At 43.5% G+C, this 268,037-nt stretch overlaps 4 protein-coding genes across 8 annotated transcripts; 2 read left to right on the top strand and 2 right to left on the bottom strand.

The window, feature by feature from the left end:
• Positions 1–6,015: 6,015 nt before the first annotated feature.
• On the top strand, positions 6,016–16,870 carry LOC127595944 (dystroglycan 1-like). 2 transcript variants are annotated; one of them, XM_052057999.1, is made up of 3 exons: positions 6,016–6,163; positions 9,672–10,196; positions 13,014–16,870. In XM_052057999.1, the coding sequence occupies exons 2-3, from the start codon at positions 9,885–9,887 to the stop codon at positions 15,324–15,326; spliced, it is 2,625 nt and encodes an 874-aa protein (XP_051913959.1). In that variant the 5' UTR covers positions 6,016–6,163; positions 9,672–9,884; the 3' UTR covers positions 15,327–16,870. The 2 variants fall into 2 exon arrangements, with proteins under 2 accessions (XP_051913959.1, XP_051913958.1); XM_052057998.1 differs by having other exon boundaries at positions 6,044–6,370.
• Positions 16,871–48,866: 31,996 nt separating this feature from the next.
• Positions 48,867–173,139, bottom strand: LOC127595941 (metabotropic glutamate receptor 7). 2 transcript variants are annotated; one of them, XM_052057987.1, is made up of 10 exons: positions 172,076–173,139; positions 130,495–130,711; positions 107,931–108,066; positions 106,671–106,825; positions 102,348–102,485; positions 96,301–96,501; positions 86,926–87,065; positions 76,618–77,553; positions 57,081–57,333; positions 48,867–49,402 (listed from the first exon to the last, which is right to left on the bottom strand). In XM_052057987.1, exons 1-10 carry the CDS (start codon positions 172,565–172,567, stop codon positions 49,353–49,355), a joined length of 2,718 nt encoding a protein of 905 aa, XP_051913947.1. In that variant the 5' UTR covers positions 172,568–173,139; the 3' UTR covers positions 48,867–49,352. The 2 variants fall into 2 exon arrangements, with proteins under 2 accessions (XP_051913947.1, XP_051913948.1); XM_052057988.1 differs by lacking the exon at positions 172,076–173,139 and adding an exon at positions 137,469–137,643.
• A 50,845-nt stretch (positions 173,140–223,984) lies between these two features.
• Positions 223,985–227,786, top strand: LOC127596001 (amphoterin-induced protein 3-like). The gene is made up of 2 exons (XM_052058130.1): positions 223,985–224,356; positions 224,529–227,786. The coding sequence occupies exon 2, from the start codon at positions 224,577–224,579 to the stop codon at positions 225,957–225,959; it is 1,383 nt and encodes a 460-aa protein (XP_051914090.1). The 5' UTR covers positions 223,985–224,356; positions 224,529–224,576; the 3' UTR covers positions 225,960–227,786.
• An 18,691-nt stretch (positions 227,787–246,477) lies between these two features.
• tasorb (transcription activation suppressor b) lies at positions 246,478–263,845 on the bottom strand. 3 transcript variants are annotated; one of them, XM_052057933.1, is made up of 23 exons: positions 263,423–263,845; positions 261,792–261,937; positions 261,510–261,602; positions 260,334–260,406; positions 260,152–260,243; positions 259,940–260,074; positions 259,747–259,871; positions 259,628–259,659; positions 258,445–258,550; positions 257,511–257,614; positions 257,269–257,378; positions 256,358–256,430; positions 256,169–256,243; positions 255,122–255,931; positions 253,415–253,716; positions 253,218–253,320; positions 251,380–252,230; positions 249,724–249,846; positions 249,407–249,566; positions 249,229–249,337; positions 248,921–249,099; positions 248,695–248,829; positions 246,478–248,162 (listed from the first exon to the last, which is right to left on the bottom strand). In XM_052057933.1, the coding sequence occupies exons 1-23, from the start codon at positions 263,721–263,723 to the stop codon at positions 246,904–246,906; spliced, it is 5,496 nt and encodes a 1,831-aa protein (XP_051913893.1). In that variant the 5' UTR covers positions 263,724–263,845; the 3' UTR covers positions 246,478–246,903. The 3 variants fall into 3 exon arrangements, with proteins under 3 accessions (XP_051913893.1, XP_051913894.1, XP_051913895.1); XM_052057934.1 differs by having other exon boundaries at positions 246,478–248,159; XM_052057935.1 differs by having other exon boundaries at positions 255,122–255,928.
• Positions 263,846–268,037: the final 4,192 nt, after the last annotated feature.

Genomic DNA, 268,037 nt, shown 5'->3' with positions numbered 1-268,037 from the left:
CTTCCAACAGTCGAATGAAAGGCTTCTCCATCACATTTCACCGCTCTTCTGAGTGGAGTTACAGTTGTAGATCACCGAGGCACCTATAGTGCATTGAGCATCTTATTCAAAAGAATTGCTACGGAACATATTAACTGGAGCATGACAAGAAGAAGATGTTGTTTTCATTTCTTTGTTAAGTAAAGATGAAAAGAATTGTTTGAAGTCATACGCTGTTGCGAGGGAGAAATTTACTCTAGTGAGGGTCTCACCATTCTTGCCGCCCCCTCCAGCAGTGCAACGGACCGCTCGGAATAACCTTTCTAATAAGTCACTCGGAAGAAAATGTGGGGAGTCAGCTGATTCCTAATCTGCTCTCTTTCTGCACTCGGTGCTGCTCATACATCAAGAGTCAAATTGTGCAACGGCCTGAAAGCTCATCTGCGGTGGAGCAATCATGCTCCAGCGGGCCTGCAGGTGTTTTTGTGCATGAGTGTTTTGCCTAATGAGACCTAGCTGATACATTCATGAGGGAAAACAGCCTGCATGTATTCCAATGAAAATTAGGGAGTGTTAGTTGTTACCTTCTCAGCTGATGCATTTTGATCCAGAAGGGATTTTTTTTCCTTTTAATAAACATGCACTCAACAACTCCAGCCTCAGCAACTAGTTCACAGCAGGTTTCAAACCAAACACGCCAAGTCATATGAAATGAGCCACAGCTGCCCATGTAGTGAGACAACACAGATTCCAGGTGGCAGTTTAAGAACCCAAAATGTTTTTTTTGTTTGGTGGGGTTCTGGGGGGGGGGACACAAGATTGTCCGGGTAAGACTTGTTTGTTGTTATTTACAGATGGTTCCTTGTTCCCCACCTCACTCTGTTTTGAGACAAATCCATTTGCGAGGTTGTCATGATTCTTGATGATGGCAGCAAAAATTATGCCATTGTGGTGGCTTTGACATAATTCTCCTCTGGAACTAAGGACTAATGAATTAGTATGTCCCACATGTGTTATTGTTCTGCCGGACATCCGTTTGACTTCCTTGTTTTTCCTTTGAGCCTTGTGTAATTTTGAGAAAGTTAAAGTTAAAGTTTCGGCGATGTACCTCCTACAACTCCCTTTCGTAATTTACATTTTATCAACGGTTCATTTGAAATAGATAAAGATAATTAAAAATCAATTCTCTACAGTCTATATGTGGACACGAGATGCTGTTTCTCCACTTCATACCATCTCCTCGCCGGGGTGAATTTAAGAGTCAGAGGGATTCGGATGATTGGCAGGTTTGTGAACTACAACAGACAAGCTCTGTTTCTCCATCTTCAAATCCTAATCATTTTTGCCAAGGATTTTCATTACTCGACCAAAGCCTTTTCTTTGCAGCCATGAATTCAGTTTGTTCCACTGCATGATTATGCTGTCAGATCAACGGCACTGAATATTCTTCCGCGGAAAGGGCAACATCTAATCATTTGTTTGCTTACAAGCGCATAATGAGAACGACCATTTGCACTGTATTTGTCACCCTAATGACATTGGTGGTTTCATTTTCAATGTGGTGCTTTGCTTCTTCTTCAATGCTGGCTGTCAGTCTTTTTAACTTCTTTTTGCCGAACATCGTTCCCGATGGAGCTGGTGTCCCATTTAAACCCATTACAATGCAGGATATTACAAGCAGTCATGCGTAAGCTCACAGAGCTGCCAACAAGAAAACATCCCCTTCTTTGGGTGTTTTTCTTCTAACTTAAATGGAAAAAATTACAAGTCATCGGTGTGGAGAAAATTTCACACAAGGAATGCTTTGCAACACATGATGGTGGAAAGCAGAGCGTGATGTGAAGCACGACAAATCAAGTCTCTTTAATCGAGGTTGTGTGGAACAGGAAAACATGATGACATTTGCTGTTGCTGTGCTGCGTTGTACACTTGTTCCTAGAGATAAGAGTGACACAACTATCGAAATTTGTTAAGACAAAAGAAATTGCGTTGTTTTTATTTTGTTGTTGTTTTTTGGGGGTTTTATTTTTTTACTTTGACTTGTGTGTGCAAACTACAGATAATGCAAGCACTGTACATTTGGCGGCAAGTGACTCAACAAACTTCTCAACAAAGTTGACAGATATATTTAGTCAATATTCTTCAAAAAAGAGGCTTCAGACTGTTTATTGCAACTCTCAACTGATGGGTACCGTCACACAACCACATATGCACCCAGGCTAACAATTAGTATGCATGTAGCGGTATTGTTACTCTTTAAGCAATAGATATGGAAAATCCAACAGTAACAGATACTATAATACGGACAGGCATGTATTCTTTAACCTCCGCCAAGAACAACAATTACTGGTGGACTGAGAAGCCGTGAAAGAAACTGAGTCTACAGTACAGAACAGTATATATGCGGTGGCATGGCTGAGTGGTAGATTGTTCATCTCCCAACTCAGGAGTTGTGAATTTGTTCCCTGGCTCTTGTGACCATGTCGAAGTGCCCTTCAGCACGGTACTGAACCCCATTTTACGACAGATATTGGGTCATCAGTCGGTGAATGAGGAGTCAGTGTGTAGCGCTTTGAGTGCCTTGTAGGTGGAAAAGTGCTGTACAGATGAAAACCAATTTACAGTACAGCCGTATGATATGTTTGCCTTAAACAGCCCCCTCATGGCAAATTTAAATGTATTGCATGAGGCTGTTAAATATAAAGATATTTTGCGTTCTTTTCAAATTATGAGACCCTTCAGTGGACTATACCATTTGTTGTTCAATAATTCTGTTATTGTGAAACATATCTCAGAAGGAGTTGTTGGAATACTCATTAACTTGCAAGGTCGATGTTAGCATTTGTTATTAAGCTCATATTATAAACAAAGATGAGGAATAATAAGGAGACTTAATAAAAAGAAATAAAACATGTTTGGAAGGAGAGATGGCTCAACCCATCCCCCCCACTGACCCCCCCAAAAATCGGAAATAGCAAACTCTGGTCCACCGGAAAAGAAAAAGAAAATAATCAGCAAAAAGATATTTTATGAAGAGAAATACATGATGTTTTGAATGAGAGCAAGGATTTACTGACGTTTCAAATTGCTTTTGCTTTTACATTCTTTCTTGAGAAATCTCATTTATACTGCAATGTATGATTGTGGAATCTCAGAATACCTTTTCTCCATTCTTGTTTTGCACAAGCAGGACAAAAAAAATCAGACATGCCTCTTTAAACAAATATAACCTTTGGACCACAAATGGTCCTTGACTGTACAGAATGTTCCTGACAGCAATGAACCTGAAAGACACAAGACAAGATTTTACATCCCATTTTACAGTCGTTACCTTGAAAGTGTACAGCCTATGTCCAACAAGCCAGAAATGTGGTTAAAAGTTGTTTTGTGAGTGACATTTATCATTATTTATTATTCTTGATACACATACCTATGTGTGACAAGAGAGAAAGAGAGAGAGAACAGAACAGTCTCTCCAGTAAAAGTATTTTGTTTGAATTAATGCAATCTTAGTAAGATGAAATGTGTCAGAGTTTACAAGATAAGATCAGGTATTTTGCATGAGCATTTCTGCTTAGCTAAATTTCGGTTGTTTTACTGCATAACATCTAATATCATTTTATTCCGCGCATATCTTCTGTTAGACAAAAACAGACAGTTTCTCCAAAAGCTTTTTCACATGTGGCTGTGATCAAAGTAAACTTGACCTCTACATCACTTGAAGCAAATGAACAAAAAAAACAAACAACATCTTTTAGAGCACAAACCATCAAATAAAATTATATAAGTGAGACAATAACTTGAGATTCTGTCGGAGGACACTTCCCTAAAATGTGTCAGATGTTCTTTTTAACACAAAGGCTTTTGATTGTTGAAAGAGTTGAATTGCAAACTTGCAAGGAGCATTGTATTGTGTTTCAGACAAAATAATTCAGTTTTTTTTTAAAGTGGCCACTGCAGCAGTTATTCAAAATTCCGGTATTACACATGGTTGGAATTTTCAAGGGGCCCAAAGACTGAGTCGAAGGTGGGCTCAGATTGGTTGCTGGAGGGATGCCAGCTCTCATCTAGAGCAGGGGTGTCAAACTTATTTTTGTTGCGGGCCACTTTGGAATTACGTCTTCCCTCGGTGGGCCGTTACGACAGCGAAACTGAATAAAAGTTTTAGCATCACATCGTATTATTAATACACCAAAAAACAAAACAAAATGATGGTTCACTGGTTTTGAAATCAGTCAAGTAGTTGTACACTTATTGTTCAAGTGAAATAAACCGGGTCACAAAGTTATTGCAAAATGTCACAGTTATTTATTACATATGGCAATTTGAGATTTTGGTACAGTTTTAAGCTAGGGTCAAGGAAGTTGCCACATATGATTTGCTTTCGCGGGCCACATTAAATGATGTGGCGGGCCAGATCTGGCACTCGGGCCTTGACTTTGACACCTGTGATCTAGAGTAACACTGAGGTGCCTTCGAGCATGGCTCAGCTCCTCACACTATATTAGAAATCAATGGAATCAATTTAATTTAATTTTATGTTATTGCTTTGCTATTTTCCTTTGACGTTACACTTCAAATTGAACAGAATGCGCATGTTAGCATATTGGTCTAAACCTCAGTGGACTGCAATCATGCACGTCATTACGTGAGACACCAACAAATTGTTGAGACCAGCTCAAGTGGTGCGTCAGGACACAAGAATGGGTCGCAGACCAATAATAAAAATTACAGGGGGTAGCCAGTTTCCATTTGTTTGACTTTTCAAGGTTATAGATAGCGTAACCATTCATTTTTTACACAGTAGAAAACAAGTTTGGTTCACATTGAGGTGTTTTACATTTTGGCCTATACACAGGGGTACATATAAGTGGAGCATTGATGTGCATGAAGAAAGGAAATGGAATATTGTACTCCAGTTCAAGTCTGTCACCGAGCTTTTACACATTAAGAATAGGTCAGGTCAGCCTCAATTTAAAGTCCAGTCAACTGCCATAACAATTGCTTCCGAGGGCCAACTTCAAAATAGCTATGTAAGGCACTGCTTTCCATGTACAGTTCTACTTGTTTTGCTTTAATTTTGAAGTTTCCCCTCGCATTGTAGCCTGCTTATAAACACACGTTGTGGCAGCTGTGGCAACGAGGTTGGCTCCCCGCCAGCGGCTACATTTGCAGTGAGATGGTGACTGGCGTGGCCAGCGAGACAGTTATCTCTAATGGTCCATGGTACAAAACAAGATTGGACACTGAATGGCAGCCCAAGAGGATTGTGCTTGGTAAGGTAGCTGATCACCCACGCAGGCACCGGGATAACATGCACACTCCACACAGGAAGGCCCAGAATTGAACTCATGACCTCTGCACTGTGAGGTAGCACTGGGCCTTTTTAAAATTATTATTATTATTTATCCATTCATTTTCCGATCCACTTTCTCCCCACAAGGCTCGTGGGGGGTGCCGGAGCCTATCTCAGCTGTCTTCGGGCAGTAAGCGGGGGACACCTTGAACCGGTTGCCAGCCAATCGCAGGGCACACAGAGACAAAAACCATCCGTGCTCACACTCAGACCTCGGGACAATTTGGAATGTTCAATCAGGCTGCCATGCATGTTTTTGGAATGTGGCAGGAAACCGGAGTACACAGAGAAAACCCACGCAGGCCCGGGGAGAACATACAAACTCCACACAGGAAGACCGGAGCCGGGATGGAACCCACAATTTCTGCACTGTGAGGTCGACGTGCGAACCACTGGACTACCAGGCTACTCTATGATAATAATTATAATAATATTAAACAATATTATTATTATTATATTTGTTTTTTTAAATATGACGTGGGCTATTACCGGTACATTACTTTACTCCATTATTCTGGGTCCTCTCAGTAGTTCTTGACTTTTTGTGAATAAAAGCTGCTCGAAACATAATTTGGATCGTATAAACTCGTCTTGCAGGTGGTCATTGTCTGTGCCTGCTAGTGCGTTAGTTTGGGAAAACAATTCAAGTGTGAAATCAAGTTTCACTTGAAAGTCCAGCAAGTTTACCTCCAGAGAGGGAGAAGCCACTCCCGCCTGGCTGCTCAATGGGCTCCTCAACCTGCCTGATTCCCTGTAGGAGGACTGACGGACCGAGGGAGGCAGGCTGCCAGGGAGGGGTTGCCAGCAACCTCATCACGATACTGCGCGGTGAGCCGTCTATTAGTGAACCAAAGCGCGCGCCCATCAGCTGCTTCGCCGAGCCCTCACGTCATTCTGACCGCATCCAGTCTATTCGTTTCCGAGGGGAAATCGCACTTTTGATGGCAGTTTGGAAGCCTTGGCTGCGCTTCGTGCAGGCTCGATCGGGGAGGAGACAGTACAGCGCGAGGTGGCTAACGTTAGCTCGCTAACAAGGTCAGGATACATTCTGCTTGTGCCACTCTTTTTCTTGCCACGTTATGGGAAAATCCACATATGTCGTCATGTTGAGTGCCGCTCGCTATCCTAGTTAACAGAGCGCCTTCTCCTTCAGCGGGAAGGATAAACGTAACATTTACCACCGTCTTGATTCTTTCAGCGATAGCCTAGTCGTTAGCAACACTCGCGAGACAACGACCGCTCAGTTCGCTGCGCTCGACTTTGGTGACGCTCCCTCGGCCCTCGTTCCGGCTTTGCCCACGGAATCGTATGTGTGTGGCAAAGGGGCCCATTAGGCCGTCGCCTTCATGCGTTTGTGTGCCGATATGAGAGTCGACTTCCCGCAGCAGCGGCTCCCGACTCTGCTCCCATCTCATCCCCTTAGAATAAAAACAGGTGCACGTCTGCTAGCATCCGCCAGCTGCGGGACATACAGCAAAAGCGCTGCAGGACCGTGCTCGCATTTTCCCAATTTGTGCTCGATCATATCGCTCGCTCGAATAATCACGCATACGCGGCGTTTCTAGAACAGCACAGGTTAATCGAATTTTGATGTTATTGCTTGTTTTATTATATGTCAAAGGCCCAAAATGAGATCGTAGTCGGACCGAGGGCAAACGACACGGGCCTAGTATGAACACACTGTTTGGGCAGCATGCGATAAGAAAATAAAAATACAGAAATTATCTTGCAGAATTACAATAAATAAATAAATAAATAGCAGTGAGTATTTAAAGCAGAAGTCAACCATAAAATATGTGTTACGGTCACTTCCCAAAAGGGCGTTTAATAACAACCACTGCTCCTCCGTGAATGTTATTAAATCTTTAGGACTAATTTTGGCATTTTGTCTGTCCTGATCGTGTATAGGTTTGCTTGATTCTCATATATCTGTAATATCTCCCCACGTTCCTCATTTTGAGTCGACAGTTCGCTAGCTGCAGTTTGGGGCTTTAAGCTAACAAGATGGATCATAATCACAGCTACTTTTCAGATTATAGTTCAAAGGATTTGCCAGGCCTGCAGATAACCATGGTTCTTTTTACAAAATAGTGTATTCTTACCGTCATGCACTGATGGTTTCATTACATGCACCTTTTTTTGCACTACACGCAGTATTACTTTGTCGGACAATTGATGGAGGGACATGTGGACCGTCTTGTGGATGTTTGTTATTCAACTCAGGCTCTTTGGAGAGGCTGCTGCATTTGCTACGTCAATTCAATTGGCCCTGAGCGCCAACTGTGCATCCGGAATTTAATTATTTGTGATCGGTTTCAATTTTTAACTATCCTTTGAGCGGCATACAGCAAGAATGCCGCTGTGGTGAAACTGATTTGCTTCAGCTTCCGTCTCCCACTCGTGTAGACCTTGAGTGAAATCACCCAGAAGCATATATGCCACTCTACTGTTTGCCTTACATTAATGCGGCCTGATGTTTGAAATGAGCTTTTAATAGGTGTGCAATAAAATTTTATAAATATATGAAACAGAATGGACCCAGAAGGCTCATGTATAAAATGACGGGAGACCAAAGTGAAGAACATTTTCGCTCGAATTGTTGATATAAAATATAATTTCAGTTAGCTGTGGTTTGTACCGGTATTTTCTAAGCACTCACGTTTGTTATTTTGCTAATGGAAATGCTTTTTCCATTTTAGTTTTCATTATTTTGTTAATTTTCTTTAAAAGTAATAACCCTGATTCGTACTACGGGCAATTATGAGCAAATCGTGGAAAAAGGCTGCCATTTGTGCCGCTTAATAGTGCTCTGTGAATTGATGGCTGTGATGTATCCAACAGTGTAACTTCATGATGCGTCTCCAGGCCAGTAAACAATAGTTATCAGTCCATTTGCTTCATTTCCATTTTGTTCCATTTTGCATTAGAATATCAGGTTATGAAAGTGCAAATCAGCATTGTGAAATTAGGAAGTGAGGATTTGTGGCTTGTGGTGGCCATTGCTCATTGTGCAGGATGGAATCTAGGCCACATTGTGGAGCGCTTACTTTGATGCTCAGATTGTTTGCCGTGTGTGCGGTAATAGCCTGAGGTGAGGTGTAGTGCTCATTCGGGATAAAACCCAGCCTATGGGCAAAACCTATTTTCATGCAAATGCTTTTGACATGAAAGAAGAAATTCAGACATGAATCCAACAGGAGGATTTGTATTCAAAACAAGCTTTTGGAAGATTGATTTGTTGGTTATTACATGTCTTAAATAAAGTCTTGAATTTTGATTGTTTGTGCATATGGGCTTTGAACTTCACTGAACTAACTGTGGAGAATATGACGTGGCTCTGTGTTGTGATCCTTACTGTGATATACAAGCTTTTGCGGCTGTAGACTTGGCTTGGGTGGAAAGAAAAAGATGGTCTCAATGTTACTTGTTTAACCCTACCTAGAAGCGGGGATATTGTTTACGCTTCATGTTTTGTGGCCGTGCTTTTTTTTTCTCCCCTAGAAATAAATGAAATGCAAATTTTCATCTAGCATTGAACAATCACTGTTGACAGCCAAAGCAAATGTCAGGTTTGTTGTAGGTGATTTAAAAAAAAATATATAAATATTTGTTATCATGTTGATCGACCAATGGCTTATTCTCTCTCCTCTTGGAACCTGAGGATAACAAGGCTTTGTAATTTGATCTACTGTGCAACAAACGAAACACATCTACTTATATTCTTATCAGCCAAATTGACTTGTTCCATTTAAAATACCCTCAACAGGTATCTTTGCTCAAGGAGACAATATTGTGTTTTAAAAAATGGACCAAAAAAAAACTTCTGTCTTGGACACATGAACAGCTGGTGTTGTAGTCCCCAAAAATGCCATTGTGGGATTGTTGACACACTCTGAACTTCCACAGCCAATGCAAAGTTGATATCACGAAATGAAAATACAGTCGAACCTTTTGTCGGACCTAGTTTACGTTTTTCACTCCAATAACATTCCCGTTTCAAAATCCAGACTTCACTTAATTCCTTTTCGATTTGCCGATTTTGTTGACAACGTACACCTTAATAATGTAAACTTCATTATAATAATAAGATTTTCCCCACAAAATCGTGAAAAGGCCTTCGTTACGACAAACCGCGGGAAGCTAAATACGTATGGTGCGGCATTCCGCTCTGTTGCTTAGCTATACAACTGATCGAATCTGTACATTGTTGTATTTCCTGCCGTAACTCACATACTGACACGGAGGCACGGTGCGGTCCTGAGCACATGGTCTGAAAACATGTCTGGTAAACGGAAGCAAACACCCTCAAATTACATCTGTTTGTCTTCTCTTGTAGCTGCCGGGCATGGCTGTCTAACCAGCTGCCAAAGACCCCTCTTGATGGATCCCAGAGGACAACGAAAGGAAAAACACAATCATTGAGCACAGCCCATAACAAGGGAATCTGACCCCAAGTGTATCATCTGACTGACTTCGGTGCATGTGGCCTCCTAAGTCGTTCTTCAACATCTGCTAGGCAGCAAAAGGGCCTGCTGCTACGCAACATAAAATGGGCGGCGGGGAAGCCGGGATGTGTTGGACTTTCTCGCTGGTGATCGGACTTCTGATAGCCACGGCCCTGGATGCTGCGTCGGAACAGCAAGACACAGAGGTGGAGAGGGTCACCATTGAATTGGAGGCTTCCATGCAGTCTTTCATGCTCTCCGACCTTCAGTCTGTTGCTACGGCCACGGCACCGCCACACTCCTCTGTGAACGATGAGGATTTGCAGCCTGGGATCCCGGATTCCTCGGCCATTGTGGGCCAGGTGTTCCAGCTGAGGATTCCACTAGTGCCTGAGAACGCCAGCTGTAATCTTCACGTAAGTGCACCGAGCATGAATTCAGTCTCGTTTGCATCTGGGTGATATGGCCTGAAATTTAAAGATATAGATATGTGTTTTCTTCAGGAACGATACAAATTATGACTCCATTGTTAAAAAAAGTTTTGGAGTGTGGTAAATATGACCCATGAAAATCATGTAAGAGTTATGGCTATTTTAGGCAGTGAAGGAATGATAAAATATAGGGTAACTTATTCACTACCCAGACAACGTGTTTTATATTATTAGTAAGAAACCTTTTTGTTTTTTTTTTAAATGTGCGAATATTTTACAACATTTTTCTAGGCAACAAGATCTATAGAATCTACTCTGGCTGAAAACTGTGACCCTCAATTTATTGGCAAGGCTGGAAATTTTTATTGGCTTTTTTTTTTTTTTTTTAATGATCCCGATCAAGGAAGCTCCAATATTTGAAGCTGGTACTCATTAGCAGTAAAAGGGAAAGTGTTGGCTTCAAACGATAAAGTCCAGCACTTCATTTAAATGCCTTGAAGCCTATATTTCTAAAACGGCTTTTCAGATTAACAGGTTTCACTTGGTTTGTTTGTTTATTTATCTATCTAGCTATCTGTCAATCTATTTATCTATGTAAATTCAATATTGGACAGTGGACATCTTTGTTGTAAATGTTTAATAAAAAGTGCAGAAAGCTCCCGAACTCAGTCTTAATATTATAAATTAGGGCTCATTGATTTTGGAAAAATATTTAATTCGCAATTTTTTTCCCCTCAGAATTGTGATTACAATCAAGATCCGATTTTCAAGGTTTCAAGGGGTGTGCATAACTCCACCAAAGACAATGACATAACAATTTTAAAATGGAACAATTTGATTTGATTCAGTGGGTTTACGAATCCGTTTGATATGGTACAGCTTTTCTCATGTTTATTAATACATAATAAGAGCTGTCCAAAGCTAGGCAAGCTATCACTGACTTCAAGTGTTCCTCTTGTGCTTGCTCTGACCTTAAGACTGTTGCCATTTCTAAGCTTTGGCAACATACCAGACGTCACCTGTGAAACCTCGCACTTTACACGTTCTTATATTTTGTGGGGAGCCACTCAGTAGCCCAGAGTCCAATTATTTTGGCCTTGGAGCATATATACAGTATCTTCATATATATGGGGTGCAATGCCAGGATGCAAGAATTTTGAAATGTAACTATTCGATTTGTCAATTTCAAAACCAATCTTCAGATTTGAATAATTTTTTTTCAAGATAAAGGCAAACAAAGCATCTATTGATGGTTTATTAAATCCAATTCCAGGTGTAAACTTGTTAAATAATTTGATGTGCAGTCTAGTCTAGTTGCCACATAACTATGGCTTAAACATTGAAGTATGTACTCTACTGTAAATCGCTAATAAAGCAAACACAGTAAAACGCATATTACAACAATAATGCAAACGAATCTGTGGCTTTACTACTTCAACATATCCAGCTTCATATTTCAGGAAACACGTCAACTTGTGGACTGCACTGAACTTCCCGACACAGAGATATGCACACACACACACATTTAAAAAAAACAAAAAAAAAACAACTTACTGATCTCCAGTCAGTAACATCATACATACTTGAGTGTAGGGAACTTAAGGGCATTATACTACTTGTGACAACATTTTACAATTTAATTACAAAAAAAAAAGACTCGACCACCAGCAGGTGTTACAAGCAGTAGCGATGATGCCTCATCAGTTCAATGAGGAGGAACAACATTTCATCTGTCTTCACTTTCATTTGTGAAAGAGAACAATGCAACATAATGCCACGTAGACGTATTTATCCTCTTAATTTGTGACTGCAGACGGCCGCATTTGCAAATCATTTGACTGGAGGATGTGTTTTGATTGGTCACTGCTCAGTAGAGCGCACACTATTGTGTCTGTGTGTGCACAAACATCGGAGAAGCGTACAAACAGTTGTGGTGGTTCGCTCACCTATAACAGGTCTGTCAGCACGCACTCCTATTTATCAGTCACACTGCCACGCAACATGCATAATACACGACACGCATGGAGACATTTATTGATTCCATGAATGTTTTTAACCTCGCAAAGTGAAAACGTTCAGATATGGGAGATACCTGCCTTCAGGCGGAAAAGTCACCAGAAATCACGCGCACTTATGTCGGCAGGTTTTTTACTTCGCTCTGAGCTTCCCGGCTCCCAATGGCCAGTCAAATCGCAGCCGCTGCCAAGAGCAGATCACGTTTCATTCTTCGATCTCTTGCCCTCAATCTCAGGGCCCTGCCATTTTGTCCTATGCCAACCCTCTGCTGTCAACTGAAAATGACGTCACTGTGTCCTCGGGCTCGTCCGGATGGTCACGTGACGTTTGAGTGCTAGCCCAAGGACAGTTTGAGATCGATCTTAGTGGACCGCAGAGGTGCCGTACGGGATCAAACGGCAGAACCCCGGGATTGCTGAAAACGAATGGATTCATATTTTTCATGCAAAGAAAATATTTGCCTCTAGTTCCCCTTCTAACCAAGGTATGCAATTTGTTCGCTGTGTACCAGAATGATGTGTTCACTGTGATGTAATTTGTTGCAGGCTGCACAACGGACAGTAATAACTGAAAATGAAGAACAATAGCTCTCATAGTTCAGTGGCTTGTGGCTTTTTGCCCCATTTGATAACCCTTCCCCTCTGTCACATTTGATAATAAGTGACTCATGTATGTTTGTTCTTCCGTACATGAAAACTGGAACTGGTGCAATAGTCATTTGGGTAATTGCACTGACTTATGAGTGTTTTGTGTTTGTTCCCTTATTTATTTATTAATTTATTTTAGGTAACTGAGATGGGACGGACGGCGCTACCGCAATGGCTCTATTGGGACAAAGAGAACTGTATTCTCAGAGGCCTAGCCCTGGAGCAAGATAAAGGTGTGTATCATATCGCCGTGTCTGGACGAGACACAAGCGTGACGACCGGCAGCCGAGATTTTCCCAGTACGGTCTTCTCGATTGAAGTTCACCCCGAGGAACGAGCAGACACGGAACCGTCCCTGCTCGCGCTGCAGTCTGATCCGAGTGGCCTACAGCCCTTCACTTGTGGCCCCGAGGAGCCCGTCACGGTCCTCACTGTCATACTCGACGCCGACTTGACAAAGATGGTTGCCGAGCAGAGGGTCACTTTACTGTCTGTGATGAGAAGATTCTCGCATGTTCCCGTTGAGCACATGAGGGTCGTCCCTGTCGTCAACAACCGCTTATTTGACATGTCTGCTTTCGTGGCGGGGCCAGGCAATGCCAAGAAAGTGGTGGAGAACGGAGTTCTGCTGTCGTGGAAACTTGGATGCGCCCTTGAGCAGGGCAATATCCCCGACATCGGCATTGTCCAGTCCTCCGCAAAGGATGGAACCATGTCAGCCAGGCTGGCGTACCCAGTGGTCGGTTGGCACATTGCCAACAAGAAGCCTCATGCGGTGAAACGTGTCAAGCGACAGTTGTACAACACCCCCACTCCGGTGCCCTCCCTTCTCCCTCCCACCACTTACCCGGAACCCCCTGTTCGTGTTGTTCCCAGCCCGACTTCCCCCTCAATCGCCCCCGCAACAGACAACTCTGCACCACCTGTCCGCGGTCCCTTACCTCTTCCCGTCAAGCCCACCATGAGGGTCCGAGATCAGATAGCCCACACGCCTGTTTTTGGTCCCTCTCAACCCGCCAGGGCAGTGGGATCGACCAGCACCGTGACCATCCAACCTACCATGACCAGGCCTACGTTTGTGGAAGCCACCGCCTTCCCCACGCCACCGAGCACCACCAAAAAGCCAAAACCTTCGGGCACCAGGAAGCCAAAGAAGCCCAAAACCTCAACCCCGGCTCCCAGGGAACCCAAATCCACCACGACAAAACCACCGAAGCACACCACCACGCTTTCCTTGGCTCCAGACATCAATAGTATGCCAGAAATCCGCAACCCAATCGACCAGGTCAACGCGTGGGTTGGCACGTACTTTGAGCTGAAGATTCCTCCTGATACATTCTTCGACAAAGAAGATGGCACCACCGACAAGCTGCGTTTGACTTTGAAGCATCCCCCCAGGGAGCCAGTCAGTGAAACATCCTGGATTCAGTTCAACAGCACCATCCAGCTTTTGTATGGCCTTCCTGAGGAGCAGCACCAGGGCAAACACGAGTACTTCATGTTGGCTACTGATAAAGGTGGGCGGAGTGTCATGGATGCGTTTGAGGTTCAAGTCAACCGCTGGTCAAGCAACGACAAACCGTCAGTGGTTTTTGCCGCACGTTTCCACGGCGACCCTAAAAGTGTGAGCAGTGACATCCACAAAAAGATTCTTCTGACAAAAAAGTTAGCTTATGCTCTTGGCGATCGCAATAGCAGCACAGTGACCCTACAAAGCATCACCAAGGGCTCCATCGTGGTGGAATGGACCAACAATAGTCTGCCGCAGAGTTTCTGTCCGAAGGAGCAGATCACAGCTCTCAGCAACAGGATTGCCGATACGCAAGGCGCACCTAAACCAGCCTTCGTTAAAGCGATGGAGCCCGAATTTAAACCGATTAACGTCTCTATTCGCGGCGCAAATAAATGTCAAAGCGTCACATTCGTTCCACCGGGAGAGGTTGCGCCAGTTCCCGATCTACCCACCGCCACACCGTCGCCTGGGACGGATCGTAGAAGCAGCGACGACGTCTACCTGCACACGGTCATCCCCGCGGTCGTGGTCGCCGCCCTCCTTTTAATCGCTGGCATCATTGCCATGGTGTGCTACCGCAAGAAGCGCAGAGGGAAGATGACCATGGAGGAACAGGCCACCTTCATCAAAAAAGGAGTTCCCATAATATTTGCCGATGAGCTGGACGATTCCAAGTCCCCGCCGTCCTCCAGCATCCCCCTCATCCTTCAGGAGGAAAAGCCACCGCTTCCTCCCCCGGAGTACCCCAACATGGCTGGTCCCCACAGCACCTTACTGAACCAGGATTTGTTGGAAGAGTATTCGGTGTATCAGGACGACGATCCCAACGCGCCTCCTTACCAGCCCCCGCCCCCTTTCACCGTCCCCATCGAAGGCAAAGGCTCTCGCCCCAAGAACATGACCTCCTACAGGTCGCCGCCCCCGTACGTGCCCCCCTAACGCTCAGTGGATCTCTCCATTTGGAATTCAGGTGCACTGTAGGGATGCTCGTACAAAACTACCGCAGACGTAACTTGACATTTGGATTTCAATGAAATGCAGGCAACCATGCATATATTTTGACCATCATGGATTAGATGATTCCGCGTTCTCCGACTGTGACTGGCAAAAAAAAAAAAAAAAAAAAAAAAAGATGGAGAGCACTTTTTAATTCCGTTACTCTGTCTCACTCTCTCACTTTGTTCTTCAGCTCTGCTTTTGACGATTTCCAAACGCTTTGTCTGTTTTGCTGAGAAGAAGAATCCATTTTATCTCAACGATGTACTATTTCTATTGTATAGAAAATATTAGATCAGGAGACACGGAAGCCCTTTGGGCCTTGATGCAGACCCGTGGCTCTCCCGTGACGTGCTGTTTGAGAGCTGTATCAGTTGTATCTGTCCCCAGTTTGGTTTGCAAAGATTTTTGAGGGGAACTGGAACACCACAAGCCAAACTCAAAGCATAAAAACACACACAAATTCTAAACAAACAAACAAAAAAATCATTCACGCCTTGCTTCTTGACAGCAATGGCTTGTTCCACATCTCGACACACAATCGAGTAGTTTAGTCAAATAAGAATCAAATTATAGTTTTAATTACATTTTTAAATTTAGACAAGACATCATCTTGGTTGTTATTTTCATGCCACTTGCCATGTGACATGTTTTGTGTTGCTATGGTGATGACTGGCCTGGGAGGCTGTTTGGTCATCAATGAAGGTGGCTAGCGGAATGCTGCTTCACTGCAGGGGGACATTTTAGCACATTACACTCCATTGACAACTTCTTATTGGCTATGAAGAATTTCCATTGCAACCTAATACCTACTTTTAAAGTCTTTTTCAACACAATTTCTTTTTGGGGGGGGGTTGGTCATTCATCAGTTCAATTCTGTTTTTTTTCCCGTTTTTTTTCCTGCCAAATCTGTTTTGGAAGTCGTAAAGGTGAAATGTCAAACGTGAGTGTTGCTTTTCAGACATGAACCCTCAACAAAGGTGAGGATGATTCCTAGTCGGGCTTACGGTGTGAAACGTGACAACATGACAACGGGACGGACCTGTGAGCCCAGTGGAGAGGCACCGCAGTGCTCGACTTTGCCTCTTGGTGTCGAAACATGGCCATGTAAATAATTGTGTGCCTGTGAAATTAAAGAACTCCATCATGTTTGTGTTTTAGCAGTCAACCTAGTTGGGATCAGAAGGGCCACGGTGGGAAATTATTTTATTTTTTAATTGTATGCTTAGATTTATGATCACTCTCATGATAATGAATTTAATAGTGTGCAGAAACGTTGACCTGCCCATCACAAAGAATTAGTATCATCTGAAGAGGATTGCAACAAATACACTATGTGAATTATGTACATTTCATACCTGATAGCACCATTAGAAAAATGTAAAAACAAAAAAAAATCTGTTTTTACTGAGTTTTGATACAGTCTTAAACTTGTTTTTATGAAGGTATATTAATAAAATGTCCCACAATTTGTAAAGCCTCAAGAAGGTCTACTGTCACTCTTTGTGGATGCTCTTTTCCTTATGTATTGGAGAGATTTTACACATTTGCATCTCTGACACCAAAGGCACTCCTGCAAAGTCTTCTGATGTCCTCGACAAATTCTTTCCCAACTTGATTACTCTCTGTACTTTTCCTGCAGATGGCTCAACGACACTAATGACAAATACGTGCTTATTTCAGCTGTTGTTAAATGAGCTTACCCACAGCCTCCTTGCGAAGTCCACCAGACGACTTGAATTTTCCACCCCCCCTGTTGCTATACTATTGACGTGATCTTTTCTGCTCTCATTTGCCCCACTCTGATTATTACACCTGGATATTAGCGGGCTAATGAGTAATTATGAGGTGGGTTGGGTTTCGTATTGAATGCTCTGTACTCATGTCTAAATTGGACTCCCAAACAAGCTTTGGGCTTGCGGCTCATTTACAAGCATGTGACACCCGATGTAAGTGATAATGAATGCAAATCGACGAAATGATTGACCATTCACCCCTTGGTGTACAACACAGCCCCTAATTGGCTCAGCGCTAGTTAATTTAGTGTGAACTGCAGTGGTTGAGGTTATAGCAGCCTGCCGTTAACTGGCAGGAAGGATCCCAGTACTCACTGGATATTTATTCACGTAGCTGCAATCCAACTGTTTCTTTCACACCGTGGTATTCAATATGCAGTGGACCCCCACTAATTTGGGGGGTTACGGATTGATTGATGCCATCATGAATGCATTGATCTATAACAGGGGTGCCCATTACGTCGATCCTGATCGACCGGGAGATCTAGGACTGGTCCCAAGTAGATCCGAAAGGTGTAGAGGAAAAAAAAAATTGTGTCTTTGTACATGTTAGTAATATCCATCCATCCATTTTCCGAACCGCTTGATCCTCACTTGGGTCGTGGGGGGTGCTGGAGCCTATCCCAGCCGTCTTCGGGCAGTAGTCGGGGGACACCCTGAATCAGTTGCTAGCCAATCGCAGGGGACACAGAGACAAACAACCATCCACGCCCACACTCACACCTAGGAACAATTTAGAGCGTCCAATCAGCCTGCCATGCATGTTTTTGGAATGTGGGAGGAAACCGGAGCACCCGGAGAAACCCCACGCAGGCCCGGGGGAGAACATGCCGGTGCTGGAATCGAACCCGGTAACTCTGCACTGTGAAGCCGACGTGCTAACCACTGGACTACCAGGCCGCCCATGTTAGTAATATATTTTTGTTAATGTACACTGCACCCAAATCATCCGATCTGTCGTCTTTTCACCACAAAATATTAAAAAAATTAAAATAAAATAAAACTAAGCAGGTAAATCTTTAACCTACGCTGGCGCGTGACCTATGTCAGCGGAAGTTTTTAGCGCTCAGCAGTCTGCAATTGCAGCTTGTGATCAGAGCAGATCTTTTATCGTCATTATTCTCATTCAGAGTTTGCTTCGTGTACAATTCACCGAGGGCACGGCAAAGAATAGGTAAGATGTCTGAGGGAAGCACTTTAAAACTAAACCTGTGAGCGACGATAGTCAACAGGCTGCAAAAGTGCATCGCTTGCTTCCGTATCAGGCTCCTCATCATGGCGTGCGCGTGCGTGGCTGTGTGTGTGTGTGGGTGCGTGCGCGGTAAGGGGCGATCCCGGGAGGTTGGTTGATCGAAAAGTCGCTCTTCAGTCCAAAAAGTTTGGGCACCCCTGATCTATACATTTTCAAATCGTGAAAAAAAAAATGAATCCGCACGGATAGACTGCCAAATAAGTATCTTTTCTTTGAAAGTAGTTGACTGGGGAATACATATATATATATATATATATATATATATATATATACAGTATATACTGTATTTTCCGCATGAAAAGGTGCACTGGATTATGAAGCGCACTGTCAATGAATGGCTATTTTGTAATTTTTTTTAAATGTAATAGACGCTTCGCACTAAAAGGCGCAATCTACACTGCGTCCACTAGATGGTGCTACGCTTCCATTCAACTCGAGAGGTGCCCATTCAACTTGAGAGGCGTTTATGACTGCCTCTGAAAAATGTAAATTGACTATTACTGTACTTAAATGAAACTACGAATATTGAAATTAATGCATCAAAACAGAAAATCAAGCGAGGAAATCAGAAAATAAATTCTCGACTCCCCCCTATAACTTATTTTCTTATTTCCTCTCTTAATTTTCTTCATGGTTTCATTGAAGTAATTGATTTACGTTTTTCGTAGGCGACCATGGACGCCTCTCGAGTGGAACGGAAGAAGGCACGGAGATGACAAAGACGTACAGTACTTGTTGGGACTCTGAAAACCATTATTAAAGTCTGTGTTTAAAAAAATAAAAATAAAACCACAACCACAGCTCTCATTTAAAAAAAAAAACTCAGGTGTGTCTTTGTCCGTCTCTTTCCCTTCTTTTCTTCCGGTCAACTCGAGAGGCATTCATGACCACCTCCGAAAAACCCATCAGCGTTTCCTTTATCGTAGCTCCAAGAGTACAATCAGATAAGATAAAACAAGAAAACCTTTAACAGTCTCACAATGGAGAAATACCCACTTCACAGCAGCAAAGTTATGAGAGGAAGAAGGAGAAGAACAAAATAAATAGGAGCTGCTGGAAAGGCAGCCACTTTTGCAGCGCAACCTTGAAGTCAAAATAACACAAGATGTCAGTCATAGTTATTTATTCCTTTGTTGTCTATTCACAAATGATGAAATCACATCATAAATTCTGTAGGGGGGGCAATATAATTTATTTTGTTATATCCTTGCTTTTCAGTTTTGATGTATTATTTTCAATTTTTGTAGTTTCATTGAAGTCATCGTTAGTTTACGTTTTTCGGTGACGGTCTTAAACGCCTCTTGAGTCGAACGGAAGAAGGCGGAGACAGACAAAGATTACGTGTATTTGTTGAGACTGTTTTAAAAAATTAACACCACAGCTCTCCTTTTTTCGGAGCTGCAACACAAACTTATTGAATAAAGTAGCGACACAGTTCACTGAACCAACAGCAAGTAATAACATTGGAAGCATGTCTCCAGGAAGGAGCCATCTTGGAGTCAGAAGATGCACCGGATTTTAAGGCGCTCGGTGAGCGTTTTAAGAAAATGGAAGACTTGTTGTTTTCGCCCTATAGTGCGGAAAATGCGGTGTGTGTGTGTGTGTGTGTGTGTATATATATATATATATATTCATTCATTCATCTTCCGAGCCGCTTGATCCTCACTAGGGTCGCGGGGGGTGCTGGAGCCTATCCCAGCTGTCTTCGGGCAGTAGGCGGGGGACACCCTGAATCGGTTGCCAGCCAATCGCAGGGCACACAGAAACGAACAACCATTCGCACTCACACCCGGTACCTCTGCACTGTGAAGCCGACGTGCTAACCACTGGACTGCCGGGCCGCCCTATATATATATATATATATATATATATATATATATATATATATATGTGTGCGTTTAAATGTGGGATGGCGAGGAGGTTTGAGGAGCGGAGGTTGCGGGAAGGATTGTTAGTATTGGTAAAGAAGGTCGGAGATCGTGCTGCTTGCCGTATATCTGCATGTCGCAAATATGTTTCACCAATTGAATAAGCTACCCTTTTTGCTTTATATGTAAATCTGACACTAAAGTAGTCAGTGCCTCACCAACCATGAACCTCACCGCACGTCACTGGAGGATGCTATTGCAGTAGTCAAGGAGGGCGGTGATGAAGGCGTGGATGAGGGTATGAGCAGCGTTGAAAGCAAGTGAAGGGCGGAGACTATGTTGTTTTTGAGGTGGAAGAAAGCAGTTTTGGTGATTTATTTGCTGTGTTGGTCGAAAGAGAGGTTTTTATCAAAAAGGACCCAGAGGCTGCGACAGTGAGAGGAGGGGAACAGAGTCCAGTTGTCAATAGTGAGGTTAAAGTTGGAGGCTGTTTGGGTGAGGGACCAAGGACCGATTATTAGCAGTTGAGATTTTGTGCAGTTAAGAGTGAGAAATTTGTTTGCATCCAGGATTTGATATCTGAAAGACAGTTAGACAGGGTGGAGTGGGTTACTGTATATGGGTGATATATATATATGTATATATATATATATATATATATTAGAGTTGTCAGTTCAGCGTGTTAGTAATTTAAATGAATTTTAACGGGATTCATTTTTTTCTCGCGAGATTAACGCGACACACGTCACAGCAGATGTTACGTTGCTCTATAAATAATCCAGATACAAAACAACAAGCGCGCTGCACAGGTCCACGCACATGTCTGTTTTGCCAGCCACGGCAGCGCGAGACACCGAAAACGAATACTTCAAGAGTTTATGAATGGAAAGTTTCCTTTTAAAAAAGCCAGATAGTTCCACTGACAAGACCAAAGTTACCTGGATGTTTTCCAGTAGTAAACTGAGCCATCATCATAGCATGTCGAGTCTGAAATACCACTTTATGGCCAAGCACACAGCTGACGTGAGTACTCCGCCTCCTCGTCCAAGACAGACAGCTATGGATCATTTCAAAGCAAAGAAAATGGACAACACGACGAATAACACATTTGCTGAAGCCATAGCTAAATGTATGGCTACTGCATACAAGCCTGTCATCATTGTCCACAGCTCGACTCAAGCTGAAATCATTCGCATTGCATCTAATGACTCCAATACGGATTGCCAGCGGTAGCCTCCATTACAAGCTCCGAACAGAAATAGAAGACACTGTTTCGGGAGAGAAATAAGAGACTCGGTTAATGAGCCTCTGGTGAATAAAGAGCAGGCATTCTGTTGAGATCGATGTATGCCACTGACACGATTGTTACTTGTTTGGAAATATTTTGTGTGGAAGGTTACCGTGTTCCTTGTCCATATAAATAATGGGGCTGAAGATTCTCTGTGTTCGTCTGACAGCGACGGTGCGCTGAGTCACGTCGAGAGTTCAGCGGTGCAGTGGTAGCGACCTAGCGACCACGCTGAAAATAAAACGTCTCCAGTGTTGTCATCGAACCAAGTGTAGTCATCCAAAATGATGTCTACACAAAACCATAGAGAGACTTCCGTGCAAGAAGGACCAACAGTATCAGCATAGCCTGACTGCCGTGTTCAAAGCAAACTTGAGAAGAACGAAGTATGCAACCATGGCAAATGTATGGTTGTTGCACAATGTGTGAATCACTTTGTTTATATTTAGTTTGACAGCACCACAGTGCCTAATGATACAAGTACTGTAGTGGTTGTTTTAAAACCTGGGTGTTATTTTGGACTCTGAACTCAGTTTTACTCCACATTTCGTACTTTTTTTATCACTTGAAGAATATTGCCAGAGTTTGTCACTTTCTCTCTCCAACATGTAGACGCTAATGCATGCGTTTATCACTGAATTGATTACTATAATACCTTGCTCTCTGGTCCGGGTAAAAAGAGAACTTCATGTCTGCCATGAATACAGAATTCAGCAGCAGGTGTTCTGAGCGTTTTACACCAATTTTAAAATATCTGCATTGGCTCATTGTGTGTTTTAGGGTTAATTCCAGGTCTTTATTATTGTCTTTTTTTATGTATTCATGGTCTGGAGCAGGGGTACCCAAACTTTTTTGACCGAAGATTTACTTTTCAAGCAACCAACTTTCCGCGATTGACCCGTTACCACGATGTACGCGCATACACACGCATGCGCACACGCAAAGGCGTGTGTATGTATTTGTTGAGACCGTTTAAAAAAAATGAACATCACACCTTTTTTTCAGAGCTGCAACAAAAACGTATTTAATAAAGCAGCGACACAGTTCACTGAGCCAACAGCAAGTTATAACATTGGAAGCAAGTCTCCAGGAAGGAGCCATCTTGGAGTCGATGTATTACCGTAATGACTATACAAAAGACACACCGGATTTTAAGGCACTCTGTGAGCTTTTAAGAAAATTGAAGATTTTTAAGTGTGCCCTATAGTGCGGAAAATACGATACCTTGTCTCAGCTGTGGCGATCAAAAGTGAGCATCTTTTCAAATTCACAATAATTGATTGAGGTGTTTTAATAGCTATCTGAGAGTTGTCCAAACAGTCAATGTATAGTATTAATGCAGGGGTTCCCATTAGGTAGATCCTGATCTACCGGTAGATCTAAGACAGGTCCCAAGTAGATCCGAGGAGTGTCGAGGAGAAAAAAAAAAAAATGTTAGTAATATATATTTTTGTGTTAATGTATGCTGCACCCTAATCATCCTCAGTCTCATTTTCACAACAACAACAAAAATAAATAAAATAAAAAATAAAATAAAGCAGGTAAATTTTGAATTTACGGTCGCGCGTGAGTACGTCACCGGAAGTTGTTTGCGCTCAGCAGTCTGCAATTGCAGCTTGTAATCAGAGCTGTTGCGCTCTATCTTTTATCGTCATTATTCTCATTCAGAGTTTGCTTCATGTACAATTCACAGAGGGCACAGGCAAAGAATAGGAATCTCGGAGGGCCCAGGGAAGCACTTTAAAACTGTACGTGTGAGCTACGATAGTTAACAGGCTGCAAAAGTGCATCGCATGCCTCAGTTTCAGGCTGTTTCTCATCATGGCGTTCATGTGTGCGCGTGCGCGCGCGTGCCGGTAAGGGTAGATCCCGGGAGTTTAGTTGATCGAAAAGTATATCTTCGGTCCAAAAAGTTTGGGCACCCCTGTATTAGTGACTATTTATAGTCTGGACAAAGACCGTCGAACTGCTGCTGAGTCCTCAAATGGAGTTGAACGAATCAATATTTGTGGCTGATAGTAGGTAATGAGGTTGAGGTATGGATTTAAGGCTATTTTATACCCTGCCACTCTCTCCAATGCCTCAACTACCACTACGCTCATTAATAATGTATCACGAGTGAAAGTTAATGTACGTGATAATAAATGCATGAAGAGGCTGCAATGGCTGATGTGTTGATGCCGACGTGGTGCTTTTTGCACTGTCAATCTCATAGAGTAGAAGTAAACGAGAGCAGGGCGCCGGCGTTTTGTTTTAGAGTTGAACAGGATGAGGACCGGTGCAGCTACTGTATCTTATTACCAAAACATTACTGCAAGGTGGGCATAACCCCATTCAAGCAATTTTTTGAAAGCACATCGTAACTTGGCCCACAGCCTTGCAGGGCTCTCGGCTTGAACCGGAAACAAATTCTTTCTTCAGCACAGTATTTTTAACAACAACTTTTCGCTTGATGAAGAAAAAGACTAATTTTGTGGAGTACAGGAGACGGCGATAATGCAACTCGGCAGTGCAAAGAGCAAAGCTGCACAGTGGTGGGTGGCACCGCAAGACATGGACAATGGCGTAATAGGCCTCATTAGATGCCCAAAGCTCAGGAAATGTGACTCAGTTTCCCATTAAGATGAAAGCACAATAAGACTCAAAGTGCTGAATGATGAATGCTAATTGGCAGACAAGCAGTTTCATATATGATAGTTGAAGGCCTCGTGGAAAATATCTCTCCTATATACTGTATGAATAATTCATACTGAGTAGTCAACACACAGGGGGCGGAAGTACCACCATGCATGGTCATTTTCATATAATTTGATCAACAACAGGAATGACATACCATGCTAAATTTCATTTTGAAAATCTAATTCATTTTACTGATATGATTACAGTACCGGTATTTAAATTATTGGGAGTTCATCATCATCTTTGGGATTTTTGAGCCGAAGTGCAAGATCTGGTAGCCAATTTGCATTCACTCAATTACAGGCAGCAAAAATGGATGCTGTTATTTTTGAGGTATGAATGAATTTGCAAAAGTGTCTGAACTATTGCATGTCTTCACCGTTTTTTGTGATGTTGATCGGTACAATGAGGATCTTGGATCATTGATGCACTTATATTCGGAGAGCTTGGAAGACAACACAGGGAAATAGTGTACTTTTGTCGGGCAAGAAGTTTGTTTCAGTGGGCCAACATCTCATTAAGGATTGTCAAGTCAAGTAGAACTTTATTGTCAAATGCGCTGCTTGTGCAACATACAGCACAGATGTAGTTTCCCCCCTCTCAACAAGAGGATTGCACTGTATATTATGAATGCCGACAATTTGAAAAACATTTGAAACTTTTTGCAAACTGGATCAAAGTGTGGCTTTTTCTGCGTAGGAGACATATAAAACCAAGGTACCATAAGCAAAAATTCCCCATTGCCCAGTGTCTTTACAGTTCCGGATTAAATTGTATGAAAACGACCGATTGCACGACAAAGTATTGTCATGTTACTGAATGATTCTGACTGAAGTATGGATGTAAAGCCAGAGAAGCTGTATCCGTGCTTGCAAGCAGTGAACATTTCAGCAAAGCGGAGGCCTCAAGCTATTGCTACTCCCACAAGAATTTTACTCTCAAACCCCATATGAAAGAATAGCTCTTCCCTCTGCCTTCAAGTCTCTCAAGCCAGTAGATGGCAGTAGCAGCACACCCATCGCTCTCAAAGCTGAGCCATTGCTTTGCAGACAAATCACAAGCAGCCCCTAGCTGTGGTAAACAAAAATCCAAACCTGCTATTATCGTTTATCAGCCGCGAGGCATCAGCATCTTATCCAAACGTAGGTTTATTTCGCTGGGTGTAATGTGCAAAAGCAATGAAGGTATCATTAATATTTGCTATTTAATCATCTCTGAGATGATTTATTCCCATCTGGAAGCAAAGAACCCAAAAGGAGTCTCCTAAGACGACCTCCTAATTAGACAACGTGGGAAAAACAGTAAGCTTCCACGTTTGGATTGACTAAGTGTGCACTAATTGCATTTTGGCTCTTATCTCATAAACTGGATTCACTCCAAAGCCTTGATGGAAAACCTCCTCTTCAATTTGTTTGAAGAACAAACATGTCGGCAAGGTACCCTCACTCAATCGCACATCCTGCTGTACTCTGACAAGAACGTGGATGCATTTACATGCTTCCGTGACTGAGCCTCACGGCTGGGAGGAGAAACAGCAGAACTGAGATCATCTTATCTCCAGATATCCCCTTTGCCTCCGAAACGTCATCTGCCTGACTCTCCAAAATCACAGCGGCATCCTCGTGGTTCTCGACCTCGACTTGGGTCCCGCGGCACCATCATTCCGTCAGAAGTCATCGCTCGCGGTCGTTGTGTCGAGTCCAGATAAGTCGTCTCCAAACAAAGCGTGAAGTCGTTTCTCTGTGCAGCTGTCTTGCGCATTGTCAACCTTTTTTTACAGGAGTTCGTCATGTCCCATTCTCGTGCTGGTGCGCACAAGTCAACATGGCCGACCAGATGGGTCGTGGGACTGGGCGTTCAGGGCAGTTTTTTTTGTGTGTGTGGGTGGGTGGGTGGGGGGGGGGGGTTGGTTTGGCTGGGCGTGTTGATGTTGCACAACAAGCTGGTGCAACATCACCAGCTTGTGATCATTGATGCACTTGTATTCGGAAGACAACACAGGGAAATAGTGCACGTGTGTCTTTACCGTTGGGCAAGAAGTTTGCTAAAGTGGGCCAACATCTCATTAAGGATTGATGTGACCACAAGCTGGTGCAACATCAACACATAATCAAAACATGAATACATACTATTATCGGGCTTTCAGCAAGCTGCATTATTCATCTTATGTAGAGGATAAATATATGCCTGTGAGTATTGTCATATTTCCTCCCTACATGTGTTGCGCCACCGTTTGTATCAATTGCTAATCGTTTGCCCATCAATGGTGTATTCAATTATGCATTCGCATAACGTATGGCAAAGTTGTCTGGTTGTTTTTAATTCAACATGTGCAAATCTCTGTTTAGTTTGACAGTAACGTTCAACTGGGTGTGCTAGTAAACGGATGGAAGGCTCTGCTTTGGGGGAGTCAGGGGGGGGTGGTTCACTATTTGCTAAACTGCTGCTTGTTGTGAAGTGAGTTGATATTAGTTCACTGCCACTATACAGCTGACTTATGTCAAGTCGGTCCTCCCAAGTCAAAGCCAAGAATTTGCCGAATGACGGCTTGTTTGTCGGCCAAGTCGGGTCACTCATAGGTCAAGCCACTGCTGCAGACTGACAAATGTCCAGAGAGTAGTAAAATATGTTTTATTGCTGAACAGAAAAGACATTATTGTGTATTTAACAGGCAGACTTGATGTTCATTGCAGGCAACGTGTGAAGTGCGATTTTTCTTGTCATGTCATGTGGAAATGTAGTCAGGTCATCTTCAGCTGTTATTATAGTCCATTAACTCCTTTGTGAAGATACATAATTGATACAGCCTTTGGGTAGAGTTTAATCAAATAGAGAGCTCTTTACACACCACCGCCAGCTAAAAACGACACACACAATCCGCAGTGGTGTTTGAGTGCAGCTCCACAAAATTGAGACGTACAATGCCAAAAAGTCCACTTTCACGTCATCATTCTATTGAAGCCATGAGACGAGATAGAAAAGAGACGCTATGGAGAGATTTCCTATTGATTTCCATATGCATCTCCTAAGGAGTTGGCTGCCCTTTCAAATAAAAGTGTGATCTGCTGGCGGGACTGAAGAGATTCATTGTTGCAGCGATGCTCCTTAAAATCTAGGGCTTAAATTTCACAGCCTGTGTGAAATTGTCAACCGTTGTTTAAGCCACTGTCGATATGCCCCGGTTTAAACACAGTTGACTTCTGCTTCTGCCTTAAACCAAAACTGTGATTTGATTCTGCAAAGTGTGCCACTTGAAATCTGCTCAGCTCGAGTGGAGCAGATCACGGCTGGCCCATTAGGCAATGTATTCAAAGGCCAAAGGCGCCGCGGCCTGCGTATGCCACAAAATCGGGAAAAATTCACTCAGTAGTTTTCATTTATTTGACCTTAATTTACCAATTTGGTACCATTGGGATTAAGAATACTTCAAAAAGATAAACGAGGGTTCAAGGTGTTTATTGACAACTAACCAAACAAACAAAATTAAACGCAAAACAAAGAAAATGACACCTTGCACATGTCAAAGAGACACATAATTTTTCCGTTAAGACCACTGGCTTAATGCCAAGACATAATGGGAAACTCCATAGATGGGCTAGCAAATAGCATTAACATTACAGTGCCATAATCATTTGAGGACACAAAAGGTGGAGTAAACCATGTAGATGGTAAATATAACTCACAGGCACATAATGCATCTTACTGAAAAGCTGAGACCGGCTCCATAAACAGCAGTGGCGAACGGTGAATTTTGGACCTGGGCCTTCAATGGTTATATGTAATATAAACTCCCATTCCCCCTCTAAAAAAAGGCCACTATATAGCTAAGGCTATGTTCACACTGCAGAGCGTGTTGCTAAACTCTTCCTAACACCTTTGCAGATTCACATACGATTGTCAGTGTAGTCTGCCTTCCAAGCACTCTCAACTGCACGCATCGACACAAGAGAGACCAATGTGTGCCATTAAAGAACATTTCACATATTTGAGGATATTACCAAAAGAAAAAAAACCTGTTACCTTTACCTTACAATACATCACCTCAATAACTTCCAATCGCTACAGTACATTATAGTACTTCACAATCAATTTTCATCAGTGCAAAAACATCAAATAAATAACTCTCCAGAGATGCTAAGGCAGAGGCTCCTACCTGTTGTTCACTCATAGATAACTATTCTCAAATCCCCCCCCCCCAAAAAAAAAAACACTTCTCAATTGTAAACAGGCCACTCTCAGTGTTGGTTGAGATTGTCTCATAAAGTCCAGTTTTTCTTGAAAAGCGCACGTTGACAGTGAATTTTGCATTATGTTCCGATACCGTCACAGCCGTACACAGAGTTGAACAAATTAGAAGCGATTATAGCTGAACCAATCAGAGGACGGATAAACTGGCTTGTCACAACCCACGGAAGCTGAAATCTGATTGGACCAAAAAAAAAAACCTAAAACCCGCAGGCGACTGATAGCTGAGCAGCCAAGATAGACACAGTGAAATGAAGAGAAAAGACTGTTGGAAATAAATTAATTCCACCTCATTTAAGCTGGAAGTGTAGGTCTGTGTTTCTGATAGTGTTTGCACATGCAGAGAAGGCCTTAAAGGCTCTGACACCATGCGACTGATCAGCAGTATGTGTGTATTACACACAACCTAAGGAACAGCACAACGTCCATTGAATTGAACCAAAAAAGTGTCAAAACTATTTCATTTCTTTAGTGTTGATTCGCTGTGTGTATTGGGGGAATTTATTGATGTGACACTTGAGAGCTTCATAAATGTGTCACAATGACCTAAACTGTCTGTAGCCAACAGATGAGGGGAAAAAAAAGAAAAATAGAGGACGGAAAATGTGAGGGGAAAAAAACCCATCACTTGTGCTGCATCTGGTGTTTGGCACGTTTAATAACGTGCTTCTGATCGATTAGCCTCAATTAACATTGTATGCTAACCTATATATAGGTATAACCATCTTTCAAATGTAAATAAATAAGTAAAGGGTTAGGGGGTCCCTTTGGGAGAGGCCATCTCTGGAGTGGAGTCACATTCTTCATGCAGCCAAACCAAAACAAATATGCAAGACAGTGACGAGATAAGAAAGGTCAAATATTATGCCAGCCTTTCTAAACTGGCCCTTATGATCTGTTTTAAATGATCGCTTATAATGTTTGCAACTTCCACACAAAAACCTTTGAAACACTGAAGAGTTTTTTTAGGGTACACATATATATATATATATTATGGATATACAAAATATCCCTTCATCCATCAAACACCGGTGATTACCTCATATCAAACAATTCATGCCTGGAGTCAGGTGGCATTCATCATCCGGTTTCTCAGGGCATTGGTCACAATGCAGTGGTCATCAGCATGGGATGTGGTCAAAGGATGTCTACTTCTACATTTTTTTGTGACTCTTCCAGTTTCTCGGTATCTCTGTTGCAACCCGCTGATGACACTCAACACCCTAAGCTCAGTGGCCACTTCTGTCTGAGAACGTCCTGTTTGAAGCATCACAATGGCAAGGTTCTGTTGAGCCATTGTGAGGTGTTGTCTCTATCTCATGATGGCAAAATGTGAACAGCACGATGAGCATGACTGATTAAACACCAGCCGTAATCTGTTGTGAATTTTGCTGTTAAGCTCCTTGTTAGGCAATAGCAACAAAAAGTAGCGAAACATTTAGCAGTGTGCATTCAAAAGCTTGGAGAGGACACATTAAGTTCACCTGTAAAGGTTTGAATTCACTTTAGGATCACCCTGACATTTCACCTGAAAGCATAGGGTGCAACTCATTAACATGTCTTGATGTCAAAGGAAAATAATTTAAGATATATATATTTTTTAACAGTGGCATGTTGCTGACCTTTGTGGCTGCACATCTTGTGCACACCAGAAAACCACCATTGATTCTGTAGGCAAAATGAGCAGAAACATCAGAAACCAAAAATCACACCCTATGTGCACTTGCTTCCCTGTCTCACATTCTGGATGAAAAAAATGTGACACCCCCCACACACACACGTAGGCCCCTGGTGAATACTTTTCCCACCTCTATCATTTGAGGCACACAATGACAAGAGCAGTCAGTTGCGTGTGGACAAACAACGGCTGCCTTGTACCAACGACTTAGCTCTATTAATTGAGCACTTAAAAAAAACACAAAAAAAAACAACCACGGCGATAACACAGGGCCGTATATAAGATCAAGTGTAGATTGAATGAAGTGCGAGAGAGTAAAAACTCAGTTTACATTCAAATTTAACAAATTGTGACCAATGGGTTCCATCCCATTTTCAACCATCATGAACAGGGGAATTGTTCAAATACAGTATGCTTCCTGTGGCCTGATTGGTCCACTCAGCTACAAGCAATATTCATGTCACTCATCCGTATCAATAGCCTGGCAGTCAATTCAATGCGCCAAGTCATCTATCTAATTTTGAAAAAATTCTCGCGACGGAATTAAAAGTTTACGTGTGTTGGCGAGAGGTGCATTGCTCATTAAGGTGGCGACAGGCCACACTAAATCCGCCAACCGGAGACGGGTGAAGCTAAAGGAGGTGACTGAGCTAATTGTCGACTGTCACGATCCATATCTCTAACGACTGTCAAATGAGCAGATTTCAGATGTATTCTCTCAACACCCCCCAACCCCCAGCACTAATTCAGCCCTGCAGGAACACAAGCTGTGTGAGAGAGACTGCTCGAAAGAACGTGAGAGGCAAATAAATACCAGGAGACATTAATGTGATGAGAACGATGCCAGCTCTCTTCCTCTGATTAAAAATACAATCACACACACACACACACACACACACACACACACACACACACACACACAGCACACAAACACACACACGCAGGTAAGAACATGTGGCCTGCGATAAGACCTTTTTCAATGAAGGAATTAACAAAGCAGCAGCCTTCAATGGGGGCTGAGCAAGCTTCTGAGATCCAGACCATCACACTAATGGACTCAGTATTCCATACATACATTACCTTCAAGCACAAAGGTTTGGAGCTTATTTTTAAATCCTGGCACCCCTAAAATTTGAGAGATGATTTCTTGATTTTCCCGTTTGTCATTTTTAAACGAGCTAAAACAGCGTACAGTAATCCGCTCTCCATCACGGGTATTACCGTCTGTTCTACAAGTTTCAATAATGGAGTATGCTTCTACAATAAAAAAAAGTATATACTTTAAATATATATATATATATATATATATATATATATATATATATTACACATCGTAACCAGGGGTACAGTTAATTATGGAGGGCACTGCATAATACCTGTAGAGTGAGAGACAACAAGAACAGTGGAGAATCCAAAGATATTGTACTAACAGTGTACCAATCACTCTGTGTTTTCAATCAAATTCAGCTTTTATAAAGCTGACATATATGTACATACAGTAATCACTCGACCACATGATTATTCAGAATGAATACTGTAATGGTGGAAGTCTCAGTGATGTCATCAGGACAAAGGAGATGGAAGGGGAGATATTTTCTAGAGCCGAGTTGAAAGATTTGCTTTTGCAAATGTCCATGGGTCTGAAGTACATCCACAGTTTAGGACTTGTGCATTTGGACATCAAACTAAGTAATATATTTATCGCCACTTCGAGCTTTGTGTTTTTTGCGGCTTCAGTGGTTTGTGGGTTTAATCGAAATTACCGTATTCATAAAAAAAAAAAACACACACACGCACACAATAGATCATCAAAAGATGAAAACATTGCGGTAAAATGTGTTGTTTCATGTTTGTTCCTGGCTTCTTGTGACCAGCAATTTTTGTTTATACTTTGTCGGTGCGCTTTTCTAAAATATATCTTCTTGTTTTTACATTTTGTCTGAATCTGCATTTCTGGGATCCCAAGACATTATTCGGTTTGGTTCCGAACCTAATAGTAACATGTGGTGGTCTACCGCCAGCACCGGGCGCTCGTAGCTGAGAGTTTGTGCACCCATAGTCAAAACAAAAATTAAAAATGGCCAAATGATAGCTCGCATCTTTAAAAACGTGTCATTCGGGTCACTCATATCTCAAGGCACCACTGCATTGGCAGCGTTTGATTTCAAATTCGCCTTGCAGGGAGAGATAACTGATCCATCCAATCTTTTGATTAGATAATCTATCTAGTGCAGTTTGTAGTCCACAAGGTCAGTGATGGACTCATGAGGACTGCGGTTACACTGTGGTTTGCTCCTGCGTTCGCAGTTTAGTCTCGACAGGAAGTGAAAGCCAGAGCAAAAGGATACAGTGTGGAGGGGGGGGGGGGGAAATCACAGGAGCATCTTTATCCACTCTGAGACATATCAGGCTTCAGCTGGTCACTGATGGAAAGCAGATAAGGTTTCACTCTGGGTGGAAATGGGTAATTGGACAGTTATGGAGAGAGAGAGGAGAACGCGGGGTCCAGGAGCCATGAAACAGAGCTAATCAGGACTCGGCATCAGTAAATTGTCTGTGAAGGAGCACATCAGGAGTTCTGACAAGATAAGCGAGGTCTTGCTCAAAGGCGATGCTCTAACAACGATACCCAAAATCTTGAATGGAGGAAAAGCCTGAGCCACTTGCCGGGCTATGAGGTGCTGCAAGCTAACTCTCTCCATTGTTTTTCAAATACCTTTTTAAATACGTTGCTTTGAAATTCGTCACGTGTACTGTAAATGTATGTTTGATATCGTCAGCAGCAGTCAAGTAAAAAAGTGACCACAGATTGTATTTAGTTACTGTCATACGCCGATATGCAAGTTTCATTATTTTGTTGCTTACTTGCTGCTTATTCCAGTCCTTCGTAGCCGAAGACGACGTTGCGTTCCCCCATCCTTCGATCCCCGTGCTGTTGACGCCGCTGATGCGCACGTTGGTGCGCCCTCAGACCCGCCAGAGTAGCGCAGCCGCGCCCGCAAAGGTCGCAGCGATAGTGGCCGTCCATAACCGGTCCGGCATGTCGCTTCTCCCTGCGATGCAGGGCCGCCAGGTTGTATGAGGCGTCGTGATGCGCTGCGCCCTCCAGGGTGCGTCGTCGCCACTCCACCCGATCCGATGCCGCTTCCTCCATGTTGGTCGGATCGATGGCGAACTTCTTGAGAGTGACCTTTATGCTGTCTTTAAAACGCTTCAGCTGCCCGCCGCTGCTCCTCTCCCCAGTACTTAATTCACCGTACAGCACCTTCTTCGGGAGTCTGTCCGGTGGCATGCGAACAATGTGGCCGAGCCATCTCAATTGACGCTGGAGGAGGAGAGTCGTTAGCGGTGGGACTTGCAGTCTGCTTCTGACGTCCGTGTGCGGAATTCTGTCCCACCAGTGAATGCCCAGGATCTTCATTAGGCAGTTCATGTAGAAGCGCTCCAGTTGCTTAAGATGTTTAGCATAGGGCACCCATGCTTCTGAACCATAGAGTAGGATAGACACACACACAGCGTTAAAGACCTTAGTTTTTGTGGTAAGAGTTAAGTTCTTGTTGAGGAAGCATCGCTTGGACAGCCGTCCAAATGCTGCAGCTGACGACCCGATCCGCCTTTGGATCTCGGGTGTGAGGTCGAGCTTCATGTTGACAGATGAGCCAAGGTAGACGAAGTCGCCAGTGTTCTTCAGAGCATTTTCCCCAGAGTGGAAGATAAAGGGGTCAGCGTCGGTGGTCTGCTGCAAAATCTCTGTCTTTGTTGCATTTAGGACGAGGCCAGCGCGGGTATACGTGTCCGTGAGGACGTCAAGGGACAGCTGCAGTCCTGGTGGCGTGTGACTCAGCATTGCAGTGTCATCGGCATATTGCAAGTCCAGCACAGACGTGTTACTGATCTTCGTTCTGGCTTTCAATCTTCTTAAGTTAAAAAGGCTGCCATCGAGACGGTAATTGATCGAGATACCGTCTCGTATTGGGTCGGTATTGTTGTAAACATGTTTCATCATGACAGCAAGGTAGATGTTGAACAGGATGGGTGCAAGGACACATCCCTGTTTGACCCCCACAGCCACTGGGAAAGGGTCGGACTTTTCACTTCCACACACCACCCGGCCTTGCATACCATGGTGAAGGGCCTTTAACACCGCAACAAATTTTGGGGGGCAACCAATGCGTCCCAGCACACCCCATAGGAGCTCCCTGCAGATTGTATCGAAAGCCTTAGCTAGATCTATGAAGGCGATGTAGAGGTTCCGATGTTGTTCTCTACATTTTTCTTGTAGCTGGCGCAAGACGAAGATCATGTCTGCAGTGCAGCGGTCTCTGCGAAAGCCGCACTGTGATTCGGGGAGCACGTCATCGACTATGGTGGAAAGAAGTCTGAAGAGCATAATGCGGGCAAGGACTTTCCCTGCCGTTGCCAGTAGAGAGATGCCCCTGCTATTTCCGCATGCTGCTTTGTCGCCTTTCCGCTTGTATATATAGATGATGTTAGAATCTTTCCAAGCTTGTGGCACGTCTTCCCCCTCCCAACATTCCCGCAGGAAACCGTGGATATCGTCCAGGAGGGCTTGCCCGCCAAACTTCAATAGCTCGGCAGGAATCCCGTCTGGACCAGAGGCTTTGTTGTTCTTCAGGCCATGGAGAGCAGATTTTGTTTCTTCCAGCGTTGGTGGTGTGCTTAGTTCTTCTCTCTGCGGGAGGGGAGGGATATCGTCGAGAATCGTGGGATCAGATGGGTTCTGTATCTGATGGGTTCTGTAAGCCCCGTGCGATCAGCCAACGGTGATCAACTACTCACTGACCGCCCTTCTATACTCGCAAGGTGGGCTGAGTACTCTCGGGAACTCTTAAACAGGATCAACCCATTATTTTGTAATCAAGATCAAAAGCCTCATATCTCAAATTACAGTTTATTTCCCCATTGAAATGAATGGAAAGGCTATTAATTTCCTCCGGCCTCCCTCCCAACAAACAAACAGAAACATAATCCAGTAAACATTAATAAAATATAAATAAATAAATTTGAATGTAGTATTGATAGATTCTTTTCCCAAATTGTGTGGGTTTGCACTGTAAATTTTTTTTTGCTCGCAGAAACTGGGGGATTTTGGACAGGAGGCAGCTGTGTATATATATATATATATATATATATATATATATATATATATATATTAGAGCTGTCAAACGATTAAAATATTTAATCTAATTAAAAATGCAATTGTCATAATTAACTCAAACTGACTAAAAAATTAATTGTGATTATTCACACATTTTTTTATCGTTTCTGAATTTCCTTTTACATTTTTTTGTCCTATTTTTACCCCATTTTAATGCTCTGATCAACATGGAATCATGAATCAATTTTCTATGTGCCAAATGCAAATATTTACTGAAATAACAATTTCGATTTTCAATTTTACATGAACATTTTTCACTTGGTGCAGTTATTCACACATAATCTCTCACACAATATTACTGTCCATCAACAACAGTGAAAACAATATTTTGTCACACAACAGCTGCTTTAACAGCTTTTTTTTTTAATAAAATCAAAACAGAGCAATATAACATTATAAAGTGCACATCTAAGGTAAACTAGTACTCAGCCTATAGTAGATTTAAATCATGGTTGCATACTTAGTTTTTCTCAAGTTTACTTTGAACACAGCAGTCTGTTTCTGTATGTTTGTTGAAGAATAACGAGACACCGGACACCAGTGTTCATTATGTGCCGCAGCCGCCGTACAAAAAAGCGCACGCACTTCCCCCGTACTGCTGGGGCAAACCATTCTGAAAGGTGTGGGGGGGGGTCACTCCTCCTAAAACAGTCAGGCTATGTTGATTGTGTTGGTCCTTCTTGTGCGGAAGTCTCTCTACAGTTTTTGTGTAGACCTCATTTCGACTACACTTGGTTCGATGACAACACTGGAGACGTTTTATTTTCGCTAGGTCGCTACCACTGTCAGACAAACAGAGAAGCTCCACCCGCTCTATTTATATGGACGCAGAACACTGTAACCTTCCACACAAAATAGTTCCAAACAAGTAACAATCGTGTCAGTGGCATACATCGTAAACCTGTATGATACAGAGAGAGAGAAGAACAGATAACTTTGGTCTTGTCAGTGGAGTAATCGGGCAACTTTTTAAAAGTAAACTTTCCATTCATTAACTCTTTAAGTATCCGTTTTCGGTGTCTCGTGCTGCCGTGGCTGGCAAAACAGACATGGGCGTAAACATCTGCAGCGCGCTTGTTGTTTTGTTCTGGTGTATTTATAGAGCAACTGTAACATCCGCTTGTGACGTGTGCCGCGTTAATCTCGCGAGAAAAAATTGTATCCCGTTAAAATTCATTTAAATTAATGCCAATAAAAACGCGCTAAACTGACAGCTCTAATATATATATATATATATACCGTATTTTCACGACTATAAGGCGCCATTAAAAGTCTTAAATTTTCTCCAAAATGGACAGGACGCCTTATGGTGCGGAGCGTCCTTTATATGCGCTGAGTTCCAAAATCTGACTGACAGCCGACACGCTGTTTATATAGAGAAAAGGCGGAAGTGACTGTGACCAGGCATGCGGGAAAGAAGTCGGCCAATCAGGGAAGGGTGGGCGTGTATATATACATATATGGAGAGGGAGAGAGAGAGAGAGGGAGAGAGAGGACAGGCAAGCTTGTCCGCCAATGGTGAAGGGTGGGCGTGTAAGTGGACGCTAAAGGGACGCCTCAAGCCAGTACCAACACTTGTATAGAGTGTGGCAATGTGCATTGTTGCAAAACAACTCCGGTTTTGGTTTCTAAGAACCCCTGAAAATAAATTCGACAAAAAGACACGCCTACGAAACTCAGTTCAAACTTAAAGCCACCGGTTATGCTTTTGGCATGCGTGCCCATCTCACAGCAGCGGTGAAAAAACAAGTCAAGCAAATGAACTCTGAGCTTGCCGTTATTCCCGGAGGCTTCACTAAAGAACTCCAACCGCTGGACATTGGCATCAACCGGGCGTTCAAAGTAAAGTTGCGAACGGCATGGGAACAATGGATGATCGGTGGCAAATACAACTTTACAAAGAGTGAGAGGCAGCGCTTGGCGAGTTACGCCACAATTCTTCAGTTCAATTCTTTCTACACACACGCGCGCTGCCACCATGTTTCGCTCTGTTCTTTACTTTCAAATGTGGGAAAGCTTCACACGAGAGAAATGTTGACTTTGCTGTTGCTACTCCTTCTTTCCGCTCGGCAATGCGTAGCAACTCACACTAGCATGTGATGCATTCAATGACAACTGAGATGTGCAATCCTCTGCTTCTGATACAGAGGATGAGGACTTTGATGGATTTCTGGGTGATGATTGATCGAAAAACGTGAGAACATTGTACGATGGCTAAATAAAATACACCCAAACTCAGTTCTGCTTTCGTTGCCTTTTTAAAAACGTGTTTTTAGCTTATCTGTATGTCTTGGCATGCTACCGTATGCTTCAAGCTAACGTGTTAGAGTCCGCGCATGCATGCCGTATGTTTAAGCTGGCGTATGTTTTACCACAGTAAAACTGCGGCCATTAGTACGGTGCGTCCTGTGTATGTGTAAAATACAGAAATGTCACCCATTAATGAGACTGCGGCCATAAGTACGGTGCGCCGCTTTATATATATATATATAAAGCGGCTCTGTTGGAATGCTACTACTCAAGCAACCCTAGTCAGAGGGGTTACATGCAGAGAATGTGGGCTAAATGGTTACTTCGAAACCCACAGTCACGGTTATATATATATATATAAAGCGGCGCACCGTACTTATGGCCGCAGTCTCATTAATGGGTGACATTTCTGTATTTTACACATACACAGGACGCACCGTACTAATGGCCGACGCTGGATAGCTCAGTTGGTAAGGCATCGGTTTGGCATACGGGAGACGGTGGTTCGAATCCCGCTTGGGGCAAAAATGAGCACATAACACCATCCAACATGGCTCTGTTGGAATGCTACTACTCAAGCAACCCTAGTCAGAGGGGTTACATGCAGAGAATGTGGGCTAAATGGTTACTTCGAAACCCACAGTCACGGTTAACCGCGAAACAACTAGTAGCTCAGTGTTCCAACATCCACAAACGGCAACTGCTGTCACAACTTGAGATTGATGAGGTACAACGCAGGTTCCATGGTGAAGGGCCCCAGGCTGCCAGATCAGAGGAGGAGGTCTTACAAGAGATTGGGAGGCAAGCCCCAATGAATGCAGATGATGAGATTGGGTGGCCAGCCCCAATGAATGAAATGCTGAGCGAGGCAGCACCTGACCTGAAAGCTAAGATCATGGCGAGAATGAAAGCTGGGCAACCTAGAAACCGATTACAACGGCTATGTGAAGTACCATCTGAAAGTCTCAGAGAAAGTGTCAATGCAGCACTGAGGGCGATCCCTACCGTAACGATCACAGAAACCAATGAGCTGATATACGCTTCAGCATCAGTGATCCTGGAGACTCTGGGCTATAAGAGCAACCATGGAAGCCATGAGATACGTTACCCACCATGGAAAAGACGGTTGGAGGCTAAGATCAAGGCGGCCCGGAAAGATGTGAGTCAATTAACGGAGGCCCAGAGAGGTGTGATGAAAAGGCCGATACCCGAGAGGTACATCCAGATGACCATGCCTGAAGCACTCGAAACTGCCAAACAAAGGCTCCAAGCCTTGTCCAGTCGCCTAAAGCGGTACACGAAAGAGAATGAGGCCAGACGAATAAACAGGCTGTTCGCAACACAACCTGCGAAAGTGTACGCTCAGTGGCAGGGTCCTAACAACAGAGCTGACCCACCAAGACTGGAAACTGAAAGGTACTGGAAAGGCATATGGGAGAAGGAGGTTGCACATAACAGCAGTGCACAATGGCTGGTGACCCTGAGAGAGGAGCACAGCAACCTCCCTGAACAGAACCCGGTTACCATAACAGTGGCAGACATACAGGAAAGAGTCTCAGATATGAAGAACTGGACAGCACCAGGCCCGGACATGGTCCACACCTACTGGCTAAAGAAACTCACAGCACTCCATGAGCGCCTAGCAGTACAAATGAACCAGCTGCTGAGGGATGGGACTCACCCAGAATGGCTAACCGAAGGGCGAACCATCCTGATCATGAAGGATCCCTCAAAGGGTGCAGCCCCATCCAACTATCGGCCAATAACCTGTCTCTCCACAACATGGAAGCTCATGTCAGGCATCATTGCGGCTAAGATAAGTGGACACATGGATCAATACATGAGCGAAGCACAGAAGGGCATTGGTAGAGATACCAGAGGAGCCAAACATCAGCTCCTGGTTGACAGAACAGTCACACAAGACTGCAGGTCCCGACGTACCAACCTGTGCACAGCCTGGATTGATTACAAGAAAGCCTATGACTCGATGCCACATACATGGATCACTGAATGCTTGGAGTTGTATAAGGTGAACAGGACCCTCAGAGCCTTCGTTGCGAACTCGATGAGGATGTGGAAAACCACACTTGAAGCCAATGGCAAGCCACTTACCCAAGTGTCCATCAAATGTGGCATATATCAAGGTGATGCACTATCCCCACTGCTGTTCTGCATAGGACTGAACCCCCTAAGCCAAGTAATCACCAAGACAGGCTATGGATACCGCCTCAGAAATGGAGCTACAATCAGTCACCTCCTCTACATGGATGACATAAAGCTGTATGCTAAGAGCGAAAGGGACATAGATTCCCTGATCCACACAACCAGGATCTACAGCAGCGACATCGGGATGTCATTCGGGCTTGAGAAATGTAGTCGGATGGTGACTAAGAGAGGAAAGGTCGTCCGCACTGAAGGGGTCTCACTCCCTGAAGGAACAATAGCAGACATTGAGGACAGCTACAAGTACCTTGGTATACCACAAGCCAATGGCAACCTCGAACTGGCAACAAGGAAAGCGGCTACGGCCAAATACCTCCAGCGAGTGAGGCAAGTCCTAAGAAGCCAGCTCAATGGCAAGAATAAGACCCGGGCAATAAACAGCTATGCCCTGCCAGTGATCAGATACCCTGCAGGAATAATAAGGTGGCCAAAGGAAGAGATTCAGACCACGGATGTTAAGACCCGAAAGCTCCTAACCATGCATGGAGGGTTCCATCCCAAATCCAGCACCCTGAGACTGTACGCAAGCCGAAAGGATGGAGGCCGGGGACTAGTGAGTGTGAGAGCCACTGTCCAGGATGAAACATCCAAGCTCCATGAATACATCAAGGAGAAGGCTCTAACGGATGACGTACTCAGAGAATGTCTCAGACAATGGGGAACAGAAGATGAGGCGCTGGAAGAGGGACCATCATGGGAGGACAAGCCTCTACACGGGATGTACCACCGGACCATAACTGAAGTGGCCGATCTCAAGAAATCCCCCCACAGAGGCACTCATCCTGGCTGCTCAGGATCATGCCCTGAGCACCAGAGCCATCGAGGCCCAGATATACCACACCAGACAAGACCCAAGGTGTAGGTTGTGCAAAGCAGCACCTGAGACGATCCAACACATAACTGCAGGGAAGATGCTGGCAGGGAAAGCCTACATGGAACGCCATAATCAGGTGGCTGGCATAGTCTACCGAAACATCTGTGCGGAGTATGGACTGGAAACCCCAAGGTCAAAATGGGAAACACCTCCGAAGGTGGTGGAGAATGACAGAGCGAAGATCCTGTGGGACTTCCACATCCAGACTGACAAGATAGTAATGGCGAACCAACCAGATATCGTGATCATAGATAAAGGGCAGAGGAAGGCCGTTGTAATGGATGTAGCGGTCCCAAGTGATGGAAACATCACAAAGAAGGAACACAAGAAACTCGAGAAATACCAAGGGCTCAGAGAGGAACTGGAGAGAGCCTGGAAGGTAAAGGTGACAGTCGTGCCTGTGGTGGTCGGCGCACTCGGGGCAGTGACCCCCAAACTAGATGAGTGGTTGCAACAGATCCCGGGAACAACATCGGACATCTCAGTCCAGAAATGTGCAGTGCTGGGAACAGCAAGGACACTGCGCAGAACCCTCAAGCTTCCTGGCCTCTGGTAGAAGACTCGAGCTGAATGAGCGACGGACACCACCCGAGGGGGGGTGAGACGAGGATTTTTTTTTTTTTAATATAATCTCACTGAAATACATTTCCAAATATTTTGGAATTATTATACTAGATTATACTACCGGTATTTTAAAAGTGAATTGAACAACATTTCAATATAGTAAGCCTCTGAATGTATTCTTTAATGATTTTGTGATAATGCTCACCATTAATGTGAATGGTTTTCCGTTCCTCACGATTGCTAAAAATCCAGCAAAACGAGTGGAATTATAGTCAGCTTGCCAGGTCCATACGCGGAGTTGCTTCTGGCTGGCGAACGTCGCGTGGCACGTGTCAAAGTGCCACTTGACATTTTCATCGATGGTATTTTGTCATTGCAAATCAGACAGACCGTAGAACCTGTTCTCTCCACAAAGGTGAATCCTTTGCTCCATTCATTCTGAAGTCTACCATATTCGTCATCTTTTTTTTCTTTTCGCCATTTTATTCGTTTAGGATTAGCTTTGAGCTAATGACTGAGCGGTCTGATTCAAAAGGGGGCGTTTACTTGTTTCCGCAGCAACGGCCAATGTAGGCCAGTATTATCCAATGAAAAAAGCTCCTGTAGCCAATTGCAGCTTTGAACAGGAAATAGGCAGTAAAAACAATGATGGATGGATTAAGCAAACGAGAATATTTTATTTTATCTGCGAGCCAGATGCAATCATGAAAACAGCCACGTATGGCTCGTGAGCAATAGGTTCCCGTCCCCTGCACTAACCAGTTGACCACCGGGGCACCCCTTTGTTTTATGTTTAAGCGCTAAAACACCATCACATCGATGCTTTATTAGCCAGTCCACAGTATTACCCATGATATGTTCGCATTAAGATAGCGGATTTAAAGTTCATTGGTCTTTTAAATACAAAAAGTGTAATTGCCTTTGGATTCATATTGCATTTAATTGAAAGATGTTTGTTGTTTTTTTCTCTTTCTTCTTTCTACATACATTCTTGCTGCTGGAGGCTGTAAATTTCCCCAGTGTGGGACGAATAAAGGATATCTTATCTTAAAAATCAAAACAAAGGCTTCAATCTTGAGGTCACATGTACTGTATCTCAAAGTGCCACAGTCTTAGTAACGATAAGTGTCATTTTCACAAACTTTCAAATTGTGTTTTATTTCTCTGAAACCGTGTGTAAACCACAGGCCGAAACGGCAACTTCTCTCTTGAACTAGGCCATACAGAGTGAAGGTATCTTCTATCATGTTTGACAAGTTGAAAAGTGTCGAGACAGCTTTCAGTCCATGCCGTGTACAAAATGGACTTCAAATTAGTTCCATGAGTACCGGTAATCAACTTTCACTGGCAGTCATGAAAGTTTGGACCATTTACAGTAAGACTTGCTGCTGATGGAATGGGCTTTTCTTCTAGTCAAAATGATTAGGTTTCCATCTTTGTTGTTCCGCAGCGATTTCCCCAGGAAGCGGCATCCGGGGGCAGGAATAGAAGACGGTACATTGCTACGTTGAAAAAAAAAACAATCCTAGAGAGGCCTCTTTCAGAACATACTCTGCATTTCAAAAACGGTGTCTCCATTGCCTTTTAATAACATCTAAAATGCTGCAAGCTTAACGGCAAATGCAGATTGCACTCATCCCCCACTGACGAGTTGCAAAGACACTGACACAGGCGATTAATTTGGTGTGGGAGACACTCGTTCTAATTGGGCATACAGTAAGTGGGACTTTTCTTGGCTGCATGTAAGGCAAGGTGACAGAGAAGTAAAGACCATCTGGTCCCACTGGAGTGAGAAGACTTGCTGTACAAATAGAAACAGAAGCAACAAGAAAAATAGACAGCACCTTCCCTCCCGCATATAATAGGGGAGGGGTGTTTCTTTGGTCCAGTATGTGACACAATTGGCTACTTGTTGAGGCTTGTGGATGTTAGGACACAGGCAATTTCATTTATCCTTCATGGTTGGTACGTTTCACATCTACCCGCAATTGAGGGGAATCCATGGTATAGAGCAAGGGTGTCCAAAGTCCGGCTCGCCGTCTATTGTTCTTGATTATTTCATTGATGTACAATTTTTTTGCTCGCAGAAACTGAGGTCTCGATTTTTGTTGACAGCAAATCTGTGGCAGAAAAGCAAAATTCCGTGCAAGCACAGTCAGGTTGACTGCGTATCTTTGCCATTGTGGCATGGAGTTGGGTGCCCCAGCACACCTTGGCTTTGTGGAGGTGAGCTTTACAGCGTGACAAATTGGTGGCAGAAAGCCACTCTAAAAAAGGGCCCGTAAATTAATTTTCCAAAAGGGCCACGTGAGAAAATGGAAGGCTTGCCAAGGGCCAAGCCAGCAGGCTAACCTCGACTTTGTCTGTATTATTATTATAGCTAAGTTAGGAAGGGCATTGTCTCGTTTCAATAAATTGCTACGTGTGTAGATATGGTGTGTGTCGGTATAATTAGGAAATCCACCCAGCCCTCCAGTATCCAAACCACTACGGTCGGAGTGTGTGTGTGAGCCTATTCAAGCTGGCTGTCAGCCAATCACAGGGCACACACAGACAAACAACCATGCACGCTCTCAATCACACCTGAGGACTATTTAGAACCGTCTTCCTCAACTTGTCGACCGCGATCCACGACAGGACCGCCGACCTCCTCTGTCCGGACCGCCGACCTCCTCTGTCCGGACCGCCGACCTCCTCTGTCCGGACCTCCTCTGTCCGGACCCTTGGCAAATTGTATAAAATAATCTGCGCATTACCGCGATCACTTGTTAAAATTATCCGTTGTATTATTTGCGTGCACGAACAGATGTATTACAGAGGACGCAGCAGCACGACTGTGTGTGTATAATGTTTGACGAACTGGAGACCCTGGTTGAGCAGCGCATCTCGGCGATAACGATGCGCTGATTGGCTCCTCTGAACTTAAGGTGTGCCCATACAAAGCGTCAGCATATATGATGCGCTGATTGGCTCCTCCGAACTTAAGGTGTGTCCATACATTAGCGTCACGCATTCAAAATGGATGATTGTGTCAGGAAACAGAAGCATGCGCGACGCCACAGTGTGCTCACAGCTTCAGCACAGAAGAGCCACACACAGACAATTAGACAAGACGAATCGCTGGAGGTTGCGATTGTTTGCAGTTTTGCTCCCGTCTACCCAGGGATCTTTGCAGCTGTCTAACAGCAGAACACCGCAACATGGTAAATGAACATCACAATGGCCTTCCTCAAATAATATTTGCATGCCTCAGACATTGCATTCACCTTTAGTGGAAGAACAGCACTGTACATTCCCGTGCTCCCTTGTGTCAGTATTGAAAATGGTTCTTAACTCCTCTTCTGATATATTTTTCAATGATTTCAGAGGGGATGTGAAAAGGGGAATTGTACAAATGAAAATAACATTTTTGTTTTCATTTTTAGTATTTATTTTGGTAAAATGAGTATTTTGTTCCCAAGAGCTAGCTTCTGCAGCCGAGGATCGGACCGCCAGGGTCCCCGCCTTTGGCTGCCGCCCAGCTCACATTGCACCCGACCCCTTTGGCCCCTCTCATGGGTGGTGAGCCCATGGGAAGGGGGACCCACGTTGCCTCTTCGGGCTGTGCCCGGCCGGGCCCCATGGGTGTAAGCCCGGCCACCAGGCGCCTGCCAACGAGCCCCACCTCCAGGCCTGGCTCCAGAGGGGGGCCCCGGTCACCCGCGTCCGGGCAAGGGAAACTGAGATCCATTAATTTTACTCATCATAAGGGGTCTTTTGAGCCGTGCTTTGTCTGGCCCCTCACCTAGAACCTGTTTGCCATGGGTGACCCTGCCAGGGGCATAAAGCCCCAGACAACTTAGCTTCTAGGATCATTGGGACACACAAACCCCTCCACCACGGTAAGGTGACGACTCACGGAGGCGTTTGACCGTGTCCCTCGGGGAGTTCTGTGGGGGGTGCTTCGTGGGTATGGGGTACCGAACCCCCTGATACGGGCTGTTCGGTCACTATACCACCGATGTCAGAGTTTGGTTCGCATTGCCGGCAGTAAGTCGGAACCGTTTCCAGTGGGGGTAGGACTCCGCCAAGGCTGCCCTTTGTCGCCGATTCTGTTCATAACCTTTATGGACAGAATTTCTAGGCGCAGCCGAAGCGTTGAGGGGGTCCGTTTCGGGGGCCTCAGTATTACATCCCTGCTTTTTGCAGATGATGTGGTGCTGTTGGCTCCTTCAAACGGGGCTCTCCAACTCTCACTGGAGCGTTTCGCAGCCGAGTGTGAAGCGGTTGGGATGAAAATCAGCACCTCCAAATCTGAAACCATGGTCCTCAGTCGGAAAAGGGTGGAGTGCCCCCTCCGGGTCGGGGAGGAGATCTTACCCCAAGTGGAGGAGTTCAAGTATCTTGGGGTCTTGTTCACGAGTGGGGGTAGGAGGGAGCGGGAGATCGACAGGCGGATCGGTGCAGCATCTGCTGTGATGCGGACGTTGTATCGGTCTGTCGTGGTGAAGAAGGAGCTGAGCCAAAGGGCGAAGCTCTCAATTTACCGGTCGATCTACGTCCCAACCCTCACCTATGGTCACGAGCTATGGGTCGTGACCGAAAGAACGAGATCCCGGATACAAGCGGCTGAAATGAGTTTTCTCCGCAGGGTGTCCGGGCTCTCCCTTAGAGATAAGGTGAGAAGCTCAGTCATCCGGGAGGGGCTCAGAGTCGAGCCGCTTCTCCTCCACATCGAGAGGAGCCAGATGAGGTGGCTTGGGCATCTGATTCGGATGCCTCCTGAGCGCCTCCCCGGTGAGGTGTTCCGGTCATGTCCCACCGGGAGGAGACCCCGAGGAAGACCCAGGACACGCTGGAGAGACTATGTCACCCAGCTTGCCTGGGAACGACTCGGGATCCCCCGGGGAGAGCTGGAAGAAGTAGCTAGGGAGAGGGAAGTCTGGGCTTCCCTGCTAAAGCTGTTGCCCCCGCGACCCGGCCCCGGATAAGCGGTAGATGATGGATGGATGGATGGATGGAGTATTTTGTTTTGCTTTTGTTAAATTAAGGGAAAAAAGACAACTACTGTTTAACAAAGTAAAAATGTCTTTTTTCCCTAAAAGGGCTATTTCTATTATTAAGCAGGCACAACTTAACAAAATAAAAGAGTTCCTGTGCCTCAACACAATACTTCTCATTATTTGCTATGTACTGGCAATGTGAATAATTGTTATTTTCACACACCCCATTATTGGTTGGTTGTGAGGAGTGTTGATTTGTATAAGCTTGGCTTGATCATACTAAATGGGCATATAGCCCTGCTCCCCATGACCGCCGTGCATGAGACCGGACCTTGGTCTTATAAAAAATTTTTTAAAAAGTGGACCGACAGCCTTTCCAGTTGAGGACCACTGATTTAGAATGTTCAATTAACTTACCACGCATGTTTGTGCAATGTGGGAAGAAATCGGAGTACCTGGAGAAAACCCACGCAGGCACGAGGAGAACATGCAAACTCCCCACAGGAAGGCCGGTGCTCGGACTCGTCGACCAATAATTCGGAAATGCCTGGGTGGGTTTTCTCCCGTACTCTGGTTTCCTCTCCCATTCCATTGGCTGGCAACTGGGTCAGTGTGTACCCCGCCCACTACCAGCATGCCCGCGACCATCGTGAGGGTGATGTGGTTCAGATAATGGATGGATGGATATGAGCCGTCATTAAAATTACATCTTGGCACTTTAAAAATGGCTAAAATCACATTAACAAAACATTAATCTGATGCACCAACACTCCAAAATTATGTATTAATAAGTGAGAAGTATAATATTATTAAGAGTGATGTATAATGATGCATTGATGACTTATAAAACATCGAATCTATGAAAGGGTGGATTTGTGGACAGAATTATCGGGCCAAATCTCCACCGTTGCCATTTCTGCCCGTCTTTTTTTGGGAAAAATACTTGGAGTGGTCTGAAAAGTCCCTAAACATATCCAAAATGTTGCTCACTTGGCAACACTGCTGACAAAAATCAAAGCTCTTGCTTGGTATCTCACTTTTACTAGCGTCCACATGTGGGTACAAAAAATAAAAGCCCCTCATATTTTTCGCTTCATGGTCACTGTGAGGGCTGGTCAGCCACACCTAGCCCACTTTGGGTGGGCTGGGTGTGACCCACAGGCCCTACTTTGCTGAGTTCTGGTTTAAAGTTATGCCTGCTCAGACCACGTCAAAATACTGGCACAGCCGGTTTAACGTGATTTTGGTGAAATTGTCTGTGGCACAGGCGGACAGATGCGGGCCCTGCAGACGTACCACCTGCACACACTGTCTGTTGCTACACCATGGCCAGAGCATCCTCTTCCACACAGAGAACGGTGCCATGTCTCCGTCAAGACAATTGTCAGTTGTTCCACATTTAAAGAGAATGGAAGGAGCCACCATGATTAACGGCAACTTTAGTCGTCTGTGTTCACGCTCACTGCGGCACAGACATCCCACTTTTTAATTGCCCTTGTCTGTAAAACTTCCAACACCCGGTCTAACGCACCTCTGTACTGATTTACGCCGGTCACAAAAATAAGGCCCTGAGCATCCATTTTATTTATGTATTTATTAGTTTTTATTTTATTTATTTTGGATGTTTGTCTCTTGACATTCGCATTCCAATTGTAAAATATACTCAACGTGAGAGGTGTGAGTGAGAGTAACTTGGCTACTCAAGGCTGAACTCGGCAGGGACAAACTGATCTGACACGGCTGCTGGAACTTGGAAGGAGTCTCAGCAGTGGTGGATGAACACAGGGTGAGACAGAAAAGAACAAAGGCAAAAGTAAAGAAGTACAAGAGTCGACTTTTGCTCCTCTCGCCGGGTCTCATCTCCTCCGCATGACAGCGCCGCTCGCTCGGCTTTCTAGCGTGGCCTGCAGCGTGAGGATGAGACGGTGACATTTGCAACAGTTTACATAAACGCCGCTGTGATTAATAGCACTTATTCATACATCAGTCTGAGCGGCTCACTGAAAACTCACTCACATGAGCACTGAAAGAACTTGGCTATGTTGTTGCACTTGCATTGTATAAAAGATAACAAACTCATTTATTACATCTTCGTAAATTGACAGACATCACAACATACTTGCACGGTCGCTGTGAGTGCTTGTCACACAGTTGCTAGGTACCACAAGGAAAGGCTACAAAAAACAAACATGCTTTCAAATACAAGAGGGGTCAATGCAGCAACAGATTAAAGCCATATTCTGTCATTTGAATGATTTCCGGTAAGAGAAAACAAAGCGCAGGAGAATGCCGAAGCTCATTATCAGTATCTTTTATTTGATTTATTTTTTAATTTTCTTTCTTTTTTTTATGTTTTTTTCATGTTTTTTTTTTTGGCTTACATCAAATAGAACAGACATACATTGGCACATGCAAAGTCAACACTTTGTGGTGCATCTCATTACCATCCAAATGCCATTGAACACAGACTGCTTATCTATTTTAGTACTCCAAACATGAAAATAGTCTCAAATATTTACAAAAAAAATAGACGTACAATGCCCATCACTCAAATATAATCATCATGTGGGTTGATTTCTTTTTTTTTTGGTTCCTTAAAAAAAAATATTCATTCATTTGTGTAAAACAAAATACTGTATGTGGCAGAGCTCGCTGTTCAAGGTTCAATTTGATGTACTTGGAGCAAATAGAGGCACAGAAGAAAATCACTTGGAAACAATACAGAAGAGAAATCAGATAATGGGAACCCCAAGAGAATATGGCTTTAATGACATTGTAAAACAAAGTATCTCGAAAGCATAGCCGCTGTCTTTCATGCCCTCGTCCGCGGTGACCCCTTTCAGCGGTCAGCTTGTTCTCCGCTCAGGTCTGCCTGGTCACAAGTTCCACGCGGTACAGTCACAGCAGCCCGCAGCACTGCTCGTCTCAATCAAGTCAGGATGGAGGTGGGATGCGGTCCGCCATCCCATGTGAGTGGGCGGGTGCTGCAGGACGAGCTGAGACAGTCACAAGCCTCTCCCGGTTCCTCTGGAGCTTGACTTTTTCTTTTCAATCACAAATGGCAGACAAGCAGCATTCATCCTCGAGCACATCAGATCCTGAGGTTGTTGTAATTCACGTACGTCTTCTTGGTGGCTTGACCTAAAGAAGGAAACAAAGAAGATTGTGGGAAAAGGGGAAAGTAAACTCGGTCATCATGATTTTGAAAAAGAATGTAAATCATGTAGCAATGATATGAAAAACGTGTAAAAAGCACTCCTTTTATCGAGAGACCATATCAATAGATAAATAAAGCCAACTGACCGACCAAAAATGAAGAAGAGGGTTTTTTTGTCTTTGTGATCGAAAATTGCATTCTGCCACACTGCGATGCCGATTTACCATACCATACCATACCATTTTTGACCGCTTATTTGGGATCGGGTCGCAGAGGAAGCAAGTTTAGCAAGGAAGCCCACACTTCCCTTTCCCCAGCCACATCTTCAAACTCTTCCGGAGGGATCCGAAGGCGTTCGCAGGCCAGCTGGGAGACACAGTCTCTCCAGCGTGTCCTGGGTCATCCCTGGGGCCTCCTGTCGTTGGGACATGCCCGAAACACCTCACCAGGGAGGCATCGAGGAGGCAATCTAATTAGATGCCCGAGCCCCCTCATCTGGCTCCTCTCAACGTGGAGAAGTAGAGGCTCGGCTCTGAGTCTCTCCCCGGATGACCGAGCTGCTCACCCTATCTCTAAGTGAGAGCCCGGACACCCTGTGGAGGAAACTCATTTCGGCCACTTATATTGATGCAAATTTGAAATAAACCTAAACTAGCCTAAATTAATCCCACCCAATTTTCTACACCACTTATCTTCACAAAGTTCATAGGTGAGCTGGAGTATATCCAGGACTTTGGGCAAGAGGCGAGCCACGCCAGGAACTGGTCGCCAGCCAAAGACAATATTTTTGGGGAGTGTGAGAATTAACAGATAAGTAAATGGAATGAATTAAAATAGCATGAAATTGTTCACGTTTTTTGGAGTGTTGAACACAAGATGAGACCAGCTGTCTCGGTAAAGAGAACAAGATGCACAATTTCAACAATTACAATAAGCATCATGGGGAGGCAACATTTTGAACACTTTCTTTGTTTCTATGCCTGTCCCTTGAAAGATGTTGTTAAGTGATACCGGTCTGCAGCGCAAAAAAAAAAAAGAAAAAGAGTAGGTACTTTTTTTATGTGCTGAAAAAAGATCAACGAATCAATCAACTATAATTTGACTTTCATCGACAAAATAATCTCGAGTCTTTACTAAATTGTAAATTTCCGCAGTGTGGGACAAATAAAGGATATCTTACTAATTTTACTTCTACTACCTTCTCCAATTTACTCCCACAACGGAGAAAAGCAAATGTGCCGTCCGCTCGTCGACCACGTCACCCAAAACAAAACAATCCTTCAAATTTGCAAGAAAATATGCTGTTTCGGTATCAAACTGTGTGGTCCATTCTTCTCACCAGCTGTGAGCAATCAGAAGCAATGTGTTCTGGGCCAGCGTATCATTTGCACTCCCAATGCCCCAGTGCAACCTCACTTTCTATTTTCACTTGTTAACTAGCAGCAATAAAAAAACAAACACTCCACAAGTGGGCACCGAACAAACGCTATGTGCTGCGAGTGCGGATCGCTATGGAAACGAGCCGAGCACTCGCCTCGTCGCCGCAGTGTGCCCTCCTGTGATGCAGAAGCGTTCGGGGGCTTCAAACGTTCAAGGTGCGCGGTTTCCATTTGAGGTCTCGCCGACTCATCACGACTTGTGCGAGGCGTGCGAGGAAGGGACTTGAGTTCAGAGGCTCAAAGGTGGTGTGGGGGATTCAATTTTTCATGTTGTGGACGGCACTCAATCAGTCAGTCAACAAGGCTCACGTCTGTCATCCTCCCCGCACAGTGGAAAGGGTCGAAGTATTCTGCCTTTAATTAGATTCGCTTTCCACTGCTTTAATGTTGCTATGGCAACCATTTCCCCTGGGCTATGCAATTAAAGTTGTGCCATTCCTTTACAGCGTTTTGTAGTCTGGGTCTGCAAGTATGATAAATAAAACATCACATGTAAGACAGAATTTTGCTAGTAACTATAGGCAGCATTCAGGAACACCAGCCAGCCATTCTGAGAGCAAGCGTGTCAGTATTCGGCTTTTAATATTTATAATCTTGTACATGTTGGATGCATTGCAGCCTGTATGTATCTATATGCAATATCTCAGTTTTTTTTCAGCCATTACTGAGATTAACGTGACCTGAAAAGCATTGAGAATTTTTGCTCGGCTTTATTGGTGTATGCGTGCCTGGCTCAGTCATATGTACCGTGGTGCCTTCAGATATGAACCGAATTAGTTCCGTGACCACATTGTAACTCAAAACAATTAAATAATGTTTCTCCATTGAACTATTTGGAAATAACAGTAATCCGTTCCAGTCCCCCGACTAACTTCTTTAATCAGGAAAATTAGTCTTTTGTACTTTAGAAAAAACACTGCAATAAGATGCAATTAGACTTCAACATTTTTCATGCTACTCCAAAGTGATGTTTACTCTCAAGTTAAATGTAAAACTAAATTACGATACATTCTGTATCTAAAACAACCCCATAATGACATTTTGTCCACTAGCTTAATGCTAATGCTGGTACACTATTAGAAAAGCATTTATAATCCCTTGTGCAAATGGTCTTTGAACACAAATTGTACATTAATGTAACATTACTAACAGACCTCTATTCTTTATCCTTTACGAGGGGCTGACACCGGCTTGGAATAGGTGAGGTGTGTATTTTGTCCAGACGTCCAAGGCATGCAGCAGCACAATGGCCATTCAACTGATGCAAAGTGTAACAAAAACGCTGTGATTCTTTGCAGCTATATTTTGTGATGTTTTCCTGACTCTATTAAGTGCAGCATATTCCTGGGTCACAAATTTGAATTTGTTCCTCGAACCTGTCCTCAAAATGAGGTTGAGTTTCTTATTGAAATGAATGGGAATGCAATTCATCTGTTTTCGACATAGATACAAAAACACAATTTATGATGAAATAACAGATCACATTACTGTGCGATGTCCTTGGCTTTTCAAGTAAATGTTGTTGTTTATTGTGTTTACTGCTAGCCATAAATGGCCCACAATGTAGCACAATTTTTACCTGACACTGTGGGCTGTGGTGGCCATCTTAGGCAACAAACAAGAATGACTGCAGCCTGTGAGTGCTATTTTTCTCATTAAAAACTGTTTGGTTTTTTTTGGCAGACTGGAACAGATCAATGGCATTTCAATTCAATGAAATGAGGAAAGATAATTTGAGAATGTGAGGCATTCGGAATTAACCAAACTCGTAACTTAAGGCACCACTGTATGGCGATTTCAATTTAGTTTGAGGACATTGAAGGATGATAATTTCCAAAGCGACCAATCTCACTTTTTCTGTGAAGCTATTATGCCCTATCAATACCAGTGCAAATGTGCACAAGTGTGCATCTTCATAATCCTATAAATCACTCTAGGTCGTCTCCTCTAGGGCTGACAGGTCCTGAAAGCGAGGTATTTGGCGCTCTGATGGTTACAGGCATTGACGGAGAGTCTCCAGGGACGGCAGAGCCACAGTTCAGGTTTCGGTGCGGTCATGCACATAAATTCGCCATTAATAAATGTCACTTCCACTGCTGCAAAAAAAGAAAAAAAAACATAAAAAATAGGGGGCACAAGTGAGGCAAGGGTGCGGGTTGCAGAGATAAGGCGAGAAGACATTCATAGAGGTGAAAAACCCACAGAGCGGATGACATGATGCGCTTCTGGGATGGCATCCCGTAGACCAAATGACCCGCTAGACTCTAGCAGGGTGGGCAATTATTTTGCCCCTGCAAATGAGAAGCAGAAAATATTGTGGAGGGCCGGACCAGTTAGAAATGGAAATAGAAAATAAAGAAGATAGCACAATGTCTTTGTATGCCAGTAATAATGTAACATTCTCCTCCACCATCAGACTCAGCACCGGTTCTCCTCAAGGATGTGTGCTGAGCCCCCTGTTGTTCACGCTCTACACATTTGACTGCTCTCCGACTCTTATTAGCGGTCCAGGAAAGTTTTTAACATGATAACAATCAAACCATTCTAGGAAATGTTCATTTACTCGAGCCATAAGCAATTCACTCTGAGCATGGAAATTGCCAGAATCGGACTGAGTAAGAATTGCTTCCTTGTTTTTCAAAGTCTCGTAGATTTCTTTCCGACTCCAGGCGTGTCCTGAATGTTTCGTACTTTGTTACCCGCTTCGTTTAATCAGATACATATCACTTTCCCTTCCATGGTCATTACTCTCTCCCTCTTTCTTCGTCTTCCCCTCCCTCCCTGTGCTCTGCAACTTAAAGTAACTGCGCCACCTGGTGTTGAAATACCTGTACTGTACCTGACAAGTCTAAACAAAATGAATGCAATCAAACCTTAATTGTGCACCAATCTTCGGCGGGCCGGATTAAAAAGACCAACGGGTCGGATCCGGCCTGCGGGTCGTATTTTGCCCATCTCTGCGCTCGAGGATGTTTGATGTTGTGCTGTGACAGATGCTGAGGTTTGGACCACCCCACCCCTGTGGAGAATGTCTCGCCCCATTGGCTGCATGCACAATTCCAATAGTATGTCTTGATGTACAAACTCCCTGACTGACCGCGTTCATGCGCACATTCAGGAAAAGCACATGAGCGCATTGGGCTCATGACAGATGAGTATGACAACTGTTTGGAGACATTCCAGGGAATAGCTGTCATCCCGTAGGCATCATTCAGGGCTTTTGAGAAGCTGGTGCACCTGTGGGCGCCGTGATGGCTCCATGTGATTAGAAGCGTTGCGGGAGAGGAGGCGTTTGGCCCATGTGATGTGTCATTGGCATCAGCCGTCAATCATCACCATCCGCTCCCCCACCCCCAACGAGGAGAGATGCGTTTGGTATGCTTCCAATGAAGGACGTACATTTGACTAACGGTTTTTTTTTCTTTTTTGGGACACCTGCAGTGCATTTCCTGTGCCGCTTGTTTCGTTCGAGTCGTGGGTGTGCCAAAGCCTTGTGACTGTTTGGCAACCAATAGCGGAGCATGTATGGACAAGCATTCACACGAATGCGCAATTTAGAGCAAGGGGTGTCAATTTCATTTACGGCACCGGTTGTATTGTAGTTGTGGTTTGACTGGGCTGTGATGACTGTGATCATCATATAAATGTATAATCACCTCATCATATTATCAAACCATACGTGGGCATTCCATCACACTGAGGGAGGGACCGTCCGCCGATCACCATTTCTGTCGGTATTTCAGGCTGACCCACGGTGGGCCAGTCCGTACTTTGTCTGTGACAGCCAATCAGCGTCGGTGACATTATTTCTGTCATACACAGGCGCCAAACAAGCCGACTCACAGCCAAATAAAAAAAACAAACAAACAAAAATCAAAAACACACAGCTCGTTTGGTAAAATAGGGCTTGTCCTCCCATCATGGTCCCTCTTCCAGCGCCTCATCTTCTGTTCCCCATTGTCTGAGACATTCTCTGAGTACGTCAACCGTACTCAGAGAATCCGTACAAAAATTTTATATATATATATATATATATATATATATATATATATATATATATATATATATATATATATATATATATATATATATATATATATATATATATATATATATATATATATATATATATATATATATATTAAACACACGCACACACACAGTATATCCCTACACTTAATGAAATATACAGAATTAGAAAGGCGGACCAAAATGCCACGACCAGACAAGACTTTTATCGAGCAAAAAACTGTGGTTGCAGCATTTTCCCCAACTCCTTTTCAAAATTCTTAGAACCATGGATGATGCAATAAATCCAACAATTCCTTTGGGTTGGTTGATCCCTCCATCCTTCCATTTTCAACGCCGCTTATCCTGAACCACATACTGTATATTTTGCAAGTTGACGACACATCGAATTCCAAAATGTATCCGGACCCAGATGATTTTATTTTGTGCAATCACTTGACACAATAAAATTCAACACACAATTTTTTCATTGTATGGATCAATTACTAATCCAGTTTATTTTGATTTCTATTCAACCCACAATGAATAAATATTATGATTCAGTGATTTCAAAACTTATATAAATTCAACTATTAAGAACTAGCTACTTTGCTCACTTTAGCCTCTGAGGACAGTACGGTGCACGCATAGATACACACTCTAAGAGGATAATAATTCTGGGAAAAAAAAGACTAGAAGAAGAAAGAATAGAACTGTACAAATATAACTCATTTCCCCCAGAGAAGAATATATGCCTTGGAGTTTTGTTATTTTACTTGTTTCTTTGTGTTCCTACAATGTTTGTGAGTGAATATTCTTCATTTCAAAGAATTGTCACTCGATGTTGATTTTCTATGAGTCCTTCAACAGGATTTCCCATTGACTGTAAGCATTAGCACTGTCGATGTTCCGAAAATGAAGTACAATTTAGGTGTTATATTGAAATGACATACGATGTGTGCCATTTTTGTTGTTTGTTTGCTTTTAGTTTGACAGAAAACTCCAACTGGGATATCATGAAACAACCTATCACACCCAGGGCAGAATGATATTCGTCACGCACTTACTGGAAGCATCACGGTGAATTCACAGCTCTTTGACACCACAGGAACACAGGCATGTCAAATAGTTTTCTTCAATTAGAATGGTTTCTATGATTGTGACTAGGCAAAATACAATTTTGAATTATTGCCCTGCCAATTGATGACCTCACTAAGCGTCAAAATAGTCCGAAGTCAAATCTGCATGTAAATTTACCTTCAGGGCTGGCCAGTTCCTTCCTTGCCAGTACATTTTGATACAAATGTACTGTATCAAAATGTTTCACTCGTTAATGTCGAAAAAACTTTTAAGATTGAAGCTACTTAAAGCTGCAAGCCTTATACAGAGTGAGGAATAGGCAGAGTTTTACGACGCTTCTCAGACAGGTTTTAGTTCATCCCGAAGGCGTTTGCTCGCAAGTTTGCCACACCAAACTCATCCAGACACCCCTTCACATAGCTTACTTTGTGGACCGCCGGAACAGAAAAGTCTCCCCCCCCCATCAAATTTTCCCTCAACGTTGGCTACAATACAACTAAACAACCGACGTGTCGAAGAAGGTTAACAAATGAATAATTAGCAAATTAATTCATCTAATGTGTCCCAGGAGTGTACTTCCACCGCACACAAACTCACTCACTAACACCCAGACCTAAATAATCATTGTGATCATGTTGAGTCAGAGCGCAGTGGTCAGAGTAACACTGCTCTGCTCTATTGATGGATTGTCCCCTTCCACTCCATTCATAGAACTCTCAGTTCATCTTCAAATCTCTCCATCTCTCCTCTTCCTCCGGCACACTCGGGTTAAAGGTCTTGGCGATAACTGATGCCGTGTTCTATAGGCATTAGACATACTTTTTACCCTGGCACACAACCAATTAAATTGGCCAAATGGGATTTCCAAGTGCATGAAAGGAAGTCTGAGAAAGCGAGCGGAAGTAGCAGAAAGACATATCACTTTACCCTCCTGGGGACACCGTTTTAAAACCTCAATGGCACAGATATAAATGTGGAACCGACGACATTTGGTGGAAGTGCAACAATAAAAGCTTTGTTGGTGAAAGGAAGATATACCATAGCTGTCAGGGTCATTCCGATGTTTATCTCACGCATGAAGCACCGATTCCGCCGCAGCTTTGCGTCTAGATGACATGATGTAAAGGTTACTCACTCATCGGGTCAGCGGCAGGGTTCTCACATAGCTCCGTCTTGGCTTCTCCATTGGGTCTCTCGCTGGTCTTCTGGGACAAGCGTGACGACATGGTAGCGGCTGTCACCACCGCCTTGAAGCTACGTTTCCTCTTCTGTACGTTGAGCTCAGGGTGGAAGATAATGATGTAAACCTTGGGCATGTAGAGCATGCCCAGTGCTACTGAGGCACTGAGGTTCATGGAAATAGTCAGAGTAGTCGTCTGGATGTAGAGCTAGGAGAACGCACACACAAGTAGCAAAAGAGAAAAGAGTTTATTGGAGGAGGACGAGGAGGAAATGGGTCTGAATGGCTCTTTTGTACGAGACTCATACTTCGGTTTTGGACTTGATGGAAATGAAGTTCAATGATGGGCAAATTTTGCTGAAATTCGCTCTCAAGACAAAAAAAACACCAAGCAAGGAAGTGCTGAACAATTTGGAAAAAACATTCATTCAGATTTTTTTTTCTGCTCAACATTGCGATTGCTATTCAATACTTCTTCCTGTGTAGTTCTTAAGCAAACACTCACATAAATTAATCTATATTACCTTAAAATATATCAGATTTATTATAAATACTTAGTCTGATGGGGTAGGCTTACACTAAAATATAAAAAAATAAACTATGAATTAATATGAAAGACAATTTATTCATCTACTGCAGTTGGAGTTGTTCACTTGCTAAATCCTGATATGCAGTCTTTTAAGCGTTCACAATGACAGCTACACCAAATTCCGAAGAACAAATGTGGTGTAAACTTAAAAGTCGGTTAGTCATAAATCAGACGGCAACAATAACACAAACAAACCTGTGTCTTCATCGCTTCAACTTTTCATGTTCATGAAACAATATGTAAACATGTAGACTGCACTTAAGCACTCAACTTATCTTGGCACTATATAATACATGAAAAACATAAAACATTCATATGTATATACAGTGTTGCCCATCGCGTGCCAACTACTGACTGAAGTTATGGGGTTGTTTCAAATACTGGATATACAATATGTAATTGTCTTTGTTTCATGTTTAATTTGACAGTAAACCTGCTTGAAATTTGATCATGACTAAAATTTGTATTGAAGGACTGCCAAGATCTCATTCTCTCTTGTCGGATTATTGACTTCGCTGCTGCTCTTGGTCAAGCGTTGTTTTCTCAACCTGTCGATCTCAAAATGTTCGCATTTGCCTCCAGTTCCTTGTTGCGGTTATTGATATTATTTTGTCTTTGATCATGCTCTTGTTTAGTTTTCGTCTAATTGGACCCTTGTCATTTCGTGTATATTCTCGGCGTTACTGTTACCTTGCCCTTTGCAAGCGCTTTTTGTTTAGACCTTATTTTTCCTGGCAACTCGTGACCAGCGATTTTTGTTTATATTCTCTCGGTGCGCTTCTTCTTGTAAATACATATTTTTGTTCCGGATTTTTTGTGTGTGCGTGTGTCTACGTTTGTGGGATCCTGTGTAACGGCAAAAGACGAAGTAATAGCTTGAAAGCCCGCTGAAACTGATCTCCCAATCATCGGCTATGGCCTACAGTGCTCCTGATTGATTGAGGAAAATTACATTTTTATAAAACTGCAAATCAAATGATCTTTGTCAGTTCTTTTCCCATTTGTTGTAAATGTAGGTTTTATTTCTTTGCTGACATAGGTCTGAGTTACAAAAGCAAGTTACACTTCACTGGAATAGATGCGGAGATGTCGCTCCAGGAATGCCATGCTTCACTCATACACTCGAAATGCAAAAGCATGGGTGAGAGGGCTGAGGTGGATCAAACGAGTTTATAAGGCAGACGTTTGGCCGAGAAAAGACAGCTCCCATCCTACAAAGGCGCAAACGCCACATTCAGGAAAGAGTGGAAAATCAGATCCTCTGTCCTTCAAGAATGATGTAGCCTAAGTTGGATCAATGTATCGGTTCTTATTAGACATACCACATTGCTTGGTTATCCTTTGACGGATGGCACCTCAAGAGCCAGCCAGACAGAGCAGGGAATGTCCTTTATTTACTGTATTAGTATTTCAATTCATCCTCTCATCATTTTTATGTGAATTATTTTACTTTATTTATTAGGTCCCTAAGATGGCCGCTTGTGCGCCAGTGTGTTCGGCGACGCTCCTGCCATTTCGGGTTTTTTTACTTTTCGCAATGCTTGTTACCTCCCTAACAGCGTCTCGGTTGGTTTATGATCGCCGATCGTTGTTATTGATTCAACAACACGTCGGAGATTCGGCCGCGTTTTGGCAAGACAGTGGTGAAAAGACGCTACCTCCGTTCTTGGCTAACCTGCCGGCTGATCTCTTACGCGTTCGCTCGCTCCCTTCACGGAAGCGCCGCCGCAGCCGCGGCAAACGCAGTGGTCAGCTTGTGAAGCTGAATCAGAATCATAATCAGAATCAGAATCATCTTTATTGGCCAAGTATGTAGAACACACAAGGAATTTGTCTCCGGTATAACACGCTGCACTAGTATCATCGTAAACAACAAAATCATTGAACCATTTTAGAGTAACCAGTAGTTTTGAAGTACCATTTTGTGGTGCAAGAAGAGTGACTATGTCAGTGACTGTTTAAGGAGTTAATGGCTAGAGGGAAGAAGCTGTTTAAGTGTCTACTGGATTTGGTGCGCATGGATCTGTAGCGTCTGCCTGAGGGGAGTGGCTGAAAAAGGTGGTGGGCAGGGTGCGGGGGATCCAGGAGGATTTTCCGTGCCCTTGTCTTGATTCTTGCAGTGTGCAAGTCCTCAAGAGTGGGTAGGGCGGTGCCAACGATTTTTTCTGCCGTCCTAACTGTCCGTTGAAGTCGGATTTTGTCCTTTTTTGTGGCGGCCCCAAACCAAACTGTGATGGAAGAACACAGGATTGATTCGATGACTGCCGTGTAGAACTGTCGTAGCACCTCCTGTGGCAGGCCATGCTTCCTCAGCAGCCTCAGGAAGTACATCCGCTGCCGGGCCCTTTTCAGGATGGAGATGGTGTTCACTTCCCACTTCATGTCCTGGGAGACTGTGATTCCCAGGAATTTGAAGGTCTCGACGGTTGACACAGGGCAGTTGGATAGTGTGAGGGGCAACTGAGGAGAAGAATGTTTCCTGAAGTCCACGATCATCTCTACAGTCTTGAGCGTGTTCAGCCCGAGGTTGTGTCGGCCGCACCACAGCTCCAGCTGCTCCACTTGTTGGCGGTACGCAGACTCGTCGCCGTCTTTGATGAGACCGATGACCGTGGTGTCGTCTGCGAACTTTATGAGTTTGACAGCTGGATCTGTTGAGGTGCAATCGTTTGTGTAGAGAGAGAAGAGCAGTGGCGAGAGGACACATCCCTGTGGGGCTCCAGTGCTGGTAGTGCGTATTGATGATGTTGTTGCTCCCAGTCTCACCTGTTGTGTCCGTCCCGTCAGGAAGCTGAGGATCCACTGGCAGATCGTAGGGGACACACCAAGGTGGAGTAGTTTGGGGGTGAGGAGTTCCGGGATGATGGTGTTGAACGCAGAGCTGAAATCCACAAACAGAATCCTTGCGTAGGTCCCTGTGCTGTCGAGGTGCTTGAGGATGTAGTGCAGACCTAGTAGTAGTGAAACGGAATCTGAGACAAACTTCGATCGCTCAGGCGTGGTGTGCCCTCGACCCCGTCGCCTCGTGCTTGCTAACGGTCGTTGGCTCTCCCAACGCGGCTCTCCCAACGCGCCACGGCATTTTTTCCCTGCGCGCCTTTCTCGGGGAGGAATCCAGCGAAACCTTTTGAGGGAATTCCCACGGGCTCGGCTATCGACAGAGGCAATCCCTCCCGCTGCTACTTCCACAAGGATCGCGTTGTTAAACGCCCGGTCGCTGACGAACAAGACCCATATTCTGAGGGAGTATTTCCAATGACTTGGATTTTCTGTGTCTTACGGAGACTTGGGCAGGTACTGGTGAGTACAACGCTTTGATTGAATTGTTACCACCTGACTGTGGTTTCCTCGATACCCCGAGGACATCGGGACGTGGTGGAGGTAAGGTAAGCATCTTTAAGAACAATTTCAAATGTAAACGGTGCACATTCACCAAATCGGCCAACAGCTTTGAAGCAACCTTCTTTGAAGTTTTCCCGGTGCTTTGTGCTGTCATTTACCGTCCTCCTAAATACAACAAAGACTTTTAAAGCGATTTTTCAACCTTTCTTGCGGAAATCACGCTGAGATATGATCATATCCTCCTAATGGGGGATTTTAATATCCATGTGTGCTGTCCGGAAAAACCGCTAGCAAAAGACTTCTTAAGACTTATCGACTCTTTTAATTTTGTGCAGTAAGTGACCAGCCCGACACATGAACAAGGAAGTATTTTAGACCTTGTCCTTGCTCATGGTCTACCGGTGTCAAATCTGGAAGTCCTTGAAAATGGGATTTCTGATCACATGGCAGTTTTATTTGACGTAGTCTTATCGCATGCTGCTGTGAAATCTGGCGCTCCTAGTTGTAAACGCCGAATTTTTAACCCTCGCACTGCTCGTGGTTTCTCTGATGCCTTTAATAACCTTTGCGTACCCTCGTCTAACACAGAGGAACTCGCCTCTTGGTTCGACTCGTCATGCCGTGCCATCCTGGATTTGGTGGCTCCTTTAAAAATTGTGCTCCTAAAGCCTAAACCCGAGCCTTGGTTTAACGACATTACCCGTGCAGCTAGGCAGGAGTGTCGCAAAGCTGAACGCAAGTGGAAAAAAGACAAATTGCATGTCTCTTATCAAATTTGGAAAGACTGCTGGCGTAACTACCAGCTCACAGTAAAAGAGGCCAAAAGAGAATATCTGTCGGACCTTATTCGAGCTAACCGTCAAATAATTAAAAACGATAGATTCTGTACTCAAACCCCCTCTGCCTACTTGCTCGGATTCTTCACCCGAGATGTGCAACAGATTCCTTCAGTTTTTCATTGATAAGGTCTCTACAGCTAGGACTCCGGTCTCAAATACCGCATCTGACCCCTCTGTCCATGTTCCATGTTCAGCTGTACTAAATTCTTTTGATACTGTGTCCTTGGCGCTTTTGGAGGATGTAGTTTGCCAGACGAAGCCATCTGGCTCCCCTTGCGACTCTCTTCCCCCACGCTTCTTTCAGGAGGTTCTCCCGAGTGTTGGTGCATCGGTCTTGGATCATCATCATCAACAGCAGCCTTTCTTCTGGTATAGTTCCCCAACAGTTTAAACATGCTGTGGTCCAACCCTTGATCAAGAAACCTGGTCTTGATCCAGATGTGCTGTCAAGTTACAGGCCCATTTCAAAACTGCCTTTCATTTCCAAAATTCTGGAAAAAGTGGTACACATGCAGTTGAAACTTTTCTTGGATGAACATAACATCTTGGAGGTCTTCCAGTCAGGTTTCAAGACGATGCATAGCACGGAGTCAGCCCTGTTACGCGTTTCTAATGACATCCTCCTGGCAAATTACTCTGGAGACCACGTGTGTCTGGTTTTATTGGACTTAACTGCAGCATTTGATACAGTGGATCACAGTATTCTGCTGACTCGTTTGCAGCACTTGGTGGGCATTGGCGGCAGTGCTCTTGAGTGGTTTAGGTCCTGTCTAGCTGACAGGACCTTTTGTGTCAGCCTTGGCTGCTCTGAGTCACGCACTGCTCCCCTGTCATGTGGTGTTCCACAGGGCTCAATTTTGGGGCCTTTGCTGTTCTCGCTGTATCTGCTCCCATTGGGTTCCATCTTAAGGAAACATGGTATTCCCTTCCACTGCTATGCAGATGACTGTCAGATCTATGTCCCACTGAGCAAGAAAGACGCCTTCTCATTAAGGCCACTCCTATCCTGTCTGGAAGAAATCAAAACCTGGATGGCACAAAATTTCTTGAAATTCAACGAAAAGAAGACAGAGGTGATATTGTTTGGTCCCAGTGGCCCTTGTACATTCCATCCTGTAGACTTGGGCCCCCTGTCTCCTTATCTGAAATCAACGGTCTCAAACTTGTGCCTTAAACTGGACAGTGATTTCAAACTCGATCGGCAAATTGGTGCCCTTGTTAAATCAAGCTTCTTTCACCTTAGACAGCCGGCCAAAATAAAACCTCTCCTCTCACATGAACACTTTGAGACAGTAATTCATGCCTTTGTCACATCCCGGCTGGATTACTGCAATGCCTTGTACTTTGGAGTCAGCCAGTCCTCCATTAAGCACCTTCAGCTGGTCCAGAATGCCGCTGCTCGCCTCTTGACTGGTACTCGTAAGAGGGAGCATATAACTCCCACTCTGGCATCCCTTCACTGGCTCCCCATTCATTTTAGAGTTATTTTCAAGATCCTCCTCTTTGTTTTCAAATCTCTGAATAATCTCGCGCCACCTTACCTCTCTGAGGTCATCCGCCCCTACACACCTGCCCGGCGCCTCAGGTCTGTGGACCAGTCTTTGTTAGAGGTACCAAGAGCTAAACTGAGACTCAGAGGGGATCGAGCCTTTTCTGTTGCTGGTCCCTCTCTCTGGAATGACCTCCCACTGAACATTCGGCAAGCCTCCTCGCTGCCCATCTTTAAAGCCCTCCTCAAAACTCACTTGTATTCTTTGGCGTTCGACTCAGCATGACTTAGATTTGTTCTTGATTTTACTGCTTGGTGCTTTCCACCGCCTTTATTACCGATTCGTCTTACTGTTTATTGTTTATGTTAAATCGCTCCATGTACAGCACTTTGTATGCAGCGATGGCTGTTCGAAAGTGCTCTATAAATACTGTTGACTTGACTTGACTTATTTTGTTTTCTTCACATTAAATCCTTTTCAAAACTACACAGACACTTAGCATGTATTTCAACTTCATTCTAGACAGGGGCTCTTCATTCCTATTAACAACATGATTTATTTTTGCTTAATTTTCCAAAATGGAGAAGAGAAGAACAGCAACACTCAATGAATTACAGTTAATTTCTGTTCAAGTTGACATATTGTCTTTTCCATCTGCAATAAAATTCCAAAAACAAGTTCAATGTCCATTTTTGTCCTCAATGTAAATTAATCCTGGTTAAATTTACTCCAGAAACGTACATACTGTCGAGGTCTATGTTGTTGTCAAACATGTTGATAATCAGACTATCATATCAGATGATCATATCAAAGTGCAATTAATGCCTGTGGAACATCATCCAATCAAACCTGTTGCTGCAAACCTGATGCGAAGGCGGTTCAAGGGCATTAATGTCAACGACTGGAGAGTCAGATGCCATCATCTAAATGTGTTCGCGCAGCCTCCTTCCCACCAGCGCGCCCACTCCCACTCCTGATGAGATTGATAGACCCGGGCCGCGTCCCTCCACCTCAAGTTTCCCTTCGTGTCGGCCGTCTCATTCGGCCTCTGCAGCCTGCACCGTATCACTGTGAAGCGTCTCAGCTACAGCGATCCACTGCATGTGAATGTGACTGCAAAGAATGACTGACAATGGTCTTCGCCTTTTTGACAGCGCGTTCATTTGTCTTCCCGCAGCGCCGCACGCAGTCGCCTGTGAAAGGCTTTCAGCGCGTTCAGCGTTAAGATCGTTCATGGGACGGCCATTGATGTGTGGCGCGTGCTTACATTCCTTCCGTGACATGCCATCTCACTTATGTAACACATTCTCCTCTTGCAATTGTGATCTTATGCAACCTACATTAACTGTCTATTATTCGAGTTCTTAAAGGATGGAGCCTTTGCTTTCATTTGAGGGTCCGAGAGAGAATCACTAGAGGAGGATATATTGTTGTTTCCGGAGGAGCAGCTCACTAATCCTGTGTTTCAAACCTTGACCCAAATCACCCAGCACAACACCAAACAAAAATACTGAAATGGTGACGATCTCGTCTCCATTTACAAACACATATTATTACTCAATGTGACATGTGGGCCTGTTCAATGAAACACAATGCTGATAGAATTTCAGGAAGTAATTCAAGTTATTATGATGATGTACATGGCGACAGGTAGGCACACAAGTTTATTAGAAATGTCGCCATGAAATGGAAACGCATTTAGTTCACTCTGCAGCCATGCGTTGGGATATGAATGATACGACTTAAGTTTTCTTTCAAGACACGAAGCCTCTTTTTTTTATTATTATTTTTTTTTTTTACTTTGACTTGAGGGCAAAACAATCGGAATACAAGCACTGTATGGTGGCAGATAAGTCAACTCCAATCACTTCACAACAAGCGGCAGTTTTGCAGGTGGTGAGCCTGTTTAGTGCCACTTTCTGTCAAAGTGGACATAAAACAAAGAATTGCACGTTGTCTATTTTAAAAGTGCCACCGAACTTTGCCTTCCACTAGATTAATGCCATAGTCGCAGTGTCATAATGCTTTCAGCCAGAGGTCCCCACTCACAGAGATAGACAAAAAAAATCTGTGTGCTGAGCTGTAAATGAAGAGAGTGGAAGATTGGCACAAGCATATTACTTAGCAGAGGAAAAGAAACAACAGCAATGCCTCAGTAGCAAAGAGAAAAAAATCTAAACATAGATGGACTACAAAAGGAAATTACATTCCTCCTAAATCTAGTGCTAGGATCTTTTCATGTCTTTGGATTAATACAGTACGATATATGTACACGTTGGCCACAACCACAAAAAGAAAAAAAAACATTTGCAATATATAGGATAAATTGTACAACAGACATTTTAAGTTGTAGCCGCACCATATGTATCGTGGAATCTCTACTCACAGATATATTTCTTAGCTAAAAATATTTTTTAGTTGACTGAATCACTTTCAGTAGCCATGAAAGACTATAATCAAGATGCCAACTCCTCCATTTAATGATGTTTTATCAGGTAAATATTGAATGATATTTGTCCTTAAAAATGTTTTCCAAAATGTGGTCATTTGTAAGGGTGAGAGTGCTGATTTGAGAGACTGTTAGTCTCTGGCAAAGGTAGATTACGAAAGATTATTTGCAATTGTTAAAGACAGTAATCCTTTTCTGGCAAATCAAGTGAAATTGAATCCCGATGATTTGTCGCGGCACCCAAGTGGGGAATCACGGCACTCATATACCGCATTTAAAAGCATCACACGTTGCTTGTACTGCCGTTCTGTTTGCCGCTGGTAGGCGGACGGCTCTGTCATCAAGACATTCGGAACCACGCGAAATTTGCAGGAAGGCAGGGAGACGGAATCACAGAGAGAAGAAAATGAAGCAGTGACATTATTTGCTGACACTTTTTGTAGACACCGTGACTAATGGTAATTTTTGAAACAGGACCCAAGCCAACTTTCATTGCCAGCCACCATGTTTTTCTCTTCTGATCTACACCAATAATTCCAGTGCAAGATTATCATGCCGCCAATACTGGCACGCACACACACACACACACACACACACACACACACACACACACACACACACGCTCGTTCCATTTCTTCCTGCTTCTCTGTGGGGGAAGGCATGAAGCCCGCAAAGCATACATTAGTAACCACACGAGTATCCGAATGATCTCTGAGCATGCTGTTCTCCTGAACTGTACCATTGTGAGTTTCTGATGAGATATTACGGCAACCAATAAAAGCAGTGTGCGCCGCCCATGGCGTAAGATATAATCACCAGCGATTCCCCACCTTGTGTTTCTATGTTTAGTTGTAGCCGGTATCCATAGCAACACTAGCCAGTTTGGTGTGCAGCGCAACGCGACTGGAAGAAGCTTTTTTAATGAGATTTTGATACCTTCAACGCCGCAACAATGACCCGTTTGCAGCTGATTTATCGACCGCGCAGAGGTTTGCTGGCAAGCTCGCTCACATTCATCGCACCCAAGGAAAACGGCAAAGGAGAAAGTGTAGCAATGCGGGCTGTGCTCCCCTCACATGGAGCAGACGCACATAAAAACGCAGCCAAGCAATTCGCTAATGACCATCGTTTGAGCTTGACCCAAATTCGTCGCCCTCTCATCCACCCCTTAAATGTCACAAACCATCCATAATTAATTCCTGTTGCTTTAACATAAATAAATACATGAAGTCATTTTGAACAGCTGCTCTCCAACTCTCTATTTATAGCCGCCGTAATGATTTATTAAGGACCTCATCAGAAATCGAGCGCCCGCTTTTGAACGCTAGATCTCATTGACAAGCCCGAACGCAACATCCAACCACAACAAATGACACGTCTCCATTTTAGACAAAAAGCTGTTGAGCATAATTCTCATAATTATAGCCACCAGGGATACACTTAGTGCGAAGGCAATTTAGTAGGCTACGGCTGAGGAGCATGGATGCACACAGCGATGAGGACTTGATTCAGTCAGTGACAATCAGGATGGCCACACGACGACTTCAATAATGGATCTGGGGGATTTGGGCTTCCTCCCAACTACCCGCGCGTCTTTTGTTGTCGGGGGCTGGCCTACTTTCTAGCCTGGCTCATGCCATGAATAACTGCCTGGCTATGTGCTGCAAAAGACTGAATCCACTCTGGCTTGACGTCAGGAGAGCTCGTCAATGAAGGTCTGAATTTTAGGGGGAGTTTCCCGAGAATGCATCTTTTCATAACTGGTGGGGGCCGGGGTATCAATCATTTGTTGTAAATCGTAATTCTGGAAAAGGCACTTACTAAATGGCTTTGAGGAATGTTGAATCATTTTCTTTCACTGGGGAAATAATTCATATCTTGGTACTGAGGAATGGTTGTGTCCTGACCTGTTAAGCAAGTTCCTGGAACCAGTGATAGAAAACAGGAGGTGTGAAGCTTTGTCAAATTCAGGGTCACTTTTTGAACATGTTCAAGAAAAAAAAAGATTTCCAGTAGCGCTGCAGAAAATAGCGAACACATATTTTCATCGCTATGGTGGCCTGTGCAATATACATATCGCAAAGGTGTGCAATACGTTTCGCATGGAATTGTATGCTTTGAGCTGACTTTCGCCAATCGGAGGCAACCTTGGGTGCGCATCGGCATCCAATAGATGAACAGTATCTAGGGGCATTACTAATATGAATAACAACAACAATAAAAAAATGACTGGACAGAATTTTTTTCTTTTTGAGAAGCGGCAACTCGATTAATGGCATTTCACTACCTGTCGCTGGGACAAACGCGTTTTGAGATATCATTGGCGTCAGGTTAAAGCTTTGTAAAGTAAATTTCCGCACTATAAGGCACACCTAAAAGCATTCAATTTTCTCAAAAGCCGATAGTGCGGCCTACAATCCGATGCGCCTGATATATGGTGGTATAGTATATATTCCTCATTGAAGTGCTTCCTTGCTAGTGTTCAAATGCCATCTAGCGGTGATTATTAGCAGGAACCAATTGTAACCTAGAAGGGTTCTGCTCGACACTAATTGACATTTGCATTCACCAACACACGCTCAAACAGACAACTGCTTAGTGAGTTCAGCTTCGCCATTATGAAACAAAGATAATACCAAAAGCATAGGTAACGACTTACTAAACGGAGGAAGGAGACAGGCAAGACTTCTAAAGATATTTAGCCCCTTGTGGGTGTGAGCCTTTGTGCGCCTTTTTGTTGAATCAGTTGTCTTCAAATTTTTGTCTTTCCTTTCTTTCTTTGTAATGCCATCTGTTTATATGTTTCATGCCCGTGTTTGTGATCAGGTCTCTTAGCTTTGTTGCAGCTGCAGCAGTTGTGAAGTCTCTATAGTAATACCGTTGCATTGTCATGTATTCCCTTTAACGTGGCATAGCACAACCACAGCCACTATTATAGCTTCTATTCTATGCACCTTATAATGCAGTGTGCCCTACATATGAAAACAGTTTTGAGTCACCAGCATGGCAATGGAACAAATTAAACCCGTATCTCAAGGCACCATCTTCGTGGTAATTCATTCTTGCAGCTGATGGGTGAGATGCAAAATTAAGTTGATGGGGGAGAGACTCACTGTACAACCCCAGTTGCACATCAAGCACTTCAAGAAAGCGTTAACGCAAGGTCTCCCTATGTAACTGGCGCCAATATTGAGTCGTTGGTTGCCATGACAACGAAAATAGAATTAATTTAGGCTTGTTGTTTTGTAAAAGTATTTTATATTTCTAACTTTCATATGATTTTTTTTTTTTTGCCTTTAAATCCTCTTAATACGTTATTTGGAATATTTTGTTAAGAATCACTTCCGGGTCACGTACCGTGGATACCGAGGAATTAGAGAGAAAGTTCGAGAAGACAACTTGAGAGAGAGAAAGAGACAGAGACAGAGCTACGATACCGTTTGGTCTACGTGATTTAATTTGATCTACTTTCGGTTTACCAAGGTGCACACGGTGTGTCATTTTGTGTTTATTTAATGTCCTGTTCAACATATTGTCATTTTGATTGTTGTTAGAAATGTGTTTTAGTTTTCACGGTGTTCCACGAGTAAACATTTTTTTGGACATCAGTACGAGGCGTCTTCCTTGACCGGGCTAGATAGACCCTATTTTATTTATCGGAGTTCATTTCAGATCAGATGTCAGCAAGCATATAAGACAAGGTAGTCAATGTCATGATGTTTTCCTGTCAAGACTGAGTGATGACGACAAACAATGAATGCGGCAACTCTACCAGCATGCACACATCACGGGTCCTGTCAAACGACTTGGTTGGGCGGCATTTTTATTTTCAAGCTCCATCTTGCCTCTGTTTGTATTGAATTGCTAATTACATGCGACACCACTGTCAGTGACTTGAGGGCGCAAACTTGCTTTTAAGCCAGATGAGTGTCTTGTCAGTGATTAGAGTGCTGCGTGTTTCTCCGCTTGCATGGCAGCGTTTCACTATACAGAAGGATGCTTCGTGATTATCCGCTCAAATTTCACTTTGCTCGCATTAAAACTCAGTTGAAGTTTTCACATCTGGGTTGAAAGCTGGAGGCTATTCCCTTAGAACAATGGGACACGTTGATTTAAGAAGAAAATGGCTTGCACTAATTAATATTTAACTCCAGAAACACTTGTGAGCACCATCACAGCCAAAACAATTGTTCACCTTTTTGGAGCGTGAGAGCCAATAAAAATGTACCCAAACAAGTTTCCCAAACGGCAATATACAAAAAGAAATAGAAATAAACAATAAACATTGCATCAACTGAATTGTCACAGTCCACTTTCCTGGTGCTTTGTGCTGTCATTTAACGTCCTCCTAAATACAACAAAGACTTTTTAAGCGACTTTTCACTCTTTCTTGCGGAAATCAGGCTGAGATATGATCATATCCTCCTAATAGGGGATTTTAATATCCATGTGTGCTGTCCGGAAAAACCGCTAGCAAAAGACTTCTTAAGACTTATCGACTCTTTTAATTTTGTGCAGTATGTGACCAGCCCGACACATGAACAAGGAAATATTTTAGACCTTGTCCTTGCTCATGGTCTACCGGTGTCAAATCTGGAAGTCCTTGAAAATGGGATTTCTGATCACATGGCAGTTTTATTTGACGTAGTCTTATCGCATGCTGCTGTGAAATCTGCCGCTCCTAGCTGTAAACGCCGAATTTTTAACCCTCGCACTGCTAGTCGTTTCTCTGATGCCTTTAATAACATTTGCGTACCCTCGTCTAACACACCCGCATCTGACCCCTCTGTCCATGTTCCATGTTCAGCTGTACTAAATTCTTTTGATACTGTGTCCTTGGCGCTTTTGGAGGATGTAGTTCGCCAGACGAAGCCATCTGGCTCCCCTTGCGACTCTCTTCCCCCACACTTCTTTCAGGAGGTTTTCCCGAGTGTTGGTGAATCGGTCTTGGATATCATCAACAGCAGCCTTTCTTCTGGTGTAGTTCCCCAACAGTTTAAACATGCTGTGGTCCAACCATTGATCAAGAAACCTGGTCTTGATCCAGATGTGCTGTCAAGTTTCGGGCCCATTTCCAAACTGCCTTTCATTTCCAAAATTCTGGAAAAAGTGGTGCACATGCAGTTGAAACTTTTCTTGGATGAACATAACATCTTGGAGGTCTTCCAGTCAGGTTTCAAGACGATGCATAGCACGGAGTCAGGCCTTTTACGCGTTTCTAATGACATCCTCCTGGCAAATGACTCTGGAGACCACGTGTGTCTAGTTTTATTGGACTTACTGCAGCATTTGATACAGTGGATCACAGTATTCTGCTGACTCGTTTGCAGCACTTGGAGGGCATTGGTGGCAGTGCTCTTGAGTGGTTTAGGTCCGATCTAACTGACAGAACCTTTTTTGTCAGCCTTGGCTGCTCTGAGTCACGCACTGCTCCCCTGTCATGTGGTGTTCCACAGGGCTCAATTTTGGGGCCTTTGCTGTTCTCGCTGTATCTGCTCCCATTGGGTTCCATCTTAAGGAAACATGGTATTCCCTTCCACTGCTATGCAGATGACTGCCAGATCTATGTCCCACTGAGCAAGAAAGACGCCTTCTCATTAAGGCCACTCCTATCCTGTCTGGAAGAAATCAAAACCTCGATGGCACAAAATTTCTTGAAATTCAACGAAAAGAAGACAGAGGTGATATTGTTTGGTCCCAGTGGCCCTTGTACATTCCACCCTGTAGACTTGGGCCCCATGTCTCCTTATCTGAAATTAACGGTCTCAAACTTGGGCCTTAAACTGGACCATGATTTCAAACTCGATCGGCAAATTGGTGCCGTTGTTAAATCCAGCTTCTTTCACCTTAGACAGCTGGCTAAAATAAAACCTCTCCTCTCACATGAACACTTTGAGACACGTTTTTCGATCAATCACCACCCAGAAATCCATCAAAGTCCTCATCCTCTGTATCAGAAGCAGAGGACTGCACATCCCAGTTGTCATTGAACGCATCACATGCTAGTGTGAGTTGCTACGCATTGCCGAGCGGAAAGAAGGAGCAGCAACAGCAAAGTCAACATTTCTCTCGTGTGAAGCTTTCCCACATTTGAAAGTAAAGAACAGAGCGAAACATGGTGGCAGCGCGTGTGTGTGTAGAAAGAATTGAACAATTGTGCAAGTACCGTAATCCATCAAAAACGCCGCGTTCCCTCTCGTTGTTGCGTATTGTGGCGTAACTCGCCAAGCGCTGCCTCTCACTCTTTGTAAAGTTGTGCTTGCCATCGATCATCCATTGTTCTCATGCCGTTCGCAACTTTACTTTGAACGCCCGGTTGATGCCAATGTCTACCGGTTGGAGTTCTTTAGTCAAGCCTCGGGGAATAACGGCAAGCTCCGAGTTCATTTGCTTAACTTGGTTTTTCACCGTTGCTGTGAGATGGGCACGCATGCCAAAAGCATAACCGGTGGCTTTAAGTTCGAACTGAGCTTCGTAGGCGTGTCTCTTTGTCGAATTTATTTTCAGGGGTTCTTAGAAACCAAAACCGGAGTTGTTTTGCAACAATGCACATTGCCACACTCTATACATGTGTTGGTACCTGCTTGTGGCGTCCCTTTAGCGTCCACTTACACACCCACTCTTCACTCATTGGCGGACTGCTCCCCAGCTTGCCTGTCCTCTCTCTCTCTCTCTCTCTCTCTCTCTCTCTCTCTCTCTCTCTCTCTCTCTCTCTCTCTCTCTCCTCTCCATATATGTATATATACACGCCCACCCTTCCCTGATTGGCCGACTTCTTTCCCGCATGCCTGGCCACAGTCACTTCCGCCTTTTCTCTATATAAACAGCGTGTCGGCTGTCAGTCAGATTTTGGAACTCGGCGCATACAAAGGACGTTCCGCACCATAAGGCGTCCTGTCCATTTTGGAGAAAATTTAAGACTTTTAATGGCGCCTTATAGTCGTGAAAATACGGTATATATATATATATATATATATATATATATATATATATATATATATATATATATATATATATATATATATATATATATATATATATATATATATATAATATATATCCTTAGGCACAAGTGCTTAAGGACTGTCTGGATGAATAACCCATGCATTATTACAACACGAAAAATACATGGGTTCAATAATGGTATTTTTAGTGATTCGTTTGGGGCTTAAAAAACAACAACAAAAAACATTTCCCAACCTCATCCTACTCAGCAGGATGAGGTTGGGAAATGCAGTCGGACCGACTGCATTTCAATGGGTTTTTTTGTTAGGCGTGGGGCAGTCCCATCCGGTCTCTATCCCTTGCAAATGGGTCCACTGTGTCTTGTATTTCCAATAGGTTTGTATTGTTCTTATTGCGTGTTTTTAGACCATGGAAAAAAAAGTGCTTCAAATTAATGCACACGCGACTTTAACAGAAACCCCCATACCCCCATTAGTTAATTAAATTGAGGTTCCACAGCATACCTTAACTTTAGGCTAGTCATTATTTTTAAATTCATAACCCAGAATTTGCTTAAAAAGCAGTATTCTGTTATAATCATATTCTATATCCGCATCTAAGAGCCAAATGAAAAAGAGTGTCATCATCCTCTTGAGTATTATCATCTTGGGGAATGTTAACCTAATTTCTAAATAAAAGACTGGCACTTAAGCTCCATTTTGCATGAAAAGTTATACAGACTGCATGAAAATGACTGAACGACAAATCGGATTATATGCTGGAACATGACCACAATTGTGCCCCAGTAGGGAAAAAAAAAGTATTTTCCGACTCCAGCCACGTATTCACTTAGTCACTGTCTTTTAGTCACATGGGGTACATTAACATGTTACATGTGCCTAAGAGATTTTTCAGCACGGTCCCACGAATGTAACTTCATAGCCTCCCTTTTCTTTCGTGACCGACCCTGGTGGGAGTTTCACTCGGAGGACTCTTTGCCTGGGGGTGGGAACATATCATCATGCTGAAGAGGAATGCGCTTATGTTCTGTGGTCAAAGATGAAGAGAATTGGCGCATTGAAGACAGAGCATCTTACATCTATCTGATTCTACACGCTACTTTACCCACTCAAATGCATGCCATTTGACCAATTTTGTGGCTTTTTCCCCACATTTTTTCCAGCATAGTCTCTGATATTTTAGTTGACCAAAGTTTCTCACATTTTGGCTTAGTTTTATTTCTGGCAAAAGTCATGAGTCAGCTGATTTGGGATGGTGGTGATTCTGAGCATAATTATCTGAATGTGCCGAGTAGCAGGTGCACAACTGGGAGAGGGAGAGACACGTTCTGATCATTTGTTGCTGTATTCACATGACTTCTCTCGACATGAGTTTTAAATGAGCCAAACAGGCGCAGAGAAAAAGGGACCGCAGGTGTGGAAAATAAGAACATCTGACCGTAACAGAAACAACACTGTGGACATAAACCTCCAGAGAGTGGTGCCTTGAGAGTTTTTCAAGCTATAAGCCATTGCTTGACAGATTCTTTTGTTGTGAGTTGCAAGTGCAGATATGAACACTGTATGCAGCATAGTGAAGTCAACACATTTTATACTGGGGTAGTTTGGCAACTTGTCAACAATTCATCCAAAGGGGGGACTGGGGGGAATCACTCCCGGCTGAAGTTTACTACAAACTGAACATAAAACAAATTACACCGTGGGTATTTAAAACCTCATATTAATGTGCTAGCTTAATGCTAATTATCGTTTATGTTACAATGGATTGAACACAACTGGTGCAGCAACAACATGAAGGCAGACAATACAACAGTATTCACACTCACATATTCTTTATCTTCTGCCTATAACGACTAATATTAGTGCCGTAGTGTAGTTGGAGTTGAGACATCTGAATGTAGGTTATTATGAAGGCCATTTGAGTTCTGGGTAGGACACGCCCCACTTCAATATGATTGGCCACGTCATCCAAGAAGGACTGCCAAAACCTTCAGAATTAACACAACATTGAAGCGTATACGTATACACACGCTCATTTGTCTTATACTGCCCCCAGATGGCGAAGACGGCTACACCAGAAGAAGCAGTATTTAATTGATCTGCTGTGACAAAAATGGTTCACTTCTTTTTAGTCCCATGAAATTATTACTGGATGTTTTTATAAAGTCCAATAGAATGGAGTGCTATTTTGCCTCATTAAAATTCACATTACACGTTTTGTTTTATTGGGAGGTGGGGACGGCTGGAATGGATTAATGACACTTCCATTTGTTGGAATGGGAAGAGATGGTATGAGCTAATTGTGTTTTGATCTACATGGTCACTGAATGAATTAAATTTGCATCTCATCAGGGCACCACTGTATTTTTTAAATCTGTTGAAATCTTTGACCTTAATTTCTTTTTTAAGTTTTAATTTCATGTCTAAACTAGAGTACACACAAAATACTACAATATTTCCGGACTCCATGTCAGAATCATTGCACATGCACGATGTCCTCCAACCCCATCTCATTTTTATTAATTTAAGACAAGACCTCTAGTTTTTAAGAAGCAAATGCTTGCTCATGCTGAAATCGTGGGCAAGAGTTGAAATATAAATAAGGTAGTGCATCTCCTTAACTACATCGCTATTGCTGCTGCTGCAGTGGCTGCATACAGGACATGCAAAGGCACTTCTCAGTATCTGCGGCAAGGGAGCAAGTAGACATGCCGCCACAGAGGCCATTAAACCAGGACTCTGTGGTGTGAACTGACAGGCAAAGGAGGAGTTAACTGCATAAGAGGAAAGGAAAACATATTAGTGCCTCGCTACTCTCTGTGAGTAACATAATGAACTCCTAATCACTGCTGAGGGTGTAATTCGTCTATGAAATCAGTGCCAAATTGAGATGAGGAAAATCACTTTCTGATCCATCTCAACCAGTTGCTTCGCAGGACGGATATCGAGTGCCGTGGTTCTCTAAAGGTTTGCCATGAGTAACACTTTCCTGTCAGCATCGATATTCTGTCGAGGGAAAACTTCCACTGCACTCTGTTTTGTGCACAAATGTCAGCGGGCAACATGCGCATCTCATAAGTGGGCCTGATGAATGCATCTGTATTCCAGCGGCTGCCGGCCAGATAAGCAGTCACTCATAGAGAAGGTCAGAAAGTCGTATTCTCCATCAACTCGGGGAGCAACCAATGTCAAATGCTTTCTCTGGGAAGAACGAAGCTGTCAAGAGAATGTGTTGAACCAAGCTTCGTTCCCCCAGTTCCACGCCATCATCCTCCTCCACTTGTCACTCGTCCTCCTCTTCCCGCACCTGCTTGCCTCCCTTCCCAGAATGCTGCATAATGGTGTAAAAACAGCCCTCGGCGTGAGAGCCCAGATAATGGCATCTGGAGCAGCCCACACCCCCGTTCTCATCGGGCATTTTGGGATTCTGGTCGCTAACCGCGAACCCCTCCACCGCCTTTTTGGTGTGCTTATTTGTGTTTGGAGAAGTGTGGCTTCCCATGCAAAACGACGCGATGTGAAATCAAACGCGAATTAGCCCATAAGTTATACAATCGTGAAATGAGTGTGCGAGGTGCTCTGCGTGTGCTGTTTGTCACATTGTGTCCTCACAAATATGCATGTGTGCCAGTGTGTGTGTGTGTGTGTGTGTGTGCGTGTGTGTGTGTGTGTGTGTGTGTGTGTGTGTGTGTGTGTGTGTGTGTGTTTGGACAATATAAAAGGAGGGCTGAAGGGCTGACTGAGAATATATGAGTTGAAGGAGACACAGAGACAAAGCAGAGGGCGGAGACACAGACGGAGGGGAGTCAATGACTCACCTTCTCAGCAGACTGGGCCGTGCCAAAGAAAATGGGGATGAAAGCCAGCCACACAATGCAGGTGGTGTACATGGTGAAGCCGATGGGCTTGGCTTCGTTGAAGTCCTCAGGTACATCTCTCGTCTTGATGGCATAGATGGTGCACGTCACCATCAACAGGATGCTGTAGCCCAGCGAGCAGATGATCTGGAGGTCTGTGATGTCGCACTTGAGTACGCCACGGGCCAGCATGGGGTTAATTGTTTTCTGCTCATCGTAGTCGATAATGGTGTTAGGAGGGTCCACGGCGAACCACACCAGCACACCCAGCAGCTGCACGCAGATCAGACTGGACGTGATGGCGATCTGCGAGGTGGGGCTGATGAAGCGTGGGGCCGTGACCGTCTGCTTGCCTTGCTCAAAGATCCGGTAGATGCGGTTGGTCTTGGTGAGCAGTGCCGCATAACTGATGCACATGCCCAGACCCAGGAAGATCCTCCTGAAGGCGCACACGCCCACGTCGGGCTTGGCGATCATCAGGAAGGTAATGATGTAGCACAGAAAAATGCCAGTCAGCAGCACGTAGCTCAGCTCTCGGCCCGACGCGCGCACAATAGGCGTGTCGTTGTAGCGGACAAAGGTGGCCATGACGAAAATGGTGGCGATGATACCGAGCATGGCCAGGAAGACAGGGATGACTGCCCACGGGGAGTGCCACTCCAGTTTGGTGATGGGAATGGGCTGGCAGGCAGTCCTGTTGGGGTTGGGCCTCATGTTGTACGCGCACAGTCGGCAGGAGGTTTCGTCAGACTGGTACTGGTATCCGTCACAGAGCTCACAGTGCCAGCAGCACGGCATCCCTTTGACTCTCTTCTTTCTCTCTCCAGTCTTACAAGGCAGACTGCACACAGAGATGGGCAACTCCTGCTCCCCGTCGGGCCACCGAAGCTCCTCCAGCTGCAATAGGGAAGATGAACAGGGTCAGATCGTTTGACACAAACAACAAATGTGTTGAGACCTGGCCAATACACAGACAGAAAGTGAAAATGTCAGAAAGAGATCCCACGCAACAAGAGGGAGAGTGAGCACACTGAAAGGCCGGAGTTGAGATTCGAACCCCCAACCGTCTTTCTGTAAGGCACTGATTCACCGTGACTTACATAATTCATCATAAGGACAGTGTAATCGTAGCATCTGGGTAGATCACACCATAGCCAGGAGTCTTGTCTTATTCTCAAAGGTAAAAGTGATTACCATGGCAACGGAGTACTTTTGTTGGTTAGATTAAAAATAATGGGAAATGCCATAAACTTGTTTAATAAAGTAGCAAGTGAGGTGTGAAATATGAACATGTAATGGATTTGGGGTTGCAAATGTCTACTTTAGTCTTTGCAGAGCTGTGTTTGTACTTACTAAGCTTGTCAGTGTTGAAATATGGTGCGGTGCTATCCTCAATTCTAACCCAAGACGCCCCATGACCGTCCACTATCCAAACTCTAAAAGGTTAAAACGCCAAAAAGAGTTATTTCATTTGGTCATGGAGATTTAACAAGTCCAGGATGGAAAATTTACTCTGATGATGCTATTAAATGAGTTGCTCATTTTACGTGAAAGTCTGTCATGATTCGGTTTAGGGACCAACAGGTGGCACTGTAGGGCTCCCCCGGCAGCTGCACACCTGTTGGTCATTTGGTAATTAGTTGTACAAAAGGACTCCTGCCCGAACACTCGGTGTCGGGTCATTGTTTGCTCTTGCTACTGTCATGTTTGTTTGTTTGCTGGCTGCAATCAAGTTTGTTTCAGTCATGTTTTGGTTGCTGTTATGTTTTATCTTCAGTCATGATTTTTGTTTGCTACTTTGGACTTTGTTTGCTTAGGATTTACTTTTCTGTGTTTTATCAATACACTTCTTCAAATACACCCTACTAAAAAAGTAGTAAAGTAGAGCTGGCGCATGAGGACAAATCAAAATTAATATGAATTTAACAGCAATGTCGGATGGGACATTTCCTGGACTGAACCAATAAGCTGACAACAAATATGACATACAATCATTTTCAGTGGTGCCTTAACTTGAGAGTGACCCAATTTATTTTCGACATACGAGCTGTTGCTGGGCCATTTTGTTGTATGTATGTTGTATGTCTATGTTAAGTTCAAATGTACTCTGAATCTGAAGCGTAAAGCAAAGAGGATGACACATTTTTCGACTTAAAACAATCGCATAACTTCATAGTACAACTGTGGGCTAGCTTGATGTTAAACAATGCAAGACGCCATTGATGGGCTAACGAATACGATTGATAGGCATTGTTATAACCCATTAAGGTGGTGTTTTCTAACCAGCGGTACGACACGTGACCAGGCGCTACAACTTTTTCCCTTGCAAGACATTAACCAGGGGCACAGTCATGACCCCCCCCCCCCCCGAAAAAAAGCCACATGCCAGCTCAAGTGTCTCATTAAAGCTCAGATAACTGTGGGTCTGAATATTCTTGCCAAGTGTTGTTTTTGTTTATGACATTTTAAGCGTAAATAACTGTTTAAATGAGACTAATTCAAAGATGCTGCACTTTTGTGGTAAATGTTCTGAATTATATGTAGCAAAGGCTTCAGGAGGTACTCGGTTTAAGTCAAAAAGTTCACAAGACAAAAAAGGTTGGGACCACTACTTTGAGCAACAGATAATTGAACACAAACGTTTCAGCAACATATCTAGAAAGATAATATGGTACTACTCACTGTGAATTGGAGTCTGCAAAAACTGCATTGAATCTGAAAATCGCTTCCAATTTGCCAAACCCCAAGTGAAGCGTTATATTTTAAAACTGTTGCATCCCATGTGTTCAGACGCATCCAATCATCCTTTATGAGAGACACACACCTGATATAAATCAATTTGACACCGTTGATGATTTGTTGTTTCTTTGCCTTGAATTATCTTGGATAGTCTGTGCTTTGGAGAACTTTTACATGCCATTGCATATTAATAAACAAGACAAAAGCTACAGCTGTACCACACCAAATCAAATTTTAATCCCACCGAATCGAACTGAATCAAATCGTTACATTCTGAAATTGTTACATTGTTGAATCGTTTGGTACCCTGTGTATCGAGATCCAAATCAAACAATCTTTTAGATGGTACAGCCCTTAACAGGAACCTATTCTTTATTCTCTGTGAAAGAACAAAAAATATTACTAATACTGACATTAACGGAGTCAGTTGTGAAAGTTTTCTTCATGTGTGTCTGTATTTGTGTATTATACTGCCCTTTGTTGGTCAAGGTGCACACATCAGAAGGAGCACAGGTGCGGAATGAATTACTGTATTGGCATTTCCATTATTTCAATGGGGGAAGAAAGTGTGTTTTGAATTACGAGCATGGTCAAGGAATGAATTAAACTTTGCCAAGGCACCGCTGGCCTGTAGTACACCGCATCATGTATTTGATCCGTAAATGGACGATTGCTGTATGTATCTTAGATCCAGGGAATTTTTCTCACACAGTTTCATATACAGTAGTCCATTCGAAGATTGATCAGAGATGACGAAAACGCCCAACAGATTACAGTTACCTGAGCCTGCAGTGAAACATGGCTCCAACTACGATCAGATCCCAAAAATGTGCCGACAGCCAATACACCTTTACAAACCCCGTTTACACTTTCACTACCCGCCACTGCCATACACGCCAAAACACGCACGTGCAGTGTTATTTATGTGCAGCTGCGTGACAAATGTGTCGCTTCTTCGGTGTTTGGCTAGATTATCATCTGCCATTTATCTGAGGGCACCGAGGTGCCATTTGTTATTTGGACAATGAAGGGTGCTCGCTGGAAAACCTCCCGATTACACACTGTGGGGAAACAGTAATGAGCCCAACAGCTCTGTTGCTATGGAAACCACAAGCAAGAATGTTGACACCTTGGACTCTCAGAACTGTTGGTGCTTTTGCTGTAGTGCTTAATTTGACAGTTCATACGAGTTGTTGTCAGATGGAACAGCGTCAGGTTGATGGCAAAGTGGATCCGTTTTTTTATTTCGCTGAAATATAATTGCACTGCAGCATTTGGTTAGTAATCGCTGCAAAACAACCCCTGATATCCATCCGCCAGAAGTTATTCCACCTGTGCTCTCAAATGCATTGCGTTCAGTTGAATTCTTGTCATCCAGACAGAAATTATGCAAAAGCTATCTCATCTATATGGAAATGCCATGTTGTCTTTGTTATGTGGCGATACACACATATCAGGTTCTTTATGGTTCACATGAATCACTGAAGTCAATTCTTGTGTTGTGTCAGTGAGCACCGACCAACATTTTGCACGGAAGCTGTCTCTGCACCACTGCACTCATATCTGACCATAGAGGTCTTTTGGGGTAAAGGCAAAGTATTTTAAGTTATCATTAAATGATATTTCCTCCACAGTTATCTTTGAGATACAAGGGAAATAATCGCATCATATGAAATATAAGATAAGATATCCTTTATTTGTCACACACTGGGGAAATTTACAGCCTCCAGCAGCAAGAATGTAGGCAGAACAAAGAAAAAACAAACAAACACCGTTCAATTCAGTGCAACATAAATAGAAAATGGATAAATTGCAGTGCTATTTACAGTTTTTTCACATCAATTAATTATTAATATTACTGTTGGTATCATATCATCCTCATCTCAAGATATCTTATAAAGCCGTGACAGCTAACAACTTCTATCTGGTTGATTTATGTGAGCAGTATATTCAATTCCATACGATTTGCGATCATAGATTTTCTGTGTCATCGTGTTCAGTAAAACCAGCAGCAATACAAGCATTACAGAGCAAGCAACCCGGCAAGTGCGTAGTTTGGAGTTCTCAACATCAGAGACCCTCGGTTCCTAAACACTGAACTGAGAAAGACTGACGCTTGGCTTATAATTTCTCTTCCTCCAAAGCATCCGCCAATTTACTCCAGAAGGAGAGTCCTATTCAATAAATACAACAACAACAAAATAAGTAACAACAGTAAAACGTCTTGCTGTTGTTATACTACTTGTAAAGAACCATTTGGGTCGTGCATCATACAGGAAGACAGAAAGGGTTGAACCACTTCAAGTTTTTTCGAGTCCACGCTAAGGTGATCGGATTCGAGTCGGCATCGATTTATCGATGACATTGTTGACACTTTATCAGTTTTCAACACAAGCTCGCTCACTCACTTTCCCCGCTGTCCTCGGTTGCAGTGGCCCCTGACTTGTCCATCCAATCACATTCGGTGGACTGCCACCAGTTTAGTATTAAAAAAAAAAGTATATACCGTATTTTTGAATAAACCGCTTTTTGCTAAAGATTGTGTCTGTAATGTTGGAACCCAAACACGTGATTTTCAATTCATCGACCTCATGTTCTAATCATTGTTCAGTGAGAAGGTCGGCGCATCGATTAGTCGACTCAACAAGTGGTAGACAGATGTTGGGGTGACACCAGAGCATTTCACTGGTGTCTGTCTGAAACCTCCCATGTCGTTTCATTCACAAATCAAAACGATTGTTCAGTCCCTTGGTGGGTGTGGCACATTTCTTAAGTCTTGAAAATGGCTCAGTGATAGAGTGGTCGTCTCTCAACCCAGAGGTTGTGAGTTTGATCACTGGCCCTTGTGATCATGTCAAAGTGCCCTTGAGCAAGATACTGAAGTTGCAGCTGATGCTGCAGGTGAATAAGAACTCAATGACTAAATTCTGGTTCCTGAAACATTTGGAGTAACCCGGGTGCATGTGTGAACGGACTGATTTTTCAATCTCCTCATTGAATATGGTGATGCAGGGACAACATTATGACGCAAATAGACGTCATTTCCGCCTGTTACGTTCTACCGTCAATATAAAAAAAAAAACAACAACATTCTATTCATGTCACTCGGCATAGTGCTGTGTCCCTGAGTTCTGACATGATGACCTCTGCATGCGTATTCCTGGTGAGTTTCCACGTCTTGATGATTGGACTTATATTCACAAAATGTGTGTCTATATACACACTGGCTCATTATTCGCCATTGACAATGAAATGAAATCAATGTCTTCAGTTTAAGGCTCGCTTAGCGAGTTGCAACGTCAGACGGTGCAGTTCTTGCGACGGCAAGTAGCATCCCCGGCGGTTGCTATGCATACAAGTATTTCCTGTATTACAAAGACCAAGATGCCTTGCGAATAGAGCATGCACAGAACACAAACAAAAGCAGGTAACCCGATCGCGTTTCAAATATTCAGGTTAGGAAAGAGGTAAGCCGGTAGTCTAATACGGATTCGAATAAGCACACATTCAGGATTTTGCATGTAAACGGCATGTAAACGTAGTCAGTGTGAAGGACTTTGAGTGCCTTGTAGGTGGAAAAGTGCCATCCAAGTGAAAGCTCATGAAAGCTCTTGAGGCCGCTGAATGATGCTCAGTAAAAACAGCAATAGCTTCTTTCCGCTTTCCAATAACATCTAATGCTGAGTCACAATTTCATAGTGACACTTTGCCAATTTTGCACATCACTGAAGCGCCACTACTACTGTAATCATTGCTGCAGCTCTGTCATTCGGAATAATTTGCACAACCGTTGTTGATTAGTATTACGGCCCTACCGGACCTTCAATTGCTTCATGACGCTCTACATCATTTAAACATTTGTCGATGTATCAGTATTACTGCACTACTGGGCACGTTACATTGCTTAATGACTCTTGTACGTTTGTCTTGATGTCCAAACTGTATTTTTTGTCGTAGGGGCTTGTTTGCCACAAGAGCCTCTTCAAATGCAGCAGACAAAGTTGTGCTTTAAAAGAGAAGGCCTGTAACGCCTATAAAGATGATTGTTATTCTGAAAGGCAATAAGAACGGCTTGCAAATTTAACACGCACAGTATCTGGAGCAGTTGAGAATCAATACTGATCTAATAACATGCCAAAAATTAATTAACATTTCAATAAACACATCAGCAAAAATACTGATATTACTGCGGACCAGCTAGCCAGAGACAAATTTGATATCCGTTTTGTTTAAAAAATAGTCTCATTTTTAATACAGAAAAGCCTTGAGTGGGCGCCCCACTGCAATTTGACTGGCTGCTGCACCCAGGCAGGAAAGTAAATGTTTAATTGGCCTTTTTACTGACCCCAGCTGGTCAAGGAGTGCAGACCAGAATTGGCAGCACATTGTACATTGAACTGAATTATTCTTTTCAATTATGTCAGAACTGTACACGATTACAAAGTGCTATTTTACTGACGAGTAGAACACATTATAAAACTATTTTGATGTTTTTTTTTGGTAGATGGCTGTAAGAGATGAACAGCATTTCCATTAATTGCAACAGGGAAAGATAATTATGTGAGGCTGGTTTGACCTACAAGTGTGGTCAAGGAACAAATAAGACTCGTTTCTCAAGGTAAGACTGTTCATGTTGCCGCAGATTTGGATAACACATCTCCATGTATACAGGAAGCAGAGTCTGAAATTTGACTCACTACGGATGGCAGACAAGTCTTTGATTGGGAGCGGGAAACAAGGCTCGAGTTAATCTGTTTAGAAGCTTGGCTTTTTTTCCCCAACTCTTAGCAACAGCAGAACCACTTAGATCTGGCTTGACCATCTCTCTCGCATCTGGCTGTTTCCTACTCTGCCTGTTCAAGTATTACACCGGCTGCTAGATGAAGATGGATTTAAGTTGATAACATCAGCCACATGCTCGGCCCAGGACAGCGACATTGATTATGCTTGGTCTAACACATGTGGACTCTACACAAAAACCCGCTAGTTATAATAATTCATTCATTCATTCATTCGTTCATCTTCCGAACCGCTTCATCCTCACGAGGGTCGCGGGGGGTGCTGGAGCCTATCCCAGCTGTCTCCAGGCAGTAGGCGGGGGACACCCCGAATCAGTTGCCAGCCAATCGCAGGGCACAACAACCATGCACGCCCTCACTCACACTTAGGGACAATTTAGAGTGATCAATCAGCCCGCTATGCATGTTTTTGGAACGTGGGAGGAAACCGGAGTACCCGGAGAAAACCCACGCAGGCCCAGGGAGAACATGCAAACTCCACACAGGGAGGCCGGAGCTGGAATCGAACCTGGTACCTCTGCACTGTGAAGTCGACGTGCTAACCACTGGACTACCGGGCCGCCAAGAAGAAGAATCTTTTTGTGAAATGGAAAGACATTGTTTGAATATTAAATACAATGTGAGCTCAAGTGTAAACATTTTTTTTTCTTTATCGATGTGCAGAACTACCCCGTTTTCCCATTACAAACACAAAAGGGAAGTTCCTCTGCCAGCAGATAAGACTGTCTCGCATGCACGTGCGCGCGCACACACACACACACACACACACACACACACACACACACACACACACACACACACACACGTCTGTTTTTCTATCTCACAAGAAGACACTACTTTAGCTTTGGTCTACGAAGGCAATGCATGCATATAGCAGTCAACAGTATATAGACCTCTGCCAAGGCCAAACAATAATGCCAAGCTAGTGGGCTTTTTTTTGTTTTGTTTATTTGTTGTTGTTTATTCAATCACAATGTCTGACTCACAAAAAGAAAAAAAATACTGATCCACATGTCTCGTACTCTAAATTGTCCCTAGGTATGAGTGTGGGCGTAGATGGTTGTTCGTCTCTGTGTGCCCTGCGATTGGCTGGCAACCGATTCAGGGTGTCCCCCGCTTACTGCCCAAAGACGGCTGGGATAGGCTCCAGTACCCCCCGCAACCCTAGTGAGGATAAAGCGGTTCGTTTAAATGGATGGATGGATGGATGTCTACTGCAGATTAATGGACAACTACCGTATTTTCACGACTATTCGACGCACCGTACTAATGGCCGCAGTCTCCATTCCCGCAGAGGTCTATATACTGTTGACTTATATATGCGTGTGTGTGTGTGCGCGCGCGCGCACGTGCATGCGAGACAGTCTTATCTGCTGGCAGAGGAACTTCCCTTTTGTGTTTGTAATGGGAAAACAGGGTAGTTCTGCACATCGATAAAGAAAAAGAAATGTTTACACTTGAGCTCACATTGTATTTAATATTCAAACAATGTCTTTCCATTTCACAAAAAGATTCTTCTTCTTGGCGGCCCGGTAGTCCAGTGGTTAGCACATCGGCTTCACAGTGCAGAGGTACCGGGTTCGATTCCAGCTCCGACCTCCCTGTGTGGAGTTTGCATGTTCTCCCCGGGTCTGCGTGGGTTTTCTTTGGGTGCTCCGGTTTCCTCCCACATTCCAAAAACATGCGTGGCAGGCTGATTGAACACTCTAAATTGTCCCTAGGTGTGAGTGTGAGTGCGAATTGTTGTTCGTTTCTGTGTGCCCTGCGATTGGCTGGCAACCGATTCAGGGTGTCCCCCGCCTACTGCCCGAAGACAGCTGGGATAGGCTCCAGCACCCCCCGCGACCCTAGTGAGGATCAAGCGGCTCGGAAGATGAATGAATGAATGAATGAATTCTTCCTCTTTACAAAACATTCACACTTAAGCGAATCTTGAACATGCAGCAGTAAAGGAATAATAATCTCTAGAAATGTGTGGTGCCTTGATTTATGAGTTTAATTCCTCCTGTAACCACACCTGAACCTAAATTCACTCATATCTCAAATTAAAAGGCAAGAATGGAAATTCCAGTTGTCCGTTCCAGCTTAGAATCTTTGTGAAAAATTGTTCATCTGCCAAATCTATCTGCCAAATTGCTGCTTGTTGCGAAGTGAGCTGAGTTGACAGCCACTGTAGACTGCTCATATCTCAAACTTTTGCTCTGAAGTCAAAGCAAAAATCATCTGAAGGACGGGTCTTACCTCTAAAAACTCGCAAGTTGCGGCATTCTATGATCAAGCCACCTTTGCAGTTGTTTTACATTTTAGTTAGCTTAACAGCAAAACTGCCAGTCATTTTTGCACAGTTGCCTTGTTTCTAGAGTTTACATAAATTCAGTCGACATTTTCAGCAACATCGTGATTGGTTGTCATGTCACAATTTTCTGATTGACCAATGACATCATTGATTGGCTCCGCAAAATAAGACAATACAGCAAACATCTTGATCACTCCAAGGATGTACTTTGCTGCCATCATTCATCATCCAAAGTTTCTAAGCATATTCAGTCAGATTTTTTTTTCCAAATACATAGATATTTTTTCTCCTTTCAGGGGGGGTGTTGCCATTTTCAGCATGTCCGTGTAAATAAGCAAATTTTTTTCTTTCATTGCGATCGTGACAGTAAGTTCCTTGGCAGTTGTCCTAAAATAATAAGGATATGTACGTGCTCAAAACAGGAAATAGTCGTACCCTGAGCTGGAGGGTCTCCACCCACTGTCCGACCGCCTTATACTCCGGGATGGAGGAGTTGGTCATCTGGAACTGGAACAAGTCATAGCGTCCTGGAGCATCACCATTCTTATTGAAGACAACTGGGGTGGCAGCACTGCCTGTACAGAGAGAATAAAGGTGGCCATGGGTGAGACATGGTGTCACATTAGATTGGAAAAAAAATAAAAGCATGAATCTGTAAACCCTCTCCTCTCTTGCCGTGTGGTGGCTTAAAATGATGCAAAATGCCTGACTTTCCCCTGGAAACACCACCATGACCTATATCTTGCACTCGACTGTAACCAGAAGCAAAAATGCCATCCCCCTGTTGACCACTATTGCAGCACCTCACCTGCTTCCTGTTCATCATCGGGCCTGCGCGGCAGCCGCAAGAGAAATACAGTCCACCTCCAATATGTGCTTGCATTACATTTGCTGGATGTAATCCAGTTTCAGTTTCAGTAACAGTGAAACTGATCCGTGTTGAAAAGATGCAGTCATATCCATACATCCCGGAACATGGACACAATTCTCATCATTTGGGCTCTGAGCACCACCAGAGTGGATTTGAAACGACGAGAGCGGTATGTGTTTCAACCGCAGACTTGAAGTTTCAATTTGAGAATATTTAGATCCAAGTCAGGTGAATGGTGTAGGAATTAGAACCATTTGTACGGTATACCTGTATGTGCCCCCCACTTTTGAAGGGACCAAAGGTCATGTCACGAGTGGCCGCTCGGCGGTTCCAGGTGGGCATGTGTAGCTGCCAAAGAAACCGGCTCCCCGGTATTTGTTGATTTTCGGACTGCTAGCAAAAACAGCAGGGTGGATTCCAAAGTGTTTCGCGCAATCTGATTATCTGCTCAAAAGTCCTTGAGCAGCACTTTACAGTGCAGATGGACAATGGTCGCAAGCATCCTTCGATAGCAACCAAAGAATTTTTTTTAGGCCTAGAAGGTGGCGTGTCACGCGATGGCAATCACCTGACCCGAATCCAACTGAGAATCCTTTTCTCTTGCTAGAGACAAAACTGAAGGCAGAATGCCCTGAGCAATAAACAAGTAGGAAGTGAAGATATTTTCAGTCGAGGCCTGGCAGAGCATCGCCAGGGATGAAATCCAGGTGTCTGCTGATGTCGTTGATGGCTCCCAGACATCAGGCTGATGATTCGCAAATTAGCATTCAAAAGTCCCAGTTTGCTTGAAGATTGTTCATTTGTCCCATTCATTTTGTTGTCTTAAAAAGTGGGAGGGCTGTAAACAAACCACAGTCATTGCGCCACAGTTCACCATTAAATTCAAGATGAAATGATGCAATTTAAGCCCATCTTGTTCCTTCTGTTTTCCATTGCTGTGGTCTTTAGAGCCATTAAAATAACAATTTTGTCCGTGTCCCAATATATATGGACCGTACTCGGTGTGCACCTCAGGTTAAAGGTGATGCATGGCATTCACACAGCGAACAACAACGGGAGATGGAGGCAGAATAAACAGGTCGGCCAAAGCGTCATATGGTCTCCATCTGCTCTCAGTGCGAAACGGCCTGTTTTAAGCAGAATCCTGAAGATTGCACTAATTAATGTCACGAGGACAACGCAACCTTGTTTTTTTTTTGGGGGGGGGGTTGTTTTGTTGACCCGTGTACAGTACTCGACATGTTTATGCATGTCCTTAAAGGACATCTTCCCTGCAGTAGCGCACGTCGAACATGCATTCAGATGAAAACGCCCGCACCTCATTTGAAACATGAGTTCTGAATTGTTGACGTGGCATTTTAAGATCTCAGTCTGAGGCGAGATCATAAAAAAAGAGAGCTCCACGTGGACGGGATCAGTCACCTTGGCTTGTGTTCAGTGGGCCATAAGCACAAATGGAGATAGTATTTTTTAACTGAGACAGCGACTAATGACACTTGGCTGGGGAATTAAGAGCTTGAATCGCTCCGGCGATAAAAAAGTACAGGGAAAGGACCAAAAGCATATGTCCCCAAACACTTTTGGGAGCATGTTTTCTTTTTTTTTCTCCAAAATTATTTATTTATTTATTTTATCTGGAACAGAGCTTGTGGCGCTGAGAGGCCGCAGCACCATTTCCATCATTTTAAGCCAAAGGGGGAATTTCATCTCTCTACAGTTTTCTTTCCAAGGACATTTGTCATTGAACAATATACAAAAGTTTCTGCCAAAAAGACTCTTGTAATACAAAACAAGACAAGAGTAGTGAGGAAAAGTCTGTTTCCGGTGAAAGAACAAGCCAGGCGCGCTCCTAAAAGGCTGGGGACAAAGGAAGTTTTTATATTTTTGCGGGCGGGGGTGTTGTTGGCTCTGTAACAGTGCTGTGTGTAGCTCATGAGTTGTCATTTCCATATATGCAGGAACACACTTTTGAACCATTTCAATGCACCAAACTTCAAAATGTGCTCATGTGCTACATAATAGGCACTGTCATGATTACTTTTGCGATAACTCATCAGGAAGGCAAGACTAACCCTTTCTTAAGACGGCCTGAAGTCAGCGTGCATCCCCAATTAGTGAGCCAAGAATCCAAAGCATTGTGAGTTCTGCTTCAGAATGAGAGTCGAGATCCAAGGATCAAAACGTGATGTGGCTGTGAATGTTCGGCCGCCACGAGACGTCAAGATGTACTGTACTACCAATCACAGCAAAGCTGTTTTCATATTCACGTTAAAAAGAACAGTAAATCCATCAGAGCAAAGGTTATTTAAATATTGAATATCAATGATAAATCCAGCCGCCTCATCTGGCAGGTGTTTTTGAACAACTAGAACAGCTTAAAAAGTACATTCTGGGCATTTCAGGCATGGGGCCCTCATGAATTAACCTAGACCAACATTTTCTCTTTCTTCCATGAAGGCTGAAAAAGTGGCTCGTTGAAGAATAAATATTTCCACCCATGTTTTGTAAGTGCCATCATTTTATGTGTATAGACGTCATCAAGCTCAACATGTCCACTCTGCCATAAGGAGACATTCATTTGCATACAACTCTTTCAGACCTTGAAATATACAACATCTGGGAAACAGTAAACAGTCAGCTTGATGAAGTGAAGGTCCCCCATGTGCTCATTCACTGCCCACATTAGCCAAAAATGTTCACCTTGCCACAGGTCGGCACACACCTGTTTTGCTGTTTGCAGGCAGTTCAAGTGCGGGAGCTTGACCAACATGTATTTCAAACAGCATAATCTCTTCCTGCAATACAATTGAAGTTCAATGGAAAATCTCAGCATTTTGGCATGAAACAGGAAAGTCTCAAAGGCACATTTGTCACTGTGAGCAGATCAAACGTTCCGCTGCTGTACAGTCACGCATGTGGAAAGTGCCGTTTGTATGACTCAAAACTTGTGAAGTAAATCAGGAAACCTGCCCAACTCACAAACAAACATAACATAAATCCAGTGAGTGTCAGACATGTTCATACCTCTCTGTGTCACCAAAATAGACTTGTTAAAGCAGCGGGAAAAGATGTCGGCAAGGTATGGGCTACCGCGAGCAGCAAACGTGTGACAAGAGTTTCGTTTGGTCGTGGGCGCCCCAGCAGAACCCTTGCGCACGCACAAACGGCACAAACACACAAAGTCAGTCAAGAATGTGACACGAGCGATCAGGAACGTGGCGCTCTGCAGCTTTGCAGCAAATAATTAAGTGGCATTTCTTGGCGCGCTGATAAAAAACGTCTTTAAAATTCCTTACAATTTCCCCGACGCCTGATATTTCCGTGGAGCAAAATGTTCTTTCTCGGCTCCTAAGCAAGGGTTTCGTCGAAGATGAAAGATTTAGACATTTGCATGAGGCTCTGAACTAAGACGAAGCAAAAAGGCACAGCTGCTCTGCTGTTCTGAGCGGTGTGGGTGGACCGGGGATCCACTGCTGTGTTTTTCTCGCATCATTATTCTCGCTTTTTTTCTTCCCCGCTTCTCACTCCTCAGCTCTGTGACTCAGGCGCAGTGGGGATATAAACAAAAGGAGGTTTGCACTCCTTCACTTTAAAAAATACATCAGCAGTGGCACGTCCGCACGATAATGAAGCAGGTTATGGGCTAAATGCACTAAGCTGCAACGTAACCGCCTTCCTCCACTCGTGGAAAGGCTGTCTGATCTCGTAGCGCCACAAAGAGCGCCGGAGAGGCGCAAGAAGGCGGACGGAAGAAACGGCCTTGTGTTTGTTGGACTGAAATCGGCCTCCATCTTTGTCACTCCGAGTTGAATGATTTTGGCCAAGCTCAAATCCATAAAATGCGCCCAGATGGCTACTGAGATTGGACAACGGATTTTCAATCAATTGAACGTATCTTCACTTCGATAATGCCCACTGAAATGCTGCGCACAGACAGTCGCTCCCTCATCTTGCACTGCTGCCATAGCGACGGGGTTGGAGGCTTTGTAGCCTTTATCTCCCTGACAGAAGTTTGTCTTCACGCAATTGAAGAGAAATGTGCCCTGTTAAAACTGCTCACCGTGCTGTTTGAAATGATTCGCAAATAGCAAATCAATCTCACGGCGAGTATGTTCCAGCCTCCCAACAAATAAATGAATAAATATATTGGAAAAAAATGTAATACTCTTGTTTTAAATGGGAAAAATAGCACTCTATAGTCCAGTACTCATTAAAAAAACTACGGTCATTACATAATTAAAAAGAATACAAATAATTTAACAGTTTTTTCATAACAGTAGGCTCTGCTTTGTGTGGATGATCATGTGACCTAACCCGGAACAAGGTTAGCAAAAGGGATAATCCGATCGATCGGTTGCCGATCATTGTCGGTCGATATTCGTGAAGAGGTCGATGAATCTCATCAAAGCCTCTCCAGGCCCCCTGTGTATATAATTGTTCTGGTAAGGGATTAAAACATTTTCCCCAAAGTGTTCCTCTTCATAAACTAGGACTTGTATTTAGCGCAGGAAAATAAGTATACGCATGTTCCTCTCTCTACATTCCATTAATGTTTACCAGCAATGCATGACACATCACCAGTAATATCGAGGAATTGAAATGGATGACAGCATGTTCAATATGACACACATTCAACTGGTGGTAACAGAAACATAAGGAATAACGTCCCGGAGGCTCGACCATATGACATGCCCGTGGAGTGTTGCTGCGTTCTGTTCATCGGCATCACAACAAGAAAAAGTAAAAAAAATATCAAGGATGTAAGTAAGTTTTGGCATGCCCCCCCCCCAAAAAAAAGAATAAAAATCATCCCCGTGAAATCGGTAGTTGTAGCTCTAAAATGGAAAATTTTTTACACCGAAATCACATTATCGGTACCAGTGTCAAGAACGTCATTTCTACGTCACGCACAGGCGGCGTAAAAGGCGACACACAGCCAAATAAAGAAAAACTACACAACAGACACACACGCACAGCGAGGTGATTGGTAAAATAAAAACAATACCGGACACAGCTCATTGAGGTCTGTGGGACTGAGAGATGTACGCTACCACACAATTGAATTTTTTTATGAATTTGGTTTCCATCCTCCAAGCCTGCTCATTTTGTAGGTCATCCTGGCCACGAAAGGAAGCCGGCTGTTTTTTTTACCTTTTGGTTCCACGGACCGCAATAACATTGTCCCATACGGTTTTTATTTCACCAATCACCACACATCATGCGCTTGTGTGTGTGTGTGTTTGAACTTTATTTGGCAGTGTGCCTACTTGTGCTGCGCTTGCGTGTGCCATAATAAGTCCGTTCTGGACGCTGATTGGCTGTCGCTGGCGCAACGCTGTCAAAGGTTCGCTTCACTGACTGACGGAATTGATTGGGCAGAAATAATGACAAACAATAATGACGGACTGGCAGGCCCGCCGCTGGTGAGTGATGAGCGTTGGAGAAGTAAAATTATCCTACGCGGCCACTACCGCTACTAGCCATGTGAACTATTTTTTACTGAAAGTCTTAAAGAATTGACAAATTTAGCAATGACAAATCACGGTGCAAATAACGCTGATGGAGTTATAGCTGACGGACCGGATGGGCTAAGTTTACCGGCATGTCCACCTCTGCCTGTAGTGATGTACATTCTCAATTCTTGCTAAAATTTTAAGCTCATTGCTGTTTGCAGTGGTTCACGTGGTGAACTGTCCTGCAACCGTATCAATTTCAACTCTATGTCCCCGTTCACATTGTCCCTGTGATTGACGGGGGACCAGTCCAAGGTCAGCTGGGAGAGATTCCAGCTCCTCGCAGCACTACAAGCAGAACAGTAAGCAGTGTTGTCAAGAATGGATTCTAATGGTTTGTTGTTACACCATTTGTAGTGCGTTAATTTTACGATTTAGTCAATTTTCAACGGGATAAACAGGAAGAGCACTAACACACTATTTTTTATTTAGTTCATGCTGCGAATATTATTCTCACCACACATACTCCACATAACATTTGTCATAGGGGAGAGTTATTTTAATGCCAGGCACAGTTGAGCTGCTCTGCCCACCTCCGAAAGTAGGCCAGTTTGGGCAAACTAATTCACATACTTCTTTTGAATTTTTATTCTTTATTTTTAAAGAGTTTTTTCTGATCGAAACCATTTTCTAAGGACACGGTGTTCTTCAGATGAGCTTCTAATGATCACCGGCTGACACACCAGAACATCTGTAAAGACGCTCGCCTCTCTTGCCTCCGAGTCGCCTTCTATACGGCTCTCTCCTTCCACTGGCTGTTGCCCTGCAGTGCAGATGTCATAAATAGCCACTGACATTAAGTGTTAAGTATGTCATACTCTGTACGGGCCTGAAAAATGCAGAAGATCAAGAGCATCGGAAACCCAGACAACATCAAATAATCCTGAAATATTACACGGAGCTGGAACTATTTACACACTTTTTTCCCCAAGACTGGCCAATATTATGACATTTCTCCAATTACTTTTTTGGACTCATTTGTGTATATACGGTACTAGGGAGAGAAATAGCGTTCCAGTTTCAGTCTTGGTGCCGATACTGCACTCCTGTACTTGTAAAAACGCTTAGATACTACTTGACCAGGCTGACATATAGCCAACCTTCAGGGTAGAAGCTGTGTGGCGTTACCTTCAGGATGCGGGTGCCAATTTAGGCGACTGTGAGTTGTGTACTGTAAAATAGATGACAAACTCTGCTTGGGCGGTAAAGGAGATGTCTGGCATTCGGCAGGTACCAGGTTTTGTGAGCCCAAAATTTAAAGTAACTTTTTGTATTCTCAAGAAGCAGCCGTGTACTCGCATTCATTTTTAATCTCTTCATTTGGACACCCATTGTACACCGGTAACGCGATGTCCAAATTCTTATATCCATCGCTACATTCTTCTTCGTCCCTTAGAGTCTTGCTGCTCTTTTAAACAGTGCCCCCTGGTGTTTAGACTGAGCTACTGGTAAACTGAAATGCCCTTTTTTACAGGCAACATGTAAAGTGAAACGTGTGGCAAGACTTGACGTTGGATGTTAAAATGTCAGTAATGATAATTGTTGATTGTAACTAAATTCATGTTTAAGCAGTGTTTTGTTTTTTGAATAATATTTTGTTGAAATAAGAGACATTTTCTTCACAATTACGAGATACAATGGTATCTCGTAATTGAAATAAATAATTAAACTGAAGTACTTGGACTTGTATTCGGTCTGAAAAAAGTGGTTATGGAGCATCCCTCGTTTAGACTGTTCATGCAATCAAAACATTCATGCCGCCTGTTTCAGACACTGAATTTTGGCAACACGACTAAGGAACGATTGGCAAAGGCATGAGGAACAAGTAAATAAGAAGTGGCTATGAATGGTGAAAGACCATTTCTGAACCCCCACAATCCTACGTGTTAAAATGATTCTTTGCTGCTTGTCGCTACTTGTTGTTCGGAACATTTCGTAGAACAACTATTTGTGCCTCAAAGCCGAATGAGGATTGGCATGAAGCGGTGACATGTGGGGAGGAGGTTCATGACTGGCGAGGCACTCACTCCACTCCGGGGTCGGATATAAAAATATGAACGCACAGTAGGATTTCTGAATTGAAGCATTTGTTTGTAATCTTTTGATTGACAACGTGATAGGAAGAATAAAAGAGTTCATAACACATGAAATTGTTGTTTTTTGCTGACTCTTTTCTAAAGTAAATAGCATTTTGTTTTCCCTTTATATTGTGCCAAAAGCTCAAATGATAAAATTACCCATCATAATGTGTTACCGATCCGCGTAAAAGAGTTTGACAATTTATGATTCATTTACTGGAGTCAAACCCCAATAAAAGTGAATGCAAGCTTAACGAAAGTCTGCAATTCGCTAAGGCTTCCACTCATAGTTAGGTATTTCTATGGGAAGTGCGCCGCGCTTCTCCATCGCATTGCGTCAGCGGCGTTGAGCAATGCCATCTGCCGGCAGCTGTACGATACTTTCCTGGCTCTTTCAGACACTTTTCTGGCTGATCAGAATGACTTAATACTGTCTGTCCCTCCCATTCAGTAACTTAATTGAGATAGACTGCTGTATGTGACCATATGCAAAAGATGTGGGAATAAAACATATTCTGACGGTATAAAAGTGGAACAGGGAATGTCTCTTGGGTGAGGGCATAACTGCCTGCATCAATGAATATGTGCGTGGTCGTGTGAGGCATGAAGGATGCTCTAACTCACACTTTTCCCTTTTTATGAATATATTGGAACAGGAAATACGCAAATTCAGCCATTTTACTGATTTCAATGATGAAATCATTGACATTATTGGATTGATAACGAAAAGCAATGGGAAAGCACAGACCAGAAAACTAAAAATTAGTTTGTTCTCTGCCTCCCTTGCCTGCCCTAACCGCACATCAATAGGTAAATGCAATCCAAGGTAACATTATATTAGCTCTACCTGCTAATGTATTCAATCAAACATCATTTACGTGACGACAGAATAAGACTTTAATGTTACTAATGGTAACTTTCAAGGAAAGTCTTGGTGACCGTCCTGACAACGCCCCCACGCTCCTGCATTAATGAAGAGCGCCTTTACAAGGACATACAAACTTCATTTTTCATGAAGAAAAAAGTGCGATGAGGCGTTTTCTTTTCCCTGCTGCTAATACTCATGCTGATGGGCGTTTTTGTTCCCCCCAACATGTACCCTTAACCCAGCCATTAACCCATCTCTTTTCTATTGCTTACATGTCGGTTCATATTTAGTGTTCAGTACATAAATATAAAGAAGAGTGAAAGTCATGTATTTTTCATGGCAGTATTGTCATCAAGTATTCAGCAGCGTAGCAAAGGTCAAAGCAGTGCGATCTTTTGTATATTAATCAACAAAAGCTTGTCTGACTTCAAAACTGTTTGTGGCGCCTCCATCAACGATGTCCTTGAAAGTCAGACTCACCGTTGAAGCTGGAATTGCGGATGTACTTGAGCAAAGTTTTTCCTTCGGCGGACTCCATCTGCGGACAGACGCCCGGGTGGTCGGGACACAAGTCCCTCTGCATGTTGTGCAGCGCGTGGGCCATGGCGTACACTGCATCGATCACAAACTGCACCTTCCCTTCCTGCTCATACTTGGAGTCAATCCCGATGCGTTCTTGGCCTGTGGGAAGAGGGCCAGGTGCTAGTAAATGCAGCACAAACCATCCGACGTTACGTCAGCGCCCGTTGTCGCATGCGCTTTCAATTCCTGCCTCAATTCCTTCCTCTCTCTATCATTTGCTGGCGGTACATTAAAGTGTGATTTTGAGGGAATTACAGCCAAAAGGGACAATGCGGCAGAGTCGATGAAGGAGTCGTCTTTAGTTCCCAGCGCAGAAATTGCCAAATTTCAGGCTGCGCCGTTTGTGACTGAGCCAGTAGATTGCACTAATGTGCTGTTCTACATAGTAATGGGCTACTAACAATGGGCCTCATTGGTGCCATCAACAAGGTGATAAAAATCACCATGAACTTTAGAAACACACTTCTCTGCACTGGCTTCATGCTCTTTTACGCTGCACTGCCCTTTCACTATGGCTTGCTGTAAAGGTTTTGCCTCATGTCGTTCATACACAGCATGAATATTTAAATGTCCAACCTGCCGCTGGATTCTTTCTTGTGACCAAACGTGCTATTTTGCACTCTCTGTGTTGGAAGATCCGGTGATGCCACTGACAGAATGTGACCGGCATCAACACCCAAAAAGGGCCCGCTTTACTAAGATCGCAGGTAGCGAGCGCTCAATTGCATGTTGAGCCAGATTGTGTGCGGCGTTGGTGACAGTGCTGCGTGCCATTCAGGTTACGTGCACACAGCAGGACATGATGGCCAATTTAGATTTGAGTTCAATCCAAACTTTTCACGCAATGGCGAGAATTGCCATTGCCATTAAATCTCGAGGACCGAGCTTGCCGACTTTACCTCCAAAACTATTTGCTAAATAATGACATGAAAAAGGCACAGATGTTAATTGTTGTTTCGGTGAAGGATTATGTTTGACATGGAATGAAATAAAGTCAAATGCAAAAGTAAGACTGTTACTCTTCACAACTTTGCAGATTCAAAGGCAATCGTGACTGAGACACACTGATGCGTGTCCGATTGATATCCACAAAGGAAAGAAGCCGGGGTCGTTTTTAAATCAAACAATGAAATTGTTCTGTCACATATGGGCAAAAAAATATGAATTGACCTCACTTATCATCTCCTAAGAATCCAAATAGTGGCCGCGAATTTGCATGTAGACAGACGCTCATGAGGATTTAGGAGGTCACAATAAATGTGCAAAATCTGTAGTGATGGAACTGTGTTAGTGGAAGAGGCAAAGAAATGGCTACAGAAAAGAAATATATCGCTCCAGTGACTTTTGGGAAGTCAGCGACTGTACAAAAGCCATGTTTTATTTGATTTAACCTCCCCCGAGTGCCTTTGAATTGAATGCGTCGTCGTGTTACCTGACATTCCATTCAAAATTCAGGACAACACACCACACAGCACACGGTAGTTAACGACGCAAAATCAGCCGTTGCAATTTGCCGCAGGTTTGATGAGTGCTAAATGAACCCAAATATTCCGGCACAGTGAACTGTGGGGCAATATTACCTGTTTGACAATCCTGAGCGCGCCAGCGCCAGGATCAGCTTGCACGTCTTTCGCGTGAGCCACCAAAATTGCCCCTGTTTTGTCATGTGCACATCTTTTCTAAATCAGCCACAATGGCTCTTAGTGGCACGTTGTTTCACTTGTAACATTCATTCATTCATTCATTCATTCATTTTCCGATCCGCTTCTCCTCACAAGGGTCACGAGGGGTGCAGGAGCCTATCCCAGCTGTCTTCGGGCAGTCGGCGGGAGACACTCTGAACCGGTCGCCAGCCAATCGCAGGGCACGCAGAGACGAACAACCATCCGTGCTCACACTCACACCTCGGGACAATTTGGTGTGTTCAATCAGCCTGCCATGCATGTTTTTGGAATGTGGGAGGAAACCGGAGTACCCACAGAAAACCCACGCAGAGAACATGCAAACTCCACACAGGGAGGCCGGAGCTGGAATTGAATCTCTGCACTGTGAGGTCGACGCGTGAATCACTGGGCCACCGGGCCGCCTATACTTGCAAAATATTATCCAAAATTAGTCTGTCTGATACAAATAAACATTTTACCGTCGGAAAAGGAAACATCGGGCCTCAACACAAAAGTATCTGATGATTTAGCTTGACTGCAGATGCTGACGGGACGCAGCAGACTTGCTTAACAGGAGGTCAAAAACAATCATTGTTGACATTTCAGTCCATTACTCACAACTTAACATATTACAGCCAACAAGCATAAAAAAATAAGCATAGAGTGACCTATATGCACGCTCTTTCAATGCACAAGCCTCCTGTTCTTGATGTGACGTTCATAAATAAGACCTGACTTGAGATATGAAGAAAGAAACTATCAAAACAGTCGCATGGCTTTCATCGTTACAAAAGGCATTCTTAACTGGATCGAGAGAAGAATGAAAGTCATTTACAATAATTTCACGGTGGGTTTGTGAGGTGTGCGGCGTGGACGTGCATCTTTTATCTTTGACACATGATGAAATACCCCGCATGGTATATGAGAAAGGAAACCAAATCCTTGGGCAAACATTCATTTGTGACACAGCTGCCTAAGCGTCAACGTGTATGCAGGCAGGCAAGATTAATACAGCGTCCCACATTACCGTCATCACCCACATAGATAATGAACGTCGCACCATGCCTGTCAAACCGTTGGCACCCTGAGTTTAAGTAATATGAGCATGCATCACAACACTACCATTACAGCCACCACAAAGACGGTATTACAACAAATACGGGGGCATAATAAGTAGTCATTCTGCTTGCTGTCATTTCCACTGTAATTTCAAACCCAAATAAAGCGGACTCCTCTTGCCGAACTGAGCTGACTCCATCGCGAAGGGGCTCAGGGAATCTAATGTGCGCTACTGAAAAACTTCAAGACGGATGTTTAGGAAGCAGGTCCTCGGGCGTAAGGCAAAATATTAATGAACGAGAGGACAGGCACACTCTGGGAAATTCAACAAGAATATCTTAAAATGAAGCGAAGGAACAAACAGCTACTGCTGCCAGCTTGCCCGCATATAGAACACATGACATGATGTCATTCTATTTCGTGACCAACCAGCGTCTTGAAAATCATTTATAAAAAAAATAAAAGGCCGACTGCGTAATATTGGGAGAGCCGCACCTCCGTCACTGCCATGGCAACACTCAATCAATATTAGTGGTGTGTAATACCGGTGGGCCATCGAGGACACCCCCTTTAAATCAACGCATGTTCTCAATGCATATATTGCATCAGAAGCCTCTCTCTCTTGTTCGGCCGAGGCTTCACGTCATCAACTTTTCAACAAAGTGACTTAAAAGGAAATTACTACTCAGTCACAAGGCGTTTCTTATATAGTGCTGTGCAAAAGACACGGCTGGCTTCCTTTTCATTGCATTCTTTTTGACAGAAAAAGTGACATAATTGAGGATTCCATTCCATTAGGGTTTTATAGAAGCAGGTCCCTGCGAGTTCACATTTTTGTATGTGTGTGTTTTTTTTTCTCAATTGTATTGCATTTACTAGAGCTGTCGGGACGAATAATCATGGTCCAATCACGTCATTTTTAGCTAAGTGGCACTGGCTCCTGCAGTGCTCTGTAGTGCAGAGAGGCTTGTGTTCAACATCAGCGCAAGCTTTTGTGCTGGTCCGCAGCTCATTAAGAAAAATCGAGGCACGGAGAGAGACGCGTAAATATTTTGCTTACGACTGACAGCCAGAGAAACTTAAAAGACATAAAGATAAGACAAGAAAATCTTTATTTGTCCTTTTGTAATTTATCATTACAAACCAAACCAAGTCTGTGTAACGAAACGGCAACAGCAGACTTCAAAAAGCGAACTTCAAAAAGCAGACTTCAAAAAAGGTTAGCGTGACGCGTTGTAAGACATACCTTGAAATAGAAGTGTGAATTCTTTGTTGACATGCAAGCTTGTGCCCCAGTGGTTGCAATCGGCGAGTCAATTATTCAATAATGTTGTTTATGGATGAGCAAAGTCGAGAACTAAGCATCCAATATTTGTTCTGATTGCATTGCTGGGGATCTGACTCAATATTGGCTAATACTCAAGACCACGGATGTCAAACTCAAGGCCCGGGGGCCAGATCTGGCCCACCACATAATTTTACGTGGCCCGTGAAAGCAGCTCAAATATGTCAACTTCCATGATCCTTTCTAAAATGTCAACCAAACTTTTAAATTCTCATACGTAATAAATAAGATATACATTCTGTAAGCATTTTCTTATAACCCAAACCCCTCATGATAGTAACTTAAACAATAATTGAATCAACAGTTATGCGTGACTTCTCTATATGGTTTCAGTCATAACAGCCCTCCAAGTGAAATGGTAAATAAAATGTGGCCCGGGCCATCAATGAGTTTGACACCCCTGCTCAAGACCAAGTGATTTGATTTGACCGATTGGGACGCAAATAAATAAATAAATAAAAATAAAAAGTGGTTGTCACATCCCTGCTATTTAATAGAATATGCTTAACTTTCTCTTAGACAGCTTAAAAAACGGTTCTGAGGTCCATTTCATAGCATGTTATAGAAGTATAAATATGCATAAACCTGATATTCTTCAAATGCTGCGTTCAAAAGAAATTGCGTGAAAGATATCAATTAAAACTATCTGCTGTTTTGATGTGACATTGTAGTGTATTAGAATGTTGAGGATTCATTGTAGAAATGTTCAGGGTGCTTTAAAGTGGTCTTTTCTCAACCACCCCTCCCTAAAAAAAACAATATATATTTTTTTACGATTGTTAGAGTATCGTCTTTAAAAGATGCATTGTAATAACAACATAGGCAATGATGGATATATACATTGTCGCATGCTGACCTAATTCAAATGAATATGTATGCCATCCACGATGAGAGGGCCTAATATGATGAACTACTTCCTGTCCTCGGCGACGCACAGAAACAGAAAAGACACACTGCGCAATAACTTCTTAAAGGAATCAAATCCACACTTCCAAGTGAAACATTGACGTCAACCTGACACATATCAATTATTCAAGGCACCAAATGATCCCGATAATGTGGATAAACAGCCTACCGCTGTCACGAGGGAACGGAAAGAAAACATCCAGAAGAGTTGCAGGATATTTGTCACAGGAGCAGGCGGTGTAACTATAATATGACCAAGACACGTGACGTGATGCGTTCTTATTATTCCAGTAATAACTCTGCGTCAACCCCCTGGGCACAAACATTTCGGCTGCATTGAGAGGGAGCCAATAGAATGTCAGTGCTTTATCTGCAGCTTCTAATGCAAAGCAGATTTGAACGATTACGACCAAAATGGTAATCACAATTATATTTTATCAATATCAAAATCATGATTCACAGTTATTCATTAACTGAGGGAAAACATTTGGATTTTTATTGCACCACTTTTCAACAAACTGTCGATAGTTTTCATCACAACGTGAGACTTTATAATGAATGGATTGTCATTTTAGAATGACAAATGAAGTCTCTCATCCAATCCGCAGAATTGACTTTAGTCTCCCGCGGCAAGGTGTGTTCACTTGTTCATCGAGGCAGCTTAAGGGAGCCTTAGCCATGCTTTTGGCCCCGGTGGTTGGTTGATTATTGGTTGAAGACGTTATTGATTAAATATGCAGCAGAGCCTGCATTTGAAATGTAAATATCGCTGACGACAACTTTAATTTAATCGCGGCGGCCAAAATTACAATTACAATTACAAATTCATTTCATAGCCCTCATGCAAAGTCATGCCAAACTCAAAACGTGAAACGTGACAAAAAGGTACACACACACACACACATTTGATTAGTCTTTCATTTCAGACCCCCCTTGCTGGGATTGTGCATTGCAGAAAAAATAGCAGGTACCTGTGCATTTACGACTGGTGTCTTCTTTCTTGGATGCGCTGAGGAGCCTGCAGTCAAAGTTCTCCTCCCAGAATTCAGCAAACCAAACGTTCCTACGATTGTTCTCCAGGGTGAGCGCAGTAAAGTATTCATCAAACCCTGTGAAAAGAGGAAAGAGGAACGAGCCTCAGTTCTGGCCCAATTATGGTCCAATTCATACCTGTGGGGAATGAAATGCAGCAGTGCGGTGGTGACAGAATGGTTCTGGCCAGCAGGGATTGGCGGTTGCTGGTTAGCAAGTGCCACCTCATCACCACCTATTTTTCTTTTGAAGCCCTATGAAACTCAAATCACATTCGTCTTCTTAGGAAGTGCACTAATTAAATAAATAAAGAACTCAGTAATAGAGGCTGCAAAATGAATAGCACGAGAAGTATAAATGGTGCCACAGTCTCTTGCCTGGAGCTGAAAAGCCCTGATGGTACTGAAGTGGTTCCTTCACCTCCCCGAAGCTGCCGGCGATGGTTGAAAGCATGCGCCGCGTATTAAAGTTAGGGTTCTTTCAACTTTTTTTGAATGGAGCGTTTTCATGACAGAAAGGCTGTTACAACCAAGGGCTCTCTTTTTTAGAGCAACCTTTTCCACCGATTGTGGCTCAAAATCCTAAAATGACAGAATTGACAATTGCTCTTTTCCCATCACTTGGATCACAAAGATATTTCTGCATTTCATTTCACACATTCAAGTCTCCGTTGGCTTCCTCATTATTGTGGCATACATCATCTGAGGCGTGGGTGGGAAAGACTAATGGAACCCGGATGATTCATATCAATTTCTTTTCAGGAGACCACTGACTGACGATGACAGAGTGGACTGATCTTAACCTTACGCACCCCCGCAGCACACATTTGTCATGGCCAGGCGTCACCTAATTAAAGAAAAAGCAACGGGATCTTCAATTCCAATGATTCATGGCTCTTGTAGGATGCAATACATAACGCCCCCTGCTGAGAATGTTCCTTTTCCCCACCAGATGTGTCAGTCCTCTGTCAAAGGTGGGCAAATGTAATTTTTCTTTATTTTAAAATAACCTTCATTACAGGCAGAGGTAATGAGAGTCGCACTTGTGGAGAGATCACAGTTTGCTGGAGAAATAATAAGCTGTGAAATACCGCCAAATAGCCAATAATACGCAATGACGTGACGATGCAAAAATATTTACGACCGTATTGCATGAAAGCAACTCTGACAAGTAGAATTTATCCATAAAGTTACTTAAGTAAAAGTAAGTGAGCAAATGTACTCAAGCGCGCCACAACCTACCTGTGACTATAGGCCATGACAAATGCCATTTGATTCATCAGAATTTCTCAGAGACAATATTTAAGCTACGCATGGCCGTTGCAAATGGCGTGGAAGCAAATTAGACAAACCTCAAGCGAAATGTCAGGCAAAAAAAAGTTACTCCAAAGCAACAGTGAGCAACGTGACCTTGGCCTCCCTCCTCCAAGCCAAATAGACAGTATTTGCATCAAGGACATCGGCGCTCTCTGAGGACTGTGCAACGTCACTGGAGGAAATTGCCAGCTGAAGCAGAAATAGATGAGACCTGTCTGGCAATCAGGGTGTCGAGTAGGTACCGTATTTTCACGACTATAAGGCGCCATTAAAAGTCTTAAATTTTCTCCAAAATGGACAGGACGCCTTATGGTGCGGAGCGTCCTTTGTATGCGCTGAGTTCCAAAATCTGACTGACAGCAGACACGCTGTTTATATAGAGAAAAGGCGGAAGTGACTGTTGCCAGGCATGCGGGAAAGAAGTCGGCCAATCGGGGAAGGGTGGGTGTGTATATATACATATATGGAGAGGGAGAGAGAAAGAGAGAGGACAGGCAAGCTGGGAGCAGTCCGCCAATGGTGAAGGGTGGGTGTGTAAGTGGACGCTAAAGGGACGCCTCAAGCCAGTACCAACACTTGTATAGAGTGTGGCAATGTGCATTGTTGCAAAACAACTCCGGTTTTGGTTTCTAAGAACCCCTGAAAATAAATTCGACAAAGAGACACGCCTACGAAGCTCAGTTCAAACTTAAAGCCACCGGTTATGCTTTTGGCATGCGTGCCCATCTCACAGCAGCAGTGAAAAACCAAGTCAAGCAAATGAACTCTGAGCTTGCCGTTATTCCCGGAGGCTTGACTAAAGAACTCCAACCGCTGGACATTGGCATCAACCGGGCGTTCAAAGTAAAGTTGCGAACGGCATGGGAACAATGGATGATCGGTGGCAAATACAACTTTACAAAGAGTGAGAGGCAGCGCTTGGCGAGTTACGCCACAATACGCAAAAACGAGCGGGAACGCGGCGTTTTTGATGGATTACGGTACTTGCACAATTGTTCAATTCTTTCTACACACGCACGCGCTGCCACCATGTTTCGCTCTGTTCTTTACTTTCAAATATGGGAAAGCTTCAAACGAGAGAAATGTTGACTTTGCTGTTACTGCTCCTTTCCGCTCGACAATGCGTAGCAACTCACACTTTAGCATGTGATGCGTTCAATGACAACTGGGATGTGCAGTCCTCTGCTTCTGATACAGAGGATGAGGACTTTGATGGATTTCTGGGTGATGATTGATCGAAAAACGTGAGAACATTGTACGATGGCTAAATAAAATACACCCGAACTCAGTTCTGCTTTCGTTGCCTTTTTAAAAACGTGTTTTTAGCTTGTATCTGTATGTCTTGGAATGCTACCGTATGCTTCAAGCTAACGTGTTAGCGTGCACGCATGCATGCCGTATGTTTAAGCTGGCGTATGTTTTACCACTGTAAAACTGCGCCCATTGTTACAGTGCGGTCTGTCCATGCGTAAAATACAGAAATGTCACCCATTAATGAGACTGCGCCCAACCGTACGGTGCGTCGAATAGTCGTGAAAATACGGTAAATCGACATATTTTATTTTATCACAAAGTCTGTCTTAAAGTGCACAAAATGTCTTGCAATCAATCTCTTGGTGTGTAGAGGAATTACATGCTAATGTTTGTGTTTGTTTTTCATGGAAGAGACGATCATCCAGATATGTGTCAAGTCAAGTCAAGTCAACAGTATTTATAGAGCACTTTCAAACAGCCATCGCTGCATACAAAGTGCTGTACATGGAGCGATTTAACATACACAATAAACAGTAAGACGAAATGGTAATAAAGGCGGTAGAAAGCACCAAGCAGTAAAATCATGCTGAGTCGAAGGCCAAAGAATACAAGTGGGTTTTGAGGAGGGCTTTAAAGATGGGCAGCGAGGAGGCTAGCCGAATGTTCAGTGGGAGGTCATTCCAGAGAAAGGGACCAGCAACAGAAAAGGGTCGATCCCCTCTGAGCCTTTGATGTGAAGTCATGCCTTTCAAGCTGTTCTAGACATGCAATCATGTCTTGTGAGGGCTTATCATAAAAAGCTGATACCACGAGTAAACTTTACATCATCTTTCAATGGCTTTCACCGTTTTCCCAAGCAGCCTGTGATAAAAACAGTAACAACAAAAACGCAACACGCAACCAGCCTAAAGACGTATAGTACCGTTAATACTCAAATGAACATTTATAGCTAGCAAAAGGGCAAACGAGAGGCAATTTTAGCCTCTGTTTTTGGCAAGGACTCGGTCACTACTTATTGCACTTTTCATCGGCCTTCCTATCGGGTACACAAACTAATTACGCCCAATTCATAAAACCTTCATAACTACTGACTGAAAAGTGATACCTAGCAGAGCTATAATTACACCCACCATTATAAGCCTGTTGTTAAATTAATAATGGACCGCTCTAATAGCGTTGGTCAAAAATTAACAGTACTCATTTCTGAGCTCTTGCATTGAATCTTATTAGTCCGAATGTGGTATTAAAACTATACCTTACCATAAATTAGAAGCGGAGTTGGCATATAAATTTCCTGTACATTTCCCCAGTGTGGGACAGATAAAGGATATCTTATATATGAATTTCAGAAAGTTCAAAGAAAAAATGTATTCCGTAATACATTACTGTCGACTCCAGTGTTTACTTGTCAAAGGCTGAGAAGCAGACACAAGGACTTAAATTCTTACGATAGTGCAGACCGCATCTCACATGATAATGCCAACTGGAGTATCACCAAGCTCATCCTTCCCAAGTTTATGTGATGATTTCAAATCTCTTGTAATCCCTCAACAAGGCACGCATGTTTAGTCTTCATTATCTGAAATTAAATAGATAAAAAAATGGAGGAGGCTGAAAGGTTGGTCCCATCGAGTGAAATGTCACGACACTAACGATGCATGCGTGGTGCGCTGTGGCGGGACGTGTTCATACCTTTAATGGAAGAGCGCTTGGGCAGTATGGTGATGGCGCCCACTGCTACCTCCTCCAGGTGGTGGATGGGACTGCTTTTGGCGCCCCAGCTGTCCGATCCAATCCACAGAAAATGGCCCACATGATTGGCCCTCTTAGTAGCATTGAGGACTCCCCTGCAAGGACATTTGGTTTAGACTGAAAGCGTGTGGAATTCAACCGCCACCCATCCATCCATCCGTTTTCTCTACAGGTTCTTCTCATTGGGATGGCGCGTGTGTTGGAGCCTATCGCAGCCAGAGGCGGGTAAACCCTGCACCAAGATCATATGAAAAGTAAGTCTGCATGTGCTTTGAACTAAATTCATGCCACACGCTTTTCGGACACCATGGTGTGACCCACCGTTTCCGCTCAATTTGTAGTGCAATGAATCAAAATGGAGAAATCGGTTAATGCCTGAATCCTAAATGGCTATTTGATCCTGAACCGAGCTGTCAAAGGCTACACATCGGGCTGTGGCTGTGGCCGCAGCGTTGGCTTTCCAGGAAAGTTTAGGCTCATGCTTCTTGAAATATAAGGGGAACTCGAAGACAACGGGTAACTATTCCATCTGATCATCATGAAAGGGGGATTCCGTCATACGCGGTGCTTTTTCAAGGTTTCTCATTTTGCAAACTCATCACAGGATTGTCCAAGTCAAGTCAAGTCAACTGTATTTATACTTCTAATGTCTGGTCCGCAGACCTGAGGCGCGGGGCAGGTGTGTAGGGGCGGATGAGCTCAGAGAGGTATGGTGGCGCGATATTATTCAGAGATTTGAAGACAAATAAGAGGATCTTGAAAATAACTCTAAAGTGTATGGGGAGCCAGTGAAGGGATGCCAGAATATGTCCAACTTCAGAATTGTAGGGTGGCTGCGATCAGTCGATTGTTGACGCCTATGCCACTTAATCACACATTTCTTGTGTTTTTACTGAAAAACAAAAACCAACAACAACAGAAAAGGCAAGTACTGTAGCAAATATTTGTGTGTTCTTGGAGGTGGCACTTCCCTACAGGGAAGTGTAATTGACACCAAATCTGCGCTGCGCTCTTGTGATCTGTATTCCCTGTGTATGTCTTCTGGTGTTTGCAAAGGCACGTTTGTATAACAGACGTGCTGCATGCATGGAAAATCTTTGCCTGTGGCTTGTCTTCTGGAGCTGCCAAGGAGTGGAACATGGCAAGTCATCGGTACGCCTGAGCGGCACGGAGGACACCGTCATGTGCGGCGGTGCTCACCGTATGTCTTCTTCATTGGCGAAGATGACGACTGCCCTGGAGTGCTGAGTTTCCAGCAGTTGTTGGATGGCCTTGTCATAATCCTCCATCTTGGGGTTGTGCGGGATTTTCAATGACTGGGCAACGCAGATTCCACCTAATAAATGGAGAGAGTTTAAAAAAACGAGAAGGCATCGGGTAGAGTCTCTGCTATTCTGTCACAGATATTTGAATACACACAAAAGGCCTTGGGCCACAACAGCTTCTTATGTGGAAATTCTTCCCAAATAAAAGGGAAGGACAGCATAAATAATGTGGAGAAGTATTGGAGCTTTGCAATGATTAAGCAACACACATGCACATTCACTCAACAGTCATAATATTAGGTACACCTGTCACCATCATCTAGTGCAAAGGTGTCTATTGAAAGGGCCACAATAGATTTTTTTTAAAAGAGATGAATGGGCCGGGTGAGATTTCCAAGGAATGAAAAAGCATTCAAATCTGTAAAATATCAATGGCGTCAGGCTGAATCCTTGCTCCTCCAGAATCATAACTTTTCGGGAGACTCACAAAAATTACATGTGTTCACCCGGTTACCGTGCGTCATGAAAGAGAGCAAGCCCTTTTATTTCAGTCAATCAATTGTAAAAAGAGCACACACACATGCGGACTGATCAATAGTAGAGATTTCTGACAAAATTCAAATTAAAAAATTTCCCAAAATTTGTCAAAGGGGGCCCTGCGATATGCAAACATACATCATCCATTCATCCGTTGTTTCAACCGCTCACCGTACACAATGAATCAATATATTAGAATCTATGTGAAGTTGTATATATTTCTTTGGTATCTCAAATTATTTTTGTTATTATAATTTAGATTTAATTCATAAGTTGTGGGAAGGAGTTCAATTGGTTAGCACGTCAACTTCCCAGTGCAGAGGTGCAGGGTTCAATTCCGGCCCCGGCCGTCCTGTCTGAGGTCTCCATGTTCTCTCCGTGCCTGTGCAGGTTTTATCCTGGATACTCCGATTTCCTCCCACATTCCAAAAACATGCATGGTAGGTTGATTCGGCACTCCAAATTGTGTGATTGTCGTGTGACTGTGAGCGCGAATAGTTGTTCATCTGTGTGTGCCCTGCAATCGGCTGGCAGCAAGCCCAGGATGTACCAAGACAGCTAAGATAGACTCCAGCATGCCCGACACCTTTGTGAGGATAAGCGGATTAGAAAATAGATGGATGGATCATAAATTATTTTAACACTTGACTCAGCTTTACTTATGCAGTACAGTGCTTTCATAATAGCTGCATCTGTGATAAAGAATGAAATAACACTGGTCAATAGCAAATGTTTTACCGATAAAAGCTTGCGCAATATGGATTTTACCACGCATTAATTTATAGCTGACATTTCAGAAAAAAAATCTGGTATATGCCAAACCTAACCCTTAAGTCATACATCTTACTAAATATATTACGATATGTTACATACAATTATTGTAATTAGTATTATTATTATGATTATTATTATTAGTAGTAGTGGTAGTAGTCATCTGTAAAACTGATGTGCAACAGAAAAAAACAAGGCCAAATTTGGAAACGGTGCAAAAAAGTCAGCTACAAAGGTTTAACCATCTCTGATTGAAAAATGTCGACCAGTGTAATTAATTAGGCATTACAGTTAATATAATAAGATAAAATAACCTTTATTTGTCCCAAACTGGGGACATTCGCAGTCTACAGCAGCAAAATTGGGGGAGGGGGGAAGAAAAAAAAACAACAAAGCGTTTCATTGCACAAAATGAATGTTTCAAAAAAGAACTGTACACAGTTCAATATAAGTGCAATATAAAATAAAGCATTAAAGAAATGGTTTCATAAAATGAGTGTCAAACAAATATGTAAAATGATTTTACATTCTTCATTGCATTTTTTCCAAAAAAGCAATTAACTAAGTACTTTTCGAGAAATCAAATACATCTATATTTTTGGAATGTATGAAAGTGAATGTAAAAACACATTTTAATCGATTTCAGAGGAAAATTCTAAGTGAATGCAGGAAATGAAAAGGACTCCTGATTGAGAAATAGTTTCCATTTTAGTTCTACGCTGCGTGTGCTTGATATTAATGTTCTTTTCAAATCCAATAATAGCAGTCATTTCATCGTCAAAATAGTGGACTTGGCCTGTCTGGCTTTTCAGATTCATGGGCAAGACGTGAAATGGGGCAGCGAGCAGCCAAGCGAACGTTCCGATTGCGCAATCTCCCACAAACTGGTTTGTGAAGGCTTGTCACTGGCAAGTGCCGATTTCTGTCTCTCTTCCTATCTCCAACATCACGTTTTCAGACATTTTGTACATGCACACTCAATTTCCAAAGTCAGGCTAATGTATTTAATGTTACAAATTTAATTAGGCTGATCGCACAAAACGGAGGGGAAACTCAATTTCGGGCTACATCATAAAATGTGTCCGTTTATTTATACGTGAATTCTACTCTGTGTTCTTTTTCAAGAAAATGATCTGTGACCCTGTCTTTTCCAGGGTCTCAACAGTGGTGATATAAGTCTGTCTGCGAACACAAGAAACGACAATAAAACCCACCAGAAATAAAAGATTAATTTGTCGCTAGTCGTTTTCAACAAATAGAGTGTTGTAAGATGATTAGAAGACGTGTCCAGTTCAGCTCAGCACAGAATGAGAATTGAAAAATGCTCCCAAAGCTGCCTACACCAAAAGATCGGTGATTGGCTCATTTTGCAGTCAATCAAAAAGAGATTCGGCCTCAGACAGATCATCCAATCATCATGCAGAAAAGGCCTGGCCAGCCCATAAACGCCCACTGCCCATAGACTCCCAGAGACGCTGAGCGTCCGACAGGGCGAGACAAAACCAGCAATTATCCTATGACTCGTCTCGTTTCAATGCATTGAGACAACAGGCCCTGAACTCTCGAGATGCCCAGCGTCCGCGCTGGAGACTCTCAGCGTCCACACAGTTTAAAGCACAGTGAAGCTGCGGGAATGAATGAGAAGAGAGTCGCGTCGTAACCAGTAGTATGCAGCTTTTATTCGGAACAAAAGTTGAGCGCTTTGTAGCGCATATTTAGTCAATGACATGTCCACGGAATTGTATGTACACACATGTATTTGATCACTTATTTTTTGACATTTTAGAGGAAGCTGTGCTTCCCTTCCAGTCTGAAGGAGTGTTCACATGACATGCATTTGCATTGGTGCTGCACCGACGTATTTTGTTGCGATGTATCTTACACCGATGTAAATTTTGTGGAGCATTCACAGGTAAAAAGCTGCTTACGAAAGAGAAGCGCGTTAACCCCGGTGCAGCCCCACTTGCGTTCACACGGCAGTTTCTACGGCCGTGCAATACGATACGTAATAATACGGAAATAAAACATGCGCTGCGTAAAGTGTACTTCTTTTTCCCCGCCTTGTTTGTGACATATCGAAAAACCATGGTTTATACTTCTCAGGACAAATCAAGGCTGCAGTCTATCAGACACCGTAATAGGATGAGAGTGAGAAAGGAAAGATGACGGAAGTCCAACAGAGCACGAAAGCAACGCATTCAATACCCGTACGTAATCAATTCTTCTCGCGCGTTGAAGCGAGTCTACCCCGTAGGGTTCACACGTCCAAATTTATATCGGTACTGCCCCGCAAACGAGCATTTACTAGGCGGGTAGCCCCGGTGCTACACCAGAGTAAAAGTTGCCGTGTGAACACCCCTTTAGAGCAATCGCCTCTGCATGAGGTGGAGCAAGCACCAATGAGCCACTAAGGACACGAATAAGAGCACATAGGTTCAAATCGCTGCCGTTCTTCTAAGCAGAGATGTGACATCTGTTCAAATTTAGCTGCACTCAAACATGCAAGACATTATGTCTTAACATTTATAATTTCGCAGAACTGGAAATGGGATCTGTAAGAGACCAACGAAAACCAACACTGGTAAAAAACTACTTTCAACATCAAGTCTGACAGTAACCTGTTCTTTTTCAAATGAGTGATACATACAGTACGTAAGCACCGGCACCACTTAGTGCAGTCATTTAATAAGTGGCATATTGAATACCAGTAAGGAAATCAGATTGCGATTGTTCCCAAATATTTTTTATCATTCTTTGTTTGTTCACACAAACACACACACACACACACACGCACACTCGCGCCCTGATGAGAAACAGCCTGAAGCTGAGGCATGCGACGCACTTTTGCAGCCTGTTAACTATCGTAGCTCACACGTGCCGTTTTAAAGTGCTTACCTGGGCCCTCCTAGATTCCCATTCTTTGCTCGTGCCCTCGGTGAATTGGACACGAAGCAAACTCTGAATGAGAATAATGACGATAAAAGATAGAGTGCAACAGTTCTGATCACAAGCTGCAATTGCAGACTGCTGAGAGCCAGCAACTTCCAGTGACGTAATCACGCGCCACCGTAAATTCAAGATGCTGCTTTATTTTATTTAAAGCAGATTCCTGCTTTATTTTATTTTTAAATATTTATTTTGTGAAAATGAAACTGATAGGATGATTAGGGTGCAGCGTACATTAACACAAAAAATATAGTCTTAACATGTACAAAGACACACAAATGGTTGTTTTTTTTTTTTTCTCCTCGACACTCCTCGGATCTACTTGGGACCTGTCTTAGATCTACCGGTAGATCAGCATCTACCTAATGGCCACCCCTGCCCTCAGGCATGAACCTCAGCACAACTCATTGCTTTGCCGAGCCCTGACCTCGTGACATCTAGTACAAGAGATGCTTCTGAAATTCTTCCATTTAGATTGATAATAATTAATTAATAATTTTGTTCAATTAAACACTTTATCCCCCCCCCCCCCCCATTTTGCTACTGTAGACTGCAAATTTCCCCAATGTGGGACAAATAAAGGTTATCTTATCTTATAAATACAATAAGGTGTTTTTTTGTTTTTTGTTTTTTTACATGTTTCTGTGTTCGGTGTCTGCATTTCCTCATTCTAGAAGCCGATTGTAATGAATTGCCCCTCCCTTGCATCTCAATAATACACACAGCGCACCGTATGCTGCACAAACCCGATGCAAATTACAACTACAACATTGTAATGAACATATTGCTAACCTAATTGTCATTGTTAATCGTTCATACAGCTATTGTCTTGTTTGCGCGAGTGCATCTAATAAATTGTCTTGTGAATTATTATTTTTTTCTTTCCTTTTCTTTAATCACGGGTTGGCACTGACTGACAAAGCAGAGCGACACGCAGTAAATCACACACCACACCTGATTTGGTGCCAAGATCTTTTGCACGAGTGAGAGGGATAAAACAATATGCGTGACAACAAATCCAATAATCCTCACCAACGGGGACATAAAGGTACAGATTTTACGTTATGGATTTGTCATTGCCTTTTTATTGAAAGACATTATCTGATGGCGGACCCTCATCCGATCGCCTCGTACGTGCAGTAATCACAAAGAGAATACGAACGCTGACAATAAATCATTTTTTGACAGGTCACCGCTAATCAGTTTTCACACGATCAAGGGTATCGGCCACATACAGTCTGTGTCCTTTGCGAAAGGGATAGCCGACACTTCTGGAAGCAGACGTTGTCACAAACTACCATTTGTTATGGACTAAGAGAGCAATAATGGGTTTATGTAAAAGGCTTCTAAACAAATAATGCAATCACCTGTGGGATTGTACCACCATGGGTCCTCTTGGTCAGCAGCATGCCATCTAAATCAACAGCGAGCATTACCAAAACCAATTAAAATTTCTCCCACTCAAGGAACTTAATAGCCTAGCCAACATCTCCGTTTGCCTTTCTCTGAGTAGACAGATAAATGGAAGTAAACTCCTAATTGCCAGTCTCCTCTGGCTCATTACTTTGATACAAACTGTTTTGGGCTGGCAGACCGTGCATCTGCAGACCGGGTGCTTTTTTCGTACGGCAGCCGTAACAAAATGACAATTTCTGAACTCTGCCTCTTTCTACGAATCGACGAATCGATGGTCTTTTTTTTTCTTTCTAAAAGAACACATTCCGTAAGTGCCTGGAGACCTGTGGGATGACTGCTTTTATCCCCCTAAGTGAACTAAACCTAAACATAGTGTGCCCGCCAATGTGTTTGGCTCTTGCTTAAGGGATCGCAGCATCCTGTTAAATGGAAACGAGTTCGGTGTCATTTGCGCCGAAAAGTCAGTGTTGTAGGTCTCCCAGGGATGACGCGAAAGCTCAGCCTCTGCAAAGAGATTACAGTTGAAAGCTCATATTATGACAGCAGAGGCACTCAACATCTGATTCTAGCCCATTTGTCGCACCTTTCTTGCAATGGCCAATCTCTCTGCAGGTTGTTATCATAGCCATTCACTCCACGAGCAAAAAAAAAAAAAAAAAACCCCAGAAAACCATCATATTATACTGAGAGCTCAGGTCTCATGAAAAAGCATTAAGTCCATAATGACAAAAACTTCGCTAGCCCAAACTGCAGGGTTATGGTTCTATAACAACCGTGAACCAAAATATATTACAGCTCGCATTGGTCAATAATGCAGAATGAGAGCGAGCGCTGCAAGGACTGATCAAGTTTAGAAGCAGATCTCGTCTTTTGAGTGGACTGTTGTGGGCCAGCTGTTGCGGGACGTCGTCTAAATTATTGAATGGCTGCGGAACACCTCATCCGTCTGTCCGTCAGTCAAGTAGTCAGAGAGGCAGGCCTGATGAAAATTCAAGTGCCTTATCTGTACTTGCAGCGTGCTGGGGTGTATGGCGGACCACCTCCGCCTGTCACTGCAAGGAGAAAGGGGAAAGGGAGTCATGGGTGCCGACAGATGGCTGGAAAAAAGGGCCCTTTGTCTAAACTGAGCAGGCTGATGTAAGAAATGTCAACTTTCCCGGCCTCACGCCGTCTTCCACGTTTTCCTCCCGATCGTTCCCAGCGATGGGAACGATTGTTTTAAGTCACAAGAAACCTCTTCACTAAATATTTGAATAGGGAACTATCGGACACATTGAAAACTATTTTCAACCCTCTTAACCCGTTCACTCTCAAATGCTTTTCAGACACATACATATCAAAATCAGGTGTCATCGGTTGCCCTTTCAAAGTGATGAATCATCAGAATTATAAGAAAATAAAAACATTTTGTACAAGTTGTAGAACAACGGGGTAGATTTCTTTGTGAAAAACTTTTGAATTACTCTAACAATCAGTCACTACGGTAAGAGATACTGCATGTAATATTCATACCTGTCAACTCATACGGTTTAGCCATAGTTCATACGGATTTTGTGGTGAATCGTACGTATATGGCCATTGAAGGTATCACTTATATATGTTATATGTTTAGCTTAAAACTTTGTATCATAGACAGGTCGACTTTGACTATTAGGTCTCTGTCCTGAATATTAAAACAAAGAATGTAGTGTGACGTTGGGGTCCTACTTCCCCTTGAGTGATTAACAGCCACCAAGTATCTTCTTTTGCGTCTCCCACCTCAGGAAAGTTCCTGAAGGCTGTCAAGTTCCCTTGAGGAGGAACTCTTATCTCCAGATTTGTGCACAGCAGATATGGTCTGTACTTTGTCAAAATGCCAAGATTGAACTTTGCTCGACTTTCTTTGTTTATGATTTTTACATAAGGGGAAGGACTGCCCACCCCTAATTAATATAATTAACATAATATGCCTATGTATACGTATGACTGCAGTTGCTCGGGGCTTCCTGATGAAATCTGAGACTCACAGGAGCCTGAATCGATTCGTGTTGTTTCACACTTGTGTCCTGAAGGTTCAGTAAAAATTATTGCAAGAACGTCTCCATTTCCAGCCTTTGATTTTCGCACATCAACTCAGCCCGATTCAAACGAACACGCGGAGGACCTAGGGAAGTGGAGAACGGTGAAGGGATCCCGCCATGTCCACAACAACACGCTTCCCCCTGCTTGATCGCCTCCAACACCTTATCGCACAAATCATACGGATTCAGATACGATGGAGGCCTGCATACAATGGATGACAAAAACATACCTCTGAACATGTGTCAGTCAGTTCTACTACGATACAGAATTTGTTGACTCAATTTTCAAATAACACTGTATCTCTCCTCCTCACTTTGCTGATTTTCAATATTCCTTTTCTCTTGGCCCTTTCAGCCATTTGCATTCACTTTTAATTCATTTTCTACTCACTGTGGTATTTTTTTTCAACACTCAATGTGAAGATATGCGTTGCACTTTTCACAGTCTAAGGTGGTGTGTTCGTCACAAAAACGACATCTCAGGAATCAATTCCCTGAATTTATTGGCCAATGAGAGCATTGCTCATATCTCGGCTGATCTTCCACCATAGCAGGCAGTAGCGTTCTCCCTCCATGAGACAAAGGCCTTGTATCAGGCAAACCTCTGCATCAGAGACTTTGCAACTATCCTTGTGAAATTGAGTAGATCAATGTTGCCTCCCAAAACCGATCGGTCAAAGAAATGACAAAGTATGAGTGCACTGCTGAGAGACCATGAAGCGACAGGCCACCATCGCTTCTTGGACCTGACTGTGGTGCTGTATCTAGAGACCTGTTGCTCACGACGGTCCACACCTGCCATGTGTTACACGGTTGGTCTGTATGTCTAAGACATGGGAGTCACACAAAGCACCCTGAGTTTGAACTGCCATCATATGCATGGCAATGTGCGAGATTATTCTCCAAAAATCAAAGAGCCTCTTTGGATTCTGGTTGTACCTGAGGAAACTTTGAGCAAGACGATCTGGAAGTACGAAAAGGATAGGTTGTTCGAATCCCCAAAACAATGGGGAAATGGAACCTTTATCTTGCAATTAGCAAAGGTAAACCCCGGGCAACCTTTAAAAGAGAAAATAAGGTCGTACATGGCAGCAACATGTACAGCAACAAGTCATCAATCAAGTACCGACTGCGTGAGGAAACACTCAAGATTAAGAAGGCGACAATAGAGAAGAAAAGTAGGCAAGCTATAATTTACGCCATAAGAAAATAAAGTGCCAACTTTAAATTTAGAGAGACTACTGGTTGCAGTCAATTTCCACATGCACGTCATGGTCGGTACAAATCACAGCAGTGAATTTGGGGTGGCCATCACCAAGTACCGGTAGTTAAGACCATCGCCTGTCACCATGTGGACTCTGTGCTGTCCTTGACTCTGAGGCCCACACCCGGTCTCCCGTGCCTTTTGCTGTGTCCACTACTGTAATGCGTCCAACGCAGAGATCAAGGTTTGCGTACGTGACAAATAAAGATGATTATTATATTCCATCAACGTAGGTTTGGCCTCTGAAGTAGCGATCACTGTTGGCGACAACCAGATTGAAATAAGTATGACAAGAACGCATAGATCAAAGAATCCCTTTTTATAGTAATTACATGCTTGGGACTCGGGTAATAATCGCCATCGCGAGATGATGTCGGTAAGGAAAAGCTGTGTCACATTCATTTTACACAGTGCTCTCTTCTATGTTTGAAACAAAGCCCCTTTTCATCTGGTGCTGATGCGATGATGTTTTCCAAAAGGTGAAGGAAAGGTGGCACAAAGAAGGTGAAGCAAGTTTTGACTTTCCAAAGAGACCCAAAGGTCTTTCCTGGGCTTTTCTGATGCATCTTTGCAACTTAGCAAGTTGCAGCCCCAACAAAAAGGTAAATGTGAGAACCGAAGAAATTGAAAGGACACCAAAGTCAAAAGAACATTAAAAGCAGTAAGACTCCAGCGTGACCATATCGTCCAACCATTACTTTACATTTTGCTTTAGTTGCCTTTTTTTCTACACTCGCGTGACGAGCCAGGATGTGGAAACGTGAGCTGCATGAGGCTCATTTGCCACTCATCTTCACGTGACGCCATTCTCAGTGACATGAATGCATCGTGTTTAATTTCAGTCGGAACTTAAATGTGTGGAACCTTAAATATTGCACATTTTCATTTTAGATTAGATTAGATTACCTTGATTAGTGCAGCAATTGGGACATTTGAATCAGCAGCAAGAGTGGATACAAGAAAGAAAAAGGAAAAAAGAGACTGACAGTATACTGTAAGGAAAACACAGAAAATGTACCCATTGTATGAGCTCAAGAACATTAACATAACATGAACCTGTCCACGGTGCAGAGGGAAGAGAGGCTCACAAGGTGCTGTCTGGTAGTCGTGCTGTTAGTCACGACTCTATATAAACAGCAGCGGTCTTGCCTCCCCAAAGTCCCTTTTCATGCCGGGTTAGCGCTGCTCACTTGTCCATCTTATTGGGGATAGAGTTATTATACATTTCCCACGGTAACAGACGCAAAGACAGGTTGATTTTGTTTTCTCCTTGCTCGACGCTTTGTAGGGTCACAACATCCTCACAGGGAATGTCAGTTTGTCGTTGTAGTTTTAGCAGGGAGGAAAAAAAAAATCATCCCGGCTGGAACCAGGCTACGCGTCCGTACAAATTGTTCAACCGTGTTTAGAAAGTAGATGTAATACCCTGGAGTTTTACGCTCGAACAGTTACAGTGGTACAAATTTCTGGATGTGAACATATCAGAGCTCAACCAATGTCTTGCAACGGATTGTCTTTGGCTACTTGGTGTATTGTGATCGAGAGACGATCCAAATTCAAGCAAAGCAAAATTGGCCCTTAACCCTTCCAGGGACGGCGGGTACGCTCCAGTGGACAGCTTATCGTGTTGTCACGTTACAGGTTATCAATGTTAGTGCATGAAAGGCTCAAAGAGTCTCAAAGGCCTTCAGAAGGCCAAACGTTCACGACTATCAATATATCCCTAGGTCGAAACCCACCGTGCAGCCAAGGCAACCTGTGCTTATTTACTAGATCCTGAATCCTCCCCAGCATCGCAGTTTGTGATTCATATCTTCAGTACACGGAAGTCTACAGTGCCATGTTTCCCCTCTTTGTTGAAGTCTTTGATGAGCTACACAAGAATGATGTCACACACACTAAACACAAGCCAGGCTCGGGTTTACCGCTCTAAAACCGTACCATGGAGAGCTGAGCTGAACTGGGCTCTTTGGTGGAAAGGATATATTTAGCTGCACCTGGATCATGTAGCCCTGATGGTCAAACAGCTTAACATCAGTGCTCCATGTATTGGGGTTTCTGCTCCCCATTAGGTGAATATACGTAGATGCCAGTTTAATGATCATGATGACTAAACTATTGGAAGTTCTTGGCTTTTCGGTCCATCCTGTAGTGCTTTAAACTGTGTCTATTATTCATCCTAAACCTTCACGTAGTCGGTTATGAAAATGCTTTCCCGGGCCAAAGAATCAACTTTCACCAGTTTGCTTCTGAAATACAAATCTCTTCAAATGGAATGATCTCTGAGGATTTGACCTCCCACTTGCATATTCAACTCCCTGCGAAGACAAACCTCTGTTGGTGCTGAAATTATATTTATCACCTCGAAAGTGGAAAAAAAGGTCAGCTTTTTCCTCACAGGCTTTCATCCTGAAAAAATGGGAGCATATCAAATGAGATGACATGCAGATGACATTCATGTTCAGCTCATCCCGCTATTTCCAGCTTGCCGTTCCTCTGTCAGTTGTGAGACTTGGCTCTGCCACGGGGTCATGCAAAAAATATTGTGCTCTATTTTCAACTATTTTCAGATACATCTGGCTTGCTCCCCAGATCGCTGCTAATGCTATCTAGCATCCTGCCCCCCTCTCCTCCGGCAAATAGGCCTGTGTGTTGGCAACTTGAGACACACAATTGTCTTCACAAGACTTCACATGTGTACCAGGTCCAAAAAAAGAATAATTACACGCACAAAAACAAGATGTATCTCTGCAAGATTCACCTTCAACCGGTCTAAAGCTCCACAATGAAATAATGCCTGAACCAGGCACAGAATAGAAAAAAGAGAATTAGATCAAAACAGAGATCAATACATGCAGACCCATCACTCTCAGCTTGTCTCGATGAATCGGAGAGCCATATTGCATTCGTCTGCAAGGTGGTTCTCCTTGAAGTGGCCAAGTGAGAATCCTACTAATGCCTTTGACATTTACAAACAGGGCGGCCACAAAAAAAAAAGTCTCAAGGTCTCAAACCTTAAGGTGCGCAAACGCTCCAATAATAACACTACTTTCTATAAACTCCTGTGGCATTGGAAATGCTGAGCACTTACTGTACATTTCAAAACACATAAAGTCACTTTCTATAAGCTGTGAGAAGAATATATTAATGCATTCATCCATTCATTTTCTGATCCGCTTATCCTCATGAGGGTGTGGGTGTGCTGGACAGGTCCCAACTGTCTTCGGCCAGTAGGGGGGGTACACCCTGAACCGGTTGCCAGCTAATCACAGGGCACACATAGACGAGCAATCACATCTAGGGACAATTTAGAGCAAGCATGTACAGCTCTGGGGCTGGACGGCCACTGTCCTGCCTGTTTTCCTGCTCTCCCGCCTGCAACACACCTAATTCAGAGGATCAGCTCATCAGCCAGCTCAGAAGTAGCACAATAAGGATCCTGATCATTTGAATGAGGTTTGTTGCTCCTGGGAGAGCTGGAAAACAGGCAGGAGAGCGGCCCTTGAGGACCGACTTTGGACACCCCTGATCTAGTGTGTTCCATTAGCCTGCCATGCGTGTTTTTGGAATGTGAGAGGAAACCGGAGTGCCCGCTGAAAAACCACGCAGGCACATGAAAACCCCACAAAGGAAGGCTAGGGCCTGGAATTGAACCTCTGCACTGTGAGGCGATCACGCTCACCAGTCAACCACTCTGCCGCCCCATAATATCGCAATCTTATGATCTCATTCTGATTATATTGCCAATGATCATAAGTGAGAAAATAGATGCCGAAATGAACCGACAAAACTACATGGCTGAAAGGGAAAATATACAAACAGTTTTGTTCTATCCATGGCATACAAATATAAAAAGGAAAATAGTCTGAAGATAAGCTAGTACGGTTAATTAATTGTTTGCAATTATTTGCATGTCAAGCAGAATCATGACTGTGACAATATATTTTGGGGCTTTTGTTATCCCTCAAAACTGGACTGCAAAACGGCTTTTGATGGCAACGTAATAATTTGCTTATAACTATGAGACATGCTGTGAGTGATGCTGACTAATCACATGGATCGAGTTGATTGTCAGTCAGTTCTTTAAATCATTGACTCAATTCAGGCTGCACCTGTTGAATATTCAAGTACCGTATTCAGATTAAAAAAAAAATATATATACAGTATACATTTTTTTTCTTGGTTAAAGAACAATTACGAATACGGATGACAAAATAACACAACAATAACAAATTTCACTTAATAATGAAAGACCAAGTGGTTTTCTTTCTTAAATAATCAAGATTTCTTTTTTTTTTTTTTTTTACATACTGTAATTTCTAGACTACAAAACACACCCGATAAATAGCCGCTGCATTTAAGTTTATCCATCAAAAATCATTTGTACATAAACCGCTTTGGACAAAGATCTGCGGTTCTCCATGAAATTAAATGGGGTATTATCTATATTATAAACACCGGTAGACATTTTATTCCCCCCAAAACAATGCCAAATACAGCTATACAGTAGTTAGAGTATAGGAACCATTCTCAGACTCTGGTTGTCAGTCAAATTCACAGATAAGATTAGACCGGTGTTGCACTGCAGAAATGTCTGTATTTATAACACTTGATCCCTTTGCTCCAATTAAATTCAACTTAAGGTGCTTAGCCGTGCATACCGCTTCTGCGTTTCTCTCCCCCCCGCCCCCCCTCTCTCTCCCTCCCCTGTGACGTCTTGGGTAATTTTATGAACCAGCAGGGTGAGGCCCTCTTCCATGCCTATCTGTTGGGAAATGTACTTGTTGAATGTACAAAGGTGGTCGTAAACAGTTGATGAATATAAATGTCCACAGCAGTGAATGAGTGTGTAATGATTTTACAAACTCAGTTGTGAACTGCATACTTCATTTGCACTTAATTTGGTGGAAACATTCTTTTTACAATGTCTTTGGCCTTAATTATCCAATATCATCTGCGCTTTCTTTTTTCAAATAAAGGAAACAATAAGAAATAATTTCTTACGTTTGTGTTGAAACTTGAGCAGTTCGCAGCAGAGCAGCCGATCGTGACCAAGAGTAATGCCTATTTTTAGTGTTAGTTTAGAAAAGCAGTGTTGACGGTACACGGGGGAGAATAGCATGATTCAAATCACATTCAAAGGTCAGCAACATCAAAAAGCGCGCATGTACGAGATTCCCATCGGACAGTAATCTTGAATTTATCACAGGGTTTACATTCCAGACCACAGATTCCCTGTCACTGATAATTCCAGGCCTGGGTAAAAAGGGGTGGCCTGCATCGTGAACATCCAGCGTAAAAACAGTTCGCTGCGCCTACTCCCGAAAATTTCAAGCACAGCTATACTGATAGCCTGGCCACCAAATTCTCTGTAGCTTTCACTCATCAACAGGATGGTGTTATGTCTAGTTTTTGTTACCGCTGGCTTAAAAAAAAAAAGTAATTGTGCCGTTTTCAACATCCCTCTGTCTTAGCTGTTACGGATTGAACTGCGAGGGATGACTGCATTGATAGTTTAGGTGTTAATGTATCACTTCTGTATCGTAATATTCCAACCATATGATACATCACAATTTTGTTTACCACTGCTACTTCCAACATCCAGTATCATTGGTCAATAGAAACACTTACTCCGACGTTTATTTCCAGTTTGACTGTTTTCACTGAGCTTTGGTGCAAAAGTGTGTGTGGATGAATGTTTAGAAATACTCTTGCATGATGAATTTGTTTATTAAAGATAAGATGCCCTGCAGTACTGTCTCGGGTTTCTTGAAAGCAAATCATTCCCGTTTGTATTTGAATACAAAATATGCTAAAACGAATGCTGCTTACTGGCAAAAGCATGAGTCAACAAGCCCACGATTATTATTCAGTTCTCTCTCTCCACATCTGTGACAATAATCACACCGGTAGTTTGTTGACTGCTCTATGCAATGTATTTAAACAAATCCATACGAAGTGTCTCAGAGAAAGCAAGATGAGTGAAGCTGTGTCGATCAGCATCTTCCAAAATAAGTCTTGAATCAGTGGATTTTCTCCAGATAGACTCTCTCCTATCTCTCACTCTCTGCGGATGGCGCTTACCCAAAGTCCGTCGACGTAAATTACACAGCCGCAAACAACTTCTTCAAGTTTTAATGACCCATCACACTAGATGTGAATGCACACAACTAAAATATTTATGCATGATGGACTTCTGATCAGTGCCTGCAGGGTTTTATTACTCCTTTTTTTTCCCCCAGGTTTGAGGTTTGCACACTTTAGTGGATTGTAGAAGACAGTGATCCCTCCCTGTAGGATTACCAAATGGTTTGGGATGCACAAAGGTGGAGGTGGGGAGCAACACACTGCAAGCTCTTGCTGTTGTGCTTGCAAAGCAGCTCTTTCATGGACCAGTGTTGATTATTCAAACCGCCCACCCATCAACGATTTTACCATTTATCCACATATGGGTTATCCCTCGTGGCCTGCAGGTACACATCATGTACACCTGACATGCGTCATGTTGCAAAAACAAATGCATGCCACGAGGGGTATTACCCATGCTTCGCATGCATTTTTTAGCTTGCAGCTTTATACGTGTGAACGCTGCACAAAGTTTACGCCGGTGTAAGATATATCGCAACAAAATACATCGGTGCAGCACCGATGCAAATGTGTGCCGTGTGAACACACCTCATAATAAATTTGCAGGCCATTAGTTGCTAATCCCTGACGTTTCGCCTCAGTTTAGGTTACCCCACAAATAATGTATTGTTGTACTTTAATATTTTCTTGAAGGCAAATTAGATCGCTTCATACTGAAGTAAATATTATTGTCTTATTGTCCAAGTTTAAAATGTTACAAATCACCAAAGCCAGTGTATGTGTGAATGGTTGTTTGTTTGCACGTGCCCTGCGAATGGCTGGCGACCAGTCCATGGTGTACCCCGCCTCTCACCCAAAGCCAGCTGAGATAAGCTTCGGCTCAGCCACGACGGTAGTGAGGACGGAGGTGGTACAAAAATGGATGGATGCTGTGTCTATGTCATATCAAACAGAAAGGAGGCATTAGGTCAATGTGTCATCATGGTAATTGTAATGTACAATGAGCACATAGCTTTGCTTTAAAAGACTCGAAACAGCAAGTGCTGTCAGTTTTCCATTTGCAAAAGTGTTTTTACAATTGTTTGTTCGTGTTTGCACCCATATTTGGAAATACATGTGTAGCAGCCATCCAGGAAGTAACAGAGAGGCTTTTCCGGCTGGTTTTTCTATTGCTGTGAGCGCTCTGAAGTCACTCAGCCAGTCCCTCTTCTATTCGATGTGCCGTCTGACATCACCGTGATGAAGCTTTTTTCAATTCGAGGGCGCAACGTGTCGTGACACAACGTTTTGTCCTTGCGTCCTCGCAGCACATACATAGTGAATACGTTTGGTTCACGGAAAATTGCAAGTTACTCAGTGCAAAGTTAAAAAAAGAAAACAAATCCACCCTTGTGCATATTTAAACCGCTCTCTGCGCTAGCTAGACTTGCACTCAACATCAAAATGAGGCCGTTGAACATGAAGTTCAACAACTTATCATGTTCGCTCCCTGGTCATTGCTGTCATTTACCGTCCCCCAAAATTCAACCCAATATTTTTATCAGACTTCTCAGATTTTGTCACACAGCTTTCACCTATCTCACCTTTCACTCTGCTCCTTGGCGACTTTAACTTCCACATTGACAACACCAACTGCAAACATGCCTCTGAATTTCTTGACCTTTTGGACTGCCTTAACTTCACTCAACATGTCAACTTCCCCACCCACACCCACGATCACACTCTGGACTTGGTCTATTCCACCGGTCTCACCATTGAAAAACTCTCTAGCACCAACCTCAACATTTCCGATCACCTGGCTATCACTCTGGACCTCCACCTCCCTACCCCCATTCCCAAGGTAAAACGCACCATATCATTCAGAAACCTCAAATCCGTTTCCCCAATTGAATTCTCTACCTCCGTCCTCAACCTCAGTCCATACTACCTCCTCCACTGTCCCATGACCCCACTGTTCTCATCAACTACTACAACAGCACTCTCTCCACCTGTCTTAACCAACTCGCCCCCATCAAAACCAAATCTGTCTCCTTCACTCGCTCAGCCCCCGGTACACCCCAGAACTCCGCAAACTTAAAACCCGAAAACGCCAGCTAGAAAGACTCTATAAAAAATCCGCTTTAACTGTTCATCTCCTTGCCTACACTGATCACCTTCAGTTATACAAGACCGCACTCAACTCCAGCCGTTCCACCTACTACTCCAACCTTATCCACACCGACTCCAACAACCAAAAGGCTCTCTTCTCCACCGTCAACAAACTCCTCAAACCCAGCGACAATATTTCAACCTCTTTCACCGTTGACAAATTCATTCCTATCCCACTTTCAATCCAAAATCGACATCCTCTACAGTTCACTCACCACCTCACCTGTCCCCCCTCCCTTCCTACCAGCATCCATCACTCCAACTACTTCACTTCTCTCTGAATTCACACCTGTCTCCATAGCCGAACTCACCAATATCATTTCAACAATGAATTCCTCCACCTGCACACTGGATCCCATCCCATCCATCTTCCTTCGTCAAGCACTGCTTTCCCGCCATCTCCCACCTCGTCATGAACATTGTCAACTCCTCCCTCAACTTTGCCTATGTCCCCTCCTCACTCAAACTGGCTACCGTAACCCCCATCATCAAAAAGCCCGGACTGAACCCTTACATCATGAGCAACTTTCAACCCATCTCCAACCTCCCCTTTCTGTCCAAAGTCATAGAACGTGCCGTCACATCTCAAATTAAAACCTACCTAAACAACAACCAACTTTTTGAACAATTTCAATCTGGATTCCGCACACAACACAGCACTGAAACAGCCCTCCTTAAAATCACCAATGACCTCCTCCTCGCCTCTGACTCCGGCCTACTCTCCATCCTCATCCTTCTTGACCTTACAGCTGCCTTTGACACCATCAACCATTCCATCCTACTCTCTCGCCTACAATCCCTAAACATCACTGACAAAGTCCTTACCTGGCTACACTCATATCTCACAGACAGGAAACAATTCATACACATAAACAACTGCTCTTCCTACACTGCCCCACTGTCCCAAGGTGTCCCCCAGGGTTCTGTGCTTGGTCCTCTCCTCTTCATTCTGGGAAAAAAATATATATAGAGTAGATGGTTATATTGTAGCTAGCTTCTAAACATTTGTGATTGGGTGAGGATAGTGGATTTCTTAAACATGCATTGACAAATAATTATCAAAAAATGATATATGTTCAGAGTGAATTTTGTTTTTATCCTTATTTAAAACAGCATTTTTGTCATACATCTGGTTAGGAAGTACGTGGTCCTATGTGGGCCCACAGTAGCACTGATGAAAAATTTTGGCCGCCTCCAGGATTTCAGTGCAGGCTAGACTGACAAAGCCTATGATACTTCAGCCTTACAGCATCTATCGGTCTTTCCACTTTTACATTGGAGGATATACAGTACTGCCGATCCTCTGCAGGGACACAGGGATGACAACCGATCAATCAATCACAGCAGTGAAACATACAGTCGACAGATATCCTTTCGCACCGCCTTTAGTCTATATCCACCTTCCATCAAATCACACACACACGCACATGCACACACACACACACACACACACACATACACACAGTATGTGACAGTGCGGACTGTTATACTGAATGTCAATGTTTCACAGAACTGTTGTGTTTAAATATCAGTTGTTTAAAGGGTAATATGTGTTTCCTATTTATGATAACATTAGCATTAACATTAAGCTAGTTAACAAAAGGCTGAGCAATGTTGTTTGCTGTTGTGATTTTCAGCTTGTGTTACAAATCCACAACATGTAATTCCCCTAGTTTGATGTGTAGTTTGACAGTAAATTTCAACTTGGGGCAGCATTAAACAGATTGGAACAAACCAAAAACCGTTTCAATATTTGTCAAAGTGCACCTTGATGTGACATGAGGTGAGTTCGGTTGGCAGACCCATAATACACTTGCACCTCAAGTTTATACATGCAAGTCAAAGCATCCATACATCCATTTTCTGAACCGCTTTACCCTCACAAGGATCGCGGTGCTTGCTGGAGCCTATCCCAGCTGCCTTTGGGAAGTAGTTGATGGACACCATGAACCGGTTGCCAGCCAATCGCAGGGCACACATAGATGAACACCCACTCTTGCTCCCACTCACACCTTGGGACAATTTAAAGTGTTCCATCAGCCTGCCATGTATGTTTTTGGAATGTGGGGGGAAACCGGAGTACCCGGAAAAAACCCACGCTGGCCCGCAGAGATCATGCAAACTCCACACAGGGAGGCTGGAGCCAGAATTGAACCCGGTACCTCTGCACTGTGAGGTCAACGCGCTAATCACTGGCCGCCTTAAGATAGTAACTGTAGCAGCAAAATCTCTCGTTTTTCTGCTGATTCTTTTGGAGTACACACACATCAACTGAGTCTGACTCAGGCTTTTGTGTTGTTGAGATTTTTGGCCAAGAAAACCAAAATGTCTCTGCGTTCCTCATTCACCGTAGAATGCCTTGAACAACAGACATCTACAAATGTACTGCACATACATTCTCATGCATAGATTGTTGCTTGAATGCATATCTTTTGTTGTGCAAACTGAGCCCGGATTGCAACATCAACCTCATGTTGGCCCCACCAGGCTAAGTGGCCCTGTGCAACACTTACTGTATATCTCTTATCTTTTTGTAGTCAGTCATCTCACAGTTTAGTTTGTCGTTATGCATTGTGTCTGTGTGTCTGAATCTTGTCCCGTCCTGTTGAACTGTCCTGTTGCAAGAGTTGTTATTTTTATGAAGGAAAGGCAGCACAGCAGGCATGCAGTTGTAGTCGTTGCACTTGTCAGCATTGCTGTTACGCTTCAGCCAGGTATGGGAAAAGATTACATCATTCAAGCCTTGCACTAGCTACGATAACCTGAATTAGCGGAAGCTGAGACATTCTTTCAATTTGACATTCAGTCATTTCATAGGTCAGATGGGACAACGGTATCTGTAATTCTATGGCGACATAAAGCTCGACATTAAAGCTTGTCAGTTAAAAAAAATAATAACTTCATCACATTTCGAGTCGCAGTTCAAAGCATGGGGAAAAAGTAGCAGATTCTCATCCAGACAGTATGGGAGGCCGATATGTCGTTGCCTGAGCTCTGTGTGCAGGTCTGGGTGCTTGTCCTTCAAGCGTTTGGCTCGGTTGAAGGTGTTTCCCGCCTTTAGTCAGGCACGTTGTAAAACACTATTCACACTGGTTTGTCCACAAGATGCAGCGTGTGACGTTTGCTGCCGTCATTTTGCTTCTCTGTGCTCCGCTGTCTCTCTTTCTCCCTTTCTCTCTCCAACATGTTGCTTCGTGCCACACTGCTCGCTTGTTTGCCCGCTGTTTCCTCCGGCCTGTTCCTCGTCAAATCAACTGTCGATACAACGCGGTAAAGTTACGTGGTGAGCGGCGCCTATGCAAGTACCGGTTCTATCCAGATGCAGTAAAGGATAGTTTCAAATGCCTCAGTGCCCCAGTGCCACATTCGAACCGGCGTACTGTGCAACACTCATCTCAAGGCACATGATTATGAATGGAATGTCTTGAGCTGCTGAATGCTTTGACATTTACTGTGGAAAATATAATGGATGGTGTTGGGGCAGAGTGGCCCCTTTCTCTTCCTCCGCATGTTCGTTAATTTCGAATGGTGAGGTGAGACTAAACTACCACTACCCACCATCTGGTGTGATGGCAGTAACACAGATACTTGAGAGTAACAGTTCCTCTTTGGATGTTAAACATGTCCTATGGAGGGGGGCCCTAAAAGTGGTGGGGGTCGAGGGGCACTGTTAGGTTGATTATTTTCAGTTATCATACATTCGCTTATCATTAATGTTATATTGATATTGAGTGATTGATTGATTAATTATGCTCACAAAGAAGAACGCTTATGACTGCAATCATTAATTGACTATGCCTGCAATGAAGAACGCTTCTACTTTTAATAAAGATACTGTATATTCTTCATTACTCACATTTATAATCAAGAATGCTTGGTGCACTGTGTGGAAGCTTAGGGACGCAACCACCTTTCCCAGGACGTGGTTGGGAAGAGATAAGTGTTAAGACTAAACAGTGAGCAAGGTTGGACAGTGAATGGAGCCATCAAAACCAGCTGCAACATAATGTTTTTGTAACAATTGCACACATGTACGTAATTTACACTCACATACACACACATAGTCAAACAAGTTCAGTGTGTGTTCAACAGCCCCCACCCTTTAGTTGGACACACCTATGTAGTAGGTTTCCCAATAAATGAGGAGGTGAAGGGGGGGACGTGCCGAGAAGTGAAACCGAACGCTTCCCTTCGTTCCCTCCTGGTACCAGAATTGAGTCTCCTGTCTCTTCCTTGTGTTTTATTCCTGAGTGTCAAATTGAATAAACCTGACAGGCACTAAAGGTGATTGTAAACACAGCGAGCAGGAAATACCCCCGACAACGTTCTACATTCTTTGTTTCTTTTAAATCCAACTAACGGAGAGGAATAATACCTTAACAATGGACAATATCCACACGAGTCCTCAGAATCTGCCTCAACGGTTTAAAACATAAAATGTACAACATGAACAGCCAATAATAAAGTTGCATTTCTAAGATTGGTGTACGCTTCATGCAGAACAGGGCTGTTTCACTCTATATTGTGACAATATTTTATTCAGACTCTCATTTGTAATGCTTCTGTCTCCTAAAGTATGTGTAGTTTCCAGAGTGCGAGGGAAATGTACTGTATAATCAACCCGTGGTTGGGCTGAATTGATTTCTATTGTGTCTTCAAAAAATGAGACCCTCGCCAAAGGGGGAAGCCTTCTCCTCTAAAAAGAGGAAAAATCTAAAGGCCTGCTGCTTCATACAAGCAACCAGAGTGGTTTGTGCTGGCCGACCACTAAGATCACAGACCGTCATTAGCATTCACAGAGCTGAACACGCTCTGCAAGAAAAATACAAATAAAAAGAGGGTGGGGGTGAGCAGAACAGCATGGGCACACTGTAACCCAAAAAAATGTTGTTCTCTCTTGTCCAAAGCAAACAAAATAGCCATTTTCACACGATCCCTCATGTGTTTTGCAACTAAACAGCCCCGCTGCTTACACTAGAAAAACTAAAAAAGCAATGCTGTTGATTGTGATGTGATATTTTCTCAACAAGTCGGCCCTGTCTACATCAGCAGTAACACTTTGCAACTCAGTGGGGAGTTGAGGCACACGTTGCCAACCATCAATAATTTATCTTCACAAAACAAGGATCCTTGAGAAGAATCGGAAATGCAAAAGAGCATTTTCGCCAAAGGAAATGGCACAAGCAAGTTTTAAGTCACACCAATGTACACAAGGAAGAAAAAAAGGAAAGAAAAATGAGCATTTGTCGGACTCTTGACAGAAGACTAACCTGCTTCTTTGGAGAGCTGCGTGAAGGCCTCCGCTCCTCTCTCGCCATAACTGCCCTCCGAGGCGACGGTGGAGACATAACTCCAGCCCATCGCACGGATTATGTCCACCATGGCCTGGGCCTGGAAGGAGTCTGGAGGAACCACCCTTGAGAAGAAGTCGTAGCGCCTGTCATCACTCAACTCTGGAGCTGTTGATGCATAGCTGATCTGCGGGATCTTCAGGAGGAGAAGAGGAGAGCGTTAACTCAAGCAAGGGTCATTTCAGGTGTCACCTTGGCATGCTGATCAATGTGGACTTATGCATTGAACTGTTTCTTGGAAGGAACTTCTTTGAGGCTTAAAGGAACTTCTTTCCTGGTTGCCTGGCAACTGCACCCGGGTAGTTAAAGTGGGTGGAGCTATATTAGGCAACATTCTCGAGATAAGAATGGTGGTGTCATTCCTTACAGCCATGCTGTACTATATCCTGTAATATAAGAGGTTGGACGATTTTTTTTTTTTGTAGTTAGCGCAAATGTAATGAGCCGAATAAACCAAATCGATGTCAATATTTTTTTTTTCCAGCCGTCAACCTGCGCCTCCAAACACAAGCTGTCTCACTCAATGCACAATTGATGGCCCATTCGCTCCAGTGAATTATAGTATCTCATTTTAAAAATTAGAAGGTCAGAGGATGCTTTGCAATGATGTATTCTAGCAAATGAGTATTTGTGTTACATGGATTGCTGCGAGAGTTTGTGTTTCTCTATGAGACCATGAAAGTGTCCGTGGTGTGTGATTGGATGAGTGAGTCCAGAGAGAGGAAGAAGAGGATTGGGTGCCTGTTGTCTGTAGTACAAAGGTTGACCATCGTGAGAAATTCTCATTGGATGGGTTGCTTTTTGGGCGACATCAAAACGTTCATATTCACAAAAAGTTATTGGCCAACCACCGCTTGAATTTGTTTTGTCATCTACATTACAGTGCAGTGTATTTTCTGTCGCTTCACTGGTACAGGAGGGCATTTCATGAATTCATTCACATTTGTGTATTTAAAATGACCAACTTAGCCTTTTCGTCCGCGCTCTAAATGCTTCATTTTGTTTAATCAATTTACTGCTTGTTTTTATAAAGTACGATATTATAGAGTGCATAATCAAACTGCACATTATCAGCACTTTGTGTTGTTTTTTTTTTGGGGGGGGGAGAGAATCCTCGAGTTACGAGCAGGATCACAGAATGAAATACACGTGTATCTCAAGGCGCCATTGAAGAGTAATGAACACTTGTCCATGTGGAAACGTGCCATTTTCATCCACATCCGGAAATCTTTTTCAACCAATCAAACTGCCAACCTGTCTATCTGAACCGTTTCTTGTATGCCGAACAAACACACTTTGCTTGTTTTTATGTACTGCTAAAACTCCACGCAGCTAATGATCACAATCAAATACTTTTAAATTCTGTCCGATCGGAAGTGAAGTGAGAAATAAACATCATTTTTAAGAGCATTGACATTTTTAGCTTGCCACCAAACTGCAAGATTATTGGGTGTGATCTGCAAAAGTATTCACTGGCCAAGGGTTGCAATATTTCACTCTGACATCTCATCTCTGAATGTAAAAAAGAACATCCCCGCGGCGATCAATGAGGTATAATAAATAAATACGTGTTTAACTGATAAACAGGCAGATGGCCATTGATCATCATGTTCAACAAGTTTAAGCATGGCCCTTGCACATGAATATCATTCAACAGCAATTAATTGCATGTTTTGCTGCTCCGAGTGGCACAGCCAGAGGACTGGTTGACAAACTGGCCTGCCAATCAAATTATCGATTTATATAACGTTCCATCAATCATATGAGCTTGTCCAGAATATTCCTGATGTAAATAAGGACTCTGTTACTGAAGCACATCTGGTTGTTGTCAAATGTTTATCAGGAATTCAAGCTGCACAGTGTCAAAAGCAGTCATTGAAAGCAAGGCCGTTTGTCTCTGGAGATTGGTCGTCAACACGTCATCGAGGATCATCACATTGGAAAGTCAAAGGCCTAATATAAATGGCTAGGCTGATCTTCTGAGCTGTATTTCCCTGCCTTATTGAAAGGCACTCTTTCAAACATGTCCACAAAAGGCTTTACGTGAGTCTTAGAGCAGGAAAGCAGTGTCAAGCTGCTTTGCAGATTGTGGCATCCAGAGGACATTTTGGAGATGTAGCCTAAGCTTGCTAGCTAACTGTAAATTGTCACGTTAGAAATGGGCTTGTAATGGTAATTAGGCACCTCACAATCATGCTGGACAGACAATGACTTGAACGAAGGCACTCACGTTCTTATACAGCGGGGTAAAGGGGAATCGTGCCAGAAACTAAAGTGCATCACACCATTTTAGTCACCGCCCAAAAATCTGGAAAATCGAAATAGTGAAATACAATTTAACACGACATCACCACGAAAGGTGGAGCAGTTAATCGACAACTAGTCTATTATAAGATGAACTGATCATTATTTTTTATAATTGAATACTCGTTTTGAATAATGTAAATATTGTAAATGTGTACAATAACATTCAGCTTCTCAACAGTAGCAGCAGACTGATTTGCGTTGAATCAAAATTAGCAAGGCATTGGCTTTTACTTTGGAAATCAATGATCAACATTTTTGCATGTTACGAACCAAACCATTTTCTCAATCACAATGTTTGTGCATTTTTTGCCCTGACAATTTGACATATTATTTTTAGGTAAAGGGATGGAAGGTCTCCGTGCCTTCTGCTCGAGAGTGACCGCCCCCGAAAACATAAATCAACGATGACTTAAATGACACTCAGAAAAGCAAAAATGTAATGCGCCAAACAGAAAATCAAGAGAGGTAATCACAAAATAAATTATATGGGACGTGGGAGGTTGTGAACACACAACAAAGGAACAAACTACACAAACAACTCCGAGACAGTCCAGTCTCCTACAAAAGGAAATATGTTACCAACCAAGTCTTGCGTCGTTATTAAACAAACACATGACGGAAGTCCGACAGAGCGCGGAAGCAAGTCATTCTCGCCGTACGTAAACTCTTCACAAGCATTTGCTCTGGAGCAAATTTAACCCAGTTGCGTTCACACGTGCAAATTAACATCGGTGCTGCTTCGCAAACGAGCATTTACTCCGGAGCAAATTTTTAAACCACCTCCCTGAGGTGGATCAAATTTGGTCCGGTGTAAAAGCTGTTTTCCGGGGCTACGCCGGAGCTAATTTGCACGTGTGAACGCTCTACTGGGGCAGCCCAGGCGTAGCACCGGACCAAATCTTGCCGTGTGAACACCCCTTTTATTCAGGGTGAAGGGGATTCAAATAAAATACAGATCACCCGACCTGCGAGGTTTGACTGTACTCTGAAGAGTCAAGGTGTATTCTTAACAAGGACTTAAGCGTTCATGTCGGAGGCCAAGAAGGGACTTTTCCCCTCACCTGCCTTTGTGAGTATTTTGTGAAAGGATGTGTCAACAATAGCTGTCCTCCTTAATAACGGCTTTTTAATCACAGGCATTTATCATGCTCAACCAACTGCTGATAATGTCAACTCAGCAGTGTGCATGTAAATCGACCAAATGATCTCATTGTGCAAACGGCTAAATCAATCCATTTGTCAGAAATATACACCGTTATAACTTATCCACCCCCAAGCATTCAACAGCTTTTGTAGTGGTTTTCAGCTGTATTTCCCAATGTCTTCAAATTTAAAAGGTAAAATTCTACAATAAAAGCCGAACTGCTGATTCTCCTCCCCGCACTGTGAATCATCACTGAATCAAAACACAGCCAAGCGCAGGCAGAAGGACTGATGTCGGCTTTCCCCCGGCAGAGACGGCAGCTGGCCGCATTTCGGATTAGAATCAATCAGGAGTTCACATTTGATTAGGATCAAGAACACCTCCAACGACTAGTCCAAGAATGGTGCCGTCAAGAAAATTCTCTGACTAGATTGGAACAATGTAGCATGTCGAAGAATCCCGACATTATTTCTTCGTTCTGTTCCACCACAAAATTTCAAAAATCTGAAATGCTAATGAGAATTAGAGTTTTTAACAACAGCAGATGCTCCACAATCTGTGTTGTTATGTCGGACCGCTGTTTGGAATCACTGAAAATAATGCTTCAACAGGTGAGAGGAGAACCAGAGCAGAAGAAGAAGGTTGGCCTGTTAAGTCATTCAATAATACACTAAAATAAAGGGGTGGGGGGGAGAATCATCAATCTTGAAGAACATATCTAGTTTTGAAAGCTGCTGACAGCACGTTTTCAAATTTCCAGAAGTTGGGATTGAATTCTCCTGGATATTTTGTCACATGCTGACAATTTTTCAATCAAGGCTGTCAAGAAAAAGACTTTCATCCATCTCTCTCAGGTCTACTTGCAATGATGGCTAAATATGGCTTGCGGACCCACAAACCGTGATGTATGAGAGAGGGCCGCAGCACGTCTGGGATCAAAATGCCCACCTCCCTGAAGACGAGACGTGCGGATGCACAAACATCTCTCTTCAACCATGTGTAGGAACTCATCATGCACTCTAATCAAAAGCACTGTATGAAAGCCATCCATTTGTGTTAGAGTGATCAAAAGCAGCCGGACACTGGAGAAACAGGAATGAGGACGCAGCAGCCGGCTAATGGGATCACTTCAACTTGCAGAGTGTGAGTTATAGCTCTGACCCACAACGCAAAGCGGGTCAAGCGCACAGAGCTGACAAATTGAGAAGCAGACGATCTCAAGCTCAAGATTACTCCATGCCTTTCAAGCAACGCAACCCCCCCCCCCCCCCACCCCCCGGAAAGGTCACACACACGTGCACTTCTTGTGCCGGGTGCACTGATTCAAAGAGGGAGCACAGTAGCAACAGGGGTGATTTGCATTTAAAAGGACTCACCTTTACAAAATGAGAAACATTCATTTGATGCGTTTGGTGCTAATGCTTTGGAGGATTCGGCTTTGTTGACTCTAACATGGCCCAGGCTTGAGCTGTGTGAATATTTGGCTCTCTGGAATCATTTGAGATGCCGTGCCTCTTGCTTTGTTCTGTGGATGTCCCCCGATTGATAGAATTCTCCTCCTGTCGCTCCTTATCCCCGCAGAATCGACACCTCCACTCAGCACAAACATTCACGTTATCGGTGGCTTCTTTCAAATGACTACTCCGACCTCAGGCTAATACAACTGGCGAGCCTTGATTGTGGGAGGACTGATACGGGAGAATTAAAACTCTTCAGGTAGACTCAAAAGAGATGCGATTACAATCAAAGATCTTTGTGCGTGTCTGGCAGCTGATGTGCAACGGGTACTACCGCTAATCCTTTTGTGTCAAACGGGATTGAAATCAAATTTCTTGGATATATTTTTTTCTCATTACAGTGATTATCTCTTGGGATGATTAGCTTGAAAGCTAACAACAAAATGAATTGATGATGATTTTGAATGGATTGCAGAGAGAAAGAGTAAAATACTGCCAAAATCAATATCGTAGTACTTTATACATTCAATCAGGTCCATATAATGGGCGGAGGCCAAAACAGAAGGATAAACAGCCCTTCCTTTGAACATCACAACTACCCACAGCTGATGTCTGGCACATGTCATCCACTGTATAGATCAAAGTTTGCAATGCTGAGGGTCATCGCCTACCTTGCTCTTCAATGTACCTACCCTGACAGGATCGATGGAAGGAAAACACAAAGGTCTCATATAGGTGACGCTGTTTTATTGATTAACCAGCGCAAAGTGCTGCGGCTGCCCAGAATCCAAAATGTGTTCATAAAGCTGAAAGTGGAAAAGGGGGTTAAAAAAAATAATAAGATGAAGGCGAGGTGGAAGGCGAATCTTGTAATATGCTTGGTGACATTAAATGACAATTTCAACCTGAGCGGTGGCAGAGAGGTGACAAAGCGAGGTTGTGTAAAGGTTAGCATCTCACTGAATGTGAATGCCAAGTGAAGTTAATTAGTACGCCGTGGCCTTTCTGTTGCATTTCAACATACGGCCGCCCGCGAGCACCACAGGCTGCTTGCTCTGAAGGAAGGTGAGACATAATTAATTCTTGTGCTTTAACTTCCCCGTTCTGCTGATATGGTGGTGATGAGTGTGCACCACGGCTCACAATTACACTTGGAGATGCATCTGGCTGCTCCTCCTTTGTCGCTCAGATGAGAAAAAAAAACAAAACAAAAAACAATGTGATTTGAAGAGAAACGGGGAGCCTATGGGACAACATGAGTTGTCTTTGGAGCTGGCGGTGGGTGGAGGGGGAACGGCAACCATCAAGCTTCGCCATCTGAGAGTCGGAAAGTGTGCAGATATGACAAGACAGGCTGTCTTCATAGAAAAGAGAGCGCTGTGACAATGCAGACGCAAAAAAAACCAACAGTATCTTTCAATGAGTGTTCTTGCATGATACCGAGAGGTCTCTTTGGATTCTGTTTTTTGCCTATGGGAGTTTTCCTTTCCTATCAGCGCGAAGGGGCCTCAATGCAACCTTTATCTCGCCTTTAGCATCGTTTATTGCTGACCAACCTTTACAAAAGGAAGGGAAATATAGATTAGGTACCCAGAAGCCCTTACGGGAGCAATATTTATAACAACGGGCCACCAACAAAATTTACTGACTCGACAAAAGGGGAGCTGGAGAATACAGAAACGAAAGAAAATACTTATCGGTGGAAAAGAGGCGGCAATTTGCAAAAAATGACTGTGACGCTACAAAGACATTAATTTACAATGACATTAGACAACATCATAATTGCTATTTTCATAGGCCATGATAAACGGCGTAAGAAAATAAAGTGCCAACTCTTAGAGTAAGTGAATCTCACTGCAGGAGCGCTTCCTTCCGGCATATTCCATCTTTCCGCTGGAGACACATATGTCAGCAATACGGACCGTCACATGATGACCTTGTTTAGGAAAAATAGAGTCGCATTAATTTCGAAACAGTGCTCTTACCATGTTAAAAAGGGAGCGGCTACTCATGCTGACTCGACCCATTGATGAGTTGGATGATGGTTAAAGGTTAGGAGATGTGACTTTCTGAAGAGGTCCCGTGTGAAAAATTTGGCACAGAAAAGCGAACTCCCATTCAGCGTGGATCCGCCGCACACCGAAAAAAAAAAAATAAATTGTCGGGGGCGGAACCGAGACGTTTCCCATGAGCGCCTCGAGATGGAGCAGCACCACGTTGCAGCCAGCGGCGCAGGGCTCTTTTCGCCTTTATTTGACGCATGATTAGCCTCCGACTGCATCGTGTCACCACTCAGCTTCTCTTCTCCGATTCCTTTCGCAGTTGGGCAGAATGACAGCACGAACCCCCGTGCTGCCTGTGTACAGATTGTCCTCATGACACTCACACAATGACACATCCACACTGTAATCGGATTTTGATAATGTTGCCAAGGAGCCATCTTGTGAAAGCATTTTATAAGCGTTCACATCCTGCCCATAATGGTGCCCATTGAATCTTTGTGGAGAAAGATTTATTTGTGGCGGCGTTGTTAAGTAGAACAAGACAATATGGTGTACTTAAAAATTTTTTTAAAAGGATAGCGTTTGATGATAAATACACCGTTAAGGACAGTAAGCAGCGTGCTAGATCTGCACAGCTGAATCAAAAAGTGTCGATGAGGGAATTATCCTTCAGTCAGCAGTAGTTTGTCAGATGGTCAGAGGTAATGGCAGTTTCCATACATGCAACCCCAGGCTGAGCTTTGGTAATGGCTTTGCACCAGAGCACGGTACTGCCCACACATTGGAGGAGCCGGCTGAGGGAGGGTGTGAGCAGCTGACAGCTTTCCGTTCTCCTTCGCCGTCACTCTCGCCCCCTCCTTTCTTGCCCATCTGCTTCTCTCGCTCAAATATCCCACATCTCATCGCGACCCTCACGCAACCTAGGCTTTTCAGATTCACTCCTGCCTTCCCCACTCTCCCAGCCGCCGTTTACACAGAAGAGTTTGCAACTGAAGTCAAAAATTGGGCATGCACCAAAATGACGTGAAATTGTGATACGACGACTGTGATTAATGCTGACTTTCATTCACGTGTGTGAAACCACGTCACGATTTCATGTCAAAATCATTTGACTCGATTTGCATCCAAGTGACGCAAATCCGATGGCATTTTATTTTCATGGGATTGTGGTGTTGGGGATATTTTTTATCATTTGCAGTATTTTGGTGATTGCCAGTAAAAATATGTAATGTAGGTTCTTTTTTTCCCCCCCTTTAATTATTTGTTTTTACATCTTTATTTTTTTCTTTTGGACATGATTGTGGAGTTGCTCACTCACCTGACTTACACGAAGACAGCATGAGCTTCAGTTTCCACTCAGGGACAATGTGAACGTGAGAACGAATGGTTCTCTGTGTCGCTGTGCAAACTTTGATTGTACAGTACTCTTCTTTTTTGGACAAAGTCTCCAGCTCACCCATGACCCTAAACATTGATTCGTCTTGTTTTGTTTGTCTTTCGTTCTGACATGCCCAAAATACAAACAGATTTAAAAATAGCAGAACTGAGTCAGTGTGTACGGCACACGTAAATGCATATAAAAAGGCTACACACCCCTGATCAAACGCTAGTTTTTTGTGTAAGTAAAGGGCTAGTCACACGGCAGCTTTTACTCCGGTGTAGCACCGAGGCTGGCCCCCGTGGATCGTTCACACGTGCAAAGTTGTACTGGTACACCCCCTGAAAACAGCTTAAACCGAGCAAATTTAACCCTGCTCGAGGAGGTGAGTTAAAAATGTACTTCGGAGTAAATGCTAGTTTGCGAGGCAGCACCGATATGAAATGGGACGTGTGAACGCTACAGTGGTAGACTGGCTACACGTGAGAAGAGTTGATTACGCACGGGTATTGCATAACTTGCATCCTGGGTATTTTGCACTTCTTTCTTTTCTCTCTCGCATCCTTTTATGGTGTCTGTTAGACCACAGTGTTGATTTGTCTGGAGAAGTATAAACCATGGTTTTTTCGATATGTCACAAACAAGGCGCGGAAAAGGAAGTGCACTTTACAAATGCATATCTTTTATTTCCATATTATTGCTATCATATTGCACGGCCGCAGAAACTGCCTTGTGAACGCAAGTGGGGCTGCACTGGGGTTAACATGCTTTAGTCAGCAGCTTTTTACATGTGAACGCTCCACAAAATTTACACTGGTGTAAGATATATCGCAACACGTCGGCGCAGCATCGATGCCAATGTTTGCCATGTGAACACCCCTTAAGACATATCATGATCAACTTTTCATCCCTTCAATGGGAACTATGACCTGACCAATCTAAATGGAAAAAAAAACATTTTCAGACAGAAAGTCAAAGAAAACAACTACGATAATGTGGTTCCACAAGTGCGTCCACCCTCTAATAAATGAGGATGTGGCTGTGCCACACACACATTCAAACTTGCATTAAATCAGATCAGCACACACTTGCACCGTAATTCCAATTAATCCTCGATAAAGTTGAATTGTTCCAGTGGACTTTCCCTGACATTTTTTTGTCACCGCATCTCACATCACAAGCCATGCATGGCCCACAGAGAGCTTCCACAGTATCCAAAGGAGAAGGGTGAAAAACAATTTCCAAAACATGAATATACGATGGAGCACAGTGAAGACAGTCATCATCATCAAGTGGAGAAAATATTGCAGAACAGTGGCGTTACTAAGAACTGGGCATTGCACCACAAGTGATGAAAAGATGGGTAAAAAAAAATCAACATTCAAGGAGCTGCAGAAATGTCTGGCAAGTACTGGCAATGTAGTACAGCGACAGTTTGGCATCTTCGACCGTATGTCTGGGCTATAAGGTAAGATGGCAAGGTGCCTTATCTTTCAAAGAAAATCATCTTGATTAGGCCTGCATTTTGCGAACACACACATATTTAGCAATCATTGGTTTTTTTTCCCCCTACGGTTTAATAAAGGTTGAATTATTTTTTTGGGTCCAAATTCCAAAAGTCAAAAATCACTGCCTACCTTCATAAAGACCTGACTCGGAGGCATGGGATGTACTTTTTCAGTATGTTAAATGCAGAAAAATGACCCATAATTATCTTCTAATCTCAGAAAAAGAAACCTGCACCGCTGCCTTCAGTTGACAAAGAGGCTGCAGTGGTGTAGAATCAGAACGATGAGGCAAATTCAGATGAACAGAGTGAGTCACAATGTGTCCAACCTCGTATTGACGATTAAAATTATATTTTACATCCATCCAGCCATCCATTTTCTGATCCACCTATGCTCACAAGAGTCATGAGGTGTGCTCGAGCCAATCCCAGCTGTCTAGAGGCGGTAGGCGGGGGACACCCTGACCCGGTTGCCAGCCAAACGCATGACACACAAAGACAAACAACCATCCATGCTCACACTCACACCTAGGGACAATTTTGGAGTGTTCAAACAGCCTGCCACGCATGTTTTTGGAATGTGGGAGAAAACCGGAGTACCCGGAGAAAACCCACAGCACGGGGAGAACATGCAGAATCCACACAGGGAGACTGGAGCCGGAATCAAACAATGCACCTCTCCACTGTGAGGCCGACGCACTAACCAGTCGACCACCGGGCTGCTTATATTTTACATAATTAAAAAAAAAAAAAGAATATCAGTTATTCATAAGAAAATGCTTACATGTTTATTTTTGTAATATAGTACAGTATTGTTTCGTATAAAAATTGTAAAAAATAAAGCTGACGAGGTCACGGATTTTGCCTACCACGGGTTCTTTTTGGAACACAATACACGCGATAAACGAGGGTTCACTGTACTCCAATACGCAATATGCAATCAGGGAAAAAATATTTTGCAACAGTATATATTTGTATACAGTGGGACCTCATTATTTGCAAGAGATAGTTCCCTCTCTACATTGCGGTTGACCCTCCACGCACTCTCTATTTCACAGATTTTTTTTCAAGTAGTTTTTTACAATTTACAACCTCTTTTGTGTTCTCATTGACTCACTGTGCAATTCTGCATGCTGTTATTTTTTTTTTTACACTTTACAAACCCACATTGAATGAAACGTCCTGATTGGCTAATATCTCCTGCATGGCTTGTCGCCTGTACAACAACAAATAATAATAATCATACTGTATAATATATACCATAATTTCCGGACTACATACTGCACCTGATTAAAAGCCGCAACGGATAAATATAGCCATAAACACTAATTAGTATATACATAATTTTATATATAATATATTTTATATATATATTAGAGCTGTCAGTTTAGCGCGTTTTTATTGGCATTAATTTAAATGAATTTTAACGGGATTAAAATGTTTCTCGCGAGACTAACGCGGCCCACGTCACAAGCGGATGTTACATTGCTCTATAAATACACCAGAAACAAAACAATAAGTGTCCACGCCCAGTCTGCCCAGTAAGAAGTCCACGCCCATGTCTATTTTACCAGCCACGGCAGCTCGAGACGCCAAAAACGGAAACTTAAAGAGTTTATGAATGGGAATTTTACTTTTAAAAAGTTGCCAGATTGCTCCACTGACAAGACCAAAGTTACCTGTTCTTCTCTCTTTATATATCATACAGGTACACAATGTATGCCACTGACGTGATTGTTACTTGTTTGGAACTATTTTGTGTGGAAGGTTACACATGTTCTGAGCTTCTCTGTGTTCATCTGACAGTGACAGCGCGCTGTAGTGGTAGCGACCTAGCGAAAATAAAACGTCTCCAGTGTTGTCATCGTCATTCTTCTTGGTTCATTGGCTGCTCTTTGGGTCTTACCGCCACCTACTGTACAGGAAGTGCAAATGGTTTCCATATAAGTGGAAGCAACCATGATCGTATTTAATTCAGCCCTACAAACAAGCACACGAGACAGGTGGGGTGTGTTTCTGTCAGTCATCAGCAAAAGAAAAAAGGAAAAAAAATCCCTTCCGTCAGTGCTTTGTCTGTCTTTGTTTTAGTACCCGTCTTTTGGCAATTGTCAGCAAAACAGGCATTCTTCCGTCTGTACTGACGAAATGCCCACCTCTGGTCAATGAGTGTTTGACATTAGTTGGAGCCAGACAATTTTTCTCCCTCCTCCATCATCAGTCTACATGCAGACACACTCGTACAGATGATCAACATGCACTTCCTGCCCAGCATGGTCTTCAGACTGTCAGTCCCCCCCAAGTCGACACAATCTGCCCTCTCTAGTTTGCTCATATAGCAACCAACTTACCCTGTCTACTGCCATTGGTATTTTTCCCCTCCTATTGTATCTCTCATTTCAATCTGTCATCCAGGTTGATTACATCTGTGCGTGTGTGTATGTGTGTGTGTGTGTGTGTGTGTGTGTGTGTGTGTGTGTGTGTGTGTGTGTGTGTGTGTGTGTGTGTGTGTGTGTGTGTGTGTGTTTTGAGGGGTAACGCAAAGCCTCACACAGTGTCTGGGAAATGGTGTACAGGACGCGGTCAAACAATTTCCCATCCAGTAGCCATTCATGGTAACAAATGCGTCATGGGTATGGTTATTTACACAAGCAGCAGATGTGAATCAGCACTGGCGTGTATTTAGAGTCCGTCCCACCAGCTGCCACAATAATGCAAATCCTTTGTGGCTTGATGTAGTCACATACTCCTTTTTGAAAGAAATCACTAAATTTAATTCAAAGAGTGACCAGCACACAGAAAGACGTGACAACCATGCCAAATGCCTTTGATATTTACCAACTGCGGGTGGTGGAGATGTCGTTTTCAGTGTGGTAAATTCCAATCCTAGCAAACACCTTGCTGTGATGGGAATCGCCAAAGAGGCGATGATGAGTGCCTCGGCTTGTATTTGTGGGAGGGTTTTATCACAGAGGCTGGGTCGCATTCACAAAAGATGCTGTGACTAAACCTCAAGGGGTGAGGACAGCACCGACATAAGCAGCCCTTTAAGGCTTAAAACAGCAGTGTTGCTATCAACAGATCGATGTGGGATTTCATTTTGAAGACAATGCTTTCAGACGTCTTAGCTCTGTTTTTTTCTGTCTTTTTCTGTTTTTATTCAGCCATGGCACCTATCGTACGTGAGGAAAATCTCCACCAAACAAAACTATGACACCTAAAATATTGATGATTTCGTCTCAATTGAGTCACAAATTGACTGAATGAGAGCAGAATGTGTCTAATTGAACACAAAGCTGATTTCGTCATATTCTGTTGAAATGCAACAGGTTATGCGCAGGTTTATTGTACTTTTTGACATCTAATGGGAGATCATTGAATTGTTCTGACTGTTACTACTTGTCGCTGGCATGGATACAGTCACATTACAAGAATTTTTTTCGGTAAAAACCTTAATGATGCTCCTTCTGGTATGTGCACTTTGGCCACCTAGGGCAAATATAAAACAGACACACACACACACAAATAACCACTGACACCGCAAGCTACAGTATGAATCATCAAAGGATAAAGAAGGAGAAAGAATTATACTGCATGCTAAGCCTGTGGGTATTGTTATATTGTCTGTCTAAATGTGTTGCTCCGACTGTTTGGCTTCAAATCACCTATGCTTAAAAGATTAAATCGCTGCAACACAGTGCTAATTATTATCAGGCCTTATGCATTGTTCGCCTTAAGCTAAACAGACCTTTAAAACCTTAGGCTGAGGGCAACGTTGCCAAAAACGCCTAAAAAAAGGTGCACCCAAAGTAAATTTGTAGCTGTTCTTGAACCATTTGGATTATCATCATAGTTTTGGTCTCGTTATGAAATATTAAAGATTTCATCATTTTGAATTCACAGTGCAGAGGTACCGGGTTCGATTCCAGTTCGATTCCAGCTCCAGCCTCCCTGTGTGGAGTTTGCATGTTCTCCGGGCCTGCGTGGGTTTTCTCCGGGTGCTCCGGTTTCCTCCCACATTCCAAAAACATGCGTGGCAGGCTGATTGAACACTCTAAATTGTCCCCAGGTGTGAGTGCGAATGGTTGTTCGTTTCTGTGTGCCCTGCGATTGGCTGGCAACCGATTCAGGGTGTCCCCCGCCTACTGCCCGAAGACAGCTGGGATAGGCTCCAGCACCCCCCGCGACCCTAATGAGGATCAAGCGGCTCGGAAGATGAATGAATGAATGAATGAATGAATATCCCTCCCCCCCAGCAGTCAGAATCTGTGTAAGTGCTCCCGTCACTGAACTATGGATGTTTGAAAACAGAATGAAAATGTGAATCTTATGTTTGTCGAATTTCTTTTCACAAAATCTGCCTTGAAAATGAATTTAGAATGTTGACTAGGACTTGAAAACACTACAGGATCGAAGCTTGAGGTCTCCCTAAGTTCTAGTTCAAATTTGACAATTGTAAAATGTTGGGCACCATTCAAATCTCCAGAAACTCAGCTTTCAACAGATGTATGTTCACACATGACGACGTGCATCAGCGATTTGTTTTGACAGATGAGCCCCTCAGTGGGCCGTCCTAACTTCAGAGGGTTAACACATATGTCAATTTGATTTGTTCAGTTTGACAGTAAACTTCAATTGGGAATGTCAAAAAAACAGCGGGCGCTTCTATTTTGAAGATCCTGTGAAGTCCTGTGTCTTTTTTTGGTGGGGGTGGGGTTGGGGGTGTGGGGGTTCGCAAGTCAAAGTAAGTCAGCTGCCAAACGACAGCTCGTATCTCAAAACACTTCTTGGGCCACTCGTATCGGAAGGCACCACTGTAGTTGATTCAATTGGATCAATCATGGTTGCAGTGAATTTCTGAAGTGATTAATGGGTCGCATGCAAGTTGATAGCGTATCGGAGCGACTCCTCGAGGAGGACTCGGGTTGAGTGAGTCAGTGAGTACTAAATGGTTCCAAGGGCAACAATTTGCCTGCCATCGGAGCTGTTGTGGTCAAGTTGCTTTCAAGCCTCAATTCCAGCAAGATTTGGTTTCAGATCGCAAAGGTTGTGGTTTGCTGCATTTTGTTTTTCCGAAGCAAGAAGCAGAAAACAATGCCCCTTTAAAATTGCCTACACTCGTGACAGAAAGTTAGACTTGCATAATCTTTTATCGAACGGGACTTTCCACTGTCTCAATCTCTCTGCCCACTTGTCTTTTTCCCCTGTCAGTTGCTTCGCATTTTGTCTCTCCCGCTCATTCTGAGCCTCTCCCTTGGGCCGCTCCAGTGCTCGATGCCGGGCTGAGCTCTCGCAAGGTTGCCCTGCCAGTGTGTATTTTTGGCCGACCAGCATGCTTCTCCGTGAAGCAAGGTATGACTCACAAATCAGATATTTGACCAGGAGAGCCACGGAGTAGAGAAACGTGGGAGGAAAGTGCGGATGGCTCAGAGAGGGAGCAAGGCTGACCTCCATTGTTCCATCCGTTAACCAGACTGATATTTCAACTCTATTGGTATTTCAAAGAAATAATTGTTTTTCCTGACAGCACCTCACGCGGAGGACACTTTGTACCGAGGAAGGAATGGCGGCGTGAGGGTGCAACGTCGATCCTACAAATGGGACTGTGACTTGAAGTTTCAGGTGGGCATGATAGCCAAGCTTTTATTTTGTCACTCTTGAGAGTGATTATGTAGTGAGGGGGCAATTTTACCTGGTGCTTTGGAAAGTGTCTTTTATCACACGCACAAAGCGAGTCCCTGCGGAGAACAAGGCAGCTCTGCAAAAGAGCCTTGAACATCCTGAGTGCGCTGTGCGCTCACACCAGGTATGACAGGAGATCAACCCATGCTAGGAAGAAAGCGTAGCCCACAGCTTTATGACTAAGTGTTACCAAATGTTTTCCTTTAGATGCACAGAATCTCACATTACAAATGGCTGCATCGATTTTTCCTTGCCGCAAAGTGCAGTAGGACTTCTCTCCAGCGTTTTAGTAGTCTGCAAGATGACTATTATTATACCATTTTTGTTCTCAGTGAAATATAACATGTCAAAGAGCTATATGGAATTCTAGACGCTGAGCTTTAGAAAAACTTTTTGAATAAAAATAAACGTGTGATGTCACTTCAGTTGTTGGTGCACTTGTGTGTGCACGCCACATCTTGAGCTATCAGCTTTGCAACTACACTGTCTATTTGTAATGCACTGATGATACATTGTTCACCAAAGAGCAAGTATGGATGCATGCTCCCCCCCCCCCCCACCTACACCTGGAGCATGGAAGGGCTGACACATTCATTATCAGACGTGCACCTGCAACACCCTGACCTGCATTCCAATGATTCCCTCGGCCCGATCGCCCATCTATCTCTATGCAGGTCTCCCCTCACACTCGACAGAGCCTCGTGCCCAGGCCCATTTCTCCTCTAATGGTGCAGAGAACGCTGGCTCGCCTCCTCAATTCGAGTTTACCTCACAGTCTGCTCCTGAAAACCATTTGCCATGTGCAGTGGTGCCTCGAGAGTCGAGTGCCCCGACTTACAATTTTTTTTTCAAGATATGAACTGTTTTTGTTGCTTGTTTTTTTTTTTTTGCTTTGACCTGCAAGCGCAAACCTGAGACACAAGCGCTGTACGGTGGCAGTGAACTCAACTCACCGTATAATTGTCACGTTGCGTGGTGGTAGAGGACCCCAAAAAGCAGGCAGGAGGAAGGAGCGGGGTGTACTTGGAGAAGTGTATTGATAAAACACAGAAAACTAAATCCAAAACGAAGCCAAAGTATCAAACAAAACCATGAATGAAGCTCAAAACTAATAGTCACCAAAACATGATCGAGAACATGACCGAGAACATAACAGACTAACATGACAACTACAACAAACAAACAAAGAGCCAATGACCCGACAATGAGTGGTCGGGCTGGGATTCCTTTTAAAGCAATAAATACATAATGACCAACAGATGTGCAGCTGCAGGGAGAGCCCTGCAGTGCCACCTGTTGGTCACAAACCAAAACACGACAATAATAATCAGCAGTTTGGAAAATAGTCCATCCATCCATACATTTTCTGTTCCGCTTTATCCTCACAAAGTTCGAGGGGGATGCTGGAGCCTACCCCAGCCATCTCCGGGCAGTAGACGGAGGAAACCCTGAACCGGTCGCCAGCCAATCGCAGGGCACACAGAGACGAACAACCATCGTGCTCACACTCCAACCTCAGGACAATTTAGAGTGTTCAATCAGCCTGCTTTGCATGTTTTTGGAATGTGGGAGGAAACCAGAGTACCCGGAGTAAAGCCACGCTGGAGAACATGCAAAAGGCCGTAGCTGGAATTGAACCAGATCCTGAGAGCTTTGGATATTTGAACTCAAGCAGCAACAAATGCAGACAGGCAATACTATGTAATACAATATTCACAGGCATTCAGTATATGCTCTAGCCATAACAAAAAATCAACAACAATATTACAGCATCTTACTGAGGCACTGAATGAAACTCTTCTTTGTTTGTATTTGCATGACTATGTATTATACTGCCTCTTGTGGTGGCCAAGATGGGTACACCAGAAGGAGCAGCACAATGAATTGAATTGTAGCGTCATGATGCACAAAAAGTTTCATTCCTTAGATTTCCCATTTCTTCTGCTGCTTGATGCCATGCCCTTTGCCTTCTATGGGCTGAATCAGGAAACAATAGGACTTTTGCTTTACAACTGTAGCTGCGTGCAACACCTGCATTGAATACCAGCATAAATTTAATGTGTTTCTCTGAGTCAAGATGAGAGAAATTTCGGGAAAAAGGACTTTTCATTTCATGAAGTCGTTTCCAGTGAACAGTTTGACTGTGATTATCTTCACAAGATGTGTGGAGGAGAATGTGTGGAACAGAAGGAACAGCTGCAATTGAGGTATCACGCGCATTCGTACACTGGATAACTGACATTACACCGACGAGATGAAAAGCATTTACAAGGAGTTACATCTGAAAACGGAGAAAAATCAATGGATGAACAAAAGCATACAGGCGACCAGCTCAAGTTCTTTCAGTGTTGTAGATTTAATACAAATCATCCTGCACTTAGCGCCACAATATGCCGTAACCTTCACACAAATTCATCCTCCCTCAGTGCGGTTGAATTTCTGCTTCTCACTCATAGCCTCCCTAATTCAAAACATTCCACCGTTGGAGGGTAGAGGCTTTTGGAAGTGCACACAACCCGGGACGTGTGGATAGATTTGAGACAGCAATGGCGTTCACCTTTTCTTTCTCATATCTACGCAGAGGCCAAGCGGAGCAGCAAGGGGATTTCAGGCTACTGCCGGTGACTCGTGAGGATATAAAAGTTGTCCGGGGAAACAGGTCGGACTCGCTAAAGGAAATTTATTGTCAATTATTTGTGGCAAATGAGTTGATGCTCAAATTAATGGTGTGTGGTGCCAATAAACCTACGGTTCCAGATCTACAAGCAACCGAGGTCTGCCTTCGATAAATTCTGGCATCTGAGATACTCTCACCGGACATTCGATTCAGTCAATTTGTTACACCAACTGCGACGATGACATATTTTTAGCTCTCTGACACTGACAATAAAAACAAAGCATTCGCATTTCAAGTATTGGGTTTATTTTAATATTTCAAGTACTGAATCCATTTCAGTGTTGCAGTGTTTGTATATCAACATACTCTCTTGCACATGACATGACATGAAAATCTGTTGCTGATGAATAACCAGGTGCAAGGATCACAGCCTACTATTCCATTATTAGAAAGTAATATTCATGCAAACAAAATGTGCCTCCGCAAGATGGATCAAGAAACCACCTGGAGAGCTGCACTGAAACTCTGCGCGAGTTGTCAACCATGTAATTTCTGTAGAAAATGCGTTTGAATGCTGAAAAGATCAATTTGAAACTGAAATGCTGCGGAGTTCAATGAAGAAAGATCTTGGGATTTGGGGAATGTTGGAACGTTTGGAATGTGGAAAATGTTGTGTAGTCGAAATGGCTTGAATGGGCTTTGTGGTTGGAATGACAAAAAAATCAGCCATGAAACGTTGAAGGAAATAATGTGCAAAATGTCGAAATGTAGGAATTTGAAAAAATGTGGAATTTCATACATGTGGGGATTTTTGGGATGCGTGAAATATTTTGGAGCTGGAATATTTTCAATCAATTAAGTGATGGGGAAATTGTGGAAATGCAATATGAAATGGGTGCTTTTGTTGGAATTGGTCAAAAAATGTTGAAGGAGGATGGAATAATCTAGAATATGTTGAAATCTGGAATTTTCATTCGGGGGAAATGTTGAACTTGGGTAACGCGTGAATTTATGGTGGCAGTGAATAGCAGTGGGTGAATAATGTGCCGCGGGAAAAGTTTTTCAGGTGATTTGAAAGAGCTGAATCTCATGAATTTTGAATGGAAAAGATATAGAACGTTCTTGCTCAACTTGAAATGGCAGGGGTCATTTTGTGTGGAAAATGTTTACCGCTGGAAATATGTTGAAGTTGGAATCGTCTGAAACAATTGAAAAATGTGAAAATAATTTAGGGTCAAAAATGTGGACAGACTGCTGAAAGTTTCTGGGGTATAGAATAAATAACGTGTGTGTTCAGAATTCCCACAATAATGTGGTCAGTTGTTGACACGACAATGTAATGCTTAACCATGGGGGATTAGATGCTTATTTAAAACGTATGGTGTGTTGGGAATATGTGGGCAGAGCGGGACGGTTTGCTATTGGAGAGTGGGAGGGTTTCTGGCAAACAAAGTTGCTTGCGATGTCGAAGATAACTCATCAGCGACTTGAATGGACAAATGCTATTGATGGAAAGTGTCCCTAAATGTCAAGTAAGAATCAAGGCTCACACAATTTCTGCTGACGCACAAAGAAACCCAAAGGAATGAAAACATCATTCATATGATTACATATCTGACTGCGATTGAGCGGTTTGCTTGTCTCGCAGATATTCAGACATAACTACCGGTACTTTAAATATAGCGGAAAATCAAATCTATTGTAAAGTGGTATCTTTTAGCTCTCACATTGTAAGACCACTGAAAGCACGAAAAGCAAACTTTTATTGAAGAAGATTTGAATAAGATTTGTCTGGAAAAACAAACAACAAAAGATTGTTGAATTTTGCAGGTGGCTCTGTATACACTAAGTTGCCAGGCATCATCCCCTCCTTCGATCCCGTTTGGGGTCACAGGGAAGCTGGGGTCGAGATTGTTTCCTCCCAGGACTGACCATCTGTCAGGACATGTGCATCGCGCTGTGAATACTTTTTGACTGCGGGAGGATGCTGCAGGGTCCAAAGTGAACACCACACAAGCTGAACCTTCTTGGTCTGAGGCTACAGTTGCGCCAGGCATCAACAAAAATGATGTGGGGAATCGTGCAGGTTTTGTACAGTAAGCTTGCAATGCAGCTGGATTGAGAAGGCACCAAACGACAATTTTGTAACATTTTGGTAAGGGCAAGTGCAGTCAAAATAGCAACATTTTGACTTTGATGCTGTATCAACATAAAATACGTAGTAGGCATAAATAGTGGGCATGCTGGAGCCCATCCCAGCTGTCTTTGGCCAGTAGGCGGGGGACACCCTGAACCGGTTGCCAGTCCATCACAGGGCACACATAGACGAACAACCATCCGCGTTCACAATCCCACGTATGGACAATTACGATTTATTAAGAATAAGAATAAGAAAACCTTCCATCGTCTCACAATGGAGAAATTCCCAATATACAGCAGCAATGAAAGGCATGGGGAGACCATGCAAACTTCACACAGGAATGCCAGAGCCCAGAATCAGACCCTCAACCTCTGTACTGTGAGACAGATGTGCTAAGCAGTCGTTCCACCGTGTCGCCCTGTTTTTTAACACTTCAGAACAATTGAACGTCAGTCCATCCATCCGAAAGCCGGAGCCGGAATCGAACCCCTTTCCTCTGTACGGTGAGGCTGACGTGTTAACCAGTTTACCGCCACATTTAGAAATATATTTATAATTTTTTTACACAACAGATTTCTATCCTGTGCTACAATATATGCCATTGAAAACTTGCAGATTGTACAGTGTATTGTGACAAGAGACCATTGATTGCAAGTAAAACAGCAATGCGATTCGACCCCTGCCACCACATAATTTTTCTTGTATCTCTGCTGTTATAGATTGTTAGTAAACAAATGTGGTTTAAAAAAACAATAATGCCTACGGAATATATTGCCCTGGATGCTGTCACAGCAAGCAGCACTTTCATCGGAATTCACAGTAACATTAATAAGCTTCAAAGCTTTCATGAGAGTCAGTCGTGGCGGCGCCAGTGACCCAGTGGTTGGCCCATTTGCCTCTGAGGCCTGGGGTTCGAACCCTGGCTACAGCCTTCCTGTGCGAAGTTGCATGTTCTCCCCATTCTTACTTGGGGGTTCTCCAGGTATCTTCGCTTTCTCCCACATTCCAAAAATGAGCTTCTTAAGCCTGCCACGCAGCAAGCACCACGGTCGAATTCACCAAATTACACTCTGCAACTCTTACTCGAATTACTTTTATTTTAAATTGAATTTGTACATATACTGTATATTATCATTTTGTTTTTCTTTTTTAAAATTTGAATCGTGCTTTTGGGGACTGGGTTAATTGCATACTTTGAGTATTCCATGTGCCTTGTATATTGGCAGATGACTGGCGGTCACCCGACTTGCCCACACCCCCACCAGAGAACCCCACAAGACCGTGACAAACAACACTAATGGATCTTCTTAATGAAAAGAACGATTAGAAAATGAAAATCATCTTTCAAATTCCCACTGAGTGCTTGCAGTACACTTGTCAATTTAGGTAACTGTCCTGACTTTGGAAGAAATTAAGAAAAAAAAAACTGAAAAATGAAAAGGATTTAATGTTGACAGAAAAGGGTACGTGGTATTTTTCTTTGTCCGACAAGAGCTTATTATTATTAGCTTGCAATTATTCCTGCATGGCTCTAAAATCTAGTCACACGTGCAATAAATCAACACAGATGTGAGCGTTGACATCGTGCTGCCGAAGCCCGGTGCAGACTTTGTCGGAGCTGTCTTTTGATGAATGGCTCAGTCAAGCGCAGTTGTATGGAGCTTTAATAGTGAAAAAAGAGGTACAGCGTTTCTGCTGCAACATTAACTTTAAACATTAAGAAAAGGTAATACGGTATAGCGCTCTCTTGAAAGATGACACCTGCAGAAAAGCTTTTGCAAAATTGAAAAAGCTGTGAAGGCAAGCTCATTAGAGTCTTTGTTTGGCTCTCCTCCAACCCTCTGGCTCACTCTGATGACTGATCCCATGTCCCTTCATGACCCGACCACCTGTGGGCTCTCCGCCTCGCTGTCGTGCATCATTGAGGCATCTAACCTGTTGGTTTCCTCGGCAACACCTCGGCTCCTCTGCAGAGCCAGAACAAAGAGATATTGTCTTCCCGGTTGACAGAGGAAGCTTTTGTCCGATGCCGTACTGAATAGCCCGAAGTGGACACTCTATATCAAGCCGCTCCGCGAAAATGCATTCTGGAGATCATGATTTATCCGAGTGTCTTGACTAATGGGCCGGGAAGATTAATGTGCAGTGTGTTTTCCCAGCAGACTCATTTTGCATCTTTTCCATCCGCACAACTTTCAGGAGACTGCACACTGACAACTGTTTAAGAGCCAATCCAGGCAGGGACGTGCAACAGATGCCAAAAGAGACAATTAACCTCAGATGAACCAGATGAAACGTACACGGGCCAAGTCAAGAACAACGCAAATGCAAAACAGCGTGACAGGCGTGCGGCTCTGGTGACAATATGTGGTGACAATTAAAACGAATGCACATTCAGCAGATCTTTATCTGAAATTAAGAATCTTTGGGAATCTTAACTAGTCATAGAATATTTGAGTGAAATGCGCATGCAGCAGATCCTCATCTCAAACCAAGTCCGGAGCTGATGCTGACGATTGTTATTCTCCACCGACAACACCGAAGCACAAACAGTAAGACTAATACAGCCGTAAAATCAAATACACAAACTGGATCTCTTAGCTGTCTCCATCCATCTGCGCTGTGCTCATTGTGTTTAAGTGCTTATTTCTGTCTTTGACGTACTTCACACTGTAGGACATTGTAAATCCTAACCTCTATGCAGCCAGTTTCTCCAAACAAAAAAAAGGTGTTTTATGTTTCCAACTGTGCACAATTACCGGGAAATGGCTAGCGCGATGTGTGACGTTCGGACCACTTAGAAACACCCGCACGCTCACACTCACACACCCACACATCACCAATGTGTCTTGACACTTCAAATGACATTGCATTGACTCACAGAGACTCCCTCGGGGTCTCGTCAAACCTGAGCTGCCACCGCATCGCGCTCCAGCTCAGACCTCATCCCTTCAGTCAAATTCGACTGGTTAGATGAACAAACTTGAGCTTTATGTTCTCTCCCAGGGGACAGAGTTTGAAGCATAGCATCACACTTATCCAGCCAGCTACTGATTTGACTTAAGCCACGAAGCAAATAATAACCCTCCAATTTGAAGTTTACCTTGAGCATATCCAAAGCTGCAACACACAGTCCAAATACAAATACGTGAAGCCCTCATTTCCCACAGGGTTTATGTTTCAGACGACGATATGGTGGCTTAAAGAGTTCTAAAACCGTGACTATGGATGCTAGTCGTTAGCATGTGAATGGCGTCTTCAGTTGTATGCTAGCATTAACAGCAAAAACAGCCAGACAAACAAAGGCTTGTATCTCAAATTTTTGCTTGCAAGTCGAAGCAAAAAATAATAATAATAATAATCAGATGAACAAAGAAGCATATCTGGAAAAATAAGTACTTGTCCAGTACAGTATCTCAAGGCACCACCGTCTATTTTTCTCCCAGCATCAGACTCAATTAGCTGCAATATGACATCTGATTGGCCTTCAACCCTCAGCGTATCAATGTGTGACAGCTCTATGAAAAATCTGTTGAGAAATAGCGTGCTTATTGAACTTTCTGGCCACATTCTAGGCAACACTCCAAAAGAGATAAGGCAGTTAAAAAGCACTACATACTGTCATCAATAGTCCCTGTCCTCTAGCCGAATGTAGTTCAAGCAACTCGGTTTGAATAGAAGGCTTTCCTAATTTGAAAGCTGTCAATGGTGATTGAGGTCTTCCCCTAAATCACTGTAGCTGTCAAATGCGGGCCTTCCGAGAGCTCTTGATATCCTCCACGATTTGCATCTGAAAACACTAATCCTGTCAGATGATTGTATTTTTTCATGTATGCTCTGGCGCTGCATGCACAAAAGAATAGGGACGCATACAAGCACACTCAAATAGCACTTCATCACTGCATCAGCTCAGCTGTGAGAGAGAGAGAGAGAGAGAGACCCACCCGCCAAACCTCGTCTCCAGAGAGAAACATAGCAAATGAAATTAAAGCTAATGAAACGCCACAGTTGTTCATGAATGTTTACATATAAAATCAACACATATTTTGGAATAACTGCCAGAGGTCCATTCTAATTTATTCTCCAATAAAAGGTCCACACTGTGCTGGCTGATTAAATGTGCCTGTAGTACAATCTGCTGATGGAACGCATTCTGATGCAGCCTCGGGCCCTGCTCGAATGGTCAAAACCAAATGACAGATTTATATATGGCAAAGCATATTCAACAAAATCAATGTTGACTCTCATTAGAGCATTTTGACATTGCTTGTATTTATTCATCTTTCTGCTGACGCACTTATGTTTCAACATATTTTTGTTAAGACAGACGGCTAATGTAATTTCCTGAAAAGTTGTCACACTGCATGAATTTGACTGCTCCGCCTGTATTTTTTCCTGCAATAATGACTGAAGCCTAATGATGTGAATCCATTATTGCAGTTGTTTAAAAAGTTAAAATCGCTCAGAGATTGTAGAATCGGGCCATGCTCCGGACCAAAGAGTCAGCAACAAGGGAGATTTTACGCATGCCACATTAGAAAATTCTGTGTAGTTGGACCTTTCTGTTCACACGCAACTTTTTCTGGCATGCGATAGGACAATTTATATTTCTTGCTACACTTACTGACGTGCCCATCAACAATCAAAGCCCTCAAATGGGCATCCATTCTTAACAAAGCCGAGCTGCAGTAGCGCAGAGACTCTCCTGTCACTTTTAACTTGAGTAAGCGATTGCACATTCATGCACTTGTTTTCTTGCTCATATGGTACATCTATTTTTCTCATGAACACATCTTACATGCATGGCTCATATTTGAGCCCTGCTCTTCACACATCACAGCACATCCTGCATGGTGGAACCTCGGTTTAGGAAGATGTTTTTGTTCTGAGACTCTGTACACGTACTGAAACGTGTGCAAACCAATTTAATGTTCCCTTTTTGAAAGGAATAGGCATGCTTTTCCAGCTTCAGAAAAAAGTTCAACTATCTTATTTTTAATCAATGTGTGGTTAAAAATAAAGACTGTACAATGCAGAAATAGAAATGAGAAAATGTGTTTACCGTGTTTGTAACAAATCACTGCAAATCACTGTGCAGTATCTTTGTCTTTTCGCGTTCAGCACCTGTGCAGTTTATACTCACCATGGAAACCGCTTGCCCAAAATGGCTGCCTCTTCCCCAATGAATCTTATACCTCCTCATATTAAAAACATGACAACAGTGCAGATGTTAGATTGCACCAAGTCAGACTCGTGTTTAGGTAGCATTTCCTCCTTTGTTTCCGACGTCACTGCAGTAGTTGTGAAACTCTTCTTCGTTTGTATCTGCGTGACTCAATCGCACTGCCCCCCGTGGGCCAAGTCAGAAGATGAATTCATTCATCACAATGTACAAAAAAAAAATAACGGGAACAATGTAAATACGGCTCTCTGAAAACATCTGCATCGTAGCGTGCACTATAAAACATGGATTTGTTTGCTTGCTTGCTAAGAGTTGTTTTTTTTTCGCGAAAGAAACAAAGTGCGGAAATAGAGTCTCAAAGAGCTGCTGCTCGTATAACGCTGTCTTACTGCCGCCCTCTTAAAATGCCCCAGCTTTCATGTATTGCAAGGGAATTCTCCCTGACAGGTAGATCCATGGGATTAGTCTTAAGTGCAGTATAATTTCCACGGTGCTATGTGATTTCAAGAGCTGGCCGGGGGAGAGGAGCGAGCAGGAGATAAAACAGAGAACAAAGAAGAGCCAGGAACTAAGAAGAGCCCTGATGCATGCCCATTTTTCAAGGAGCAGACACTCGCAGGCGCCACTAAAAGCCTGCATTTAACAAATTCGTTTAGGGCATTTAGCAGGATTTAAAGAGCTGGAAATGTATTGTGAAAAAAAATGGAGCCCCAAAAGTGATCATACTGAAAAAGCCCTTCATCGTTGCAATAACTGTGACTCGGTTTGATCAAGCAGACCCCAATTCCTCGGCTTGTTTGCACCCTGTCCTTAGTGATGCACACATCCCAGATTAGTGCGACTACAATGAGCGCCGCAATAATGCCTTCCAAGCCACGCCGGACCGTTTCTTGAACGAAAGGCCTGCTAGCATTCAGCAGAAACCTCCTCACTCGTCCCTATAAGAGGATCGGACATCCTGGGGTTTCCTCTCTCGCTTCAGCTAAAACTACTGAAAGCCTCCTCCAAAATCTAAGCGTGTCCTCGTGGTCACATTTTGCAGTCATTGCGACAATGTGTTTTATAGGAACACCGGCATGACCTCAATGGAAGTTGAGCTAAGCTTTTAAGTAGCTGCTTTTGCCCCTCCCTTGAGTGTGATGGCGAGAAAAATGGGAGTAATAACCCAGCCTAGAAAGTCACACATCTGCAGTTGTCCAGAAAAAGCCCCAATAGCCGTGTTAATAAGGGATGGCACCTCATTAAATTTTGCGATTCGGTGCTGAGCTAGAAGTTGAAACATAGCTACAGAAAAACGTTTGAACACACAAGGTACAGAGGATGTTTTCGGTGGTTTCCATCGTTATTTTGCTGATAAATAATAAATTGAAGAACCTCGGCAGACCTGCATTTGAGCCTTGGATGCTTTTCTTTCAGTCGTGCGCTGCTGACCTTGTGACCTCATGTCAGCGGCAATGACAATGTTTCTGACACACGTGGGATCTTATATTTATTTGATTAATATTGCATCAGTTGCACACCCTGCAACATGTTTGTGTGTGCGTGCGTGCGTGCGTGCGTGCGTACGTGCGTGCGTGTGTGTGTGGGGGGGACATGATCTTTACACCAGTGAACATGAGCACAACAGTGCTGCTTATTTCCCCAGCAGGCTACAGATTTTTTCTTCTTGTGGTTTAATTACAGCCTTTGTAGCTCCGAATCCAATTTTTCCTCCGACTGTTTAAAACATTCTTCTGGCTTGCGCTTCTGATAAGGTTTGGCAGTCACAGCCTCATTTTGTAAACATCCCCAAATTCTTTGCAAAAAAAAAAAAAAAAAAAAGATTTTTCTCGAAATCTTACACTCGTTTCTTCCCCTTCCAAGCGTTGATGTGAAATCTATGCACGACATTACCGCTTGGAAAGACGAGCCGTCTTCTTCCCTCCACTTAGCCTCGGAGCTCTTTTTGCTTTTCTGTCCAACCTCATATCTCTAGGTACACGCATCGGCTATCATCTCGGGTCCGATGTATAAGCCGCTTCGGGTAGAGTGAGACACATTCCCGTCTTGACACGGATTGGTCCAGCCTTGCTCACTTCAGTTCAGTCTTATTGAACTCCAAACAACAAACCGGTAACACTCAAGTCCAGGCAATTTGACAGAGCAGGCGGGCTCGACCTGCCCTTAAGCAAGTATTGATTGTTTGCATCCTTGTTTGTATAGACGTATGCTTAAAGAGCGCTTATGGAGAAAAGGGGGGCTGTTCTTTGTCTGGGAGAAAGAGTGCGAGGACAAGCCGATAAGGGGCTCAATAAAAGGGGCGCAATTCTTACTCTATGCAATGCTACAGTGAGCCTGTTGGCCGTGTTACAAACAGCAGCAGCCGTTTGTTTTTGTGGCGCTGCCCGCACGACATTCTGTCCCATCTGCTTCTTGCCACAGCCTGTGAATGAGTTTCACCTTGTCAGCTGCGGTCTGTACCATAAGTCACCCTCCGATTAAACGACAACAACGAAACAGGCAGGGCTCTTCCGAGGACCGTGAATGAACTCGCTGGGTCCGCAAATGCCATACAGAACAACACGCTGGAAGATGATGCATCCATGTTCTGCTTGAGGTTTAATGAGGTTTTGTTTATGATTTCATCATTTCATACAGTTTAATTGCGCCGTGAAGCTTTAAAAGTAGGGTGGCCCCTGTAGTGCTAAACCCCCAAGGATGGGCTGCCTCTTCCTCGTTTTTGGAGGCTGACAAGGGACCTTTGTAGCATCTGTTTCCACTGTCAACTTTCCAGCAAATTAAGGGCGTACGTACAACAGCGCAACAGCCTTTCAATTCCCTGCCGTTTGTTTGCATGAAAAGCAAGATTCTCTCGGGCGTAATCTTAAATAATCATTTCAAACTCATTCAGAGAGTGAAAATGTGTACGTGGAACATGCACATGGTGCAATTCAAAGAAAATATATTCCACAAGTGATTGGCCAAAATGGAAGAGTTGGCCACTTTGTTCCATAAGGCTACGTTCACAATGCAGCGCATGATGTCAGGTTCAGACTTTTAGTTTAATCGAATCTTTTCATGTCATTCACATTAAGAAAAAAAAATGTATCTAAGAACGTGAACGGAATGCTTTTGTCAAATAACACAATGCACACAGAACATGGAGTCAATATGTCCGCAAGTGTAGGTCTCCATTTAGTCCTACTTGCGGCAATTACACTTTCACTCCTGTCTGTTTTGTTGACTTTTTTGACCAGCAGTATGAACACAGCCTAAGTTACTTCATCAAAATAAATAAATGACGGAGACGTCAACGTCATCACTGTTATTCATCGTGTGATCACAACTGCTCTTCAGTGGAGACGTTGGCAAAAATAAAATAATAAAACAAATTGTGCCTCTTTATCAGACACAGGCAATTAAAGTTTAAAGTTACATTCCAACATTAAGTATCCACCAGAACTAGTGCTGGGGGAAAAAATGTAAATTTATTTTGCAAATGACGCTTGTGAGAATGTACCTTTCTTTCACAATGTGCAGCTCACGATTTGGTGGTTTTGAAGCCAACTACGTTTTTAAGTAACGCCCCATCACTGGTTAATCAATTAAATAAATGATAGGTTTATGGACTGTATTACAAAAAAATGATAATCACAACCCTAGTCAGAACCACTGATTTGATGTGAAAGTACTTCAGTTAAAACTATCGATGGAATTAGTTCCGACTAAATTAAACTGGGCACCAACCAGATTTGAGCTTATACACCTTCCTGTCCTTTTTTATTTATTGGTGTAAACAACTCAAATTACACCCCCCGCTCCTCCACACACACACACCAAGTGTCAATAATGTGATGATTTATCGTTGGCAAAAGGTCACGCAGTCTCAAGTTCCAATCCCCTCGTGCCAACCCCACCATCAACCTTTCGCTGCACATTGGCTTTCCGAATAACAAACTGAAGAAACAATTCCTGAGGAAATGATAATGAAGACAGGTCATTACAGAGCATGGAAATGTATGTAGATGCAAATGTCACTTCAGACCACTGATGCTTCTGGTCATGACTTTTTTAAAACATAGCTAGCAACACACCACCTGTGTGTGACCTCCGGCTGAAGTATTTTGCTTACCTAAGTTAAACACTGAACAAAGCTGCTGTGTATTGAACCCAACCCTGGTTACATTGTGAACCACATTGTGGTCACTTATCGCTCATTGTCATCAAATGAATCTACTTGTAGGGAACGGTTTTGCATCACTCAGTCTCAGATGAGGAAGCGGCACCCAAAACGTTAGAATGCATCATGCTGCTCTTTGCTGGTTAAAGGGCCAAAAACAAAACCTGTCATGAATGTCCTCAGGGCTGATGTGGTCATCCTCCCTGTTTCTGTTTTGGTTGTTTGTTTTTGTTGTTGTGTTTAACCTAAGTTAAATATTGAACAAAGCTGCTGTGTATTGAAACCAACCCTGGTTACGTTGTCTGACAAAATTCCACTGTCGTAATGCCGAAACCCAAAGCAATGGCCCATTGAAAGGCTAATGAATGTAGCAACGTTGTTGCAGTGTTAGAATATTTTAATCAAATGATACACATACAAAAAACGCAGTAACACATATCATCAGACAATACTCACAGGCATATATTCTTTATCTTCTGCAAAAGAAATATGTGAATATTACTGCAGCTTAGTGAGTAGCTGTGACTATCTTGCATGAAATTATGACATGACAAATGTTTAATTCTTTACATTCTGTTGAATTATGTTTTTGTGACATACTGTGCTCTATTTATGTCTTATTTAAAAAAAACGTGTTACAAATGTCTGTTGTTGTTTTATGCCAGTCTGTAATAGATTAATGGTATTCCTATCACTTAAATGGGGAAAGATGACTTGAGTTACACGTGTTTTGAGTTAGAAATGCAGTTACGGAACAAGTTATACTTGTAAGTGAAGGCACCACTGCACTCCAGGAGGGTGTCTTGTAGTTGGACAGAGAATCACAAAATTAAATGTTCAAACTGTGATTTATGTTACGCGTCTCAAATGTTTCTTTTGTCCAGGACAATACAATTGTTGTGCGCAACACATTTTTAATTAATCTAAATTCATGTACGGCTTGAGCTCATTGTTAATTGTTAAAACTGTGCAAAAAGTTACAGTGGCTTATAAAAATATACATTTTCGGCAAAGGAACATTGCCTCATTTTTTGATGAATACTTGGGTATACCCACTTTGGTATTTTATTATTGGCCGATGTGGATGTACTTAAAGAGCGAACGGCATAATGCTTGACAGGTAAATGTTTTGGACAATAATTATAAAAATGCAACTCCCTTAACAGTCGAACACAAAGTGATTCATACTGAGCATGACTTAAAGGGCTGTGTTGACTAGATAACCTCAAATTAGTTGAGAGAGTGCGTTTTACTCCCAGCCTTGTCCATATTTCACTACGTGTGTGCCACTCTGAGAATAGATGCTAATTAGCAAGTGATAGAAGGAGAATATACATGAGTCAAAATCACTGTCGTGGATCATGAAAAATCCATGAGGTGCTGTGTTGTCTTTGCATTCTTTCATACGGAGTGAAAGAGCTCTTTGTCTGCCGTTATTTGAATACATTGCATTATGGAGACCGCATCGTACATGTCAATTAAAGACTCTGTAAAGCAGTGGGCAACTGCGATCCTCCAGGGTTGCTAACCGGCACGTTTTAAATGTTTCCCTCCTCCAACTGATTCCCAATCATCAGGATTGTTATTGGTCTTCTGCAGAGCCTGCTGATCAGCTGACCATTTGAATTACCGGTAGGTGTGTTGGAGAAGGGAAACATACCAAACATGTAGGATAGTGCGCCCCTCGAGAACCGGAGCTGCGACATGCATAAGAACAACCGATTCTGTTTGTAAGAAGGGAAATATTAAACCGGTTACAAAGCCGCAGCACAGATAGGCAGGCAGTTTTCGTATTCTTTTCGATATTCTCTTTGGTGTTTGTCTTTACCACTGCCCTCTGAATAGATTCGGCTATGTGGTTTCAGACTCCTTCATCAATCACAGTGATGATTCTGTGAGAAAGGAGAGATAAAAAGCCAACTGCAACCTGTCAGGGCCATGTGAGCAGAGGACGCCAATGCCTCATTTCGACAGCGCGTCTGAAGTGGCTGCTTCCCCAGACAGGAGGACAAGAAAGAGTTCACCTGCATTAAATAAAAAGTTTTGTTCGCGCGCTAGCAAAAAACGATGCGAGAGAACAGCAAGCATCACTCTTATCTTGTCAAGATAGATACCAGTGAGATTAAGACTGACAAAAGGACTAACTTACACAGTCCGCTCAACTAGAGTGCATTCGGAGGACATTCTTCTCCGACAATGGTTTCTGTTGGATAGTTTTTGTTTTTGTTTTTTTCCAGAAGGTATGCTAGCGCTTTGAAATGATTTAAAAGTTTGATTGATTTTTTTTTCCTCCATTCTTGCGGTTTTGTTGTCTTCATTTCCAACGCAGCGTGGAAATAAAAACATCTCTGCAGCAAATCGTCTTCACCATAGCAACACTATTGATCAACCCTCCTGGGTCTTCAGAGAAATCCATCGCTCATGTCAATTCCGCCGGTAGTAAGAGTTCGGCGGCAACTCATCCTTTGAATGGACATTTCGGGTCCGGCCATCAAATCTACAATCACTATTTAGCTTCCTTGATGGCGCACTTATTACAAGGGGAGAGTCACTGAATGACCTCAGCATAATCATTGAGACAAAACCTGCCAGTGACTGGAATAGGACAGCACAGGGAGTTGTCATTGCCGGCACCCTCTCACTGTAATGCGGGAGATTTACGCCGAAAGTTCATTCTGAGTTTATTAGCATTTGGAGCTATACAGTAAAGCACAAAATGATTCATACCCTGGACAGATTTAGAGTCCAAGTGAGCCTCGAGCGGGCTTTCGCTTTTTGTTTGGTGAATGTCTTTTGTCGGGGGGGGGGTGGAAACAGACTATCAGTGTTGCATTGGATTTTTTTTTTTTTACCGAGTGTGACTTTTTGCACTTTAAAAAATTTTATTTACAGATGTAGTGGCCGGTTTTGAGGAAACACACCATTTTGCATCATCATCATCATTCTAAAAGTAGCTAACAAGTGAGGTTAACCAAAAATATTGATGACCCTTGTATAGAAAGATCCAAGGGACATCCGGCACCATTCGAATCAATTTTAGAACCAATGCACTGTATAATAATAATTTGGGAGAATTCACTTTTTAGTCAAATTGTGTGTCCACAATACTTGATTTTCAATATCACAAAAAGAGACTGCTGATACTGCTTGAATACGCACACTTTAAGGCTTTGTCTTGTGACCGTTTGATTTGTCACTGCATTGCACTTGAGAACACTCTAAGAAACGAAACATGACATGACATGAGCATGACAAACCCTATGAGAGCAAAGCAAAAGTAAGGGGGAATAAATTAAAGCTGTGCATGGCTCTCCCCCTTTCAAGTTGCATGTTAATGTTTCACAGACGCATCAAAGTATAACTTGAGGGTTTTGCCAACTTCAAACTATTAAAAAAAATGTTTTGCTCCCACTGAGTGGATGATACCAAGACCAGGTTGACAGCTGTGGTTTGAATCCTTTGCCTAATTGTCCAGCCATTGAAACCACAAAACCCCAGAGGATGAATGACTGCTGTGGACTTGCCATGAGGGAGGGAGGGGGGACATTGGCACTAAAAGCATGTTCAACATTTGATGGTCACTTTCCGCTCAACAGCTATTTGCAGTCGAACCCATCATCACGTTTCTAAATGAGCAGAAAGAACGACAGTGTGCAGCAACAGCAAATCATGAGTAGCTAGTCGCCCAATTAAAAAGGGATTTATTTAAAGGTTAATCATTTTGCAATTTTTCAAAAAAAAGGGCAGTTTGTTCCATTGTGGGCGTGAAGACAGACGACTGCACTTGCTGCTAATCAAAGCACATCCTTTCATTCTCGATATTGGCGCACTAACCTCTCACACGGAGACAGACAACCGTGTGCGGAAAAGGACGCAAAAAGTCCTTTTCTGCATGTGATCGGAGTATTGTCAGTGCGCTTGGCTGGCGTGGCAACAGACAAATGTAAGTGGGTACGCTCATTACATAAGCTGGTAATAACCGCTGGCAATGTAAATATGCCTGCGGACCTCATGTCCGTCTTTGCCTCAAATCAAATTCACCAAAACTGATTTCGAAGAGCTGCGCCACTATTTGGACTTGGTCCGAGCAGACGTAACGTTAGACTGACTTTCTGTCATCAATTTGTCATTCCACCAGCCAATTGCCGTGAAGGACACACCCTCACTCGGCCGGAAAGCCCAGCATGGCAGAGCCGTCTGCCAAATTGGCAAACCGGCGTAGGGATCCTTATGCCTACACAAAAAGCTGGCAGCCAAGATTTGCGCATGCGGCGTCCACCAAAATAGAGCCCTCCAACTCTGTTGGTCAAAGCAGAGTCCACAAGTCGGTGCGTTTGCGACGGCATCCGTGTGATATTTTCAAGCCATTAGATATTTTGTTCTATGGAGATGTGTTTTAAATAATTAATCCGCTGTACTGGAGCCCTGCTGCGGTTCTCATTCCACTGCAGCAGAGCGCTTCTTCAGCCAACAGGCATAAGAGATGTGCGCACACAAACAAACCCTAACGCTCTTTGAAATCGCTGGTGCAAACTCATTTCATTTACTTGCAATGAGAGCGCCCAGTTGGGGTGCCAGCACTTTAACTGAAAAGCGACGTGTGCGCGTCCATTCATAAATTGATAAAAGAAAGGTAGATTAACCATAAATCAAAGCAATGTGGTTGAAAATACTTCATTCCAAAAAAAAAATGTGCAGCCTTTCAGTACAAGAGGCCTTTGTAATCGTGCGCAATTACATGAAGTAGCGCTGCATCTGACTTAGCCACCTATAAATCTATTTCCGATATCAATTTTACAAATGGTCTGACTAAAAGTGACGGAGATGAGGAGATGAGGCCGGGAGCTGCTTCAAGCGATGTCTGCAGCACTTCCGCTGTCGTTTCTCAACAAAGGCATCATGCTGGGCACAAACTAATCATCACTCACCTTTGATTGAAGGAGGATAGATTAAACTTGAGCGAACCCAAATATTCATTCGTTCGAAATGTCTAAAAAAATTGCCTCAAGCTACCAACAAGTCACACTGCAGACAAATAAAATGGGCAGATTTTAGTGTAGTCATAAAAAAAGCAACATAAAAACAACCAGTTCTCCCTTCCGCAAGGCGATGACTCTCCATTTTACCTTTTTACCACATTTTCAAATGAAAGCAGGAAGAAATTAACTTCTACCATTAATCTGAGGAACACCATTACTGGATGTCAGTGCCATTAGCTGTGTTACGCTAATGTTGTTCTTTCACAGAATGGCCTTTCATTAATGTAACTGGGAACACATCGGGTTTCCTTGATGCAACCCATTTCCTGTTGATGAATGGAGCGTCGTCGTGCCTTGAGGTACGAGGGACCTGACTTGGGAATATTTCACGATGCTGATGATTTTTTTTTTTTTTTTTTGCTTTGCCAAGCGAGCAAAAATTAAAGATCCGAACTCTGTATGGTGGCAGTGAATGCAACTCCACTTGCTTCACAACAAGAAGCCGTTTGTCAATCAACAATTGTTAAAAAAAGGGGCTTCAAGCTGTTTAGGGGGCACTCCCACCTGAAGATTATTGTCAAACAGGGCTGCAATTTACTAACATTTAAATCCTCGATTCATGTGTCAATTACTTTTGTGATGAAATCATAAATCAGATGTTAAAACATTGAGTACTTTCCATTTAAGTAAAGAACGCCATTTGAAATTGACACTGGTTTGGTTCGAAAAATCAGTGGAAAATAAGCAGACGTGTTGATCATGTATTTCCAAAATAAAAGCCGATGTTTGCAAATTTTGTATAGACACAAAGCTAACGATGTTTGCTTTCATGGAGGATAACAAAAATCTGAAAAAACAGGCTCTCCAAACAATTAATCAATACTCAAAATAGTTGTCGATTAACTTAATAATGGATTAGTTGTTGACCAATCAATTAGTTGCTGCCCCTCGTCTATCAAACTAAACATAAAACCAAGAAAATTACAGTGTGGAATTAAAACAACCACACAACTTTCCTGTCCATTAGCGTCATGCCAACACACAGTGCAAAATGCCATCTTTGTGGCAGTGTTACACGTAGGCAGGCAACATCGCAATACCCACAGGCATATATTCTTTATGTTCTGCCAAGACATTACTATTACAGCAATTGTGAAAGTTTTCATTGTTTGTGACTAAACGAATGTACTACGTTGCCCCACCCCACCCCCGTTAGACAGGTTGTGCCCAATAGAAGGAATCACAATGAATCCATTATGATGCACAAAATATTTCATTTACATTCATTATGTTATGATTTCTACATGTATAATAAAGTACAATATTACAGAGTGCTAGTTTCCATATTAAAAAAACAACAACACTTTTTGGGGGTTTTTGAAACAGATTATTGGCATTTCTATTCATTGCAATGCAAGAATGTTTTGAGTTACCAATGTTGTCACAAAACAAATTCAACTCATATCTCAAGGCACCGCTGCATTTTTTAACACGAGCTGTTTGAGAGAATAATGCACGACTTTTACAGCCAACCCGTGTGCCAGTGATTAATAATGATGGCCAGAGAAGTGAAAATAATGCTAATTGAAAAAAAAGCAAAAACATTATACATGTATAATGAAGAACAAAGAAGCAGATGTTTATGCTGTTTAAGAGGGTGTTCACCTCTTCATAGTTGTTTTGGACTACTTTGCTCTTACGACTAAACTCCGTGGTAATTAGTTGTTGGGTGGTAATGACTATTTTGTATAGACAGTTCTTGGATACTGCATATATTTGTCATACAGGCATTTCCCACCTGCTTGACTAATGATCTGATCTTACACTCTCTCATGTAAGTGGTTGTTTTTACTGAATACAGTGTGATGATGTCGAATAATACTTGCATAACATTCCCTTGAAAAATGTAATTTCACCTTCTAAGCACATTTCTTCTCAAATCGTCTGTTGAGAGTTGATAAAAACTAGTTCCAAACATGTTGCGAGGGTGACAAAAAAAATTCACGTCAGAGAAATTTGCAAACATATCAAAGTGGGTTCTGACATCCAAATAATTCATCACTGCGCATGTCGCTGCTTTTGATCATGTTTATGTATGAATGAGATAAATATCTGCCATGTTAACAAGTATGTTTCTGTTTTTCTCCTCTCTCGTCACTGGAAGACAAAAAAATCTTGTTTGCCAAAACATAGAACTGAAATCAATTCTATTCAGCATGATTTGATCGACCCGAACTAGAAGCAGAAACAGAAAATCAAGGTGGGAAGGAAGGAAGGATGGATGGATGGATTGATGGATGGATGGATGGATGGATGGATGGAGGGATGGATGGGTTTGTTTTTTATGACTGTCAAACTGCTACCTTGCCTCGCAGTCTCCCTCTGGGAAAGTGCACCTTATGCTTGCTCTCACTCAAAACAACATAACACGGCGGGACCAAAAAGCAACTGCCTATTCTCAAATACCTGTTATTCATGTCTTGTAAGTTGTTGACACATCTTTGTGTTCGTTGTTGTTGTTTTTTTTTTATTACAAGAAAGAGGAAAGTTTTTTTTCAGCGTGAGGTTTTAACATTGTGATTGGGGCAGCGGAATTCTCGACCAGTTTCTCGAGCCGCCCAGGAAACGTATCAATCGGTTCGTGAAAGGGTGCCTTGAGAAACAAGTTTTGTCATTCCATGACCATGCTCATACCTCAAAAGACTTGTGTCTCAATCATCTCGAATCGAAATTCCATTCATCTTTTCCAGCACAGCCCCTCAAAATATAACAAAAATACAATGAATAACTTTTACCGTTTAAACCATTTTTGTCACACTTTCTCATTCACTGAACACATTCACACGCATTGCTCCTTCTTTTGTGCACACCTTGGTTGGCCACCCGAGGGCAGTATTAGATATACATCCAGTTGCCCCCCCCCCCCCCCCCCCCAGCTATTTGCAGGGGATAAAGACTGGGGCCGGCGGTGAAAAGTGAAAATCCGCGTAGGCAAACATTCTATATTTTTTTTCTCAAAAAAACAGGGGCAAACAGGGGGCTAATAAAAGAAATAAACTAAAATATATTAAGAAATATTTAAATATATATTGTTTTAATATTGAAAAACAATTGAAAATAACAATATGTGAATCTGCGGGTGCTAAACTGTGGACAGGTACACTGCTGTACTGGAGGCCCAGCTCCTCTCTCACCTTCCCAGTATGGTTATTCTTCACAAATGATAAAGAATATATGCCTGCGGATATTTTTATATGATCTTTTACATGTGTTACTGCACTGTTTGTGTTCAGATATCTGTTGCATAAAGGATAACACTGGCACATAAGTGCCAAATGCTAGCACATCTATGGCGTTCTGCATAATGTGTTTGCGTTAAGCTAGCATATATGGTTGTTTACAGAATGTGTAATTGTCCTCATTTTATGGTTAGCTTGACGGTAAACTCTAGCTGAGCATGGCAACAGCTACCTTTTTGTAGGATTATTTACACTTGTCGAACCGCTGCTTTTTATTAAGAGAGATGTGCTGGGTCACTTGCCACCATACTGTAAATCGTTTATATCTCAAGTTTATGCTCCCAAGCCAAAGCAGTGAAATCGTCTGATCGGCAGCTCATATCTTGAGAAAGTGACTCGCATCTCAAGGGAGTTGTTTTTCAGATACCTGCTTTCGCTTCTGTTGTTTTCAATGCCATGCACTTGTTTGCAAATTATGCAAGCACTGATTCCATGAAAATGTAAAGGGGTAAGGCCCTGCCAAAGATAACATCAAGATTTTTTTTCTTGCTGTAGTTGCTAACTTTCTGTCCTCTTTTTCTCCGCACATGAGTTGAATCTTAATGAGAACATTTTGGCATCTGGAGAAAGTGATTATCTTGCAGGGAATAGATTTTGGTTCTGATCCAAACTACAGCATTGTCCGGCCTCGGTGGAGGTCATTGCTTTGCTGAGTGTCATTATTCTATAATAAGCATCTACTCCATGTCTCTACTCTTTTGCCACTCCAAGAATTCCCTTGTAGATTCGGCCGTGTTCCGGACAAGTCAACCTGTCAGGGGCCATTCATCACCACCTGAAGTTTGACTCTCTGCAACATGAGCTGTTCTTTCAGCACAACCGTGGACAAGCGATACTCTTACCGTGAAAAGCAGGGGTGTCCAAATTTTCCCTTTTAACACCCCTTGTTGTGTTGATGGCAATTGTTCATTTTAAAGACACAGACATCATCACCATAGTCTAATTATTAAAATGTGGAGAGCTGCGACAGTCTTATGTACGGAAATGCCGCGCTTCTGTTTGAAAGGAATGTGCCAATACAGGAGAAAGACAATGTGAAGGGCTATTTGTTCATTGTAATGACATTTTGTTAAGGTGGGTTTGACCTACTGATACACTTTTTTAAAATACACCTGTCTTGCAGTCCAACAATTGACAACTTACCAAAATTCATTGACAACTATTGTGACAATCAATTAATCATTGAGAACCATAGTCCAACTTGAAATTAATGCTGCAGCGATTGAATATTTTGGTATTCAGATATCCTATTGAAATTACGTACCAAATCATAGGGTATTTGGATAAAAATGAAAAAATATTTTTTTTTCCTGGTCAAAAATACAGACGATAAAAAAAACAGACACATTTCCACTTCAATAAAAAATGAGTGATTGTGCCAGCTGAAATAACATACTTGAGTCAGCCCAGTTTATTAACAAATGATCAGTAGGAACGGCAACAGTGTCATGCTGTCAGCATCAAAGTGTGCAGTCATTTAGGTCTATTATCTTGAGGGCTGCCAGCGCTGTGCTAGCGGTGCTAGCCCGGGTCATGCTAGCTGCTACAGCTGGCCATAAGCGCCATATATACGTTATCAGTGTAATTAAGTCGTTTGGGTTTGTTTGTTTTTTTTGGGGGGGGGGTATAATAAGCACTTCAATGTTATATTAGCATAGCATTTTATTGTTGCCGTTGGAAGCAAGAGTTTGTGACCGCAATCAACGACTCCCAAATACAGTCTGGAAAATGAGTCAAGTCAGCCGTTTGTCGCAACATGCTGCCAGGAACAATTTCAAAATAAAAACTGTTACTACGGTTAGCGTGACTTTAGACTCCCAAATGAGGGTGCACTTGCTTCTTATTTAGCTACCTCTATGAAGCCTTTGCTATGTGTTTGCCCGCCTTCTGGTTGGATGATTCCTAGTTGACAAAGTTCTTGATTAGACATGCAGCAGAGCCTGCACTTGAAATGTCAACATCACAGACAATCAGGTTAAGTTATTCGTGGCAGCCAAAATCTTGATCGTGATTCAAATATGATTCATTGTGCAGCTCTGGAATCCAATCTTTTTATTCCAGTCGAAACCACCTTATATCATAAAACAAATCAAACTAAACATCAAGACGAAGTAATCCTTTTTAAGCACGTCTCTCCCACACTTTGATGTTCTCAACCAGTGATTCCCAACCGCTGTGTGTTACGCCACATTGGTGAGTCACGAGAGAAATTATACTTCCAGCCATTTTCTGTACTGCTTATCCTCATCAGAATCGTGGGTGACTTTCCATCATCATCATTGTGATATGCAAAGACGCAACAATCGGGCAGGCAACCCAGGCATTGGGCACCGAGCTGAAGGGGTACCAGAAAGATGACCGACAATGGCTCCACTATATACAAGGAAATGACAACACATTGGAAATCCCTGCACAGTGCCCTTTACTAGCTGTTGCTGGCCCATAGCTAGTTGGAGACCCTGAGAGATGATCATTCTCAACAACACAACTGGATTCCCCCGAAAACACTGCAATGACATGTCGCGATTCATAATATTCCTAATCGCAAACTTGGTTGTGATGTTATCATTCTGCAGATTTTGCACGTTATTTTGTTGTTGTTCAGTCATTTTTACAATGTGTTTTCAGTTTACTCGCTCAGTTTATTTTACATGTTAATGACAGTGGTGGCTTAAGGTCCACATTTAATTCATTCAATGGCATGGCGGCGCACGTAACAAATAACTTGCATCGCAATTCTTCTAAAATGAATGGAAATGCCTTTTTTTTCTGGCCCAGCCTCCACCAGTCAGAAAAATCAACAAAACGTTTATAATGTAAAAAACAGCATTCACTTACATTGCACTTTACAAAAACCTGCAGTAAACAAATGTACGTATGTATGTAAACGAATGTAAACATAGTAAATCATTTTGGACATCGTCTACTCCAGTTTGACTGACATTGTGCTGCTCCTTCTGTGCACACCTTGGCCGCCCAGGGGCAGTATAATACAGACGGAGCCACATCAAAATATCTCAGTATATGGCTGTGAGTGTTATATTTTTGTCTACGTGTGTTGCTCCACTGTTGATGTTCAAATATCTGTTATTTGAAGGGTTATAACACTGCCACACCAATGCTAGGCATGAGCCAATCTATGCTGTTTCCCATTATGTTTGAGTTTTAAGCAAGCAAACGTCAGGGCAAATGTATGTACCGACGTGTGTTCAATACACATGCTGTAATTCTCTTTGTTTTATATTTAGTTTGACAGTAAACCTCGAGTGGGAGTGGCAGGAAACAGCTTGAAGCCTCCTTTTCAAAGAATTATGAATTATCTGTCGAAGTGCTACTTATTTGGATTGAGTTAGCAGCCACCATACAGCGCTCGTATTACAAGTTTTTGTAATCGGCCATCGGTCCTCAAGCCTCGACTGTGGTTCAAGAAACATTGTTGCTTAGTCACTGAGCTTTGTTTTGGATGTCATAATTTATTTATTTACTTATTTAGTTAGTGGGGGCACGTCCGCCTTGTTTTGCGTACAACACCCCGACGATGTTACCCTTGCGTGGCATTTTGTTGGATTTTTCAAAAGTAGGCAGGCACACGAGTAACGTGTACCTCGTCTCGATCAAGGCTGCAAAACGGCGTTTAGTTTCCACTTGCCTGGAAGAGGCGTAGGATGTTGGCAACCATGATCGATACCGAGCTCGCCGAGGCTCCGATGACTCCCACCACTTTTTCGGGCTTGACGAAGACCGGCGGCTCCCCGTTGGTGCACCTCACATCCGAGGTGTCCTTGGTGATGAGGGCCTGCACGAAAGTTAGAGATTGCTCCAGCGCGTAGGTATCCCTCGAACAAGTGTCCAGCACCCGGGCGCCCAGGGTGATGTTGGGCAAGAGTTGCTCGTCCTGGTTGATTTGGTCCAGCGCGTACATCATGGCTTCGAGCCGCTGGATGCCGTTCTCCTTCTTCAGGTCCCCGCACGGCACGCCGTCCACCCCTCTGGCGTGCACCGGGAAAAGTCCGCCGAGGGTCAAGTGGCCCTCGGTTCGGATCGAATGCGGCGCGTACGTCTCCTGAGCCAGAACCACATCCAGCGCAGTCCGCAGGAGGCAAAACAAGCCCAGCTCGGCGAATAAAACGAGACGAGCCATGTTTTCACTTTGAAGATCGACAGATAAAAGGTGCAATCGGGAGAAGTTTTGTCAACGGGAAGTCATCGTGGCTCGCTCGTCACCGCGGAGGAGATTCAACAAGCTGGGCAAGACTACAAGCAAGATGCGGTCCGTGACGGAGGCTCACTGTGCCCATCGCCTCCTCGCTGCCAGCTTGTTGAATGGCGAAGCCTCGCGTGGAAATTCTATTCTAACACGACTCCGTCCTCCGAACTGGGTTCAGATCCCAAATAGGCTATCAAACGAAAAAAAAGGAGAGATCCGCGCACGCAATGAACAGCAGATTCGGTCAATACACGAAGCTTCGCTCCGGCAGAAGTGGGTGACATTCTTGTTGTGGAGCAACTCGTGCACGGAGGTGCAACATCTCCTTCTCGCTGGCTTCAGACAGCTGAGGGAGGGGAGAGAATGAAAAAAAAAAGAAAGGAAAGACGGGCGCGCGCTCGTTTCGTCCACTGAGCGTCGGGAAAAGAAAAATGCAGCTAATTAAAGCTTTCCTCTGTCGCTGCAACCGATCGCGAATGAGTCACGGGCAGGTTTGCACAGTGTGTAGCCCCCCTTTTTTTTTTTTTTTTTTTTTTTGCTTTTCCCACTGAGGACGTCACTTGGCTTGGCTTCGAGCAATTCAAAAGGCGAGCGTAGCTTGTCACTTCATGGTTTTTAGGAAGTAAGCAAACGAGACGCCGAGCTGAATAATTGCTCCTCGGAGAGCGCGCTCATCTCATCTCGGCATGCAATCTCTCCGCACTTGCCCTCATCCCCCCGGCCCCCTCCTTTTTTACCACGCGAGCACGGAAAGTCGATTTGATGGTGACACGCAGCTCAGATCGTGATGACAATGAGAGCTTGCCCTCGATCTCCTCAAGTACTTTTCTATTCATTATGGTGTACCTTTAAAGGAGGAGGGGTCGGAGAGCTTAGAGGGGGTCCAGCCCGGTCTCCAAGGCAACGCATTTTTTACAAGGCATCCTTGATTCATCCTCCACAGTCCACACACACAAACACACACTGGAAGGAACTAACCGCACCATTCGGAGTCCCTCACTAAACACCATCCCCACCAAAAACTGCACAGATGGTGCTTAAACAAACCTGACCGATTTCCCAGCAATTTCATGTGCACGCATTAGTCACTGAGTTTCTTGGCAGAGTCGCTGCATTCTAAAAAAGTAACAGTGTTTTTCAAAGAAGAGAGCAAATCCAACTTCGTTAGTGCTAAGTCTACTAAGGCATGTGTTTCCCAACCTTTTCATGACCCGAGAAGCCTTCGGAAAATCTCACTGCACACAACCAAACAAAAGTATTAGACTAAGAGTGATCTCGTGTCGATTTAGTCACGCGTTTAGTTACCCAGTGTAAAATGTCAGCCTGTTAAACTGAAAATAAATGGAACGTACTCACAGGAAGTCATGACTTCTGGTGGATAAATGGCAACATGTGTATTGTACCTTGTGTCATCTCACACAAGAGCATTTCGTGTCTGTCACGAGCTGGTGCCAGCCTACATCGATGGGCAAGGACATACCCAACTGTAATTTAAAAAAAACAAAACCCCAAAACAGTATTTTAACCACAAATTCAGTGAAGTTGGAAAATTGGGAATCTGAATTGAATCAATCGATCCCCCACCGTTTAGACATACGATCAAGCCACAACTAACATTTTAAGAATCTATTTATCTGATGATGTGTTTTCTTGAATGAATGAGTTCGGAAATAATTGAAAAACAATGAAACAGGTTATTATTTTCAATTCACTACAGAATTGTTGCACCAATTTTTGATAGATTCGGTTACTTTGATCTGCTTACTTTGCTCTGGTCCATAAATTCAGTCATAAAATAGGGAATACTGTTGATCGCTGTTTTCTTTCCAAAGTAAAAGCAGGTGTTTGCAAATGTCTCATTTTGATTCAAGACAAACAATCAGTGCGCTTTTGTGGAAGACTACAGAAATCGTTCCTGTTGAGAAGCCGAAATGAGAAGCTTCGGACCATTTAAGTTGCTCTATAATTGCTCTAAACATTCATTCATTCATTCATCTTCCAAGCCGCTTGATCCTCACTAGGGTGCGGGGGGGGGGGGGGTGCGCTGGAGCCTATCCCAGCTGTCTTTGGGCAGTAGGCGGGGGACACCCTGAATCGGTTGCCAGCCAATCGCAGGGCTTGCTCTAAACAATCAATTATCAAAATAGTTAGGGATGAATTTTATTTCATCTTTGAAGTTACTTGATTGATTAACTACTGCACTTGTAACTGAATCAAGTCATTTTATCCACAATGCAGTCATGTTCTTATCAGCTTCACAAGAGCCGCAGACTGCCATGTCGTTGTCTCGAGACATTTCGGGCTGATGTCAGAAGCTGGAGTTCCGAGTTCCCAAAACAAAAACCGTGCTGCCAAGTCTTCCACATCAAGCAAGCGAAGTACGAAGCATACTTTGAACCGCTTTCAAATACAGACATCATGCTGTGCTTGCCAGCGCTGCACTGTTGAATGTTGAATGTCATTGTGACAATTTGTAGATTTTTTTTTTGAGGAAAGGGGTGTTGCCAGACCGCTTTAGCTGTGGCACGTGGCCCAATATTAATGAGCTGCGCACAAGTATCAGAAGCAGACCGGCAATCGGACCGGCGGGTACGGCCACAGTGGGGGAAATACATTTGAAATTGCCGCGCAGTTGTTAATATGTGGTAGCCGCCCACAGTGTTTCCCTACATTCATGAATTTGCAACCCGCATGCGATGGATGCTCCCTTCCTCTGCCCTCCACCCCTAATCCCTCCCTTACTCTCCGTCGCATGGCGCTGGCATGCGGGCCCCACCTCCGACGGACGGCTGATATGGGTCTTTATAAACAACACTACTCGGAAAAAAAAGTCATCGCAATCACACGCAGGGTGTCGCAAAGTCTTTTGCTAGCAGGCTTGTTGAAAGCCCTCCGTTTTTCTGTCAGCGTGGTCTGCCCAAAATGGTTCTAATTTGCGTTTGGGACAGAAAGCTATTAAATTGATCACCTGAAATTTCCTGGGAGAGGCCAAATACTATATTAAACCAAACATTAACATGATGCACTGGAGTTTTTAAGTGCAAAAACAGACAGATCTCAGTGTTGTAATTGGCAAATGCAGTCGTTCACTTCCATGAACACATTAAAGTAGGTTGACCAAATGTAGCATGCTCTTTTTACTTTTCTTCAAAATGCCAGAACATTTTCCCCCCTTTGGACAAGAAGAACTCTTCGAATGAGCTACTTCTTAATACGAAGGAAGGGCTACTATAGTTGTATTTCTGCACTTCTGAGGCTGCTTATGGTTCAACAACGCCGACACTAAAGCTTCAAATCACGTTTATTTCCATAAAAGTTGATATATATAGCAAAATCCATTGATTATGTTTCAGCTACTAGTTTGCTCTGTAAAAAGTCAGAAAAAAAGTAAAAACGTTGATCAGCATTTTTCCAAAGTAAAAGCAGTTGTTTTCTAATGTCTAATTTTTAATGTTTCTAATTTGTTCGAACATATGAAGAATGAGTCCGCTTTCATGTAGAGAAAACCGAGATGATTTATTTTAGGGAGGCTGAAATGGCTAAACAATTGATCGGTTATTAAAATTGTTTTCAATTTAAGAATCGATTATTTGTCAATTAATCGTTGCAGCCCAACCTGCCGTGCATCACAGTAATTGGAACTGGACTTGTGTGTGACTTTCAAGGCGCATTCCTCTTCCCCTGCAAAACTAAGTTCCAAACGAGATGTGGTTTTCGTCAAATATTAACTTCACATTGTGTGGCTGTTGATGATACGGTGCCCATTGTTCTCAAAGCAATTTGTGGTCTCCATTAGAAATAGGTTGATGCAGACTGCTTTGAGGACAAGCAACATGGCATTGTCTGCAAAAAAACAAAAAAATTGCAACAAGATGATTCATTTGCAGAAAGTGACTTTCTTTTCAGGTCTGCAATTACATTTTAAAGCTTTTAGAAGAGGAGTGTACGTATTACAAAAAAAAAACATCTGAATCAAATTCTAGTGATCCAACTTTGAAAGTGACTATGCACCATTCACGCTGCAATCTGCAAGGCTGCAGTTGCTGAACAAACACACAGGAAACGTTTAAAGGATTATGGATACGCCGTTTGCTTGATCAGTTCGGTTGAGAGTTTCTGTGTGGTGTAAAAAAAATCAATAAAATGATACTGGGCCCCATTTTAAAAACATGTTGGTCCCATTCATTTCTGTTCAATTAAAAGATTAGTAAAGGCAATGTCACATTAATTGAAACACGCATGTCCTATTGACATTACAAGCTTGGGTGGGCACATTTCTAATTAATGAAGTTGAATAGAGACTAATTCAATCTTAATCCTGTCACGCAGTGTATTTATCTCTATTAGCTTCTGGAGTATTTTACAACGGGCAAATCCCGCAAGTATGCGAACGCCAAGGATGGTAATGTGGGTTCGGGTGCACATTGCGCTCACTGAGTCGGGATTCATGAGGCACACACGGGGAGAAAGTGTTGGAAGAGGAGTCGTGAGAAGCGAAGGAGGCAGATGGCCTCCTCTAATGCGAGCACGCCATAGACAGGCGGGCGGGCGAGCGGGAAGCAGCAAGCTTCTCCCCAAGTGACAGCCAGAGAAACTGGTGTCGCCGTGCACGCCACTAATTTCACCACTCGGACTCCCGGCTTTAAGAGCCGACTCCCAATTTCACTGTCAGCTGAAAGGTTACTTTTGAAAAATGGGGCCCTCACCGTGATTTAATTCACTGACTACCTTGAGGAAGAGGAGCCTTTCCCCAGGGGAGGTTCTGTGATTTAGAGCAAGATTACACCTTGGATTGGATCTTCTGTCTTTCTCTTACCTCACTCTTGCGTGGACACACTGTTGCAAATCCGCAAAACACGCCGCCACTCAAAAGGAATCCTATTTCACTTTCTTACCCGAGGAAACACAGGCAGGTGGAGAGAGGCTGTCTGGTCTTTCTACGCAATCTGGACACGAAAGCAAACCCCCCAAAAAGACACGGTTTCCATATGCCGCAGGTGCAAAATAATTCAATATATCGACCACTAGATAGAGGATGGTTTCCTATGAGAGGCCCGGGCTTTTGTTTCAACCATTCAATAATACGTCTGCTCAATACAGCCTTCTTCAATTACAGAGCTGGCACACAGCGAACAACAGGCGAAGGAACAATAAAAAGTCAACCTTCAGGACAAGAACCAATACGCTTTCCTGTTAGGCTGACGCGGGCCACAATGTGCTCTGTCTGTCAAATTAATTAACCTGGAAACCCGTTTAATTCACAGACTCAAATGAAAGGGCCGTGGAATCCAGGCGAACAAACCATCTCCACGGCAAAAAGTAATTGCGCGTCGAGTTGATTTGTCGGAAAGCATACAGAGCTCCAACCTGTTTGGAGTCACGCATATTATGTGCGAGGCGAGGTGAGGCGTTCATGTTAGATCAATGCAGGGGCAATGTTGCATTAGCAACGTGAAGGTCAGCAAGTTGCAGAACCCTTGCGTCTCATTGCACACCATCTGCTCTGGAACAATAAAATGAATTAGGCGATGTTTTTATTCATCTCTGTCAGCAGATTTGGCAGCTGTGTGTGTGTGTGGTGGGGGTGAAGGGGGGGTGTTGAAAGGTAAAAAACAAGAAAAAACAAGAGAGCAATTTTACAGCCCTGTGGAATGCTGACCTCCCGTGTTGCTCATTCCAAAGACAAAGCAGGTCCAGAGCAGAAAGGACAGGAGACTCTCCGTGCTCTTAATTGTGACCCTAATCCATGTGTCATACCTGCGCCACTCTGATTACAGTTTTGTAATGTGAGCTCAATATCCACTGACACGCTGGAATACACAAAAGTGTAATAATGCAAAAGTGACCAATGACATACAAAATAGACCAGGGTTTCTTCTCAGCAAGTCAGACCTGCTTGTCAGGAACCAGATTGCACAAAGCGGTATTTTATTGTGCTCGGATAAAAATAAATAAATAACTAAAAACGTACGGTGGGCCGCTGGCATCTCAAGGTGTTTGAGATCAAGAGAATGAGAACCGAGCACAGAGCTCTCACTAATTTCATCAACCTTCGGGTTTGCTGGGAAATGGTTGCTGCAGATGTGATGGTGAACATTTCTACTAAGAACACGGATACTACGATTACACTGGTCAATTTTAATCTGAAATGGCTTTTTGTGTCCCCAAACGTATTTTGGATGTTGATTTAAAAAAAATGTCTTTGTCTTTTTTTTGTCTTTTGGCGCATCCGTTTTTTTGACATATTTTCATTTTTTTATTTCTAAGTTTGACCCATAAAAGCTTGCGCAATACGGGTTTTATTTATAGCTATGATGTTTCAGAAAGAAAAAAAATACACCCTTTGCTGAGATTATCCCTTAATTCATAAATGTTACTAAATATCAGAGGTGGGACTCAGTCATATACGTGCAAGCCATAAATACATCTCAAGTCGTAACTGTCAAGTCTCAAGCAAGTCCGAAGTCGCTGAGGGGGGAAAAAAAATCAATCAATCAAGCAAGTCATAAGTCAAGTCATAAAATCGTGCTCAGTCACAACAAATGTCAGTGATAATAAAACTTTTTTTTGATTGATCATACTGCAAAAAGTACATCCATTCATCTATCCATCCATTCATTTTCTGATTCGCTTTATCTTCACAAGGTTCACCAGGGGTCGGGGGGGGATGCTGAAGCCTATACCAGCCGTCTTCGGGCAGGAGGCGTGGGACACCCTGTACTGGGTGTCTCCGAACACACAACCATCCAGACAAACAACCATCGGCGCTCACACTAGGGACAATTAACCTACCGCGCATGCTCTTGGTTTGTGGGCGGACGTGCGTTTTGTTCCACTTTAATCATTTATTTGGATTGGTTTCTAATGCTTTCCGTGAAACCTGTTCGTGGCACAAAATAAAAAGAAAGGGGAACCACTGGGTTCCATGACAACAGTCTCGCTGGTTAAACAGTGAGGTGGCCTTTACGACTCGGTTGCTACGAGCAAAGAACTCTTGTTATTTTCCCCACTGATGTGACATCTCCCTGATTGGGTGCCTGCTGGGTAATGATCAGCAGTATTACATGTGGCAGATTAGGACGAAAGGGTGTCGACCTCCCACCCACACTGTTGTGGAATCTTGCAGAGGGCCTATTAAAGGGTGACGGAGCCTTTGTTCTGATGACCAAACCCACGCTCCGCTGGCCTTACGCGACAAATAGATGCAGCTGTGTTTGTTAACTGAGAAGACTTTGCAGCCACAAATTTGATCGTGATGGCAAATGTCTCCCACCTTGTGGCCGTTAATTTGCCGGCTCTATCAGCAGTGTCTTCACACCACATTGTGTTGGCTGCGGTCTCTTCTCTGGCCTGTTTGAATGACTCATAACAATGCCTCTGTGTGTGTGTGTGTGTGTGTGTGTGTGTGTGTGTGTGTGTGTGTGTGTGTGTGTGTGTGTGTGTGTGTGTGTGTGTGCGTGTGCGTGTGTGTGTGTGTGTGTGTGCGTTTTGGGATAATTGGACATAGTCACTAACAGACAGGTCTCAGGAAATCCAGTGAAAATATTTCTCCATCCAGCAACGTAGCCACCACTTGGCCTGCACAAGCCACTTGAGGGACATACTCCAAAACAATGGCACAACACACAAAACCTCTTGAGTAACACTCTCCATAGCTATGCTGGTGCGAATGGAACAGTGGCATAAAAATTTCAAATTGATGGTCACTTGAATACACGTTGAATGATTTATTTGATTTATTCAGCCATTTAAAAAAAATTGTCGGGGACCTTGTAAACAAAACACTTAAAAGTAAAGGTGGTTGGTGCCAGATTACAGCTTTGGATCTGATTTCCGTCTGCAGTAACTTTGGCATGCAAGTTCAAAAAGTAAGAGTGGAAAAAAATGTGGAAAGTTGAACGAGATAAGAAGTGTCTTAGCGTCTGTGTGTGCCGTGTGATTGGCTGGCAACCAAATCAGGGTGTCCCACGCCTACTGCCCAAAAACGGCTGAGATAGGCTCCATCACCCCCCGCGCGCCTTGTGAGGATAAGCCTATCGGAAAATGGATGGAAAATTAAATGGTGTATCAATTAATTGGGTCAGAAATCAAAATATGAATCGAATTTGGACTTGAAGTTGTTTCTGGTGGGGTTGTTAGAGTCCAAAGTTCCATATATCTTGACTCATTATGTTGCACAGAAGAGCCCATAACATCTGAAAGTAAACTTCCACCAACTCAAGGGAGACTTTTTCGAAGTTAGAAAGAGATAAATGTACAGAATGAGCGCGTTCCAATTCTGAAGAAAGATTGCAGCCAAACAAATAGACCTCCTCAAAAATGGTGCGCTCTGACCCAAGCCACACAAAAACTTTTATTTGCTCAGTCAGGACTGAGCAAAAACACCAGCTATTTTTCAGCATGTGGAAAATGGACAACTAGTGAAGCATTAAGAGCAAAAAACCTTCTTTCAATGGAACAATACTGTGCATTTAAAAAAAAATGTGTTGGTCTTTTTAAACCAATCACAGCCAGCCATCTATTTTCAACCACGCTCCTGGTCTCAGTGCCGGGGCCGATCCCAGCTGACTTTGGGAAAAAGGCGGACGGCAACCTGAGCTGGTCGCCAGTCAGTTGCAGGGCACAGGCAGAAGAACAGCCATTCGCGCTCACATTCACGCTGTAATGTGGAGCCACACTGATTTCATGTTTGCCGAAATTCAGACTTTCACCGGGTCATTTCATTTTACTTCATGCAACTCTTGCACCTGACTTTACAGCAGGAGAAAGTGCTCCGATTTTTTTGATCAAACGCAACTCATTTCCACATGCCAGTGAATGCTGCAGGGGAGGGCAAGACTTTTAATTTCTTTTTTTTAGTCAAGATAAGCACCCCAGTAGTCATTGCCAGACTTGGAAAAGGTTATATTAAGGTGCGCCCACACACACAAATGTACTTACACAATGGCAGACGCAAACATTTGGAATAAGAATTGACTCGGCTCCCTGCTTTGCTGCGGCTCAATTCATCATGGGAATGAATCTCTCAGACCCATTAGGAGGAAATTAACAAATCCCCACACGTAGCTATCACTCGAGACGGAACAATAAATTACTTCATCAGGAATAGACGCCGTTTCTGGTCGCTGCTCCTGCACTCCAGCACCTTCTTTGACTTGAGGCCGTATGAAATTTCCAGAGAGCCGAGTGAAATCATGCCCCATTTTGGCCAATCCTGAGGACTGTGCGGTGTGACAGTAATCCCAGGAGTTTATCTGTCCGGGTAGCGCAATGCTTCACGGTCCCCACGATACGCCCTGTTTCTCTGCTTCCCTCTGGACTCCTAATGGCTCAGTAGTCTCACAGGAGCCCTGTGGAAACCACGGGTCACTGAAGGAGCATTTTCCCCAGGGCACATGCCATGCAGGCACACTGGCTGCATTTTTTGGGCCAGCACAGCTGATCTCTTGAATGCAGAAAGAGAGCCAAGGTTGAGAAATGCATACATTCATACACAACTCCATTGTGGCCACCGATGGTCATGGTCTGTTTTGAAATACCGCGAGGAAATGATCGCCGTCGTCACGGTCAGGTCAGTGAGTAACGTCTCTTGCCGAGGAACTGCGGCTCGGAGTCACAGTGTTTACACAGTTTGCAAGGAACAATGACTGTGTATTGTCGTCGTTAATGGCAGCCTGACAGTGCTGAGTGAAAGCGAGCCCTGGCAACACAGAGCACAGCACAATGCACACTGCAAAGACACGTCTTACGGTCCCCCAGGGATTCAATAAGGCCCAGCTCATTTGCTGGGTGTCACAATTTGTTGTTTGCTTTCAGACACTTTCTCATATTTCAAATACAGGGCCATTAATGGGAATTTGATATCCTTCCCACATCTCACTATAGGCTTGCCTATATCATGATGCCATTTCATCCCACTTCTGGAATTTCTTGCTTTTCAGCTGAAGACCTCGCGTCAAACTCAAAGGCCATTTGAGAAAGACAGCAGCGCGGAAGGGGGATTCAAACCTTTCAGGGTTCTCCAAAGCCTCTCATCGTGTATAAACTGGAAACTAAAGTGGTACTGGAAATGGTGGCCATCCCGTTTTCTAGGAAACAGGGACTGAAAAAAATCTCTTCTTTTTGTCATCCTTCTGGTCATTCTCAGTGGGGAGGTAAACACAGCGCCCAAGGAAGAAACACCCAACAGAGACAGAAAGGGAAAACGTACAAAGTGCCACCGGCACATCGCAGCAGCCTCACACTCAGCTGTTAGCTTGGGCTTCAGCACCACTGCTGAAACCAGTTTGGAATATCCACTTCTGGAAACTAAAATAAAACATGTCCATCCCTCGCTTGCTAACAACAATACAACAAACTACCAAACAAAAGGGGACGTGTAGATGATTGGGGAAGTGAGGCTACATTTAAATCTAATGAGCGGCTTCAAGTCCCCAAATATGTAATATACAAATTGCAAAAACGCTTCCTCGAGCAGTAGCACTTAATGCGACTGTGCTTTGCCATCCAAGTAAACATGGCCTCCAGCTGTATAGGCTCAACTGGCACCGTTCCTTGAAATATTGCCCCCGAATTAAGTTGTTGGCCTAACCTAAGTTGAACTGGATTTGTATAACAGATGATGAATAGCCAAGGTTCGAGAATGACAAATGAGTCTGTACACTCAAGAGAGACAGTGACTGAGATGCTTCAAAATCTGACACAACGTAGGTCTGTCACAACAAAGGTTGTGATTTTCCGAGTGCATGTACCGAATTTGGTCAACATGCAATGCTTGGGACCGCCTAGAACATGGTGCAGAAATGGCATGAGAGTACCTAGTAATAACAGAGCCTGCGGCTGTATCCGCTCACGTTATTTTTATGCATTGTTGGCTTCACCTGAAAGTTGAACTTAATTTGCATGAAAGTCTGTGATTAGAATGCAGGTCTCTAACCTCTAGGAAAATTAATCAACCCAAACTAATGCGCGGACGTTCACATAAGTGACTGAATTTACCACTAATAACGAAAAAATGAAGATAGCTAGTTTATAGCCGGAGGGACAGATAAAATAGGCCAGACTCTTTTTATGCTGGAGCTGGCAGATAGAGCTGTAAAGCATCAAACATAAGACCCTGCTGGCAGCCTCTCAAGGTCATCATTGACTAAATAATAGAACATTCAATTCTTTCGTTTTACCCTCGTTGATACTAAGAAAGCGGACTCAAATTTGACAAAGTATGCAGGGTGTGTGGAAAGTCCTTGTGCACTTGTATTTTTATTAACAGAAATGTTTCAATAAGGAATAGAGGACGTACATTGAATTGTGTTGGACATTTCACCCTGGGCATAGCACATACTGAATACAGACCGGCCACAACATTCGGATCCATTTGCACAGTATAATGATCCGATACAAGTAATCAATATGATATATTCTGCGGTTACAAAGGCAATCATTCTCACTTTCCATTGACGCTTTCAGAGCTACTCATTTAGCAATGTGAAAGGCCCAAAAATCATCTGCCTCACTGACCTCACAGGAAAAACTACACCCACCTCCTTTAGACCTCCAGAAAGTGTAACATCATGAACAAGGTCTGTGTAATATGAGTCTAAATGTAAATAATCACTCGACTACCGCCTAGACCAGGAGTGGGCAAACTTTTTGTCACGTCGCGTGTCCGCCAGCAGGTGGCGGGTTTTCTCACCCGCCATCTGCGCACCTGTCCGTAATTTCGGGCTGATTACCCTCCTATATTAATGAGACTCCGGCAGTTCTCCCACTGCCGGAGAATTCCTCACCGTGCCATTGATCTCTCGTGCTAACTCCTCTATTTGTAGATTACTCGTTGCCTTCTTGCCTTGCGGCCTTGACTCTTGCCATTCGCGTTAGTCACTAAATTGAATACTTAGATATTGCCTAATCAGTAGCTCCTCGCACTTTGTTTTTCAGCGAGCGTTTTCAGTTGTTTCCTTATTTCTTCCCTGGTCCTTATTTGACCAGCGTTTTGTGTTTCCGTTTTTTCCCTGTCGGGCTCTTTCTGTTTTTGTCATTAAAGACACTCTTTGCTTTGAGAAAATTCTTTCGTTGTCTGTTTTCCGGGGATCCAATCCTTTATTTTTTCGTTCTGCACGGAGCGATCATTATCGCTTCGGGCAGATCGTGACAGAATTCTCCGGCCACCATGGATCCCGCAGACATCGAAAAAATTTTTTCCGCTCTTTCCCGACAAGAGCAACAGATGAGTCAGCAGGGCCAAGCCATTAGGGAACTCCGTGGCGCGGTCTCCATGCTGGCTCATCGGTCCGATGATTTAGAACCTCGGTTGGTCCGGGTGGAAGAGCGGAGACCATCTCCCCCCGGGGTTCATTCTATTATTCCCGAAGCGCCCTCCTCATATCCCGTTATGACGAGGGAGCCATCGCTTCCACACCCCCCTCGCTACGGGGGCGAGCACGGGCAGTGTGGACACTTCCTCCACCTGTGCTCTCTCATATTCGACCTACAGCCTTCTGCCTATGCTAATGACGCCGCCAAGGTGGCTTATGTCATGAGTCTGTTAACAGGTCCGGCGGCATCGTGGGCGATTGCGACCAGTGACGCCAAGCCGAATCTCCGTACCTCGTTCCCCGACTTCGTGGCTGCGTTCCGCCGGGTGTTCCATCATCCCGTGCGAGGCAGAGAGGCAGAGGGCCGGCTACTCGCCCTCCGCCAGGGAGAGCGATCGGTAGCGGATTACTCCATCGAGTTCCGGATCCTGGCCGCCCAGAGTGGATACGATGATCGGGCGCTGTGTGGCCTGTTTCGCCGCGGGCTAAACCCTCAACTCAAGGACGAGCTGGCGACCCGCGACCACAGCACCAACCTGGAGGAATTAATCGACCTCTCCCTCCTCATGGACAATCGCCTGAGGGAGCGAAGCCGGGAGCGTGGAGGTGATCGGTCCCAGTTCCGACGAACACCCACGGAGGAACAGGTGCAGCTGGGAGGCAGGGACGCTGGTGCGGAGGAAAGAAAGCGTCGTTTCAGCGACCGAGCGACGACTGACGGCGTTCCACCATCTCCTCACGCCGCAACCAGCCATCCGGGGTCGTCACCCCCTGCCCACCAGGAGTACTGTGAGTCACGACCGCGCGCGCCCCCCTTCGAGTCTAGGCGAGTCGACTCGCGGCCTGGACACCCCAACAGACTCGAACTCGAGGGGGAGATATTAACGGGGTCCCGGTCGTGGCGGGTTCGGGCTCTGGTTGACTCGGGGGCTGATGACTGTATAATGGACACCGATCTCGCATCCGAGCTGGGTTGTTCCGTGGAGAGGTTGATAGATAGGAAGCGGGTTTGTGATCTTGATGGGCGCCTCCTGGCGGTAGTTACGCATAGGACGGAGCCGTTGAAACTCCTACTGTCCGGCAACCATGTCGAACATCGCCGTTTTTACCTAATGCCGTCTCGCAATGCCCCGATCGTTCTCGGGTTACCCTGGCTGAAGACACACAATCCCGTGATTTCCTGGGCGCGCCCAGCGATAGACAGCTGGAGCCCATATTGTTACCAGCACTGTCTTCAATCGGCCGTCGGGAAGCATGAACGTGTCACGCCCCCCGAGGAGATCTGCCTTGACGGAGTGCCGGATTGCTATCGGGATCTAAAGGAGGTGTTCAGCGAGGATCGTGCCCACTCTTTGCCCCCACACCGCCCCTACGATTGTGCTATAGACCTGCAGGCGGGCGCTCCGTTGCCGACCTCGCGGCTGTATCAGGTGTCCCAACCCGAGCGCGAGGCATTGACGGAGTACATCAACAGCTCGCTCGCCGCAGGTCTTATTAGACCATCGCGTTCACCGTTAGGGGCGGGTTTTTTCTTCGTAGGGAAGAAAGACAAGACCCTGCGACCCTGCGTAGACTATCGGGGATTAAACGAGATAACAATTAAGAATAGATACCCGCTACCCTTGCTGGACTCCGCCTTCGCCCCATTGCAGTCAGCCACCATTTTCTCCAAATTAGACTTGCGCAGCGCTTACCACTTGATTCGCATCCGGGAGGGTGACGAGTGGAAGACGGCTTTTAAGACCCCTCTGGGTCATTTTGAATACCTGGTTATGCCTTTTGGGCTCACCAACGCCCCTGCCGTTTTTCAAAATCTAATTAATGATGTGCTAAGGGACATGATAAACATCTTTTGTTTCGTTTACCTTGACGATATTTTAATTTTTTCCCAGTCACTACACGAGCACCAGCAACACGTTAGGCTGGTGCTACAACGTCTACTGGAGAACCGGCTCTTCGTCAAGGCAGAAAAGTGTGAATTCCATGTCCCCGTCATCTCCTTCCTAGGGTTCATTATTGAACAGGGCAGGTTAAGGGCGGACCCCATTAAGACGCGTGCAGTCACTAACTGGCCGGTTCCGTCCAATCGCAAGGAACTGCAGCGCTTTCTGGGGTTCGCCAACTTCTACCGACGCTTTATCCGCGGTTATAGTCAGAAGGCGCTCCCCTTAACCCGCCGTACGTCCATCAAAACCCCATTTAAGTGGGATTCGACCGCGGATGCGGCGTTCGCAAACCTGAAGGCGGCGTTCACCAGTCCCCCCGTACTACAGCACCCTGATCCTGATCTCCCCTTTATCGTGGAGGTGGACGCCTCGGATTCGGGGGTGGGGGCTGTGCTGTCCCAGCGCTCTCCGGTCGACCAGAAGTTGCACCCCTGCGCCTTCTTCTCCCGTCGACTCAGTGCCGCTGAGTCCAATTACGACGTGGGCAACCGTGAACTGTTGGCAGTTGTGACCGCCTTGCAGGAGTGGCGGCACTGGCTCGAGGGGGCAAAGGAACCCTTTACGGTCTACACGGATCATAAGAACCTCGCCTACCTCCGCTCCGCCAAAAGACTGAACGCCCGTCAGGCCCGGTGGGCCCTCTTCCTTACCAGGTTCGACTTCATCCTCACCTACTCTCCCGGGTCTAAAAACACCAAGCCCGACGCCCTCTCCCGTCTCCACGAGCCTGCGGGGAGGGATCGATCCCCGGAGACCATCCTCCCGGCCCGGTGCGTCGTGGGGGCCGTCCAGTGGGAGGTTGAGCAGCGGATCCAGGCAGCCCTGGAGGGGGTTCAGGTGCCGACGGAGTGCCCAGCAGGGAGGCTATTCGTACCCCCTCCCTTACGATCTGAAGTCCTGCAGTGGGGACATGGGTCCAAGGTGGCGTGTCATCCCGGGGTGAACCGGACTGTGCAACTCGTCGCCCAGCGTTTCTGGTGGCCGGAGCTCCGCAACGACGTGACGGAGTTCGTCAAGGCCTGCACCTCCTGCGCCTGCGGCAAGTCGTCCCATCAGCCGCCGGCGGGACTGCTCCAGCCGTTGCCCATTCCTCCTCGCCCGTGGTCCCACATCGCCCTGGACTTCGTCACGGGTCTCCCGCCTTCCCGGGGTCGAACTGTCGTACTCACGATCGTGGACCGCTTCTCCAAGGCGGCTCATTTTGTTCCTTTGTCCAGGTTGCCGTCGGCGCTGGAGACCGCCGACCTCCTTGTCGAACACGTCTTCCGTCTCCACGGCATTCCACTGGACATTGTCTCGGACCGGGGGCCCCAGTTCGTATCCCGCGTCTGGAAGCAGTTCTGCCGGTCCCTCGGGGCCACGGCCAGTCTGACCTCGGGGTACCACCCCCAGTCCAATGGACAAGCCGAGCGTGCCAACCAGGATCTGGGGGCGGCCCTCCGCTGTGTGTGCCTTCACCGTCCCTCATCCTGGGTCGACCACTTACCCTGGGTGGAGTACGCGCACAACACCCTCGTCTCTTCTGCCACTGGTAGGTCCCCCTTCATGGCCGCCTACGGGTACCAGCCGCCGCTGTTCCCGTCCCAGGAGGGGCAGGTGGAGGTCCCCTCTGTGCAGCACCACCTCAAGCGGGCCCATCGCGTGTGGAAGGAGGCCCGGGCTGCGTTGTCCCGCACGGCGGCCAGGAACCAGCGGATCGCGGATCGTCGCCGGCGCCCGGCTCCTTCATACGTGGTAGGACAGAAGGTGTGGCTGGCGACTAGGGATCTTCGGCTGGCCGGCACGTCTGCGAAACTGGGACCCCGATTTACTGGACCGTTCGAGGTCGAGGCCGTCATCAGTCCGTCTGCAGTCAGGCTCCGGCTGCCGCCCACCATGAAGGTTCACCCCGTCTTCCACGTCTCCCTACTCAAACCCGTGTCTTCCAGTGACTTGGCTCCTCCTCCCACGCCGCCGCCCCCTCCGCGGGTCGTCGACGGTGACCCGGTGTACACGGTTCGTGCCATCCTGGACTCTCGGCGCAGGGGAAAGGGGTTCCAGTATCTGGTCGACTGGGAGGGCTACGGGCCTGAGGAGCGGCAGTGGGTGCCTCGCTCCTGGATCCTTGATCCATCCCTTTTGCGCGACTTCCACGCTACACATCCATCCAAGCCGGGTAGTCCGCCGGGAGGCGTCCATTGAGGGGGGGGTACTGTCACGTCGCGTGTCCGCCAGCAGGTGGCGGGTTTTCTCACCCGCCATCTGCGCACCTGTCCGTAATTTCGGGCTGATTACCCTCCTATATTAATGAGACTCCGGCAGTTCTCCCACTGCCGGAGAATTCCTCACCGTGCCATTGATCTCTCGTGCTAACTCCTCTATTTGTAGATTACTCGTTGCCTTCTTGCCTTGCGGCCTTGACTCTTGCCATTCGCGTTAGTCACTAAATTGAATACTTAGATATTGCCTAATCAGTAGCTCCTCGCACTTTGTTTTTCAGCGAGCGTTTTCAGTTGTTTCCTTATTTCTTCCCTGGTCCTTATTTGACCAGCGTTTTGTGTTTCCGTTTTTTCCCTGTCGGGCTCTTTCTGTTTTTGTCATTAAAGACACTCTTTGCTTTGAGAAAATTCTTTCGTTGTCTGTTTTCCGGGGATCCAATCCTTTATTTTTTCGTTCTGCACGGAGCGATCATTATCGCTTCGGGCAGATCGTGACACTTTTTGGCTTGGGGGCCACATCGATTTCTAAATTTGACAAGTGGGTACATATAAAAAAAACTGTAGATGTTGACAGTCTACACCAAACATCAACAAAACAAAAGCATTAAAGTATTCCCATGCTTTTTTTTTAAATGAGAAGAGTGAAACAACTATGGTATATGTACTGTATGAACGTCCAGGTATGTTAACAACATACATGTGAGAACACAAGCAACAAAGTGCAACAATATATTGCCCAACAACTGCAGCATACGGTACAGGTAGGTGACAAAATATAACAAAGTTAGGACTAATTGCTACAAAATGACACGTGTAAGAGACATTGTCTCTGATTTGACCTCCCCTCGATCACCACACATGACAGCGTTGCTCAGCTGATCTCGCGCAATGAACTTTTGAAGCCAGCCACGGGACGCTTCAAAGTCTTCGATGCTCCTAATTAGCGCTCTGGAACTCGCTTCCTCTCTTATTAGCGGTCCAGTTTGCGGAAAAGTTTTAGCACGATAACAGTCAAACCATTCCAGGAAACGTTTATTTACTCGACTGACTGTCCGTCGAGCCGCAAGCAATTCACTCTGAGCATGGAAATAGCCAGAATCAGACTGAGGAAGAATCGCTTCCTCGTTTTTCAACGTCTCGTAGATCTTTCAGACTCCAAGCGTCTCCTGAATGTTTCGTACTTTGTAACCCGCTTCGTTTAATCAGGTACACTTCACTTTCTCTTCCTCAGCCATTACTGTTCCTAAAAAATTTCGCAATTCCAGTAAAACTCACTGCAATAAAGAGTCACTTGCATGTCGCTGTTTTGGATCCAAAGATAGAAAATAGCAGCACGGACAGTAGTTATTCCATTCTACCAAGCGTGAGTTGCTTGAGTTGGCGCTACTGCGGGCTGCCGTATCGTCTCCCCCTCCCTCCCTGTGCTCTGTACCTTCAAGTAACTCTGCCACCTGTGCCATTACAAGTCCAAATGAAATGAATGCAATCCTTTACATCGAACCTTAATTGTGTACCAACCTTCGGCGGGCCGGATTAAAAAGACCACCTCTGGCCTAGACATTCTCCCATCCATCCATCCATTATCTGAACCGCTTTATCCTCACAAGGGTCGCGGGGTGTGCTGGAGCCTATTCCAGCTGTCTTCGGGCATACCCTGAACCGGTTGCCAGCCAATCGCAGGGCACACACAGACAAACAACCATACACGCTCACACTCACACCGAGGGAAAATTTTGAGCAGGAGTCACCAAAACCTTTTGAGAGTGAGCGCGACTTCATGTGTACTGATTGTTTGAAAGGCTACCAAATTGATACACGTCTGAAATAACATCTGTACAAATTACATTTAATAATATTAGAATGTGTTATTTTTAATACTTAATGATTTATTTAGTGGCGGCCCAGTAGTCCAGTGGTTAGCACGTAAGCTTCACAGTGCAGAGGTACCGGGTTTGATTCCAGCTCCGGCCTCCCTGTGTGGAGTTTGCATGTTCTCTTCGGGGCTGCGTGGGTTTTCTCCGGGTGCTCCGGTTTCCTCCCAAATTCCAAAAACATGCGTGGCAGGCTGATTGAACACTCTAAATTGTACATAGGTGTGAGTGTGAGCGTGGATGGTTGTTCGTCTCGGTGTGCCCTGTGATTGGCTGGCAACCAATTCAGGGTGTCCGCCGCCTACTGCCCGAAGACAGCTGGGATAGGCTCCAGCATCCCCCGCGACCCGAGTGAGGGTCAAGCGGTTTGGAAGATGAAGATGAATGATTTATTTACATTTTCAAGCTCTGGTCATCTTAAAGATGTCTCACAATACTGCCAGTATTTGCATTTTTAAATCATCATTTCTACTAGCAAATCACAATCCTAGCTCCGGCGGGCTATTGGTGTGGTCCTCACGGGCTACCTGGTGCCCTGCGGGCACCGCATTGGTGACCCCTGATCTAGAGTGTTCCATTAACCTACCATGCATGTTATCGGAATGTGGGAGGAAACCGGAGAAAACCACGCAGGCACGGGGAGAACATGCAAACCCCACACTGAAAACTCAGAGCCCGGAATTGAACCCTGGACCTCTGCGGCGTAAGGTGGACATTTGAACCAGGCAACCACTGTGCAGCCCAGGCATTCTACCAAATGTGCCAAATTTTATGTTCTTTCTATAGGACTGTCTTATTTTTCACTCAATGTTGCAATCAATGGCCAAATCCTATTCTATTTTATGACAGTGGTTTTAATTTTAAGTGGTCTACAAATCCACTGTATCATCCTGGGAACTGGTTGTCATATTTTCATTATCGTACTATAAAGGCAGCTTTTCATTTTTGGAAAATCAGTCCCGTTGGTTGATACTGTCAGTCCGACCTGACAGTTTGAAAGAAAAAAATCAGCCGTCTTTGGGCCCATCGTATTCCTCTAATTTGATTTTGAAGAACCCACAATGTCCAAGGAAAACAACCTGATCCAAGACAGAGCGTATGACTGATGAGATGTTGATCTTTTGCCGTGCACTAACAGACATACCCTTGCAGCCTCGTGCTGATCTGTTACCTTGGGCTTCAAAAGCATTGCCGAGCCTATGAAGCCATATTTTGGGAGACTGGCTACCATGCGCTCTACATTGATTTCATTTTTGTGGCACCTCAGTCACTATTGCGGGCACGATGTCACACACAGATGCACGATTGGGAGTGCAAGGCTGACGACATCATACGAAAAGGGGAGATTTTGTCACACATCTGCCAAGGATTCCGAAGCGAAAAGATTTCTATTCAAAAGCTACATTTCTTGCCTTTTTTTTAAAAGGGGAACTAAACCCAAACTTTCTTCAATATCTGAAACGTGTATACCCTTGCTAGCTACCCACCAGTCTCCCCCATGTTAACTTAACTTATGTTAACTGTTTTGTTAAGCGCTTTGTTACAGCTGCCGCTGTTGTGAAAGCGCTATATAAATCAGCATGTATTGTATTGTATTGTATGTTAGTTATTGGTGACTTGTCTATGTTCCACTGAACAGGTTGTAGCTGGGAAGTAAATTCCTTGTGTGTTTCTTGTATACTTGGCCAATAAATCTGATTCTGATTTACATAAACCGACAAAGAATTCACCTCCACCAAAAGAGTGTTGAATTAAAAGATTGCACCGACTTGCCCGCCATTTTTTGGTCCTTCTTCTCTCGTGAGTGTGAATTTGCCAAAAGGTAACGCGTGATCGCCAATTCCTGCCAGCTTTATTCACTAAGAAAACCATCCATATGGTAATGATTCAGCAATATCAGATTGGATTTCATTACATGTGCAAAAGGCACTTCATAATCATAAATGTCGCATGAAAGTAGCGTCACATGTTGAGCGACTTTCTGACTTCTGTCACTTCGGACGATGAGGCAGTGAGCAATCTCAAAAGCTCTGAGGCGTAACATTACAGTAATAAAATTAGTCATGTTATTTCAGAGGCTGGGCACAGTCTTATATACCCTAAAGCAGATGCTTGATCTAACATTAACCCTACCCTTCCCACTGCACACTAATCACATCACATCACAGATGTGCTCCAAAAATACAAAGCACAATGTGGTACATACTGTAATAAACGGGAACCAAATTATATAAAGATAACGATTAAAATACTGAATCGTGAATCGAGTACACAGCCATTATTCAAATTATAAAGAGACTATTGTTCTCAAGCATGAAAATAGGAAGACTGTGCTTGATGAGTTCACAAAAACGTACTATGAATTCCTGATATTGAGGAACGGCAAATGATTTCATCCAGAACGGCTTTTATTGATTAACTACTACTTATTTTGTTTAATTCTTAGTCCACCAACGCAATATTAATCAGAGTACTGTACCATATTTTGACTAGAGCTGGCACGTACAATTTATTCTTGCTTTAGCATAGTTTGGGTTTACTTCTCCTTTAATTGACTGTATGGTCCAAAAAAAAAAAAAATCCCGACAAACTTCAAACTGATGACATTTAGTGTTGTAGCAACACTCCCTCAGAAATAAGGGCTAATGTCAGCTTCTTTTTTAACCGTGCCAATGCTATCTTAGTATTTCTCCTCTGTTAATTTGCCTTCTCTGTGACGATTATCGCGACAATGCACTTCTATAATGATGCGACACTATAAAGAGTCATGTGCTTAACTGAGAGGCGCTGCTTTGGTCAGAGACTCAAGAGGCACCGAGAGACTAGTTCACTGAGGCTGCAATTAAAACTTGCTAGCTGTTTTAACACTGCAAAATTTGCCTAGAATAAATTACAGGTGGCAGCTGGCCAAACTCTGAGATTAACTCCTACAGATTAATTTTATGGCAAACAAGACATCATAGACTTCTCTACATGGCAGCATTGTAAGCCTACTTTACTGTCTGAGTTGGCTGTCATAGAAAGAAATGTTAATGTGGAAGAACCTTTGCTGGCCTCAACTCTGAGACCTGGAACGTGGATGTTTTCAGCTGCTGAGCTTATTGTCACCAGGCTGCTTTTGACACTCACCCTGACCATGTTGGCATCCCCGCAACAAGCATCAGTAAGATGGAGTTACTGTACTGTTATTTTATTTTATTTTATTTATTTTTACACGCTGTGCAGAGATTTCGTCTGCAGCCTGAGGCTCAAACACAAAACAATTACTCTACACTCCGTTTTTTACAGGACTTGCCCAAACTGACCATGACAGTTTCTACATCCTCCTCCATTGCACCGAACAACAATGTAGAGAAGGGCTTTTGAAATATATGCCTCGATCCTTTTACATACATCAAAGTGTAAAGCAATATTCTTTCTCAAGTTGTGGTTAAGCTACAAATACAGTAGTTTATCACTACACTACACTACACTACATTACACTAATTCATATATACTGTTGACTTGACTTGACTTGACTTGAGTAATTAAGAGTTAGTGATCAAATATGCGTGTGGTAGTGTGTTAGTATGAACATTCCCAGCAGTGATTATCTTCCATGATGCTTTATGAGTATTTAAGTTGTTGTTGTTGTTGTTGTACGTGAGGGTGGCATTATTAGGGTCAAATAAAGACAGACCGACATGAGGAGTGCAAAGGCTTACCTGCTTCAGATGCACTAAGTAGCATGAGAAAAGCTCACAGTGTATGTAAATGACGGGCTGCTTCACGTTATCAGTAGCTTTTGTCCACTTAATAATAATAATAATGCATTACATTTGCAAGCGCCTTTCAGAACACTCAAGGACACTTTACAACCAAGAGCAATAATAAAACCACAGATAAAATAATAAACAAAGAAAGAAAGATTTAAGGTGGATAAGCAAGTCTGAATAGGTGGGTTTTGAGCTGGGTTTTGAATATGGAAAGAGAGTCAATATTACGAATGTTGGGAGGAAGTGAGTTCCAGAGTTTGGGGGCAGAGCGACTGAAGGCTCTGCACCCCATTGTACTGAGACGGGCAGAGGGTAGAAAAAGGTGGTGGGAGGATGAGGACCTGAGTGAGCGAGAGGGAATGGAAATTTGAAGATCTGACAGATAGGGGGGCGCAAGGTTATGGATGGCTTTGAATGTATAGAGTGTCAAGTAATTTGAAGTTGATTCTAAATTTGACAGGAAGCCAGTGGAGCTGTCGGAGGATGGGGGTGATATGATGGAAGGCGGGGGTTCTCGTGATGATCCGGGCTGCTGAATTCTGAACAAGTTGAAGTTTATGGAGGAATTTTTGATGGACACCGAAGAGAAGTGAGTTACAGTAGTTGATACGGGAAGTGACGAGACTGTGAACAAGGATAATAGTGGTGTGATGAGTGAGTGAGGGACGGAGGTGGTTTATATTGCAAAGGTGGAAATGAGAGGACCGGGTAATGTTATTGATGTGGGAGTGAAAGGATGGTGTACGGAAAGGATTGTTGGGAATCACTGGTTTCCACCATTATCTCCAATGTTGCACCTGAACGAATTCAATGAACGAAAATCCATGAGCTTGAACTTACTCAAATTTGGGCGAACGTGAACTGAACATAGTGAGGTTTTGCTTTGTGAACGTTTCTATGAACATGCTCATGAGCGGTGTATGATCTTTTTTTTTTTTTTTTTGGTCGAGAGTGCGTGGCTTCATTAATTGAGCCTTCATCTGTAGGGGAATGACAACATTATTTGGCAACCCATGCCACAAGCCTTGACATAAGACAACCTGTTTGTGTTTTAATTCACACTTCCATCCATTCATCCATTGTCTGAACTGCTTTATCCTCACAAGGGTTGTGGAGGACACCCCGAACTGGTTGCCAGCCAATCGCATGGCACACTTAGATAAGACCAACCATCCGTGCTCACACTCATCTAGAGACAATTTAGAGTGTTCCCTGTACAAATTCCTTGGAAAAAATTGTAAACTGATCATTGAAATAGCGCCCCGGTGGTCGACTGGTTACCGTGTCAGTCTCACAGTGTAGAGGCGCAGGGTTCAATTCCGGCTCAGGCCTTCCTGTGTGGAATTTGCATGTTCCCCCCCATGCCTGCGTGGGTTTTCTCTGGGTAGTCCGGTTTCCTCCCACACTCCAGAAACATGCATGGCAGTTCAAAGTGTCCCCTGCCTACTGCCCCAAGACAGCTGGGATGGGCTCCAGCAGTCCCCGCGACCCTTGTGAGGGTGAGCAGATCAGAAAATAGATAGCAGGATGAACATTGAAATACAGTACTTGGTGTAGAACGTGAACTTTCCCAACACTGCCCATCAACGGTCAAACTTCAATGTCATCATGATGGTAAAGCGGCGACAGATTGGCAATCAATTCCATGCATGCAAAAGCCAAAGACATGGAGCTCTAGTCAAGAGTAGAAAAATAAGTGAAGCTGCCTTAAAAGGAAGGGCCTTTGGACATTGATTCGGGTGATGAAGTGCCTTCATCCATCCGTATCCAATCCAATCCAATCCAATTCATTGACCACTCTGGGCTTGGTGCGGTATTTTTTGTCTATGATAAGTCTGAAGTGGAATCTACTGTGAAGTGTAGTTGAAAGCTGTCAGGAGAAGCAGAGGCTATCACAGTCAAACATTATGAGTCATGTAAGTCTTGACAGGCTCTTTGCAGAATTTTAATTTGAGCCATGCCTAATGCCTACACAGGTACTCCACCCTCTATGAGCAACCTAAGTAATAGTATTGATTGATGCCCTGCAGATCTTTTCATATAATGTCAAAACCGATGTTGATATTGAATGCTCATTTCAAGCGACGTTTCTTAATCAAAATGCAGCTGAGCGCTCCGAGCGGTGCAAATAGATTTTTTTCTGCTCCACTTACACGGATCAATATTTTTCCTGCATTGTCTTGAGATCCGGAAATATGCGATAGCCAACGCGCCGCTCATAATCACATCAAAATGACTGTTGTATGAAAAATGACACGCCTGCATGCCACTTTTCTTCACGGGAGCCGTCCATACAGTAACTATTGCCGATCCAACTGCAATTATAAATCTCAGTGCCACAATGGCGCAAAGACAGGAATGAAAGTCATGCATTCCTTTTAAGTGAGGGCTGACAGTTGAACCTCAGGCACTCCAGTCCATAAATCGCAGCATCAATTATTAAAGCAAATCTGTTTTAATGTGCCAAAAGAATCCCCCGCGGGCTAGCTAATGCAACGGGCAGGAAACGAGGAGAAGGGATAGAATGAACGCGAGCCTTTTTATGTCACACCGCTCGTGGCGAGTGCAGGAAAGCATCAAAGGTAACACCACGCTGAAAGCCACCCTGGGTCATCAGGAGCCATAGTAGTGGTTGAATAATCATCATTTCCATTCATTTACGACTGGAGATGGCTCGAGATCGAGCCCTGAGACGCGGCCAGTCACAGGAGAGACACCAGGCACAGCGCCAGCATGCTCTGTTCACCTTCGGCATGCTTACATGAGCTGTGTCAAAGTTCACAGAGCGTTACAAGTGATTTGACAGCGCAACCAACAAACTTTGAGAAAAAGAACAATGCAATCTCAGCGTAGCAGTGAGGATGTGAGCACATCATGATCACAGACCGAGTACAAGTCAACACAAAGTCATTCCCCTTAGTGTCAGTCATCTCTTTGTGGCACGTGTTTTATCAACGTGTTCTGTCGGCGTACATGACTTGACGAAACATCCTATTGGGAAGAGGAATCCAGGCAAAGTCCATCTCTTTCCAACGGCGCAATACAATCCTGACACATAGGAGGCACAGATCCAAGTCGTTGGATTCCATCTAAGGATAGAACATATTGTATGTCAAATTGACAAATATCCCTCTGCTTCGGGACAGCGACATGACTCAGTCTGAGAATCGCAAAACTGTTACATTGCCTCTGTTCACTCTACATCACGTGGATCCTTTATCTACATATATATTGCGCGTCGTCCCGCACACAGTCTGTCCTTCCGTCTGTCCCTTTTCAAAACGTATCTACTTCACCGCGCCGCTGCGCGCCGCCACTGCGCCGCCACTGCGCCGCTCAGGCAGTGGCTCACTACGATCGCGCGGGCATCATAGCGAAAAAATGTTGTCTACCCACAAGCATTGCAATGAAATTGTTAGTAATTTAGTAGAGCTAAACATCTCTTTATTTTCGCGATAAGCAATGAAGATGAACAAAAAGTTGAACCAAGCAACAACACTCTTGTGGGCCGACGGCCCACCTTACCAGCCTTCCGCAGGAACTAGCTGATGAGCCGCCCGGAGGGCGGCGAACCAACTAGTATGCCATAAAACAAAACCTTGCCCTTAGCAAAATACACCGCTGCAGCGCATCATTTTAGTGCGTCTCGTGATCGTTATCAGTGATCCTGGATGATCCTGCCCTAATCTGTGCATGCTAAATGAACACACAAGTCACTCAACTCCGCTGCTCACGGCCCCCCGGAGTCACAGCGGGTGTGCAAGGAGCCCATGCAAAGCCGTTAAACAGTGGCAGTGATAAATATCTGCTGTCACATCTAACATGACTCACTTGTGGCTGCACACAAAGGAGGCTGGAGCTCTGCATGCACACAATCTTGCAAATTCTTTATCTGATTACAGAAACCAGAGGCACTCCAAAATAGTTTCTATTACCGGGAAGTGGGCCGAAGCAGGAAAGAGCGCTCCATCGAATAGTGAATAATGAGTCGAAAAAAAACCCCGCACACAAGCAACGCAATCACTCTGGCGATGAATGTCTTGTGTGCTTTTCAGTTCTGACTTACTCGGCTCCTTGCCCTCAATTGTAACAGCATCAGACAAGCGCCAGTTGACACAGGAAAGCATTTGGGCTCTGAAATCACACACACACACACACACACACATAACACACGAGGTATTCTGATAATGTGGATGTGGGTGAGCTACTGTATCAAAATGAGTTCCCTCAGAAATTAGTAATTCCGGAGAACACGTTAGTTTGATAAATCCAATCCTCTTTTGCTGTGGCTCAGCACTGAATTAACCTTTTTTCAGACTTGATGGTTTAGTTAAAGACTTTCTCCAAAAGCTTCTCTCCCACAGAACCGTAAAATGGAGCTTGCTTGCGTGCACCCCTTAAGCGTTGATCCCTGAATGACCTGTCATCAGCAAATGCAGAATAGGATCCAAATATACATGAAACATAGTGTGTGTGTTACAAAACAATGAGCAAAAATAAGACATCCTTCATCGAATCTCCCTCGTTGAGTCACATTTGTGCAAACCGTTCAAATTTCATTAGTGACAGGCCCCAGAGGACAATACTGAACATATGTTTTACTAACAGTTACTTGTATTTCTTTTGCACCCCATGACAATCCATTTAAAACAGTATTTAAGGATGATTATGGGCGACTGAATTGGGCTAGGGCATAACATTCATCATAAGAATTCTGATCAAGAAGAATAACTCTCATTCCCGACAAATATAAGCACAGAGACCACTTCCAGTCTTAATTCTGCATTGGCATGGTTACACTGGACTCGCAGGACTGGAACGTGAACAGGTGTCGCACATTCTTGGTTTCGGATGCGTGACCTGCGAGTCAATTGTCAAATGTGGTTGCAAATGTTGAAACACAGATTGTGCTTGATCGAAATCACACAACCACATTACAAATGTAGAATTGGACCACCCCCCAGCTTTTCCACATACAATTGTTATCTCATAATTAAGTGTTTGACATTCTGCCCAGTTTGCCAACGCGTTCCCTCTGGTCCAGACACATGCAAATTGATTAGGGATTAATAGCTGTGAATTACCAATAGGTGTGAGTATGGCTTATTGTGTCTGTGACCACGCTGTGATAAAGTATTGGTCCGGGCAACATATTTGTCAGCCTTTCGACTAGACTGAATAACCAACGATCATGAATCTGAATGAGACAACCCATTAATTTGAGGTATTGCATTGAAGTCATCACTAATGCAGCGATGGAGGGCTGCCCTCTCACTATTGTTATTAATTATCACCAAAGTATACCAATCATTTACCGTCGAATGAATGCTTGAAATGCCGCAGAAGAAAATTAAAAGAAATAATGAAATACCAAATTGATTTGAAATAATATAGAAGCACTACTGTTGTTAACATATATCAGAGAAGGACAACTGGTAGATGGCAAGTTGCACTTGCACCAGGTCTACAATATCCATCCATTCATTTTCAACAGCACTTATCCTAAACAGGGTCGCGGAGAGTGGCTGGAGCCCATCCTTGATAACTTGGGGCGGAAGTGGTCGCAAATCAATCGCAAGGCACATATAGAGACAAAGGACCATTGACACCCACATTCACACCATCACTGAGTGGGAATAATAGTCCTATAATCTCTGTCCTGTAAAAGTGAAAGTAAACAAGCACTCTCGTGTGCAATAATTCACTTTGTTTGTTTAAAACTCACCAAGTGGCAAAAAAGCAGCTGCTATCTCGGCAGTCTCAAGGGCCCAGTTAATTTTAGAAAGATAATCTCCTGCAATATGCTGGGGGATTAAAATGTTAAAAATCCCACTACAGGAAGACGATAAGTCTGCGTAGCCGCCGTGCATTACACAAAGCATCAAGTGCATTTGAGGAATGCTAATCAGCGTGCCAATCAGCCAAAGCAAACACCAGTTGTTCAATGACATTTCATTGCAATTTGCCACTAGCCCTCATTCCAGTGGGGCACAAATGATGATTGCGGTGCAGAGTAGTTAATCCTCGACTATGTTAGTAATATCACCGAAAGCTCTCTTGCAGTCCCGTCTCAAATTACCTGCAGGAGCGGGAATGCCACCGTGAAGAAGGGGAAGCGCTTGCATATGTCTTAATCAATGCCATTTGCATATGCGGCATAAAACTAATCCTAATCAGAGGGCGGCTCTCCACCTGAGGCCCTTTCTTGTCCTTGCCAAGCAATCCCGCTTTTACGAAATGATCCCTTGACAGTATTCACCTCGCCGATGTGAACCAAAGCGAGCTATCTTTTTCTGTGCAGAGGGAGGGAATTCTTTTGGGTGCTTGGACTCAGCATGAAAGCCGGATATGATGCGGAGTATAAAGACACGGGCGGTCTGAATGTTGGAGGGTTTACAGAGAGGAACCAGTCCGTCGTTTGCTGCTCCAGGCCTGGAAGGCAAACAAAGCGTGAATTGTAGGTGCAAAACAACACGTTGATTTGGAGCGATCAGGTTCTTACTGTGCATGAGCACAGTTGGCTTTGCTTGGCTTTCCGCGCTTACTTCCCGTGCTAAAGCCAAGGTTTTCATGCAGTCACCCTGGGGAAACAGTTGGGGCTCCCCTGCTTATTTATAGCTAGACAGCAGAGCAAAATGTAACACATAGCAGCACCCCCTCTCCCCCAAAAAGGAAAACAACAACAACGTACTAAAAGCAAATCTGGCGTTTGTGATTTAGAGCGTAAAAGAACTGGGTCTCAAAACAGGGCTGAACGCCCCACTTTGTGGGACCAATTTCAGGACTGGATATGTTTTCATTAAAAAAAAAAAAAAAGAGTTGTTTATATTTCCCAGAGCGACATTTGCAGAAAAGGAGGCATCCTAGGTGGGGAGGGCAGACACCTAGGAGACGACAGCCGGGGTTGTATCGTGGGGAAAGACAGTGTGAAATGAAGCTGACAGAAATCAGCAAGGAAAGGATTTCTCCTTGCCGTTCCTTTTCAAACATCCGCAAACAGGATAAGATTTCAACAGTGGTGACCCGCCTGCATTACACTGCTGTTCTTCTTCATGCAGCTTTCTTTATGGTAATTTCCACCCCTTGGGTGCTGTTTGGCAGCATTTCCTGGCTGGGGTTCATGAGAATCTCACCCTGTTTATAGACTATCAAATGCATTACGGACTCATTATCAACAGTGCCGCGTGGCTATGCAACCCTGTCGACGTCACCACGTTTCCACTGTGTTAGCTACACGTGTTAATGTGTGTGTGTGTGTGTGTGTGTGTCCAATGCTGCACTGACAGCGTGGCTGATCCCGTTTAACACGGTGTCTCGTTTCTGAATTTGGAGCAAAGTGATTGGTCATCGAATTTGCCACACAGACTAAAACTTCACCAAGGCACGGAACTACCTTGAAATCCGCAGCAACAATATATTTGCCAGCATCTAATTCTTCCACTGCTTTATTGTAGCGAGGCACCGTGCAGCCGTGCAGCGCCTCGCCATTGTTGTGGTTTAACGTGACGTGCAACTCTCTGAAGGTTTTGGCTCAGCGACCGTAAATGGGAGACAGTTTAACGTCGGCAGCCATTATGAATCTACCTGCGCAAGGTGACGGCAGAAGAAAGCGGTGTTACTCAGCCTGGAAATGACAGCATTGACCAGAGCTTGGCTAAATCAGATTGATGATCCATTTTTTTCCCGCCTCGGGCCCCCAGTAATGTAAGGCTCTGCGATCCACCACAGTTGCGGAGACAGATGGGGCCTTGTCTGCTATGACCTTGCTGAGCTAATATTTCTCCCAGCCCTTATCTGTTACTTCATCATTAGACGGTGCCGTGGCTATTAACGGCGAGGGAATACTTCAAAGGCACTTTAATCGGACAGGACACGTTCCAGGCAAAGACAAATCACAGCAGTGCAGTAACGCCAAGGGATCATTCTTCATATTTCTGATACTTTATTCATCATTCATCACTTTGATAAATAAGTAATTGGTGAAGTCATTGGTAAACTACTTTGGACAATGGGTCAGAACACACCGCAGGAATAAGTCGGCGTGGATGTGTTTACATTTAGACACGTGGGCCAACTTGTTGGGATCCTTTCGGTAATGACGTAATTGATGATGACATAATTAGGATCTATAATCCTGACTCCTTAGTCCTCGGTGAAACATGGGTGAGAAGATGGTTGCGGCAGCACTCACGAATTTTTGTTCCATGAACAAATGTTGAAAAGAATACATGACTGTGAGTTGTTATATAGCCTGTCTACATGTCTTGTTGCACCGTTTGTGTTCAATCAAATACTTAAAGCATCATAGCACTGCAACAGAGATGTTATTTAGCATCAGCATTAAGTTAGCCTGAGAAGAAAAGTCCGGAGCTGTTTTGAATACAAGAGGTGAAACGTTAGTTTCATGTTAAGTCTGACAAACTTCAACTAGAAGTGGCATGACAGCTGGTTTGTTTTTTTAACAAATTATATCTGCCAAACAGATGCTTGTTGTGAAGTGAGTTGAGTTGACTGCCACCATAGAGAGCCCATGTATCACTTCTGCATTCACAAATCACCGCCCCAAAAAATTATAACGATGGCAGAATGTCAGCTTTTATCTCGATAAACACATTTGTCAAAAGCCACTCGTATGTCAAGACAATACTGTATCTTAGTAAACAAATGAATGAAAATGCACTGTTTTCCTTCCTACCGACTGCTGTCAGGCTGATGAATAAAAAATAACAATCATAATAATAATAATTATTAAATTATGTGAAGTAAAATTGTAAATAGTACTGCGATTTATCCATTGTGTTCATATTGTATTTAATTGAAAGATGTTTGTTGTTTTTTTTTTTCTCTCTCTCCTTTCTTCTTTCTACGTACATTCTTGCTGCTGGAGGCTGTAAATTTCCCCAGTGTGGGACGAATAAAGGATATCTTATCTTATCTTATCTTAAAGTGGATAATTTTGTGTTGCATACTGATGTGACATCTGACTAAGATTAGAGTTAATTTAAAAAAATAGAGGTATTTTACATTCAAATATTTTGATTTAATTGACAAATGCTCTCTCGTGGTCATTATAATTGCATGAATTATATTATCAATCCTGAAACACACAGCAAGCCAATTCAGTGACCTTAAAATTGGTGTAATACGCTTCCGCTTTTTGGTCTTCGTAACAACAACTGAAATGTTTTTTAGGGGGGTAAAGACCAGAAAAGAGGCCATTACAGTAGTCATTCCCATTGTTGATAAAAGCCTGCTTCGTGTTGGCCCGAGAGGGAACGTTGTGGACACTGGCTGTAACTTCAAGTGATCAAAAAATACTTTAGTTTCTGTATTTACCCGAACCTTTCAAGATTCTGGAAAGAAGATTCATTTTATTATTGCGCCATTTGATCTTTTTTTATTTATTTTATCATGCAAGAGGGACCACTTGCAATTTCACTCAGCCATTGGATATTTTCAGGAACGTGACGCCCATTTTAGTTTTAGTTTACGAGCACTCAAAAGTATTGATGTTCTGCATCCAATTCATCATTACACCCATTGAGTACGCTTGCAATGGCAGTTTGTTCTATCGCGGTGCCTTTATTGAGGAGTCATCCTTTTTCTGCTTTGTGAGATTTTATTGCAAAGAATAAATCTACTGTCAGTTGGAATGGATGGTGATGCCCGCGTGAGGACTGGAAATATGGCCCCGAAAGCAATCCGGCGGGTCACTGTTGCTCATCACCCAGTAGGTAAAAGAGCGAGAAGGATATAATCAAAACAGTGGAGCGAAGGCCAACTGTAGCCAAACTGCAATGACAGATGGGCTCCCACTTTCTAACTCTTTCTTTCTCTTGCCACTGAAGAAAGAAAATAAGAACATCCCACAAGCCCATATTCACCCGAGGTCTTTGCAACGTGGAAAACGCTGTGGTTTCATTTTACATCCAACACGGCTATGTGTTTTGTTTCTCGTAATGAAGTCAGTCGAGCCCCCCCCCCCCCCCCCCCCCACTGCCAAGGCACCACAGTGTAGATAATGCACAGTGGGTGATAAGAGTTGTGTGATCATTCAAAACCCAATTCAAGCCCTCGAGCCTCGAGCAACTTCCCAGGTGGACTCGGTCCCAGATGTTTGCTGAGTTTATGATTTGTTCTGGAAAACAGTATGAGCAATAAGTAACGCCTCCCTGTGGCCTTGCAACCAGATTGGATTGGAAAAACATGTTGCACCTGATGTGAATCGAGTGGGAAGCAGCAACGCCGCTCATGTTGTTGCAAATCTGATGATGACGCTGAGTGAATAATACACTAGCATTTGTTTGTTGATGCCAACTCCATTCCTGTATCATTTCTAAATTTAAAATCCCCTCAAAAAATTCAATCATCGGAATCTCATTACAGTGTTTCCTTGCGACATGAGCTCCGTGACCACACTCATATCTGAAATCATCTTTCCCCATTGAGACATATGAAAATGTTAGTACGTGGTTCCAGCCATCAAAATAACAAACAAAAAATGATTTTAATGTGTTTTTAATCCGAAAAATAGCATTCATAATATTGGATTTGATTAAAAGCATATATTTACACCAATGACGTTATGAAGTACTAGCTGGTTCGCCGCCCTACGGGCGGCTCATCAGCTAGTTCCTGCGGAAGGCTGGTAAGGTGGGCCTTCGGCCCACAAAAGTGTTGTTGCTTGGTTCAACTTTTTGTTCATCTTCATTGCTTGTCGCGAAAATAAAGAGATGTTTAGCTCTACTAAATAACTAACAATTTCATTGCAATGCTTGTGGGTAGACAACATTTTTTTCGCTAAGATGCCCGCGCGATTGTAGTGAGCCACTGCCTGAGCGGCGCAGTGGCGGCGCGCAGCGCCGCGGTGAAGTAGGTACGTTTTGAAAAGGGACAGACGGAAGGACAGACCGCGTGTGGGACGACGCGCAATATATATATAGATTTTTTTTTTTTTAATTGCCACATTTTTCACTCCAACTCAATGGAAAATTTGCTTTTCCTTCTGATGTATGGGGCGGCCCGGTAGTCCAGTGATTAGCATGTCGACTTCACAGTGCCAGAGGTACCGGGTTCAATTCCAGCTCCAGCCTCCCTGTGTGGAATTTGCATATTCTCCTCGGGCCTGCGTGGGTTTTCTCCGGGTGCTCTGGTTTCCTCCCACATTCCAAAAACATGCATGGCAGGCTGATTGAACACACTAAATTGTGATTGTGATTGCGCATGGGTGTTCGTCTGTGTGTGCCCTGCGATTGGCTGGCAACCGGTTGAGGGTGTGCCCCGCCTACTGCCCAAAGACGGGTGGGATAGGCTCCAGCGGTTCGGAAAATGGATGGATTCTGATGTACGTGCCTTGGCCACCAGGGGGCAGTATAATGCAAACATACAAATAAAATGCAGTTTGAGACAGTCTCAGACTATTCAGTTAGCAGTTATATCCGTGGTTCTTTGCAGAGGATAAAGAATACATGAACACGAGTGTTGTTTTATTTTGTTATATGTTTTTCTTACTATTATTGTTATTATTATCATTACTCGTAGTAGTGGTGGCAGGAGTAGTGGTAGTCGTCGTAGTAGTATATTAGCTGTCTACGTGTCTTGTTCCAGCGTTTGTGATCAAATATCTGTTGCTTTACACCACAACACTAATGCTATTTCTTAGCCTATCTATGTTATTTCTAATTATTTTGTCACCATTAAGATAGCGAAGTTTATGGCAAATTTATGTGGGTATTTTAAATATGCAACATATAATTCTCGTTTGAAGATCAGAGAGTTAAAACGGTACATTCATTATATTCAGCATGTACACTTCCAAGCAATATCTACTTTCTTCTTGGACAAAGATTTTTTTTTTATTGGCGCATTTTATTGAATTTGAGAACAAATCTTTAAATGTCAGGTGTGAAGTAAATTTAGCTGACCACCTTTTGAGTAATACTTAGGCCTGAAAGCATTTCAAGCATACTTTCATTCATAATTAGACACATGACGTCATTTCCAGTCGGCAGTCGGCCTTTGTACTGCAATGTGGATTGTCCCATTAACTGCTCTTTGCCATTGCAACCTCCTCTTCCTCCAACTCTTCAAACACCGGAATCTCCTCAGATAAGTTTGAAATGTCACATTAAAATGTCATCAAATATGTTTTCCTGAAACGTTGACAGATCTTACCCAAAAAACGTGCATGACATGTAAAGCCATATCCAGCAGTTCAGTTATTGAGGCTGCCATTGGTAGGAGAGAGTTTATTAATAGCTTCTTCCAAAATGTCTGCCAAATACACCACCTCTGCTGTGCAACCTTAAGAATCTCATTGAGATTTTGATTGGGTTCCTTTGCAATAATTAACAGAGCAAACATTTTTTGTTGAGATTAAAAATGGAAAATGAGGAGAGCATTCATTGCGAATTCATTCAATTGGCTTTTTTTTTCTTCTTTCGTGCATCAACTAAAATTGCTCAGGAGGAATATGGATAGGTCACGATGATCATTCCATAGTTTAGTCAGAGAACAATCATGAGACCGCCTGATAAGAGTCATTTTGTCATGTGGACTGACACCTATTCTGCATGGTGCCAAGCTGGACAAATCTTTTTGTATATCCGGTTGTTGTTGTTGTTGCTCCATAATTTTCATGGGCTAAATCTAAAATGAAATGCAGCAAGTAAAATTGAGAAACACATTCATATTTGTACACCTTATCAGCCTCTTCGCAAAGTCACTCCAAATATAGCATGATTCTGCTCCCACTCAATCAGTGTAAATGTATTCAGAACATGGGTAAACTTGGGAACAGTTCCAGAAGGCCGACTCCCAATTTGCGAGCTTCAGTACTCAATGGCATCCAGACTAAACTCTATTCTATTGATTGAAAAGGAGGCAGAAGCAACCTCACAACTTAGTGCTCATCACACTCCGCTTCCTCATCTGTTGGGGGGAACGAAAGCCTCCTTGACCACATCCCCTCCTGTTCCACTCAGCCACTCTGGCCATGCTCGGTTAATTCATCTCATCACTTGGGAAAGTGTTTGTGCCTTTTGCACCAGAGAAAGTAGCCACAAGTTAAATTGAGTTACCTGCACGGAAATGGTTTCATTTTCCTGGAATGGCCCTGGAGATTCTTGATGGAGCCGCTAACTGCTCGTCACCCTTCTTGTCCGCTCGTGTTCATCTGAGCGGTGAGCAGCGACAGCGCCGAGGAACAGACGGCGCGGGATTCTTTACACTGACTCAACAGCGGAGAGTGATCAGATACGCCACACTCAAGATTTTTTGTCCATATGAGTCCATATGAGTATTAGTTATTATTAATTTTAACACTGCATCAATTGAATGGCCATTGGGCTGCTCCTCCTGGTGTGCCCGCCTTGGCCAGGTGACATATGGATATACGGTTCATTGAGACGGCCCAACTCCTCTCAGAGCATCTGTACGTCGCTAATATTAGTTGTTCTTCAAAGATTATTAGATTAAGAATATGATTATGATCATTTGTGTTCAATTCATTGCTTAAAGGATTATAGTGCCACAATCAAAATGCCATGTAGCATTAGCAGTGTTATGCTAGTGGGCTGATATGACGTTAAGATAAACTATGTTGTTATTTTAAATACAAAGGGTTTAATTTTTTTCTCATGTTTAGTTCGACCATCAACCTCAACTCGGAGTAACAATAACCATGTGTAAGCCTCTTTTTTGAAGAATTTTCTAAAGAGCTACATATTTTGATGTGGATTCACTGCCACCATACAGCCCTCAAATATCGCTCGCAGTCAAAGAAAAAAAATGGGCCCAACGACAGCTGACATCTTGAACGTCTTTGTAAGTGGAGTCACTAGTATCTCTAGGCACCACTGTATACATATTTTAGTTTGCAGACCCCACTCTATCTAATTGTTGTGGAACTGTCATGTAGTGCAAGCAGAAAACAGTAAGATTAAAGAATGCACTGCTTTAGTACCCACCGAGAAGCTCATTCATTGGCATGTGGCGCCAAGTCAAAAGCTATTAAAAAGTCTATTTATAGATCGAATGAAGTTGGTGAGAATATTTACAGCACACCAACATATTTTAAATGTTATAAACCTCTGCAAATGTGAGAAAAGCCTTAAATTTAAAAATGAATAGAAAAGCATTAGTGTGTAAAGTTTGGGCTTTTTTGTCTACCTGCCCCCATTGTGTCTACTGAGACCCAAATATACCCCACAAAATTGCTGAGTATCGCTGCTGACAGCAGTCCCATGATGTCCCATCTTTCCAATGCCCGTTGTTTCTATCACAGTGCAAATTACGCACGCTGCAAATTAGTGAGGAGAGGCTGCTAAAAATCAGTCGATTCTCCTCAAATCCTGGTGCACAGATAACCTGTCCAGTTTTGGGAATCCAATTCATCCATCCAGACCAAACTCGGATAATCCCAGATTATCTGATGGCTCAAAAGATTATCCTGATTGATTATTTGGTTGTGTGTAATCTGTTAACAGGCGATAAAAAAGCAGGTAATCTAGTGCCCTCTAATTCTTCTTCGCTGTTTTCTGGCAGTCCTGTGGCACATAGCTCCCTCTCACAGGTCAGTCCGGGTACTACACACGACTTCCTGTTTAGGGGACTAGACGCTTGATTGTTAGTGAAGAAGATATCGTTCATGTGTGATTTGTGCTGCCATGGAAATCTCAAGGAGAGTAGCTGCCTTGGAAATCTCAAGTAGAGTAATACCTTGTTTATTCCAGACCACCTCCGTAATAGACAAAGTCCAGAAGAGGCAACCAAAAAACTAATTTTGTTATCTTCTTTACTTTAGTAATTGTGTGTGTATGCGCGCGCACGTGTGCGTGTGAATAGATTTCCTGAATATATGGTAATCCAAAATATATGCATGTGAGGTGCAGGTATTATATTTCTCCACTTGGGGTCACCTTTCTCACACACTACCCTAAAACATCTGTGTGCTTGCCTGTTGAGGGATGTGAAAGTGAGTGAATGATTTGTTAACTGGCTAATGCTCTAGCCAGTGTGTGTGTGTGTGTGTACAGTGACAATGTCAGATAGGTGAAGAATGTGTTTGTGTTTACTGTATTTTATTATTAATTTCTTTTTTTAACCTTCCTTCAATAAAGCATTGGAAGAGCACCAGTGGCTGTTTGCATCCTCCTTCTATTCTAACCACCACTAATTGATTACAAGTCATTCTAACAAGCGTGGAAGGCTATCGTTAATTAGCCAATGATGTTGACTTTACCACAGCTTGCAGTTCTGTAAAGTTAGGCAGTGTTGTTGGCAATCAACACATTGCCCTTAAGCTCCCATTACAGTATTAAGGATGAAGTGATCCCAAACATTGATCATTTTCTATCTTTTACACACTCTTTCATCCAATTTAATGCACATTGTTACAGTGGCCTGCAGTAACAGTCGATGTGCTAAAATAATCATTGAAAAATCCTGCAACATAGATAGATAGATAGATAGATAGATAGATAGATAGATAGATAGATAGATAGATAGATAGATAGATAGATAGATAGATAGATAGATAGATAGATAGATAGATAGATAGATAGATAGATAGATAGATAGATAGATAGATAGATAGATAGATAGATAGATAGATAGATAGATAGATAGATAGATAGATAGATAGATAGATAGATAGATAGATAGATAGATAAGAAAATGTTTTTTTTGTTCATAAGATAAGATAAGATACCTTTATTTGTCCCACAATGGGGAAATTTACAGCCTCCAGCAGCAAGAATGTATGTAGAAAGAAGAGAAAAAAAAACAACAACAAACATCTTTCAATTAAATACAATATGAACACAAATGGATAAATCACAGTACTATTTACAATTTACCTTCACATCATTTAATTATTATTATTATTATGATTGTTATTTTTTATTCATCAGCCTGACAGCAGTCGGTAGGAACGAGCGTCGGTATCTCTCCTTCTTGCAGCGCGGGTGTAACAGTCTCTGGCTGAAGGAGCTACCAAGTGCTGTCAGGGCGGGCTGGAGGGGGTGGGAGGGACTGGCCATCATAGCTTTTAGCTTAGTTAGCATCCTTCTGTTGCCCACCTCCTCCAGAGTGTCAAGGGAGCAACCCAGGACAGAACTGGCCTTCCTGACCAGTCGCTCCAGTCTCTTTCTGTCCCGGGCCGAGATGCTGCCTGACCAGCAGACAATGCCATAATAGATGGCCGAGGCCACCACCGAGTTATAGAACGTCTTAAGGAGTGACCCCTGAACCCCAAAAGACCTCAGTTTCCTGAGTAGGAAGAGTCGGCTCTGTCCTTTCCTAATCAGGGTGTCCGTGTTTGTGGACCAGTCCAGTTTGTCGTTGAGAAGAACACCAAGGTACTTGTAGGAGGTCACCCTCTCTATGTCCATACCCTGGATGTTCATCGGTGCTGGTGAGGACTTTTTCCTGCAGAAACCCACAACCAACTCCTTAGTTTTCCTCGGGTTGATCTGGAGGAGATTCTGCTGGCACCAGTCCACAAAGTCCTTTGTCAGTCCCCTGTACTCCCGATCATCCCCTTCTGTAATGAGGCCAACAATCGCAGAGTCATCGGAGAACTTCTGAAGGTGGCAGTTTGGAGTGTCATGTCTGAAGTCCGAGGTGTAGAGGATGAACAGGAATGGAGCCAGAACAGTCCCCTGCGGCGCTCCAGTGCTGCAGAGAAGCCGGTCCGACTCACAGCTCTGCAATCTTGCATCTTGGCCTGTTTCATTTTTGCCCCATTAGGCTTTGAATTCAGGCAGACCTGAGAGTTTTCAGTCACATGTCCTTGCTCATGGTCTACCGGTGTCAAATCTGGAAGTCCTTGAAAATTGGATTTCTGATCACATGGCAGTTTTATTGGACGTAGTCTTATCGCATGCTGCTGTGAAATCTGCCGCTCCTAGTTGTAAACGCTGAATTTTTAACCCTCGCACTGCTAGTCGTTTCTCTGATGCCTTTAATAACCTTTGCGTACCCTCGTCTAACACAGAGGAACGCACCTCTTGGTTCAACTCGTCATGCTGTGCCATCCTGGATTTGGTGGCTCCTTCAAAAACTGTGCTCCAAAAACCTAAACCCGAGCCATGGTTTAACGACATTACCCGCGCAGCTAGGCAGGGGTGTCACAAAGCTGAACGCAAGTGGAAAAAAGACAAATTGCATGTCTCTTATCAAATTTGGAAAGACTGCTGGCGTAACTACCAGCTCACAGTAAAAGAGGCCAAAAGAGAATATCTGTCGGACCTTATTCATGCTACCCGTCACAACCCACGCGCACTATTTAAAACGATAGATTTTGTACTGAAACCCCCTCTGCCTACTTGCTCGGATTCTTCACCCGAGATGTGCAACAGAATCCTTCAGTTTTTCATTGATAAGGTCTCTACAGCTAGGACTCCGGTCTCAAATACTGCATCTGGCCCCTCTGTCCATGTTCCATGTGCAGCTGTACTAAATTCTTTTGAAACTGTGTCCTTGGCGCTTTTGGAGGATGTAGTTCGCCAGACGAAGCCATCTGGCTCCCCTTGCGACTCTCTTCCCCCGCACTTCTTTCAGGAGGTTCTCCCGAGTGTTAGCGCAAAAGTCTTATCAAAATATCATCAACAGCAGCCTCTTTTCTGGTGTAGTTCCCCAACAGTTTAAACATGCATTGATCCAGATGTGCTGTCAAGTTTCAGGCCCATTTCCAAACTGCCTTTCATTTCCAAAATTCTGGAAAAAGTGGTGCACATGCAGTTGAAACTTTTCTTGGATGAACATAACATCTTGGAGGTCTTCCAGTCAGGTTTCAAGACGATGCATAGCACAGCCCTGTTACGCGTTTCTAATGACATCCTCCTGGCACATGACTCTGGAGACCAGCGTGTGTGTCTAGTTTTCTTGGAGTTAACTGCAGCATTTGATACAGTGGATCATAGTATTCTGCTGACTCGTTTGCAGCACTTGGTGGGCATTGGCGGCAGTGCTCTTGAGTGGTTTAGGTCCTATCTAGCTGACAGAACCTTTTGTGTCAGCCTTGGCTGCTCTGAGTCACGCACTGCTCCCCCGTCATGTGGTGTTCCACAGGGCTCAATTCTGGGGCCTCTGCTGTTCTCGTTGTATCTGCTCCCATTGGGTTCTATCTTAAGGAAACATGGTATTCGCTTCCACTACTATGCAGATGACTGCCAGATCTAAGTCCCACTGAAAGAGAAACACACCTTCTCATTAAGGCCACTCCTATCCTGTCTGGAAGAAATCAAAACCTTTATGACACAAAATTTCTTGAAATTCAACGAAAAGAAGACAGAGGTGATATTGTTTGGTCCCAGTGGCCCTTGTACATTCCATCCTGGAGACTTGGGCCCCCTGTCTCCTTATCTTAAGTCAACAGTCTCAAACTTGGGCCTTAAACTGGACAGTGATTTCAAACTCGATCGGCAAATTGGTGCCGTTGTTAAATCCAGCTTCTTTCACCTTAGACAGCTGGCCAAAATAAAACCTCTCCTCTCACATGAACACTTTGAGACAGTAATTCATGCCTGTGTCACATCCCGGCTTGATTACTGCAATGCCCTTTACTTTGGAGTCAGCCAGTCCTCCATTAAGCGCCTTCAGCTGGTCCAGAATGCCGCTGCTCGCCTCTTGACTGGTACTCGTAAGAGGAAGCACATACCTCCTACTCTGGCATCCCTTCACTGGCTCCCCATTAATTTTAGAGTTTTTCAAGATCCTCCTCTTTGTTTTCAATTCTCTGAATAATCTCGCGCCACCTTACCTCTCTGAGCTCGTCCGCCCCTACACATCTGCGCCCCAGGTCTGTGGACCGGACATTATTAGAAGTACCAAGAACTAAACTGAGGCTCAGAGGGATCGAGCCTTTTCTGTTGCTAGTCTCTCTCTCTGGAATGAGCTCCCAATGAACATTCGGTAAGCCTCCTCGCTGCTCATCTTCAAAACCCTCCTCAAAACTCACTTGTATTCTTTTTCTTTGGCATTAGACTCAGCATGACTTTGATTTGTTCTTGGTTTTCTACCACCTTTATTACCGATTTGTCTTACTGTTTATTGTGCATGTTAAATTGCTCCATGTACAGCACTTTGTATGCAGCGATGGCTGTTTGAAAGTGCTCTATAAATAGTGTTGACTTGACTTGACTTGACATGCTGTGACGATTGGCAGAAACGTTTGAGTCAAATATTGTTGCGCCTTCTCTTAGAAAGCTCGGGGTCAATGAACACTTGAACCATTGCCAGCTCACATTTGCGATACTCCATTGTAGAAGGACACTGCAATGTGGTCTTTTGTGCATACCACTGAGATTTGCAGGCTTTGCAGAGGTCTTAATGTCATCCAGCTGCCACTCTATCGTCTCACAGTAAACTAACAGACTAACTTTTTATGCATTCAGACATAACCACCCCCCACCCCACACACACAACCATTTTACAACAATTTTACCATTTAGCTGTATGCCACCAATATCACAGGCATTGTCATTGCCCACCACCTTGACATAATATTCCTCCACAAGACAATTTGCAAGTAAACTCATAAAAAGTCTTCTGCAGTTTGGAGAATTACCACCCCCTGCCAAAAAAATAAAATAAAATAAAACAAAATCATTAAACCGCAGATTCATTTTGGCTTGATGATATAAAGTGCTTGCACAATTCTAGGCTTTACACATTATGCTTGACTTGCGTACAAAGTGTAAAAAAAAGAATGCAGAGCTATGAGATGACTCAATTATTATTTTGGATTCAAGCGGATATTTTTTAATAATAATATTAATAATACATCACATTTGTAAGCGCCTTTCACAACACTCAAGGGCACTGTACAGCCAAGACCAATAGTAAAACACAGATAAAATAATAAAGAAAGAAAGAAAGATTTAAGGCGGGTAGGCAAGTCTGAATAGGTGGGTTTTGAGCTGGGTTTTGAATAAGGAAAGAGACTCAATATTAAGAATGTTGGGAGGAAGTGAGTTCCAGAGTTTGGGGGCAGAGCGACTGAAGGCTCTGCACCCCATTGTATTGAGACGGGCAGAGGGTAGAAAAAGGTGGAGGGAGGATGAGGACCTGAGTGAGCGGTTTTTAAGATAAAATAACCATTAATATCCCAACAATGGGGAGATGTGCATCATTTGGCAGCAATACTGGATACAGGAAATAAAAAATGCAAGGAGGACAACAGGATACTACATGTAACCATTGCATTTATTGCACATATATTCTCATGTACACAGTACAGACATCAGCAAGTTCATCCAGCGCTTCTTATAATGAGGCAGTTAAATTTTCATGAGATCAATTTTAAATACAGCACCACCTCACCACCACCTGGTACTGCCCTGGCGTAGGTATGTTTGGCTGCATGTGGAAATGCTGCCCTTGTGTATTTTTTTCTTATCTTATTTGATGTAGTTTTTAACATTGTACTCGTGATTTTAACTGCTTGTTGTAAGGTGTCCTTGAGTTTCTAGAAAGGCGCCCACAAATAAAATGTATTATTATTATTATTATTATTATTGTGTTTATTGATGACATAAGCAGCAGAATGAATTCTGAAACGTTTTGTGCAATATAATTTGCTCAGTCAAATGCTTCAGTACTCATTGTATGGCACCTCACACAGTGCAAATGGATAATGACCCGAAGTATACTGTAAAAGCAACCAAAGAGGGGTTTTTTTTGAAAGAAAAAAAAAGCAAATGGTGTGCAATGCCAAGTCAACCTGACCAGAATGTAAATGAGTACAGTACAATAAGGCCTTCTCTGGAAAAAAAAAATGTTTATTGTGTATGTTAAATCGCTCCATGTACAGCACTTTGTATACAGCGATGGCTGTTTGAAAGTGCTCTATAAATACTGTTGACTTGACTTGACTTAATCATCAACTCTTGGGCTACCACTACATTTGTAAGATGTGTGGGGCCAGAGCACTATGCTCTTATACATCTCTTATGTGAATCAATTAATTGTAGCTTTTACTAAACTACTGTACTATGTTTCTTCAACCAAATAAATTTTAAATTACCTGTGATCACTTAAATCAATCTCTCTCCTCTTCAGTGTTTTATTTTCAATAATTCTTTGAGAAAGTATAGCAAAGGTAAACTCAATATTCCACAATATTAAACACATGGGCATAAGTTCACAAAATCAGCCTTTTCGGATGATATATGAACATAAGATTCCTCATTAATTGATGATAAATCACTGCATTATGTACATAAATCGTTATTGGGTTGGACGTAATGTATATTGATAACATCTCAGTCTACCATCAGGGGGATTGGCTTGTGTCCCATCTGCCTCTGTAGATAACCTCAAGCGATGATGGCCAAATCAAGGGGTGCTGTACAGAAGTGATTTGGCGAGATTGGAGCTGAGAAAATAAATGGAATGAAGTGATTAGAGGATGGAAGCAAGGTTTCGTTGACGTACATGGAGGAAGGGGCACAGTGAAAATGTGAGAGCTGAGGGGAAAGATGAGTGAAATGGGAGAAAAAAATGAAATGCCAGTGATGTGAAAGGATAGCAGACAAAAGAGCAGCAGACAGTCCGCCACTCCACAGTCACATCTCACAATTTACTGTGTTCTGGCTCATGATGCTTTATAGTACAATCACTGATAGCGCAGTAGTCAGTCGTGATCTAATTTCACAACTCATATCCTTCAGTAATGTAACACAAAGGGAGAGGCAGAACCATTAGCAGCGTCCAGCGCTCATCTGCCGCTACTCATGCATAATTGGCTTGCGCGGATGGAGGCAGGAAAAGAAAAGGGGTAAACAGCGAGCGAGCGATCATATTAACTTGACAAAGTCCTAATTGAAATCGGTCAACAATCAGAACAGATGATAAAGTCCAAGGAGACGAGGTGCCCCATAGCAAAGACACAAGATTGATTTCCAGTTTAATCAAGCCTCTGCAAAATTCTGCCATTTTCCCTCATCTGGCCAATTTTTACACTGAAGTCAGCTCTTTGCCATTTTCACAAGTGAGCATTTTGTGTCTTTCAAACTCAGAATGTCCTCTGAGTGCCACCATTAAACTTCGGTCCAGTGTCACTTTCTATCCCATATAAATCAGCATGTATTGTATTGTATTGTATCCATAAAATATGAACAAATAACCGACCATGCCTTTTGCAAAAACCAGAAGAAAAATGTAAAACACATTCACAAACATACCTATCAGACATAAAATTTGATGGGGACACCTAGATAAAATTAATGCACTGTAATATAACAGCCCTACAATAAAACCACCTTCACAAGGATTTTACCGTTCCCTTTTATTTGAAAGGGGTGTTGATTTATATTATTCATTTCCAAGTAGATAGTCCTTCTCTTTCGTGAGCTCCACCTCTCGAGCTGTTAAGTCTACCATGTGTCAACACAGCAAATGAAATTAGACAACGAACTAATAGACCGCGGTTCTGGCTTTATACTATGAGCTGTTTATGATGGTGTGCGCTATGACGCTATCTGACAATGAGCAGGTCAGGTTTTGAGCTATTTATAGTCTACCCTGTGGCTTGCTCAAAGTCGAATATTGTTTTTGCACCACTAGATGGCGTGCGTGGCACTTTACACTGGAACTCGAGCCAGCAGATGTGATGAGAGGAGAAGACAGTGCTTTGGTCCCTATTATGCAACACCCAAAAAAAGCCTCTATTATGCAACACAAAAAATATTTGTGTGTAATACACAAAAGCAAATCTCCCTACCCGAACCCTTCTTTTCGAACCCGTCATGTCAACAAATTTGTCAAGGGAGAGAAAAGCTAAAAATAAAACTCAATTTTGTGAGGGCCTGGCCGTCATTTGTGCTATTGCAACACATAATAAATTGTGAATAAGCTGCCCGTGTTCGGGTAGAAGGGGTTCATAAGAGGCGGACAAAAAGACAACAAATAATAAGATACCTTCAGTGTCGGTGCTTGCCCACAGGAATTGTCCGTACATTAAAACCCTGACATGATGTCAAATGTGAATTTGGTAATCAACTAAACACTTGATAGATATATGGCTCTGTCCTCACTTTCAATTGAAATTTTGACAAAATGATGGAGGCTGTCAAGCTCCCCTTTTTGTTCCTCATTCAGTCCAAGCACAGGAGAAATAATGACACCCAAACATAGCATTGCTAGAATAAGAAATGTCCATGCATCTGAGACTATAAACCTGTATATTATTGACTATGTGAGCGTTGCTGCTTCTCAAGGGCAAGATAAGATGTGTTTTCGCTCAGTTGCTGCATGTTCCTTTTCTCTCTCTCTCTCTCATTCACTCTTTCAGCTGCAGCAGATGGTGAATAGAAAATCGCTTTCTGCTGGGGGAGACGTCAGGATCAGGGATTAAGCTTTAAGGTCCACTCAGATCATGGCTGATTTGATGGTGCTATTTGGCACACAGAGAGTCGGTCAGTCGGTCCGTTCTGGTAAATGCAAAAGAATGAAGTGTGGATTTGGTTTAAGAATCCGAATTGTGTGGGGGTTTTGCACAAGAGAAAGCTGCAATGGCATGTATACTGTATTTATTCCAAGGAAGAATGCCTCACAACAATATTGGCAGGCCACATTGTGTGGCGAAATGGTTGCTGGAATGGAGTAGGCAGGGGCCACTTTCAGAATCTGCTCCGCTTTCCCCCCACCCATACAGGCATTGAAACAACTCCATTCCTTTTTAACATTCTGAGCTACTCTCATCATGAACGGTCACTGAGCAGACGATCAATCACACTGACAAGACAGGCAGATGTATGCTGAAAAAAAAATGTTGAGCAAACCAACCTGCAAAAGGCTTTTTTTTTTTTTAAACAAGCATCGTAGGAGAGCAAAAGTGTTGATATTGTAGGCAGTTTATTCGAAATGAATAGGTCACATTAGGGGTTAATTTCGTCTGTCATTGGTGTCTGAGTATTACCTGCAGCTCCCTTTCAGATCAATTTGCGAGCATTTTAATGAAGTCTCATAAGGTAAAAAGTGTAATCTCTAGGCTGCAACGAGGGCTCAATCGGTATTAGGAAAAATGGAAGTGCAATTTTTCTGACAGATATTGCAATTTTGATTCAATTCCGGATGTTCTTCAAATCTAGCTTCATATCAATATTTACTCTGAGCAGTAAAATTTTCAAACATAAGAGAAAATGATGCCATACCATCAAAACCTTAAAATGTATCCTCAAATAATGCTACACTAAAGAGACTGTGTGAGGGAGGCAGTCCCTCACACCTTGGAATCCCCAGTTTCCAAGTTTATAAAATGGTACATGCTAATGCTAAACCTATATTGATTACCTGAATGGCCCTTATTAAAAAGAGGGACCACCACCGAGGTCTTCCAATCTTGAGGCACTCTCCCCGATGACCATGCAATGTTGCAGAGGTGTGTCAATCAGGACAGCCCCACAACATCCAGAGCCTTGAGGAACTCCGGGCGGATCTCATCCACCACCGGGGCTTTCCCACCGAGGAGTTGTTTTAACCATGTCGGTGACTTCAACCCCAGAGATAGGAGAGTCATCAGACTCTAAGGAAGGAGTCTTGGTGGAGTTGAGAGGGTCTTTGAAGTATTCTGTCCACCAACTCACAATGTCCAAAGTCAAGGGTCAGCAGTGACCATGGTACACAGTGTTAATGGTGCAATGCTTCCCTCTCCTGAGACGTCGGACGGTGGACTCTTGTTGCTTGTTCTTGCATGACTAGCCTCGAGCGCCTTTACTGGTAGCTCTACTTAGTAGTGCAGCTTACTTGCTGCAACGGAGGTGACGATCCGCACCGTGCGGCTCGGAAGATGTTGTAATTAGTTTCTTTTAAAAATGTGTTCATTTTCATCCAACATTCCAACAGTCCTTTATTTCAAATTGACAGGGCATAAAATGCACAAGCATAATTAAGATTTGGCGACTGATTTGGTCTGAAGTCAGAAAATAAGCAAAAATGTTGATCCTTGTTTTCCAAATTAAAAACAGATACCTGCAAATGCCTCATTTTGTTGAACACAAATATAGTTAGACTATTTTCATGGTCAATGGAAATCGGAGAATATTGCCTATTGAGAGGCAGAATGACCGTGCAGCTGGTCATTCTCGGCCGCATCGCGGTTACCCACCCCCCCTCTCCTCCCCCCTCCCCCCTTCCCATTCATCCTCCCCCTTATTACATGTTATGTCTTGTGACTTGTTGTAACTGTCATATGCTTATTATGTGCTAGGGTCTTCTTTATCCTGGACTTAAATTATCCTCGGAAGAGGATAGTTTGAGCGTGTTTTTTTCCCCTCTCCCTACCCAGCGTTTTCCTTTCTGAATTCAGATTGTAATTTCCCCATTGCGGGACAAATAAAGGATATCTTAAATTATAAGGATTTGGATAATTTTTGTTCTCGAAGGGACACAGCTCTACACTCAACAACTGCCCAAGGGCTGTAAATGTGTCCCTACATAAATGAAGGCTGAATTGACATTATCTCACAATATTTATTAAACCCCACCAAAAAAAAAAAAAGTAACAAAACAAAAAGAAAGTTGAAAGGATCAGCACCAGTGGACTTTCTTCAATGCATGTGCGGAGCAGTTCCATAGGCTGAAGGGACCTGCAGTTTAAGCGTCGCTTACAAACAATACAATGGGTAGAATAATGGTGAAACATGTTCCAGAGTTTTTTTTTTGGTAAATGTTACCTGAGTAGCGACCGGTTCTAATCTTAATTTTCACCATCTCCATAACGTTCCATTCTGACCACAGTGTTCTAATTAAATTGCTTGTAGCGGATTGATTAAAACGTGAATAGAACCAAAAACACACACTCCCTTCATAGTAGCCACTAGATGAGCAACCCCCCCATCACTGGCTATAACTTCCAAGTCCACAACCCAAGTTAATTTCACAATCAAAGTGTGCTACATTCTCAATATGGATCTCTGTGGAATTCTCCTGTCACATGACAAATCCACGTTCCAGAAATCAGGGTCACTCTCATACTTTGCCGCATCACGCCTCTTTGATGGTTGTGCACATATTCCCAGGTTACGCATGTTTGGTGCATCAGAAACCGAGACCGGAGAATCACAGTGTCTTGAAAGCGCATCGGAAAGGAATTTAATAGTTGAATTAGGCAACAATGGCAGAACATGCCATTCATTGATTATCAAAATAGTTGTTGATTATTTTGATTATTATTGGTTGAAATAATAAATCCTTCCAGGAGTGTACAAAGGTGTGTCAGGAGACAGTCCTGAAACGTTTTTGATACAACTCCAACCATATTTTCCAATTAAAGTCAATACTCAAGCTGTGTTTGCAATTCGCCACAGTTTTACTTTGGTCATGAAAACAAAAATCGAATGGTAGCATACAACTTGTGCAAAGGACTGTCCATATACCTGGGCCCCGTGCTCATGCACAATTACTATACAAGTGGGGACAATCAGAATAAAAAACATCCACTTCAGTAAGCAGGTATGCGCAGCATCCTCTGCATTGCTTTCCTCATTCTGTTTTTGAATGAAATGGGTTCATGACAATGACAAATGATTGCATTTGAAATTGAATGGCCACTTACAGTATGCAAGTCAATACAGTGAATTATGAAGCGCAGCAAAACACATTTCCCCGTGCAGTAAACAAGAGCGAAAATCGTAACAAAAGCTTTGTTTGCTCACACTGCAGAGAACACACTCTAAAATATTCCAGTTTATGTTGATGAAAACTTTCATATCATGTAATTCTTTGTCTTGAGATGACTTTGTGAAACCCGTTCAACAAATATGAGCGTTACATAATACCATGAGGCAATCAATGATACATGAATATTTAAAAAGCGCAAAGGTTTTTCATCCTGTGGGATAAAGTTCAATTTGTAGGCGAACTGCATCAGACTTGATTCGCCATTTTGGCCATGAAATAAACATTACACCTACAACGCATAGTGTGTTGGGAATCGTTTTCCGACATATTTCCAGTGTACACGTGGGCGTATACATTCCTTGCATGTTGTAGCCAAGCTGTTGACTTGCCTTGGGACAAGATTGTGGGAATGCCACAATGCGAGACATGAGAGTATTTTCATTTGAAGACAAATACGTCCAAATGTGCTTTCTTAGCCTTAATCCTGTTCACCCCCTCCAAAGAAGAACACACCAAAATAGGAGCAACACTGATACAATATATAAAAGAATCACATTACCTCCCCCATTAATGTCCACCCTCCCACAAGGCCCACATCTGCTCCCACCTGCCCACCTTTTGAGCAGTGAGCCCCATTCAGCAAGTCTGAGTATACGATGATCAGGTTAGGCATGAGTGGGAGTCAGTCAAAGCTTGCGGCATTCACAGGGATGCGAGTGGAGGCTGATGGTGCAGGGAGGAAGGAGGGGGTTATACCAACGAGGAGGTGGCTGCTAGAAGGCAAAGCTAATTTACTGTGACAGAAATCAGAGCTATCAGGGCCACCGTGACCAAGCAGCATGGCCAGCGTATATTGAGTCAAACCCACGGTTCTTGTGAGTGTGGCATGATTGGCGTTCAGAGGAATAGAAAAGGATGCTCTCAATGAGACATTTACAGATAAAGTGTGTGTGTGTGTGTGTGTGTTTATACCACACCAGGTATAACCGTCACGTTTGCGAGGTGGTGGTGGACCCCAAAAAGCAGGCAGGAAGGAGGCGCAGGGTGTATTTGAAGAAGTGTATTGATAAAACACAGAAAACTAAATCCGAAACAAAGTCATGAAAACAAAATGAATCCAAAGTAACAAACAAAAACCATGGCAGAAACTAAAAACTCTCAATTACAAAACCATGACCAAAACATGACTGAAACAAACATGACAGTAGCATACCAACAGCTACAAACAAACATGACAGCAGCAAAAAGCAACAATGACCCGACAATGAGTGGTCGGGCTGGGAGTCCTTTTAAAGCACTGATTACCTAATGACCAACAGGTGTGCAGCTGCAGGGGGAGCCCTACAGTGCCACCTGTTGGTCCCAAACCGAATCATGACAAAAACTGTCTAGAGCGGTCACCAGTCAAGTTGTTGGTTACGTTTTTAGATTAGACCAGCATTTTTTTTTCATTCTGCAACCTACAAGTCCATCATCCATCTGTAATTTTCTGTATTTAAAACTTCTCTGCGATTGAAGGGTTCTTCTTACCTTTCTGTCTTTTCTGTTTTCAGTGTGTAGAGTCGATAGCAGTTAGGCGCACACACACACGCGCACATGCAAACGCACACGCACGCACACACGCACACACACTGTGTAATGACTAATCAGATCATATGCAAATTGGCAACTATTGCACCAATTGTAAGCAGCTTCTCCTATATAAATCAGCATGTATTGTATTGTATTGTATATCCCCATCATTATCTTACTACCTGAATTATTTCAGATACAATGGAACCTCAAGATATGAATGCTCCTTTTTATGTCGAATTTGAGTTTTTCGTAGAAAATTTACCTTCATTTATGTACTATTTTCACTCTAGGCATGAAGTTAGGGGATGCATCTATGTTGTAATTCTTCTCGTGCTGCGTAACCATCACTGGCAGCATGCATTACGCATTGCTCAGATCTGAAAACTAATGATATCCATCCATGGCTGACAGCGGAAGTTGTTGCATAGGTCGTAGGTTTCTCCTTTGCATTTATGATCATCCAATCACAAATCGCAGTTGCGTTTTTAATTTACAGCGTATCCTTCCTGTCCGTGGTCAGCCTGTGATGATCAAGGTAAAATGAACTTGACTTGTTTTGGCGCTGTAGGACCATTTTATTCTTCAAAGGAGGTGGCTGAAAGTGAGAATGATTTCTAAACTGGTCATTGATCATTTATATACACTATACTATACTATACTATACTATACTATACTATACTATACTATACTATACTATACTATACTATACTATACTATACTATACTATACTATACACTATATGAGGAACATTTATAGCAAAATTGTGGATTTAATATTGACAGAATAATTACCAACAAGGTGAACATACAACCTGTACAATTCATGAAAATATCTGAATGGTTGGATAAAAATCTGTAAGGAAGCAAAATACAGAAAGTTTCATGAAGCCGAATATTAACAGAGCACGGTGAGGAAGCTGATACTGTATTTGTGAGCCGCAGAGATCGGGCCACAGCGGCATCATTGCTTAATGACGAGAGGAGACACAAGGCTGGTCTCGAAATGAGACATGGTAGTGGCGGTGGAGTATCAGGAGGAGGAGGGGATTGTGGGAGATTAAGAGAGCACTGTCATGTTTGATCCACACCACAAAGCAATGCAGAATGTTTGGTAAGCAGCAGTGTCGTTCAGGACCAGGACAGAGCCGGTAGGAGGACCTTAAACTTGAAGCTGAGGAATCAAGCAAGATCAGTGAAATTAGACACCAACATTTGTTGGCATTCACAGAGCAGTGTGGAGATGACATCCCGTGACAGTTTATTTTCAAGTCTTGGTTCTGAGGGTCTTTTCTCCTGTTATGTGCGGGATTTAAGTCAGGAAGAATTGCTCACCTTTCAAGAAGAGGCATGAAGTGTTTGACCTTCTATTAAGTTTCCTCATTTAAAATCACTTGCGGGAAGACAGATGATGCCAACCGAGAAGACATCTTCTCCTTTAAGGTAAAACATTTCTTTTTAGCTTCTAATTCTTAAATCCCACTATGATAGCTTAGCGTACAGCTTTGAGAACAATAAGAATGCCTATATGCTTGTCGGTGAACGTTTCATTTTGGTTGTACTGAAAGGTGGCTGAGTAAAGATGATATTTTGAATGTCATTCTCATCCATGCAGGCAAAGCGGGAAGATTTTCAAAGCCTAAAAGTCTTTGGCTGTAGCAGAATGATCGCCAGAATCAATCACGTCCCTATCCTGCTGCTCCTCTGTCTACTCCCCGCCACGAAGGAGACCTGCCCTTCCATGTGTCTTTGCACATCCGACAGAGTGAGTTGTAGCGCCAGTGGTCTCGCCAAGATACCGAAATCACTGCCCTCGTTCGCCATCACGCTTGATGTCAGTCACAACCAAATGTCTTGGCTGGGTCCGGGCAGCTTGAGCAGTATGTCCAGACTGGAAAACCTCTGGATGGCCCACAACCAGATCAACAGCTTGGCCTACGGGGCATTTCAGAATGCCTCGAGCATAAGATATCTTGACCTGTCTTCCAATAAGCTCCAAAAGGTGCAGCAGCACTATTTTGAAGGACTGTGGAGGCTGGAGGAGCTCATCCTCTTTAACAATAAAATCACAGTGGTAGAGGCTGGCACACTGGTGGGTCTGAGTAGCTTGAAAAAGGCCTACTTTGGCCTTAACCAGATCACACGATTCCCATTCTTCTCTATCCAAGACCGCAGCCACCCTTTTCTGAATATGCTGGATCTCTCATCCAACCTTATGACGCATCTGCCATGGCAGGATGTGAAAGCATTACCAGGATTGGTGCAGCGGGGGCTCTACCTTCATAATAACTCTCTGATTTGCGACTGCTCCATGTACACCGTGTTCTGGCACTGGGATCTCCGTGGATATGCCCAGCTGAGGGATTTCGCAGATGAATACACTTGCACCATCTCCGGGGAACCCCGCGCGTCTATCCGGTTCCTGCGACACAACCGCTTTTTCAACAACTGCACCGTGGAGAAAGTCATGTCGCTGCCGGTGACTGTGCTCCTCTCTAAAGTTTTGGTTTCAGAGGGACAAAGGGTGCGTCTGGACTGCCAAACACCCTTGAGTAGCGACAATCTCTCATTTACATGGCTTTCCCCCAGCCAGGTTTCCATCACCCAGTCCAACATTGATGACACGCTCATGATCTTGTTTGCAAATGGTACCTTGGAGATCCAAGCAGCCAAGGTCAACGACTCAGGCCTGTATGTGTGTACGGCAGTGGATATTAAAGCGGCACTGAATGCAACCAGAGAAATAGATGTCACGGTGCTCTTGCCTGAAGTGGAGTCATTCAGTACGGGTTACACAACGCTGCTGGGCTGTGCGCTGACTATGGTCCTCATCCTCGTATACCTCTACCTCACCCCATGCCGATGCAGCTGCTGTAAACAGCCCAACCCTCCAGTCATCCCTATTGCGACATACGAAGCAGAGAATTCAATGCCCGTTTTCTCCACCTGCACAACAGACAGGGAAAAAAGCCACCTTAATAAGCACGTAGCATTTAGGCAGCCGATGTTGCGTGAGGAAGGACCTGAATGGAAACATGAAAGCTAATGCAAAAAAAAAAATAAAACATACGGCCATCAGACGCCAAGGGAAGTGTTGCTTTTTCTTTCCTGAAAGTCACCTGCTGATAAAAAGCACATAAGTACCCTCTGCTTTCCCCCTGTTAGCCGCTCGAATTGGCCGTGAGGTTTAACAGTGAGCACAGCAGAACCATCAGCGCCTCCTAAAGTCACCTCATAACTCTTTAGGTGCTGTGCAATGATGGGCCATTCATTCAAGGGTGACTCGAGATGCCACTCGTAAAGGTTTTTCACACAGTTAAATCTTGCTATGATTGTAAAGGTTTGCAGCATATCAACCAGTCTGTTTGTAACTGCCCCTTTACCGAGAACACAGAGAACACCACCAAAAGTGTAAACAGTTCATGTTTGTAAAAAAAAAAACTGCAAAAAAATGATGTGTTCTTAGTGTTCCTGATGAAGTCTGCACTTTTATTCAATTGCATTCTCTACTGATAATACTACAGACGGTCCTCTCCTAAATCACACCGTACAGTATGACTTGACTGAAACAGTTAGTTTAAACAAAGACAAGAGAATCCTGCTGTAATGAACCACACACAGAATTCCAGCTCACTCTTCATCTGGAAAGAAAAAAAACACAAGACAAGTCAAGAGAGTTCACTCCCCTCCCAACCCCACCAAAACTCAACTGTACATCTTTTCAAACACAATGTTGCTTTGCTAACAAATAACACACTTGGAACACTGTGGGCTCGATTTGATTAGACAGCGCATCTGCAGCGGGCCACAAATGCTGGTGGATCCTCATTTTCGTGCAAGTGCAAGGCTCGCTGGGCGATTGCCATTTTGGCAGATGGGTCTCCAAAGTTGGGGGTACTGGCGCAGCATAGGGAGTGTCGTCGGAGATGCGCCTGGTGGAGTGACAATTTGGTGGGAGTAAGGTGGTCTCAAGTTACTGCTCAGAGCATGTCTAAGTGCCAGCGCAAGGTAGACAGCTAATCTAATGTCATTTTGGTGAAATGTATCGGGGCGTAGGAAGACAAATTTTGAGCTGCACAGGGATGTGTGTGGTGGATGTCAGACGTATTTCATTCGGAAATATGTGAACGGCGGGTATTAAAACCTTCAATCGTAGAAATCAATTCACTGAATAAATTATTATTACGATTATCAATATTATTTTTATCATTTTTTTTAAAATCATCCTACTGGGTGGCATAGCTACTGGGGGTGGGGGGCCAACAAATGATTGGGAGTGGGGGGGTCTCAAGTGGCTACTTCACATCTCAGATGTGTGGTCCTCTAGTACGCGACTAGTGCAACGCATTTAAAGGAGGAGACAAGTGGGTTTGATTGGCTGTGACTGAAGTCATCTGTGACCACTCCCACAGCAGTGCAGACTTCCTCTCACAGGTCCAATGACCTTCACTTATCTGTGAAATTGCCGACATTAATTCAATTCCAAGCAGTGTTACACCGTGTACAACACAGGATTTATGCCATTTAACAAAAGAGGAGAAAAAAATAGATCCCTATGAAATTAATACAACCAGAATATGTGAAGAGAACTGTCTACTGCAGGGGTGTCCAAACTTTTTGCCAAGGGGGCCAGATTTTATGTGGTAAAATGTCGGGGGGCCGACCTTGGCTGACATTCTTTACATTGAACAACAATATTGTTCAACAAATTTTAGTAAGCCAGTCTGTTTCACATTTCCATTTTTATTTTAATTTCAACAATCTTAAGAATTTCTTTTGGTTCATTTGAAACAGGTATATCACATGCAAGTGCTTATTCACTTGACTTTTTCTTAAACAGAAGTCTCCTGAGTGCAAATGGATTGATTTGAAACATAAAATGTATCACCATGACTTTTCAATAGTCACAAAATCTTTGACTCAAACAACAGGGAAATGAACAAGCAATACACATATCCACAACTGCAAGGATCATTTGAAATATGACATATCAGTCAATATAAACACTGAGTGATGTCTTGTTAACTCGTGAGTGATGCCCTCTAGTGTCTAAATGCTATTACTCATTTAGTGAATGCTATTACTCATTTAGCCACTAGAGGGAAGCAGTACTCTATGAAACATCACTCACCAGTCTACGAGACCTCAGTCAATGCCACACGTGTTCCATTGCGCCCAACCTGCAGGCCAGACGGCACTGATTTTATGACAGGGGCCGAGGGCCGGATGAAATTCGACCGCGGGCCGCATTTGGCCCGCGGGCCGGACTTTGGACATGCCTGGTCTACTGCTTCAACCCGCTGTCATACAAGACCAAAGCTTGGTAGTACTTCTGTATTCCTCATTATATGATGACAATTACACAGTGCTGAACAATGGAGGGGATGAAACGCATTGAAGCCTTGCATGGAAGCATTAAGTCATGACGGACAGACAATGCAGAGGTGGTCGGGAATCATTCAGCAGAGACGAAAGAACTGCTCAGGTCTTTCATTCCAAGCATTTTGATGTTTTAAGCCCGTAGTGAAATCTTAAAACAAATGCTGTATCAAAGTTGAACAAGATTAGGTATAATCCTTCATGTAATGTTGAACAGAAATCATCTGAAACAGCCAGGCTCATGGGAGATGGCCTATCATTATTTCTAACCCTTATCCAGAACTGGCCTTTCATGTCTAATGTTGTTGTATAACTGTATGAAAATTCACAAACGAAAACAGGCTGCAACTTTAAAACTGTACAGCCAAGCACAAGGCTACCTGTTGGTGCTCAGTTTAATGGCTGACTACATCTAACAAAAAAAAAAAAAAGCTCACTGTACTTGTATCAGATAAAATGTATGCCCAGCTGTAATGTCGTTACTTCTGCATGTGTGATGAGGCAAACCAGCATTTAGTCGTTTTCTGTTTTCAGTACTTGTATGATTTGAGCAAATTATTCCAAGCTGAAAGTTCAGTAAATGATCAAAATCAAGTTAGTGCAGCTCTAATTAAACTGGGTGCAGTGTTTACAGTTAAGAAAAGTAAAGTTAGCATCTTCTTTTTGTGTTTCCATCTGTCCATGACTTGCCTGCCAGCCACATCCAAGGTTCAGTGATTTCGGGCCTGAGAAAACTCAGCATTCAACACAATTGCATTTGATGCGCACCAATGAGTAGCAGTATTTACAAACTACAGCTGCTAAAATACAGCCCACACACATTCAAGCATGGGCACAAAATGTCAGTGTTTGACCATAACTCCGGATTAATGAAATCATGGAGATCAGCGCACCAACATAAATGACTGATGAATACATGGCTCTCTGTTTTTTCAGTGGTGCTCTGAGTTACAAGTGACATTTGTTCTGTGGCCATGCTCGCAACTCAAAACACTCCCAAATCGTCTTTCTCCATTGAAATAAATGGAAATGGCATTCATTCGTTCCGGTGTCCCAAGACGCAACAAAATTTGGTTTGTTTAAAATTAGCATTAAACATCTACTAAAATGGACAAGATTAAACAGTTTGTGCTTCATGTATGGTGTAGATCAGGGGTCCCCAAACTACGGCCCGCGGGCACATTTGACCCGGCCCTCTAACCCTCCTGTTGTCCTCAGGTCAAAATGACCTGTCACTGTGTTAAAAACGCCCCAAAAACCACCTAAATGATAATTTTTTAAGTTGAAATTTTATGCCTTTTCCTAGATTGTCCCAAACTGTAGAAAATTTGAAATGTTTTTATTCACATTTCCATGGAAGCTGTAAGAAAAAAGTACAAAGATGGGCTTCGGGGAAAAATGACCCATGACGCAAATAGTGTTGAAATCAAGGTCACAAAGTTATTTACGCACCATAGAATGTTTCAGTGTTTTAGTTGTGTCTCAGATCAATTAGTAGAACACGTGAACAAGACGGTAGCAGACAAACAATATACCGGTAGATATACAGACAATATAGGTGGCGTTCTCGTAGATGGCAGAACTCTTATTTTGTGGATTTCAAGGGGCTATAAAGAGAGAGAGTTGTTTAGTTATTATTTATTTCCTGTTTTTTCTGTGTAGAACTCAGAGAGGGTTATTTAGTTATTATTTATTTCATTAATAGTGTTCTTCTTTGTTTCCCGACTTTTTTTCTGTAAAGAACCTGGAATGGGTTATTTGGTTATGTGTGGCTTTCTGGGAAACAATACATTTTTTAAGCTCCCCTACGATAATTGATGTTACAAACTGACACCGCCCCCCATCAGAGAAGAGAAAAGTTATGTGGCCCTCACAGGAAAAAGTTTGAGGACCCCTGGTGTAAAATGCACTCCATTTTCCATTGAATGGGTATTGTGCTGCTAATTCAGCTGTCCACCAGGGGGCTCAATAAAACATGATAACATACTTAGGTGACAAATTTAGGTGACATAGGTGAGATTAGGTGACAAAACCAGTCAGACAAAAACTCAACTAAGATATCATAATAGTCCATTTTTGCTTATGATTAAAAAAAATGTATACCCGTGAGTATTGGTGACTTCTCTGTCTGCCTGTGTTGCTACCATGTGTGCTCGAATAGATGTTTTTTAGATGTTTATAATTGTGGCAACATCGGTGAGAGTTTTGCTAGCCCGTTTAATGCATATTGCATGGTTTGGTGTGATTTTCATAAGAAACAGTTAACGTCGTTTGACAAAATAGACAACAAGCAATTCTTGTTGTTTTACGTTTAACTGAAAGTGGCAACAAACAGGTCGAAACAGTTGCTCTCAAAATACCTAATGGTCATAACACCAATTTTTGACTACAACTCAAGGCAAAAATAATAATAACAAATCAACCGAGCGGTGGCAACAGTTCTCCCAAAAAACTTGTATGGTCAGGTGACTCATAAAACAAGGTACCACTGCATTCAAAAACTTAGCCAAGTCATGGATTTTCTATTCAATATTTGAAAGAGTAACTTGTCAGGAGGGTCCATTTCAACGATACATGAGAGCATTCGGGCTCTATGATTTGGAATGTGTGACTGAAACTTTACTCTCGTAATGTGAATACTTTATTTTTGTAATTTTGACCTCATTATCACAGAGTTATTCGTGGCTTTCTTCTGAATGAATCTGAAGACTCCTTTTCATTCATGAGCAAACCTTTTCAGCCATTGGCTGATTCCTATCAACATGAGAGAGTTTGTAGTGAGACAACAACTTCATGTTAATTATCCTCATCAAATCTGTTTCATGTGTGTGAAGGTGAGCTTCTTCCATTCCTGTTTATCTTTTTGACTGATTGTTTATTGATTTTTGTCATTGTCATGTTAAAAGCAATTAGTCTCATCCTTGTGAAATAAATACTTACCATTCAAACTATCGGTAAGTGGTTTCGAAATGATCCAAATTAGAAAATGAATGATATATTTCACTGTCACATGTTATCTTTGTTGGCCTCTTTTGAAGCAATAGGCAGCATCCTGATCACATTATGTAATGTGCCACCATGTGTGTTGGTTTAGTGTTCTGCAAACATTGCATGGTGTGATGAGTTGGCCTAAGGTTGTAGAAGATTAACATTGGGATAAAAGCAGGTGCTGTTTCATTGTCTTTAAATCCCTCTAATCTGCCTCTGCTTTGTGGCACAGAACACGCATCTGCCTCTGGATTTATTGTTTCTTATTAACGGAACCTAAATGATATGATGTAAGTAATTCCCTCCGTTGGACTGATTGTAAACGGGGGACAGATGATTAACCTCCGTGCAGGCAGCACGAGACTGATAGGATGAGTGGAAAAAATATTTCACTTTCACCTTGTGACTATTTTTACTGAAAGTCACATTGTGTTCAAAAAAAGAGGAGGGCAAAGCAGACAGGGGAAAAAACAGCGTAACATTAGAAAAGCAAAACACAAAAGTTGTTCATATTGCACAAAAAGCTTTTAAGCGGATTTTGTTGAGTGAAACTAGATCATAATTGCCATTTGAATAACACATCTGTGTGTTTAGATTTTGTTATGGCCAAAAAAGAGGAGGGGAAAGCATAAAAATAAGGCTGAATATTTTGGACACAATTCTAGAAGCTATGTTTGGTGCAGGCTGAACAGTGGGTGACTGGTTAGCACGTCGGCCTCACAGTACAGAGGTGCAGGGTTTGATTACGACTCTGGCCTTCCTGTGTGGAGTTTGCATGCTGGGTTTTTTACAGGTACTCCACATCCCTCCTACATTCCAAAAACACGCGTGGCAAGTTAAGGAAACACTCGAAATTGTCCCAAGGTGGAATTTTGAGTGTGAATGGTTGTAGGTCTATTTCGACCCTGGCTGGCGACCAGTTAAGGGTTTACCCTGCCTAGTGCCTGAAGACAGATGGGATCGGCTCCAGCACGCCCGCGATCCTCAAAAGGATCAGCGGTTCGGATAATAGATATCGGGATAGATATTTGGTGCAAACACAACACTGCTCATCTTCCAAAGAACATAATAATTGTGGCAATATCATACTCTCAGACTGTTTTTCCCCAGCTGGAGCAGGCGCCTTAATGTAACGCAAATTATGAAGAGTGGTGGTGATTGATTCGGGTCTGACTATCACCAGTCATATAAAATCAATCACTAAAAAGCCTTTTATCAGCTGAAAATAGATTGCTGCAAGCAGACCAGGACATAGCTATCCATTCACTTAACTTCAGGAGATTTGATTATTTGGATTGGTCTTCTGACCGGATTCCTTCAAAAGATCATCAAACCGCTGCAGCTCATTTGGACAACTGCAGACATTACAACATATTATTGCAGTTGTAAAGGCTTTAAAATGGCTGCAAGTCAGCTGTAGAATGTATTTTTATTTCTATTTTTACAAATTATGCGACTTATACAGATTGCTAGGGCGGCCCGGTGGTCCAGTGATTAGCGCGTTAACCTCACAGTGCAGAGGTACCAGGTTATATTCCAGCTCTGGTCTCCCCGTGTGGAGTTTGCATGTTCTCCCCGGGCCTGTGTGGATTTTCTCCGGTTACCTCCCACATTCCAAAAACATGCATGGCGGGCTGACTGAACACTCTAAATTCTTCCAAGGTGTGAGTGTGAGAATGGATGTTGTTTGTCTATGTGTATCCTGCGATTGGCTGGCAACCAGTTCAGTGGAGTGTCCCCCATCTACAGCCCGAAGACATCTGGGATAGGCTCCAGCACCCCCCGCGACCCTTGTGAGGATAAAGCGGATCGGAAAATGAATGAATACTACATATTGCTGAATAGTTTAGGTCCTGATTATGTGAAAGAAATGTTAATGGAACATAAACCTAGAAGAGCTCTGGGGTTTGCAGATTTGGGTCAATTCGTGGAGTGGAGTTCAAAGCAAACATGGTGAAGCAGCATTTAGCTGTTAAGTTGCACATGAATGGAACAAGCTGCCAACAGAAGTTGTCCTCCGGTGAAAAACCAGGCCAGGTGGAAAATGATTCCAAAGTCTATTCATCCAGGATTCAGGAGGGAGATTTTCCCATTTTCTTTATTGCAGTTGAAAACAGCTAACCAGGTTTAGCGGAACACTTGTATCACTGCTTTCCAGGCTGTCCCGTGCCGCAGTGACTTCCTCATTCCTCTTTTAAAAGGAGTTCACCTGAGCTTCAGGTCAATCAGGTCCAAGCTGCAATTGGCCATTCCCAGGTTATTGCAATTACCTTTCCTGAAATAATTAGCATTCTACTACATGCATTAAGCATCACACGCTGACATCACATAGAAACTGTTTTGGATGGAGAGAAATACCTGATGGAGAAAATGTACCTTTGTCCCCATCCAAAATCCACCAAAAAAAAACATCATTTTTAATGTGTGTCATTTGGCATCATGACAGAAGTAAAGTCGGCTCCAACTAGAAATGCTTTTAAATCCAGGTTAAGAACAATGCCCTAGTCGCAATTACCAGCAATTAAGGTCTTTCAAAGCATTTTTTAAATCATGTTCTCACATTGAACACTTATTAACTTTAGAAAGTTACTTTTATTTCTTTACTTAGCTTGTAAATATATTTTAATTGTAAATGCTTTTGAGTGTTGTACCTTTATATATGAGAAGCGCAATCGAGTCACCTTGTGCATTGAATGCACTATATAAACAAAGCAAGGCATCTTGAAATTGCAGTCAGTGTTCGCGCAAAAACCTTCAGGCTTCTGCTACAAGCAAAAATAAATACAATTTAAAAAGCAGGAAAAAACTACTACAACAGATGAATATATTGATTTCACAGGTGAGATATACATTTTAGTTGGTTTTCAATTTTTGCTTGTTAAACTCTAAATTAACATGAGCCTACTTCAGACTGCCAAGGTTTTGGAGCGCTTTAAATCCTCATTCGAATTTGTAACGAGCACAAAACGGTGTGATCTGGGGTGCTTCCTTTAAATGATCCTGAATAGATAACAAAAGACCCAGATGTATAGCAGCGACCCATTAATGCTGAAAGATGCCCTTCTCGCAGCAAACACTTCACCGAGCATCAATTAAAAATGCAATTCCCTTCCCAGAGTAATTGTTGTCCCTCACTGACACGGCCTTTAAAGGGAATAAAATTATTTTATTCAAGAATCTAATTAAAGGTGAAAGGGAAGTTTTACTCCAAACAACAAGTTTGGATTGCCTTTGTGTGAGGAGGGCTGACTCGGCTGTCAACTACGGCAATTACTGAACTGTCAAAACTGTCACCAAGCCCCAAGTCGAAGCAGCCATCTGTAGCGGATATTTGCACATTTCACAGACGCTAGACACCCACGTACACAATAATAAATACACCAAATTCCTTCATGCTTTAATTCCATTCTAATTTACTTGGAGTATGAGTCCACTAGATAAAAATTTAGTGTAGCTCAGAAAACTCCACAAACAGCATAACTGAATCTGAATGTATTTTAGGAGCATGGCGGGAAAACACCCCTCCGTGAGCCGTCACCTTACCGTGGTGGAGGGGTTTGCGTGTCCCAATGATCCTAGGAGCTAAGTTGTCTGGGGCTTTATGCCCCTGGCAGGGTCACCCATGGCAAACAGGTTCTAGGTGAGGGGCCAGACAAAGCATGGCTCATAGACCCTTATGATGACTACAATATATGGACCAAGGTTTCCCTTGCCCGGACGCGGGTCACCGGGGCCCCACTCTGGAGCCAGGCCTGGAGGTGGGGCTCGTTGGCAAGCGCCTGGTGGCCGGGCCTACACCCATGGGGCCCGGCCGGGCACAGCCCGAAGAGGCAACGTGGGTCCCCCTTCCCATGGGCTCACCACCCATGAGAGGGGCCAAAGGGGTCGGGTGCTATGTGAGCTGGGCGGCAGCCAAAGACGGGGACCCTGGCGGTCCGATCCTCGGCTGCAGAAGCTAGCTCTTGGGACATGGAATGTCACCTCTCTGGCAGGGAAGGAGCCCGAGCTGGTGTGTGAGGCAGAGAATTTCCGACTGGATATAGTCGGACTTGCCTCCACACACAGCTTGGGTTCTGGTGCCAGTTCTCTCGAGAGGGGTTGGACTCTCTTCCACTCTGGAGTTGCTCACGGTGAGAGGCGCAGAGCAGGTGTGGGCATACTCATTGCCCCCCGGCTCAGTGTCTGTATATTGGGGTTCACACCGGTAGACGAGAGGGTTGCCTCCCTCCGCCTTCGGGTGGGTGGACGGGTCCTGACTGTTGTTTGTGCATATGCACCAAACAGCAGCTCAGCATACCCACCCTTTTTGGAGTCCTTGGAGGGTGTGCTGGAGAGTGCTCCTGCTGGGGACTCCCTTGTTCTGCTGGGGGACTTCAATGCTCACGTGGGCAATGACAGTGAGACTTGGAGGGGCGTGATTGGGAGGAACGGCCCCCCCGATCAGAACTCGAGTGGTGTTTTGTTATTGGACTTCTGTGCTCGCCACGGACTGTCCATAACGAACACCTTGTTCAAACATAAGGGTGTCCACGTGTGCACTTGGCACCAAAACACCCTAGGCCGTAGTTCGATGATCGACCTTGTGGTCGTGTCATCGGATTTGCGGCCGCATGTTCTGGACACTCGGGTGAAGAGAGGGGCGGAGCTGTCAACTGATCACCACCTGGTGGTGAGTAGGCTCCGATGGTGGGGGAAGATGCCAGTCCGTCCTGGCAGACCCAAACGTATCGTGAGGGTTTGTTGGGAGCGTCTGGCGGAATCCCCCGTCAGAAGGAGTTTCAACTCCCACCTTCGACAGAGCTTTTCCCATGTTCCGGGGGAGGCGGGGGACATTGAGCCCGAGTGGACCATGTTCCGTGCCTCTATTGTTGAGGCGGCCAATCTGAGTTGTGGCCGTAAGGTGGTTGGTGCCTGTCGTGGCGGCAATCCCCGTACTCGCTGGTGGACACCAGCAGTAAGGGATGCCGTCAAGCTGAAGAAGGAGTCCTATCGAGCCTTTATGGCCTGTGGGAACCCAGAGGCAGCTGACGGGTATCGACTGGCCAAGCGGACCGCGGCTTCGGTGGTCGCCGAGGCAAAAACCCGAGCGTGGGAAGAGTTCGGTGAGGCCATGGAAGCCGACTTCCGGACGGCTTCGAGGAAATTCTGGTCCACCATCCAACGTCTCAGGAGGGGGAAGCAGTGCACCACTAACACTGTGTACAGTGGGGATGGGGCGCTGCTGACTTCCACTCGGGACGTTGTGAACCGGTGGGCAGAGTACTTCGAAGACCTCCTCAACTCCACCAACACGCCTTCCTTGGAGGAAGCAGAGTCCGAGGACTCTGAGGTGGGCTCTCCTATCTCTGTGGTTGAAGTCACCGATGTGGTTAAAAAGCTCCTCGGTGGCAAGGCCCCAGGGGTGGATGAGATCTGCCCGGAGTTCCTCAAGGCTCTGGATGTTGTGGGGCTGTCCTAGTTGACACGCCTCTACAACATCGCGTGGTCAACAGGGAAAGTGCCTCTGGATTGGCAGACCGGGGTGGTAGTCCCTCTTTTTAAAAAGGGGGACCGGAGGGTGTGTTCCAACTACAGAGGGATCACACTCCTCAGCCTCCCTGGTAAGGTCTATTCAGGGGTGCTGGAGAGGAGGGTCCGTCAGGAAGTCGAGCCTCAGATTGAGGAGGAGCAGTGTGGTTTTCGTCCTGGCCGTGGAACAGTGGACCAGCTCTACACCCTTAGCAGGGTCCTTGAGGGTATGTGGGAATTCGCCCAACCAGTCTACATGTGTTTTGTGGACTTGGAGAAGGCGTTTGACCGTGTCCCTCGGGGAGTTCTGTGGGGGGTGCTTCGTGGGTATGGGGTACCGAACCCCCTGATACGGGCTGTTCCGTCACTATACCACCGATGTCAGAGTTTGGTTCGCATTGCCGGCAGTAAGTCGGAACCGTTTCCAGTGGGGGTAGGACTCCGCCAAGGCTGCCCTTTGTCGCCGATTCTGTTCATAACCTTTATGGACAGAATTTCTAGGCGCAGCCGAAGCGTCGAGGGAGTCCGTTTTGGGGGCCTCAGTATTACATCCCTGCTTTTTGCAGATGATGTGGTGCTGTTGGCTCCTTCAAACGGGGCTCTACAACTCTCACTGGAGCGTTTCGCAGCCGAGTGTGAAGCGGTTGGGATGAAAATCAGCACCTCCAAATCTGAAACCATGGTCCTCAGTCGGAAAAGGGTGGAGTGCCCCCTCCGGGTCGGGGAGGAGATATTACCCCAAGTGGAGGAGTTTAAGTATCTTGGGGTCTTGTTCACGAGTGAGGGCAGGAGGGAGCGAGAGATCGACAGGCGGATCGGTGCAGCGTCTGCTGTGATGCGGACGTTGTATCGGTCTGTCGTGGTGAAGAAGGAGCTGAGCCAAACGGCGAAGCTCTCAATTTACCGGTCGATCTACGTCCCAACCCTCATCTATGGCCACGAGCTATGGGTCGTGACCGAAAGAACGAGATCCCGGATACAAGCGGCCGAAATGAGTTTTCTCCGCAGGGTGTCCGGGCTCTCCCTTAGAGATAAGGTGAGGAGCTCGGTCATCCGGGAGGGGCTCAGAGTCGAGCCGCTTCTCCTCCACATCGAGAGGAGCCAGATGAGGTGGCTTGGGCATCTGATTCGGATGCCTCCTGAGCGCCTCCCTGGTGAGGTGTTCCGGGCATGTCCCACCGGGAGGAGACCCCGAGGAAGACCCAGGACACGCTGGAGAGACTACGTCACCCAGCTGGCCTCTGAACGCCTCGGGATCCCCCGGGGAGAGCTGGAAGAAGTAGCTAGGGAGAGGGAAGTCTGGGCTTCCCTGCTAAAGCTGTTGCCCCCGCGACCCGGCCCCGGATAAGCGGTAGATGATGGATGGATGGATGGATGGATGGATGGATGGATGGATGGATGGATGGATGGATGGATGGATGGATGGATGGATGGATGGCGGGCAAACAAAAACACACACACACCAAAAAAAAAACCTCTTGGAAAGCACTCGATAGACCTTAGACAAGGCAATCACATTTATACTAGCATCAGAATCCTGGATAGGAATCAAGATCAGAAATGAATCAAGTTGTCATTTGGTCATGCACAGCTACACTCGTGCCATGAATTGTAAGTGATCCGATTTAAAGGTTTTTCCAGATCCAGAGTTCTCATTGGATTTTTTCTGCTTAGACTTGCATGCAAAAGCCAATGAACTCAACTCAACTTCACCACAAGCAGCAGTTTAGCAGAAATGAGCAATTCTTCAGGTTTCAAACTGTTTTACTGCCAGTCTCAGTCGAAGTTTCCTGTCACACTAAACACAACACAAACTATTTGTGTATTTAAAACAACCGAACAACTTTACCTCAAGAAAATCCATGCTGGCTTAATGATGATAAGAATAGCGGCAGCGTTATGTTTTTTTTTTTTTTTTTTTTAACCAGCAGCTATGGAGCAACATACGTATACAGACAATATTACAATACAGACACAGATTCTTTGTTCTCTGTCAAAATACATAAATAAATAGTTCAATTTAAAAAAATGTATTTGAGTCACTGATGATAGAGAAATCTATGCGCAAAATTATATCACATTTAAAATTTCATTTAATTTGAGCACGTCTAGACGTTTGGCTGCGTATCCAGCGCCCCCAAATTCCTGTGCACAAAGGCGTCGGCCGTCTGGGCGGAGGGCTTTTGAAGTCCACAGTTATCACGTCAAAGCAAGGGGGCGAACAGAGGGAAGAAGGCTAGACTCGGTCACAAAGTGGGAATAAACAATTTGGGAACAAAGCGTTGTTGAACATCAAAAGACGGTTTGAGAACGCCTGTCGCGCCCAGGTGGACATTTGTCATCTGCAAAGTCTGCTACTTGTTGAGTCATTGTAGACCAGACAGTCAATGTAGCGATGGTTCAAAGCTTAAACCAAGGTAACCAATCACTACCAAGGAGCCGGACAGGGGGCGTGGTTTGCAAATATCGGGGGCAGTGTTTTTCTTGTATTTTGCGTATGTAAACAATGAAATTTCAAACTGGCGGACAGGGAACTCTGAGTGTAATTACCGGGGCAACAACCGTTGTTCAACCTCAGAGATCCCTCCCGCCGTTAATGAAGACATGACTCTTTAACTTTGTCCGAGAAAAACTCTGACAATTGAGCATAATGGTGGCTCTTTGTCTGTGTGACGGCACTACACTGCCGTCCGGTGACCAAGGCTGACACACCAGATGTAGCACAAAATGAATTGAAGTATTAAATCATCATGCACAACCTGATTAATTCTCTACATTGCAGAAAATGTGTGCTCTTTAATATTGTACTTAAGAAAATGATACACCACAACTGTAAGTAAATAGAGTGTAAATAAATAACAGGTTGTGCATTATGACCTGATGTTGGCCTAGCTCTCACTGATGAATCTTTTTAGAGTCCTTTATCCAATCGATTGATTACACAGGTAGTCCCGCCCACAACACCAAGTTGACTCGAATAATAACACTTAGAGTATGTTTGCCAAAGTTAATGCATGTTAAGAGTTTACTCACTTCAAAGTAAACGATACTTTCATATGTTGTGGTCTCTTGCCTGGTCAAGTGCCTTTGCTGGCCCGCTGAAGACTCAACAAAAAAATAAATAAAAAAGACTGCCTGTTCTTTATTTATTTTTTTGTACCCATTTTTTCTAACGATAACTACATCACTTTAATCTCACACTCGATCTGTGCTTGGCGACCCAGGAAGCAAGCTTAAACTTGGACTGAGGCAAGGTTAACCGGTTACTATTTAGTGGAAGACTTTGCTTCTGTAAAATAGGGATGAGATGTGCTGTGATGAGGCTAAAACTTGTTCCATTCCCACCTTGGCCACTGAGGGGAAGTCTAACGCAGTCAATAAGTAATGTAGTAAGTAGTCAGCAAGTAACTGTGTCAAGCATACAGTATATGCCTGTGAGTATTGGGATATTGTCTGTCAACACTGACCATTTACAGAGCCGCTGTCCTTGCTCTGTACAAGCTTTTCTACAACCTCAGACGAAATATTGACAGAACAACTTGTTCTCTATGCAGTAACACTAATTAATGAGCAAAGCAATTTTTTTTTCTGGACTCATGCCTGACATTCAACAATCAATGCATGTCCACAGTGGGACTGTTTCAGCAAGGTCCGATTTGATGAGCTCCAGTACAGTGCGCAAAGGCTGCTTTCCCTGTTGTCATTGATCTGATGAAATTGGATTTGAGATTTTACAGAAAAGGAAAGGCTTGTAAGCACATGAGATTTGATGCACATCTTGAAACTTTTCCCTTCCGGCAGAATACTGAACTCATTTTGTTACAGCAGAACTAAAATATTTAACAGTCAAAAGAACAGCGGGCAAAGCACTCTCCACTAACATATTAGAAGCAACTTACCAGCACCCTACTGCAAATGAACTCATGCTCCAAAGTATGGCTCTGTGAATCTTTAGATTCATTTATTTATTTATTATCACATGACATTTTAAACCGTTAATGAGGACACAAAATTTACACAAATGTTGCTGCGGCCAGTTGAGTGTCTAGTTTTGACTATTCTATGCGTAGCTCATTAGTTTCCAACAAGCAGTCATCTCAAGGGTCACAATATACATGAAGCAATCGAGTTGCATCCACAGTACGGTTGGCAGGGAAGGGAGGAAACGTGGCAAGATGTTTAATTGAAGAAAAACATAAAATTATTCTGATATTGGAGAAAGTGTTTTGGTGTGGATAACTAATTGGGTTTAAAAGAAATCCATTACCTGTCATCGATTCATACTTTCATGGCAAAGATTAGACAAACAGTTGCACTTTCTTTTACTAACTGCAGAATGTTTGTGATTCTGTATTTTAACCACGTGCGGCATTTTTTGAGTCATCTCTACGAGAGGTGCTCGTAGAGGTAATCGATAAATTACAGACTCTTATTTACCGAGTCACACATGTCAAACACATGCAATTTTTGTTGATTGAAGACCCTAAATTATCCTTATGTGGACTGATTGTATGTGTGTGAATGGTTGTTGGTCTATGAGCTTGCACGGATGAAAGCGAAACATCGCCTAAGAAGACAACCACAAAAGACTACTTGCAATCGATTCAATGCCTTGAGAGTACTGTATAACCGAAGCCATCTAAGACGGACGGACTCCAGCACATTCATGACCCTGAATTGGATGACAGGTAGAAAATGAACTGAGTACTGGGGGAGAACATGAAAAAAGCAATGAGATAGATGAACATAGCTCAAAGCTGGAGATTTGCAGGCAAGGATGACAACTGGTGGATGAATAGTAGAGGGCAAAAATGCAAAGAAAAAGACCTGAAAGAGGAGATTTTTCCCCAGCAGAGGACTGATGACAGCTGACAGGAAGGTGTAGCAACATCAAGATGGAAATCGACAACACATGGCGCTTCAGCTTTTCCTGAGGGCCACGGCACACCGAGCGATGTGCCAGAACTCCACTCGCACAGTGTGCGTTGTTCTGCCAGAAGAGTTTATAAGTGGCCATTGCTTTGGCATCGATTAAAAATTTGAGTCGCAGATGCGCGATGTGGCGGTGTGGCAAATTATAGCCAATCAAAAGACACAGAAGCTTTCACACAGGTGAAAAATCCCTTTACGGATTATAAGCGAGCGCCGGATTATGAACACCTACAAAGCACCATCAAACAACAGAAATAAAGTATGTACAGAACTCATATTGTGTTTTACAAACATACTTGACCATGTTTATATTTCATTTATACCTGTGGATGAAATAGTGAAGCTTGTTGTAAGATATAAGTAAGTAACGTACCCACCGCGCCATCCATCCATCCATCCATTTTCCAAACCGCTTGATCCTCACGAGGGTCGCGGGGGGTGCTGGAGCCTATCCCAGCCGTCTTCGGGCAGTAGGCGGGGGACACCCTGAATCGGTTGCCAGCCAATCGCAGGGCACACAGAGACGAACAACCATCCACACCCACACTCACACCGAGGGACAATTTTAGAGCGCCCAATCAGCCTGCCATGCATGTTTTTTGGAATGTGGGAGGAAACCGGAGCACCCGGAGAAAACCCACGCAGGCCCGGGGAGAACATGCAAACTCCACAGGGAGGCCGGAGCTGGAATCGAACCCAGTACCTCTGCACTGTGAAGCCGACGTGCTAACCACTGGACTACCGGGCCGCCCCCACCGCGCCAGTTTCTTTCAAATGAATGAGCACAAGCACCACCTTTTAATATACTGTATCCCCATTTCTTCTGATTTCTTCCTGCCACTGTTCATTTTCTGCAGCGTTTTGCTTGAGTGACACTCCATTTTCTTACGGATTAAAGCAATACGGTACAATATATTGTATGAGGAGCTTCAGAACGTGATACAGGACCTATGCTTTGCCCACGTTGTTAGTTAAAGCGTCACACACGATGGCGCCCAAGTACAGCACACTGAACCACCGGACCGGTGGGAAATTACTTTTAAAATGGATCTTGACAGGCTCAGTGACAAACAGTGGAGTGGCCGCACAGTCAACATCAAGTCGTGACACTTTTCAAAGTCCCAACACAGAGTAGATCACTTCGCAGACCAGACAGAAAGGCTTTGAAGATTGAAAAGTGGGTCTTAGTACCAAGTGTTGAGAGGCTGCGCAATCAACAGAATGCAGAACAGGGAAGCACACACTTTATTATTGTGGAACCGCTTCTACCTTCAAACAGCCACCGGGACCTAATTCATGGTTGGGGCAGAACCCTGAGGTGATTCCAGGTAAAATGACGAGGCAGGAAAATCAGTGTCTGCTGTGTCGGTTATTTAAAATCAATCCATAGAAATGGGTTGGAGAGTCTTTTGGTACACATATAAAAGTAAGTGGCTTGGTTCTGTCCCAAGGTTGGCCCTTCCTCAACAAAGACAACAAACACCAGGTTACCTTCCATTTTTATAAGATTAACATGTAAAATTGTGGCTTCAGGTGCTTTAAGATTGAATGTGCCCTGATAATAGAGTCCGATATGGGTGAGGCCGCCAATCTTAAATATGAAATATTATGACACAATTTTCCCCTATGCCCGTTTCTTCTTTTTAGTTAGATATTTTTCTGTAAAATAAATAAATATATGTCCCAAGAACACCATTATTGCCTCCTTTGGCGTATCCTCTATGTGCTGTGCCTTGTGTTGCATGGTTGTCGCTACATTTCTTATTCATCATTTTTGTTACATCATGTTTGATCACGCGAGATTTCTGTCTGATCGACACGATTCAAAATTGGTGAAGAAACAGAATCTTTATGTGTTTGGTGTGCTGTGTTGAGGTTATTGGAGCACACCTCACACAGTACGATCGAAACTGTTAAACGCATAATTCCCCTCCACCCTCCCTTACTTCGTGTGGTTTATTACTGATAAACAATCTCTTAAGATTTCACAAATCTTTATGTGTGGGCTCTGACTGGCTAACTGGCAGAGGTGGGCGTGGCTAACTGGCCATGATTGGTTGTTTGGCCATAAACTGTGTAAAGTTATGCAAAGTCTTTGGTGCCATTGCTGCATTGAGCACAAGTGTTTCCCGTGAAAAGTTTTTTACAACACCTAAGAGTAAAAGACAAATTTTCAAAACTGTGCAGCCGCTGTTCTCTGTTTCTCTCTAACCTGACACATTTCTACATTTCAATGAAGAAGCTTGGATGAACGATGATCCATTGTTTGGATCATCAATCATCAATTGGCTGTTCCCCTCAGTTCTGAAGCCAAGCTTGCTCGAATAAACCTTATTGACCAAATTAAACGGGAATGGGGACAACCAGCATAGCAGCAAGAAGCAAATGAAGTTGACAATAAGACCCTTCCCAATGTGGCGCCAGCTCCATTGGCCATGGTTTTTCAGTCATTCATTGATTAATTGCGGATTGCCTTACATTTGAAGCTTTTCCATGTAAAAGTGTCTCGTGTGTTTTTAATTCACAAATATTCACAAAATAATCACAAAAGTAGTTTTCAGTGACTTGTTCATTTGGGTTTGGGGATATGGATTTTAACAAGAAACATGATTACATTTAAAACAAATATTTGTTTTGGCTTTATTCTTGTCATTATTCAAGAAGTAATTACAAGAATTTTCCAATCAAGAATCAAACCAGAATCAATATTATATTATGATGAAAATTTTCCAGAATTTGTATATTACCAGAACTGGTTTGTCGTTGTTTCAGGGGAAATTTCACAAAACGTACCATGTGCTGTGAACCAACTGCAGTGTTAGTAAAAGACCAACAGAGGGACATGACATAGTTGCACATGGTAAGTGATGTGGCTTAATTGAGTCAAAGAAGAGAGAGAGTATTGATTGAATGAACAGAAGGCCCATCAACTTACGGAAATGAATAAAACTATGAACACAAGTCCAGTGTTCACGAAACGACTCGTCCGTGTTAAAATGTGAACAAGACAACAACTATCAAATGGGCTTTTCTTCGAGAAATACATTTGCATTACCTTTTGCTACGGAAAAAGCAGGCTTGACTTATGAGGAAAAATCACCAACAATTCGTTGTCCTGAGCAGGGTCAAGCGCTGGGCACGATCCCAGCTGACTGACTACACCCTGAAATTAACGCCACTTTTCCACACCCACACCGTCACTGAGTGGGAACCGTTTTCACGCTGCCCAGTCACAAATCAGGCGAGTGCACCGTTCCACCATCAGGATATCCCAATATGATTAACTATTATTTCCAAGGGCGGCCCGGTAGTCCAGTGGTTAGCACGTCGGCTTCACAGTGCAGAGGTACCGGGTTCGATTCCAGCTCCGGCCTCCCTGTGTGGAGTTTGCATGTTGTCCCCGGGCCTGCGTGGGTTTTCTCCGGGTGCTCCGGTTTCCTCCCACATTCCAAAAAACATGCATGGCAGGCTGATTGAACACTCTAAATTGTCCCTAGGTGTGAGTGTGAGTGCGAATTGTTGTTCGTCTCTGTGTGCCCTGCGATTGGCTGGCGACCGATTCAGGGTGTCCCCCGCCTACTGCCCGGAGACGGCTGGGATAGGCTCCAGCACCCCCCGCGACCCTAGTGAGGATCAAGCGGTACGGAAGATGAATGAATGAATGAATATTATTTCCAAATAAATATACGTCTGCGTGATTATTTATAGCTTGACATCAGGTGAGCTCTGTCGGTGACGGGGAGTCACTTCACTGCTATGTTTTCACCTGCTCAATTTGAATGCGATTAAATATATACGTGTATGTAAAATAAATAAAGTCAAATAAGAGACTGTGGGTTTATTTTGCCAAACGTGACGGCAGTACTCCATAAAATGGGCTCTGGGGTTGATAACGTTTCACCTATTTTCTTTATTAGTGAAATGCCGCCCCCTGGCGTATGTATTGAGTTGAAGCCGCAATCGTTTGGCATCTTGACAAAACAAAAAACAAACAAAAACATTGGGGCGACTGCAGACTGCCTTGCTCTCAATAGTACACAGATGTGACCAATTTATAGCACATCGCTCCAAAAACTTACGGTATTCCATTGCAGTCATCGACGGTCACAAAGGATTGTTTTTTTTTCTTTGCAATCACTCCGTTTTGGATAAAATAATTCAAATTGGAGTAATTTAGTAGAATAGCTCATACAACTTAAAGAGGAAGTCAGCTTAAAAATGTTATACTGTCGTTCAAAAATTGAGTATTTTCTATGCAGTTCTATTCGTCTAAACATGCTATTTTGATTAATATTGCATGGGTGTACAATGAATAAAGCAGCAAAATCCACCCATTTTATCCTTCTCATTTTGCTATTTGCTGTGGACTGAAAATGACATATCTCAGCTTGCTCGGGTCACACAACCGAACTCAGAAAACAGGCGGCAGAAAGGCTGCCACCCGAGATGGATAGAAATGGGCAGATTTTAATGCTTAATTCATGCTCCACAAACTAAATATTTATCAGAATACTGTACAGTGTTCAGACTAGTGGGGCCGCAGCGACCATACCACACTGTATATATATATATATATATATATATATATATTTTATTTTTTTACTTTACCTTGTCGATAAGACTCCATCTGCATTGAGTTTAGAAATAACGTTCTTATACGAATGCAGTCATACCACTGTGATTTACTGCACATACACAGCATTTCTTTTTGACGGTCTGCTGAACACCATTTTGACCCAACACTGTCACTCAACCAATATTTGAAATGTTTTATTTCACAGAATTTAGGACAACCAACTGCATAAAATAAAGGGAAACAAAAACAGCAATTGAAATTGCACTCACGTGATTATTCTTTTAAATTAAAAAAAATCCTTTTCCCTTGTCCATAAACTTGCAAAAGCAGGATAAACAGAAATTACAGGGTAAATTCAGAGAATCTGAAAGGCCAATAGCATTTGTTGGCAAATATAAATATAGTGGTTTGAACTGGGTGCCTTCACAGTTCACATAGAAAGAGTGCATACATACAGTTCACGCGACAGTAGGACACTCGGCACTGCCTGTATCAATCTTTATTAATGTAGAAAACCAGGATCTTTATTTGACAAGGAAATATATATACATTCAGCCAGTTCTGTGGAGTATGATGTTTGTGTTGTCCTTTACAACAACTTGCTTATCTACTCAGGGGCATAATTGTGAGAGTATGTGTAGTCTGTGTAGTAATTTTGGGTCCCACCCCTTCCTGTTGGGTAACCCCAAGAGCAAGGACCCCCTCTAGGTCCATCGGCTCGATCATGTCCTCGCCCCGGTCCCGGTCGTGGCCAGAGTCCAACCCGAGGAACTCCTCTCCCCCGGAATGGCCCAGGACCCACAGCACCCCTCATAGGCCCATGATTCATCGGTGCGGGCATGGCGCCACCCACATTGCCGAAACCCATGATACACATTCGCTGTGGAGGAAGTGTAGGTCTGACTGCTGAGCCCCCTCTGGTGGCTACTGTGGGAACACCCACAGGAACACCTGGTTTGTCAGTGCAATTCACTTGAGTCCTGCCACTCTGACATGTGGCCTTGATGCCGCCAAGGCCTTCCCCGCTCTTAGGCAGTACAGTGGGGTCCACTGGGCCAGGCGTAACCGCAACCTGATTGCTTGCAGTCAGAAAAGTGCTTGTCCCCGGCGGCCTCCAATTCCCCTCCCCAGCTCCGCTAAGCGTCCTGTCCGCATGTTGTGCTGGGCTACAGCTAGCATTGGTGGGAATGCCAGTCATGTAACTTTGTTTGACTGTGTCACTGTTGTCTATGTAAGGTAGGGAAGGGGTGAGGGGAGGAGTCCCGGGAACTCCAGGTCCTGCAGGGTCCGAGCCATACGTGTGACCGAGCATCATGAGGTGAGGCGGAGGAGGGGGTTTAACCTCTAACGGGAGAGAGGCCAGATTGGCGAGAGGTCCTGCTGTGGTGTTGACAGTAGGGGGGGCTGTCGTGGCCGGAACTGTGGCTGGGGGGCGGTACTCCTGTTCTTGGTTGCTGCTGCTGGGTGAGGCGGGATAGGCCGGGGAGGCTGCATAACTGGACGAGCCGGTGTAGGAAGACCACGAGGCAGAGGGACACAAAAAACTTTGGTGGGGATTGACGGGGAAACCTCCAGGAGACGAGCTTCCCGTGTCTGAGGAGCTGATGCCTAACTTGTTTGCGGCTTTGAACTGAGAGATGGCAGTTTTGAGAGCGCTGTAGTCGGACTGCGGCGGAGTTCCATCAGGGGTCGCATGAGGGTCGGGAAGCGGTGGACGGAACTCTTCCATGTTTGGGAGGGGCGGCTGTGGTGGCATCATTGTGTCCGCTTCGGGGTGCTGCTCTTTGCCTTCGACGACAGGGGGCGTCACACCACCATCGGAGTCTAACGACATGTCCTCCTCTCCCTCGCACTCATCGTTCACTACTGAGAAGACAGTAGGGGGTCAAAATAGAAATGTGGGTGACAGTGAGGAAAATAAAACAAAACAAAAAGTTAATGTGCAGGTCTGCATACAAGACTGATGAGTGAGCCAAACAGAATTAGAGGCACAACAATTAAGAATAAACTGACGACGGTTCTATTTTCAAATGAATCGACTGGTATTTTGATAATCAACTAATTGTTCAGACGTCGTTCATTGTCCAACAATACCGATTTCAGACTCTCAACAGAAAATATCAGATTTCTGTGGTGCTCTATGAAAGTTGCTTTTACTTTGGAAAACAATGAACAATATTTTTGCCTATTTTCTGCCATGGTGCAGACACAAAAGCAGTGACTAAATCATAATCAATTTATGTTTGTGTGTAATCTGAGTCAACGATTCACTGGGGAAAAAAAAGAATCCATCAGATGACTCGATTATTACAATAATTGTTAGTTGCAGCCCTAAACCGAATACAAAGGACACTAGCACAGAACAAGACTTGTTCCGCTGGTCAATGGAAGTACCCACCTGTAGAGGGCGGTGTTGGGAGCTCATTTTGATTGATGGTCCCAATAAGGCTGTGGAAAGCACTCATAATATCATCAATGCTTGCTATCATTATTCCATTCCTGGAATATTGAAGGAACATCTCAAAGGGCCTCTCTGGGAAAAAATAAATAAAATGATTCCAAATAAAAACTGTTTAGCAATCTTGCATATTCCAACACTTGAGTTCAATTCAAAATAAAAGTACCTGTGACGAAAATAAGATGACGTTGTTGTGTGTGCTGAGCTTGCAGCTTAATCAGGCAGTCGAGATCAGGAGCCTGACGTGACTGGGCGTCACACTCGTGGTAGGGAAGGAACTCTACTAGGTGCTTCTTTTGATAGGTTGTCAGAAGGTTGAGTAGCCCCATCGCGTTGGTGTTCAACCTGTGACACAATACAATAAGTCAGCTTCCACATCGTTCTTCTTCCATCAAAGCTCACAGCTGGCCAAAGAAACACATCCCAAGGATTGTTCTTTGGGATGGGTTTGGGTTTGGATGAGCTCAAACTGACCGGCCCATTTCTTTAAGCTTCTTCTGTGACTTGCAGTGCACCTTCCACTGCCAGGGCTGCTCGGGGGTACTTTGTTCCTCTAAGAACTTCAGTAGTGCCTGCAAGCGATCTGAGACAAAAAAATAACCAAAATAAACACTTGGCCAAAACAAATGATGGGTTAAGAACAAGAACTAACCCTGTGTGATGAGGTCAGGATTAAGAACAAACTCGTCGGACACCAGGAAGCCTCCAGACAAAAACAGTTCATTGTAGGTGTGGTTCTTGACATCGTCCAGACTGTCGACACCAGCAAAGCTCACAGCAGGCAACTTCTTCAAAGACACCAGTGCTGGGATCTACAAGTTACAGGTCAGGGCAATTTTAGTGTGATAATCAAGCCACGTCAGTGATGAATGCGATATTTAAAAAATTTAAGAACTAACGGGGGTCAGTAGTGCTATTAAAAAAAATAAAATGCAGAATGCAGCTGAGACCATGAGGATGTAACATTACCTTGTGCACATTTGCAGCAATGTGTTCATTCTGAATGATGATAAGCAGTTTGTCTAGACTGCTGCTGTTTTCCAGAAACATCTGCGGGGTGCACTCGCTGTTGCCAAGACTTTTCAAGTATTCCTTCAGGACAAGCAAAAACATCATTATTTTCTAATAGGAATTGTCGCAACATGCGTGTGTCTGCCAACGTAAGGACCCATCACTCATGAATAGCTGTATGTACTGTCAGCCTTTTTGGGAATGATGTCATCATTGCATGTTCGTCCGAATCGAAGAGCTGTGATTGAAGTTCTTGTTTTGGAAGGGGAACCACCAAGATACATGTTCAAAAGAGTGTAACTGAGGTCTCATCGCCTGTCACTATAGAGTTGAGGATAATTTTGTCACATTTGTGACACTCAATAAGAGCCAAACAAGCTTCAAAACGGGCTTGTTTGTGGACATATCTAAGTTCTCTTGGAACCCGCTTGTCACCAATCTTTGTAAAGCCTAGCTCCCTCACAATATCGCAGCACTTCCATCCATGCCTTACTCCAAGAAGTTCAGCGATGTCGTCAGTAAACGGGCGGGGCTCTTATGCGCTTTTCTACTTTTTGTTGTCCAAGTGCTTGACACTGTTCCCTCACTTACCGACTGATGATGCAACATCAGGAGCAACTGTAGGTTCAGTATCTTGCTCAAGGACACTTCAACAAGGTCGCAATGGGGATTGAACGCTCAACATCTGAGTTGGCAGAATACCACTCTACTACTTAGCCATGCCGCCCCGATAATTGCAATTGTGCTATATTCTATGACTTAGTTGTTCTATGCTAGAACCATTTCCAGGATTAACCGCTGAAGATGGCCTTCTGCGGTACTTCTTTTTCGGTCCCGGAGGTGGCTTGGATATTCTTCATCTTTGATCCTGGATACCCACTTTTTGACAGCTCTGTAGCCCCATAAACCTTTTCCATCTTTGAAAATGTTCCCCTTCCAAAACAAGGAATTTAATCAGTGCTCTCTGCATCTGACTAACATCCAATGATGATAGAATTTCCAAAATGACTGACAATCTGTGTATACTTGCAAACAACATTTTGGAAGTTGATATTTAACTTAGTAGTTCAATTCCACACTGTTGAAATTTCTAGACAAAATGTGAACTGTTAAGGTAAATTTAACATAGCTACTTTTTGACTGCCAATCTCATAGAATGAACCTATGCATCCAGCCTTTATCTATTTATTTATTTTTAGTTGTCGGTCGCCCGCTTCCACCACCCAAAATCCAAGGTCAGCAGTAATGTTCAAACTGGCCATAATGTGACACAGGAAATTACTTTTGTAGAATAAAACCTCTACATTCAGATGAAAACGTTGGTCTGCCATCTTACCGTTTGTCATTATGGTGGTGCAGCAGTATTTTCTGAAGCCGTACTTGGTGTAAAATGTCTGAGAATCACTAAATAGAATAGAATACAACTGCACAGAATTTTTACACGACCTAGTTTGCACCTCTGTTTTCAAACGGTAACACTTTATAAAACAACCCTTGTCATGGCTCTCGTCTGCACCCTTGATGACCACCTGAATGCAACCTGACACCGACTTTTACAGTCCAATGAATTAGATGAGAAAGGGGCATTTACCACTATTTTTGAAAGCGTTGTACCTTTATCTCCTTGCAGACTGTACTCTCCTCGCCCTCATCCCCAGAGTAGATGTAGAACTTGACTGTATTCTTGGTGACATCCTTAAAGATTTCCACCAAGCTGCTGAAAACTTCTGGTTTTAATTGACCGATGAGGCTGCCCGACATGAGTCCGGTACCAGTGCTGGCAGTGCCGAGTCCAGCAACAGTGCCCGAGGACGTGGCAGAAATAGACTTTGGCGATTTCGCTGATGACTCTGGGGGGATCTGGGAGGGAGAATAAGCCTCTTCCACAATATCTGCTGAAACAGGAACTGACTTAGCCACGCTTTCTATCGCCTCTTTTACAGGACCTTGACTACTACTCTGAGAAGAGTTCATCTGGGGGGGCTGTACTTCAGGTTTGGAAGTTTGCACTGATGACGGCATTGGTGAATCTGCGATCGCCTCGGGTGGCTCCGGGGAAGAGACCTTGGGTGAACCAGGTGGGGCCGGGATCAACTTTTCCAACTGCCCACTAAGTGCTTCGACATGCTCCTGCATGGAGACAGGAGTGACGTGCTGGTTGACAAAGTCTGAGAAGCAACTCCTGCTCTGCCAGGAATTAGGCAGAGGTAGCCGCGGAGGTAGTTGTAAGGTGTAAGTGATGCAATGGCTCTGCATGATGTTTTTAATGTCAGAAGTGAGGCTGTGCATTTCCTGGTTAAGTATCGTGTCCAAGCTGATAGAGGGCCTGAAAGGAGCTTCCTCTGCCAATGATAACGTCGGTGCGCCTTTTTTCACATCAATCGCAGAGGGCATCTTCAAATCGAGGCTTTCTATCGTCACAGCCTCTGGCTCAGGCTCAGCCTCAGGCAAGGACTGGATTTTTTCTGGAGAAGAGCAGAGTAGAAACTCTCAGTAATGCTCCGATAATTGCAGTCAGGTCCGAAAATTGGTACATGGACAAAACTGTTACCGTTTTGGCCCGAATCATCACCGCAAATGATTTGCAGTGTAAGGAATAAGATGTGCTTAAACTGCAGACCTTCAGCTTCAGGGTATTTACATGCAAATCTGGTTGATGTTATAGAAATAATACTGGGTGCGGCTTCCACTTTTTAAGAAACCAAAAAGTGATGGTCCAAATTAACTTTCACATTTTTAGAGTTGGTTCAGAGATTAACTTTTTCCAACTGCTCACTATGTGCTCAGACATAATCCTTAGCAGTTTATTATGGTATGAAGTCTCTAATGACAAAGAGTGCTGGAATTCATCCCCGGTGCTGCTCTGCCGGGGCCTCATTTTACTTACTAATTGTTCTCGAGGCATACAGAGTCCATTCAGTTTTGCGTGTTCGGCAATTGAAACGCATGCTCAATCGCATTCATGTCAGTGATTGACTTTGGTCATCGTATAACAGTCCACTTCTGTGATTAAACTCTTTGAATGCTGTCGCAATATGCTTTGGGCCCTTGTCCGTCTGCACTGTGAAGCGCCATTCAATCACTTCAGAATCATTTTACTGAATATGAGCAGATGATCAGATTGCCCAAAACACTTCAGAATTCATCCTGCTGCTACTATCAGCAGTCCCATCATCAATAAATACAAGGAAAGCAGTTCCATTGGCAGTCATACATGCCCAGCTGTCCATGGAGCAGCTTACTGTCGCATTACTTTATGAGTCCCATAAAAAGCAGGGGGCATATAAATTGTACAAACTGCTCAAACTTCTACGCGGTTCACCTGATTTGGATGTAAATACCCTAACATTCCAACTGAAAGGCTGCATTTAAAACACAACTTGTGATGGTGTCCTGAGCAGGAAAACCATGTACAATTGTACATGCACAATTTTACAATTGAATTCATTTACCTTCATTTGTGGGTATGGCACAGCTTGTACTGGCTGAGGTTTGAGCTTGGTCTACTGGAGAGCCTGCGCTAAAAGTACTTCCGGGACTACAGTCCATGTCCACCTAAACCAAGAACATAAACATTCTGAGTTGACAAGGGTTACACCAAGCTGTGTTGTAGGGTAATAAATGTCAGAATCAACAGTTCACATCTCACCTCCGTGTAGTTAGTTTGTGATGCAGGCTCAATTTGTTTACTAAAATCGGAGGCCGGAACAGCAGTCTCCACCCTTGTTGACAGTCCACTGTGTTTTGATTTCACAGATATTGATCCCTGAGCAACGGCTTTGTTGAGAGTGGAGAGCAGTATCTTGAGGAGACGCTGGGTCTCATGAACTGCTGTTGTATTGGTATTGCCACAAGTCCTCAAGTCAGTGTCATAGATACCCATGCTTTCCATTACCGTGGTCAGATTTTCACTCTGGCCGCCGTCTTCTCCAGTCTCTTCCATTGGTGCCCCTTTGGAGGAAGAACAAAATGTGTGCATTAAAAAATGGAGGGAATATATACATTTTTTAAACAGTCAACCGTGCATATATCCAAGTGCCACAAACATGAATAAAAAGCCATGGCTCAAAAATAACTTTTTCCCCTTCAGGAGCAGTTTTTGGCTCCATTTGAGAAGGGCTCTGTCATTTGGAGGATCAATTTGTTTGATTTTTACATAATCAACAGTTTGTTTCATTGTGAGGAGTAGCAAACTGTATTTTCTTGTCTAAAAACATTCAGTGGGGCAATATCAAGCAGAATTACACTTTTCAGTTTAAATCAAGTTGCTCTGAATGCATTTTATTGTCTTTTGGCATAGCCAAGTTGATTAAAAAAAACCAACTACTGAAATGTAATTAAAAAATATTATGGGGATATAAAAAGTCCAAATCAAATCTGAGGAATCTCTTGTGAATAAACGATCACTTAATTTTCAACATACAATACTAATATACCATAACGATTAAAGTATATTAGTTTGACCACATAATCAAAAATCTGAGTCGCTCACGTGATTTTTAGCTGATCAGGGATCGGGTAAAAATATGTTTTTGCTTCATTTCCTGAGTTCTTAAAGGTCACAAAGTGAACAAATACTCCAAAGCTATAAAGCGCTTGTCAAATGGAACAGTAATGGTGACATTGTTTTTATATTACACAATGCTGTTTTTGGTGGGGGTGAGAGTAGCAAGTAGCAGTCAGCGTGAGAGTGAGGGGGCCGCGCGCACACACGCATGGTGCATTTTGTTACTCCATGTGTTTTATTGGAGCACAAATGCATATTTTGACTTTCAAATTGCCTATTTCGAGCTTTGAACACCCCCGGTGAATTATCTTATTTTTAGAGTTTATTTGAGTGGTACAATTTGTTAGAATTAAGAAAGTTACATCCTATGAAATAAATGACATTTTATTTTCAAATTTACAAGGGGGAGATGATCGTTGATGCCGTTTCATCAATTTCGCTGAAATAAAATCAATCAAGAATGTGACAACCCGGAAAACCTGTCCACACAAAACCATTTCCAAAAACGTATATCAAGAAAGGGGGTCAGTTCATAAAACATGGTTGCACACACAAAAGCACTTAAAATGACTAGAAATTATGTGGATCGCAGGTATAGTAATGCTGTAAGACCTCATAAAATGCCAGAAAACAGTCACTCCGGATGTGCAGTGCAAAGAATTGGATGACTTGTGTGGACTGGCGACAAAGTTAAGCTTCTGCTGCATGTCAATTACCGCTCGAAGTACAGTTAACAAAAACCCCACAATGTTGACTGGGAGTCTCTATTATGTTGTGAAACTTCATGATTCTCCTTCACCAATATGGTAAAAAAGACACTAAATATATACATCACAAATCTTTCCTCACCCCTGCTGGGTTCACCGTTGCTCAACAGATCTGTGCGTTGATGTTTGTTCTTGTCTCCCCGTTCATCGCCTTCAAATTTCCTCTTGAGGTTGTTGGAATCACAGGCTCCATCCTTTTTTTCCCTGCCAGGATCCTTGACTAGTGTTCTCTTGTGGAGTTGGATCAGTTTCAGTAACTGCGTCATTTTGTCTTTGTCGTAGTCGCTCTGTGATAGCTGCACCTTCAGTGGCTGTGGCTGTGGCTGGGATTCAGTGTGGGACTCGTGCTGCAACTGCGCACCGTTTGAATGGGCCAACGCTGGCCCCTGTTTGTTGGAGTCTGAAGCCGCGATCTCCTGCGCGCGTTGTTCTGGTGGTGGCCTTTCTGACAGTCTCTCAGAGCGGTCTGAGCCCCCCCAGTCAGAAACCGGACTGTACTCTGTAGAGACCGGGGCAGCGACAGGTGGAGGGTTGCTTATCCGTTCAATGATGTCCTTTGCCTTGTTCACGGGTAAAGTGTAGTTGGATGAGTTGTGGATGTAAGAACGCAGTATGGCTTCCATGTTCCCTTTGGGTCTGGGTAAAGGAACCGTATATGGCCTATCATCCACATGGTATTTGTAATCAGGCAAGATAAATGGCCGCACTCTTCCCGAGTCTATCCGACTTAAATAGTCCGTGGCTTGTCGCTCCACAGCGGAACTTGGGTCCTTGCCCGCATTTGGGCGCAAGGTGAAAAAGGCATAATGCAAGGCAGGGATGAAACGTTCCATAGATGGGAAGTTGGTGTGTGGCCCTGCCGTCAATGGCTCTGGGTTGGAAAGTCGGGCTGCTACGACAGACAAAAACAAAAAGAATATGGGATCATAATCAGCCGATCGTTTACGATCAATTTATGACTGAAGCTTTCAACAGGATCGTTCCTTGATCAAACCTAAAATAACCTGGACAAATCTGACTACAAAAGTAAACACAATCATCAATCAAGAGTTTGGCATTCCATTACTTGGTCAGAGCTTTATCCAGATTCTCACATTACGGTAAATATAAATGATGGTGAGTAACTCACAATACTTGAAAACGGCCCTTGACTCGTGAAAGAGGAATATTGCTTGTAGGCTCTTTTCAACCCGCCCTCGCCGTTCTGCAAAAGAAACAGAAACTTTTAAAAAGCGTGAACCTCATCGGGGATAACAAGTAGGAGGCAAACAGAGTAGAGAATTATGAGAGAACAATTAAAAAAAATGCTTGCGGGCACCTTTGGACTCCATCATCTGTGCTGAGGACAACAGAAAGAGAAAGCCTCGGTCAAACAGGGACTTCACCAGCACCTACATTAGAAGGTAGACACGACAGTTAAAAAAATAAATAAATAAAAAGGAAAAGCTTGTATGTCATTATCAAACAACTTGAGCCTGTTTCTGACTATTTCCATATGAGTTAGAAGCTGGCACTGTTTTCCTTTGGTAGTGCTTTCCCAAGAGACGCTGCACAGCAAGCAACGTGGCCCAAACTGAATGGTCAAGCAGTATGTAAGGTTTTCATTAGTGGCCAATCAGTCACTTGTTTTGCTGCGATTCAACATTTGAATCGTCGGCAAACAGCATTGCCACATTTCAGAAGAAACAACCGATCAAAAATATACACGAGGTTTCACCAAAAAAAAAACGCCAACTACATTTATAATTTGACATGTACCAGTGGAACATAAGACTCCCACTGGTCAAAGTCCATGAATGCAGTCAGGGAATGGGGCAATCAATAATTGCCAGCAGCCCCTGAAGGTATCCATTTTTACGCCTTTTTCTTCTTCTTTGTGGCCATTCACTGTTCAATGTTTTTGTGATTCCAGTTTTAAAAAATGATACAGAACAGTATATTTTACGCGGCGGATAACGTTTTTACACTGCAGCCTGTCGGTCAATGTGTGTGGTGCTTAATTGCTTTGAGACAGTGACTGCCAATTTTTTATTTATTTTTTTACTTTCGGTCTCTTTAACCGTCAACAAATTTTAAATAGTAAAGAGTCGAGACTATAGCGTTAGCTTCTTTACTTTAAAAAACGGCTAGTAAAAGTCCTCATCATGTTGGAAAACATCATTTGAAGGAGGCAATACCATATTCTGATTCGCAACATTAGAGACTCCCAGGTAGATTAGGGTAACTCACCATCCGGTCTTTCTCCAGTTTGTTTATCAGTGCCGCCAGACTGCCACTGGTCGGTTTTCCTTTTCCTTCTGTAACCTCAAAAAGGCTGCATGACATCCCATACTTCACCACTGGAACAAAGCAAAATACATGTTGGGATGGAAAGTAACAAGCTTCCTGTCGTGTACCTTATCAAAATTTCTCATAGCACGCACCACCCACATTATTGTACGTTACATTTGCAGAATCTGTGCATTGCTGACCTTCCCGTGATGTGCTATAGGTGTCCCAAGCGAAGAGCACAGCAGGAATCTTTCTCTTCACTTGCTCAAGCAACATGCCTTGATTCATTTCAAGCTTCTCGGGACTGTCAAATGAAAGCAACACTCCATTTTTACTAACCAAAGTTTTAATAGCATAAACTCGAGGTCTAAACAATGAATCGATTAAGAGACAACAATTTTAAAAATCAAGTACCGTAATCATTCAGAGCCATTGTTTGCTTAATAAAAATCGAAATTCTCTGATTTCTGTCTTCCTTCACAAGAGCAGGCTGATTATCTTTGTGTTTAATCAAAATACGACCATGGCCTACATCTACTTTTACTTTGGAGAACAATAACCGACCCAGTAACTGAATCAATTTCAAACCGTTGGTCGGCACATCAATCCCCCTTGTGTGTTATTGCTTAATTGTTTAGTTTTTTAAAAAATAATAATAGAACAACTATGATTGTTGAATAAACTCTAATCGAAGAAAAAACATTTTGTAATTCACTTTAATGCAAAATAAAATGGTATCAGATTATTGCCTTAATCAATGAACTTATCGATAGCATAATTCATTTTAAATGTTTCGATAGTGAGGGCCTTAATAAATGTCCCCTGATACAGCTAGACTGCCACATTGCGCAATGCAAAGCAGCTTTCCCACAATGCAACATTATGGGATGTGGCTGCCATTTTGGACTTGCTGTCTCCATGGTGAATGTAAACAGTACTGTAAATGAAAATACTGCGACATTGCACAGAAATTGACTCCAAACAACAGTGTTAATACTAACCACACAGTGATAAAAACAAAGAAAAAATGTCAGTCTCAGACTTGAACAGACTAATTGCATTTGCATTCATTTCAACGGACAACACGATTTAAATGCATAAAGCGAGGTTCCACTATATATGTTGTCTACTCACAGTTTGAAAGGAAGGTAGGCCCGCGAAGATGATCGTAAACGGATCGGGAACAACTCATGGCCCTTGGTTACCAGTGGACCACTCCACACAGAATAGGAGTGCCGCCCTGCAATTGCATCAAATGCGGGTCATCACTTTAAAAATTGAACAGCGAGCGAGACCAGATTTTAAGACTTTGGTTCAGCTCTAAAACAGTTTAGCGCAGGGGCGGACATTACGGTGATTTGAATTGGGTATTTCGAGAGAACATGGCTTTACAAAAACTCAAGACATCAGTCTATCATCCGACCTCAATCTAACATGTGCCGCGTGACTGAGATACAGGACAATTAATTGACATCTGACACAGATGTGAGAACAAATGCACCTTCACCTGCTTCAGTAGCTGAAAGATTCAAGGAAGCTACTGGTACTGAGTTGCCCATTTACTCTAGTTATTTTGATTTACGTAACTTAAAGGGTGAAAAGAAAAATTAGAGAGCAATGTCATATTCGAAAATGCGTTTGCCTCATCTGCAAGTGTACCACTTCTATTCAAAAGAAGGGGCATTTAAAGCAGAATTCTTGGATTATCCATTTTTAAAAAATCCCTGTTATATTATTGAGATTAAACCCAGAGTTCATGGACAATTTAGGAAATTTCTCACAGAGGCAAAGTAACCCAACATGCTTCTTGACTGCGTTATTTGGCTAATTGTATTTAGTAATATTGATGAATTATGGGTTAGGTTCAACAAATGGTGGATTTTTTTCGGAAACATGAAAGCAATAAATTACAATGCATGGCAAAATACATACTGCTCAACTTCAAAGCAAAAAAAAAAGAAAATCTCTCAAAAACCTGATCCGCTAGATAAGACTATAGACATTTGTTTTTTTTTAATCAGTGCCAAAAATATGTTTAGGGACACATAAATCCATCTCTGATGAAAATTTGCCGTTGGCCTTGTAAATCTTTGAAAGGACATGCGGGCACCGTGTTGGAAGTGTGCAGATGCTATCTGGACTATACATCCTTGGTTTAATCGATTCCACATAAGTAATCAGAGTAAGATAATTTTAAAAAGTGTAGTCACTCTGGTCAAAATATGACAAACTTCTAACACTCACAGTCTAGATAACAAAAACCAAATTATTCGTGGGTGAGTCTATTACAAACTCATGAATATCAAACAGATATTACCTCGACTTCCTTCAGAGGAAATAACACCAAGCCTATTAAACAGAGAATCACAAAGCCTGTTAAGAAATAAAAGACCCTAGGGGAGACGTTACAGATGTTTTTCAAAAGGAACGTTTTACCTGTGTGTCGAAAAAGGAGTGGCTGCAGCATCCTTGCCTTTGTATTGAAAGCAAACCACAGCATAGGGGCACACTTGCCTGGGGCGTGCTTTGATTTCATCAAATGCAAATTCGAAAAAATATTGCTGGAAGACAAAAGGACAGTCCAGTTGAAGCCAGAAAACGGAGTCAGGCTGCGGATCGCGTCTCTAACCTGTGTGAGCTCAAACGCTCTGTAGGACAGCAAGGACGTAACCCGATTGGCACTTTTGGACAAATGACAGTCAAACTTGGTTGCCGGTTCCTTCGCGTTGTTTGGCATATTCTCGTGGATATGCTTGACTCTTCCCTGAAAAGACAAAACAGCCACCGTGAGATTTGGGACCCTGAAGATGTCAAGAAGCATGGTAAAAAGGAAATACTGACCCTCATCACTTTAAAAATGATCATGTCTCCAGCTGAACCAACTTCAAAGGGATTAATTTGTAATAAATCCGAGAATTTGGAGAGATATACACCTACAATGAAATAGGAACTGGACTGAGAAACAAATTTCACAGAGGAGTATACAAGCAAGCAGCTGTCGCTTATGCAGTCATGTCACTTACCCACTGATGCATTTCCGACTGTTGTTATCCTTGAGTGTCCCACGGACAAACCCTTCTCGCAGATCCACTGAAGCTAAAACGGTCATGGGAACATTGTTGTCACCAGATAAAAATTCTCATTTTCCAACAGTAAAAGCAGTGGAATCACAGAAAACAAAAGGTAGACCATTGACCACAACATCAACGCTACTTCCATTAGCCTATCTATGGCATTTGGGAATCCGAGTTAGTATTAAGCTATCGAACTTTTGTTCAACCAATTGATGTGGATTGGTTGTTAAACAGGACTCGAAGGTTTGATCACTACGCTCGCTCATGCTCCCATTTTTTTACAGGTGTGCTTGTAAAAAAATCATCTGGTCACACAGCATGTGTCCACGTTTTAATATAATACCGGTACATAACGTGAAGACGCTTTCAAACGGCACACAGAAGGTGGAACAAGCGTCAGGTTAAATCCTTCCTGTATAAATTGAATAAATACATTGCAAAATCTGGACGTTAACGGCCATCTAACTTAACTAGCACCATTTTCTTAATAAAGGACAGCTTTCCATCAAGCACGCTCCAAGTCACTGAGGCTCTCACGACCCGCACGTGTCTATTTTTAGTAGTAAATACGCAAGTATAAATACTGCTGTAAAACACAAGATGCATATGGTTGGTTGAATCTCAAGCTGTTAACCTGCACAAAGCGATCGCGATCTTATAAACATTGACACCTCTTGCGGTCAGAGACGCGAGGTGCATTCAAATACAGTCGGGCATTTCAAACAGATGATAGTCCGTCAGTGCAGTAAAGGTTAATAGCTACAAGTCTCTCAATAACTTAGGTTTTCTATCAACCAATAGAAGCTGACATATATCAAGAATTGTGGGAGTGAAAGTACTTTAAATATTTTGCACAATGCTTTATTCTAAGGTGACAGATTCATCTAGTTAACTAGAAGTGGGTGTTGCAACGTATTGCAAACTTGAGTTGTTCAGAGCTGCCTTAGGTGGTGACGCGCCACACTTACAGTCCTGTTATTGTGACAATTTTGAGTGTTGCATAACATGCAACCCCACAAAGGGAATGTAAAGCTTGGAATCGTGCCAACAAACATTCCTTGTCCCCTTTGCAGCCCCTGATGTGTGAACAAGAAAGTGGAGAAAGAAAATCCCAAGGTGTTTTACCTTGGATTTTTCTGGGTATAAAAAGCAGTACGATTCTGTCAGTTCTTGTTCTGTCCGCCCTTCTTGCTTCATCTCTCTCCTCTTCTCGATGAACTGAAACACAGTTGAGAGAAGAGTAAATCGAAACATCACAAACGTATCAAAAGAAGTCCACCTAAGATTACAGGGTTTATTAATTAATTTTTACAATCTGTCCACACAGCTTTTTGTGATGTTAAAAACACGCACATTTCTACCGAACACATTGTGACAAGTGGAACCTGATCTGAAAGGTGGACTAACCTCCTTCTCCAGAAGCTCGTTGTGAATGAGCCTGGCCTTGCTGTAGGAGAACGTTCCTCTCGATGACACATCCAGGTAAAAAGAGGAGAGTAGCTTTACAAGGTCGTCAAATTCCCGGCTGTCAGGTGGCAGAAGCTGGTACAACCCTGTGCACAAAGTTAGAAAAAGGGGATTAGCATGCAGCAGAGAAGTATTATGAGATTCTTCCTCAACAAACGGCTGCAATATATATATCTATACCTGTATAGATATATGTTTTTTTCTTTCACATTCACAGTAGCGACATGAAAAGTGGCCACGTTTGGATGATTCTGTAAAAATCATGGACAGAACACTTCAAATGCCTTGAGCATCATGACAAATAAATTGATGGGAGGGAAAATCGATCACAAAAGTCCAAATACTACTTTACTGCACTCACTGCTTCTGACAAATGTTCTATTTGCATAATTCAAGATGAATTTTAGGCCAGGTGACGGCGTTTGAAAGGTTTTAGTCATTTTGATTCATCTACTTGGAGAGCCCCTCAAACTTTTGGCCCGTAAAAACCTATTAAGGTTCAAGGAGATATGTAAAGAAATCATGACATTATACTGTTTTACTCTATTTTGAGGACATTTTGGGACCAGATTTTCTATTGGTGGTAGCGCACAAAATTCCCCAAAAAGGCCACGGTTTCAGACACAAAAAACTCAATTTCTCCGAAACCCATCATTAGATTTTCTAAATTCTTGGTGTGCTATAATGTAATTGAGGTGGTCATTTCAACCACGCTTTCGAACATTCATTCATTCATATTTGAGGAGATGATTCCTATACAACCGTCAAATGGAACAGGGAACCAACAAAGCTTGGATACGACCACATAGTAACACAGCAAAGAGGTTTAAACCCCGGACTCAGTGTTATGATTCCTGCTTTGTCCAGAGTGAGTTATGGGTAAAATACAAGGCTTTCAGCTTCTTGCATGATACTTGACAGTTTCACATGAAACAGATGGTAATTTGAGAAAATATGTCCACATTGATGAAGCCTTCTGTGTACAGTATACACAAAGAGCTGGTGGGAGCTTTGTGACAACTACAGCCTGTGGGAGTAATTTATACTTTCATATGTTCTGAGATCATTGGGTAATCTGTGTTGATAATGTGTCTTGGACTTGCAAAGAGAAATTTGGATCTCCATTCAGCTCGAATGACAATCTTCACAGTGAAGTTATAGGAAGAATACTTCATCCCAATCAATTGGGTCAGTGTCATTGACCGACACCCGCAGTTGCAATATTTAACCCGACAGGTCAAGAGGACCAGTAAAAGGTCAACGGCACAAACAATGTGGGCAGGCTAATTTGGAAGGGCAGTTCTCAAAAAGAAACTTGAAGGCACCTTCACTGCAACGCTGCTGGCACTTACTCGAGACACGCAGGCTGCCATTCTAATGTTACATCGTGCCAAAACAAATGACTTGTGTGTGCATTCCACTGGAAAAGTACTGTTTCGATCTCGGACGGCGAGCATTTCGTCAGTTAGCGCGAGCAGTCAGCAAGTTAGCAGGCTAGCAACATGCAGCAGCAGAACCTCCACTCGAAAGCTGGACACGCTCTGTTCCAAATAACAGCGGTATGGCACCACCTTTCCGTTCTTTCTTCCTCGGGATTTGAAAAGGCTTCCGTGGCCTCTCCTCGCCTCGTCTCTGGCCCGGCGTGGGGGAGCCGCTCCAGCTTCGGGCGTCCGCCTGCACGCTGTTGTGGCGCTCGGGGGCTTCTTGCTCGGGTATTACACAGTCTCCACAGCCAGGCTGATCGCCATTTTGGTTGGCTGTGGCCGAGGTGGCGGCTGAAATCTTCTGGGGCTCGCCACCTTCCTGGTGTAGGCTGCCCATATCATTGTAATCCGACTCCCTTTTCCCCATCGTGCTGGGGTTTAGGGCCATTTTGGGGGCGCCGTGCACGACTTGGCGCGATGCAACGTAAGCCTGTAATGAATACGAGCTTCTTGTCTCACACACATACGCCGCTCCTCAGCCTGCCTCCGCCATTGTGAAAATGACGTAGACGTTCTTCTCCACTGCATTACGCCAGCGTCACCGTGTTTACATACCAGCAAATCTGCGCCACCTAACGTCAGAAAGAAGAAGTGCCGAATCCAATGACAGGTGAGAATCGAGAAGCGTTGGGCCACTAGGGTGTCCAAAAGCCAGACTGAGGGCCATTTGCTGCCACCTCTTTATGGGCCTCGTACTTATACTGATTCGATTCAATTCAATTTAATTTATTCACCTTTATGTAAGATCGAGGGTCTCATTTATAGTGACGAACAAACAAAAATAAAAAAGCAAAGGTCATGCTCAGGACATAGCCCACCTGGTCTACATTCGCCACTGGCAGTGTTGGTCCAAGGTGAGGAATGCATTTGGCTGCCCAAACACCCTGTTACAGGTTATTCTTAACTAAGGTTCTCAAGGTTCTATGTTTAACTGGATGAAAGGTGGTTCCGTTGGTTGTCTGTTGTTGCTGTTAATATGTGTTCTATTGTTGCATGTGTGACTATCTTTTGCTACAATGCTACAGTAAATGGAAAAAAAACATTCATTCTAATTAATTAAGTTGAACATTGCAATATTATTTAAAATTATTTGGGTTGTTTCTGTATGAAAGCTGTTTAATATGAAAGAGTTTTTATTTTAAAATTGAAAAATATTTGAATGTTACAAGATACCATTGATTTTGGTCAAATAAATAAAGAATAAATGGAAATATATACTGAAGGTTATACTATATGACAATAATGCTGATAAGTTTTTGCTTTCACCAACACCAAACTAAGACTACTTTTTTTTTCTTTTTGATAGATTGACTGGAGTCGCTGATGGAGTAGTGGTACACTTGCCTCACTTGTGTGTGGTCAGTGTGGGATCGGTTCCCACTCAGTAACAGTGTGGATATGGGTGTGAATGGTTGATCACCTCTATGTGTGCCCTGCGACTGACTGGTGATCAGTTCGGAGTGTAGTCCACCTTTCACATGTAATCAGCTGGGATAGGCTCCATCACTCCCTGTGACCCTGATCAGGATAAGTTGAAAATGAATGAATGGATACATTTAACTGTTTAGCCTATGTAAGCAAACACTACCACGGTTTGGGTTTTAGCATTGCTAAGCCACAAAATGATGCACCCTTCTCTTCCTTCAAATATTATCTATACGTCCTGAAGTGGGAAAATGTTTGGCCAATCCCCCATTAGACCTTTGTACGGTGTACTCTCAAACTAGTGGCCTGGGGGCAATTTGCGGGCCACGGGATGTCATTTTGCAACCCCCACTTGACATCAAAATGTAATATTCGTGTGGCCCCCATCTTTTTTTGCTGTGTTGTTGCCATGCATGTTTTTTTTTTCTTTTAAAAATCACTTATGGGCTACCATAGCTCAGGCACATGTAATTCTGAGGTGACACCAAGTGGAATGAAGGCCATATTAAATCTTGTCACTCAGTCACAGCGGTGCTCAAGAAACCAGACATTACTCAACAAGACATGCTGATGCTGAGGAGTATGGAAAATATACCAGGGAGCTGAGACAGAGAGAGAGAGAGAGATAACCTGTGACCATTTTGTTCATGTTCTGAAGAAGTATTGAGCACAGGAGGAGACGGCCGGCGACGAGGCCTTAATGTTCTGAACTGTTTTTACTTAAAATTGAGAAGATTGGAGATGCCCTCGGAGACATGAAAACTCTTTTCCGTGCTATACTTGATGCGGCCCACACAAACCCAGACCCCATCTCCAGCCCCACCCATAAATACAGTTTGAGATCCCTGGTGTCCAGTCTGAACGGCAGTTGCAAAGACGACGGACGCCATCTGCAGGGGGACATCTTTCGAGACGGGAAGCATACCTTTTTTTCCCCCTAACTGGTAGTTCCGTTTGCTTTTGCCCAGAATGGTGCAAGTCTACTCGAATGCTTTCATTTCCGGTAACTTTCCAGTAAATCACGTGGTTCCTAGTTGAAAACAGCAGAGTATTCATTGCATACTTCGGCCAGACATTGTATTATGGATATCTACAATAAATATAATTGAAAATTTTGTGTTTTTTTCTGCCGTTATTTTAAAATGCTTTGGTATGTTATGGATTTTTTTGCTCTTTATAAGGGTTTTTTGGGTAGTTTATACAGGTTGGCGCTCCAAAAAGTTGACAGGTATGTACTAGGGAGAAGTGACTGGAAAAACGCAAACATGTCATGTGAACGTGTTTGTGGAAGCATGTGTTTGTGTGTGTGTGTTTGCGCCCGAGTGTGTGTTGGGGTGAGGGATGGGGGTTATTACGGTCAATGTGGAGGTTCGGAAACAACTCCTTCACGCAAACGTCATAAAATGCAGACTCTGAAATGTACTAATAGGCACACTGGTTTATTTTGGTTATTTATTTATTCATTTTATTTGTTTGTTTATTTAGCTTTTTTGGGGGGCGGGGGGTTCATTTTGTTTTATTTATTTGTTACTTTCAAATTGAAATAAAATACCTGTTTTGATATCTTGGTTAACTTGACACACACGCACACACACACACATTAAATAAGCACACAATATTGCCCACTTTTATTTACATGTTCGAACTGAAAAGAGGGTAAAATGGCAGATTTGCATCTACAGGTACATGTAGTCTGACAGGAAAATGACTGACAGGAGTTTTTGCATGAGCTAAAAAACAACAACAACATAAACATGCAATAACCAACTATAAAAAGTTAAAGAATTTAAGACACCTTACCTTTCCTCAACTTTCTTCCAACTACTGTATACTGTACATCATGCCTAATATACAGTACTACTATATGGGCCATTCCAGAATTGGAGGACATTTTAGATTCAAAATTCTTGAAATTAAATTATTGAATTGAATTATTCTGCTAAATATTCATCAATAAGAGGGAAGTCACTGTCAAAGGCTTGATTAACTCAGTTTATACCAGTGGTACAATTTTTACTACAGTACCGTATATCATTTAGCTGCTGAATAAACATACGTGAAAACCTGAAACCATTATAAATAGCAAAGCCACCTTATGCTGTGTTTTCTATTCTATGGCTAATTTATCATATTTATTCTACAAATATACTGTATTGCTAATGCTATATTTGATCTTTTGCACTTTTATTGAACTGTGTACAGTTCTTTCTTTTATTTTGTGCAATGAAACACTTGGGTTTTTTTCTTCCCTCCAATTTTGCTGCTGTAGACTGCAAATTTCCCCAGTGTGGGACAAATAAAAGTTATCTTATCTTAATTTAGTTGGTGTTTACAATACCTGTCACTGTAATAACAGTAACAGGGTTGCAAATCCTGAGTAGAAGCTAGCTTATTAGCTAGCTGTTACTGCTGTCCAAGTGAATGAGTTTATTTATGTAAAAAATAATTGTCTTATTCTGTTCACATCGTCGGGTTCACATGCATAACAGTGTTGCATGAGGTAAAGTGAGACATTGGATTAAGGCTAACTATTTTATGGAAGTGTGAAAAAGACAAGAGTGGACATAGCTTTGCTGTATCCATTCATTTAATTTTTTGAAGTCCAGCATATCATGTGATTCAGTGCTTTCCTCTTCTTCTACCATGCTAAAAAGGTTTTTATGTTAACAGGGCTGCGTGCTGGTTGTGTGACACAAGTACGATGAATAATAATTATAAATTCAATTTTCAACACCGCTTATCCTGTACAGAGTCGGGCGAAAGGCAGACAGCACTGTGAACTGGTCGCCGGTCACTCGCGAGGCACACATGGAGACAACAATTAACCATTCACATCAAAGTGGCTGCCTTTACAGCAGCTCCTGCCCACACACCCATTTTTTATATTTTTGCTGCTGTAAATTGGGAATTTGTCCATTGTGAGACAAATAGAGGTTTTCTTCCATCCATCTATTTTGCGATCCCCGTATCCTCACCATGGTCGCAAGGGGTGCTGGAGCCTATCCCAGCTGTCTTCGGGCAGTAGGCGGGGGACACCCTGAACCGTTTGCCAGCCAATCTCAGGGCACACAGAGACGAAGAACCATCCACGCTCAGACTCACACCTAGGGACAATTTTTTGTGAGTGTCCAATCAGCCTCCCACGCATGTTTTTGGAATGTGGGGGGAAACCGCAGTACCCGGAGAAAACCCATGCAAGAACATGCAAATTCCACACAGGGAGGCCGGAGTTGGAATTGCACCTCTGCACTGTGAGGTCAACGTGCTAACCACTGGA

This window comes from Hippocampus zosterae, chromosome 2 (genome assembly GCF_025434085.1).
Source record: "Hippocampus zosterae strain Florida chromosome 2, ASM2543408v3, whole genome shotgun sequence".
Classification (NCBI taxonomy): Eukaryota; Metazoa; Chordata; class Actinopteri; order Syngnathiformes; family Syngnathidae; genus Hippocampus; species Hippocampus zosterae.
Note: the sequence above shows the minus strand (reverse complement) of the source record. Positions and strands in the feature narration are given on the sequence as shown.

Excerpts from the sequence above, each read along its gene's own strand:
- LOC127595944 (XM_052057999.1), top strand. The coding sequence starts at position 9,885 with ATGGGCGGCGGGGAAGCCGGGATGTGTTGGACTTTCTCGCTGGTGATC. Across the intron at positions 10,197-13,013 it reads ACGCCAGCTGTAATCTTCAC|GTAACTGAGATGGGACGGAC; the intron begins GTAAGTGCACCG and ends AATTTATTTTAG.
- LOC127595941 (XM_052057987.1), bottom strand. The coding sequence starts at position 172,567 with ATGGCTCGTCTCGTTTTATTCGCCGAGCTGGGCTTGTTTTGCCTCCTG. Across the intron at positions 130,712-172,075 it reads ACATCCTACGCCTCTTCCAG|ATCCCGCAGATCAGCTATGC; the intron begins GCAAGTGGAAAC and ends CTCCTCCTGAAG. Across the intron at positions 106,826-107,930 it reads GCCAATGAAGAAGACATACG|GGGAGTCCTCAATGCTACTA; the intron begins GTGAGCACCGCC and ends ATGTCCTTGCAG.
- LOC127596001 (XM_052058130.1), top strand. The coding sequence starts at position 224,577 with ATGATCGCCAGAATCAATCACGTCCCTATCCTGCTGCTCCTCTGTCTA.
- tasorb (XM_052057933.1), bottom strand. The coding sequence starts at position 263,723 with ATGGCCCTAAACCCCAGCACGATGGGGAAAAGGGAGTCGGATTACAAT. Across the intron at positions 260,075-260,151 it reads TCATTTTTAAAGTGATGAGG|GGAAGAGTCAAGCATATCCA; the intron begins GTCAGTATTTCC and ends TTGTCTTTTCAG. Across the intron at positions 259,872-259,939 it reads GAGCGTTTGAGCTCACACAG|CAATATTTTTTCGAATTTGC; the intron begins GTTAGAGACGCG and ends TTTGTCTTCCAG.